Source organism: Tauraco erythrolophus, chromosome 21 (assembly GCF_009769465.1).
Source record: "Tauraco erythrolophus isolate bTauEry1 chromosome 21, bTauEry1.pri, whole genome shotgun sequence".
Taxonomy (NCBI): domain Eukaryota; kingdom Metazoa; phylum Chordata; class Aves; order Musophagiformes; family Musophagidae; genus Tauraco; species Tauraco erythrolophus.
This window is the reverse complement of record NC_141485.1, coordinates 1868195-2155188: the sequence shown is the minus strand read 5'-3', so window position 1 is coordinate 2155188 and position 286994 is coordinate 1868195. Positions and strand designations below refer to the sequence as shown.

The following is a 286994-nucleotide window of genomic DNA, read 5'->3' as shown; positions in this document are numbered from 1 at the left end:
GGTCTAGTGGAAGGTGTCCCTGCCCATGGCAGGGGGGTTGGAACCAGGTGATCTTGAAGGTCCCTTCCAACCCAAACCGTTCTGTGATTCTGTGATCTCGTACACCTTTGCCATAAGCTCCCGCCACTCCAGGACAGCTTATGCTGCTTAATGCCAACCCGGGTCGCCTGGCAGAGCCTGAGAGGATGAGCAAGGGGTAACCTGGGGGGTGCTGGGTGGGAGCAGCCACGCTTAGCCCAGGGGATGGCAGCGGGAGAGGAAAGGCACAGCACAAAACCGCAGCCCCACGTCCCACGCCTCCCTCCCTCCCTCCGTCCTGCGGGGCCTCCCCGCTGCAGTAATAAGGCCTGAAAAGCCACTGCTTACATTTTTAATTCCATATCTGTGTCTAACTGCTGATGCTAAACTCCGATCCCACAGCTTCTGAGGGCAATGCGATCCACATGTTAATATTTTAAGCCAGCCACTAATATTTTTATGTGGGAAATTGAGATTTTCTACGGTTGCTGGATGAGCAGGCCATTTCTCCACACTGGAATATGAAAACTGTGGCTGGGGAAAACATTATTTTACATATTTGTATTTCTCCAGGCTGCCGTCCCGCGCTGGGAGGGGTGGCAGCTCTCCGGCTCGGCACTGCGCCGGCTCCATCCTGCCGAGAGGCTCTCCCGAAAACCCCCGGACACCCGACGGGTGTGGGCAGACACCCGAGGCAGCCGAGCGATGGGGAAAATGCAATTGTGGCCCAAAGGCAATGAGCAGGAGGCCCTGGCCATGCCGAGGGTCCCCGCGGTGCCGTGCCGGCGGCCAGCGCTGCCCCTCTTGGCACAGCTGCCAGGTGGGATGGTGCCCGCGCGGCCATGAAAGCCCCTCTGCCACAGCTGCCCCTGGCTGTCCTGCTGCCCTGGTGTCACTGGGATGGGATCAAAGTGGACTTTTTATTTATTTATTCTCTTATAAAGTGGCTGTTTCTCGTCCAACCCTTCTGTATCATGCAGCTGAACGCTTCGTGTTTTTAAAAACCTCTTTATAAAACTCGAGCTCCTGTTGACAGGTGGCAAACCCTATCTAACCAACTCGTTAGGAAGTCGAGGGCGGTGGGCAGTGCCCTGGTACCCCACTGCCACCTGAGCGCGCCGCTGAAGTAGCAGACAGTCCATCTGGTGCAATGAGTTGATGTGAGAGGCAGCGTCTCTCCCCAACCACTGCCTATAAATCACATTTACGGGCTGCAGTCGTGGCCCGGGCAGCGCTGGCTGGACAGGCTGTTCGGCAGCACCGTGGTCGCCCGGGGTCATGGGCGGCTGTAAATCGTCACCCAAACGCAGGGAAGCCAAAGCTGCTCCGGAGCCAGCGCCAGGACGCAGGGCATGGACCTGCACGGAGATGTGCATGGACCTACACGGAGGTGTGCATGGACCTACACGGAGGTGTACACGGACCCACGCACACGCTTGCCCCCTCACCGTGGCCCTAAACCTCCGCTGAGAAGCCGACGGACGGTGGCAAAGCTCCAACGAAGTGCAGACAAGTGTCCATGTCCCCAACCTAATCACTCAATCTCCACGGCTGCTGACACGCTGCATTATCAAAATCTACGGAAGAGCGCGCTCGGGCTGGGCTTTGGAGCTTAGCGACGTCTTTGTCAGCTCAACATTTAACCCAAAACCTCGGCAGTGTGTCCCTGCCACGCTCTGTGCGTCAGGGGTCAGGGGCATTACAGGATGGGGTGGAGGTGCTGGCCTGACACCGCAGATCAAAGCCGTTCTCCAGCTCGGCGGTGGCTGGAGGTGGATCTGGAGGGTCTATGAGCAGCCAACGCTGGGGATGTTGCCCTCCGGTGCCCCATGCCATCCTGCTGCGGGGACTCACGGGGCAGAGCATGGTACCACGTGCCCTTCTGCCCGTGGCAGAGCGCAGCAGCAGCAAGGACGTGGTGTCTGGAGCTGCTCTTGCCAATAGCTACAAACTTGGGGAAAAATGGAAGCGGAAACAGGGGAAACTCCAAAGAGCTTTACCCAAATTACACTGGGAGATCTTCTTCTCAATCACAAAATTTCAGCTTTAAAAGAAACAAAAGCTGCGGATGTTGGGTAAGAAGGAACTTACAGTGCCGGAGGAGGCAGGAGACTGAGTTCACTCCCTTCGGGCATCCTCCCTCCGTACCATCCACCTCCACTGACCTGTTCCTTGGGCATGAGGTAACATGACAAAATATTTTAGAATAAAAACTTATGGAAATACTCTCCGTGGCAGAAAGCAGCCTCTTTCTGCTGCTGAAAATTGAAAGCATTCTTGGGGTTTAAGCAGATTACAGATGAAGGTGGATAAATATTGAGACAGATGCATCTCAGTATCTTTCCAGCAGTTAAACATGCATTTCGTATGTATGGACTTTAACGAGCGCTTGGAGATTTTGACCCGCTGGTATAGATTACTGTGAGAGAACCTGCCAGGCCCACATCATTGTTTAAGACAAGTCCATGATGCAAATTGGCAGACAAAGCAGTGAGCAGTCAATACAGATTAGAATTAAGTCTCTCCTCTTGTCCGCAACCAGGGGCCCTGCATCGATCGCATCGCGAGCGCCAGGAACCTGGGCTGTGCCCATAGCGACAGCGAGGGCACGGGAGCCCGGGGAGGTGCCATCACCTGACCGCCCCTCGGGTGCCCGGCCTTGGCATCTGTGGAAGCTGCTCCCGAGCCAAGCCAGTAGCAGCAATGCCAGTTTATGCAGAGAGGGACCTTAAAAAAGTCAGGAAGAGGGGGTCAAAGCTGTGCTTTAACACAGGTTGAAGATTAAAGGCACATCTAAGCATGTCCCAGCTACACGAGAATCGACAGAAACATCCACCAATGTTTTCCTCTCCTCTTCCATCGTTTTCCAAGACAACCTTCCTCATGCCCGGCTTTGCCTTTCCCACCAGTGTTCACCTCAGTGGGAATTTTACCTTCACAGACAGGGGGATGGGGCATTTTCGGGCAGACCACCGCCCGGAGGTGCTCGGAGGGCATCTGCACATCACTGCTGGCACGGGACGGGTTTGCTGTGCCCACCGACGAGGGAGAACCACATCTTCCCGAGGTACCACCCCACCGTAACGGCCGTTTCAGGGGGTTCAATGAGCACCTGGCCCATAAGGTGACACACAGTCACAAAAACCTGCTTGAATGCTTGAGAATAATGAGCACGTGCATAAAAACCAAAGTTTGTGCCTCGTGATTTGTCTTGGCGGACGAAAGGCTGTTTTTGTTGGGTCACTTGTTTCCTACGTGAGCTTTGCCTGGCTGTAATTTCAGCTACAGCCCAGCATCTCCCTCTTATCGCGTTGCCAGCGGAACGAACAGCAAATATATCCTGCGTCGGGACACGCCGACTGCAGGCCCGGCTTTAAGTGCCACCGAAAATGAAATCAGTTGGTGCTGGGTGTTTCTGGCCACACAGCCAGGGGTATGACGTCAGGCGTGTTTGTTTTGCAGGGAGGCAAAGGGATTGAGTTTAATGACTTCTTGTTTCGCTTCCGCACAGGGTCCGTGGTGTCTTGTAACGCCGCGATAGCAGATTTCCTCGTGCTGCAGAATTACCCCAGAAATGCAAATATCCCTATCAGTCAGGATCCAGAGCAGCAAACCACAGCCCTGCGTGACCCCCCCCAGCCCTCCCGCTCGCTCTCTCGACCTCTGGTGCGTTTTCTTCTCAAAATAATTTATTTGATAGAGGCAGCAAGAAATAATCTGTCTTTTTTTTTCTCCCCCGGTTGCGTTCTCATGCAAATGAATTCGTACTAACTTTTATTTTCTTTATTTCCTGATTGTCATGCAAAACTCATCTCTCCGAACTCCAGATTTTTTTCTTCTCCCTGAGGAAATTCCCTCTATTATGGCCAAGGGCAAGGCTTGGGTGCATTGCTGGCGAGGCGTGTTTCAGCAAAAGGCCCCGAGCCTTTCTCACCCTAGCGGGGTCGGCGGAGAGGGATGCTGTCACCTCCTGCTCGCTGAGAAAACGAGGGGCTGCAGAGGTTAAAACACTCGCACAAATGTCTGCAAGGGGAGGGAGCGATGCAGGAGGCAGGTCAGGTCCAGCCTGACAGCAGCGTTGGGCTTCGTGAAACATCTGGACCGAACGTGGTGGGGACACGGGGTTTGGGGCACCAGCACAGCTGGATGTAAGTTACAGACTCTGGTCCCAAGCACCCCGTGGTGGGCTCGGCTGCGGGGCTGTCCTTGCTCTCCACCACGCAGCACCAGCCTTGTCACTGACCTGGGACTCGCTTGGTGCAGCCACGGCCGGCAGCGGCACCGGCCAAAGACTCGTCCCTTGCACGGGAGTTTGCACGAGCAAAGGGGCTGAGCGGTGTTATAACACGCGTGTGTCACTGGAAGGTTTGCAGAATGGCAAACATTAAGTTACTGTTCCTTTCCTATTTCATAAAAACTATCTGTATTGTGTCTTTTAGCTGGTTTTTTCCCCCATGGGATATTCCTGTTGCTCGGGGTGGGAGCCGGGGAAGCTCCCGGCTCTGCTGGGGGTTGCTGCGGTGCTGGCCTCTGGCTGGGAGCCCTCCCCGCCTCTCCTGTGCTCCACCTTTTCCCCACGCACACCCTTTGGGAGAAAGCTACCTGGCCGGGGCAAAAAAAAGGTGAAAAAAGATCACAACGGGCAATACCCGTGCTTGTAGAACGAAACCTTCGGCTGCCGCCGAGGAGCCCCCCGGCAGCACGGTGGCCTTTGTTCGTCCTCCCTCGCCCCGCCGAGCCCGCCTGCCTCCCCTCTCCCAGGCAAGCCTTTGAATTTTTATGCCGGTGCCTTTCTTTGCATTGACCAGAGTTTATCACATATCTCTGGTTGGGATCCTGTCTAGCTTAGCGTAAGACAAAAATAGGGGGGGGGGGGAAAAAAAAAATCGGCTGAATAATAGGACGGATTTGTAGCAGCTGAGGATTTGCATTCAAATGTTCGCCAGCCTCCTCTGAGCTCGAGTTTTATCATGTCTTTACAGCCAACAGCTTGTTTATGAATAAAAAATGTGGCATGAAACCAGAGGAGTGAGTTGTCTTTGTTTTGTCAAGTGTGCGGAGACAAAATGCTCGCTTCTCACAAGTCTTCACTTCAGACAAGTCTTCTGGGACGGGGGCAGCTGGCCGCGGGCTGCTACCTGCGCGTTGCCATGGCCGGCGGCACCGCGGCGCACCCCTCCATATGCATGAGCCCCGAGCGGGACCCGCTGGGCGCCTATGCAAAGCAGCCCCTGCTTTGACAGGCAGCCACTTTATTAACTCATTAAGCTCATCTTGTTCCTTTAAATGCAGTATAATTACAAATAAAGCTGTCACACTTTGTTTGCACTTATATAATTTAGCTAAGTGCCGCTACGACCTGGGCTTCGAGGAGGGAAGGGAGGTTACGAGCCGGGACCGCCCCGGTGCGGAGGGAAGAGCCAGGGAAGTTTGAAGCCTCGACGCGGCTTTGCCAGCGGAGACGGGTCTGGATGGCAAAGCAAAGGGTGAATCTGCGATAACCCCATCAGCCCCGGTGCGTTGGCACAAGGAGCATCCCTCCTGCCGTCGCCGTGGGGAGAGCTGCCTGCTGTGCCACGCGTGGCCATGCAATGTGCCCACGGGTCCATTCATTCCCAGTTGGAAAAGCCCTGGCGCCATGTTCGGATAAAACGGGAAAATCGTTCGTGTTTCTTCTGGCAGCGTTTCGCGGCCCCGCACGGGAGGCGAGGGGCTGGCGAGCGGCGCGGGCTGCCGTGCCCCCACCTCTGCCTCCAGCCGGAATACAGAGCAGGGCTGAGAGCATCATTGGTAGTCAGGGCACAGCGCCGGGAGGGCCACGGGCTGGAAAGCGGAGCGGGAGAGGGGAGGAGAAGCAAAGGAGGCGATGGCATTCAGAGAGCGGGGGGAAACGGAGGGATAGCGACGAGACGGGGAGGAAAATTTGGAAAGAAAACACTGCGAGCCCTCCGCTTCGTCTGCCTTCGGCGGGGGACCGCGTGAAAGGCACCTGCCACCAACCCCACCGGTGAGCGGTGGGAAATCATCACTTGTAACGGGAACGGGGGCTTAATACCGGGGAGGGGGACACGCAGCAAAGACCTGGAGTAGTTGGCAGAGGATGTGTCCCTCGTTCACTGCAAAGCATATCGGGCTGTTGAAGAAAAGACTTCTTTTTTTTATTATTTCTCTCCTTTTTCGGAGTGGCAGGAAGAAGGGGTAAATATTTAAACCGGTGAGGATAAACAAAATTATGCACAGAGGCTTTTTTAACACCCGATTCCGGTGCAGTCACCTTCCCTGTCGGAGAACGGGAAGGTCTCGTTCAGCCATAGTCCAGGCTGCCGCTGGCTTGGCTTTTGTGCTCCGTCTCTGTTCACCCAAGTGCACTTGGAAACTGGGACAGTATTATGCTAGGGGAGGGAAAAACAGTGGGATCAGGTTTGGGAGAGATTTCAGTCGCAGATGCCTGAAGAAAATTGATAGAAGATGCACGGTATGAAAGCATCCCAGAGTTCTCTGCACAGAGCAGACTTTGCCGGGCACTGGGGAAGAAGCAAAAGGCCAGTGTCTGCTCACGGGGATGGCGAGGAGTGCTGTGTGCTCCACTCAGGCAGGGAATGTCTGGCCCAGCACTGCTGTGCCCCTGGGAGCTTTGCTCTGCCTCCCCGAGCGCTTGCAGGATGGGGCCATGCATCAGCAAAAGTCAAGGCTGGTATCTTCACAAGGGCTGAACAAATTAGCACCTGATTAAGGTCCCAAATGCCTTTGGGTCTCTGGATAACCCCACTCTGATGGCATTAAAAGGTGATGGATTGGTGCCGATAGCTGAATGTTCCCGGCAGAGCCCCTTTGGAGCTGGAGGGGGATCTGCAGCCCCACGACATCCACGCAGAACCAGCCCCGCTGCAGCTCTGCCCCTGCCCAGGGACATGCCAAGCGCACCGGGGAGTGTGGCACGGCCTCATGCCAGGATCCAGCACCGGCACGTCCCACTCACCTCCTCCTGGCACAGCAGCCCTTGCTGCCCTTCCTTCTGCACCACCAGGGCAAACCTGACCTCATCCCAACGGGAGCGACGGTCCTGCTCCAGCTCACGGACACGCGTCCTGGGAGGATGAGGACCGGGCTTGTCACGCGCAACACGCTGTAATAAAGAGCAGCTCGTTTAAAAGTCCTGGCAAGGGAAACAATGGGCTGCGATTCATTTTCCTGGTTTTGCAGAAACTCCTCTAAGGCCGTGTCCTAGATTTAGCGCAGGTTCTGATAAGGCTGAAAGAGATAAGTCCCAGATTGTACTGCTGTGCCCAACAGACTGGTTACATCGTGCTTGATGACTCTTCAGACCCGTTGTCATGACCCCATATAATCCGGCATCCTGGACCATCTGACACACATTTACACTTAACATTTTGTTAGAGACTCTATAAATGAGATCTCTTTGACCTTCAGTCCTTGGCTAATTGCTAGTTTCATGTACAAGACTAGCCTAATTTTACGTGATAATTACCTGAAAGTGGCAATACATATGGCATCGCATGTTTGAAATGTCAGAACTGGAAAAATATCAAGTGGCTGGAGTCTTAGGCAAATGGAGGGAGTGGAAGGGTCAGAACAATATACTTTACTGCTCAAATGACGAAGAGAGACTATATATCACTATAAACCCCAGTAAATAGTATACATCTGTAATAAATCCTGTGCATAATGTTTGTCGAAGGGGGTTGCATCCACGTGCGGCTGGATGCTAAGGCAGTCGTAAAATAAAAAGAGATCTTGAATTTGCAAGCGCTTAAGTCATTTCCTTCAACTTGTTTCTTTTCACCGAGGAATCCGCGCTCTGTACGTTGTCAAATAATCCGGAATTTCTCATACCACGTTGGTACAAAGCCGGTGAGCTCCCGCCGCAGGCAGTGCACGGTGCGGGTGAGGGATGCGGAGCGGCGCTGGGGAGCCGTCGGGGCCGGCGTTCCGACGGAGCTTTTCGTGTTTGGGGGAGTTCCAAGGGGGAAAGATACTCTATTCCTGCAGCTGAGTGGGTGCCGGGTGGATTTACGTGCCCGTGTGGTGCCTGGCGAGGGAGCAGGATGGGGTTTGGGGGGGCAGCAGGTAGGCAGCACCCCAAAAACATCCCGCCCCAGGACAGCAGCCCTGGATCCTCCCGCGTCGCTGGTTTGCTTTGCTGGAGGTATGATTGTGCTGCTTGTTTGCCTACCAGGGTGTAACCACCAAACAACTTCGCATCCTGTATTTGGGTTTAATTAATTGGTTAATAAGATCATAATTAATGAAAATAAATTAAAATCACTTCCGTAATTAATTCACTGTAAACAATATTGACAACGCTTCCTAAATACTGTAAACTCAGATTTAAAGCCCTGGTTAGGAATACTGGGTGGCGGGATGACTGGAGGTGGAACAGACCTATCGGATTATTGAGCATATCCTCACGGTGGGGCAGGTTATGTGTCCATATATCTATATATATATATTTGTGTATTTGTTGGGTTTGTTAGTTTATCAGCTTTCTGATGCTGCTTTAAATGTGTCAGCGATGTTCCTCTCCAGTGGGGGTTTTTATGAAACTCATGAAAAATACATTTTCAGGTTCTCAGACCTCCTCTCTGATCGAAGTTGTCTGAAATTTTACAGCCCTTTTTTAGATGCACAAACCTGTTTTTTTCCCCCTGAGACTTCGTGTCGGCCCCGCTCTGTGTCCAGGCTGAGGACAGGGGGTTTAACGTTTCCGAAAACGATGCCCAGCAAATGGGAAGTCTCAGCGCGGGCCATAATGGGAGGTGTCTCCCAGAAAGGATGAGGAGCACCACGCTGCACCAGCGCCTGCTTCTCTGCGTTTGTCTGGAGGCTTGGAAAAAATACAACCATAAAACCCTGCTCTTAGCCGCGTTGTTTGGGGGCGAAGGGAGGTCTTTGAGCGATACCGCTGCTCCCGCCGCTCCGCTGCTCCCGTGCTGGGCGTTGGGCTCGCTCGGGGCTTCGGGTCCGGACTCGAGCAGCAGGATTTGGGCTGCAGCATCTTTCCCATCCCTTTTCCGTCCTTTACACTGCCTTGTGGCAGTCTGTGACATAAAAATAGTGAAAATGCTCGCTGGAAAGAGGCCTCAAACACTATGTTTTAATTACAGTCCTCAAATCATAGGGTCAATTTGCAATTAGAGGCAGAGCTAATTGCACGCTCCCGTCCTGTGCAATCAACACTGGTAGGAACTGGGAAAGGAAAGCGCCCGGCCACGCCGCCGTGCACCCCCTTCCGCCGGCACCTCGTGCTCCCCGCTCTGCTAACAAAGCACATTTTTTAGCCAAACAACAAAATTGGAAGCATTTGAAGTGCGTTTCTCCCCACGATGTCTCAACCCCAGCCTCTGTTTTCTCAGAGTAAAAAGCTAATCCTTTTAGAAACATGTAAATTGGGGAACAGACTCGGGGGCAGCTGGAATCACATCTCCTCCCAGGTGTTGTTAAGGTTAAGCGCCGCACTTCTCTGTCCTTCTACACAAACTGATAAGCAGCTGTTTTATCAGATAATAAAACAGTAAACAGGTTGGTTCTAATTTCAGCGCAAAAGCTTTAGGGAGACAGGAGGTATTTGAACTTCAGCCTCCTGTGACCGACTTGGCCATGTCTGGACACCCCCAGGATGCTCAGCTCTGCTAATTGTCAGAGCGGATGGCTGAATCCATTATTTCCACCAGTAAATGGGATTTGTGGGCCTGGGTGCTGGCATTGCAGCCCATCGGTGATCTCCGGGTGGCAAAGGTAGGGCCGAAAAGGACCTGCCCTGTAGGAAAATGCCATTATCAGGTCCTGTCTTATTCCTGTTTGTTCATTGATCAGCTGAGAGCAGCCTGTGCGGAAAGGACCCTGTGCTCACCTCGCGCACCGGCGCTTCCCGAAGGCCTGGCCATGCCAGCACCGACTTCCATGGGGATTTTCAGGGGGATTTGGGGCATTTACTAGCTCCAAGACCCTCGCCTGGCACTGGGGTTCAGCGGGTGCCATGGTACAGAATACGTTTGCCCATGCAGTGCTGCACGCTGCCGTCCTTGGTATTCCCGGTGTCCGAGCTGGCTCGTTTGGAGCCAGTGCAGAGCTTTGTCCCGGGCTGCGATGTATCCGTACCCAAAAATGCAGCTGATGTGGGAGCAGCAGGATTTCACCCTGTGGGAGCTTTGCCGTGTTATTTCCCACCTTCCAGGTTGCGTGTGGGATACGTGTGGCAGAGAGCGGGGCTGAGCTCTGCGCGGAGCGGCCCCGGGCTGTTTGTGGACCCCAGGAACGCGGTGACCCACATTCACTGGATCAAATAGCTGTGCTCAGCAGAAGTCCTGCAGTAAGGTACAGTGGCTCGAGGCCATCTTCACACCTGCCTGCCCCTCGGACCGTGCGGAGCTGGGATCCAGCTCCGTGGCTGTACAAATATTTGGGCTGAACTCTCCGTAGCATCCCCAGCCCGAGTTTTGCCAAGCCCAGGCACGCAGAACCATCCCTTGGGAGCCCGCTCGGGGCTCTCCGCAGTGAGGGAGGGGTTTTTACAGGGCCAGCGCTGCCTCGGTTCTCCTCGCAGCCCCACGGAGACGTGGCACAGCACCCACCAAAACCAGCAGTCAGTGCTGGATGGGATCAGACCCTTGTTCTTCATCACTGCTTTGCCCCATGCGCCCAGGCCCATGGCTTCGTCTGGGCCAGCGTGGTGGGGCATGTTCTGCTTGAATCCCAGAAAAAACATGTTGGTACCCGATGGGCACAGGCAGAAGAAGTGCTGGTTTAACTTGTGTTCTAGAGACCGGAGATGCCCTTTAACACACCTGCTTGCAAGGAGACGCGAGCTTCCCTGGAGCCCCAAATGTTGGGGCTTTGCACGCTTTGGGTAACAACAACTCCTTTTGGAGATGCATCTTCTCTCCTCCCACGCCTGTGGGTGCGAGGTTGGGCACGTGGTGGGCAGCTCGCCGTTCCCCTCGCCGTGATTCGGCCGCGGGAGATTGCAGAGCGCTGGGGTTGTGTTGTGAGCGGTGCCAACGCTCAACGGCCCAGATGTGCCATGCCTCTTCTTTTGCACTTAAAGCATGCATCATATTTTGTGCTGACTTAATACAACATGGATAGTTGTACTTTCCAAGTAGCTGGCAACCCTTAATCAATGTTAATTGGCTCTAATTAGCATATGTTAATTAATGATATTTACTACAAATTAAAGGTATGAGTGCTCCCAGAGGGTTTCCTGTTCATCCAATTAGTGCCAATTAGTTGCAATTAACACGTGTAAATGAGATGCCATTGAACCCAAAACAAACAGCACATAGTCTGCAGTACTCCCTTGCAGTTGAACTTGAGCGCGCGGTGGTGAGGGGAGGGGAGAGGGATGCAGAGGGCTCTTAAACGACGGAAGGGCTCTAACATCTATTTAAGCTGGCTCGTTATGTCTTATTTTGTCTCTTAATCAGTGCAAGCAAGTTGAAGGAATGTTGATCAGAATAAAGGCCCTTGGCAGAGCCAACGGGACCATGTTTTCTTGTCTCGTTGGGCTGCGAAAGGGACGCAGCGCTGTTTTAAGGAAAATGTCATGTTCGTATTTGTGCCTCATCCTGGTTTTGTGTTGGGCAGGAGGGATACGCAGCCCCAAAGCGGAGCTCCTTCTGCGCCCATCGGGAGCGTGGAGGGCATCCAGCCTAACAGTCCGGTGCAGGCACAGCACAAGAGAAGCCCACGGTTGTTCCAGACGACACCGATCATCTCAGCTACCTCCCCAGTCTCCTCTTGTTGTTGTTTTTTCCCAGCCAATCTTCAGCACCACGATCAAAAGGTGTGCTTTCAGTACTTTTCCACTCGTTTTTTTGGCCTGGAGGTAAACACGAGCACAAATGTTTCTTGCCCTCGACTCCGATTGCACATGCAATCTGGCAGGCAGCAGAACAAATTGTCATAATTGTGTTTAATTAAAAAGCGTAAATGGATTATCTTCAGGTAAGGATGATTTATTTAACTAATCAGTCTGATCACAGAGAACGTATGGTCTGGAGATGGAAATCATTTGGGGGAAATGGGTAATTCCTTTTCCCATCAGCCCCAAAGCAAGTCAGGATTTTAGCACAAAATCCAGCCCAGAGAGAGGGGCTAAGCCACGCGCACGACCCTTCATCCCGAGGGATGTTTTTGAACAACCTCTCACCCCACGTCTCTTGCACTGGGTTTATTCTTTTTCTTTTGCTCCCTGTTTTCAGATGAAAACAGCTGCGTACTCCCATTTTTGATGGTTTGTGCCATACACCATGGGCTGAGTCCTGGGTTCCACGGACACACAGCCCCTCCCCCTGTAAATTCAGCGGAGAGGGGGGGATAACCCTGGGTGGGACGGAGCCAGCAATGCCGCTGCAACCATTCCTGCGACAGGGGGGTACACGATTCAGACACTGAGCCCAGGGCCAGGCACTATAAATGCCAAACGAGCATAATTAATTGACCATCTGCTTGAAAAGCCAAGTACTGGGTGGCACTGAAGTATGACTGCTGTGTCACCAGCCTCTGAAATATCTCTGGAAGTTGGGTGCTTTCAATACTGATGTCTGCCTCAGAGGTCCTGAGCTTTTCTTTGGTTTTATGTGCTTTGGTTTTCGAAGGTGGAGGTGCTTTATGGCATGATGGGGGAGAGTTTGGGGGGTTTGTCACCTCCAGGGGCTGGCAAGGAGAAAAACCCAAGGGAAGGTGCCAGCCAGAACCTGCTCATCCAGAGAAGGGTCTTTGTGGACCTCAGTCCACGACATAACAATTCCCTTGTTGTGGTTACATGTTTGGAGAATTATTTGAAACCATTACAACATGAGCTGGGAAGTAAGGCACCTGTGGTGTTTTCTGTTATTCCTCAGAAAATTCTCCTTGTGTTTAATAGGTGATGTTTAATAAAAATGAAAATGAGCTTATCCTGAGCAGGCATGCACGCCAAAAGCTGGCATTTAAATTAGAAATTATGATTTAATAACTTGTCAAGAAACTCACCAATGTAACAGCGTGATAATTATCGAAAGGAGGCTTCATAAATACTGGAATACCTTGATCTGCTATGAACACCAAGCTCATAAATGCCCAGTGATCTCTGCATTGGACTGGGCTGCAAACCTCTGGCCCTCATTGGGAGAAGTCCTACCCAGGAGCATCCCTACCCTTAGGGCATCCTCATCCTCGGGATTATGTACCTTGAGTTTTGCTTGCTTCACTGTAGGGTTGCACTGTTGCACAAGCAGTAACGGCTGTTGTATCCAAGAGGTCCTTGGTGGGTGCCAAGGGCAGGCAGGGAACCACCGGTACCCAAGCAGAGCGGGCCGGGAACCCCTAGCTCCAGGGCTCCAGGACTGGGAGACGGGTGCACGGTGCAATTTGGGGAGGTGGTAGCGGGGAGGTGGGTACCTCGCCACGGGTTTAGCAGCAGCGGTGGCACGGCTTGGCAGCGCAATGGGGCTGGGTTTGCAATCGGGAGCGGGCTGATGTAGCGGGGAGTCGAAACGGAGCCGCGCGGCGCTGGAGGCAGAGCAGACGGCGCGTGTCGGGGCGCTGGGGCCGGGGAAGGATGTGACAGACGGGGCCGGGGAGCGCGAGCGAGCCCGCACGGAGGGCGGCGCGGCTTTGCCCGGGGGAGGTTGGCCGTGGCCCAAGGACGCCGTTCGGTGCCCAGCTCTGCCGCGCTGAGCCGGCCCCGCCGGGCGGGCGAACACGGCTCCGCTGCCGCAACCTCCCAGGTGCCGCTTAGAGACAGACCGCGCCGGCTGGGCAGAGTCTTCTGCACAAATAATCTGGCAACAAAAAATACGTGGTCTTGGGAGGTCAAGATTGCTCCTTGGCACCCCGAGCCTCCTCTAAACCCTTGACTGGTTTGCTGGGAAAAAGTACCTTTGGTGAGGCCTTATTGTTTGAATCGTGTCCCGTCGCTTAATTTACACAAAATGTTCACATAAGGACTTTTTAATATATACTTTAAATTACAATCTTGACTTTCTGTTGGTTGATTACGGCGTATGACTCTCAGTTGGAAGGCCATTACTTCTGCTATGATTTACAAAGCAGTTAAAGCAAAATCTATGTAATAAATATTGAAGCACTGTAATAGATAATTCCATGTATTTAAATGCAACAGACCCCTTGGCACAATGTTTGGTTGGCAGGAGGGCATGAAAAATGTGGACAAAAGCAACTGGCAGGCTCAGGTTTTGGTTTCTGGCTCAGTGGGGACCAGCATGCCAGCGGGAGCTGGGCACTGGGTAGCTCAGTGGAGAGTGCCAATCCCATGGGAGCTGGGCACTGGTTCCCACAGGCTGAGAGCAGGGAGCTCGGCTCAAAGTTCTCCCATTAAATGCAGCCGTTCCCATTCCGTTCCCTATAGCACGACTCCTGAGCGCGTGCTGTGCCATAGGAAAAACGGGCCTTAAAAGACCACCAAAACGTGAGCGTGGGAGCTCAGCATTCCTAGCAGATTCCTGCTGTAAATTCAGGGAGTGGAAATGGACACCCAATCCCGATCAACTGCCGTGAAGGAAAGCAAAAGGAAACTATAGAGGGAAGGCAGAGATTTACTGCAAACCCCCAGCACCACTATCCCGTGCAAAGCGCCGCAGCCTCCAGATAAATCAAAGCAGCTGAGTATGGCATCAGATCATTATTACCCAGCTGGACTGAGTTAACTAATTAACTAACTCCAGGTACCGATCCTGCCTACAAGAGGCAGGCCATTTCCTCCTGGCTGTGGAGGATGCAACAGTGTTCTTGGTGCTGCAGCCCAGGTTGGTGAGTGACAACTGGTGACCCCGACGTGATACATTGGTGAGACACCATGAAGCCCTGACTCCCTTGCTGGAGCTGAGAGCCTGAGCCAAAAGAGCTGGAGCTGGGAGCCTGAGTGAGAGTCCTTTGGAGAAGAAGGTAAAGCTGCAAGCCCTGGTGTGGTATTTGTGGGAGGGAAGTGTGCTGGAGTTGGATGAATGGGCTGGGTCTCTGCTCACTGTAAAGCCTTTGTGAAAACAAAAAATGGTAAAACAAAAAGTGGGAATTATGGCATCAGATCATTATTACCCAGCTGGACTGAGTTAACTAATTAACTAACTCAAGGTACTGATCCTGCCTACAAGAGGCAGGCCATTTCCTCCTGGCTGTGGAGGATGCAACAGCATCCTTGGTGCCGCAGCCCAGGCTGGTGAGTGACAGCTGGGGAGGGTGCAGGGCCATACTGGGGTTTTGGTGCCTCATCCTGGGGCTCCATACCTGCTGCCCTGTGCCTGTGCCCTGGGGGTTTGCCTATGGCACGGGGCTTGCATGTCTGTCCTGCTGCAGATCCTCAACTGGACACACAGCCATGGGCAGTGTTACCAGCTGCATGAGAAAAAACAATAATTGAGGTGGCAGCTTCAGCATCTGGGTTTTTTTTTTTCCCTTTGTTGATGGTTTTTCAAGCTCAGCTTGTCATTCTGCAGTGGTGTGGGGATGGGCTGCAGGGTTAATGTGGGGCAGCACTATGGCAGGATGGGGTTTGTGTGCACTACAAGGGGCTCGAGGAGCTGCAGCAGCTGCCTCCAGCACTGCCAGCATGTCGTGGCAGCCACCGTGCAGACAGGGGTTGGCAGAGCTCTCCGCCAAGGCCAGCAACCAGACCCTCTCCATCTTTAGTCCCCCGTGCTAGGAAATGGGGGGATCATACCTCCTCCCTCTCCTTCTTCTCTGATGTGTGTACTAAAGCTGTAGCTGTGCAAACAATCATGCACCAGCTTTGTGTCCCTCATCGAAGTGGTGTTACAGAACCCAGTGGCACCGCCCAGTGCGTGTGCCGGAGAACTGGGGCTGGTTTGGGGACCGGCTCTTGTTGTACGCAGACGGAGCTCCTGTCCTGATGCGACCCCATCCCAGACAAAACCTCAGGATGCCGCCGTTATGCAAATATCTTACTAATAATGATTAAAAGGCACTCTGGAGCAGCCAGTGGTTTCCAAGATCTTGTGAATCAGGGATTTTTCTGGACTGGAGAGGGCTAGATCGCTGATTTAGCCAATTGGGAAGTGATTCTTTGAAGAGCTGCTGTGGTTCGTGCTGATGCCTGGGCTGGCCGTCTCGCTCTGGCCGGGGTGGCAGCAGGACGTGTGCCCCTCACCACTCAGGATGAACCAGCACCCTCAGCTCAGCCCAATCCTCTCCCATCAGTCTGACTTTGGCCATGAAGTCAAGTCTGTGAGCAGCTGCTTCTATTCCCATTTACACCCCCAGAAATCCAGATTAACTCACTGGTTTCACCCCACAGCCCTGGGTTTATGGCACCCTGACCATGATGAGGACCCGATGCTGTGGTCGGCTCCCGGCAGCGCTCCCTGCTCGCCGCTGAGTTTGGCACAGGTACATCTCCTTCATGCTCCCAGCAAAGTGCTTTTTCCTCCCTTCCTCCAGCTGTGTTGCCCATGTAAACAGCTGGAACCACAGCAAAGTTCTTCATACAGCAAGTTCAACAGGGAAGGCACAACGGGATCTTACCCGGATCCATGCTGGGGAGAGGAAAGGTTCCCCTTGGCTTCGGCAGCCAACGGGTCAGGACTTCGAAACAGCCAAATTGCTGGTGAATTTTATTTTAAATTAAACTCCTACCATAAATTCTGCTTCTGACTGTGAAACCGCATGCACAATTAAGGAGAAGTCCATCTGGGCTTCTCCCAACACTTGGCACACGGAGCGGGGCGGGCGGAGGGGGCCCCGTTTGGCAGCTCTGGGCTGGGAGAGCATCAGCTGCAAACTGCTGCGAGGTGCCAACAGCCACACTTGAGTGGCGCTCGGAAGGTGGCCCGGGAGGGGGGATACCCCGTGGTCACGTGTGGCAACTTCCATCTGAGGATCTCAAAGCGTTTTATGAGGGATTATGCTTTAAAATCCCAAACCCCATATGAAGCAGATGATAGTTTATTTCCATTCTGTGATGGAGTGACAGTCACGAGCAGGGATCATGGCGTTCCCGGGATAATAGAGCTAAATATTGGCTGTGGCAGGGACAAACGCAGCCCCCCCAGCCCCCCTCTCGGGCTACTCTCGCTCGCCCAGTCTTGCTGGCTCCAGGCTACCAGTCGGCTCATACGGATTATAAACTGAGGTTTTGCTAAAAAAACAAGTCTCATAAAAGCTGAGAAACCTTACCTTCACAAGGAAAACCTTAAAAACTGGCTGATCTTGGTCAACTTGTAGAATTGGAACATTTTTACGTTTATTTGGAAAACATCAGAAACAAAAAGATTTAGTTATTCTTCCTCATTGGGATGTATCCTTGTTTCTCAGTGATGCCTGATGCCTTGTTCATCCCACTCCCTTTTTTCTTGTGGTGTGACTGGCCGTCCTGGAGGAAACTCTTGGGGATGAGTAGAGAGAGGGAAGAAAAAATAACAAACTATGAAAGTGATGGGGAAAAATTGCTCTCCTGTTTTCTCTAAACCAAGAAAATGTCGAGGAAAAACTTTCATACAGATTTTTCCAGTATTTTTCAGCAAAAAATATGTTTCCTCAGAGAAATTTCAGGTCATTCTATGACTAAATAGTGAGTCTGCTTATTATTCTGTCTGGTGCTCCAGGACTTTTTTTTTTTCTTTTTAAGTGAAAACAACTTGAGAGGGAGAGAAAATCTCTTTGACACTAAAATCAAATAGGCGTGTTTGAGAGTAATTGAACTGGCCTGCGGAAAAAAAATAATTTTTTATAATTTTGGATTATAAAATGACAATTGTGCCACAGCAGGGTGACCAGGGAGGCTCGAGGGTCACCACGAGTGGTGGCCACCCCGGCGCGGCACAGGGACCGGTGCGAGCTGTGGGCAGGGAGGAGCTGCTGCCCGCGCAGGCGGATGGGCAGGGGGCAGGGTGCCCCACACTGTCCCTCCCACACCTCCCGACCACGGTGCCAACACCCTTCCTCATCCTTCCTGGCACTTCCAGCCACTTTGGCACTTAATTAGATGGGAAGACGGGAAAGCGCTGCTGGCACCCCGAGAGCACAACGAGCTGGGCAGCGTCCTTGGGGCCACGTCTCCGTGTGCCTGGATTGCAAACCACACTGGTTTCCACTCCCTGCCCAAACCTGCCAGCGGAGCCATTCCCACACTGAGCTGGGTCCGGAGAGATGAAAATTCATGACTTGTGAGATTGTAGGGCCAGGTCGATTAGGGAGTTTAGACCAAAAATCCTTTTTTTCATTTTATAAAAAAAAAAAAAACAAGGAAAAAAAGATTTTTGTTTCGTTTTTGCTTTCTTCATCCTTCCCTTTTTCCCTAAAGAGAAGCAAGGTACCGCACTGTTGGTATCAAAATTGATGGTGTGGCCCAAAGTCCCACTGAGCTGTAGGGCAGCTCTGCCCAACTGGTCCTGCCAGGTTGGGCTTGTGCTGCTTCCCCCCCTTGGTCATCTCCGTTGGCCCAAGTCACGCCAGCAGTTTGTCACCAACTCTGGCCAGGCTGCTGTATCTCTCGCCTCCCGTCACCATCAAACATGGGGCCACGAAGGTTAAATTCAGGTCAGGGCTCCCTGGTCACACATTTCCAAGAGCATCCCTTGGGAAGCCGCAGGGATCCCCGCGCCGGCGGTGCCCGCCGGCTCTGGCAGCTTGGAGTCAAGGTGAGAACGGCAGCGGGCGCGGGGGCCGCTGTGCCGGGGATGGCTTCACCCCCCTCCAAACAAACAGAGCTCAGGGTGAGTGGGGGGCAAGAGATGGATGGTAAACAAACGTGCCTTTGAAGAGTGACAATGGAATAAATCACCCAGTTGCTCCGTTGGCACGGGAAGGAACTGTCAGAGATGCCTGTGATGGTGCCACGGCTGGGGGATGCTGGGGTGGGGGCTGCACACAGAACCATCCGCCTCTGCGGGGCACGGAGTCGCTGATGAACCTCACCCTAATTGGGGTGCCCGTGCCCTAAAAGGTGGACTGCCAGCGTTCCCACTGGTGCCACCGTCCCTGCCACGCGCTGGGGAGCCAGGTATCATCAGCCAAACGCTGATGGTCACCTTTAGCCAGCGGCGTGTGGCACCCCTTCAGCTCCACCAACCACATCCTTGGCTCCACCAACCTGAAGCAGAGACAGCTGTGTTCAGTTTTCCCTGGGATTCAATAGATTTGGGACCAGGGGGTTTATCCTGAGGTGGGAGAGATTTCTCCTCCTGGGTTTGCCTCTCCCCACTGAGCCGCGTGGTCCTTCCCCGCCTGGGAGCATGTGGGTCCGTGCCCTGAAGGTGCTGTGGCACCTCAGCCCCATTGGTTTCAGGCTCGTATTTGCTTAAAACTGGTGGGATTGGTTGAATTGGTTCCTGTAAACTCACTGACTGGAGCTGAGCTGATATAAGCCGGGTGTCAGCGTGTCTCTGAAAGTGGGCACAACCCTTTGTTTTCACTAAATCTGCATAAAATCATGTTTTTACATGATGGGGCTCTGTGTAAATCCTGCTCCTGACTGACTCGAGGCAATTCTGCAGTAATCCTCGTTTGAGCTGAGTTACGTGTATCTGGACACCTCCTTTCATGCTGGACTCAACCAAGGCTACGCAGGCTCCCGTGCCCCTCCTGCCTCCCTCTCTGATCCAGGTAAGAAATTCCCAACTTTTCACTGGCCCTGGATGGAGACAGGAGGCTGGAGAAGGGAACGAGGAGGAGGAGGCTCCTTCCTCCACCGAGAGCTTCAGCCCTCGTGGTGGTGCACAGGTTTCACTGTGGCTTAACTAGGACTTCTCAGCCCCCAGGCGTGAAGTTAAGCAGGTGCTTAAAGCTTGATCCTGAGCCATACGTCCAAAGTTGGATGTTTCCCTGTTGACTTGAGGAGGAGCAGGATTTGGCCTCAGGTCTCCCTGCAGGTTTAGGACCTGCCTGCTGCCATTCTGCCCGTAACAAAGGAGAAGGCAGAGAAAAGGAGAGGAAAGGGGGAAAAATAGGGAAAAAAATGAGAAATGCTGAAATGAAGTCGTGCTCGTTCGGCTCCCTCAGATGCCCAGGTCTCCATCATTAATATTAAGCAATCCCTGACAATACCCCTCTGCATTTTCCGAAAGAATAACTATCAGCCTGGTAAACAAACCTGGAAATGTACAAAATTCAGCAGAATGTCTCATCTATAGAGGCTTTATGATAAATGTAACAAGGCAAGAGCTATGAAAAAAAAAATTAAAATGTAGAAAATTGACATTTGGAATTGAGCTGGGATGTGCGCTGGAAAACGCCGGCGTCTTATCGACAAGGGGGGGACCTGCAGCCCTTTCTTAAACCCCAATGATACAGGCTAATTTATATGCAGTTATTCACGTGTGCAGTAAATTCCAATTATGTTTACAGATGTCTGCTTAACATTTATGGAAAAGGAACCTCAGCCTGTCTGAAATATCCTTATAAGGGTTTGGACTGGGCTGTCTTTTTTTTTTTTTTCCCACCAACACCAATTTAATTATATTTTGCAGATTTAGGAAAAAAAAAAAATCCAGCTGAGCTCTCCGATAGAAGGTTTAACATCTAATGCATATATTTTGGTTGTATGACCATTTCAGAGATGTTTTAACTGTATTTTTTTGTTTTCATATAAAACTCAGGAGTTTAGTTGATTTTTTTAGACACACAAAAAAAAAAGCAGGGACAAATAAGTGCAGTAAAAGATGCCCAGGTTTTCAATGGCTTCTGGTTGTAGATTATTTTTATTCTTTGTCTTGGAATTTCTTTATTTAAAAAAGAAATGCTGCGACAGTCACACGGTGGCATTTTGCCCTTGGCCATGTGAAGAAGCCCCACATCCAGCCTCGGTTTTCCTTGTAAAAGGTGTTTCCTACCCTTCTCCCTGCTGGACCTGCACGTTTCCTTCTCCTGTTTGCCTGTTCAGCTGCAGTTTTCAATCCCGTTGCGCGTTGTCGCTGCGGCTGGCTGTAGAGGTAGTGGGGCTGAATCCTGTGCTCCCGGAGCCCTGGGAATCCGGGCCCACAGACCCCGGAGCCCGGATGGATCCGACCGACAGCTGGGCACGCACCTGCAAGGATGGATTTTTTGACTGTAGTAGTAGTAAGAAAAATGTGTGTTTTCAAGACACATGGGGCAAAAAGCAGCAATTTTCACACTCTCTCGCCCTGGGTGTGGGCTCTGAAGGCGGCTGCAGCCCCAGGAGGTGATGGCTCCGCAGGGCTGGACTGAACTGGACCTCAGTAGGGGGCAGAGGGGTGTCCCAAGGAAAAGGGTATTTTCTTCTAATTCTCAAACTGCTGTTTTCAAGCACTTTTCCTCCTCTTTCTCTCTAAATTTGAAACACTTATAATCCATGACAGCACATTGTGTGAGCAGCATCACAGTGAGCAGCAGCCTGGCTCCACAGACATGTCCGGCTGGGCACCAAGCAGCGGGCACAGCCCTGGCACGACCCCGGGGTGCCAGGTACAGGGATTTCCACACAAAACTGAAGGGTCAGGATGCTTTACTGGTCCCCTCGCTTTTCCTCCAGAGAGCAAAGGCAATGCACACTCGCCTCCTGGGGCTCTGCAGCGATGCGGGAGTTACCCCAGCTCCCACCCTGGTGTCCTGGACAGCATCAGGGCCCTCGACACGACTGTCCTGGTCTGTGTCCAGTGACTCATTTTAAGTATTGCCACCCAGCCCGCTGGCACAGCCACTCGTGGTGGTGGTGCATACACCAGAGGTACGGAAAAGCTTTTCCATGGTCATTTTTAAAGCTAAACAAGTCAGTATATTATGTAGGAAAGTACTTGAATTCAAATAGTGGAATGAAAACCGCCTCAGTATTTGGAAATGGCATTTCCCTCCCATGTGAAGCACCAGCCCTGTAGAATATTAATCTGGGGTTTAAAAAGCTACGGTAGGAAATCGTCTTCATCCCTAAACCATTCCTCGAGCACCGGAGCAATCCTGCAGCACCACAGGACTCTGCCCCGCGGGTTTGCTTGTCCAGCCTGCGGATGGAGGTGGGAAGGGAGCCCTTCTGCGTGCTCCCGGGGGCGGGCACGGACTCTCCTGCAGGTACGCAGGGAAGATTTGTTTCGAATTAACACCGTATTGATTTTGCACGAAGGCATGGGAGGGAACGGCAGCGAGCAGAGCTCATGCGCGGCAGGCGCCCGCAGAGCTCCGTCGGCTCCGCTCTCCCGCTGCGTTTCGCCTTGTGCACAGACGCCACGGTGATGGAGCGGCTACGAACGCTGCGGGCTGACCCTGCGAAGTGAAAGGAAACACTTCCCTTCACGAGCTTTGGAGTGGCTTCTCTGGGTTTACAAGAGAAATGATAACAGCCTACGGACTGAAATTTGGTGTGGGTTTGAGAGCAGGCACTTGATCCAGGTGTCAGAGATCCATCCAGGGATTCCCTGCAAAGCTCACGTTGGGACGAGGACAAACGCCCAAGCTCCTTTGCAGGGGTTAGGTGACCCTTTGGGAGGACCCTCCAGCTGGCAGAGGCAGGCTGGCATGCCAGGATGCAGGGCAACAGGTTTTAATGTCTGGGGTGCTGGGGGGGGAGGAGTGCTTGTCCTTGTCATCGGCAGCCCAGCACGGCAAGCGTTAATGAGAAATTTGAGAGAGGGGGGAAGAGGAAGACCACACTGTGGTTAGAGTAACTTGTTTGATCTGAGAACGTATGTGGAATAAATGTGCCAGATTTTTAAAATGAGTTTTGTTTGTTAGCACACCCTTAAGGAAATAAATCGTACATCACTAGGAGGGACGTCTTCTCACCAGCCCTCTTCATTGCTATTAACACGTTTATCTAATAGCCATGCAAATTTCTTTCAGACATTTATTCTGGAATCTTATAGGCTTTACAAATATTAACTAATTACAGCAAGGAAGATTTTTATTTCAGCAACTGAAAAAGCACATTGGTAGGGGATTCTGCAGACTCAGAGTTTTTGAGTCTGAACATCCCAGGACGTTTCCGTTTTGGTACGCACGTGACGTTACCGCGCTCCCAGCACAAGGCAGGTCAGCCCAGCGTAGCTCCTTCGGATAACCAGTATCAGTGAAAACAGCATCATTTCACAGGCAGGAGAAACAGACTTTGTAAAACTGTTGACTGGGATTTGGAGCTGCTCCCGAAGGAAGCGTGGGGAACTAAGGGACTCTCCATTCGAAACAAGGTTTGCTGGTTTGTAAGTGAAACGAGCTCCGGTGCCTTTGTGGTTGTACTGGTTCGGGGTTGGACACATCGGCCTCTGCTCTCCGGAGCCACCTTCACCTGTGGATATAGAGAGGTGAGAAGAGGACGCCGGGACCTGGCTGCTGCGAGGTTCTCAGTGCCCGTAACTCGGGACTGGCACACTCAGTAACGAGTTATGAAAGGCCGTCAGCGAGGCGCGGAGCGGGGTGATGTCTCCCCAGCTGGCTCACGAGCTATTCCGCTTACGGAGCGCCGTGCGTCCGCGTTTCTGGGAGCAGCTGATGTGAGAAGTGGTAACGTGCGATGTCAACAGCCTGCTGCCAGGGGCTCAACAAATAACCCTGGGTTGAAAGTACTGAACAAGAAGACCCATTCAGCAGCCTTTCTCATGCCATTTTTGCCACTTTGGAATGATGATGCCATCGCGGGGCTGTGTTTCCAGTGCAGGCAATGCTCTGTGGAGTGAGACTGAAATGGGCCCTCCAGTGCTGCTCAACTCCAGAGCCTCATCCAGCCCTCAGCACAGCCCTTCAGAGGGCGATGCAACGAGGTCTGGGTTGGGGGGGAGTCCCCATCCACCAGGCACCACGGTAAGGAAGGGAGCTGAGAGGTGATGGAGTCTGAAGGGCGCAGTGCATCCACGTGGGAGTTGGGAGATTTGGGTTGTGCCCATCTCTGGGTGACTCTCGGGAAGCTGCTCCCACCCTGTGCCCTCCCATGCTGCTCACCAACACAGCAGTTCTGGAAAGGAGCTCCAGGCCCAACTGGAATATGAGTGACAATGAGGTTGAGGAATGATATTTTTAGAACTATATGGGTTTTTTAAAGTGAGCTTCTGAGCATGGAGAATTGGTCCTTGGTAACGCCAGCATGCGGCTCTGCCTTGCAGGAGGGACTTGTCCTGGAGCGCAGGACGACGGCAGAGCATCGTCAGGCAGGACCCTCTTGGGAACTGGGCTCTGCCCCTGGCTCCTCCTGGCAAAATTATTTGAAACTAGTGAAATTTCACATCCTAGAACAAAATTATCTGGGGTTTTTTTTGTCTTGAAGGTGGTATATTGATGCGTTTCAGAGTAATGGGATTGTGGCTGTGCATGTATCCTTGCTATAGTGTTGAAATAAGCTGTGTATGTGTACAGCCGAACCAAGAACATCGCTTACTGCTGTGCAAAGAAAGGGAAAGTAACAGGGGTTTTAAACATGCATTTTTTATAAAACAACGTATTTGGCCACATCTCCTTACTACGATGCTCCGGTTTCGTGCCAGTGCGGTGGTGACCCTGTAGAAATCAGACACTCAATTAGTAGCTCAGGTGCCACGAGCGGCGCAGCGCTGCGCAGCGCTAACGAGCCCTGTCGGGAGCGTGCCAGTGACCTCTTTAATTGCCTCCGTGCTTGCGGCGCAGGGGCGCGTGGGCACTTTGGGCCACGGGCTCCCACGCAGCGTCTGCCCATTCCCTGGCTCTCGCCCACCTAGCCCAGGCAGACAAAACCTCGTGCCAAGCTGCAGGCACCCACCCAAACTGCAGAAACTCTGCTGCCTCCATCCACAGGCGTATGATAAAGTGGGGAGAAAGAAGGGCAGAGCCTGTGCGTCCCGTCAGAAGCCTTAAAATAGAAGCCTATATAAATAGGGTGTGACATAGGATATGATATAGGAACGTGGGATCAAATTACAGGATCTATATATAGAAGAAGATTAATCAGAGGTCGGGACTAAGTGGGCAGATACAAATACAGCCAGGAGCTCTGGATCCGTTTTCCCCAGCGGCGAGGGAAGTTTGTGGTGCTGTGCTACCTGGTTCAGGTGATGCTGGTTTATCACCCCAAAGTGAGATCTGCTCCTGCCTCTGCAGCAGGTAGGCAGAGGGCAGGGCGGATTATCCCTGTGTTTTATCGGGATAGTCCTATTTGTTTTCATCTGAATCATTTTTCTCAAACGCTCTGCGTGACAGTGCTGTCAGACACTTAAAACTGACATCCTGCTGATGACAAAAACCCTTTTACATAGGGAACCCTCTTCCCCAGCTGCTCGCAAAGGACAAGTAACGCAGCAGCCCTTTTCCCGCATCCGTAGGGGAAACCAGCGACAGTGTTCAGTAGAGGAAAGTCTGTGCAGATGCTTCTCTCTAAGCAGGAAGGTATGTTCCTGTTGGGCAGGAAGGTACTGTCCACCCTCAGAAACAAGAATAACGAGGAATTTGGCCGGAGTCATGCAGCAGGTGAGCAGCAGGAGCAGGGGGAAAGGTCTGGACACCCCCTTCCCTCCGATGGTGCCTCTGCACAGGATGGCACCTACGTGTTAGATAGGGGGATGAGATTGACTCTCACTCCCAGGGAAGTTCAGCGACTGTGAAATTAGTAAATTACACAGGCCCACAGAACTTAGAAAAACAATATAATCCTGAGGGTACTGAAATAATTAATTTGCTAATCAACTACACCTTGCTTTTTTCAATTTGCAAATAGCATTCTGTTTTGTTTCCCCATTTCAGCCACCTCGCGAAGAGCGGGATTTTGGGCAGCAGAGACGGAGGGGCCCGGGGCAGGGCCAAGGGCGGCCACACGGCACCCCGGGGGCTGCGGGGATGGGGAGAAGCCACCTTAGCACCCCAGGGACCCCTGCAAGAGCTGGGCGATGCTTTCGGGGGGACCCTCGCCGTGCTCCGGATCCGGCCTCCGCATCCAGCCACCAACTTGCGAGGGAAGAGCCGGAGCCGCGGGGCTCCTGCAGATGTTTTTGTGCTGGTTTATCTCCTGGTCTCGCTGCATCGTTGTTTGCTTTAAATCATTTCAAATGCGGAGGTTGTCAGACAAGACAATTAACATGGGGAAGGGGGAAAGTATTACCATCCATTATTTGCCATAACATGAATTTAAGCCAGGAAGTCAAATGATAAAATATGTGGTGAAAAGTGTTGGTGGTGGGAGTGCCTAAATGAGTAATAGCCTTGGGCTTCTGAGCCTTGAACTTAACGCGCTAAGTAAATCCCCGAGGTCAAAAAGTATGAAAATTGTTGCAGCTTGGGGACATATATTTTAACTTTGCAAAAGGTCCTCGCAAATCCGCTGCCGGGGTTCGGAGCAGAGGCGGGTGCGGAGCAGCGTGCGGCGCCGGCGGCCGCCCGCAGCCCGGTGCTGCCGCTCCGAGCGAACGGCGGGGCTCAGACCGGCCAGCGGCGGGTGGGTGCTTGGTTTGGGGTGGTTTGTTGTCTTTTTTTTTTTGGGGGGGAGGGGGGAATTAATAATAAAATCCGGTGAGGAGCGCGCTGAAGCGGGGATGCTCGGGGCTGAGGAGTGCGGGCGGGAGGAGCCGGGAGCGGCTCCGGCGGGTCCCCAGCGCCGCTGCTCCGCGGAGAGAAACGATCGAAACCGCCGCTGTAACCCACCCGCCACCCCCCCCGCCGCCCCCCGCTCCGCACCGGGCCCCCCCGGCGGGCCGGGGCCAGCGGGGCCGGGGGCGGGCGCGGGGGTCCCCGCTCCGCCGCTCCGCGCCTTCCCGCCGCGCTCCAACTCTTCCCCTTTAAAACTCTTTTCTCCCCATCGAGCTGACCATGCGGCTGAATTTATGGAGAGAGATGTTTTAGCAGAAATCCCCCCGAGTCCCCCATCAGCCCTAAATCCCCAGTCTGCTCTCCCTGGGAGACCTCATGACACAGAGCATGCCAAAACAGCTTCGTTTTGCCTATGCATTAGCAATCTATTTTACCTTTTTGACATCTCTCACACATAAAACCGTAAGAGAGAAATAAAATATCTGTCTCTGGGCGAAAATAAAGCTTTGCCTCCCTCCTGATCTATAGGATATAAAATAAAGCCATGGCTTTGATAGTGGCTTTTCCTTATACTGGAGTTGCTTTTGCACACACGGAGACAATGAAGATGGATGAGCCGGGATCGGTGCATCCTCCTGGGGTTTGTTTCACCCTCTTTTTTTATAGTCTCCCCCCCTCCCCCCCCCCGCCGCCCCCGCCACCTCTTTACTTTTCTTTCTTTCCTCTTTTATTCGTCTTTTATCTGCCCTTTCTCTCTCTAACGACGTGAAGAATCCCGTTCAGCCGTCGCACGCCCGGCTCGCCCTGCCCTGCCCCGCTCGCCCCGGACCCGGCCGGCAGCGGCGGAGCCCCCCCACCCCCGCCCCCGCCTCGCCCGCGATCTGCCCCGCCGGGACCCGCTCCCGGGCGGGCTCCGGTCCCCCCCCTCACCGGCACCGCCGCCGGCCCCTGCCCGGGAGCTTTCCCGTCTCCGCCGGCAGCTCTCAGTCAGACGGGAGACGCGCATCACGGATTTATAATTATTTATTAACTATATTTCCCATAAACAATGCATGAGCTTTGAGTGTAAGCGACAACATTTAGCGACGTGGAAGGAAACCCGGGAGGGCTCATCAAAGGAGGGGTGTAGAAAAATAAATAAGAAAAGGCGAGGGGAGCCGTGGGGGGGGACAGAGCGGGACCGCCCGGGCGTGTTTACCCTCAGCATCGACCCGAGTGTTGCAGAATAAACCGAGAACCACTAATGCATAATTTAAAGATTGGATTTTATTTTTTCCCAAGCTTCTTCAAAACAAACCTGTCGGGGCGAGGAGCGATGGATCCCGTCCAGCAACGGGTTTATTGCGCGGGGATGTTCTACAGGCTTAATTACATCTTAACTTCAATATTTGTTTAGTGCATTAGCCGCATATATATTTAATCAGGCGGAGGCGCTCTTCCTGCGGGGGAAAGTTTCGGGGGGGGGGGGGGGGGGAGCAGGGGGAGGGGAGAAGTGTGACCCCCTCCCTCTCCACGGGCTGTCCCGGGCAACGCTCCGCCGGGGTGCAGAGGGGTCCCCATCATCGGGATGCTGCCAGCCACGGCGGGGGGCCGGGGGACAGCTCGAGGTGAGGGGGTGTTTCAAAGCCCGACAGCATCACCGATCCAGAGCGCTGTCGTTGTGAACCGTTGAGAAGAAGGGGAAAATAATATTAAATTAAATTTAAAAAAAAAAATCACAAAAAAAAAAAACGGGGAAAGAGGGAAAGTTTAGTGCTGCCGGGGAACGGACACGGTAGAGCAAGTGTCCGCGCCCAGGCGGGAGGGAAAGTTTCTTTCTCGGTTTCGCTCGAGGGGATGGAGCGGCCGGGGATGGGGGGGATGAACCGCAGCGCACCGGCCGCGGTCCCCGGAGCTCCGGCAGCAGCCCCGGCCGGCGCGGCGTGCGGGGCGAGCGGCCCCGGTGTTTGTAGAGCCCCGTAAAGGAGAGAGAAATCCCATTACCGAGCGCAGCGGTGTAGAAAGGCTGATGATAAACAGGGCGATGTTTAACTAAAAAGACGGGAACGACACCAATAAAATGCAAATTCAAACTTGCCTGAAAGGGGCTTTTTTTTTTTTCCTGCTGTATTAGATTTAAAATTAATTTGAATTTATATACATTTTTTTTACTCTTTTAATTTCTCTCTTTATCAGCATCGGGGCCGGGCGAGGTTGCTCGGCTCTGAAACACCTCGGCCGGGTCCTCCGGGGGTGCGGGTGGGCTCGGCCCCGCCGCCCGGGCTGGGGGCTCGAGCCCGGCCGGGGACGGACCTGGGCGAATTGTAAAATACGGTGAAAAACAAAAACAAACATAAAAACACACAACCCAGACGCGCTGCCCTAGGAGGGGGCGGCGGCAGGCCGGATGCTGCCGTGCCGTCCATCCCCGTGCCCGGAGGGATTTTTTTGCCCCCCTCCCTTCAGGCTCAGAGGAGTCCCCGTCCCGTGGATGCCCCACGCCGGGACACGCCTGTCCCGCGGGGCAGAGGAGGCCCGTGGGAGGCCGGGGCTGGTGAGTTTTTTCTTTTCGGAGCCTGCTGGAAACAGCGCTGGCATTTTCGCTTCTCAAACGCCTGCGCTGAGTCGGGGTCCCCGGCGGGAGGGGAGGGGGCGAGGCGGACCTAGGGCACCCCACGGTCCCCACCGCCCGGGGGGCGCAGCCCACCTCGGTCTGCGCTGCTCCCTCCCCGGAGCGGGGTTCCGGGGGATCCGCGTGTGCCGGGCCGGGCGGGCAGGGAGCCCCGCCGGTAAATCAGCGCTGCCCGCTCCACTGCAGGGGTACGGGGGTCCCCCTCCGCAGCCTGGGGGGCGGGGGGAAGCACAGGGGTCTGTGCCCGCCTCGGCGTCCCCGGGCCCTGCGCGGAGCCGGCGGGGCGGGAGGGGGCAGGGGGTAACCAGATGCTTTCGCTAACGCCTGGGAAAGGGAGAAGAAGAAGAAGGAAAAAAAAAAATCGCTGTGAAAAACTGGTGCTTGATGGACATAAGATGCTCATCTCCTTCCCCTCATTCATCCCCACCAACACATGTCACTTGGGGGCCCGCGGTCAAAGGGAAGAGGTCCCCTGACGGCAGCCTACAGCTGTCGCCTTCCCGGGCGGCGGAGCGGGGCCGCCTCGGCCCCTCCGCTCCGCATGAGAAGCGGCCCATATGCGGGGGCACCGGGCGGGCGGGGGGTGCCCAGGGCTCTATTGATCCCCGCAAGCGGCGGCAAAGCAAGCCAACAGCTGGGCAGGGAGGGCAGGGACGCGGAGCGACGCGGAGAGACCTGAGCGCCTCGGTGCGCGGCCCCGACGGGGCGGTGATGGCCGGTTCCGGCCCGGTGCGGGGGCACAGGGAGACCTTCGGGGAGGGCATACAAATGGCGGACGCAGCCGCGGGGCTTTTAAACACCCACAGCCTCGGCCCGGGAACTGCCCCGAAGGCTCCCCCGGCCTGGGCAGGCTCCGCACTCCCCGCCAGCCCCGTCGGCCCCCAGGCCGGAGCGGCGGGCAGGGCACGGAGCCGCAGCTCACCGCCCCGGCACCGGGGGGGTTTCTTGCCTTCGTTTTCATTTTTATTTTCCTACTTCTCTCTCGCTCGCCTGTTTTTTGGTTTTGGGTGTGTTTGTTTGTTGTTTTTTTTTCCCTCAAGGACGAGATAAAAAGACGTGAAAGAGAGCGCGGACGGTGGGGAAGGGCGCGGGGAGGCGGGGGATGCTGCGGGCTCCGGGACAGGCGGAGGGTGCGCGCCTCGCCGCGCCCGGCCCCGGCTCGCAGCCGTGTGTGTAGCCCACGGGCACGCTCAGGCCATTTAATTCGCCGTTCCCCTCCTAATTCCGCGCCAGCGGATCCATCAGCCCGCAGCGAAGGAGAGAGCGGGGGCTCCGCTGCGGAGGGGCCGGGAGGGGCCCGGGGCCCTGCCGGGCGGTGACACCTCCCCGGAGCGGCAGCTCCCGCCGGGCAGCAAAGCGCGAAGGAAAGAGAAATCACGTCCCTTCTAACCGCCCCGGCGACCGACCGAGCCCCTGGAAGGTAAAAGCAAATGAATTTTTATTTGCCAAAAAAAAAAAAAAAAAAAAAAAAAAAGTACATCAGCGGCTGCCGGTGCCCATCGGCCCCGGACGGGCGCTGCGAGCGCCAGTAACGGGATCACCGCGAAGTTACCGGCGCCTTCCCTCTGCCCGCGGCGGCCGGGCGGCACCGGCGCCCGCCGCCCTCTCCGCGCCGGCACGGCCCCGTCCGGGCACGTCGGAACGGCCCGGACCTCGGTCCCGGCCTTCCCGCACCTTTTCTCCCGGGAAAGGCGAGCCGTCGCGGGTTTTTCCTCGGCGAGGCGCACCGCACCGCGCCGCGGGAGGCTCCGCGCCCCGCGCCCTCGGGGCCCGCCGTTTATGATGGGGGAATCCCCGCTAAACCGGGAACTCGTTTGATGCCTCTTCCCGGCGATCCGCTCCGCCGGTCGGCGGCGGGAACCGGCCGGCGGGTCCCTGTAACGGATGTGTAACCCTGCGGGGGTGCCAGACCCCAGCGAGCACCCTCGTACCCCACCCCCCCCCCCCCCCCACCACCACCTCGCCCGCCCGCGCACCGACACACCTACCGGCTGCGGCGCGCTCCCGGGCCTCCGAGCAGGGCGCGCCTCGGCCGGGCCCGAGCGGCAGCGGGCCGCCCGTCCCTCCGCCGCCCGGTGCGGTGCGGTGCGGTGCGGACCGGGCGCGGGCGGAGGCGGCCGGCGGCGCCCCGGCGGCTCTATAAAGGGGCGCGGACGCCCCGTCCGGCGGCGGCGCGGCGCGGCGGGCGCGGGAGGCGGGCGGGGGGGGGGGGGGGGATGTTGGGGGGGGTCGGCGGCGGCGGCGGCGGCGATTGGCCGGTGCGGGCGGTGACGTGCGCGCCCGGTGCATAAGGCTGCGGCCGCGGGGCTGCCGGGAACATGCAGTGCGCCCTGCGCTGCCGGGACGGCGCGGGCAGCGCGGGCAGCGCCGCTCTCCCTGCCCTCCCCGGCCCTCCCCGGCCCGGCACGGCCCTCCCCTCAGCTACCGGCCCGCCGCCGCCGCGGCGGGAGGCGGAACAAAAGCCGGCAGCGCCGGACGATGCCGCGCCGGCTCGGCGGGGACGCGGCCGGCCGCCGCGGGTAGCGCGCAGGGCGGTGCGCGGGGGTAGGTAGGAGCCGGGCGCGACGGTACCGCCGAGACGTCGAGGGAGAAAAAGAGAGAAAAAGAGAAAGAGAGGAGCGAGGAGCTGCGGAGCGTCTCCCCCCCCACCTCCCCCCCCCCTCCCACCCGGCGTAAGGACGGCGGCCCGCTCCGCGGCGCGTAGGGCCATGTCGCCGCGGCAGCAGCCAAAGCCCGTCTGACCGCTCGTGGGGCTCCATGTCTCGTTTTGTTATTTATTTTTATCTTTTTTTTTTTCCTCTTTTGATTTTTCTTTGGGAAAAGCACTTTGACTCCTGACTGCTCTACCTCAGACCTGAGAAAAACTCATCACGCTTGCTTTTTTGGCGGTTTGTTTGGGCTTTTTTAAAATTTTTTGTTTGTTTGTTTTGATTTTGATTTTTATGAGCGGCGATCTTTATAGTCGTTGTTATTTTATTGTTACTATTATTATTATTGTTGCTGTCGTGGTTGGTAGCGGCCGGGATTCTGCGGTTGTGTCGAAGCGCTGGTCTCCTCGGGCAGTGGGTGGTTTCTCCTGTGTATCCCTCCTAGGACACTCGAACGAAGATTTTTTTCTTCCTCCCTTTCTTTTTATCCTCCACTTCTCCAAGGCTTTTAAAACAAACACAAAAAAAAAAAAAGCAAACCTACGCCGGTGTTGTCGTCTTTTTAAATTTTTTTTTTTTTCCTTGACATCTGGGAAACCAATACCCCCCACTCTCAGAAATAACCAAAGACAATGGTTCACTGTGCGGGCTGCAAAAGGCCAATCTTGGACCGGTTTTTGTTGAATGTACTGGACAGGGCTTGGCATGTGAAGTGTGTTCAGTGCTGTGAATGTAAATGCAATTTGACAGAGAAATGCTTTTCGCGAGAAGGCAAGCTTTACTGCAAAAACGACTTCTTTCGGTAAGTACCGGACCCCCCTGCCCGGAGCCGTGGCTCCTTTGCATCCATTTTTCATCTCCTTTCCCCCCCGCCCTTTTTTTTTTTTTTTTTTTTTGTGTTCCCCTGTTGTTCAGTGTGACCCACCAACGCCTCTTCCCTCCCCCTGCCCCCTCCCCGTGCACACGCAAACACCCCCGAAACCGTTGTTATTTCTCCAGGTGATCTCCCGGGGCGAGCGCGGGGGCCCGGCGGGGCGGGCGGGCGGGGGTCAGGCCCGGGGAAGGGGTCCCCGGGCGCCCCGTCGGGGCCCGCAGGACGGTGCCCGGCCGCTCTCCGCGGGCACCGGCCGAGCTCGACTTCCCCAAAGTTACCTCGAAACTATCGACCGACGGAACGGGAGCGGGAGCGGGCGCGGGCGGGGTGCGGGTCGGCATCGCTGCAGCTGGGCGGGCGGGCATGGGCCGTCCCGGGCCCGGTGCTGCGGAGAGGGGACAACCCCGCCGCCGCCGCTGCAGCGGCACTTACCGAGGCTTCTCGGCGGGGCTTTCTGCGGCCGTGAGCGCAGCGCTCCGCGGGCCGGAGCCCGGCGTTGCTCCCCGCACGCCCGGTGCCCGGTGCCGCCCCGGCGGGGAAGGCCCGGTGCGCGGCTCCGTGGGCCCAGCGCCTCCCGTGAAACAGAGCCGAGGCCGCCCGGGAAGGCAGCGACCCACCCCGATCCCGCACCCCCGGCGGACTGATGGAGAGGGGAGCGGGTACCGACACTCGCTCGCCGCCGCTTCCCCGCGCATCCCGGTGGGCCCCGGCATAAATGCCGGGCTCGGAGCAGGCCGCCTCTGCCCCTGGCCGGCCGAGCCCCGCCGCCTCGGCCCACCGGTAATAACGGCGAAGACCGGCTCGGGGCCGGGATGGCCGCGGAGCGCATCCCGCCCGCCGCGCACCGGCACACCGCATCGCCCGGCGCGGCGGAGCGCTGCCCCGGGCCGGAGCGGAGCGCTGGAGGCACCGAGCCCCGATGTGGGTCCGGTGCCACCCGGCCCTCGGCTCCCCAGCGCCGGCCGAGCGCGGCCGTGACCGATGAATAACACAGAAGAATTTCTGCTTAATGTTTATTAGAGCGTCGTGGATCAATGTGTCGGGGCGCAGAGGGAAACCCCGGGTAACGCAGCCCCAGTTGAATTAATCCCGCAGCGCTTCATCCTCTGCCCAGATCGGGTTTGGGGATTTTTGTGTTGGTTTGGGTTTTTTTGGGTTTGTGGTTTTTTGTTTTTTTTTTTTTTTTTAAATATAATTTCAGCCATTCGCTCGTTAGGAGGAGAGAGCGCTGTAAGGGGATGCTTTATTTTGTTTCATTTCATTTCGCGTGGCTAGGCGGTGCAGCTGGCCGGGGCGAGCGGAGGCCGCGGTGAAGGGCGCGGGGACATGGTGGGTGCGCTCGCCCGTCGGGACCGGGCTGCGGGCTGCTCTCGGCGGGGCCCCGGGGCTCGGGCGGGCGCTGCTGACCCGCTGCCCGGCCTCTCCCCGCAGGTGTTTCGGGACCAAGTGCGCGGGCTGTGCCCAGGGCATCTCCCCCAGCGACCTGGTCCGCAGGGCGCGGAGCAAAGTGTTCCACTTGAACTGTTTTACGTGTATGATGTGTAACAAGCAACTCTCCACCGGCGAGGAGCTCTACATCATAGACGAAAACAAGTTTGTCTGCAAAGAAGATTACCTAAATAACAGCAATACTGCCAAAGAAAACAGCCTGCATTCAGGTGAGGGAGCGCGGCCGGGCGATGCGAGGCGGGGATGCGCTCAGCCCCGGCTTCGCCCAGGGGTGAGAGCCGCTCCACTACCTTCTCCTCTTTCTCCCTCTCCTTCCTCTCCCTTCTCCCCTCTCCCTCTCCCTTCTCCTTTCTCTCCCTTCTCCTTTCTCTCCTTTCTCCTTTCTCTCCTTTCTCTCCTTTCTCTCCCTTCTCCTTTTGCCCCCTTCTCCTTTCTCTCCCTTCTCCTTTCTCTCCCTTCTCCTTTCTCTCCCTTCTCCTTTCTCCCCCTTCTCCTCTCTTCTCCCCGGTCGCACCGCAGCCCGTGCCCCGCGATCGGTATTTCCCCCCGGCCGCCCTCAGGCTTTCCGTGACCCGGTTTGCTCTCCCCCCAGCCACCACCGGCAGTGACCCCAGCCTGTCCCCCGACTCCCAAGACCCCTCCCAGGACGACGCCAAGGACTCGGAAAGCGCCAACGTGTCCGACAAGGAGACGGGCAGCAACGAAAACGACGACCAGAACTTGGGGGCCAAGCGGCGGGGCCCCCGCACCACCATCAAAGCCAAACAGCTAGAGACTCTGAAAGCCGCCTTCGCGGCCACCCCCAAACCCACCCGGCACATCAGGGAGCAGCTGGCGCAGGAGACCGGCCTCAACATGCGGGTCATCCAGGTACCGCGGCCCCCCCGGGGCACCGGCCACCGGGCACGGGCCCCGCACGCTGCGGGGGATGCGGCGGAGCGGAGGGAGCGGCCCCGGGAAAAGCCCCGCCGTCGTTTTGAACCGTTATTTTATCGTGGCGGCCCGGCGGCACCCCCGGCCCCCGCAGCCCCGGCCGGTCGGCAGGGGCAGAGCTGCGGGTCGCTTTTTAGAAAGTCCTAAAGAAGCTGTAAACGATATCGAAATTAATAACCATAAATGTGAGGGGTTAATGGATAAATAAGAATGACAATGCGCTGGAATTATTAAAAGGTTTATAAACCCGCAGCGCTGGGGGTAATGGGGGGTTAAAGGACCATTAAAGACGAGGTTAGATTGGAGAGGCTCAGTGTGAGGGTAATTAGGAGTAATCTTGTCAGGGTAATAAGAATTAACTCGATCATTCTTGACCTGCAGCCGGCGAGCGGCGGGGAGCGCCCGGTCGGCCGCGGGGCCGCCGTCACGCGTGGGCTCGGCCCCGCTCGGAACGAGGAGGAGCGCGGCGCGGGGAGGGAAGGGGAAGGGGAAAGGGAAGGGAAAGGGAAGGGAAAGGGAAAGGGGAAGGGGAAAGGGAAGGGGAAGGGGGAAGGGGAAAGGGAAGGGGGTGGTCGTCCCCGGCGGGGCCGGGGGAGGCGCGGGGTGAGTGGGACACGCACGACCGCGGCTCCCGGTGACCGGCGCCTTCTCCCGCCGCCCGCGCAGGTCTGGTTCCAGAACCGGCGCTCCAAGGAGCGGCGCATGAAGCAGCTGAGCGCGCTGGGAGCGCGCCGGCACGCCTTCTTCCGCAGCCCGCGCAGGATGCGGCCGCTGGTGGACCGGCTGGAGCCCGGGGAGCTCATCCCCAACGGGCCCTTCTCCTTCTACGGAGGTGGGTAACGCGGTCCCCCCGCGGTCTCTCGCCTTCCCGCGCCCGCGGACACCCCGCGTTGCGATGCCCGCTCCGCCGGGCAGCGCTGCCGGCCGTACCGGGGCCGTCTCGCCGTGCCGCCGCCGTCCGAGCCGCCCCGGGAGAGGCGGGCGGGCAGCCCGGCAGGTTTTCTCGCCCGGCGGGGGGTGATTCCCCCGCACCCGGGGGCTGCTGGTTCCGTCGGACCGGCGGGACTCGGGCGTTTTTGGGCAGCGGGGCGTCTCGTTTCGGTGCCGCCGGGCTCTGCTGGAAGGGGATCCGCGGGAATCGGCCGGAGCCCGGCCGAGCCGTCGGCACGTTTGCCCCTTGGGTTCGGCGGGCTCCGGGTGGCATTTCGGGGCCCCCCGGAGGCACCGCCGCTAAAACGCGCTCTCGTGTCTTTTCCGCTCGGTGCCTTCGCCTGTGCGTTACCTTCCCTCTGTCTCTCCTTGCCCGGCAGATTATCAAAGCGAGTATTACGGCCCTGGAAGCAATTACGATTTCTTCCCGCAAGGACCTCCTTCATCTCAAGCTCAGACCCCCGTGGATCTCCCTTTCGTGCCCTCCTCGGGGCCGTCAGGCACTCCCCTGGGGGCCATGGATCACCCCCTGCCCGGACATCACCCCTCCAGTGAGGCTCAGCGCTTCACTGACATCATGTCACACCCCCCTGGAGACTCGCCCAGCCCCGAACCCAACCTGCCCGGGTCCTTGCACTCCATGTCCGCGGAAGTTTTTGGTCCCAGTCCTCCATTTTCTTCGATATCCGTCAACGGTGGTGCTAACTATGGCAATCACTTGTCCCATCCACCAGAAATGAATGAAGCAGCTGTGTGGTAGCTTTAAAACGAACTGGGTCTAAGTAAGTGATGATCATCTAGTCTGCTTATTGTTATGGTGTACAGAAATGAATAAATATAACATCTCTCCTGCCCTAAGACAATATTACCTTGGGAACGAACTGAATCCAAACCGCTCCAAGGCAAGCTTTGCTCTAGACCAGGACAATCTTCGTGTTATGGTTGTATCAAACAAGCAAGGGGACTTTTTTGTACCATTGACAAAGAAACTGGTGAAGCTGTACAGTAAAGTGCTGCCATACCGTAGGATGGCGTGAGTTTGATTACCCTGTTGGATGTCATCCTAAGAGCCACAATCCTTAGAAACTTCTCGTTTTAAAAAAAAAAAAAAAAAAAAAAAAAAAGATTGAATGAAGGAAAAGTCAAAGAAAAGGGGGAAAAAAAGCTTCAAGAACTCTAGCGTTCCCGGTTAAGGATGGTTCTGGCATTATGAATTTGTTTGTTAATTTTTGTCTCTCAGAAAGTTCAACAACAAGAAACTCTTTTTAGCTTCAGCCATTTCAGCCTGCTGACTATCAGGTGGGACAACTTTTCTTTTTCCTTTGTTTCTGTTTTGTTTTCCAAAATAGCAAATACTAAATGTTAAGCCCTCAGCACCAACTCTTCTACCTTCACAAAGCTACACGTACAAAACCTCCTCATCATAGCAAAGGTCACCACCCAGACCTCTAACGAAAATGACTTGAAAAGAACAAACAAACAAAAAGTATTCTACCTTCACAGAGAGAGAAAAGCTAAACAAAAAGACTCTATTGAACTAAAAACAGTCAACTGTTTACGTCTAATGTTAAATTCAGGAGTTCAATGTTTTACTAATAAATCCTGTTTTAGAACCTCTTGTTCAAAAGCAAAATATTTTGAGCAACCAACCAAAATAGTTCATTTTCTTTTCTGTAGATGTTATAACAGATTGCAGGGCTTGTGGTTCACTGTGCTAGTTTGTAAAAGGTGTTGTTTACAGAAGGCAAAGAAAAAAAACCCCATGAAACCCAGACAGTTGCCAAATAAAGTAAATATATAGCACAAATACTGTAAGGTGCTTTGCACCAGCAACCCGAGAAGGTGTTTAAAAAGTGTTACAAGGTTAAAACAAACAAACAAACAAACATCTTTGCTAATTTTTAGTCCTGTTGAACATTCATGGAATTGTTAATATGACTTATATAGACCCACACAGGTTTTATTTTTGTGTCTTTAAAATAAAAGTCCAAAATATTTAAATTTTATGGTCAAATATGCAGTCAACAGCTGCTACTTTTTTCTTTATATATTAAATTTCTCATATGTCTTTTATTGTTCTAATAAACCTAAGCTTGTGTGACCTCCAGTGCATATTAGACCATTCACTGTATGAAAGAAAACATGTTGGATAAAATTTGTGCGTTTTTAATAAAATTAGAAAATCTGATGTTTAGATAACTTGTGTTTCATTTGATGTTTTGAGCCATTTTAAATGGATTCTCTGGAGTAAAACAGCCCTGAGAAAGAACGATCCACTCTGCTGATAATCCTTGTAGAGCTCTTTTGCTTTGCTAGAAGTCTAACCCCGGTGTCGCCGCGGATGCCGTCCGTGGCAGCTCCAGCCTTTCTTTGCGGCCTCAGTAGTCGAAGTACAAATAATAACGTACGCTGCACGTTAATTTGCAAAATTGGAAACTAATCAAACTGTTAAACAGATTATTAACCTGTTCTTGGTCTGTGCTAAGAGAAAAACATAGGCATGCATAAACAAAAATGTATTGTAAATGTAAAAAACCTGCAAAGATTTGGTTTTTAATTGATCCCTTTTCAGTTAAATTAATTCTCCAAAGGTAATTTTTCTTTTTTTTTTTTTTTCCCCCCTGATTGGATGGTTTTGAACACAGCGTAACCTCAATGTCGCGAAAGTCATTTTAATCCTTTTTTAGAGCTGATACAAAGTCAATTGTGTAATAGCTTTTGGTATATATGAAGTTCTCTAAAGGGCAGCAGGGGAGAATATTTTGCTTTGCACTAGATACATACTAATTTTCTTGGAGAAAAATGAAACAAAACAAAAAATCTTTGGAACCTTGTGAAATGAGACATTTAATATTTTAATTATAAATGATTGCAGAACCCCAAATATTCAGTTCTTCAAAAGCAAAAGCCTCACTGATTCTGAGAGGACTTTGACCTGTGTTAGAAGCAAATAATTAGGTTTGGTTCTGAAAAGTCACTGGTTTAAATGTTTTCCACCTGCTGAGCTAATAGAATGGGATGAACTACAATTGCATGTTTTCCTTCGTCTCTCAACTAATCGTGACTCTGGCTTCTTTTTTATTTTACATAGACACAGAAATTTATGCTAAAACATAGACTTCTACATCCCCAGTGATTCAATTATTTATCTCGTTGGACTGAGGAGGAGCAGGGGGAAATACCAAAATGCTTTAAAATTGTATGATTTGTAATTTTCGACGGTGATTTTTTAATTTTGCTCACAACCTCGTTTCTATGCCCAGCAGAGGGGCCACCTAGATGAAGCAATAGTTCACTTTAAACACAAAATGTCTTATATAATAATATAAAGAGAAAAGCTATCTGCAAGGGATCTGTTAGTGTTTCTAAAAAAAAAAAAAATCATGCTTTATTAAATACAGGGGAGACTTCTTAAACTCATGGACTCCGTGTCTAACTCATTTATTTGTCTTTCTTATTGTCGCTGTGTTTTGTGGCTCCTGTTTTGCATTTATATAAGCAGAGCAATGGGTGATCTATTTATTACAAACTTTTACTTATCTGGGCAAGTGCTATTGATAAATACTGCTGTTTGCGCTCCTGGTCTATGCTGCTGTTTTATTGTTGAATCAATTATTTTAAATGAGAATTTCACCAAATAGGCTTATTTTGTAGAAAAGATGTCTGCCAAGTGGTTTTTCTTTTTCTTTCATTTTTTTTCCTTTTTTTTTTTTGTTGGTGGTGTTGTTGTAGCACTGTACAGTTTATTCCATGTTAATTTAGGCAGCGATGTGATACGGTTCAGTTTAGGTCAGTGGCTTGTAAAAGGGAGGGAGGAGAGCCTGTATTTTTTCCAAAGCTCCCACCCCTTCCGTCGGGGTTTTGCCCATCTTCGGGGGGGAGCCCAGGCGCCGTTCCCATGCTTATGGCTGAGCGTGTCCTTCAGTGCTTCCCGGGATCTGCTCTGGAGGCCCCAGCACTTTGCAGATTTGAATTCTGTGCTCTTCAGAGCGAGCTCGGTGTTTCTGAAGACCCTAATCCAGCAACAATTGCACAGTCAAAACTCCTTTTGAAATCATTGTCACGTTGGGTTCTTGTAAGTCCTTGTTTACAAGAGCATTTCCATTGACTTCAGGAGCATTACTTGGGTGAATAGAGGTCTGCAGGAGAAGGGCCTCGAAAATCTGTGCTGCTTGGATGGATTTTGCATGTGTGTGTTAATTTTTTAACTGCAGAAACGTGGCCGCGACGTGCGTGCAACTACACGTATGTGCAATGTAATTCCCAAAGCCTTTTTCAGAAGTAATTACTCTCTTTTGATCTTTCCTTCCTTGAGCGCTGCTGCTTTCGGTGACCTTCACCTTGTTGCTGTGTCCCAGCAGAAGGTGCCACCTGGTGACGTGAAACCCCGCGTCTGTTCGCCCGGTTTCGGATGGCACCCGTGGCGGGAGCCCGGGAGAGCGGTTCGCGCCCTCCCGCACGGACGAGGGAGGCTCCGTGTCTAAACGTGCGAGACCGAAGACTTGTGCAAACCCCGTGTGTAAGAGCGTTCACTAGCAAAAAGTGCCAGGCAAATGCTGTAAGTATGACTCAGGCTGAGCTAATCTGTACGAAGGAGAGATTTTAAGGCTGATCAAAGTGGCTTTAAGATGCCGTGAGTTTCCAGCAGCCAAACGACTCTGCTTTTGGCCCAAACTGGTTGCGCACCGTGTCCCCCCGCGCTGTCCCCGTGGGATGCTCCTCTCTGCCCTTCCCCATCGTCTCCAGCCACCCCAGTATCTATTCACTGAGGCCTTCGCCTGGGGAACGGCACGGGATTCGTAAGGGATTCGTAAGGATCTGTATCCCAGCAGTACGAATGTGCTTAAATTACAATTTGTAGACAAACGATGTGTATTATTTTAATACGTGCGTGTGTACCCAGATGCTGAGCGATGGGTACACGATACAAATTTATAAATAAATATAGTTTGCAAATATCAGTGGTGATTTACATACTTTTGACATCCTGGGAAGTGGCAGATATTGCAGTGTCCTCTCAGGAACGATTCCTTTTGCCATAGTCTGGATTTTTGTCCTGAACAAGAGTGTTGCATTTAAGCTTTGCATGTTCTTACGATATGAAATATGAGCAGTTCCAGTCTCCCTTTCTGTTACTACCCCTAGTAGATAAATTCACACATATTAAGATTAAGCAATTGATACATATCCTTAAATGCTACTGACGCTGTTGAGCTGAGAACAGGGAATTGTGATGCTGGAGCAGGTTCTGAAAGGTGTTTTCTTTGTGTCTGCCATGGCACTGGGGTGCTCAGCGTTCCTTCTGTCAACCAAATAGGATTAAAAATATATTTTGATTATAAATCCTTCTGGGAACGCTATCTTCGGCTTCTTTTTTCAGTAGTATTTGTGGTGCTTTTAGCTGTAGACCAGGGGGTCATGCTTGGAAAAGCGGAGTTTGTTGTTGTCTGGAGAGTTTTTTATTCATTAAAAGCAGAATTGTAATGCAGAAATTGAAGAGTTAATGTGGCCTTAACAGTTACCCGACCTTCAAATTACTAAATCTCTGTCGGTGGGAGTACTGTAACCGGGACGGTACGGGAGCTTTTGGGGCGACTGATTTCACCCCGCTGTGTTTTCCGTTTGCGCGTGGGATCGCTGAACGCGACGTATCGCGATCCGGTTCTCGGAGAATCCCCCCTGACCCTCCACACCACGCTCCTGGGGCCGGGGGGGCACGACTGGTCTCTTTTTAGTCTCCTGTTACAGGCTGTCTTCAAATTCAGGAGTAGCTCAGCTTTGCTGACATGCGGTGCGCTGTTTAGAGAGCATTTTTGGCAACTGTTAAGAATTAGATTTTTTTTTTTTTTTTTTTCCTGATGGGTTTTAGTACAAGCTGGCTTCCTGCGGAATCTGAACCTTTAAAGAGGCGGACGGGATCTCACGTGGTTTGGAATGAAATCCTGAGCTCTGCTAATCAAGGAAGAGCGGGTTTGCAGGACTGGTCTAGCGTAGCTTTGTGGAAAGGTCTCTATATGGTGCGAGACGGAGCTGGAGCGGGGAATGGCTGGGAGGGAAGCTGGTGGCGGGCGCTGCCGCGCGTGGTCGTGCCTGGCGTCTCGGGAACGGCTGCGTGCTGGCCTTGCTGTGCACAGGAGAGTGCACGTGGGGTTTGCACAGGGAGATTTTTTTCTGTGGATGAAAAAATAGACCTTTTACTCCATCTAAAAAAGGTTTTCTTCTAGTTTTCACATCGTCTCTGGGTGGCCTTTAAAATTCTTACCTGCTGGAAGCATCTTTAGGCTGTGCATCTATTGAGGCACACTATATTCATTATGTTTTTAGATGTATTTAGATGTATTTTTAGATAGATTTAAGAACAATTAAAGGTTGATTGGATCCTTAAAACAATTGTGGTTTTTGAATGAGTGATGGGTTAGGAATATCTGAAATACTGGAGTAAATAAAAACATGGAAGAAAAATGGTAATAAATATTTATAAGGAGCATGGGGTTTTCATGTACATAATCTAAATTTGCTGGTTTAGTGGATAGGTTTTATCTGTGCTCTTTCCTGCTTCTCTCCATTTTTTTCCCCTTCTTTTTTCTCTTTTTCACTGACAAATCGCGTTGCTGATTCAAAAAGAAAATCTTAAAATGAAATAGTATGACTGAAATGAAAAAGGTTGGTTTGGAAAATTACATTTGCTAGCCAAAGTGTCGGAAAGATAAGCTCAGCTCCAGCTTGTAGCTATTTTTGGACAGCACGCGGTCCTCTGTATATGGGTCAAATTCTGCCGTTGATAATGCAATTCAATTAAATTCCGTAGACGCGACTCTGGCGCGTGTAATTCCTGCGGATCTCTACGGGAATCCCGTCGCAGATGGGTGCCCGAGGCCCACCTCACCCCCACCCCTCTGCCCACCAAGGTGGGGACCCAGCGCCGGGTGCTGTGAACGCAGAAGGTGCGCAGGCGAGCGGCGAATTACTCGGTGGTGATGTCTGCATGGTCTGACGTTTCCAACCCGTTTCTTTCTTTATATATTGAAGTAAAGAAATGCTCTGGAAAATGGATTCGTGTTAATAACCTGTAATTCTACAGCCACACGAGGATGATACGGTCTTTCAGTGCCAGAGCTACCATCTAATCTGACAGTTTCCGAAAAGATGACAAGCTCCACAAATACATGGGAGAGAAAGAAGCTGAGTGGGAGAAATTAAAAGTGCTTTTTTGTAGTGGAGACTCTTCAAAATCCACTTGTTTATCTGTTCTGTGTTTAGGGTGTTATTTCCTTTTTAGCAAATAGGCATGTAAATAAAAAGTAAAATTAAGAGGAAAAATGCCTAAGAAATTATGTCAGTTAGTTTGATGGCTTCTGCTTATAGTTTATAAACAGGCAGAGGGTTTTACGGAACGTACCGTGATGCATAAAAAGGCTTTCATGATCGTCTTAAATTAAAATGTATTGATATAATTTTTGTACAAATATTCCCCCACATGATTATGAGTCCAAACCACGGCAGCATGGTTTGAGGGCATGTGAACCAGAAATTAAAACCGAGCCTGAGAGTCTGATTTAATTACCCAGCTAAGTGAAAGGCAAAAGAGAGAATAAACAGCAAAGAAGGAGACTCTGCTGGTGAAACGTTTTAACAATCCATGACTTTCACACGCTGCATTTTCTGTTTGATGTTGTTTTATATTGACTGAACCTCCTTATCGAAAATTTTGAATTAGCAGCTCCCGCAGCCTTCTGAGTGCTGATCCACGGAGCTGGGCGGAACCGGAGCAAGTCCCAGTGCGTGGGGGCCATCCCCCCGTGCGCCCCAGTGCAAGGGCCGGTGTGTGCGACGCACTCGGCTGCGCGTGGTCTGCTTTCCCCGCACCGCCGTAAGTGATGGATGCAGGGCAGAAAAGAACCGGGTCTGCGAGCTCCGACAGAACCCCTCGAGTTTGCAGTTGCACACACGTGGATTTCAACGCGTTGCTGGATTTGGGATTTATACTGAGCAATTGTCCCGTTAGTCTTAGTGGGTGAAATCCTGAGCTCGCTGGTGTGAGTGGCCAAAATGCTGTTGACTCCAGGAAGCCCATTTTTTACTCCAAAGGGCTAATGCGACTCACTGTGTATTTTTTATTAATTATATCGGGTATGTTTTATTTAACCATCACTAAAAGCCTCTCTCCCTTTATTAACAGGGCTATTTATTATTTGTCAGGTTAGAGAACATCCCTTTTTCACTCTGTAAGAGTGCAGAGCTCTGACAATGCAATTATGCAGGGGGGTCTTGGCACTAATTCTTTGGTTAGGTGAGTGGCTGGTTACTCCTCAGTAACTGTTGGGGTAAGCACTTGTATCTGCTACTTAATTTTCTATAGATTTATTTCTCCAGGCTCCTCCCTTTGTTTGCAATGGCACCTTTTACTCTGGAAACAAAATACCTACAAACTCAAAGAAAAAAACTGAGGAGCAAAGCCAGGGAAGACACACTGTACACATCTCCTGTTTTATTAATTTCTTGTTTTATAAACCCATGTCTTAATAAAAAAAAAAAGATAGGAGTGCTTAATTTCATATTGCTGGAGCAATGGCAAATTCACACAATATATAATGCAGAGCATTATAGCTGTCAACCATGCCATGATAAAATAAATACTACAAAACAAAGTTGAAATAGGATCGAAATACTCCACAGCGTAAAATCCAAGGGTTTTGCTCACAATGATAACATGCACTTTTAGGAAACATTAGTTTTTATACCAATTGAACTGTATATTGTCTTGACAGTACACAATATCCCACGGTTTTACAGTGAGAGCCATAGGGGGTTCGAGAAGGAGGTGAGATGTTTGGGGTTGTTTTTTTTCCAGTCGCCTCCTTCCCGGGTGCCTCTCAGGGCCCCGAGCCCGATCTGGAGCTGGTGGGTGCTGGAGCTGCTGGAGACGCTGGTAATTAATGAGATTCCTCTGCCCTCTGTAGGAGAGCTGCCTGCACTGAGCGCTGCCTGCACCGCTGCCTGCATTCTAATTAGAAATCATGTCTGGATTAATTTTTATAGAGCATTTAAAAAAAAAAACCAACCACAAACCGAAACAGATAAGGAGCAGGGAAGAGTCTCACGTTGACAAGCAGCGGACGAGCAAGCACCCGATGCAATTTTTCTCCGAGCTGGGGCTCGAGCCGGTGCCCGGCTCAAGTTTGTGTCTTGCTGCTGGTGGTTTCGCAGGCAGAAGTCTCAACACTGGTTGTGGGAAGTCCAGATCCTGGAGTCCAGGCTGACCCCCTGAAACTGTTCACGGCAGGGTACGAAGTTCAGACCTACATCTGCACCTCGGAGTTGAGATGCTGATTTGGGTCCCTTCTCCCTTGTAACAGAATACACGGCAGCCTCTACTGCTGGTCCCCAGTTCCAGGTCTGACCTTGTGTTTCGAGGCCACCTCACCCCACAGAGCAGCCAGAAGCTGTCAGCAGGCAAACCCGAAAGAGCCAGCTCTTGTTAACGCTCTCAGCAGGTCACTCCTGCATCACTTTGCTGCTGCGGTGAGGCTGGAGTTTGGCGGAAGCACTCGGAGGTTTGGTGCTGGTGTGGATTCGCCGCTGTTGGCGTAACCCGTCCGGTGTAAATCAAGGACTGGGGTTAACCCAAGAACTCACCTTTGGGCTCTCACTGCTGTAAGAGGGGCCCTGGCTCCAACAGACGCCACAACATATGGGAGAAGAAGAGAATTAAGTCAGTTCTGTGCAGGTGGTGGTGCTAAAAATAGTATGATGCTCACTTAAAGATACAGTTGTAATATTTTGGATTATAGAGCTGGACTTGGCTTTTATACCGCTGTTATCCCAGCGCTGCTGAGCTCCAGAGCAGTGGGCAAACACGAGTTCTCACGATCCCAACATATACAATTATCATTACTCCCCGCTTAACGATGGAGGGACTGGGGCAGCGGGCACACGAGGCTGTGAACCCCACGCACCTCAGCCCAGACGCCCGCCAGACAAAGGGCGGGCACTCGCGAAGCCCCGAGTCCCGCTGGGCCGGCTCCTCCCGCCCAGCGGCCGCCGCTCTCCCCGGTTGCGGGCCCGGCTCCAGGCCCGGGCACCGGCTCCGGCCCGGCGGAACGCCGCGCTCCCACCCGGCGGGCGCCAGGACCCTGCGCGACCCGTCCCGTCCCACCGCCCCGCGCTGCCGGCCACGCCCCCGCCCGCTGGCCACGCCCCCTCCGAGCTCCGCCCCGCGGCCTCGCTCCTCCCTCCCTCCCTCCCGCGAGAAGATGGCGGCGCCCTTAGCGCAGCGGCTGGCGGAGCTGCTCGACCCGCGGCCCGGCTTACGCGACCCCGAGGACGACGCGGAGGAAGGTGAGGGGGGGCCGGGAGGAGGGCTCAGTGCCCGCGGCCGCCGGGGGCGGGCCCGAGCGGGTCGGGGCGGGCCGGCTGCCGCCGGACCGGCCGCACGTGGCGCCGTCGCGGGCCACCGGCGCCGGGGCTCGGCCTGGGCGCTGCGACGGGGCCCCCTCGGCCCCGGGGGGCCGCTCGATCGCCCGCAGCCGCGGGCGGAGTTCGGTTCTCCCCGCTGGGCACCAGTTCCCGGGCGGCACCACGGCGTGCGGGGCTCGGCCTGCCGCCGCCCGCCGCCCCGCGCCCGGACGGGTCACCGCCGGGGCCGGGGCTACCGCCGGGGCCGGGGCTACCGCCGGGATCGGGACTACCGCCGGGATCGGGGCTATTTAAGGAATGGAGGCTCTCGCCGGGATCGGAGTTGGAGTTACCCCGGGCCGGGCTGCCCCGGGGTGGGCCCTGGCACGGGCCGCGCTGTGCGGATCCAGGCCGGTGAGCAGATCCGGCTGGAAATCTCCAGGGAAAGAGACACAAAAGCGCAGCGTTGGGACAGGACTTCTTCCTCTGCCGGGGAAGCGGCGGGAGGCTCAGCGGGCGCCGTTGTTGGTGACCCCCTCCCTGGCACACAGGGCGCTCCGAGCAGCCCGCAGTGTGCTGCACGTGTCCTGTGGTCAGTTATCAATTTTTATTTCAAATCACGCTCCTTTTGCCTTAGTTATGATGTTTGGGACATTCGTCCCTTTCCCTGTGACAGGTGGCAGCGTCATCTTCTCAGTTTCCAGGCTGGTGCCTGCTGTGCCCTCGACTTGCCCTCTCCAGCGCAGTCTTCCCACCACCAGCAGACCCTCAAGCCATGGGCAGGAGCCATCTCTGGAGCTGTCACAGTGTTCTGCACTCCCCTCTTGAGATAGCGGGTTAACCATCACATGCTGGCAGCCGTTGGCTTCAGGAGGTACCAGGCTCCAGTCAGGGCAAACGTTGTGCCAGCTAGCCTGGTTCTTCTGTACAAATGTACGTGAGAGCGATAGTATCTTGTAAGCAACATCTTAGTAACCGTTGAGGAGATGAATGTAGTCAGCAGAGGCGTTTTCCCATTTTAGTCATCGTGATTTAGTTTCACGCTTCATACTTTAGTGATGCCAAGACTGGAAACACCAGAAGATCCATTGAGTGTCACAGGTCATTCTGCATCTGCCCCTCTTGCCCAGTCACTCCTTGGTGTTGACCATCTTGCCATCCTCTTGTAGCTGGAGTGACTATGTTTAGACTTGATCGTGTTGCTTGCATGATGAGCAGGAGTTTTTTTTGCTTCCCCCTGCCTCAAGCAAACACTGCATGTGAGGCATTAACGTTTCCAAACACACATTAGAAGAGCACTTAGCGATGTTCAGCCAGTTGGATCACTCAATTGGTTGAACAAAGCTAACCCTGTAATTTTACATACAGGGTGTCTTGCACATGAATGAAAATAAGGAGGGAATATGGTGTGATGTGTTCTTTTTGCTGGACTGCTCCATTGCTGTGTCCTGGAGAAGATGAGTATGAAAGAGGGTAATAACCCTCTTTCAGTGGAACAGAAACAGTGAAACTATTTTCTCCATTTAGCCATTCTAAAATATTTACATATTTCTGTGGCTCATATGTATAGCAAGAGGCCAAAGTGCATCTGAATTGCAGTTTCTGTCATTTAATCTGTAAGTGTGAAGTGAGTGAAGGCATTCCAGCTTTCCTGAGTCCTCCACCCAGAGGACTACACTTCTCATGAGAAGGGCTTGGGCAGGCTTAGTTTTCTAGCACTTTGTGTGGGTTCTCTAAAATAAAGAAGAGACAGGAAAGAAAGTGTGGATGTAGGCAATGTTCATTCAAAAAGAAAAAAGGATTCAGAAGGATTTTTGGTGTTTGTTAATAAACATTCATTTCTGGATTGCAGTGGAGTCCTGTGATACCAAACCTGTATACGGAGAAGTCTGGAGTATTGAGAAGGGGGTTGGAATTGGTCAGTTTGTGTAACGTCTCCCTTCCTCCTGCAGAGGTTAACCTGGCAGGTGGGAGAATCCTCTGGCTGCAGAGAAGTCATAGGATGTTTTCTAAAAAATACCCTTGGAGCTATTTTATCTCTTCTGCTAGATCTTGTGTTTCTTTGCTCAGCAGTTCCGAGGCAGGCCTGGTGCTGATGTGCAGAAAACCCAGTTTCGAGGCTTTTTTCCTGCCTTTGATTCATTCCTCAGCAACCTTTCGAAAATTAGTGTACCGACTTTCCTTCACCAGGCAGGGAAGAGCCTCAAAGCCAGACTCTTACGTGAGGCCGTGTTGCCATCCAGCTCATCTTTACTGAGTATTTTTGTTTGTAGAGCATGAGGAGTTTGCCATGGCTCCTTCCTGCAGCTAGTCTGAAATTCAATTCAGTTCAGACGTGCCTCCTCCCTTTTTTTTTTTTTTTTCCCCACAGCTACAGTTGCTAAAGTGATTGACAAATTTGAGGATGAAACTGCAGATGACATTCTCCCCGTTGGTAACATACGGAAAAAGGCTTCAGCCTCTCTCCTGGAAGCTGATAAAAGGTACAGTGGGAAAACTACATCTCGCAAAGCCCTGCAAGAAGAGCTCTGGGGAGATGCTCTGTCTGAAGAAGGATCTGGTAAGAAATCTCATTTCTTTCCCCTTTTCACCAGACTAGTGAAAATTTGATGTTAGCATGTTAACTGAGCTAGTGCCAGCTGAACGGAGGTGACAAACTTTAGGTCCCTGTTGCAGAGCAATATAAACAGGTACAATTAAGTTGAACATCTTCTTGAGATGCCTTCCTGAAATTCAGGCCGTATTTTTTTTGCCTGAGGGAAGGGGAAATCCCAAAGAGGAAGTCACTTCTACAAATGGAGGAAAGAGTGTGACCAAGTGTAAGGTGAGGCTCAGGGCACTGACTGAACGTTGTGTGGAAGAAAAGAAACAGCTCCAGGTTTTAAGCCAATATATCTTGAGGACTGCAAGTATATACAGGTTCTCATTTAAAAATGCCTACAGCAAATTCTGAGCACCTTGTTGGCTTATCATGTCGTTGTTTCATGGGAAAGCCAAGCCACAGATCTGCTAATCATTGCTGCAGAAAATGTGAGCTAAGACCTTTTTGTGGATGTAGCCTTGTGTTTCTGTTATGTAGCCAAAGCAAAGAATAACGTCATACACAGGTAAAAAGGAGTTTGGAGCTCAAATAGCCCAAACCTGTAGCTGTCCATGATGCGTACTGCAAAGTGCACATTTTGCTGGTAAGTAAATAACTTTCTTCTCTTTTAATTCTTAGCTGAAGAAGAATTAGATGAATGGTACAGTGGCAGTGAAGATGCAGAAGAGAGTGGCAGCTTAGGCACTAAAACAAAGGAGGAGCCCAGCAGTGCTGGCAGTGACCAGGAGGATGACTTGGAAGACGATGAAGGGACAGATCCATCTGCCGAGGCCAAGACATCGAAGTTCAGTTTCCAGAATATTACAGACTTTGAGAAATTTACAGAGGGGATGGATGATGTAGGAAGCAGTGAGGGAGAAGATGAAGATGATGCCAGCGTGGAAGAAGGAAGTGATGAGGAGGGGTATGGGAGTGAAAACCATGACAATATAAAAGAAACCAAAGACAGTGAAGATAATGGGGGGGTGATGACATTCTCAAAACGACAAGAAGCTGAAGAAGTAGAAAAAGGAAAAGCTGTGAAGAACCAGCTAGGTTTGTGCATGTTTGCTTTGTATTTTGACAAGACTTTCACCTTGCTGACACTGCAGAAGCTGGCCATGTTAGGAATCACTTCAGCATGTTAACATGTTGTTAGCATACTGCATGTGCATGCTAGAGCAGCCCTAGTCATTTGCAAATGTTCTGCCACGTCTGCTATGCAAACTGGTGTCACTGCTGGTACAAAATCTCCTGTTATGAAGTGTATTTATCCACTGACTTAATTGAACCAGTACTGAATATACTTGTAGTATTGGTGGGGATGGGGACTTCCTACACTGATAGTGCAGTGATGCTGATACTACTTCTGTTTCTTTTCAAAATGTGATACTGAATGCAATTTCTTTCTATCTCTCCTATTAAAATATCCACCTCCGTTTGCAGAGTGTCCTTTTAAACAGTAAAGGATGTTGTTTTTTGTGGATCACAGAATTGCAGTCAGGATCATAGAATGGGATGCTGCTTTGTCCAGAGATACCTTGTGCCAGTTTTTTGCTGGGTCAGTGAATGCAAAGATTTGCCCTAACCAGGAGTAATGTAGCACAAAGAAGGTCTGTGCTGTTAAATCAACAGCTCCTTCATGAGCAGGAAGTGCTTTGGCTTGCTAAATTGTTTTATTTTCTCTTTGTTATGAAGCGCTGTGGGATCAGCTATTGGAAGGGAGAATCAAGATGCAGAAGGCACTCCTGACAGCGAACCGGCTTCCGCAGCCAGATACTTACCCAATCTTCAAAAAGGAAGGCGGACAAGAATTTGACAATGCTGTCGAGAACTGTAAGAATTCTTTAATCTTTCTACTTTTGGATAGACTGCTGTATCCAGTGTGTTTTGCCTGTGTGGGGAAGTGTTGATGGGAACGTGAAGGCTTTGAGTTGCCTGTGTCTGTAGTATTAGCTGTTGGTTTGTGTCGCCTTAACCACTAATTAGGCACCGTGCAAACAGAAACAAAAATGTGTTTCCTACCCCAGACAAAGAAGATGCCTCCTGTCACCCCGTCTATATAGGCCTAGTTGATGTCTGCTGGTGGCCTGTCATCACTTACGTAGTGCTGAAAGCCTCAGCTCGGGTCTGGCTGCTATTTCTAGCTCATTTGGGGATTGAAGTTGGCTTATCAAATTTAAGTTTCATGCTGGATCTTAGGAATAATTGATTTGGTTAGTGCTGTTCGGTGCAGAGTTGGGATGCTGCTTTGTCCAGAGGCACCTCGTTGTACCAATTTTGTGCTGGGTCAGTGAATGCAAAGATTTGCCCTAATAAGGAGTAATGTAGCCTAAAAGAGAGGGCTTGTGCTGTTAAATCAACAGCAAATATCTTTTCAACTTGGAGCTGGTTCATCTGTTTATTTCTTAGGATCACTATTAATGATACCAATCTGATGAGATTTGTAGTAGATTCTCCAGTATGGCAACTATAATGTGCACGCTCCAACTTCCAGGTGCAAAGTACTCAACTTCAGTGTGTTGTGGCTCTATTTAATTTTTAGAATTGGACACCTTTTTTACCGGCCTTAAGGAAATGCACAGGGAGATAAATGTCTGGTGTATTATCCTTAGGAGTAAATACAAACTTCTGCAGATATCAGTGGATGTCCATTTGTCCCTGACATGTTTGTTGTTTTCTGTCAATAACCACACCAGTGACAATGTTTATACACAGATTGTTGTTTTTTTCTAATCCTGCTAATGAGAAATTAGTGGGCTTTGTAGGATATTCTTCCAGTGATTTTGAGTTGTCTGTGTCTGTAGTATTCACCATCATCAAACCTGACCCTGAATCTTGCCCTACACCAAGTTTTCACTGTCATCCTATGGCTTATACCTGATCTGAATGTGGTACCTAATCAGCTTACCTGGAGTTACAGCAGGTGAGATACTTTATATTTTCAAGTTAGCTCTGCTGCTTTAAAGGAACTGATTAAGGAAAAAAAGGCGAACTTCCAACAATACTAAGCTGACCTTTTAGTGAAATGCGTGTTATTAATGTATTTAATGAGATGCATTACAAACTGCACTGAGCACCGTGTTTCATTACAGGTCTAAAATGCAATATCATTAAAGACCTTTAACAGAAACAATGGTTGACATTTTGATATTTCCCATAAGCAAAATACATCCAGGAACGTGGAGTATAATACTGTACGCAGTACAGCAGAGAGGTTAATCTTCCAGTTGTCCGGAACGCTAAAGGAAAATCCACTCTTAATAACTGCTCAGTGATTCCCTCCCCACCCTCTTTCCATAATCTGGGCAGGAAAGTTGCAGCAGCATCAGCGTACTCTGATGATCCTGATAACCTGGATTCATGTTCTGTGTTTCATCCGTGAAGACAAGAAGAAAATATAGCTGGAGTGACCTGGGCAAAGTTAGCAGAGGAAGTAATGAACTTAGGAACGTGCTGGTACTAGTACACTTGTTTAGTCTTTTTTGGTGTTCTCTAAGGGACCAAATTTATATTCCTTTTTTTTTTTTTAATTTCTATTTTTTAAAAATACAATCTGTAATTGTACAGTAAAGTAGGTTATAATAAACAGTCATTTTTGATGAGCTGCACTGTTGTCCATTGCAGCTGTCTTTCACTGCTCTGCAAAGATGTTCTTTCCAGGAGCTGCAAAGTGCCAAGCATGAAATAAGGGGTATATTTATACCTGCAGATCTTATGAAAGACCAGGGGTGTAGTTGATGTTGTGGCAAAGACCCGTTTCTCTCTCACTTTGCTGTGTTGGGCCCTGTGAGAGGGGTTCATGTCTAATGAGCAGCTAGAGCTTTACCCTGTGGGCAGTCTGAGCTGTCTTACGTTTTCACAAACGGAGCTTCTATCTGGACAACGGGGCTGCGACCTGTCAGTTCAGGAGCTGAAACCCAGAAGTCTTTTCTGAAAATATGCATCATAATATATTTAAAGCTCTTTATTGAATCGATGCGCCTTGATTTGTGAGGGAGAAAAATTCTCACTTAGTGTAAATCAGCTTCCAATGAAAGTCCTAGTTTTTAGCTGGTCAGGTGTTTATACCTTCTATAAAAATAAACTTTTTTTTTTTTGCTCAAAGGTGTAGTGAGTTGGGTAAGCATTTCTGGACTCCTGAGTTGTCATTCCAGTTTGTGTTACGAGTTTGTGGGTAGCATCTCATTTCCCAGACAGCGAAAATTAGAAGAACTGTGCACAAGTAAGCTTAAGGATGAGTGGAAGTCAGGACTTTGTAAATACTGACTGCTGAGGTGATTCCATTGTAAGTGATGTGCTTCAGTCTTGGACAGGGTTTGGGATAATCATGACATTGACACTGTTTTGGACTGGATGATGCTCTCCTTTCAGGGAAGCCTCAGCACTTCTTTCCAAATTCACAGAATAAATTTGGCATGCTTTCATCATCCTCATTGAATAGGAGGAGGTGACTTTCTTGGTGTTCAAGTTGCAGAAAGCAGCTGGTGCCAAAAATCCAGACTCTCGGTGCACACTGTAGCTTGCTGAAGGCAGGAGGGTGCAGAGGGGTCTCAGCACCAGCTCTCTGAGGTCCTGGATGAGTCCCTTGCATCTCTTTGAAAGCTGTCCCAGAATGCTTTCAGTAATTTATGTCAAGTCCTTCCATTGCTCCTGAAATTTCTGCTCTGTGCCCACAGGAAGGGTGATTTTTTTGAAATGGAAAACACTCCTTCGTATATTTGCCTCTTTGGAATCTCCCACTTGTGACAACCCTCTGTGCAGCTGGTGGTGGTGGTGAAATTCCCTTGGGATTTGAATATCATTGTGTTGAAGGGTAGACAGTAGTGTTCTATACATTTGCAGTTTTAAAGCCAAATCTGGGTGAAAATGGGAAGGTCATGCTTGTTTTCAGAATTCTGAGGTTGGAGGTTGCAAAACCTCGAGTGTTTAATTTATTATTTTTGTAATCTTTTGTGAATTTTTTTTTTTAATGATACAGCGTGCCTTGGACAGTCTTGGATTCCTGAGATCTCAGGTTCTGGTGGATGATTTACTGCAAAATTGCTTATAAATTGAAGTAGAAAATGTTTTGCAGACCTGGCAGCTTTCAGGCTTCACACCCATTTGTCACCCAGCATTTCCCTTTGTGTATAGAACAAGAATTAATTAGGCTGCACTGCAGGAAAAGTTTATGGCCATAATTTATATAGGATGAATTTCTGTTTAAAGAGACAGCATTGCTTTGTTTGCACTGTCTTACTTTTTCTTTCCTTTTTTTTTCTTTTTTTTTTTTAATCTTTAATTATATTCCAGGGTTTTTTCTGTCACCCTTTTTACATACAAATTGGAGACCAAACTGTGGTCATGGAGCTCATGCTTATTCCTGTTTTGCATCCATGGAGAAAGCCGGGGTGGTTGTTAATGCTGGAATCACAGTGGCTGCGCTCTGAACGCGGTCGCTGCGCACGTGAACTCCCACCGCTCCGGTTTCCAGGGGCCAGGAGTGCCTGGAGTGGTCTGTTTCTCCGAGATACATTTGTATTCTCTTGCACCCTATCTTCCAGTCTAGTCCAAGGTTTGAGATGTTGCCTCTGTTTGGGGTCTTGCACGTTCAATTAATGTTTTTCATAATCAATGCAAGTCAGAATTCGCAATCTGCTCCTGATTTGCACATTAAAGAGACCCATTAATTAAAAATTCCAATCCCTGGCATGTTCCCGCAGGATCCTTGCATTATTTACATAGAAAAAGAGTGCAAGGTGCAAGTTTCTGTGCTGCGTCTCTGCACAGATTGCATGCCTGCCATTCATATTTCTGTGTATGTTTTCAAGGGGGAGGGAGGTTAGAAGTGGATCTCGTGAAAATGTCATGAAAAATTACCTCAAGGGCAAGAAAGAGCCAAAGAAGAGGTGGAAGAACATTAGTGAAGCCACTTCCAGTGTCAGGAATTAAACAGTTCCTAGGCTTGGGGCTTGTTATGTTAAATCTTGATTCAGTGACAAAAAAACCCACAGCTAGTTGGGGGGCAAGGGGACAAGAAGAAATTGTCTCTCTGCATCGGCGGAGGCTGGAAGCTGTTGTTTTACGTGCCCTGGGTAACTGGGCTTCCCAGTACCATCATGGAGCTCTGTTCTTCCTAGTTTAAGTATATCCTCTTTGCAATTTATTTTTTTTTTAAATAGTAAGCTGGGAATATTTCAGTGACTAGTAGTTAGACAGTGATACTTTATGCTTCACGAAAAGAGCTGGGAATTCTAGCTTTTAAATAGTATGTTATTTTCAGTTTTTAGTTGGCAAGACAAGGAATTAAAACCACACAAGTGCAGGTGAGGCTCTTGCAGAAGGCAAGATGCTGGTGGAAATTACAAGACTTTAAAGGGATGAATAATTGTGTATGTTTTCATATGTATGTACTTTCACTTTCCAAGAATTCAATAGGTCCCTGAAATGTCAACTACCGGTTGAATTTTTGTGATTGGTTTTTGCTTTGACTCCGTCTGTCAGTGGATTAAGAGAAAATACTGGAATCCCACATTTCTGTTCTTCAGCATAAGCTGAAGATGAGTTGTTTTGGAGAAATGGAGAGAATACTGGTTTTGGTAAAAGGTAGACATGCAGGTCGGTAAGAATGAATTCGCTCACTAAAGGATCAAAAGTGGGGACAAAAAATATTAATTGTTATTTACACTTTGTGGAGCTGTGGAGAAGTGATACAAAGGTTTGTGATCAATAAGAAAATAAACCTGAATAAAGTGAATCAGATAAAAAAATCAAACTAAATGCTCCATGTGCTTGCAAGGCCATTATCCCCAAACCTGCTGGGGTTATTAATGTATTCGTGGAGCAGCAGCAGTGGGCTCTGCCTAACAGTGGCCTGAACTTTGCAGCACGGTGCCTTTTCTGCTGTTAATAGATACAAAAGTGTACACGGCTTGTTAAATCCTGCTGAAATTTATGCATCTTTTCTCAACTCACAGTGATGGTTGGACTTTTGTTTGTATTCTCTGTAGTCTGTCTTATTTTCCTGACCACCACGATGTTACTCCGTGGATGTTCACTGTGGCCATGAGCTAGTGGCATTGTGTCCACGCAGAGCGCAGTTCCTGTATTCCTTGTATTCCAGGAGGGTGTGTTATCCAGAGGGAAACCTTGTTCTCCCCGTCATTTAGCATTTCTGTAGTATCTGTTTGAAATTCCTCCAGAGGAATTGTTGTGCTGGGCTCATTCACACAGAAGGATGAGTTTAGGTTGGAGGCAGGGCGCGGAGGAGTGCTGCAGTCAGCACAGCTGGCTGAGGAGCGATGCTGCAACGCATGACCTTGGTCCATGCTGCACCGGTGCCCGAGGACAGCAGAACAGTGTGTTCTGCCTCTTGGGAGTAAATTAAATGCAATGCTGGAGATTGGTCCATTTTTGTGCCCTGCCAGTAGTGCTCCTTGCAGCCTGTGTGGTGTTACAGATAGGGAGTTTCTTTGTGGCCGCTCTCTGGATGCAATGACACCTCGAAATGGGAAATGCCAGTTGCTGCCTGAATGGTGGTTCCCAGTCCTGCCTTTCCTTCTCCATACGGAGTTTGGGCTGCAGAACACAGAGCATGTGCAGCTTTTGCTTCCTTCATTGCGTATTTTAAATGGGGTGCTGTGAAAGAACTTTATAAAGATGTGGAAAGATGGAACAAGGGAAACTGGTGTGAACTATGTGTGAAGTTTGCAGGAAGCAACTCACTATTTATAATCTTACTGTAGCCAGTTTCTTCAACTCGGAGTCAGTTGCTGGATAACTTTTATTACACATTGATTAGTTACTCCCTTGAGGTGTTACATGTCTCAGGTGCAGCTAGCCAATGGTTGCTATTTAATGATGGTTTATTGAAAAGTAGAGCTCAGAGGAGCACTTCCAAAACTTTGCAGACCTTGCCTGGGACTGCACGAGGTGTTCGGTGCCTTCTGGGAAATGAAGGAAATGTTGCCTTTTTGTTCCTCAAATGTGCAGTCCAGTCCAAACACTTTGACCCAGAAATCTGGGATAGTAGTAGGTGCATTTGCAGCGAGTGTGTTGGTAAGGACTGTGCTTCCACCTGGAGCTGCGAGGACCTTGATGGTAATTGCCGGAGTTGGGCTCTTGATGCACCAGGTTGGTTAACTGCTCCCGTGACAAATATCTGTGGCTTGTGACTAAACAGCACGTTTGTGGGCAAGGCCTCTTAAGGATGTGATTAAGAGTCCCACTTACATTCACTGCCAGCAGGAGACCTCCAAAGATGCCATGTGTTTTCTGGGTTTACATTCTTGCATATTAAACGTTTCTGTATGAATGCTCCACACTGAATATCTTTATTTTCTTCTGGGTTAGTTCTGTAATATTTTGCTGAAAAGGGACTCAAGACAGAGGGAAGGAGTCTATTTAGTATCTATTTAGTCTGCATTCATTTGTATGTTCTCATTGTCTTTTATTAGAGGATTATTTTCTGGATTCTGTTACTCTCATTCCAGATCTTAAAAAAAAAAAAGTAAATTACATTCTATGCAACATCCAGGTGAGTCATGTCAAAGAAGCTGATTAAGCATTGACTATCTTTGGATAAGATCAAGTCTGCTTTAGGTACCGGAGAACCTGTTCCACTTCCTCTAAGAGAGGATGTGTCTGGGAAGGCGTCCTCCTCTCCAGTTGTGCAGCATCCTCCGTCTGACGGACCCTCTGCCTCGCTCCTCGGCTGCGCCTGCTTGTCGTTTTACACATCCAGTTAGAGAAAAGCGGTTGGATGAAACGTGCTTTATTGACACAAGCTCGGGATTTTTCAGAGGAGCCTGCAGGAATCAGCTGCCAATAATTCCAGTCATAATTTTGTTATCATCTCTATCTGTGGATCACTGTTAAAGCTCAAACGTATCCGTAGGTACATCTGGAGATGCTACCGTGTTAATACAGAGCTGGTAGGTGTCACGGGGGAGTGGGGAGGAACTGAGGCACAGGCAGATTACGCAGTTTCCAGAGGCGTAGAGCAGTTACAGGATTAATTGGTGCTAGGCAAGATCATAGACTTAAATATATTCTTGCTTTGAAGATTTTACTGGGAGCCTGCACAAATGTGTGACAGCAGAACTGGGTTTCAAGCCTGAGTGTAAATTATTGTGATCAGATCTAGCCCACTTAAAACTGGTAGTTCATTTTAATTGAATTGTATCAGTCTAGACACTTTATGAATACAAAAAACATTGCGCTCGTCAATTCGCGCGGGGTTGAATTTGATTTAAATGGATGGGGATGCACGTGTCTCCAAATTTCTCCTTTCCTCTCTGATCGAATGAAGAATCTATTCAGCTGTTTTTGGGACTGAGCCAAAGCCTGTTGACATTAAGGAAGACTTTTCTCTCGACTAAAATAAATGAACGAATCAGACCTTTTTTTGTAAATTTTGATGTAATGATCCTATGCCTTAGAGAGCTTTTGCTAAGAGCTGGGGTCAGTAAGGATGGTAAGTCCTGGGTTTATGGGTGACCATTCTGCGTACGTGGCAGTGAGTGAAAGGGAAGAGATGTGAAGTGAGATGCTTTAGACAAAGGCACAAGTCTCAGTTTTGGAGCTCTGTTGTTGTTTGGGTGTGTGTGTTTAGTTGGGTAATGGGGGAGTGTGAGGTTTTGTGTGTGTGCAGAATCTGGGCTGTGTGAGGTACCAGAAAAGTATTTTGTGGCCTCTCGTTGCTGTCTGTGAATTGTTCAGAAATGCTGTGTAGGAGGTGGTGGTGGTGAAGTGCAGGTAGGTTATCTCCATAGCCATATGTGTTGGATGCTGTTGGCGTTTGAGGTTTATTATTCTAGTGCAAGAAATGGTAGAGAGAGTCCATAGTTGTTGACCTGATACACCCAAACTCCAGGCGGTGGGGTTACACCACGCTTCAAGCGCGTCAAATAGGTTTGCCTACACTTTAGTTTCTTGAGATAATTAATAGCTAATTAAATGGGGTTTAGCTAGATACTTGTCCAGGTTAGTCCATATACTCCACAAACAACCCACAAACAAGATGCAGGGAAACAAAGGCTTGCAGGGCGTCCAGACAAGCGTGTGCAAATGTCAGCTAACTGGGATTAATTGGCAATTGGTTACCTTGAGATGGAAACTCGGTGCTTGTCATGATAAATGTAATTAATGGCCTGGCATTATATGGGGAGGTCAGTCTACATGGGCTAATGTTCCCTTCTGGCCTTAATATCTAGATAACTATGAGATTTCACATTTCTTCTTTCTTTCTCATTCTTGCATGTGTACTTGGGGATTCCTGCCTGGCAGAGACGGGAATGCATGCTGTCAGCTTCTTTACATGTACAGTAATGTAAAACATCAGTTTTTATAAATCTCATTTTTACAAGCCCCGTCCCCTCCCCGGTTTGGGCTGATATCAAAAGATGATGGTTGAGGCGAATCAGTAGAGCATGAACTTCATGGAAGTGTTTCTCTTTCTCTGCCTTCTCAGCTTTCCCCCTCCCCCAGTCCTCACTAATAAAATCCTTGAATACCAAGCCTTTTATTCTGTTGTTGCATCTAGTTATTTTCTTTACTTTTAGCGAACTCATCTATGTCTGATCCTGTTGTCCTTACTGTCAAATGCAGTAATATTAGAGTGGAATGGCTAAATTCAGTCCGTTCTGTAACTCCTTGGGAGTCAGCTGAACTGCTCGTGTGAAGAGGGTTTGCAGCATTGGCTCCTTTGTGCTGGAGGAATACAATTTACCCCTCTGCAAAGGCTTTTGCATCATTTGCATTCCAATGGAACCAGCAAATTGGACCTAGGGTATGGAGCAGACCTTTTTATTGCCATCAGCAGAAAAGTCAGCCTTTTTCCTGCTTTCATTTGATAAAATTCCCCAAACTCAAGTGTTTTGGGAAGCGTGGAGGGAACGTTACTCCCATCATCTCCTAAAATAACCTGGACAGATTGACAAGTGCTTTGTGCTAGGATTCAGCTGAAGTCCCTGGGAAATGTATACATAACTACGCCACCTGAAAAAAAATGGGATCGCTCTCTGCTGCCAAAGGGCTTGCAGCTAGCCTGTCATTTAGTCCGGGCTGGCTCTTGGAGCTTCTCTCTTAGCTTATCAGTAGCCTTTTATTTCCGTGCCGTCTTGGTTTTGGAGCACCAGGAGGTACAGAGGTGCACATCTGAAGGTAGTGGAAGTCCTGCCTGCACCATGTTGTTCCGCCTACGTTTGGTTACGCGGTGGGAATCACAGAAAAGCTGCTGTCCGAAGCCCCGTGGTTAAGATGCGGTACCTGGAGGAATTCCCCCTGCCTTTTCCTGGCTGGTAACGCTGCCCTGTTGTTGGGAATATAGAGCAAGCTCCAAAAGTAATACTGACAGACTTCAGAATTATGATACACTGGAGCTCTGGCGTAATTCTTTGTTGAAGAAGTTAGGGGCCTGAAATGTTAAGGCTTATTGTTATTCTGAGTTGATAATCTCTGCCTTGCTTTAATAATTTTTCCTCATGCCTGGATAGCCTGCGAGTTGCACAATAATCACTCACACAGCTTTGTAATCAATGCCCAAAGTAATAGGATTCCGCTGGCCAACGGCAATTAATAAATTTGTGTCTTTTTTAAAACACTAGCAAGTCGGGCCTGAAATACGACTGACTGGCTTTCCTCATTTGCATATTTATTGCAGTGGAAAAATTCTTGCCGAATGATTGATGTTGAGCCTGCCTCTTGAATTCCAAACAGCACATTATTATGAAATGAAAAATGCCGGCCATACAGTTGATTAAAGTTGAAGACAGTGGAATCGGTGTTTTTTAAGATTGTGGGAGAATTAAAGGCATATTTTAATAGATGTTGACAAGAAGTGAACTAACAAAAGCAAAGCAAAGGATTTGCTTGAAAAGATTTAATCAAACGTGTTTCTTGGGGGATTAATTGCTGGGGATGACTAGTGCAAGTGGCTGGCTTGTGGATTTGAATGAGGAGTATTGTTCGGGGGCCAACGTATTGAGTGGCATTTTGACCTGTAGTTTAACTCCTGTCCCGCCGTCGTCCGAAAGGAGGGAAAATTTCCCCTCTTCATCCGAACGCTGGGATAAAAGCGTGTGCCTGGTAAAGACACTCTTCGTTCTGGACAGCTGTTGGAAGAAGAGAGGTTTGATTCCTCTCCTTGTTATTTGCACGCTGTGGCCCGTGCGCCGGGCACGGCGCCCGTTCCGTGCGGTGGTGACGCGGTGGCTCTCCGTGGTGGCCGTTGGAGCTCTCCCGATATTTGGCAGCTCAGCTTTTGCTCTGCATCCCGTGGTTCAGACACCAGCAGCGCTCCAGCTTTTCCGCGCGAGCGTTCCGCGCAGCCTGTGGAGGTACACGGGCAATTAAAAGCTTGCATGCCGACGATACTCCTGTGATGCCAGATCCTCAGATTTAATTGAGGGGAAAAAAGCAGCTAATTTCCAGCTTTGGCGTGGGCTCGGAATTTCAGCCGTGGTTGGTGCTGGTCCATGGCGGTAGCGAAGCTGCCGTTTGTGTTGCGGTCGCTGCGTACACAGCGGCGGCGGGCACCGTTCCTGGGGCGGCACCGCCGCAGCGGTGCCTGTCCGCCCTGCGAGGTGCCACGTACGGACAGCGGTGGAGTGAAAACCCCGGGAGTTCCATCCCCATTTTTAGGATTCCGCCCCGTACTCCGAATCCGCTGGATGGATGCGCTGGGGTCAGGCGGGGAGGAGCGCACCTGGTGGAGCAGTTTTGGGAATCCCACCGGTTGGCTCTCTGAACACCTCTGGAAGCCTGGCCTTGGGCACCGGCTCTTTTCCATCGGCTTAAAGCGTCTCCATGTGAGGCGGCTCCCTGCTGCTCCGCACCAGCTGCCGCTCTCCGCAGCTGCTCCGGGAAGATGCAACGAGACCCCATTTTTAGAGGTCCTGAAAAATAGTGCAGATATTTTTCCACGCAGGAAGCTGCCGTGCTGTAGGAATGCTGAGCTTCCAGCGATGGGTGAGCACAGAAGCCGCGTCCCTGGCACGGCAGCGCTTGGGTTTGGGCATCAGCAGTGGCACAGCCACCCCCGTGTGCAGAGAGGGCTGGGGGGGGGACACCTGGGAGGGCTGCCAGCAGCACAGCCCGTTTGTCCGTACCACTGGCATTGACAAAAATTGATTTTTGTGGTTTGAGAGCAGTAGGACAGATTTCATCTCTGGTGGGTCTCCTGACACTTTGATACATGGCAGTGCTATCCCTGAACGGAGCTAAATACTCCAGGGCTACTTTCAGACTGGGTGAGGGGACGTATAAAAGCAGAACGTATGAGAGAGTATTAACAGGAAGGCACGCTTTGATTTACTGATACTGGCTCCCAGCTTTCCTGGTGGATTGATAGGCTGTCTGCTGGATCTGGAACAACTTTTTCACCCCTGTACACAAAATGAAGGGGCTCCCACGGACTCTTAAATGTGACTCTTACAAGTTAGTGGCTCACCACAGACACTCTGAGTCCCATTTAAGCTGGAAGTTATATTCAGACCACGTTTGCTGAGTTCCTGGAGCAGCTGCAGATGGATCCCACTCAGCATCCTTTTCTCTTTCCCAAAGGGCAGCTTTAGAAAGGATTTGGTGGAAGTAGGCGTTACGTGTTGTCCTGGGGTTAGTTGGCCTCTCCTACACACAGAGTATGGGTTGTTGTTTGGGGGATTTCAGTTGCTCATGTTGAAATCCCGCAAAGGGATCCAGCTCCTTTTGTTTTTAAGGCCATACTGAGCCACCTGTCCTCAAAAAACACAGGTTGAACGTGCAAAAGTAACTCCTGGAAAAGGAGATGGTTTTGAGATTTTTCTCACTAAGGATGTGTGGCCCAATGTTAAAGGTGTGAGTTGTGACACTGATATAACGTAGAATATTTACACCAGCATGTTGCAGTGCAGATTGTCAGAGAGATGCAGCAAAGCTGCTGGCATACTGGGGTTAACTGGGGCGATAGGCTGTGCCTGCAAGGTTGGGGCGCAGAGTTTTACATACTGCAACTTAACAGTTGCTTCCGCAGCGCTGTGCCTGCAGTCCCTGGGCACTGCCCGGTGCCCGGGGCCGGGAAGGGGCAGCTGGGGGACGTTTAAGCATCTCCTCGTTGGCTGAACACAGTGGAGCAACACCCAGAAGCTGCACTGACAGCAGAGTTAGTGTAACAGCTCTGGGAATAAGCCGTTGGCATCAGGATCTGCCTGCTGGTGAATGAGTGGTGGGAAGGTAATCGTAGAGCTTTCACAGCACTTTTTCAGCCCCAGCCGGGTTGTGGTGCTTGTGAAAACCACGGTGTTGATATCTTCTTCATCCTAAAAGCTTTAGAAACTGAAAATGGTCAGGGACTGCCTAGGACCTAACACAGTTGGTGGCAGTGGGAGGCTTGTGCTATGTGGTCAGGGCCAGCATTGCGTGTGCTCTTCCAGGGACTGCTGGCTTTGTTCTGTGAACAGAGCAGGGAAGGGAGCAGGAGGTACAAACCTGATGGTTATCACATGTGAAAGCTGCTAGTTGGTTGCCTTAATGTACTGGCGTGCTTGAAAGCTCCATGTTTGTGACTTTATTCTATTTAATTGTCTATTTCAGACAAGGAGCAGCATTAAAAAAATGTACTGGGAGGGGGCAGGAGAGCAGAGGAGTTAGCGTCCGGCTTTCCTTCAAAATGACATAGTTTACATCTATGAAATAGTTTCGTTTTACGCTTCGTTCCTAAATGGATCCAGTCTTTTCCCCAAAGCAGACGGTGTAAAGCCAATGAGGGCATTAGGGAGAAGAGAAGATGAAGAGGGAGAGGAGACTGGGAAGAAAACAGTCCCCTCTGGAATTAAACGTGAAATGGATAGGGCAGGGCTGGATGGGAACAGGGCAGGGGAGGGTGACACTTGGCTTCTGGAGTTGAGTTTACAGCACACTTAAGCACCCAACAGTAACAATGAGAATGCCATCCAATAATGCTATTAAATACACAAGAACTGGAAGCACGGAAATTACCCAGCGGTAAGAGGCTCGTGATGAAGCCACTGTCTGGAATAATTAGCCCTCCCACCTGGTTAGACACACGGTCATTGTCTTCCCTGCCCTATCCATCTCCTTCACTCCAAATAAAATTGCTCCCCCTCCCCACTTGTGTTGGGGTCCGTATCTCATAGCCTGGGGGAGCCTGAGCCCGTCTTTATTCCTTGCCTGCTCGCGGTGGCCCTGATATACCCCAGAAGAGCTGGAGTGCTACTCCAGTTGTAATTGGCAGGATCAAAGCCGCCTGGGGTGCATTAGCCCTGCTGCTGGAGGACAGGCAGCGGGTAGAAAATAAACAGTTTCGGAAGCTCTGGGGACATTTAGCAGTGTTGCAGGCAGTGGGAAAGGTTTTGCTGCTGTAAGCCGTGCATTCAGGCTAGGGTGGGGGCACTTTCCTTTTGCAAGTGATGCTTTAGCTGCAGACACATAGAGCAAATGCATTTTTAAGGGCTTTTGTCTGTTTGTCTCTTGGAATTGTTTTGATGCTAACGCACGACTGTTTTACAAGTGTGGCAAACCTAATCCGTTAATAGGTTTATACAGCAGAGCTGTCAGAATGTGTCTATAATGAACCACGGGCTGGGGGAGGATGAGCCCAACAGCTGATCTGCAACAGAAGTCTTAAAGCATCTTCTCCTTGACATTCCTGTTACTGAGGTCAGGCCGTAATTTATCTGAAGATGGTGACAACTGAGCAATATCACGGTGGTAACACGCGGGAGATTGAGACCTCTGAATGTCTGGGCTGATTTCTGCTTGCACTGACTCTGTCTGGCTGACGAAGATTTGCTGTTCACCCCACCCCTGATCTCTGTGTCCTCCATTAAAAAAAAAAAAAAAGAAAAAAAAAAAAAGCGAGTGGTGAAAAGTTCCCTTCGTTCTGTTGTGGTAACTCAAAGAAAGAAACAGGTTTGGGAGTTAAGCAAAACAGCTCCACTGACTTCATGTCAGGGGAGACACTGGTCGAGGAGGTACCAGGGAGAACGTCCCACCACCGCTGTGCTCCTCCTGCCCTCCAGATAGATCCACCCGGTCTGTCAGCCTGGTTACTGGTGCCCGTGAGGATTCTGGTTCTGGGTGCATGGGGAGGGAAGCTGAGCCTGTCTGAATGTATCCAGCAAGAAAACGGATCCTGAAGTGGTGGGCTCCGTTCCTCCAAGCCGTGCATTTTTTCCCCTTTCTGTGGTGCCTCTTCGCAAAAGTAGAAGGCGATACACCAGTGTCAGGTAAATATAAATTAATCTGCCTAAAGTTCAGCTAAGGATTTTGGATAGAAGCGTGCCAAGTGTTTTACCTGGAAGAGCTGACCCTGTGATCGATGCGTAGCAATGTGCAAAGGGAGGGTTTGTGTAGGCCTGGGCAAACGCTTGTTTTATATCAGAGCGTTCTGCAGGGAGGCTTGTTGGTTGCCACAGAAGAACTATTTTAAAGAGCAGATGCTGCAACAGTGTGCAGTTAACCCTTCCCACAGTCAGCTGCAACTGTGTGTCCTTGGAGAACCTAAGATCATTGGAACAGAGATTGTTTTCTCTGCATCCGTGTAGATACAGGCAAGTTGTCAGCTATGAAAGCTGTTGGATCAGATACAGCATCAGATCTACATTCAGGATTTGTGTCTGCAAATACCCTGGAAAGCAACTACTCATCCCTGTAAAGCTAACCTTCACACCATGTGGTGATCATTTTCGACACCTCTCCACTCTAATCTTTTCTTCACTTCTGCTCTTTCTAAGAATCTCTGGGCCTGCCCTTCTGCTTTTCTGATCAGAATCCTCTCATTAAACTTGCCAGGTCATTGTTTAAGCTTCCCCCATAGATCAGATCTTGCTACATTTAATTTTACTTACAATCTAATTTCTTATACCTCCTACGTGGCGAGCACAGCGGCGTAGAAACCAGCAGTAGTCACAGCCCTGCAGGAGTTTGTTTTTTCTTCTTGCCTTCCCTCCTTCTGCTCCCTGTAACGTGCACGTTATGTACAAGACGGAAAAGTCGGAGGTCGAGTTTAGACGGGATGTCCATGTATACATTTTCTCTTGTGTTGCTTCCTATTATTCAACTGAAGCTGGCCTCTGCTTCAGAACGTAGCAGAGAGAAATGAGTTAGTCAGCCAAAAAGGTTGTTGTCATTTACGTGTGTCATCAGACACTTGTGCGCGCAGTACTTGCTTCTTCAGTGTGTGAATCCTGTAGGCTCTGCGGTCGGAATGTTTGTCGATGAAACGTTAGATCGGTATACTCCCCATGTGCAGCCAGGCAGATGTTTAGAAGGCAACCTTTCCTCCCTTCCTCCCTTTTTAGGAAAGAAGTGTTCTTTCCCAGCGTGGTGGTATCAGTATATCAGTTTGAAGATAAAACCATGTCTCTAACTGATTAGAGAAAAACAGTTAATGGGACGTGCAGTAGCTGTGGCAGAAATTCAGATTCAAAATGAGGAACTAAGCACTGCAGGGCTAAGTCTTCAGTAGAAGCAAGGATCAGCGGGAAATTGTCACTTGTGTCTCTTGTTCTGCAGGTTTTAAAGCCCTGGAGGCACTGCTGGAAGTATTAGTGGACCTTCAGGATGAGCTGCTTTATCAGTACCCGGGCACGAGGCATCTGGTGGATGGAAAGCAATCAAAAACTGAGAGGTAAATACAAAATAAGACAAGATCTTTCTGAATCCTTTGGTCTCCAACAATGGACAATGGACAACGCTCAGCCTTCCTGACCATACCCACTCTCTGCTGTCCTCTCAGTTGCAGCTGTATCTGGGTGACAGACACTCTGGACAAACGACCATTTGAATTCCTTTCTTCTGCCAGTGTGGAACTCTGTTTTGTAATCTTTCTGATAATGGAGGAGGGGCTAAACCATGGGTCTTTTGGCACAAGCATCATGGAAAAAGCACGGGTGGTAGTGGAGGGGCGGTTGAGAAGTCACACTTGTTGCTTCAGAAAGATGTAGGGTGTTTAGTCTGTGTATTTTTGTTCTAGTGATGATGAAATCCCTAGCAGTAGTGACGAAGAGCAAGTGGATAAGTCTCAGGAGAAGAGGAGGAGCCTCCCCAAAAGAAAGCTGAAGATGGAGGACTACCCAGAGTTCATAGCCAAGCGGTATGCTGACTTCAGGCCCTATCGGAACAATGTCTTGCAGAAGTGGCATGAGAAGACAAAGCTGGCATCTGGCAAAATGGGAAAGGCAGGTCTTTGTTTGTGTGTGCTGACATGCTGATCGTTTAGCAGAGACTTGTGGGACAAGCTGATTTGAAAGTTTCGTATCGTGGATGTTGCAAGTGAAGCTGAGAGTTACAGCAGTAAGAATGAAATACACAGGTACTCAGTTTTCCCCGACCTTAAAGGAGTTTGGAAAGAATCTTAGCCCTCAAATTTGAAAGGCATAAGCTGCTCTCTTTTGTTTTGAGCAGATGGGCAGGAAAAAAATTTTCAGCGCCAAATGGTTTCCCAAGTTTTGCGAACAACTCTTGGATAGTATTGGTGTTCTCCCAACCAGACATCCCATCATAGCCAGTCCCCAGCAGCAAGAAAGCCCTGTGAAAATGCCACTATTGCAGATCAACAAGCCGTTTGTCTGTTATAACAGAACTAGGGGCTTCCGTGGCTCTCCTCCTCCATGAGTGTACACTTTTAATACAATGGGTAATCATTTCACCCAAAGATTCAGGGTCTCCTGACATCTGTGAGATAGTATTAATCATTGAGAAGTTCATCTGAACCAGAACAGCAAAGGCATTTTATTAGGCTAGGCGTCAGTTTGCCTCAGGTTGGGAAGGGAGGGAGAGAGAGAAACAAATAACAAATCCTAGCAAAAATCCCTGCAATGAAACCTAAACCCCCTCCTCTTGGAATGCTGTCTGCTTATCCACTGACATGGAAAGATAGAGGAACATTGCTGCCTTGAGGAAAAGCTTTCTGCATTATCTGACACTAGTTAATGTTGTTGCAGGGTTTCGGTGCCTTTGAGCGTTCAATCTTGACTCAGATTGATCATATTCTGATGGACAAAGAGAGATTACTACGGCGGACACAGACCAAGCGATCAGTGTATACAGTGCTGGGAAAGAAGGAGCAGGAATCTCATCCAGTCCCTGAAGCTTTGCCTGAAAATTCGGTAAGGGTATTTTGTTTTTCTAACTCATCCTGTAGAAGCAGTGAAACTCCCTGCGAAACAATTAGCTGGAGCCTTTAGCAGGTAATATTCTGGTTTGTGAGAGATTTGTGAAGGAAATATCTGAGCCTTGATTCCTGTAATGTAATGGCTAAGAAAAAGATGTAGACATTTCAATTCCAGTTTTATGGTGTTTGCGTTATCTCCTGTGCCAGTTCTTGACAGGGGAAAACAAGGTTTGGTCTGTGATTGTGCCCCTCCCGTGCTGTAGGCACTGATGCTCACTAAATCTGCTTTTTGAGGTAGCGGCTACAAAACTTTGGTTTTACTCTAGAGTTTAGAATCTTTAACCCAGAAAGTCACTTCTAAAATCATACTGCATGTAACCTACAGAATATGTTAGTAGTAAGTCTGTTATTAATTTAGTGTTTAAGAATGAATAAATACTCAATTCTGAGAGATCAGCATAGAATTACTGCACTTGCAAGATGTATTTTTGCCATTACATTAAAAATATCTGTAGTGTTTTGCCAGAAAGACTTTGCATAGTCCTATTTATTTCCCAGTAAAGGTATCATAAATCTGTTTTGGCATTGGCAGCATTTCTGCCTTGCCTTTAAATGTATTCCTAGTCCGTAAAAGCTTGTTATGTAGGGAGCTTTTCTCCATTCCTTCCTATCTTCAAGTGTGTTTACAAGCTGCTGCACGTGATGTCATCAGAGTTAGGGACAGAAACATGCATATATGAGCTTTCAGTATTTCCTTTGTGCTTCTAGGAAGTCCTCCCTCAGTCAGATTCCAACAGGCACCTGAAGGACATAGATGAGGAGATATTCGATGATGATGACTTTTATCACCAGGTAGGTGATGGTAAATCTGTGTTGGAATTATTGCCCCAGTTGATTTTTAATACTTAGAGAGCTAATGCGGTGGGTTCTGTGCTCTAAATTTCTCTGACCAGTGAAACTCATTTATCTGTTTTAAGATCTGAAATCTCTGTAGATACCTCCAAGGATTTCACTCTCAACTTTGGGTACAGGGCTGTGTGAGTGAGGCAGGGCTGCAGGATAAGGTCTGTGCCTGGAGTTCCCTCTGGTGAACAATGCTACACAGAGAAAAAATACTGAATTCTCTAAAGGTGACTTCTCTCTGGGTAGAGTGCTGTTACGAAAAACAGTTCTAGTAGATCCTCAAAGCACCTAAGTTACTCTCATCCCAGCCTAAATCATCTCATCTACCTACAGAATGAAAAAGCTGCAGGGCTTCTCTAGCACTTTTCTTGGAGTTGTGCCAGCTTGGATTTAGGCCAGTTGTTCTTTTTGTTTGCAAAATTCTTAGAAACGAGTAATCTGCACCAAATGCATGGAGGCTGCAGCTTAGGGAAACCCTGTGTTTGTAATTTATTTAATAAATGACGGTGCCAGCTTTATGAAATACTGAAATTGCCATATATTGAGGAGTATGATCCACTGTAAGTCCTTCCCCAGTGCACAAAAAACTAGTTTTGCTCTGATGATGCACAGAGAGCTTTAACTTCAGGACTAAACAAATATCATATCATTAGAAAGGCGGAAATTTCCGATCTAAATAATCGTTAGAGTTGCTAGTAAAGTGTTAGGGCAGAGGAAGAGAGCTGTTGCCATGTGACTGTGCTCTGATAACTGATTTAACCAGAAGCATTTGAATAGTTTCAGAATTTGGGGTTTCGTGTACAGAGCCAGGACTAAAGATAAATAAAAAGATGTATTAGATTGGTAATTCTTATCTGTGTTTTGTCGATAGGAAATACAGAGGACTTTAATGCTGCCTTTTTTTCTCCTCCTAGAAGATTTTCAACACACTTCCAACCCTACTGCTGTAGATGTCCAAGAAAAGTTTTGCAGTAGATAGACCTCACCTAGCACAGAATTAGGACAATTTGAATATTTAATGTTTGTGAGGGATCTATTCCAGGCAGCCTGCCTCAGAGACAGGAATGTATTCCAAGCTAGCTCCTCTCCAGGCTGCGTATTTATTGTAAGAGCATCTCTGCTAGTGTTACTGTGAATTGAGCAGCACCTCTGGGGCAGGTGAAGATGCCAGGCTCTAAACTGGTTGTCAGAGAGTGCCGTTGTTGGCAGCAGTGGTTGGAGAGGCCAAATCTGTAAGGCATTGAGATAATGCTGAGTTGGAATTTGAGGTCCAAGTGGACCAGAAGCCCAGCTTTAGGGGCCAAGTGGACCCTAAGAACACAGAAGAAACCTAGTCAGTATGACAAAATTGTGAAGTGGTCAAGGAGAAATAGCTGTGATCAACCGTCTGGGGACCTGTGCAGACAAAGTGCTCATTGGCCATGAAATGTTAAATTTTTAAAAGAAAAATAGCAATAGATGAATGGCCCATCTTCCCTTCTAATAACTTTAACTTCGATAAATCGTGATTTCAGAAATATGACTAGTCACAGCTTAGCTTTTCCCCTCACTGGTTAATTGGGGTGCTGGGGTTAATCTAAATTAAAACTTAAACTAATAGAGGTCATTGAGGGAAGAGAATCACCTGAGTAAAACAAATGGGTCTGCCAGGCACAACTGTATCTTGGCCATTTCCCAAGAGGGAAGTGGCAGCAAATTGGAGTTGTTTCAGCATTCGGCAGAGGTGAAGGATGGGTGACACCGGTTTAATGTACGGCACCTCCGGAAGCGGTCCAGATTGCATTCCTTGCTGTACCAACTGCTGCCTCCCGCGCACGGTGGATAGGAGCGGGATCAGCCAACAACATCTGGCAGCACAGCAAGGAATGGGTGCAACTTTCGAAACCCCATAGACTCTAAATATGGTGCTTAGCCTGGTGGAGGCTTTAATCACTTACCACTCCTTGGCAGCGGGCTCCGACAGCTTATCCCAGCCTCGTACATCACGCACAGACATCTGCTGAGCCGCGAGGCAGCTACACATTCATTTTCCTCTCTTGCTTGTTGTTTGTTGTTTTTTTTTTTATCCTTCTCTCCCTCTCTCCCTCCCTTCCTCCTTCCCTTCCACCCTTCTCCTCTCCTCCCGTCCCCAATATGCTTCTTGGGAGAGATGATCTGTAAAGATTACTGCTTCATTGTGTGCGAGTAATTGTGGGGATGCCAGCCCCTTGCCAGACACCGCGCAGCACCTGTTCCGCTGACCTGGTTAATGTCTTCTGCTGAGTGGGATTTGGCAGAGATGGGAGCTGAAGCCAGTTCAGTGATAAGGCTGAAGAAAACGGCTGTATGTTTTCTGTCACCTCCCAATTAAATTGGTTTCATAAAGTGCTTTCCTTTATTTGTCAGGGAGGTAAGCTGAAGCTGAACAGAGCGTGCAGAGAGGGCAGAGGGCATTGCAATAGAGCTGACAATGCAGTGAGTGTGTTTTCTTTCAGATGGGTCATCACCGTGCAGCGCTTTTGCATCACGCATCACACGTGCGTGATGGCGTGTGTGGATGTACATATATAAATAAAATGTAGAAAGGGAACTGGTTCTTCAGGAGCGATGGGCAGCAACGTCTCTGGTTGTTGGAGCTGACGTTGCTCAGGAGCTCTGACCTCTGTGCGTAATGCTTTTTGGAAAGTCTGTGTGTACCTTTCAATGGGTGCTTTTTTCTTTGTATTTACATTTAGATCCAGACGTTTTTCAGTGTCACTTTTATTTTTCTAAATAACATTTGATAATGATTGGTTTATTTTGATTACTGCTCATGAAGTAATCAAAAAAACCCCTTTATTGAAGGTAAACCTTCAGATAAAGAAGGACATTGGAAGCCAACTTCCTGAGTATTTCAGTGTGTGATTAAGCAAGTAAAAATGAACGAGATCTGATGAATGCTCACAAGTTACTGATAACAGAATAAGTAGCTATACTTTTTTGTTATAGATTATAATACAAAACTCTTTAATGAATCTGTTTTTCCTGTGGAAAAAACATTTTCTTGTCCAGGTCTTAGTATTCAGTGGAATTCACCGTGTGAGGCTGGTGGAATTTTAGGACGGTTCAGGATTTGACTCTGTTCTGTCTGTTCATCCCACTTTTCCTTTTCTCATATTCTTCACTTGTTTTCTTTAAGCAGTTATAGTTTTTATTGTGGTGGCCCATGTTGAATGGTAACGTAAAGCTGAGCTGAATAATGCAAGTAAAATATTTTTATTTGGGTTGCACTGGGTGGGAATAGTTAAACTGTTTCAGAAGGATCCTCATTACTGACAGCAGTGAGAGGCTAGACCTCATTTCCTTTTCTTTTAAACTCTCCTCCATACATGGTTTTAAGGGAGGAAAAAGGCTTTTTATTTTTAGAAGTCATGTTTACGTAGAATTCATTACAGCTGATATTGCAGCGTTAAGACTTAAAATTCCAGCCTGCTACCAGAGAGCTGCTGGTCTGACATGCTACAGTGGAGATTTTATTATTAGGTTGAAATACTCCTCTAGTAGGGAGAGAGTGGAAATTGGTTTATTTCCAACAGGAATTAGGTTAGTGTTCATATGCTAAGCGTTCCACTGGTAGCAGCTCTTCCCAGAACAAATGTTCATCATTGATGGCAGCAGGTATGCCTAAGGAGAATTAGGAATATACATAATCCCTTTTTTTCTCCGCTCTCCTGCTCCCTCCTCCCTCTGATTTTGCTTTTGTTGTATGTCACTGCATTTTATAACAAACCACAATCATCAGTTTTGTCCGTGATCACCGCAACTTCCAGAAGCTGAGCAGAGCCAAAGTGGGTGGAGAACACTCAATGATGATGCTAAAGTCTTCGAACAGGGATGGCAGCGGTTTGCTGGGCAGGGCTGCCGGTGGTTTGGAGAGGACTGTCATCCCTCAGCTATGGCATTGTGTTGAAATGAACTGCTGCTGTCTGGTGAGCATGCTTGAATAGCGAGGAAGAGGCTTGCTCCCTTCCTTAGCCATACTCTAACTAATTAGGAAAGGAGTTGATCCTGTAGAAGATGTTTAATTGTAGGACTTGGAGCTTTGTTGCTGTCCCTTGAGGAGCAGCACTGTATGTGCCTGCCTGCTCTCGCACACTCTGTGACAGATGTGACTTTTACAAGTGAGTGAGAAATGTCACTGACGTCCTTTCCCCGGCTTAGGGTTCGGAACGCCTGCTTCAATCGGGGTAACCACCAAAGGAACTTCCGTGCCTGCATCTCTTGTTAAGATACTTGTAGCTCCACTTGTTTCTCTTGTGTCTAAATCACGTTGTAAGGACTTTTAGAAAACTTTATCTGATGGGGTAAATTTCTCCTCGTGTCCCAAGTGAGAGTCAGCCTAAAGCAGTTCTTGGGCACAGACTGTGGTTTTCTCTCCCAGGTATTTGATAATGCCATAAACAAGTAATTACTAATCCAGTGAACTATTAAAAGTCGATAATGGTGAAGAATAGAGAGAAGACTGGCTTTCTGACAAGCTGGTTTACCTTAATTAAACTAGTGAGTGATTAATATGGACAGCTGATCTTGTGGCTTTAATTAGATGCATTTAGAGTTTTGTGTGAATAAGAGATGTCTCGAACCATCCCACAGGTTAATGGCAATACAATACTCTTATCACAGGCATGTATCTTTCAAATGGCTGGGTAGATGGTTAATAACACGTTTTAAAGCTTGATTTGAAACTTCTCTTAATGGGTTATTAGAAAATACACAAGTCAGTGCCTATTTTATACAAATCTGAATTTTAATAAAACGGTTTTTAAAAAGAGACTGTCCAGTGATTTCATCTTGCAGTTTAGGGTTTTCACATTATAAATAGATTACAGAAAATTAAATATTAAAAAAAGTGGTTTCAAGGGGATTTAAAAATGATGGTTGAGCTGCAGTCTTAAATTTTCTCTGGTGTTGCTAAAAATTCAAATGGTGTTATGCTACTACTGTGTGGGAGCTTGAAAGAGGAAAAGGAACAGCTTGTTTCCACGCCTGGGCAGAATGCAGCGTAAAATGTATGCTGAATGAGTCCTGGATTAGAAGCAACCCTTTTATAATGTATGCTGTTTTAAGTAATTGTGTGGTGTATAAATAGGAAAAAGAAGGAAAAATTCATGTGGTTTACCATGTTTCTCCAAAGACTAAAGGAGAAAAAAATTACATTAGAAAGTATTGAAACTGCATTGATAAAATGCAGCTTTGTCAACTTCTGTTCAGTAGTGGAATGACTTTGCATTTTCACCAGGAAAGAGGAAAAGCATTTGGTGTTGGTAGTCGGCTTTGCTTGGACTTGACAAGTTGTACTTAGCTTCTCTCTTTTTGTTTCCTACAATGATTTTGTTAAAAAATAGCTGATTTTTAAACAGCTGAAGGATGACTTAACAATAACACATTTTTTCAACGTGAGGCGTCGTGTTGTGGCTCTGTGAGGCAGGATGAAGGTAATTTGCCTGAGCTTTTGAAAGGATTCTGTGTTAAAAGATAGCGGAGCATCATTAGTAGACCTTCACACGACAGTAATTGTTTGTTTACTGTCTCTAGTAACAAATAAACACTTGGCTATAAAAGTCCACATGAGCAATTTGCAAATATTTTAGAGTCCCTCACTAAAAAACTGAATATTCTTCTAGCACAAGGAGCGACAGAGTGTTCTGGTAAAGGTAAGCAGCTGCTGGTAAACCTGAAGTCGGGGTTTCTCAGATTTTTCTCATGATTTCAGAATCCACACATAGTTGAATCTTTCTGTTTCTGTTGCTTTCAGAAAATGACTAAGGTGGCAGAAGCGGTACGAGGTTCTGCTTTTCCGTGGTTCTGCGCAGTTATTTTAAAATGAGCATTTTCAGCCCCTTGTTTGATATTATTATTGGTGCAGGGAGCCCAACAGGACCGTTTTGGCTTCCTCGTACGGCAGCCAGCGCTGCGGCCGGGCTGAGACCGTGTCTCACCTCTCTGCATCCCTGACTTGGTGAATCCAAAGGCAGCAGTGCCTCTGGCACGACAGAGTAGGTGGCTTTGATGCGCTGGAGCAAAAACAACCCGTGCCTTTACTGGCTTTTCTGAAGGTTTTAATAACATCTGAGAAAAGGTGTTTTCTTTTGTTCCGATTATATTCCTAAGCTTTGTAAACTGAACTGTTTTCCTGTGGTATGCTATAGATCAGCTTTTGCGAGGTATTAATTTGGTCTGTGAGGGCTAGGGAAAGTGAGCCTTTTGTCACAAGGCTTATTTCAGCTGTACTTAGCTCTTTGTCTCAACTGGAAATTCTTAGGGGTCTGCAATCAGAAAGGTCAGCAACTGAGTATTAGAAACACTGATAGATAGTGCATGAAAATGAGACCTAACCTCTAAAATGAAAATTGACCTCTAAAATGAGAAATGAATCTCTATTACCCTTGAACAACACCCCGATGGCATTTCTAAATCCCTCTAATTTCGTACAATGTACTTTGTGTGCATCTCTCGAACTGGAGTAGAGAGGGAGTCCTTGTAAGGTGAATTCTTTGGAAAGCACACATCATTGACTCCAGTGTGAATTTTAACAATGGCTTTGGTGTCAGCAGAGGCAGGTGAATGCCAGCTGCTTTTGAAGTGCTTCGGATGCATTCTGCGGAAATGCTCCACGATTGCAGATTTTAAGCTCTCTTCTGTGCTCAGGATACAGGAAAGAGAGCCAGTTCCCATCTGCTCCCAGCGCTCCGCGAACACGGCTCGTGGGCCTTGGCAAACCATGCGACCTCTGTGTGCTTTTCTTTACTCATGTGGTTGGCAGTCCTTGGTTTTGACTAGGGAGTCTGGTTGAGTTGGTTTTGAGTATTTCCGAGCGCTCCTTGACTCCCGACGGGAAGTTTTGTTGAGTTCAGAAACACCTACGCGCAGGAGCGCTCGTGGCAAGCATTGCCGCTTCCTTCCAAAGACAAACAAAACTGATGTTAGCAACTTTCTTCTGCTCACTCTTGCCCGTTTCCCGCTTTGCACGTGGCTTGTCCTGCTGCTTCCAGCTTTTAGTAGGAGCAGCTTGGAGTTGGTAGTTGAGCTGCGTGCTGTGGGACGCGGTTGCACTTCGTTGCAGGTAGGCAGTTGTGTTTGCTGATGTGGGAGACTGGGTTTAGGTTTTTGAAGTTCAGGGAAGATGTGAAGAGGTGAAGGAGGGAAAGCAAAAAAGGGTATGTTTCAAATCAAAGCCTTTTGATGCTGAAATTGCCCAACTCAAACTCTCGTCTTCACACATCAGGGCTTAATGCTGATAGTGATTTACTTACACTTCCTAGTTAATAATTAGACATTGGGAGACACCATATATCACTCCTAATGGAATATATGGGGTCTGGTGTGAGTTTTCTGTTTTGACTAATAAATTTTAACCAGAATCGCCAAGCTTAATGAAATATTACAGCTTCAGAAGTGTTTTAAGTCTTGCGCTGTGAAAACAGTGTTGCTTTATTCAGTAAACGAATTTATCATTCGTTGTGTATCCTGAGCCCTAGCTGGCTCTGGAGCATGGGCTGAATGCAAGACTCTGAACTAGAAAGCGGAAAAACTAATCAAATCCTTAAAGACCAAAGGCAGCGAGGCAGGTCTAGACTGACTTTTTCAGTGGTAGCCTCTGGCTACATCCACTTTTATTTTAGTAACCATTGTTAGCATGATTTATAACTTCAACTTTAAGACGTACACTATTTAGATGTAATAAGATGCTTCGCAGCTTTTATTTCTGTTTCCGAATTTCCCTCTTGTCTCTGCTCTTTTTTTACTTCCCCCTCGTCTTTGTCTTCCTCCCCTCTCCCCAGGAGCGTCCCCAGTCCTGCAGTTGACACTGCACTGGAAGAACATTTCACTGTCAGCCCCAAGGTCAACAAAACTGTCTCTGTCCCGACTAAGGGTTGATGGGCTGGTGGCCTGGCTAGCGCAGAGGAGACGACTGTGTGCAGGGTTCAGTCTCCTACTGCTGCACAAAGCTTTTCCCTACTAATTCTGGTGAGAGGATCCTCCATACACAGAGGAGAGGATGTGCCCTCCAGCAGATAATGGGATCCCTGCTGTCGCCCTGCTAAGTGGCACACAGCTCAATCCTTGCCCGTCACAGCCGTCACGGGAAACGCTGCCTTGCCAAAAGGCGAGTGCTCCTGTCCAAGGAAATCCTGCCCACTTCCCAGATACAGCACTAGGAACCTGCCCCAAAAACGCATCTGGTTCTAACCAGTGTAGACACAGCTGTAAGACCTTGGTGGCACTCCTTAGTCCACCCGCCCGTGGATTTGGTGGGCCACCAGGAAGAGCAAGTCCTGCCCCAAATGTCTTGCTGCTTCGTTCTCCAAGAGTGTGGGACGTCTGTGCATGGCTGTGTTCGCGTGCCTTGGCCTCCGCCGTTACTACTCAGCAGTTTTTGCTGTGCATCCTGCCAAGGAAGCGAGATAAGAGGAGACAGTAAACACACCTTATTGCTGGTACAGGAAGGAACCACTCAAACCTTGCTGCACCATTTCTTGCTGCTGTTAAAACCTTCCCTCCCACCTTGCTTTTGACAGAATATTGACTAGAAACCAAGATCCCATTTCTGCTTAGCCTTAAGGGCAGCTGTTTACAGAGTGGCGGTGTTACATAGGTTTACTGTGTCGTATGTCTGTGTAACACTGGATTTGGATCTTGTATTTAGCTGCCAGAAGTGACTGTGATGAAGTGGGAGAGATAAACTGATAGATTGTGTGCCAGAAAGATGTTGGGAATCAATCAGATAAACAGGGCAGAGAAGTAGCTTGCTGTTTCCTAGTGATAATAAACCAGTGGCCTCTCTTCTTGGAATTTTTTAAATGTAATTGCTGCAGTAATAATCTCCAAGAATAAGCAAATAGAAAAAAAACTCATGGCAAGTTTTTAATTATGCTTGAATCACTCTTTTTGTTGTAATACGATGTATGCCTTGAAGGAGAGAAAAGATGTGGACAGGTATAAAAATAAAGCAACTCTGTTGCTTGACTGTCTTTTATTTGAAAATAAAAAAGGGTCATTAAACGATACCCATCTACCTTTATGGCATTTTTCTTTTGTGGGGTGCACGCCTTTTTCCTCCCTCCCTTCGGTAGCGTACTTAAGTGATCAGAAAGTGGGGGGGTCGGCGAGTTACTCAGGTAACACTGTGCCCGGGACAGCTTTCGGTGTCCGCTGGGCTCGGTGGGGCAGCGCCAGTGCCCGGGAAGCTGTTGGAGCGCCGGCTGCTCCGAGCACAGTGGTAGACAGGAGCTAAGCTGTGCTCAGAAATGTCGTTGTCTCACTTGAGCTGGTATTTCCTTCTGCCGAGGGGGATGTGGAGCTTCTTTCTTGTCCCCTTGCCTTGTCCGTGCGTGCCGTCTTGGTCCAGGTGCAGGCCATAGCCAAGGCCATGGCTGCTGCCCAAGCTCTGGTTTCCATGACTGTCACTGTACCTCGATTGACCGTTGCAGTCCAGATTCCTACATGAGCAAAAGTGTAGGATGGAGGAAAAACATCTCTCATCCTTTCTTCTCTAGCATCTTTGTGGAATTGCCTGGACTCTCTGGTTTCCAGGTGGGTCTGTTTCAGGTGCTTCCTGAGCTGAAGCAGAAACTTCACTAGTCAGTGGAATGTTGGCATCTAGAAAGCAGCCTGTGCCCCTCAGTTTTGGAGGGTTTATTTCTGTTCTTTGTGTTGATATGTTGGCTAATACCCAAGGCACAGCACGTACAATTTACAGTGAGTGGTGATAAACATATAGCACTGGTCAAGTATCCAAAAAGGCTGTTCACAATATTCTTTGGCTGCAGGAAGCAAAAAGAACAAAACCCAACCCTCAGGACATGAAAAGAAATAGAAAAGCCTGCTTGAACATTCCTGCTCTAGCTATAAAAATAATTCTGCTGTGCTGTTCCTCGGAGCGAGCGTTACTGCCCAGCAATGCTTGGCTTCTGTTTGGTGAAGTGTTTTGGTTCCCCCCTGCCCTCCCCACTCGAAGTGTGGGGCAAGACTTGTGGGGCAGAGGTCTTACTGCAGATCTGCCTGCGTTACACCTCTTGCCCATGGGACTTGTGTACACAACAGCCTGTGAACGTTCAGGCCTTTTTTTTCCTTCCGAAGCCCAAGGAACAGTACTGGCCTCAGAAATACAAGATGAGTTCTTCATTCTGCCTCTCTGGCTGAGGAACAACCATCTCATGTCAGGCTCAGCTGCTCACATCCCCCCAAGTTTGCCACCTATTTGCCCTCGGCGGGATTCTACATGTTGTTCTGGGCTCCTGGGACCACCAGTTGCCAAATGGTTGGCCCATCTGACAATCCCAGAGGAGGCTTTGCAGTGCCCCCAAGGATTCCAGTCCTTTGCCATTGCTTAGACTTAAGATCATTAGTTTGCTTTGCCCGTGTGGGGCTTCTGGTGCTTGGACCATGGTGCTGCTAAATTACGCCCCTCTGGCTCTGCATAACCTTTTAGATTGTCTTCAGATGAATGACATGATGCTGCATGTCACCTAAATAAACTGTGATGCATTGAAAGGAAGGCTGTGCTGCTCCTAGATGCATCGAAATTATACACAGAAACTCTTTGTAGTGGCCTTCAGCATTATGCTCCAGTCATGTACTCTATGGGGACTGTTCTGGAAGAGGGAGATGATCTACAGTTACTTAAACTTTTAGCATAGGGTTTTACTTCCTTGCTTGAACATTTTCAGAGCCATCAGCTTTTTCCCTTGGAAAACTCTTTCATGCAGAGGAAATGTTAAAAAGCCTTGATTCTTGGCTTGGGGTTTTCTAGGAAGTTTCAAGAAATGAGGCATACAGGTTGCCTTGGGAACTTGGCAGCTAATTGCTTAAGTTTTCTGAGAAACCTGTGAGCCTGTTTGCATTAATATGTCTTTACTGTGCTTTTAAATGGGATTGTTGTCTTTCTTCTAGCTCCTTCGAGAATTTATAGAACGTAAAACCACTTCATTGGACCCCAATGACCAGGTAGCAATGGGCAGGTAAGTAGGGAGTTGTCTGTAACATCACTAGCTTCATCCCAGCGCTGCATCCCAGCCCAGAAGTGCCAAACTACCTGTGGGCTTCCAGTCCAGTTCATTGTAGAGCACAAAATTTTGAATGACTCTGGAAAAAGCATCAGGGTGTGAGAAATGCATAGCAAGTTGTTAAAACAGTATGGCAGTCAAGAAGGCCATCCTCTGTAACATACTCCTTAGGTATGGGTCACACTGGCTGACTCCGAGTTTGCCAGCCCTTGAGCTGTGCCCTGGTTTGTCTGCCATCCCAGGAAGATCCTTTCCAGTTGTAAAAGGCTTGTTGCAGACTTTGGATATTTCTAACTTTCAGGGAATCCATAGAGGGATGTCTTGACCAACCCTAGTGAGGAGGAACTAAACAAAGTGACTGCCCGCTGCTGAAATTGGGGCCTTTTCTCATTATAAGCTCTGATTTGTCATTGTGTTAGAGGAGCAAACCCTCTGTCCTGAGATCAGTTAAAGCAATTCCTGCCTGTACCCTCTCCCTGCTGTAAGAAAAGATACTATGCAATTAAAACAGTATCAGGGAATGATTCCTGCATGCAGAAGTAAAATATAGTTCCATGCAAGGAAGCTCTTATTTCTCTGTTTAATTCTGTGGTTAGCAAATAAAGAATGTTCCAAATACCACTTAATGAACAGTGTACATTTAAATAGCCGTGGGCTATAATTTAGAAAAGTGTAAAAGCAGAGGAAGGCTGAAAATGCTGGAATAGGGCGCCCTTCTGAAAAAGTGCTGTGGGGGTATGTGTATGAGAAGGGTAAGAAAATGCATTAGGAAATTTTGTGATGGTGAAATAACTTTTATCCTCGTAAAATATTACCCAAATTTTAGTACAACGTGTCAAATTTATTTTGTGTATGTCTGGAATATTATGGAAAGCTATTCACTATAATTTAACATGATATAGACAAAATTACATTTAAGTGGTGATTACATTGTACATTTATCTGACTTTACAATAAAATAGATTACAGTAATTAAGATTATATTAAGATTGCAGTAATTGGATTTTGCTAGATTTTTTTCCCTGATGTCAAGTTTTCATTGTATAAATCAGGTAAGATGACGCTCGTTTTTGTAAAAAAAATATTCATAACTAGTAGAAGTTTTCCCCTGCCGAAAACTTGTTCAACTTGATGAAGTTCTGTTTGAGGAGTTGAGCCCTCCCTTCTAAATAATACAGCCAGGGATCAGACAGCACTTTCTGAAAGTGTTTATTGCTTTGCTTTTGTAGTTTTGTGTAGTAGTAGTTGGAGCATTATATAGGGCTTCTTGCTGGATTTGCCAGGTTTAATAGTCAGAGATGGTGGGGAGAAATACTTGCCTAGAATTTTCAATATGCTTTGCAAAACTGAGGGAAGAAATAAATTCAGAGCAACTATTGCATCATGGTAATTCTGTTCATGAAGTTAGCATAACCTATCTCACTTAAAGAATCAGTTTAGGATGTGGCAGACCATCTTTTCTGTTATGGGCTTTCTATATGCAAAACAGAAGTCATTCTAGTAATCAAGGCTGAAACAAAAAGCAGGACCTGTAAAGATATATTTTACAGATTTCAGCGTTTGTATTTTGTAAATATTTTCTTTTAGCTTTTAAACATTCTTAAAAAAATTCAGTAATTAAGAAAGCATAAAAAATGGAGCCAAGCTTATGGCCTCCGTGGATTTCCCTGCAGGGAGAATGTTCTCACTGAATTGTCTCCTCAGGATCAGGGGGTCTGGTCTGCGTGTCCCATTGTGGCTGGAGTCAGGAGAACTACTTATTGTTTGAATGCCATGTCCGTGGAGTAAAGCAGTACCACGGGTGTTTGAAATTCCATAGTTTCCCTGAGGTTCTGGTCTCCTTCACTTGTGTAAATGCAAGGGGTGGAAGGGCTGGGAAGGGCTCAGACCCCGGGGTCCCTAATGCTCGTTTTCCTAGTGCCTCCAAAAGTTGTGTAACTGTTGTTTTGCGTTCCCCAGGCAATGGCTGGCCATCCAGAAGTTACGAAGCAAAATAAAGAAGAAAGTGGACAGAAAAGCCAGTAAAGGAAGGAGAATCCGGTGGGTGACAACTTCTGCAAGCAAACAGAAGTTCTGATTTTGCCAAGTAAAGTCTGACTGCACTGGGTTGGCTCTGGGGTGCATTGGTAGGCTTATTCATGCCTTTTAGGGCAAGATGTCTTGCTCTGGGGCATCCACTGGGGAATATTAATGTTCTTTGAGCCTGGAATAAGGGCTTGGTTGGATGCAGCCTGTGATCATTGCCCGGATCAGTCTGTGTTCATCAGAGTGTTCATTGGTCTCAGAAAACACTGGAGAGAGCTGCTCAAATGTCCCCAGGTGATTTGGGACTGTAATTTCCAGTGAAAGCCAATAAACACCTCTTGTGCAATATGTATTTAGCTGACTAAAGCGTGGATCGCAGCTCTAGGGGAAGATGTGCAGAAATGCCTCGGTGAGGTAGATGTCTGTTTCCTATTGACTGTCAGTTGGAATTTGGTGTCTAATCTCTCTTTATTTTTCCAAGTCCCATCACAGCTTTCTTCAGCTTCAAAACATTTCACATCCTGACTCCTGGATCACTAATTTGGGTTGATATCTCCCGTTGTGTTTCCAGTGGAAGAATCTTCCACGTGGTAGGGTGGAAAGGGAAGCAGTCTGGAGAGGACAGGGATTTTTTTTTTTTTTTTCTTCCCTTTTGCAGAGCAGATACATTAGTCTCCCTGAGTTTAGCATGACTGCGTGATTTGTGGTGGAGGAGGCGTTTGTGGCAGGGAGGCATGCTGAAAAGCTGCACCGCTTCCTGAAAAATCCGCAACATTAACCATCCTTTTGTGAGTAAACTATAAATCGTGAGTTTAGATGGCATCTGATAGAAAGTCAGTGGAGTCAGTCTGGGTCAGGCCTAGCATAGCAATTTTTAAGATAGATGTCATAAGATAATTTATTAAAAGAGGGAAGAGCTACTTTGTTGGCCTGGAAAGCCTATAATTATTGACTATCAATATTCTTTTCTGTCAGCATCACACATAATTGGATATATTCATGATTCAGTCAAAACTACTGACAACATCACACAACTGAGTCAGACTCGTAAACCTCCAGGAATAATGGGGAAGCCTCTCATTGTGTGCAATCTGTGCGCTTCAGCATTCCGGAGAGATCAGCTATCTCGCCAAGTCAATTGCCTCTTAGATCTTAGGTGCCTTTTTTTTTTTTTTCTTCTTTAAATAAAAGTTGCACTGACCCTGCTGGGAAAATATCAATAAAAGAAAAAAGTGTCATTGTCTGTGTTTAAGATTAACGTGCAGTTGAGGTCCAGCATCTTTTCCAAGTAGTCCAGTAGAGACCAGTAGAGTCCAAGGGAGGAGTGCCTTTAAATGGTTCTTCCACTGAGAGACTCAGTGTCGCCCCAAGCAGATCACTTGTCCTCTGTTCTTTTTCCTTCTCTAAAATTAGGCCAGCAATGCTTAGATTTGTTTTCATGAAGGACTTTGAGATCCTGAAGAGCATAAGTTTCATCTGTCTCCATAATTCTTCGTTTTTAGCAATACTTTAGCAAACTTTTATTACTAGAACATGTTTTGATGGAATGTGTGAGTTTATTGTAGGGTCTGAGGATCTTCAAGTGCCTTCAAAAACAGTTGATGTTGTGCTTGACACAAGGACCTGTCCTCTTCATATGAAGACAGGGAAATTGGGGCATTAAGAGGGGAACTGAGCTCATCTAAAAACTCCATAGTCAAGCTGAAGAAACCTGGTGCCTGGAACTCTGCTCTCCCTCCCTGGGACATTCCTTTTCTTCAGGCAGATACGGAGCAGTCATGTGTACACACCTATTTTTCTTGTCAGTGATTTCTGGTCCTGTGCTGCTGCAACGTGGAGTGTCTTTCTGTGAGTGAGATGAAATATTTTCTATCTGCCGGGCTGGGATTTTTGAGGTCCCGATTTAAAAAAACGTGACGGTTGCCAAGTCCCCTTGCCACTGTCCCTGTGTGAGCCGTGGTCCGTGTGAGCCCAGCCGTTGCTCGTGTCTCACAAGCGAACTGGTTCATGGCTGACCTGTAGTTTGGTGCAGTCCTCGCCCCGCACGGCCAGTCTGTTCCCTGGCTCCATCCTTACAGCTTAGACCAGGGCAGCTGCTTCCATTACACGTGACAAAAGACTGGATTGTGCAGAGAAGCCCTTGTGTAAGGGTGAGTGTGTGCTGGGCCTGAAGAGCCATTCTGAAACAGTCTTGTGAGCTAAAAATCCCCTCCAGGGAATGTTCCTGCATAAGCAAACAAAAGGGAGTGCGGAGGTGACAGAGTGGAAAGGTGATTCTGGGCAAATGCTTGTGAATCCTTTTGCCTGCTATTTGTCAAGCTCTAAAAATAGCAGCAGCTTGGATAAAACGTTTCAGACTTGGGTAGACGGCATGGCAGTGTACACCGAAAGCCATCGGTTTGGAATCCCCAGCCCTTAGACACCAGGGTTTAGAGCCACCTCTTCAGTCAGAGTTTTTCAGTACTCTGTCAAATCTTATATGTCAGGTCCTTGAATATAAGTCCTGAAAAGGTGCTGCATGTTCCTGACCCAGCGTGGAATCCCGTATCTGGAGGTGCAGTGCAACTTGTGGAAATACCTTGGTGGATCAGAAGCTGAGACAGATGCAGCACTGCATCACCTTGGCCGTGCCCCATCTCTTCTTTGCGCAGGTCTTTTCCCTGTCTTCTTCTTTGCCTGTTTTCACTTGCACCATTTGTAAGCTAATTCAGGGTAAGACTTTCCAACTACGAGTATAGCCAGCAGAGTGGGATTTTGATATCCTTTAGGGCCCTAGATGCCACTGAGCAAGAAAAAGCGATAGCAGATGGATGCTTGAGAAGGTCTGGTGCTCTGACGCTTCTGCTGCCTGCAGTGGGCTCTTTGGGCACAAATTCCAGAAGGTGATTAAGACACCAGCTGAACGGAAGGCTGAAAACGAGCTCTTGTTTCTCTGTCTCTGACTTCCCAGGGCTGTCTGTCTGGAAGTCTGATTAGGTACTAGCACACAATTAATGGATGCTGCATGTCCTCTTTCTAGCTGTGATAAAAAAGGATTTGCTTGCTATTCAGTTCATTGTATCATCTGATGATTCTTCTGTCCGTGTTATAAGAAAGGAGGAGGAGGGAAGGGAGGGGGAATTGCCATCTACTACTAGTGACTCATTAGATATCAGCCACTGGGAAAGCCAGTCCTTTGCGTTTCAGGGACTGGTATGTTTCTATTCAAGCAGCAACATTTCCTTTTCATTCATAGTTACTGATGTGCTGCCTGCTTATTTCCTGCACTATTCAGGTATCATGTCCATAGCAAGCTGGTGAGCTTCATGGCACCTATTGACCACTGTACAATGAATGATGATGCCAGGTGAGTAATAGATTAATTATGTTTCTCAAATGGCTTCGTGACAGCATGATATTGACCTGTTCTTCAGTCTGTCGCCTCCTCCATTTCTTCTTATCAGTTAACCATTTGTCACTGGCATCATAGCCTGGGTGTCTTGGTCACATCTGTCCAGGCAGTCTGGCTGAGCTTTCACTCTGTAATTACTGTGACACCAAACAAGAAATTTTCATAAATCTCGGTACCTACATTTTGATTCCTGCTTTAAAACTCCTCAGATTTTGAAATCTTCCAGTTTTATGGAATTATTTTGGAAATAGACAACTAAGTTATCTGGTGTCCTCAGGTATGATCGAAACTTACAAAGAACTTGTCTCGTAACAGCAATGCCAACTGTTTTAAATTCTGACCAGTATGCGTATTCTTAGACCAGTTAATAACTGGAATAGTTCACTCGAGATTCACTCAAGACCTAAATGTTGTGTTTATGTCTATTTAAAGAGTGAAGAATTTTATTGGAAGACTATAATGTTTTAATATGCTAATTAGTAAAAAAAAAGCCAAAGAAATTTTGTGCATAGTTACTAGGTAGGTTTTCTACATATGCACTCATATTTCTTAAGTATTAAATTTTTAAACTTAATCTCGAAGTGCTGAGCTTTTTGTGGGAAGGAGGTGGAATAATTTCTCCAGTGAATGGATGTAGAAGGCTTGAGAAACATCTTTCTCCTGGGTTGTGGAACATGTTTGTGCTTTGTGAGAGAGAGACGTCGTTTGTTTGCGAAACGGAAACCAAATACCTGCTGTTCTTAGGCTGTTGCCTTTTGAGATATTGCACAGACTCCGAGGTGAGAGCTCTCCAGCAAGCTGGCACTAAGACTTTGTGTCTCCATAATAAGACCTGTGCTGCTTCATCATGCATCTTTCTCATAGTTTCTTTACTTTTTCTTTTTTTCAAGTGAGAAAACTGCTCTGATTCCTGAATATTGTCTAGATCCTCTCGCCACAAAAATAAATGTGTTGGCTGAAAGCTGTGCCTCCAGCCATATGAGTTGGTCACTTCTTCCTGGACCATAGGAAGAGAGGAACAGAAGTGACATCAGATGCACACATTTTTGTCTATTTTGGACATAAATTAAGGGCATTTTTGTGTCTGCTGTGTAGGGCCAGAGTTAGCAGCTTCCAGTTAGCGTGCTTCCCAGCTGGCAAGAACCTCTTACTTGTATGGAATTGGGATCTTTGCTGTTTTGGATAGCCCCAAATAAAATGTGGGGCAGGATAGAGGTGCATTCCTAGTAGAGTCGTACCATCCTGTAGAAATTCTGCTGGGATGTGCTGCGCATTCCCCACATCTTTTTGTCTGAGGGTAATTAGCAGGTGGCATATGTGTCTTTAGAAAAAAACAGCTCATACCATATACGTTAAATCGCACGCATGACTCTAGTATTTCTCTTTCTTAGTATTATGTCCAGTTGACTGGTGACTACTTATGCTTTGAGAATTTCAAATGAGGTTAGGATTTCTGTCATTTTTGCATATACTACTTGTCCTACAGCTTAGGCAGGTGTACAGACCCCTGCTTCGTCCCCAGAACGAAGGCAAGCTCAGCTCGCATGGGATGTGTGTGAGGGGGATGAAGGTGAAAAAAAGTGGTGAGACTGATCCTAATAATCTAGGAGTTACACTATGTTTGCTGTCCCCAGAGGTGACATTGTCTCCTCCTTCGCAGTCCACCACACTCACAGCGCCGTGTTCCAAAAGTTGCATAGAAAATACCTTCTCTAAGCCAGCATCCTCCAGCAAGTCATCGAAACAGCTGGGATGGTGGAGTCGTTCTGCACAACAGCCTTCTTGGGCCTCAGCTACCCTTCATCTGGCTGCCATCCTCGCTCCCCTCGCTTCTCGGGAGGCACCAGGAGGCCAGCGCGGGGTCTGGCCGCCCCTCCGAAGCCGTTGCAGCTCGTAGGGTGCTCTCTGCGCTACGCGGTGTCGGCGCAGTTGTCGTTGCGGTAGGGACAGAGCGTTTGACATTCGGTTTGCTGGAAACGTCTCCTGGGGGTTTTCCCCACGTTGAGCGGGATGTAATCATCGCTCGCCTGTTGTACTGATTCTTTGGTGGCAGCAGCTGCTGCTGCTTATTGTCTGACTGCGGGAACTTATTTCTTACGTGAAGTTCATTAGTCGCTTTGGAGCCCTGATGGTGGTTTGGCCATCTAGAGTGAGACCGTCGCTTGATGTGTTCTCACACCAGCAAGTGTGCCTGAGGGTCGTGTCATGCGGGCAGCTATATCCCAGTCTGCCAAGATCAGGCTTTCCAGCAAACCTTGGACGTGGCTGGGGCAGTGCTGGGACCAGGCTGGGCAGGTTCTGTTCCTCGTTCTGCTGGTGGTTTTGTGGATGACCTTGAACAGGTCGCTCTGTGTTTGCTGTGACTCTGATGCCCCTTCTGCGCGATGGAGGGCTGCTGCTGAGAAGTGCCTGTGAAAAACAGTGGTTTAGTAATTGTAGTAGTATCATTTTGTTTTTTAACTTTTGTTAAAAAGCTTTTGTTTCAGATGAGAGACAGATACACAAATAGAAGCCTAAGCTTTCCTCATCATTTGCCAAAATGCCTCCTGGTTACCTGTATCACAAAGAATATGTCTCACTTTTTCCTATTGCAGGCAATTCCTGACGCAGTTTCTCTGTAGCTTCCTCCCCACGGGATGTGCTGTGACATTGTTTAGTCCTAATGTTGAGCTTAAATTTCCCTCTGCTGTTATTTCTTGTCCTGTTCAATGTGGGCTTTAAGAACAGATTCTTGTTTCCTCTTGGCAGCAGCCCTTCCACGTTTGGGTGGGCATTCTGGCTTGGCACACTGAAAACCTGGGCGTTATTTAGCTCAGCTTCCTTCCCTCCCTCCCTGTTTTACACCATTTATGTTTACATCCAGGCATAAAACACATTCAAAATACTGGAGTGGCCAGTGTCTGAAAATCAGGCCTCTGTAGGTGTTTTGGTTCAACTCTCCCAAAATGAAGATACCTGCTGCTGTCAGTCATTTTTTTGAAAATCACAGCCACTCCGTAGGGGTCACTTCACATCCCTGTTCAAAGTGCCCCTGCACTTGCCATGGGCCACCATACCTCTGTCACAGCGCACAGCTGTACCGGACAAGGCAAGAAGAATTCAACATCTGCTTTAAACTGCAGCTGAATTAAAAGGAAAGGACGAAGCCTGTACGCATGAGGGGGAAGCAGTAATGATAACAGCTTTCCTTTGTGACAGAAGAAGGTAATTTTATTGTTTGCAAGTGTGAATTACTAGATTGAAAATGCAAGTATACACTTCACAGTGATGTGATCATGCTCTGAGCCGTTTTTTTTTCTGGTCAGGCACTTAAAAGGCATGACCCCAAAATAAATACACATCTGAACAACGGGGCACTCTGTGTTGTAGTGGGAGAAATTTTGAAGTGTCAGTGAGCTGTATGTAAAAATGGGTTGTAGAAACAGAGCTGGCAGAAGGTTCTACTTCAGTTCTACCGGTGGCTACGGTGGTAGGTAGATACCTGGAAAATGCCAGCAAATAAATATGTCTGTGCAGATGTGGCTGGGCCTGAGGGGATGGTGTGGAGTTCGGGGGATGCGAGTGGTGGAGCAGTTCTGGTTCTTCATCTCCCCGTGATGAGCTGCACAAGCCCTGTGCAAACTGGGGCAAAAGCAGAGGGGAGCTGTCTGTGACTGTTGTCTTGCTTTGCTTGCTGTAAGAGCTTTTGAAGGCACAAGTCTGCGTAGCACTGTAATACTTGGCTGTTTTCTGTATATTTAGTTAGCTAATGCAGCCTAGGAATACCTTTGGGGCCTGATTCTCCTGTGTGTTTAAGCCATTTTACACTACTTTGACCGTAAAATAGTGCAAGGAACTGCTGGCATTCACTGGGAGGTCCCTGTGTGCTGTGGGATGCCAGGACTTCTGGGGACCTGGCACGTCACGTTTTTCTTTTGCTCCTGCCACTGGCTGGGGAAACAAAGAGTGACTGTGCGTGAGGAGAAGCAGCCTGAGCCCTGCCTGGAGACGGGGATGAACAGTCACTCCAGAATTGTTCTACAGCCTGAATTTGAGAAAAGGAGCGTACAAGTGTAATAACTGCCTTTGTCAACATCACTGCCACGTTCTTTCTTATTCTTGCTGCTGGTTGGAATAATAGCATCCGTGCAGGCAATTAATCTTTCACTTGCCAGTTTTTCATGCACCCTACGCATGGGCATGGCTGTTTAACCTTGCACGCACGTATATTATGTTGTAATGTGTGGGACACTGGTGGCCTTGAGCCCTCCTCTATTTTAACCCCTCTTTGGTAGTATTTTAAAATGTACACTGGGAAGTGATTTTGATGGTTATCTTGGGGTATATGTTTATAGACTTAAATACATTTATTGAACTCTTGGGCCAAGGTTTTTCTAATCGGTCCAAGGTCATTGCTATGTAAATGGGCCTAAGACAAGGAACCTGAAGGCAAAAGCTTGAACGTGAGCGTGCTGTGGTGGTTGTCCAGAGGAGAGGGTAGCTGTCTTGGGCAGGAATTACCCGAGATTAGAACAGGGTTGATCTCTCTCTGGCTGTGATTTCGCCTGGGTTTGAGGGTGGCATCACGTGGGTGCCACTTCTTGGACTTCCCTTGAAATACGCTTTTCCCGTCTTCATGACCTAGAGTGCTTCACTGATCCCATTGCTCCAGTAGCATAATCTTTAATATAATCATCTTCCAGTACCACCATGTGCAACAGAGTTGGGAAGAAGCCAGTCTCCTCTGGTTTACACTTTGGGAAATGAGGCACGGAGGAATGACAGCCCGTATCTCCAAAGGCATTTGGGTCCAGAAATCCATGAGGCAAGAGCCTCAGAGACTTGACGGAGGTGACACAGCACGTCTGGGCTAGAGCTGTAGTTGAACCCACATCTTCTGTGCAGTCACCTTCAGCTGGCCCAGCTCTGAACAGCCTCATGTTTTTAGCAGATGAGACGTCTGTGTGCTCGCAGAAGGCTCCTGTGCTAGGCAGATGTATTTCTTTATGGGCAAACTGAGGCTGGAGATTCCCACTGAAGTCCTGCAGCTCCGTAGACACGTGGGCGTATTTTCAGTCCGTGCAGAGTTGCAGTATCTGCAGGAGTGGGTCCTGTAAACGGCCTCATTGTGACAAGGTCAGGTAAAGTCCATGTTCCTGGGAGGAGCTGTGTGTGGATTTTGGGTTTGCTATATCTCTCTGTCAGCTTTGATGTATAGATCTTCAGCTCTCTGCACTGTACGTGTGTGTGGAACAGAGACTAAACCCAGACACTTTTAAAAAAGGTGTAATATCAAATTACTGCTAAGTTTGATGAACATCATTATTTCACCTCTGGAGGACGGTAACTCGCAGGAGAGAACGTTCTTTAAGGACACAGATGTTTGGTCCAAACACCTTTATCTCCCAAGACGACTCAGGTTATTCTGACAGGTAAAACAAGATTGTGCAAATATGCAACAGTGATCTAATCAGCTGGAACAACAGCAATATTTTAACTGGCGCTACCTTTTAACAGCATCATTAAGGGCTCTCATTACTCTTTTATTAGAGGCTCACTCTATTTCTTATCAGATTACAGAATGAACATAACTCATGGCACTGATTTGATCTCTTGTTAAAGAGGATTACAGCTTTGCATTAACTTGGATTGACACGGTTTATAATTTGCTGTTGATACACATGCTGGCGGTGTCGCGTGTTTGACCCCCTCCCCACCGCACCGCTGAGGAAAAGGACACCCATACATCATCATTAAAGATGGCACCCGGTGCCGAAACGGGAGGCAAAAGGAGGCTTTTCTGCAGTGAAGGCAGGCAGGACAAAAGAGACGTGTTCTCCAGCGCAGGCTGAAATCCAATCCAGGGATTTATAACTGGGTGAAGGTGGGGGAGAATATATCGGCTTTTCGATAGAATCATGGAATCGTCTGGTTGGAAGAGCCCCTCAAGATCGAGTCCAGCCGTTCCCCCTGCACTGTCAGGGTCCCTAAACCATGTTGCTCAACACCAAATCCACACGGTTTTTAAACACCTCCAGGGATGGGGACTCCACCACCTCCCTGGGCAGCCTGTTCCAATACTTCACAACCCTCTCTAAAGAAATTTTTTGAGATATCTAACCTGAATTTCCCTTGGTGTAACTTGAGGCCATTCCCTCTCGTCCTGTCATTCCTAACGTGGGAGAAGAGACCGACCCCCAAGGTCGATAGGTTGCTTTTTACCTCAGGGAAGAGTTCTTCGCTACGGAGCAGGACTTTGCATCTGTGACGAGCCAAATTAGAGGGCAGAAGATGGCCGTAATGGGGCTGTGTCAGACTGTGCAGTTCCACCCGCAGCGTGAGGCACAGCATCTTTTCCAGGAGCTGGGGAAGTTTCCTCTGCTCTTCTCAGACCTCTCAACATTGTGATTGTCTCCAGTTGGTCCCTGCCTTCGGGCAGCACTGATCCTGCACCACCAGCTGACCGTCTTAGTTCACCCACATAACCTGTTTGCCCCTGGTGGAAGTTACCTTATTGTCATGTCCCAGGTTTGTGGGAACCCCAGGCCACTGGGGCTTCGAGCTGGGGCTGCGTGTCGGTGGTGTGGCTCCCTTCTTCCAGCTCCTGTGTACTGCCCATGTGTTGCCGGGCTGGTCACGATGCATTTCCTCAACATATTTTTTTTTTTTTTTTAGCATATGGTCAAGTTTTTTTTACATTGAGCGTGGTGAGGCAGTGGAACAGGTTGCCCAGAGAAGTTGTGGCTGCCCCATCCCTGGAAGTGTTCAAGGCCAGGTTGGATGAGGCTTTGGGCAACCTGGTGTAGTGGAGGGTGTCCCTGCCCATGGCAGGGGGGTTGGAACTAGATGATCTTTAAGGTCCCTTCCAACCCAAACCATTCCATGATTCTGTGATTCTAAGTTCCCGCCCGCCATGCTCGAGCGTAGGTGCCTGCATATACATACATCCCATGGCCAAGTGCAAGGAATTAAGTCCATGACTCCACAGTCCCGTTGGCCTCAGGTCTTGCTTGGTAGAGCATCCAGCCCACTCTTGTTTTTGCACAAGCAGACCAGCGCCTGCTGGGAAGTTGAATTAAAACACAGATTATCCAGCTGCCAGTGAGGTTTGGATTAGAGCATTTCCCTTGGATTCAGCCAGGACGTTGGGTATATTCCCAATCAGCATTCTCACTCTTCGACTTACTTGCTTTGTCACAGTGTGTCTTGCTGCAAGCAGAGGGGGGTACGTAGTAGGAAATCCTGGTATTAAAAGATTAATTTGCTTATATGACATAAGAGTTTAATATTTAAAAAAAAAATTAAAGAAAGTTGGTGAGATGCCAGCCTTTAACTCAGCTCACTTTGTACTTTGGGTATTAAAGCACCATGAGACTAGATTAACGGAGGAATTTGGGCTCTGCGATTGTCAATCCAGTACTTTCACCAGGATGGAAGTCCCTGGAAGGAGGCAAAGCCCTTCCTTCTGGAACAGCTGAACCAGCTGCTTCTGTGCTGCGTGGCACAAACCTCAGGTGACCGTGAGAAAAATTGTTCTAAGTTTATATAGCCACAGCCTGGAAGAAGGGTCGTGCTGCTTTGTACTGGCTTTGTTTTGGGAAACAAAGGGAGTAGTGCCAACGTGCGGGGCAGGCTCTCGGAGCGTGCAGCGCTCGTGATGTTTTAGGGAAAAATAGTGTTTCTGGCGTGAGGCTGTGGGTGGCAGGGCAGCTGCCCACCGGGGCTCTGGGGCTTCTGGAGGAGCCCCCTGGTGTGGCAGGGACCCTCCTGGGTCCCTCGGGGGAGACGCAGGGATCTCCTGGGTGATGTGGGTCCTGCTGCACACCCCGAGCTGTACTGGGAACCCAGAAAAAAGCACGTGTTGTCCTGTGGAGCTAAACCTGCTTGGCGTGACTGTTGATCCCGAGGCACCGCGGCATCGGGATCCTTCTGCCCTTTGTGTAGGGTTTTGTTTGGTGGATTTTATCCCGTAACCTTGGACTTAGCCTTGGAAGTCAGCTCGTGTAGGTGCAGTTAAGTGCCCCGTGTCACTTTTGACCGTAGTTGTTAGAAGGGCTGGTGTTGGAACGAGGGGTTTTTGCGTGTTTCGAAGCTGGCAGGAGCGAAGTGGTGTACGTGACCCCGGCGAGTGCCAACGGGCTGGAATCATCGTGTCCCAACATTTGATGTTTGACATCGCTGGTAAGAAGACAGACGCCTCTGTTATGGAAATTTCCTTTTTAAAGGGAAAAAAAAATAACCTGTTAAGCGCGGCAAGATGATTTGTCGTCCTTCCTTTGTGAGACAATTTGTCTTCTCCTGCATCAAATCTGTTATAAAACAGGCAAGCTGTGAAAGAGGGAAATCATCCTAGGAATATGGGATGTTAAGGTACACAAAGAATGGTCCCCTCCGTGTGGCTGTGTGCAGGGCACTTCGCACGCGGCATTCCGGTGGCTGCTCTGCTCAAATACCCATCTAAAAACAGGGACCGAGGCAACATTTGATGGATTTCATGGGGAAATTAAAGCTGCTGGAAAACATGCCAGTGCACCAAGCTGGAGGTTTCTGAGCCTCCCTGTGTTTTGCTACTTCTCTAGCCACTTGTCCACATCTTTTATGCTTTGTGCTCTAAAAGCTCATAGGAAGACGTCAGTGCTGCTGGGACCAAAATCAGGATGAGAGGGGTTCCATCTCTGCTCCCGGGAACGCCGTCCTGAGCTCAGGGCTGGTGAACGGGCAGATGGCTGTGTGCTGGTGGAAGGGGGAAGCGTTCTGAACTGGTGATGGAGGTGGCAGGTCTGAACCCCAGGTCTGGGTAAGACTAGGGGATGGTACCCGGAGCAGCATCGTCCGTCTGTCTGTCTGCTGCCCTCCTGCTCCCCACCCCGTCCCCAGCTCCAGCCTCCCCAAACGTGCGGAGTCCCTTTGTTTAGGGCCAGAACCAGCGTTCTGAAATATTTATAAATCTTGCGCCTGGTCTCGGGAGACAAACCAGAGGTCACATGTCACCTTCCGTAATTTAAAGCCGTGGGGCTAAAAGCATTTGCGCAGCCCTGAAGGGCCCGATCCTGACCTGCCTGAGCGAGAGGGAATTGCGGCAGACCTTTCCGAATCTCCTTCCAGCGCCGGGCACGGCGATGAGAGCCATCTGCCGCGGGATTTATAGCCGGACTCCGGCTTTGGGCCGTGGCAGGGAAGCGAGTGAGAGAGTGCCATCTCGTGGGGCTGCCTTCCCGCACAGCACCGCGCTGCACCGCGCTGCACCGTGCCATACAGCACAGCACTGCGTTGCACAGCACCGCGCTGCACCGCGCTGCACCGTGCTGCACCGTGCCATACAGCACAGCACTGCATTGCACAGCACCGCGCTGCACCGCACCGCACAGCACCACGCTGCACCGCGCTGCACCGCGCTGCACCGTGCCATACAGCACAGCACTGCATCGCACAGCACCGCGCTGCACCGCACAGCACCGTGCCATACAGCACAGCACTGCACCGCGCAGCACCGTGCTGCACCACACCGCACTGCACCGCACTGTACCGCATAGCACCGCGCTGCACCACATCGCACCGCACAGCACCGTGCTGTACCGCACTGCACAGCACAGCACTGTGCCATACAGCGCAGCACTGCACCGCACAGCACCGCGCTGTACCGCACTGCACAGCACAGCACTTCACCGCACAGCACCACACCGCACCGCACCACACTGTACCGCACTGCACCGCACTGTACCGCATTGCACCGCACAGCACCGCGCTGCACCACATCGCACCGCACAGCACCGTGCTGTACCGCACTGCACAGCACAGCACTGTGCCATACAGCACAGCACTGCACCGCACAGCACTGCACTGTACCGCATTGCACCACACAGCACCACACTGCACCGCACTGCACAGCACTGCACCGCACAGCACCACGCTGCATCGCACAGCACCTCACTGCGCTGCGCAGCACAGCACAGTACTGTACCGCACCGCGCCACACAGCACAGCACCGCACAGCACCATGCTGCACCGCACAGCACAGCATAGCACAGCACTGCACTGCACCGCACAGCACCGCACCACACAGCACTGTGCTGCTCAGCACTGCACAGCACTGCACCGCACAGCACTACGTTGCTCAGCACTGCACTGCACAGCCCAGCACTGCACATCACAGCACCGCACCGAACTGCACAGCACAGCACAGCACCGCACAGCACCACACCACCCAGCACCGCACCGTGTCTCGGGGCCCTCGCTTTACAAGCCACGGGTGTTTGAATCCTGCCGTGCTGATTGCCGCTGCTCGTTTTGCTCCGCGGCACCGAGCGCAGCGCGGGTTTGTCGCTGCGGCAGCGCCGGAGCGGGGAATGCGTGTTGGAAGGTGCGTGAGTGCAGAGCCAAGTCCCACACCCCACCTGCTGATTTCGGGTAATGCCTTTGACCAGAAATTGAGAAATAAAGAGCTTCAGTTTGTTCTGTCGTCCTGGGTCCCTGCTCTGCTTGCTGGGCACCCAGTAACCTGGATTCCACACTGGTGGACAAAAGATTTCTTAGGATATAGACAGAAAGTTTTTCCAAGAAAACAATTGGCCATCCATTCCACAGCCAGCTTCAGTTTTCCTCAGGAGGTGTGTGTTTTTCACCCTCCTTTTCTTCATGGATGTTCATACTGTGTCTTTCCCCAGTTTTCGTGAATTAAAAATTCATTGTTCCCAGTGGAGGATGTCAGTGGGAATGGGGTAGGTATAGTTATTTCAGTACTGCTTGGGGCATATTCTAAATTATCTTTTTTTTTTTTTTTCTTCCCCTGGAGGAAGAGAAGAAGTAAAAGGTACATGGGAAAAGGTAGAGAAATTTGTTGGAGGGTATTTTTATGAAAACAGCACAGCAGTGACTCATGCAGTATTGCTGTATTCATAGCACTCTGAAAAAAAACCCCACCAGAAACTGAATTTTCCCCCTTAATGTTGTTCTTCTGCTAGTTTACAGAACTATATTGAAAAAAAAAGAAGTAATATGGCTATAATTAAACAAAACAGTACAGCATCCCCCTCCCATGTATGGGTATGTATTTTTTTCCCCTTTGTATATTTGGTGGAAAAGTGCTCCTGCAGATGAGCAAAGTAGATTCCTGGGGAACTGTTAACAGTTTTTATGATTTATATTTTGATGATTCATATATTTATCAAATGTGCTATTGCTGTTAATACTCACCCAGAGCACTCCTGCCCTCTGCCTGTGTGTTTCCTTGCTCTCCCTTGCAAGGATTTTGCCTACAAAATGTTCCTGGTCGCGATCCGTGGGGTTTGGGGAGTGGTGAAGCCCACTGGTCAATTCACACGCAGAGCTCACCGTGGGAAGTCGCTGTTCCTTTTATTTCTTTTTTTTTTTTTTTTTAAATAACAGCTGCTGACCTGAAATCACCAGTTTGCGTGGCGGGGAGCTGGGGGCTGCCCACGGGGCAAGGAGAGCAGGATAAAAAACGCCTCCCTCACACACACCTTTTGTCTCAGGCTGCTGGTGCATTGAGAGAAAGGGCTGTAGGAACTTTGTGGGTGCCTGTGGAGCGGGCCCTGGAGCTGGGCAGGGGTGAGTGCCTGGGCACCGCGCTGCCAGCGCATCCAGCACTTGTGCCGTCCTCTGCCTTTGGAGTCAGCTCGGAAGAAATGCATAAATAATTAAGCCAAGGTACTTACACACACATGTTTTATGGCAAATGGCTGTGTGGTTCGTGATCATTTTTTCCAGAAACAGGTTTTATGATAATATAGTAAAAATATTAAATTAGAAAATGCCTCACTAAGGGTGATAAAACCTTACTACAGTGGAAATAGGTAATTATCCCCTCTACAGCCTAAATGACAGTTTAAAAGAAATAAAAATGTTAGTGCTCATTACTTGCTTTTGTAGGTTGCAATAAAGGGTAAGTTAAATTTTAATTCAAGGAAGACCCCTGTATCGACCTGCTTCTTCCACACTCTCTACCTGAGGTGTAACTACTGTTAATTACTCGCATAGGTTATTCCTCAGCACATTGCTAAGCCCAGTACCTCTCCATGCTAAAGTCACCTTTCCTTCGTCTGGAGGTAGCAGACTTGCAGTGGGGTGGGTTGTTTCAACTCAGTGGCTCAAGTCTGATGTTTAATATATGTGGGTGGAGGAGAGAAATTTTATATTTTTTAACCAAAATCCAAGTTCATTATGCGTAGCCTTAAGGGGGCTGAAAGTATTAAAATCCACACTTACCCTGGTGAATTGAAACAGAGACAAGGTTAAACCTGGAGGATTGATGAGTTTTACTCTCTGCATGGTTAAATCCTGCTGACGAGAGATGCTATAGAAGAAAGGTAGCCTAGATGATGAGAAGAGGAAAAAAAAAAAAAGGTTAGGGTCTTATGTTTTTTTTAAGCAGGGTGAAATATTTGTTCTGTTCCGAAATGGTGGGGTTACCTGATTTCCTTCCTTCTCCCATCACTCTGCCAGCGTGTCTGCCTGTGCCGTGTTGTTACCCAAACAGCTCCACTTGAATTTTTAGTTCGGCAGAGGTTGCCAGCATCGTGCCCAGGAGGATGGGGCCATGGGGCTGCTTGGCTCGGAGCTGCAGGGCTTCCCTGCCTGCTTCCTGCCTCCCTGCCTGCTTCCCTGCCTGTGGCTGTGGGTGCACCCCCCCTTCTTTGCACCCATGAGACCTGCGGTGCGAATGTCGGGGTCCATCAGTGCTGGCAACGTTTCTCTGCTGGGGAAGACAAATTCTTGCTTGAAGTCTCCCTGGGCCCTCTTGCTTGAAAAATGACTTTTTATTTAAAATCAGTAGGATGGGAGCAAATTCAGCGTTGATATGAACTCTGGTACCCATTGGAAGACTATTGAAAAACAAAAATGAAGATAAAAACCTGAGGATACTGATTCTCCACCAGTGGGAAGATGCCCAAGGCAGGCTGCAAAGAAAACATTTTCTTTAGGCTTTTGCCTGCTTACCAGGAAAACCCAGAAACTCTTGCTGTGTTTGGCTGGTTTCTGTGGGGTTCCCTGGACCGTGTACGTTGTTTGAACTTCCTTATGTTACTGGGGACTGCAAACAAATGGATGAATGTATAAGAAGAGAAGGGCACATGTGGAAAAACTGCAGACGGGACCTTCTCTGTGCAGTGGAGGTGATGTTTGGGAGCAAGTCCCCTTTGGATTTTGCAAAATGCCTTTGAGGTATGTTTGGTGAGCAGCCAGAGGAGCCGGAAGGTTTGAAGCCTGTTACCTGTGAGTGAGGTTCGTGGACAAAATAAAAGCAGTTTCTGGTGCTCACTGGCACCGGGGTGTGGAAGAAGACCTGCTTGTGGTCTGCTGCACGTGCGTGCAGCGATGGGGCTGTGCAGGGGCTGCCTCGGGATGGATTCCTGCCCCCGGCAGCGCTAACGCGGGCTCCGACAGAGGATTTCTTCAGCCCAGGCTTTTGTGTTGCCCAGGGGACCCGGCGGCCGGAGGAGAGTGTGGGTTTATAGCCAGGACAAAGAATATCCCCATGGTGGGCAGTTAATGCTGGTGGAGGGCAGCGAAGCCGTCTGCGGTGGGAGCAGTGGATCCTCCCAGGCAACAGCCGTGTCTGCAGAGCCACGTGATGGATCAGGGCTGAAATCTGAAATGGTGTTTAGGTCGGCTGTACGAAATCTGTGGGAGAGCCTACGGAGTGCAGGCAACGTGTGGAGACCACGTTGTTCCTCGGCAAAGCACGAAGGGATGGGAGTGAGTCCGGGTGCGAGAGCTGCGTGGTGTTTCATAGCTGAGAATGGCACTTGTCTGGGTGGTGCCCGTGCCCAGCACGTGCACGAAACAAACCGCAGGAGCTGCACAGGATGGAGGCTCCGAGCCCCGAGCTGGGCAACAGCAGCATCCCTGCGGGAAAGGGAAAATGGCATCAATCCCAAGAAGAGGTGCCACGAGGCCCTGCTGGCTGCCGGGAGGGCTCTTGGCAGACACGCTTTCCTCTGGCACGAGGCAGAACAGGCTGGAGTCCGTCGCTGTCGGGTTCCCGAGGGCTCCTGCTGCTCCGACTGCACCTGCGGGGTGGAAACCAGCAAAGTGGGTGCGTTTGGTGCTGCCATGGGTCCTGCTCAGATTGTTTTCCTCAGTGCAATGAAGTCTCCCTGTTTAAACCGAGGCACATTCCAGGGAGAGGGGAGAAAGAATGGAATCGGTGACGTTTTGGTGAAAGTCCCCACGCCGCACAGCCTCCTGACCGGAGTGGCCCACGAGCATTTGTCAGCTTCGCCCACCTGGGTGTGAAGTGATCGTCCATCCAAACACCAGTTTCAGCATTTCCCTCTCTGCCCCCGCTGCGGACAGGAGCCGTGCCAGGAGTTCCGCCGAGACGCGGTGCGAGTGGGAACGTCTGCTCGGTGTGACGCCGGGGTCAGCCGAGGGCAGCACGAGGCCGGAGGGTGTCGGAGGACTAAATAGCATCTCACTGCGTTTTCCTTCCCATCATCTGACGGAGCCTTCAAGTCGCCATGTCCGTGTTGGCAGCGTTGCCTCTTGCCACCCCATTTCTCCGTTGGAACAGCAAAAGCGAGTTGCGTTTATCAGTGAGTCAGGAAAGATGGAGAATGTTGTAAGCTTGGGTAAGGCTTTCCTTCCCCTCCTCCTTTTTTTCTTTCAAAGTTTTCAGCTTTTCAAGTATCAGTTCTGTTTTCTAGAAGTGTTCTGATGTTGCCTTTGTGTCAAACTTGCCAACGCCTGCGTGCGCGCTCCTGATTCAACGCGGAAACTCCGGCCGCCGGTTCCTGGGCCCGGCACACAAAACACGGTGTGGATCGTTTTGTTAGGCGTGGAGACGTGTCCCTCGCCACAGACCCATTTTCTGAGGGTGGATCAGCCGATTGGTTAATTAGCTTCTAAATTAAAATTAATTTAAGAGAAGTGGCCCTGTGAATTAGAATGGTTTCTTGTCTCCGTGGTCCGTGCACGTCTGTCCATCCTCCCGCGTCGCTGGAACAGATACTTTGTTCCTCGTCTTCCTGGGATTAATGGCTGGCGTTTTTCTGCCGTCGCTGTTCAAATCTTGGAAGTTCCTTCTTTCACGAGGCTGACAGGTAACTTTCTCCAGTGGAAGGGTCTGCAAGAAGCAGACAGTTTTCAAAACAGTTGCCATCTTTTATTGATCTGTGAAGGAGAAAGGCGTCAAAGCAGCCTCCAGCGACAGCGGTCCCTGGTGTGGTCTTAATTGAGGAGGCAGCCAAAAGCACAGGATCGCTGTCAGGCCAGAATTTCATCCTTTGAAGCCATATTTTACTCATTCTTGAGTGGTGGAGAAGTCCTTTTTCTCTCCCTGTCCTGACAGTTTTCCTGGCCCGCCTTCTGCAGCAGCTGCTTTCCCAGGCGCTGGCGCTGACGAACCATCACGGCAGTGGGATTGTTTGGTCATTGCTCTAATTAACCCCGGTGGTTGTTAGCGTGCTCCGAAGGAACAATCCCATCCTCCGTGTCACCAACACTCCGCTCTGGGTGTGCCGTCCTCTTACAACAGGCTGTTGCCTTGGAAAGTGCATATGTAGAAAATGAGGCTCTCCGGATGCTTTTTCCTTGATTTCCAGAAATGTGTGAATGTGTGGTTTATAAAAATGCTCTCTCCTTTCCCCCATCTCTCTTCTCAGGTTACTTTGGTTTTAAAATTCAAGATAAATAACACCAGCCCACTTGTTTGTTTGTTTTTTCTTTTTTTAAAGGGAAACTTGCTCCTGTTGTCAGAATTGCTGCGTGTGTGATATTAATTGCCATCTTGTTGCTGGGTCGTTTTCATTGTTTTTCAAGTACCGTCAAGTCCAAGAAAATGTATGAAAACTAAATTATAGTCCCACGTAGATTGTCTGATTGAATCCTCCTTATGGCTCTGTGGTCTCGTACATCCTATTAAAATATTCAATCTTGTTTTCTTACTTGAAGAGCCTGTCTGTAAAGGGCAAACTTATAGAAAAACCTCATTCTCTAGAGATATGGTATCCAGCCACACTGAAATATTTACATATTTCTGTGCTGTGTGTGATTGCTCTTCTGCAAGTTCTCCCCTTTGCCTGTATTTATTAATAAAGATCGTCGAATGCATTTTTAATTATACAAGGCCTTTTCATTTTAAGGAGTGGATGGTTTTGCTGGCAGCCTCTTGCTCCCGTTTCGACCTTGAACAGTAACTCCCCTCTCCTCCTTCCTCTTTTCCCCAGGACGGAGCTTTATCGTTCGCTGTTCGGAAAAATCGCGAGTCCTGAAGAACTCGAGCAGAATTAGCGCCGTGCCGTGGCACCGGGGCTGAGCACCGCCTGGCACCGGGGTGCCTCTGCTGGATGCTGCCCTGTCTCCTGACATCGCCTCTTCATGCTGCCCGGGAGTGCCCAGAGCAACGTCTCTCCAGCTGCTGGTTTGGTGCTAAAAACCTCACTGCAGGAAAGTCAAATCCTGCTAAATCACACGGGCTCGGAGCGAAGAGTGTGGGGCAGACAGCTTGGCTAAACACTCTCCTCTCTAGCTTTAAAAATAAATTTTGCTTCCTCCTAAAGACAATCCGTTTTTAACTATTCCCTTTAAATTCCTGACCTTGATTTTGCAATGTGCTCAGCATGGGCAGAGTGTTCTGCCGGGGGGAGGGACACGCCGTGCGGACCAGCAGGGACCACCAGCCCCCTCTGCAATCAGGTCACCCACGTTTGCATTAAATCCTCAGAGATTTTTATTTGGGGGATTAGGGGGGGGCGGGGAGCGTTTAAGCGTGCTGTTCTGGTCGTCGGCTGCATATCTGGAATGTGTGACTTTATTTTTCAGTGAGTCAAGAGGATTTAAATGTCATTTACATAATTAACATGGCCTTAAAACAGAGAAAAGGTGCTCTGCCTTGCAGAGAGCCAGAGCTCCCAGTTCACGCTCCCGTTTCCAAAGGAGCGCTCGCTGCGCACAGGGACTTTGGCAGACTGGTGGTGAGCTCAACACGGGGCTGCGTCCGGGGATAGTTCTGCAATTTGAACATATTGTGGTGATTTTTTTCAGTCCAACATCGATCCTGTACGCTTAATTATTTCTGCTGATCCTGACTCTGAGCCATCCTGCTTCACCAGCACCATGACACGGTGCCGGGGGATGCCAGCACGGATGTAAAACTGGCCAGAGGGGATGACTCACGTGAGAGCTTTTGTGGGGTTTTTATATCCAAAGGTCAGAAGCTGGGAATTAAATCCCCGTAAGGGGAATTGGTTATCCTGCTGTGATCAATCCGAAACGGAGGTTATCTTGCGTGAATAATGCGTGTGTGTGTGTGTGTGTGTGTGTGTGTGTGTGTGTAAGGTGCCCATTGCTGGGGACCACTTGACCTGCGTTGCCTTCGTTCTGTGTTTTGCACAATCTAATTAAACCGCTTTGTAAACTGGTTGTCCCAGCGTGATCCGTGCAGAAGCGGGACCAGCAGCCACGGCCTCTCTCAGCCCCGTGAGCACAGTGGTCCTTAACTGGTGTCTTTGGCATCGCTGAGAGCAGCAGCGGAGCACGCAGCCAAAACACGTGGAGAATCTTCCAGCTGGAGAGGCAGGAGCAGTATTCCCTGCATAATTTAGCAGCTTGCCAGCTTTTCAGTGAACTACTAAATTTTACTTTCTTGTTTTCTTTTTCTTATTAAGCTTAAACAAAAATATATTCCCTCTTAAGGTGCTTAACAGAGAGGGAAGCCCACTGCATGACCCGTGGCAGACGCCGCCTGGCACGCAGGAGCAGATGGTCCCACCTCGTGTCTCCTGGTGGTTGTTACCCCGTTCCCTCTGCTCCTGCCGTGCTGCTCCCCAGGTCCTGCCTCTGCTTGAAACGGGATGTGTGCATTTTTGCACCTTCACGTTACAGATTTGTCTCCCTTCCAATAATCCAGAAGTAAATGGCTTCTCGATACCATCAGTGCAGTCCAGTTCTTTTGTGACTGGGCAGGGAAGAAAAAGTGCGATGGTGATGATGATGATGATGATGATGTTAAACCCAGAGCGCCCAGTGCGCCCCAGAGCAGTACTTGGATTTTTGCCTGTTTTTTTAGGCAGCTCTGGCTGTGCCAGGAGGAGCTGCCAGCTCCGTGGAGCCATCAGAGCTTTTCCTTTCCCAGTTCCTCGGCGGTGCTGGTCCCCGGCGCTGCCGATCAATGTGGGGCGAGGTGGCAGCGGAGGGCAGGCGCCCGCCCCGTGGAAGAATGTAGCATTTTTCTTGGCTTTAGAAAAATAAGTGCCAAGGTGAGTATTGACTTTGTGTGGCAAACATACGTATCACGGCTGAATAAATCTTTATGCTTGCTGGCAGCAAAGTAGTAGCTGCAGCTCTCAGGGAACTGCATTGATTTCTCCCGTCCCCCTCCAGCTCGCAGCTCTCCGGTCAAAATTTGCCAGGTGGAAACACACTAAATGTCACTGTTGGCTCTTCTCTGCTGCACTTTCTGTTTCAGGAGCCCACTAATGACCTTCTGTGCAGCAAAGAGCCCCGCGGAGACGCTCACCCCTCCCCGTGCAGCTCAGCAAACCACGGGAGTCACAGGCCCGGAGGTGCAGAGGGTCCGTGGCTCCAGGGAAGGGCTGATGTGTAAAGCAGCTGTGCCAGGGTGTGATGAGCATTCCCACATGTGCCAGGGTGTGATGAGCAATCCCGTGTATGCCAGGGTGTGATGAGCATTCCTGCGTGTGCCAGGGTGTGCTGAGCAATCCCACGTGTGCCAGGGTGTGATGAGCATTCCCGTGTATGCCAGGGTACGATGGGCATTCCTGTGTGTGCCAGGGTGTGCTGAGCAATCCCACGTGTGCCAGGGTGTGATGAGCATTCCCGTGTATGCCAGGGTACGATGGGCATTCCTGTGTGTGCCAGGGTGTGATGAGCAATCCCGTGTATGCCAGGGTGTGATGAGCAATCCCGCATGTGCCAGGGTGTGATGAGCAATCCCGCGTGTGCCAGGGTGTGATGAGCATTCCCACGTTCCATTTAGTTTGTTTAGTTTAGTGGGATACTTGTCTGTGGGCTGCTCCAGTGGTGGCACCCACGGGCCTCCCCAGCTGTCCCAATCCTCCAGATGTGACCGTCTCCCACGGCAAATCCTGGCACCGTCATGTCCTGTCCCCTCCATCCCTCTCCCTCATCGATTCTGGCTCCCTGGCAACTGGCACCAGCGCGACACGGCGGCACCTTCCACCGTGCTGCACTGGCACAAGCCGCGTGCCGAGAGTCGGGGTGTGCGTTCCCACCTGTACTTATTTTCTGAGCAGCAGCAGAGCTGTGTGGTCTTCGACCATCATTAAAATCTCATGGTTTAATAACCACAATTCTGAAAGGCACCAAGGGGAGTAAATTGGCTGCTTCCAAAGTTTGTGTCGGCGGAATGGTTTCACGCTGCTCGCACTGTCAGAGCGAGCATTAAGGATGTTTAACTGGGACCACCACGTCCCTCCCGACTTTGGGGTTTGCTGTGCTGGCAAGTTGTCCGGCCTCTCGCTGTGGCAGAGGCTGGGGGCGCTGCCAGTTCGTGCTGCAGCCGTGCCATCCCCTTCCAGTTTGCCCTCGGTGTCCTTTAAAGCTGTAGCACGAGGGCACTTGGGTTTTTTTTCTTTTTTTTTTTTTTTTTTGAGAGAGAGGTGGATGTAATGTTAAAAGGGTAATATGAAACAATTTAAATGTGATAACTTCCCATTCGTATTGTTTGAGGAGATAAGAGGCAAAGCCCTACTAAGCATGCTTTTGAATTTACTTATCAGTGTTTAAGCAGGCTTTTCTCCCCGCCGTCCCCCCCACCACCTGGGCAGTGTGATACACGGGGAGAACCTGGGCTGGCAGCGTCAGCTTACGAGGGCCCCGTTTCATCCGCTGCCCTTGCCGCTAAGGGCAGCGCTTTATTCCTGGCATGAAAGCGGCCCCTCGCCTGGATTCGAATACGCTGCCGGAGCGTAAGCGCAGCCCCTGTAATCCCCGAGTAGCAACTCGTCAGAGCCAGCGCCCAGAGAGGCGCCAGGGGTGCTGTGCCCACGTCCTGCACCAGCGTGCCCCATGCCCAGCAGTGCCATGCCCATGTCTGGCAGCCAGCAGCTCTGCCCTCGGGCGCAGCGGGGCTGGTGGGCACCGTGCACAGCCTCGGGCACTTGCAGCCGGGCTGTGTGTTATACACCAGCACCCCCAGTCTGGGTGAACTGGGGTGGGTTCTGCGCACCCAGTCCCATCCCTGTCCCCGTGGCAGCTCCAGTAGGTTCCACACGACCGTGTCCACCTTCGCCAGGCTGCGGCACAGGCAGAAGCTTTGAGCGCTGTTTAATAAGGGCACAGAGAACCGGGGTGATTGCCACCAAGTTTTCCTTCTGCTGCCGGTTAACAGCAAGTGAGATATTGCCCCCCCCAACAGAATATTAATTCTTTATTAATTCATGATCCAGCTGCTAATGAGTACCTACACAAATGGGCATTATACCTTTGCAAAGCATTGCACAGCAACTAGACGGTGTATTGGGGAATTCTGTGTGTGATGGGGGGACAGAGGGGCTGTGTTAATCCTTCTCCCCCCCCCCCAGCCTCACAATAGCCAAGAATTTCAACTTTCAGACAAACAACTTCATTTACAAGTGTGTCTCTAATTAGCTGCAGAATTAGTAAAGCAGAGTTTTCCCCCCATAGATCGGCCAAACCCCTGAGGGAGGCTGTGGAATAGAGAGAATCGCATTTCCAATTATTTTGTTGAATTGCTAATTTAGTTATTGTGCCTGGCGTAATTGTGATGGGTATTGGGTGTGCAATTCAATTTGTTTTAAATATTTGTGGGAAGGCTGATCAGTAATGGAGCTGACCTATTTCATGGCCCAAATTGAGAGAAGAGACTAAAACAAAAAAACAGCTACAAAGCCACAGTTTGTCTCAGTTTTTATTTTGATGTCTCTCATCCCTCTTAAGACTGTTGATGCAACAAAAGGTTTACATTAAAAGATGATGGCACTTTGATCTTGGGCTTTTGAGAGCTTACGGCTTTGGCACTTCTTTTCTCGGCATTTTAATATGTAGATATTTTAGGCTAAAGAGTTTTAAATGCATTTCTGGAGTTCAGTAGGGTCCGTCCCCTCACCCACTCCCCCCTCCTCCAATTGTATTATGTTTGTTAAGGTGATTTATGGTTTTAACCACCAGAATTCTGGGTTGAGAAATGCACAAAAAATAACTGCTGGAGCTGTTCGCTCACGCGGTCCAATTTAACGTCACACCAACACTCACCTTTGATGTGGGGAACTTCTGGAAGGGGTTTGTGTTCACGAGCTCCTGGGTTTTCAGCCAAAGTCCTGGCGGTTCATTTCCAGTGGCTCCTGCTGAGCAGGTCCCTGCCGACGCGGCAGCTCCGGGGAGGGGGTTCAGGGAGGGTCTCCCACCACCCTGAGGCCATCACTGGGGCTGGATTTTTCCTTTCTGTTTGTATCACTCACTGTAATGTTGACAATAAATCCGTGGAGGAGGAACAGGACCCACTAAGGGCTCGCTGGGTTGGCGGCTCTGGGCTGGGAGTTACACCTGGAGCATCTGGCAGAAACCAGAGCCCGCGGCGGACGAGGAGCTGGTCCTTCTGCCGCGGCACCAGCGCGGCTCAGCACCGGCTGCCCGGCTCCTGCGGGCACTGAGGATGTGAAGTGGACGCGGTGAAGCTCAGAGAAAGGTAAATACTCGTGGCCTCATTTGTACGAGTGCTGCTTTTCTCCGGCTGGTTGAGGTGTCGGGACGGGCTTTGCCCTGTGGGGGTCACATCTCGGGAGGTTTATTTCAAACATCTGCAGGGGGGTGACCACGGGTAGGAACAAGAGGGGCCTGTGATGAGCCCGAGCAGCTCAGGTGAGCTGCGGTCTCGGGCTGAGACCACGAGGCACTCGGGCTCCATCCTCCCGGCACCGGCGGCCGCCGGAGCTTGGTCGGGAGGTGCCGCGTAAAACTCCTCGCTCTTCCCTAAGGAGAAGCGGAGCTCCCCGAGCAGGGCTCGGGACAAGGGGTGACAGATTTCCACTCCCGGCAACAGAGCTGTAATTCGTTCTTTTTATTAAAAGAAATTGAGGTAAGTGAAATACTTCAGCACCAGCGAGAACCGTGTGTACCGAGGGTGCTTTGCCCACCGCCCCGCCGCGTAACCCACCCCACGCCTGCGGCACCGGCACCGCGGCTGCACCCGGGGTGGGGGCGGAACGGCCGGGACATCGGCCGGTGACGCTGCCGCGGTGCTGCTGCGGGCCCGGACCTCCGCAGGGCTCCCGGGGCTGGTGCTGGACTTCAGACTTCGACTTCAGACCAGCTCCCACAGTACCTAACAGCTGCTTTACCCCCAAATGAAGTGGGGCCTGACCCAGTGCCTGCAACACTGGAACACTGGGGGCTGCTCGTGCCCAGCAGGCAAAAGACTTTGGCAGCGACAGCCCCCACCCCAAGCAGGAGGAGCGGAGCGGTGGGCACCGGGACATTTACCGTAACACCGGCAGATGTCCTGGGCAAGGGACTGACTTGTGACACCACCACGTAGGAAATCCTGGTGACAGCGGAGGAGGAGCCCAGTGAGACCCCCACCACGATGCCCCCCAAGAGGTCCCTGCCTGGCTGAGACATTCTCCGTCTGTCCTGCTGCAGCCCAGCCTGGCATCAGGAAAAGCATCTTTGGGGGCTGTACAGGGAGATCATTATAATGGCAAAAAAAAGAATCTTTTAAATCAAAATAGGGTTCTTAACTATTAAGAAAAAGCTCGTCCTTCAGATGGCACAGCTCCGCTGGCCACGGGCAGGGCTGCACCGCGGCTGCTCGTCCCCCGGGGACGGGGGGCAGTGACCCCCGGTGCTGCACCTCCGTTTTACCGGAGCGCTGGCACCACACGCACCGGAGGGCTGCGGTTGCACTTCAGAAGGAAACAGTACAGGTGTGAGGCACTGGCATCATCATTAATTAATTCTCTCATAAAAACATCCCTTCTGATTCATGCTATACTAAAAGAGGAACTGTAAAATCTGAAACAATTTTAAGACAATCACTGGTGTAAGCTCTCCAGCAGACCAAGTTCCACAACAGTACCTAGGTAGCAGGGGTCGACCGTGCTTCCCTACAGAATTCCAGCTTCTCTGATCTTTTATTACGGCCAGGAGGCCCAGGAAAATAAAAAAGTGTAGCCACAAGGCAGGGACCTGGGCTGGGGTCAGCCTGCGAGACCTCCGCCGCTGCCGCCCCTCCGCGCTGGGCAGCGTGGCGCGGTGCCGGCGCTGCGCTCGCTGCCCAACACCCGCTGGAAACAACTATTCCCGACCGGCTGCGAAGGGCGACCATGGGAACAGGTGAAAAAGCCGGCTGGCGCGAAGGAAGGGGACTGCCAAAAATCATTTCTTATCTCTCTGTCTTCCCACGGGAATAAGGGCAGACCCTTCCCTCCGCCACGCTCCGGGGCCAGGCAGGCGCAGGCAGCTCCTCTGCAGCCAGTGCCAGGGCCCAGGTGGGTGACAGAGAAAAACTTTGCTCAGATGCATTAGACTTTACCTTTTTTTCACGACTTTACCTTTTTTTCATTTCCTTTCAGGGCTCTAAGTCCTTTTCCCTCGCTTACCCTGGCAGCCTCTCTCTGCTTTCTCCTCCAGTTACCTGCTCAGAAGAAAGGGACTGGCACTTACATGCCATATAGGCAGCATGGCCGTTATCCCTCAAAATAAGCAGGGAAGGAAAAGCAGAAATGGCTGAGCCGCTGCGTTGTGGTCTCCTCTTCTACCTCCTCCTAGAAGGTTCTAAAGAAACCGGGCACAAAGGCAAAGCGAGCGGGTATCCAGCCTCCCAAATCCTGCCCCCGCCACCTCCGCAGCCCCGGGAAGCCCAGGAGCCTTCTCCATAGCCTGCCCAGGGCATGAGGCCAGCCCCGGCCACACCGGCTTCAACGCTGTTTCTCCTCTACTACTAAGTACCAAAACGGACATTTGAAATACAAACCACCACGGGCGGAGGGAGACGAGATGCCCGACCCGCGGTGGGCTGCCCTCACCCACAGAACGCTGGGCAGGAGGATGGTGGGCTCCCTCCCCGCTGCCGGGAGCCGGAGCCCATCCTCGGCCGCAGCAACGCTCTCGCGGCGGGTAAGGTTGGCACTTGTTGGCACAAAGCTGCTGCTGCCAGGCGGGGTGTGAAGGGAGGAGCGGGCTGGGGGGGCACAGGGCTGTGAATTGGAACGAGCCCCTGCTTTGCTATGCCAAGGGCTCACGGTACCGGAGCACCCGTCATTGCCCGGCCGTAGCGCTGCGGCAGCCTGGCAGCGAAGCGATGCGTTGGTCCAGTTCAATAAATAAGGTACAGTCAGACAGCTGGAACTCAGGTCCGCAGGCGCTTGTGTTTATCCGTTTTCCTCGTGTCTGTGGCCAAACAACACACTTCCTCTGGTCAGTCTGATTTCCAAAAAAATAAAAGTGTCACTCTTCCAGCGTTTCCCTGAGCCTCCCCGTCTCGGTACAGTGGTCGCAGTCGAGCAGACAAAGGGCAATTCTGAGCTCCTTTTTTTTTTTTTTCCTCCCTCCACTGTACCGGGCAGGGGGGAGTGTGGGAAATCGATGCTCTTACGTTGAAGAAGGCGAGTCCATTGTGGAGAGGATCCGCACGATCTCGGCTCGCTGGGTGGGTGATATATGCTGGGTCATGTGCACTATCGAATCCATGGCAACCTCCGGATTGGCCTGGACCAGGCTGGAAAGAGACGAGAGTTGAGTGACGGCAGCCCCGACACTCGCAGCGCGGCGCATCCGACAGCTCCCTGTCGGGCCCGGGGGGAGGGCTGAAATATGGGGTCTGGAAGAGAGACTGGACGAGGCTGCGGGCACTGGTGTGAGCTGACTGCCAGCAGCCAGGAGCTCTGCTCACTCGGATGCCCTGGTGCCACTCAGTTTGCTGGTGGCAGAGCTCCTCAGGCACACACAGAGCCTGGAATCCCGAGAGGCTGGACCGTGCTGACCCAGGGTGGGCATGGGGAGGCCAGGAGCTCTGGAGCGTGCCCTGATCCCACCAGCAGCACCTTCAGAGGCTGCTGGGAGCACCCGCATCCACCCCTCCCCGAGGACGCAGAGCCCCGTCCGCTGTAGCACGGATGGAGAAACTGGTGGAAATGATGGGAAGAGACACCCTACGGAGCCAGGCACGGGACACGGAAACCCGAGGAGCTTCACTCCGCAGTTCAGTGCCCTCCCCCAGCTCTGCCGTCTCACAGACAAAGCTGCTTGAAGGGACCTCCAGTGTAAGACACAAAAATTACCAAAATTAGATCTGTTCCAGTCTAGCAAAGTGTTTGGCTCACGCGGCTCCGCCGGATGAACGTCTGTGCCAACGGGCACAGTAACTCACAAGCAGGAGGAACAGATACTCTACCAATGCTTTAGTATTTTGGGGGTTTATTTGGTGTAGTTCTAAAGAGCAACCAAAGGGAACTGGGCACTTCATGACATTGAGCAGGTAGCTTGCCTGGAAAGTCTGGAGCTAGAAGAAATAAAGGGAAGGAAGCTGTAAGGATATTCTGGCTCCCTGTGGTCAACGCACCGCTTTGGTAGCAGTAGCACAGCTCAGAGATTTGCTTTCTCTCCTTGCTTCACGCCCTGTGCAGCCCTCTAAAATAAGTGACTTCCTACAAAATAACACTTTTCCATTTTCTGTCTCAGATGGAGAAAAGACACATGAGCAGTGAGATTTCCGTGTGCTGGCTCTTCAGGGCCCCTGTTCCAGGGAAGGGCGGGCACGGCCAGGGATGCCTGGATACTGCTGGATTCCATCTCTGCTCTGCTGCGTTGTGATTTCGCTCACGGCACCCGCAGGTGGGACAGGGGGACAGGAGACACACACTTTGTACAAATCCCTCTGGTTCACAATAGCTCCACATCTGTCCCTGGATTTGCGTTTCCAAAGGAAACTGCATTTCCACAGACTCCTTCTGTGTGTGCCACCCAAAAAGGCCAGTGAATGTGGAACTGACGGATCCACTTTCCCCAGCTGGGGAAGCCCACATGGCCAAGATGAGAGGCTGAACTTTTTAAAATTGCTGTTCTGCAGGGGCGGAGCTGCTTACCTCCGGATCTGTTTGAGGATGTAGTCCCTCGAGATGTATTTGATGTTCTCATCCACGACTGAGCGAACGCCTTCTTCTTCCGTTAGCTGTTTTTCCAGCCACTCCACCAGGTCCTTGTTGCTGTCCCACAAGTACGCCTGCAAACAAACGGCGAGCGTCAGCCGGCGCGTCCCGGTGCTGCGCACGCTCCCGCTCCCCACGTACCGTTCCCGAAATTTAACTCGCAAGTATTGGCAGCTGCTGCCACCAAAGCAGCTGCGTCAGCCCCGGCAGCTGTCCCAGAAAACCTGCTTCCTTCTGGGACGAGATGCCCAACGTCTGGTGGCATACAACTGCCCCAGAGGTGAGGACAGATGCAGCTGATGTGGGGCTCCTGCCAGTGCTAAGGTGTCACGGGACCCACGAGTCCCCGTCACCTACAGACTGGCTGGTGTCAGTGTCCCCCAGGGATCAGGGGATCCCTGATCCAGCCCCGAAACCGAACAGCCCCTTCAGCAGGTCGGGGTGTCCACATCCCTGAAAAGCCTCAGCAACAAACCCCTTTTTTTCCCTTTTGCAAGATCATTTCACCTGGTATTTGCTAGGTAGTTGACTACATAATAATTCAGGAGTGTGTTAGAGGCCTAATAGCCTTCTCGCTCCTCTCTTCTCCTCTCATTTTCTTTACAAATCATTTAAGAATCGTTTTGTTAATGGTTTCCGGAAAAGCAAGTACCGCCATTAGCGCTCATTCATATTTATGTCATTTTATTTGGGTAATTAAACACAAAGCTCGTCATTTAAAGGTGCACTATCCTTCTCTGTTATCACTAACCAAGTGAAAGTCAGAATGACAATGAGCTCCATGCCGGAACGCACCGCGGGGCTGAGCGGGGACCCTCCGGACCCCCGCAGCCGCGGGCAGCAGAGCCACCACCGCTCTGCCCAGGAGCCCTGAACACCCTTGATCCTCACACGGGTCTCCATGGCCTGGCTGGGAGCAGGGAGACTTCAGGGGCTGGCCGGGGACCGCGGGGCAGGAGCACACGATGGATGGTCGAACCCAAAGGCGAAGACCCGTGGAGCGGCAGCGGTGAAGCCAGCACAACATCTCCCCTACCAGGACTCTACTCCACTGCATGCAACGGGTTCCTCCAGCCCAACACGCCATCCGAGGCAGCGTCTCACCTCTCCTGCTCTCCTCCACAAAGCTGATTTTCCCCATCCTTGCTCCGGAGAGGAGCGCAAAGGCGACACTCGCACTGATGAGCCTCCTCACTGCCCAACTGCCCACCCTTTATTTATATATTTAACTACCAGTCTCCAAAGTCCAAGAAATTGTGTTGCTCTTCCCTGGGACTCTCCCAAGCCACACGCCTCCCCCGTGCTGATAAAGGTGTCGCTGCACCCACGGGCGAGAGCCGGCACAACCGTGCGGAAGCCCAAAGTGCAGACCCTACTCCAGCCCCCAGCGTCGGTCCTGCCTGATGCACTTTAAATTAAAGAAACTCAGATTATTTTTTTTTTTTTTAACACTATGTCTATGATTGTCTTAAATCAGTGATGTCATTCCAACCTCAAGATTTTGCTTATTTCATTGTTTTTTCTTCTTATTATTTTAAACTCGTTAGGTTTTGCTCCTTGCTTCTGCCCCTAGACACGACGGAGATGCTCCCTGCATACCAAGTAGGGCACTTAGGAAGATTTCAGAGAAGGGAAAAAAAAAAAAACCCCAAGAAGCTGCCTTACGGTTGCAGACCTGCGTAAAGCTAGATTTACCCAAGAATCCCAAAGCTTTTAGTTTAGGAGAATATTTAATACTCTTATTAATCATTTTTAATCCGTTTGCTTTTAATTAAGAAACAGCATGATGCTTTCCTATCAACATATGCCAGGGAGCAGATTAATTGTGGCTTAAGATAACTCTCCTTGATTGGTGTAATGTATTAGCTAACGAGATGCCCGCTTTTAAAGACGCTCAGACAGTACCTTGGAAAGCCTGCTGCCCTCCAGAGAACACCTCCCCCCCTTTTCTGGAACCCCTGAGTGTTTGTGACTTTAAAAATAGAATAGAATAAAATAAAAATAAAATAAAATAAAATAAAGAACTCAGATTGGAGGACTGTGACAAAAACAACCTAAGAGCAGCTCCAGAGATTGCTCTTCAGAGATTGCCAGTTTCTGAGTTGGTGCACAAGTAGAACAGAAATCTTCAACGCCGCTATCGGGTGAGGAGTGCGGAGGGTGCCCAGGCGACCCCCCACCCCAGCCCTGGCAGCCAGACCTTACAGCTGATCCGTGTCATGCCGGGTGGCACTGAGGCACCCTGTGGCCTGGGGGACACGGAATGTTTGGTGGGAGAACGGCAGCGGCTCCCCTGGGCTGAGAGGTCAGGCACCAGTGATCTGTCCCCACCATCTCTAAGTTCATGGCCCAGGGAAGGGGAAGGAGGGCGATGGCAGCCCAGAGGAAGGGGGGACAGCATGGCCATGGTCTGCTCTGCCAGCAGCAGGACGGGGAGATAAGATAGGTTGGCCGTACGTCTGCCAGATGAAACATCTGGATGCAAGCAGCGAATGCCCACGTCCTTCTCACTGTCAGCGGGACAGAGCAGGACTGAGGATATTATTCAGCAGGAAAGAACAATTGAAAATAAAACAGAAGTCTTGCTTTTACATCACAGAGGATGTGGAGGGTGTGCAGGGACAGGTCTGCACAGCAAGGACAGCTCCTCTGTAAGAGTGAGAAGCTCTGCAGAGCTATTTTAGGCACGCCGTGCACAGAAACAAGAAGATGGAGATGTTCAGGGCTGGTGTATAGAGCATGTGTTGTGACTCCTGGGGTTTCTGCTGCCGTTTCTGCCAGACAGCAGCACCCCTGAGCAGCCTTCTTCCCACACACTGCCCTGCCTCGCTCTGCTGAGCGAGCTGGTCGTCTTTGTAAGATGCTCAGATTTTCATATCAATGATGCTATGTGCTTGGGAAAAAAACTATTTCGCTTTTCTGGCCTGCTAGAAAAAGTGTCCCCATAAAACAACTCATGACCTGGAACATGCCCTAGAAATTGCGTTTCATCACCTAAAACGTTTGTGGATGTTACAATTAAAAACCAGAGATCCAGCTGCCCCTCGGAGAACTTCACTGCACTCAAGCCCAGGAAAGACGGACGCGTTGGTGAAACTGCTTCTTCATTTACCTTCACTGTCCCTTCGACCTCCACAAACCAGCGTCTCAGCATGGCCTGGATCTGCCCATCAGTCAGCTCAGGATTGGCATCATGGATCTTCTTTTTTACCACATTTTCTAGAAGAAGACGTCTCAATCTCCAGTAGAAAAAGGTACGGGAAGTTTTCCAGTCTAGAATGTCCTGCCCGAGACATAAGTGGAGAAGGAGAAATGAGTGAGGGACAACATCAGCATTTACGTGCAGACACATGTATTCCCTGCAGGACTAAGAGGTTTGCACTCATTATACACTCAATTATACCGCTTGCACAAGAGAAATGCAAAGACTCCCACGTCTGAGCTTTGAAGACCACCACCCTGCCACAACGTTCAGTCACCAGAAGCTACTTCCAGCCTCCTCCTTTGCCTCCCAGAAGTCTGCTCCCTTCTGCAAAAAGAGACACAGCTCTCCAGATGAGCCACAGAGCCCAAGACACTTGCACCCAAGAGGAGAGGGAATAGGAAAATCTAACTGTCCAGGTTTCGATCCCGGGCAGGACAGCAGCCCTTCCCATCACTGCGAGCTCCCACGGGTTCAGACTCACCACCTCCCCTGCCCTCCCCTCCTGCCAGGGCAGGCTGCCACCTGCTCAATGGGGTTTCTGATGAGCTACTGGTGAAACCTAAAAAACGTGGGGTCTGAATGGACACGGATCAGGTGAAGGTGCTACAAAACATGATGCCCTTGTGTTCTGGGACCAGAAAACAGCTGGCAGATGGAGGGGTTTGCTCCCGTGGCAGGAGTCATGGGGGCAGAGGTTTACTTGCAGGCCCCCAGGCCGCCTCCAGCAGCAGCTTGTCCCACTGGAGACTGACATTTCCCACGTGTCAAAGCCTCCAACCGTGTCCCCAAGGAAAGCTCCATGATACTCACAGTTATAGCACCCTTCTCCTGCATCCGGCCCGGCGTGTCGTGCAAGTCAGCAAACTGCATGGCCACCTGCTGGTAAATGGGAATCAGGAATTCCTCCCGCTCCTTCAGCTTGGTCTCCAGCTCCTTTCGGTCAGCGGGGCTCAGCTCGGGGGTACCTGCAACCAGGCACAGCCCCACGTCAGACCCCATCCACAGGGGCGTACGAAGGACTGCGGCACGGAGGAAAGGCGAGTAGCTCTGGACACAGCGGAGGGACAACGGAGGTTTCTTCCGTTCCTGCGTACGGGTGAAACCCCGACTGCCTCTGGCCAGGACACACACCAGACCATCAGCTCCCAGCAATGCCAAGTGGCATCTTGAGTCAAACATAAATGTTCCAGCCCACATTCCCTGCTAGCGGTACGAAGGAGTTTTCACCATGGAAACTCTATTCCATTTAAATGCCAATGAGCTGAGCCATCAATTAAGTGACATTTACTGGACCTACTCCTAAAGAATAATGTCCCAACACGCAGTTGATTTAGCAAGAAACACGGACAACATAAAGCCACCTACACAACTTGAGGATCTCCTGCAGGCTGGTTCCTGCCAGGAGCTGTTAGAGCCGCTGCCTGGCTACGGAAAACACACGAGTTGTGCCAGAGATGCCCAAACTGCTCACGCTCAGTTTACCAACGACCTGCACACACTACTCCCAGTCACGGACTACTGCGATGGACAAGAAACTGTGTCAAGAAGATAATGTCCTGTGGAGTTCATAACTCTTCATTTATTTTAAAGCATTCAGCTCAGATAAAATTAACTCTGATTAAAACAAAAACAAGCATTAAATAGTTTCTGATCAATTTTGGAATTGCCTGACCCAGACTAAGCCTGGCACAGGGAAAGACGTGGTGCTGGGGGGACACGTCGCAGCAGAACGAGGTGCTCCTTCCCGCAGCCATCCCTGTGTCCAACCACGGATGTAAATCCCCTCTTCTCCCTGTACCAGGCCACGGGGAGCGTAACCCTAAGTGCAACTCTCCACTGCACCTGCAGTAATTTACACCAGGTCAAAGCTGGCCCAGCAGCAGGTGGATGCCTCTCCCACATTGCCTCACCAACGCACGTGCAAGAGATCCTCGTGCAGAGGCAGAGGATTTAGAGCCAATCTTAGTTCAATCTAAGCAAAGATCGCAGTCCGAGCCGGGTCATGGACGAGTCTTGCTCCAAGCACTGGTGGGTTGTAACATCCAACTGTCCTACAGCACCTTCCATTCCAATGTTAACACGACCGCCCACGTGCCTGGGAGACGAGCGAACATGGGTGCCTCTCCGGGGCATGGGTGCCTCTTCAGGGTACAGAAGGGAGCTGAGATGCGAGACAAAGAGGTGTCCTAGCCAGGAGCAGCAGTAGTCAACAGGAGAACCTGGAACAGAAGCTGGTGCTGCGGTTCTGCCGGAGGACAATGCTCCTCTCCTCGTTATCCACGTTTTGTGGTGTGTGAACACCACGGAGCTTCCTTTGGTTTTAATCTGCCTAATTTGTGAAGGAATGTCAATGGGATTAAGGGCAACATCTACCATTACATCAACACCTACTGTTACACTGCCACGCTCCCAGGCTGGGTGACATGGAAGGTGATGGCTGGGGAGAGGCAGGAGGACAGCAGAGCAACGGGAGTCCTCAGCAGCTCCACGGCCACCGTCCAGTCTGAACACAGCAGGCTCTGGAATCACAGCAGGAAGCCAGAGCAACCCAAACCCCTCCCAACAAAACCAGATGAAATAAGAAGGCAGAAGCTTTACAAAACCCCAGCAACACGGACCACTTACGCACGGTGCAAAATGAAATGGTAGGACTCACTGCCACAGGAGGTCCTGAGTACCAGAAGTACAAATGGGCTCACAGAAAGTCATCAGACAAATTAACACAGCCCCTGTTCTTTCCTACTTTGCACTACCTACGTTTTCCTTTCCTTCCAGAGTTTCTCTTCCCAGTCCAAACAGGTCTGAACTCACAGGCGATCCCAAGCCCCGGGCCAGCCAAGCAATGATTCTTTCTAGGGAAGGAATGTTTTCACCTTGGTGCTGGTGCCTACCAATATAAATGTTACCTAACCTTTCAAACGCTAGTAAGAAGGTTTTAATTAAGAGAAGCTACTCTTACAACCTTCAGAATAAAATATTATCTATATTTATCCACGTTAAACTCACAGCTCCCTGTTTTAAATGGCAACACATGCACTTAAGGCAGCGATGCTCATGTATTCTGGCCTGTGTGCCACGCTCACGGCGTACAGTCAGACCAGCCAGGCCCAGTAATGATTTAGGTGAGATTAACAAATATGTCAATGTCTATTTTCTGCTTAATTTAAAAGCAGCGTCTATAAAGATTTTTGACTTCTGAACCCTGTTCTCCTGGAAGAAAGAAGGTAACAATGAGGAGGGGGGATAAAGAGTGATTATCCCATCATCGATCGTTTGTCAGGAGCATTTCTTATTCACTGGACTATTGTAAAAAGCTAAGCTCTCGATCAATCCTGTAAGCCCCCTGTACAATTAAATATCTTGGAATGGTTTTCTTTCTTTCCTAGTCAGATCTTGAGGCCTCAGGGTTTTTCAGAAAGCTGGGGCTTTATTTATTTATTTCTCGGAAAAAGAAGTCTCCTTCCACAAATCTTATGCTGGCAAGGAGAGGGGAGTTAAAATATGGGATTCCTTTGCTCTAAAGGTACTTGACAGTTAATGAAACTGTTAAAGTTTAAATCATAGGAACATTATAGACCTCTAGGTATGGATCGGCTACTAATCAATAGAGAAACAAAGGAAGCAGCACTCTGGAACAGCCACATCACAACGCAAACACAAAGCGCTGAGGGTTTTGGCATGCAGGTGGGGCAGGCAGGTAAGACATGACCACGATTTAAAATGGGAGAAACAACACGTGTGACCTTCCTACCTTGGCAGGCAGCACAGGACACTTTCTAAGGCAGCACTCTAAGTGCCACAAAATGTCACATTTATCTTGGATTTGCTCTGCAGCCTCCAAGTGTGCCTGCATCTATATATAGTGCCGGTACGATCACGGCCATCGGCGTGATCGGAAGAGGCCAGGGCAACGTCTCAATCTGGCTCCCAACGCCCTTAAAGCCTACCCACAGTGGTAAATTCACCAAGACCTCTTCATTCTACAACGTCTTTTCTTTATTCTTTTTTTTTGATCAACAGCAAAACTGCCTTAAACAAGTTGAAAAAAATGCCCTGGGGAAGCAATAACATCGGGGGTACCAACAACATTATTCTGAGGTCAAAAGAGTGGCTGGGGTCTTGCCAAAACACCCTCCACCCCACAAAAATTCTTCACGAACAACAGGCAAGTGATTTGTCCTTGCTGAACCCCACCACTCAAGCACATCCGTGACACCTACAAAGGCTGGTTTAAAACCACACGTAAAAAGAATATTTCTGGTGGCACGGAACAGGAAATGCCAACACCTACGGTTGCCAAACGAGCCCTTTAACCGCCTCGCAGAGAAGCGCTGCCCGGCCGTGGCAGCAGGACCACGCACACACGTTTTACAGCCTGATGGTGGAGGAAGGCTCCGGAGGAGTCACCCTCCCCGTGCAGACAAATGGAAAAGCTGCCGCAATAAATCCGGAGAGAGAGAGAGAGACCTCTCCTGCAAAGTGCTCCGATACCGAATATCAATTTATACTCCTCTCCAAAAGTTAAGGGAAAGCATCACGGCAGGGAAAGCAACACCTAAACTATTTTGATTTGTGTCCCATTAAACAAAACATCTCCTTGGAAGTATACTGGTGTCTCCGAGCATCCCTGCGGTGGGTGCGCCCGGCAGAGGCGGCCACGGAGAGCAGTGTCCTGCGGTGGCTGCGGCGGTGGCAGGGCCCGGGCTGCCTTTAATAAAGTTCCTGCCAGACGGAAATGGCTCAGCAGGACCATGAATCACGGCTTCCCATAACATTTAGTAGCAAAGTGCTTTTTTTAAATATGACCAGTTTAACAGGTTAGACAAAATGACTTCAAGAAATGTTATTGTAGGTTCCCTCTGATTGCAGAAAGCCAGGCAGCTTCTGAATCAATTTGATGGTTTATGGTTTCTAAGCTGTTAAAAGGTAGGATTTTCTCCCTCACCCTCGGCACACAGCCTCAGAGTGGCCAAGCATTTACTTGTCCATTTTCTAGTCTCTCCCTCAAACACGCACTCAGAGACCTGGGCAAAGCCCATCATCGAGGCCTCTGACCCCGCCGATTCGTGGCGGTGCCCTTCACGCTCACTCTCAGGCTCGGCGCTTCCACCAGGCTCCAGCCCATCACACCCGGCCAGCGACACAGCACGGGCACGAGCGGTGGGTGACCGAGCAGCTGAGGACGTGCCCCTGACCAGATGCGACCACAGCCCTTCCTTGTGGCCGTTCTTTCCAGTAAAGCAGTTAAATCCTACTGCAGCATGTGCTGGAACGGTCCCTACGAAACCAACTCTGGAGAAGTACACCAGAAGTACACCAGGGGGCCTACAGGAAAGATGGGGAGAGGCTGTTCAGGAGGGCCTGTTGTGATAGGACAAGGGGTAATAGGTTTAAAATAGAGGGAGGTAGATTCAGATTGGATATTAGAAAAAAATTTTTTACCATGAGAGTTGTAGAACACTGGAACAGGTTGCCCAGAGAGGTGGTGGATGCTCCATCCCTGGAGACGTTCAAGGCCAGGTTGGACGAGGCCCTGAGCAACCTGATCTAGTTGGAGATATCCCTGTTCCTTGCAGGGGGGTTGGACTAGATGACCTTTGAAGGTCCCTTCCAGCCCTGACCATTCTATGATTCTATGATTCTATGGTCTGCATCCAACGATACAATTAAATGCCCATTTTAGCCCCAGTTATGACTGTCCCACCTAATTTCCACCCTTGCAACAATAACCCTCCTCCCTGAATCTCATCTTCTCTTCCTTTAACAAAGCTCTTGCCAGACAAAAATTCAGCAAAGGTAGCAAGAATACCAACAGTGTCCAGGCAACACACCTCCCACCCAAAAACACATCTTCTACCCCAGCTGGCGGGAGCTGCTCCAGAAGGGAGAAGGAAGGTCACTCGGAGCCACCCACGTCCCTGGAGAGACAGGCGTTTTCGGATTGTCACTTGTTTCTTTAAATGAGACTGCTTGTAATTGCTTCACTAAATATTCAGTAGGATTTATGTTATAAAGGTGCAATCCGAAACAGCAGTGAAGGTCACACACGCTCTTGACACGGGCTTGAAATATCCTCGTACAACCGCAGCGGGTGATGTGCCACCCCAGTCCCTTCCAGCTCTTTGCTCCTAAGGCCTCACACTGGCACCGGAGCAAACGGGCAAAGTGTGGCAGGTAGGTAACTGCAACAAATTCCTGTTTTGGGGGAAACCTCCACAGCCCTCCTGGGAGCATGTTCAAGATGCCAACCGTCATGAAGGAGCTGGCAGAAAGCAGCACTCGCTCCTCTAGCCCATGACTGTGAATTAACAAATTTAAATGCAGCACACGGAAGCAGTTCCTGGAAATCGGCATCGCCGAAAAAGACCAAGTTACAACCGCGCCGACCGCCTTTGTCCAAGACTTCCTGAGAGATGGAATTGCAACAACAGCCGTTCTCTTAGTTGTTGCTCAAGAAAACAACCCGCATTTTGATTAATTACAACACTGAACGAGCAACTCAACCCCCCCCGAAAAGAATTACTACACTTCAGAGCTGCAATCGAGCTTCCCAAGCTAAAGCTTGGAACCAGGCAGGTCACAGGATGGAAGTTCTCAGCCACTCAAGAAATAAGGCTGTCACCAGCAAAGTCCTCACCAGGTGGCACAGTTGGGGCCGGGAGGGACCTGTGGGTTCGATTCTGGTACCGCACCCCGGCACGTTTGTTTTCGGAGAGGAACTGCCATGCTAAAGTGGAGTTGTGGGTTCAACACTTGAGTGTCCACTCATTAATGGAAATTTAAGAAAAGTTTTGCACATTCTTTAGCCAAATAGAGTGTGAAACAAGTCAGAAGCCAGCGGCACAGACTGACCGTACCGTTACCTGTGGGAAGCTGAGGGCTGCCTACAGCACCAGCGTTCGTGCAGAAGACAACCACTGCCTCCCACTGCCCCCAGTTCTGCAGCACCCGCGGGGCTGCACGCTCCCCCCGCCTGCGCCTGGTACGGTGGACACAGGCAATGCAAAACGGGCATGGAATTTCAATAAAATAAAAGACATGTGCCAGCACATGGGCAAGAATTTCACAGGATCAGCTGAAGAGGACATTCACACTATTACAACACACATCAGGTGACGAACAAATGCTTCCCTTTTACTATGAGATAAATACCTGATAGGAGAAACGTGAAAATGTAATATCCAATCTTGCTCTAACTGAAGCCATTTTGCCTTTCATTCACATTCCATCAAGTTTTCGTGCACGTTACACTGTGCATCTGACACGTTACACGCCCAGAATCTGCATGACAAAGCTAATTTTTATTCCGCTCCTCCGCGTTTTACTCTAATTGTATAAATAAATAAAATAAAATTGAATCTCCGTATTTTTTAACTACGGCCTGAGGCTTGCAGCCTGAACCATTCCTACATTTCTAGGCAAGCACCGCTCTCCTTGCACACCTCCTCAGCGTGGACTGGAGCTCCTGGGCAGGAGAAGGGCTATCCTTTCCTTCCTCGCCCTTTGCTCCGCGCCGCTCGCCGGTTTGTACCAGCACGACTCTGAGTGACATTTCAATAAAACACGGGGCTAATCAACATTTCAGCAATAGTGCCGGAGAATTGATAATGAGCAGATTTATATCAAATTATTCCATACCCGCCAGCCTGCTCTGCTCTCACGCTCCCCAACTGCAAGTCCAACCCCAGTGTCTCCAGACGAGCCCGCAGCCACCCAGTTCCCCCACCCTCCGCAACAGGCGCACGGCTGAGAGCGCGGCCCCTTTCCCGGCTCTTCAGCAGCTCCAGGGAGGGATGACAGCCATTCAGGGGTTAAAGAGAGGCAGTGAACCCCCAGCTAATGAGTAAGAATTCAGCAGGCAGCGTAAGATAAATGGAGCTTTCTCTGCTTCTGCTGGAGTCAGCATGAACTGCGGCCCTGCGGCTTGTTTGTGGCAAATGGAGTGCGCGAAATATCAAAGGGCAGTGATCCAGAAGAAGACCGACTTTGACAAATTTTAAATTGGCCAGAAAGAAAACCAGCAAAAAAAAAAAAAAAAAAAAAAAAAAAAATTATGCAATTCACTGTGTCCTGCAATCTCGGCTTTCCTGCTAGGGTTCGGAATTAGTGGCAAAACAACAGCAATGATGGCCCGATGTTGGGAGCAATTACGAGCCATCTAAGTGAGATGCTTATCAGTGACTGAGGCTTTTAGAGCTCTCGGTACGTACAGTTGTAAGTGACTCGCTCTTGTGTTGCAGTCATTTTAATTAAAGTGTATGGAGTTTGCTGGGAGTAATTACCCTGCAGAGGAAGAGGGGAAAAAAACCCCTTGAACAGGCTCCTGCCTCCTCACATAGCGCCCTGGTGGATTTTTGAGACTGTGGGTAGAAAACTGGTTCCTGTCCTTCTCCCTGTATTTTTTTTCCGGGGATGCTGGTGCAGGTCCCACCAGTGCGATTCAAGGGTGCTCTGCAGGTGTCCCCCACCCAGTCTGGGCCATGGACCCTCTGGAGGGGCCACCCGACAGGAACCAAAGCTGGCATTGCTCTGCTTCCTCCACCTCTGCAGGATTTAAACACTCCAGCAGCCCTTCCTGTCCGCAGCCTGTGACTCTGCTCCTGGGAAGGATTCATCCGGCAGCGCCGCACGGAAGACGCCGTTTCTCTGCGGAGGCAGTAGGCTGGTTCGCTCGGCGGCACAGCCGGTGCTTTTTACGGTGGGGCGAAGGTAAATACTCTCAGGAACGCTGCTCCAGCCGTAGTGCCATTTATCTGCGTGGACCTGAGCTGACTGCTCAGCATCCTGCCTGCTCCAACCACACATCTGATTGCTCCTTCCCCGGGAGACTCGCGCACCGGAGCGGCAGCGTCGGACGCGGAGGTGCAAACACCGCAGGAGATGTAGCTGTGAGCAGAAGGAGCTCGACTGCAGCCTTTAAACTGTGAAGTGTGAAAAACCTTGGGAGAGCGTTTGCTGGGACCCTGCGTGCTGGGTCTCCACGATATGGTGTAGTCACACTATCTGTTTGCTCCTGAAGGGACACTGTCAAATCTAGCACGGGTCAAAAGTGAGGTTTGGTGAAAAAGAACCTCCCCGCTGCAACTACAAACATTAAAACTGGTTTTCCCTTCCAACAGACACAGGCAGAGAGAACCCCACCTCCATCCATCCGGGTATCTGTCCGCTCTCTCACGCAGCAACACGCCACGTACGTGAACAAGATCTGAACTCAGATGAAACCACTGCCTTGTGCTGGTCTGCAAAACTCAAAACACCTGCTAACCTGCTTCTTGCCCAGAAAGCAATCGGCACAGCGAGGGAAAACAAAGGGAGTGTCAAAATACTATCATTAAAAAAAAGAGAGAAAACGTCTGTGATGCTATCAAAGACATCAGTAAGAAGCTGGTTTTCAGCAAGCAGCCTGATTCTGAACACTCCCCGCACCCTCTACAATTATTATTCTCTTCCCAAGGCATATCGGAATGGTTGTTTTGTATATAAATTGTTGCACTGCCATAAATTAAAAAAAGCCAAATAATAAAATGTAACTGCAGCAATAGCCACGATTTATCAGTCATTTGCAGAACACTTTGCCTCCTGAAGGAGCCCAAAAGGCTTTATAAATTCAAACCATCCCCACATCGCATGCTTCTTCCGCTACTGAAATGTAGTCAATTTTGGAGGTAAAAAGAGGCTCTGTAAGATTATACTCTTATAGTAAGAGCTAGTAAAGAACTACTTAAAGAGTCTATTCCCCTGAGAGAGTACATATCTGATATTAAGTGCATTTTGCTGAACACTCTGTATTTTGGGTTGTTGGGTGTACACCAGGTGCTGGGATCATTTGGAGCTAAAGGCACAGCAATAACACAAGGCAGGCAGTGACACACTAGCCACCAAGCACTGCACATCACCCCCTATTTTACTGAGGAGGAGGAGAAGAATATTTTTTATTTTCTTGAAACTGAAGAGCAGATAGATATCATTACTCAAAACTACCGCAGACACACAGTGATAGTCCAGCAGCCCAAAACGTCTTTGACCGAATTCTTCCTTACACCAAATGACACCAGCTGAAGGTTTGGCCCATGAGCTTTTTTAGTGAGCTGAGCAATTGCTGAGATGGAAACTAGACTCAAGCATCTGCAGTAAGTGTCTATTGTGAGATCCATTCAATAAAAAAAGAAAGGAAAAAAAAAAAAGAAATCAGTTCAAAAAGACACGATACTACACACCCCCAGGTATGCTAAAGGCACATGAAAAATCATCTCTCTCCCATGTACCTACACGTGGCTTATCTCACCTGGTTTGCTTTCCACGTTAGAGGACAGTAAATAAAAATGATCACGAATTTGCTAAAATGGCTCGGGGCCCCTTTTCAAGGTGTACCAACACACTCAGTAGGTGCCCGCTGCCGGCGGCCCCGCGCGCACCTACCCAGCCGCTCCGCCAGGCCGATGTACACCGGGTCCACCCGCCTCATCGTCTTCACCAGATCCTTCCTGCGGAACTTGATTTCTACCGTCCCCTCTGGCTCCAGGATTCCTCCTCTGATCAGTGACGGGAAAAGAGAAAAGAAAGGCACTTTCAGGTCACCAGACAAGGGGAAACACAAAATGGAATGGTTCAATGTTATCTAGAAAGCATGTGAAAAAAGAAGAGAAGAGAAGGGGGGAGGGAGACAAAACAGAGAGAGAGAACAAGAAAGAAAGAATCTTAGCTATTATTTATCCAATGCAGGCTTACAGAAACACCTCTGTCTATAGCACAGCCTGGTACAAGCAACGCTCTTCGGCAATCTCTTTTAAGCTGTGACCTGGAAGCTCTTCCGAAGGGTAGGTAAGCAAACAAACCAATTAACCAGCTATTTTCGTTAGAGATCCTGCCCACCTCCCAGGTCAAAGACAGAGGAGCACGTGATTTGAAACTTGGGCTCGGTAAATAAAATCACCTTGGTCTTGAGCGGTGAGGGTGGGAGTGGTGACGAGGAGGAAGGTCAGCGCTGAGAGTTACGGAACAGCAACAGCGATGAGAATGATTCCAAACGCGTAACGGTATTTAGGGACAGCATGACAGATTTTGCAAAATAATCTCTTTCTTGGCTACTAGAGCTCAAGACCTCTAGAGTTCACCTACAGCTCTGCAAACACACATGGTCCTTCCTCATGCCTGGCAAACTGGGGAGCTGGCTTCGGATTTCCAGGAGGCGAGCGCACGGGGCCGGCATCCTGGAAAGGTACAGGGCAGAAGCAGGGGGAAAGCTGTTCCTGCACACACCCCAAAAAACACCTGGTGGGGGAAGCAGTTTGTAGAAATCCTGCTCACAGGGTCTGACTGTGAAGCAAACAGGCTCCACATCTCTACGTAGGAAAAGAACAGCAAAAATATCTGACTTCCAGGAGGTGAAGACTGGACCATGTTTGCTTGAGATGTGGGAAATACTGAGGCCAACAGACCACAGGTCTCTGTCTCACTGTCTTAGAACAGGGAGGCAAGCATCCCATCAGGAGCAAAACTCAGCTGGGAAGGGCAAGGGAAACGGGCATCTGGAAAGGGCATCTTCCCAACTCCTCCCTACGTATGGTTTTTGCCTTCCCCCTGGAGCAGCTGCCCAGGAATTTTGCCCTGCTGAGATGGTAGGAGTGGAGAGGATGCTCCAATAACTCAATATTCATGCTGTCCTTGTATACACCTTCCTCTGTCTGCCACAGACAGACCAGGTGGGGCTGGCTTTTTCCTCCAAATGATTCAGTATCTCTATATTTCAGAGATTCTTTAATGCATTTTTAGAAACCTGCTTCCAAGCATTTGCTTATAGTTTTATACCCTCAACCACCAGTAACTAGAACTTCACTTGCACAGGCTGTATTCAATTAAAAAACTGCAACTACCCAAGTGCCCGTATGACAGACAGCACAACACTCTGGGATTTTAAAGTACACACTTATTTATGCTTATTTAATTTGCAAAATTGCACACACAGGCACTTCTTTCAAAGGACAAACCAGTGTGTGGAAATAGCAGAACGGTAAAAAAAGTCTGAAGCACCAACGTCTCACTGTGCGTTGCGAATGTTAGTGATGAACCTTCAAAGAGGTTGGCTCCCACCAGCTACAGAATTTATCCCCATCTAAATGGGAGTCAGGAGACTATCCGAATTGTCCTGGCTGTGATGACTACACAGCAAACTCCTCCGAGATACAGGTCACACCTGGAAAGTGGTCAGCCCCTGATGGCAACAAACTGCCACGCTCTTAACCGAGAGCTTCTCGCTCAGCCAGGTAATTCTGCCTCAAAGCAGGTGGTTCTGGAGGGAGGAGAAAGCTGCCGTACCTGCTCTCCCGGTCGGCGTACATCTCCATGTGACGAGGGTTAATGGTGGGGTCAATCACAACCCAGGATCCTCCTCTCAGCTCCGCCTGCGGAGGGATGTAAATCAGCACGGGCTGACGATACTCTCTCAGGCCGTCCACAATGTAGGCACCAAACTTGAGCACTTGGTCATACATGTCTGCAGAAAAAGGACGCAGAGGTTGAAGTCACAGCTTCAAACGAGGAAAAACCCATCAGTATTCACCTCTTCTAACCACCTCCTGCTACCACATTGCAAGCTCTGGCTAGCGTTTTCTGGACCTGGGCAAGCAAGACAGACCAAGAAAGGAGACATTCCCACATCAGTCCTGCTCCCAGTCAGTGGATCTCCACTCTGGAAATCTGGTCTGGTCACTTCCCGTGTAACCATATCTACTTACAAAACATGGACCACAGGGTCCCCAGCTCACACCAGCCAGTCCTACACCATGTGTCCTGGAGATAATCCACCCCTTCCTAGCCAAGCCGATGAGTATTCCAGCAGTTCTGAAAGTCAGGTCAGGTATTTCTGTACTTAATACAACCACAGCTGCCCAATTTCTGACTTACTACGATGCACCTGTATCATGATCCATGTAATGTGCACAGGGCGCCCAACGGCAGCGGAGCTTTTGCATATCTTTAGAAAAATTAGTGTGTGGGAAGGGTTCAGATGGGAAACAGAATTCTTCACTTCTTGCATTAGTTTAAGGCATTTTGCTCAAAATTAATAAGAACAACTCCACTGTGTAAAGACAGTACATGGAAAATATCAGCCCTAAAGGTGATTTAAATAAAAGAGAAAAAAGGAAGGCAAAAGAATTTATATGAGATGATATAGTTTATAATGAATATAGTTTGTAATGGAAACAGGCACCCTCAAATGTATATATTTTATTACATATAATTACATATAGAAGTATCAAATCAAATAGACAAGAAATGAAAAATACTTATTAGGATCCTCTAGTCCATCTCTTTGTTCACACAGGACTGTACCCTGCATTTCCTTCCCAGTGCTTTTTAAAGCTTTCATTTAGAAATCCCAAACAATAAATCTACTACTTCTTTAGGGGCATCTCCACAGCCAAATAGATGAAATTTTCCTCAGTATTCAGCCAAATTTCCCCTCCTTCCTCATCCCCATTAATTTCATATTGCTACTCCTTTCATCACCCTACACAGTCCCTCTGCTCCTTCCATCTTGCTATAAATAGCAGTAGGCTTTTCAGAGTTTTTTTTTTTTTCCCTTAGACACACTATAGGTATTCATTTCTCACGTCTCCCAGGACAGTATTTTCAACCTCCTTCATCATTTTTTTGTTCTTTGCTTATTGCCTCCCAGTTTGCTTAATTTTTTCTGGCCATTAAAATACCAGTGCATAGAGCAGAAAAGCAAAGGGGGTGGCATGTACGTACCACGCACACGTGCTGGCCTTCAGGAAGAGTCTTAAAAGATTGAGACACTTTTATTCACCTAAAATCCTTATAATCACTTGAGAAAGCCATCATTTCCAGGGAAGAAAGAGACTCCAGCCAAGGTCCCCTTGGCACTTAATTCTTGCTTTAATGTTAAGCATTAACATGAACATAGTTAAACACTTTGGGAAATACAATTTGTGTATTTGGGAAATACACACACAGTCTTACATACATATATACACAGGCTAACATATACAGAACAAGTGAGAGAGGTGTATTTAAAATATGTGTGTGTGTATATATGTATATGTAAAAGCACCATAGGCACTGATGTGATCTCTCCAGTTCATTTGCAAGGTCACCATTCAAGCACCCAAGAAAAGGAGTTTCATATTATTTAAGAAACCAAATGCTGATGAAGAAAAGAATATTTTACTTCCTCTAACTGCAAATAAACATAAATTCTGGCAGAGACAGTGGGGACTGAGGACCAAACAAAACTCCAACCTTTTCCTTTGTCCTGAGCAAAGAAAAAGACCTCAAAAGGGGTGACAAATTTATTACTAATTACACAATTATTTTATTATGTAGTGCTAGTAATAAACCACTTGAAGTACTTTCAGCTAATTCTAGTGTTAAGAAAATAATTGCTTGATTCAAATTATTTTAACTGAATTAATTCTTTACTAGACATTTTTTACTGGTGCTACATAATAAAATAATTGTGTAATTAGCAATACATTTTTCACTCCTGCCAAGGGTATATATTTTACTCAGGTTAAGTAGAAAAAAGAAGCGCTACTTGTTTGAAGAGGGCAGAGGGAGGAGGAGCACAGAAATTGAGAGGAACTTGATCCTTTCTGTGCGTAACTCCCAATCTCTTTCAGGTTTACCAGGTGGCACCAGCAAGGTCAGGGAAGTTTTTCTGTGCCTACAATACTTTCAGGATCAGACTTCCAAAGCTATCCAGAAGCATGAACATTACTGCTATGAGTTCTGGACACAGTTACTTCTGGGATCCTGAAATACAGCACTTCATCGTCCAGGAATGTCCCAACAGCCTTAGTTCAACATTTTATATATGGATGTACACCAACTGCTGGCTTCTCTTCTGTGCTCAAAACTTCCACCGAGCTCTGTGGACCTGCTGCTGCACTCCTGGGCTACAGATACACCTTAATACTTTCAGATCTGGCTATAAACTCCTCTGCTTTAGAGGATTTCCCCTTTTCTTAAGGTCACAGCTTCTGCTAACAAAGACCAAGATTTGCCCAAGTAAGGATGAGATGATGAACCCAACTGCCACCACGAAGGGTGCCCATGGTGCCACGCACAGCTCCAGGCCACGGAGGCTGCTGAGCTCCAGAGACCAGCCAAGGGGAACTGCAGTGTCCGTAGGCTACGGAAGGCATCCTGCTCTTCTGCGGGTTTTTTTCCTCCCACCATCTCAACTGTTCGATTTGCCTACACTTACCATTTCAGCCAACTGGGGACTCTTAAAGAATGTATATTTTTAAGAGATAAAATATAAGTAGAGTTGATGAAGATCATAAAAACACTGCACAGACAACGCAAGAGCCCTGCCTGCAGTCCCCATGCCCAACCACCAGAAGACACAACCTCCCTGATTTACGTTAATATCGTATTTGAGCATGAAACTGTGAAACATTCACCATACTGTGACAACTGCCTCTTATCTGCAGTTTTGCTGCATTCTCCACTCTTAACAATGGAAAACAGTGCACCAAATTGAACTGCTGCAGGTGGTGAGTGATGCCAGGTCTCCACGGTGCCCACTGCTCTGTGCTTGAGCTGCCTGTGCCACCCTGGTCCCTTGGTATATACAATATCCCTTGGTAGAATATGTATATATATTTATAAACAGTTATTACTGCCACCAACACACTCACTATGTTTAAAACAAAACCCAACCACCTCCACGCCTCAAAGAAGACCACAGGGGTTTAAAGAGCAGGCTGTTAGCACAACTGTTCTTGCAAAGAAGCTGCTTACGTTGCAATCAGAAAAATTAAAATGAAATATTATATTTGTGGGCCAAATTTAATTCCTGTATTAATTTCAACCTCAGCATAATAAGGCACTGGCAAGATAGAAACGCTGCAGAAGTCCTCTAGGATATTCAGTAGGGAAGACAGCGTTTGCTGCACACTTTCCCATTCTCTGCCTCCCTGCTCGGCTGCAGTGTGCATCAGTGTCTGCTACACATAGACATGGAATCTGCTGGAAGCTGTTATCATTACACTGTATGAGCAAATATTGGCAGTCGGATGCATCGAGCACGCGAGAAAGGCTGCAGACAGCTTTTTGCATTTCCATAGCGTCGGGCAGCGTGCCCTGAACCTCCGAAGCTGGAACGGATCTCATCAGCTTGGCTGGATTATCAGATAGGACCTGAAGGTAAACACCAGGCATGTACTGGCTGCAGACACATAATGTCCCTCATAAACCCATTACATACAGGCAATACCCTCATTCACCACCCAGGTAATCAGAGATTTAAACCAGCCTTTTCACTCTGCTGAAAAATTTTTTTTTATTGTTATTTATAACCTGTCCCAGGAAAAAATAATAAGTAAAACATGAAAAACCAACTGCGAGTGACCCTGTAGCACAAGCAGCGCTGCAGTTTAATGTCGCGGGGATTTGCATGCTATCAAACTATTCATGCCGAGCCCAAGACCCCGGTGCTAATTTCCAGTAAATTTCACGCTTGATGTCTCCCCGTTGTGGGTCACTGCCGGTTTGCCTAAATAAACCACTTCCAAATGGCTCCTCCATCTAAATATTCAAGCCAGTTTTTATAATTTAATTTTGCATTATGATGAATAGCCTTCCGGCCAGATACAGCTCATTGGGGAAACCACCACCACCATCGCGATACGCCTTTATTTATGTTAGTTATTTATTTATTTTACAGCTTGAATTAGACCTCCTAGGCCGACTAGTAAAGAGGTTTTTTTTTTTTTTTCCTTTTTTTTTTTTTTCCTCCCCCTCCACTAATGTCAATTTTCAGCATAGCAAGAGCTGTCTCTAATCTTTTCCTACTCATTACACACAATTTTGGAGTCATTTTACCCACAGTGCAGTCGGCTCCTGGCAGTGTGTTTGTGTGCACTGAGGGGTGGCATAATTGTTTATTTTCCCTCCCTGCATAATCCCCAGCCAGCACTGAAACCAAAACTGCAAACACCTCCCCAAGGAAGGCAGGGAGTGCCAGGAGAGACCCCCGCGAGCGCACGATCTGCGGGAAAACGCACGGACCGAGGTGCAAAGAGCAATGGCTCTGTGCTTGCCTCCTCTGCGGCGGCTCTCTCCTCCTCCTGCTACCAGCTGGGGATGTGTAATATAAATATCAGCATCCTCCTAGTGCCTTTTCCACCTTGGGCTTCTGGTCCCAGCTCCAGAGAGAAACTCGGTTTCTGAGGAACCCGCCAAAGGGCACTGGCGAAGCCGACGGATCTCGCAACGCAGTGAGGCAAAACAATAGTTAACGGATGTTTGGTGAAGTACCAGCAACTTCCCCACCACTTTTTTTTGGGGGGGGAAAGCAAGTCACGAAGGGAGTGCAGTAGCTGCACACAGAGCAGAAACCATCCTGAAAGGTAACAGGTATTTTCCAGAGGAAAGAATCTGGCCATCTTTTGGCTTTGCATCTGCAAACTCAATGGCACTGCTTTCTGTCCTGCTGCCAAGACCGCAGAGCAGGTCAGCCTGTATCACCCTGCTAGTCCCTCCCCAGCAGGTTAGTGCATCTGTAACTTTTCTTCTGTGTTTAAGTGCCACCTGCACGTCGGAGGTCGTAATCTTTTACTTATTTAAATTTTATAGTATCAATCTCACGTTCTTGGCACTTCACAAAATTTAAAGGAGCAATATGCGGTGCAAAAATCTCACTGCTGGTATATTAACTGAGCAGTTTTATAACTGTTCACTTCATATGAACATCATTACCAGCAAGAGTCAACTGGCAGACAGTCCTTGACAGGACAATATTACAGTGGGAAAAATCATCAATGAGACAATGTTTCCACTTGACAGAATATGCCTATACATTTTTGATATGCAATAATGTTGGCTTATCCAGCCCCAATTTTAAGCTGAGGCAGAAAGATATAAAGCTTTCTGAGCAGAAGGGGTTTCCTGAAATTAGTGTTTAATTAGCCCAGGTTGGCAGCTGCAAATTTTGTTAGCAACTAACCCCTTGTTAACATCCAAACACCTGTTCTCACCGCAGATGATCTGGCCAGTTGCCACCACCGCATATAAGGGTACATATGAAAATACAACTGCATTGCTTATTTTGAAAAGACCTTGTTTATTTTGAAAAGAACTTGCTATCATACCTGCTCCTGGCATATTCTATCTTATTCTCTACGTGCCTATGAAAGACAAGAGGCACATGGGGAGGAGAGGAAGGAAACCCTTCGTCACTGCAGCTGCTGCGGAGTAGAGCGTCCCTTTCCTCTAGCTGGTTGTGCAACCACCACAACTAACTGTCAGCAGAGCTGGGCAGAGCATTGCCATGATTTCAGAGGGCTGACATGTCCAAACACTCCAGCAGGCCTAGGAAAGTATCCCCTTATCAGCATTTCCAAGGGAGATCACACACCTGCCATGAAAGAGGGGGCTGGATGCAGGTTGCATCAAAGACCAGTGAAGCAGATGAACTCTGCAAGTTCATGAGTACAAGCTGTCACCACAGTTAAGTCACTCTAATGGCTAGCTGCTGCCCAAAGACAGCACCTGCTTCTGTCCCTTGCCACATGCTCCTACTGCTGGACTGTCCCCAGAGAACCACTTCAGGATGCTAAACCAGCAGAGCTGGTGCCACGGGGTATGCCACGGCGGGGAACAGCAGCAGTGCCCTGAGCAGTAGAAGACAAGCTGCTCTCTGGGACAACACAGAAAGGGGATTCAGATTGATGGTTACCTTTCATTCCACCAGAGAAGCCCCTCCAGTTAGCAAAGACCATCAGAGGCAGCCCTTCTCTGTTAAAGTCATTGATCGCTTGTGCAGTCTTAAAGGCAGAGTCAGGGAACCACACCTGACCAGCCTGCTGGATTATCTGTCGGGCATAAAAAAAGACTGTTAAGCCTTGAAAACACACTTTAACTTAAGAGTTAGCCTAAAAATACAGAAACGCATGCAACAACAGCTGTGATGTGGAATTAACAATGAGGAACGCAGTGCATGAAATGCTTAGGATCTGCTCGCCCACGGAAAAATGGGGATAATCCTTCTGTCACCAACATCACCAGAAGTGTTCCTACTGATTTAGCTAAGAAGGAGGACAGAGGTGGTATGGAAAGCTTGATAGTATGACTGCTGTAAGAAGGTGAAGACGACAGAGAAAAGGATATGCAAAGGAAAAGACCCAGAAGAAACAATACAGGGCCAGACCTGTGAAATCGGGAAGGAGAAAAGCAAAATGTCAGAGCATAAAGAGCAGGGAAACAACTTTTGCTTGTCAGATCTCCTGGGCCCTCGTCCCTGCATCTCACCTAAGGCACAAGAGAACCAGGACTGCTGGGGAACGTGCCTCGTGCACGAATGGCCAACAAAACTGCCCATTTGCTCCTCCCAGCACTGCCATGCCTTGGTGCCCCAGCAAGGAACGGCTGTACATTTTGTCTCGCGTGTGGCACAAAAGAAAAAATCCCATCAAAACAAATGTCTCTTCCCCCAGACACATTTGCAGAGGACAAACAAGCAACTGAGCACACGTTCAACCCACCTTGGCCTCCGAGTCCAGGTTTGCAGGATCAGCAGGGATGCTGAGCTCCACTGTTCTCGTTTCTACGGCAACTACTCCTACAGGTATTCCTCCCAGCCTGGTGACACGCGAGACAAATCAAATTTCAACTTCTACTGTTACATAACTAGACATTTTTTCCAATTTGCATCAAAATACTCAAGAGGGACAAATAACGCGAGCAAACGGTGGAAGCAGCGTTCTGGCCTTTTTGCAGAGTTTAGGCATGTGGCTAAATCCCAGAGTAGAATTTACAGTTCTCAAAGCAAAATCTAGTTCTAAAAACCAGCACGTAACTCACTAGAAATCGAACAGAATAAACCAAAGCCTGAATTATGAAGGATACAGTTACATCTCCGTCGCCCTTCACCTGATATCGTACAGATTTTAATACTGATGGTCCTGACCATGAAAAATAAACATCAAGACCCAAGGGTTCCTTCGCCCTGTTTTCACCAGCACTGTCAGCTGATGAAATACAACCACAGGCAGCATGTCTAAGCAATGGTGATGTCTCAGCCACCCTCAACCTCCCCTGCTTACAAAAATTCCCTCTCCCAAGAGGTTAGGGTGGATGACAGGTAAAAGTTTTGGGTTTGCCTGTCTGCCTCCTCCCCAGACCCTCTGCTGTAGGATGGCTGCAAGGGTGGGATGGGTGCAGGGACGGGCAGGGAGGATGCTCAGCTCCGCTTTCTGCTTCGAACACAAAAGTCTAACCACTTCTTCACACAAAAGGCATCTCACTTGCCATGACAACTGCTTGCTCCCAGGACGGGAGTCCCAGCAGAGCCCATGCTCTCTCCTCAACCACCTCGAGCTGGATGACACGCGCTGCAGGCGGAGAAAGCGACGCGGCCTATGTGCACTGGGGGGTTGGAAATATTCCCATTCACTATGATTAAGAGTCTGCCCAGAAACCCGTAATTGCAGAAGCCGTCTTAAATCGGTAACTTATAACTTCTATATTAGGGCCCATGTGACCTAATAAAGAACATCTTTATCCAAGTATTACAGTTATTTATTGAACTTGAAAACAGCTCAAAACAACTTCTGTTTTCCATTATACTTCATATAAATTTTATCAGGCTAGCACATGAAGATGCTACATCTTGTTTTATAGTGTGTCCCTGGACAAGTTGCCATAGAATAATAAAAGACAATTTACAGCCAACAGCACACATATTCCAAACATACATACAAAAGATGAGTTTTGGCAGCACTTACAGTAACAATCCCAGAAGAATACATTCATATTTGTTTTTTCAAAACGCCACTGCTTTGGAAAGAAGTCGGTTTCATTTGTATTATATATACCTGTATGTGAGAGTCCAAAGCGACTCGGAATTTGTCAGAAGAAAGGAACTGCAAGTGAAGCCGAGTGTGGGCCTGGACACAGACCTTCCAGCTTTGCTAAATCCTTGATTTTGCCCCTCTCCCTGCCCCTCAACATACTGCTTAACCTAAAGCCTCTAAATAATTACAGGACGTTGTGAGATAAAACTTTGGAGTGTCACAGACGGCCGATGAAAATACCGAAGTGTATCAAAAGGTGACAGGACATCCCAAGGTTACGTGCCACCATGAGGAGTGGAGTCAGCAGGTATTTTTGGCTCCTCTCAACAATGTGTGAAGATCAGGCCATATTCTGAGCGTAAAGGATGTGCAGGGGTGATAGTGCTCAGACCCCTGGGACCAGCAGTGGTCAGAGACATGAAGCTCCACGACGGCAGAGCCGAGCTGTGCCTGCAGCAGCCGTCCATCTCCAGCTGGGCTCCTGCAGCCCATACCCTACCATGTCCCTCTGTCTTGGGCACCGACTCGTCCTCCTGCCCTGATACGATACCTGAGGGAACAGCTATGTTTCTGTGCATCACATGCTGCACTAGGAGAGCCTAAAGGCAGTTCTAAACCCACTGAAGACCCTCAGAAGTTCAAGAGAAGAGCAATAGAGGGACATTTTGCAGAGCATGCCCTCGTATCTGGAAGCCTTCTTCCATTATTATGCAGCATTTCATTAACATGTTAAGAGAGCTCCTGATGGCCATTTTGGAGACATCCAGAAGGGACACAATCCTCTATCAGTAAATAAAAGATTTTTCGTTGCTGCAGACTTCTGCTAGGAACGAAGGCACTCTGAACAGCCGTCATGCACAGGCACGGCCAGAGCTCATCCAGTGTAACACCTGAAGCCTCCAGGATCCCATTCAGGCACTTCAGGTTTTTTTTTCTCCCCTCTCACTTGTTAATGAAAAAAAGAGAAAAGGCTGACAATTAACCAAAAACCCTGACATCAATTAGGAGCTGGGAGTCTGCTGGAGGCAGGAGGATGAAGCTCCGTCTTGAGAGGAGAGCTGGCAGTAGTCTGAGGAATGAGGAGTGACAAAGGATGAGCACGCTGCGTCTGGACAGCTCGAGCACTTGTAGTGGAAACTCAAGGGAGATAAATGTACTCCTTCAAAATGGCTTTATTCTGAGAGAAAGTAGACAATGAGATCAGGAAACCCACAGTGCCATTTGGGAGGAGGCAAAAAACTAAAGAAACAACTAGAGAAGAGGTGGCTGAGGGGGTTCTGAGCTCAGCTCTGATTTTGCATTCTGTCAAAACACAGGATCCTCTCTCCTGGCTTCTGCTTCCTGCCAGCTCTGAGAGTTCCCGGACCTGCAACACCAAGAACGACCCAGGCAGCAAACACGTTCAAGGCAACGGGGAACATTTCGGAATCCTTGGCAGCAAGGGAAGGGGCAGTGACTGCCCATGGGAGGAGGTGAGTGCTACACATCTCTGCGTCACGGGAAACAACTGACATCAGGTGTGGTGGGTCCTGGTTTGGAAAATGCTGCAAGTTATTCCACAAAAACCTCGATGTTAAGCTCCTCTTTATGCAGTTTCTTGCAATTTGCTCTAGTTTTAGCTGAACTTCTCTTGCAAGTCACATAAGACTGCAAAACAATAAACTGTGTGACGTACCTTAAGCCAAGACAGAGCTGCAAGAAGGCCTCACCATGCAACCATGTACCTAAGAAAGCATATACTGTCTGCTATAATTTTTAACAATATCTCTTTTTGGCTTTTGTGCATGTTAAAGCTGTCACCTCCAAGCAAAACAGGAGAAACAATCAGAAGACCACGCTTCATTCGTGTGGTGAACAAGTATCCTATTGAAGCAACAACTTATTTTTACTTATAGCCATCAGCTTTCAAAGGAGGTTCTAGAAAAATGCAAAGCATAACGAAAACTTGATTTCTACAAATGCCTAAAACTCTTCTTAGAATTTACCTTGCTCTACCAACCACAACTGTCTGTGCCCAGGGCTGCATGATTTCCAGGAACGAGCCATTGTCAAAGAAACCGCTGAGCCACTGTCCTTTCTGACCTAAAGGGAAGGGAAAAAAAAAAAAAATCAAAATATCAGAGGAGAGAGGGAAGAAAGAAGAGAGAATATGAAAGGAGCAACTGGAACTTGCTTAAAAATGCCAATTGAAGAACTTTGCACTGTTTTGTTATTTATTTATTTTTAAATAGATTATAATACAAGGGAACATTAGACAGCCGAGCATTTGTCTGCCTTCAGCCATCATGTCTTATTTCATTTGCTAGGCTGCATAAAGACAGTCATTTATCAGCAAAAGCATCATTTATTGTTAAACGATGGGGTTCAGATAGCAGAGGGACTTTGCATGCTTTTAAATAAATAACTCTGTTTTTTTCAAGGCACTACAAACATTTGTCAAAAGGCAGTAAAGTCATTAAAGATGTTTTTCAAAACACCTATTTCCATTTTAAAACTTATCTCACATTTTCCTCTCGATTCTGCCTAATCTTTCCTTTAAAGAAAGAATGCTGAAGAAGTTCAGGAACTAAATACGAAATTTTCTGTGATATTTTAAAACTAGACCGCACATCTGAGAATATTTCATACATTCTTTTAGAAAAGCTGAAATGAAGTACTCTGATACCAAAAGCCTACTTGCTCCGCAGAAGACACCAGCCATGCACTTGCCTCTGACCCAACGTGTGCTCCAAGAGCCACCAGCCTGGAGCAGCCCAGATGCTGTCAGAACCCTTCTCTTACCCAAAGAAGGCAGCGACTTCCTAATGCTTGAGAGAACTCAAACTGTTCCCGAAGAGCACACTACTGAGATGACTGTGCAGTTCCAAGAGAAACAAACTTTTCCTGACTCTTGCAGACGATCAGCTCCTACCCTGAAGTCTGAAGGCACCTTGATTGCTCTGCTCATGCTAACTATGAACTGTAACCTATGAACCATGAACTATAACCCTTTACAAAGTCAGTGCAGCATCAGACTTGGCATTCCTCCTGCATCACAGACTCCAATTCCTTGACAACACCTCTCCACCCCTACGTTCCACAACAGATCTGTTCACTAACAATCCGCTATATCCCTTCAAATAAAATTCTCCAGATGACAATGACCCTCACGGGAAGCAGGGAGACAAGAGACGCTAGGAATGAGTTAAGCCTCACTACGTCCGTCTGTGCAGTGGCACGGCACTGTTTCCACTCTCCAGACAGGAAGACCATGGCAGGAAGGTTTTCCAATAACATAGTCTAGACCCTACTCCAGTCAACAGGTGAAGGCATGACAGGGAGCACGCATTTGGGCTGACTGCTGATGCTGGACTGGGGAGAGACCAGCAAGATTTGCAGACAGCTCTCTTTCTGCAGTGGCCCAGCCTGTATAAGCTATATATCCCAAAGCCAAGGCATTGAGATACTCTACCCCCCCCAGACAATTGCAGAAATCACAACTTTCTGGGGGCACCTGCTTTCCACTGGGGCTTCATGAAGCTCCATCAAAAAAACAAACCCCCAAGACCCCCAAACCCTGCCAGCTTTACCCCTTGGCACACAGCTCCTAGGAATGCTTTAATCTGAACAAGCACCTCTGCTTCTACAAACCCAAGTCCAAAACCAATTAAAAGTGGAGATCCAAGCAAGCTAACCTCTGCTGACTTAAACAGGATGGAGAGTGTTTTATCAAGACCAAACTTGTAATTACTGTGTTCTACATTCCTTGCCTCTGTGGCCCCACTGTAAAATGTGACCATCCATTTCAAAATTATCTCTTTATCGTGAGCCCAAAGCTGATCGTTTAGATTCTGGCCTCGTGTCGGGCGTCAGTTTGAAGAATATCACGGCAATATCTCCTCTAATAAATGGCTTTAACTTTTCACCTAGGAGATATCTGCTTTAACTTATCACGGGGAATCATCTGCTTTCCTTAACGCTTCCACTAAATTAAAATCTGAAGTCACTCGATTTGGAAGCCAGCGTTAGCTGCACTCAGACAGCTGGATGAATTACTTGAGAGATGATGAAAAAATATTATCCAAAACCAGAAAACTTAGTTTATCACAAATCTCATTTTAGCCCCCCAAACTCATTAATAACAGCAGGCATAATGGTCACCCAGTTTGCAGCTTGTACATACACGGGCTCCACAACCCCAAAACCATGCACGGGGGGGTTCAGTGATTTGAAACGTTTCCAGTACTAATTATTCTCCAAGATCTGCAGGAACACTGTGATTCTTTTAGTGTAAAGACCTTTCTATATGGATCTTCCTCTGAACCATAAAAAAATATAAAAGTAACTAATGATTCTAAGTGCTCTCAAACACTCAGAATTTACATGCTGTTTTTATCTGTTATATTCAAATTGTTTAGAACTAATTACTTTGTAAGCTCTGAAATGTATTTGGACTGCAGAGATAAAGCCTTGACAAACAGCCTTGAAACAAGACGCATCATCGTGTATCCTGGCCACCAAAGATCTACGTACTTGGATTTGGGCGTCCAGCCAGCATCCAGCGAGGATCATAGGGAGTCTTGGTAGGAACAAAATCCACGGTTCTGTCTATAGGATCCTTGCTTTTGAGGATAGGAACAGGGCTGTATACACTCTAAGGGAAAAAGAAAAATATTGAAGGAAGTAATTCTCCTGCATGGCTTTGCACCAAACACCAACTCTGAAGGGCCTGGTCGGAGTCCACCTTCCCCCACACTGCACAATCCTTCAACTAACAGGATCCCAGAGCCTGGACAAGAGCCTGAAGGGATTTCCAAGGTGCTCCACAGAGTCTCTCAAACCCTCCTTTGGCATCATATGGCACACACCGTACTTCATTTGCTCTTGAACTTCAGGCACAGCCAGCATTAGCGAGGGGCTGCAATTTAATTTTTGAAAGGTGACCAGGCCACCTGACTCATTCCATGCACTCTTTCCTGAAGGAAGGTGACCTCCGTGTTCTTGTTGCTGCCTTCCTGGCTGCAGAGCAGCTTACACATATACATCAACTCCTACAAATTACTGCCTCAGAGGGGAACTTTTAGAGTCTTTTCAGTAAGAGACAATCCACCGCGTACATAAAATCCTGCTGCCCAGAGTACCGAGGGCAGCTCGCCAGGGGAGCGATGCGAAAGCACCCAAGGCAGTGCCAGGCTGCTCCACCTCCCAGCTCCTGCAGCACTTCAGACAAAAACTACTTTTTGTACGTCAAAAACATAATGCTCAGCGCCTTATCGTGAGCCTAAACCATTTTTCTAGGCACCATACAAACACAGAAAAAAACCCACAGATACAGAGACCCCTCCAAAGTCCCATGAACAAAGCAGGTCATGGCACCTCGCACTCCTGCAGGGCCAGGAATTACCTTTGGCATGTAGGAAAGCCACTGCAGAATAGTGTAGACTCCTTCAAAATCGTCACACACGGTGCTGTGTGTCACTCCGTTGTTGTGCATGATCTGGATCCCACCCAGCTGGTTGTTGGAGGTGTAAACCTCCCGTCCAAGCACCTTTGAAGGAAAAACCAGGAAAACCATCAGAGGATGGGATGTGACAAGGAGGTGTTGGGTAAGGAGATACAAACAAGCCCTTCCCTGCCGTGAGTCATGATCGCTTCAACACCAAAGGATGGAGCAAAGCACTCACAACAGACCTTCCCAAGCCCTGCGTTCAGGTAAGATCTCATGAACAGTGATTCCCCAAGGGGAACGATACAAGCGGGGAAACTGAGGCAGAAGGCAGCTATATGACTTGCCTTTCCCCAAGCAGCAAATGGAGCTGATTGGTGACCAGCTCTCCCGGGTGCTGACCCAAGCTCAGCTCACTAATCCAAAACTGCTCCAACTAAGATGAGAGTGGACGTACTTAAGCCTTTAACTGGGGAAAAAAACCAACACAGTGCGCAAAGATGGGTATAGCAAAGACAAAGCCCCACCAGCTCCTTAGAGAGACTGGAAAGAATAAGGCACTGACTGCTGGGCTTCCAGTTCTCTTGCACGGCTCCACCTCTAATCTCAGCCCAGGCACCGCAGCTCTTTTCTCATTCTCCTGCTGTCTCTTTCCATTTGCCCTCTCACTGACTGATACACTGATCTCTCGGTCACTCGGCTTTCTGCTCCACTGAGTCCATATTACTAATAACACCTCTGCCACGGCCAGTTTACCTCATGAAGGCAGGAGCACATCATTACAAAATAAACTCATAACTTTGACATTCTAGCAAATACATGCCGTTTGTTATTTTTATGGGTTGAGTCTTTCTAACAGACAGAGGGCATTACATACCTGCTTCATTTAGATCTTAAAAAAACCCTTGAACACACACACACACACACACAAACAACCTGCCCTCCCTCACCAAACCACCAGCAGAGCTCATTTTGGGAAGAGGGGCTACCCCGAGAGCGGAGCAGCCCTGAGCCCAAGGCAAGCCGGTCCTTACGGAAGGGATGCTGGAGGCTGACTTCATCCTCATCCCAACATCCTACAATGAGCACTTGGGACATAACTCATCCATAGTACAGAGGAACTCCACATTTCTCAGGATTCAGCCTTTGGAGCTGAAAGTAAGAAGGTGCTAAAGGAATATGAAAGCAGAAAATTTTGATCTGGTTATAAAACTACACTGGACCAATCAGCTTTCCTCCCACACAACATCAGTTAATCACGGCTGGGGTCAGGGAGCTGCTGTGCCCATCTAAAGCACTGCCCTCACCAGTAAGGCACAACGCTATCATTTGCAAACTCCAAATTTCTTTTCCTTTGGAGGAGAAAAGGCCCGGTGGTCTGGCACTTCCCAAAACTCTGCATTCCAAAAGCACTGGATGATCCTCACAAAACTCCCCACGAGATAGATGTCAGTTGAGGTTTATAAAGAAGAAACCAAGGCACAGAAGTTTTGCAACTAGCCCAAAAATTAAGAAGTCAATGTGACCACTGTGGTTTTGCCCAGAGATGTTCCTGGTCTCCCTTCTGAGCTCAAACACCTTCATCTTCCTCTAACAAAATCAGTGCCACAGAAAGGCACGGTAGAAAAGACAGCAGCATAGATTTAGGTTCAGGGAAAAGGAAAGCACAGGCCTCCGGATGCCAGGCACGAGCCTCGCTAAATGCTTTCCACAGAGGAAAATAAAAATAAAGAGGATTTAAACTCACCATCTACGAACTAATGCAAACGTATGTACATGCAAAACGGGCCTCTGCTGCTGCTTATCTCGAGACACTGTAGACAGCTCAGGTTCACCGCGGCTGACAGGCAATGAAAACAGTCTAATATACCGCCGGCTCTCGCCCTTAAATCCCTTTTTGGAGATCAAGATAAACAAGCGGTTCCTTCTCCCCGAGTGCTCCCGACGTTTCCGTGAAGTGGCAGAGCATTGTGAGGGGCTGTGCACACGGAATCCCCCCGTAACCCCGAGCTGGAGCAGTATTTCGTGTTGCACCGTCAGCGTTTGTCAGCAGCGGCGGTTAAAGGCTGCCCCGACGCGCGCTCGCTGCCTGCTACTCGTCTGACACACGCGTGTGCACACGTGTGCACCTGCGCCCTCCCTGCAGGAGGGATGTGTGAGACAGGCACACAGAGCTTGAAATCAGACTCCGGCTTCGCCACAGCCCAAATGCACGGTGAGGGGCTCCGGTGCCGGGTGCTGAGCCAGGGCACCCAGGGGTAGAGAGGTTGGCTGCCGGGGAGCCGCGGGTGCTGGTCCCCAACCCACCTCTGCACGTCTGCTCTTCTGTCTTCTCCGGAATGGTCGGAGATCCTGCCAGCCTGTCCCACGCACCCAGTTGCAGACTGGACTGGGTGGCAGAGGTCAGAAGGCACTGAAGGGCTAGCCAGCTTAGAGACAATGATCATGGGGCTTGAGAAAAAAACGAATGCAATAGCTCATCCATTCAGCTCTGCTAACCACCTCCTCTCTGACCTCAGAGGACTACATTTTTAAAGGCTGACAAGTAATTCAATCTCCAATTAACAATCTTAAACGGTGCAATGCATATTGCTGTATAAATGTTTCTGCAAGAAAATATCCAAGGGTGAAAGAGACTACATCTGCTGAAGTCCAAAACTGATACTTCTGCAATTAAAGGATTCTCACGTTCCTCAGTAAGACACATGGTCAGCAGAGGCACGAGTGGGTTTAGAAATGTTGCTAAATCAGTTAGGCAAGTAATGCTAGAAACAAACTTTTGGGAGAAAAGACTGCACAGGATTAAATCCTTCATCTGGTATTACCAGGATGTGTCAAAAGGGTAAATTTCAAACCCTGAGAGTTTGGGTCCACCAGGGAGGTACGCTGAGTCACGTGAAGCAGGAGGTTAAGAAGTGAAAGCAGCATCAGCCCAAGGCTTATAGAAGGCATCTGCTTAACGAATAAACACGTGCACGGAAGGGTTAAGTTTGCAAAGCAGGTCCTTCCTAGCAGAGAGGTTACTGGCACTCCAGGGAACAGTCAGAAAGATGCAGCTACCAGAGCCAGCTGCCATAGACCGGAGATGAAGAAAGGTCCAGCAAGAGGGGTGGGAAAGGACAGGTTCCAGGATTTTAAAGCTGCGATGCACAATACACTTATACCCGAATATTGGCAATATTTGACCTCAGATCTTGTTCTTAATCCGACGGCAAAACCAGACAAAAAAGAGCATCCATGAACAGTAAAGCACCAGATAGAAAGCTTCCGGTGCCAGAAAATTTGTTTTAAACTAAAATTCTTTCCACGCCATGAAAACTAGAAAACCCAGAAACCACGTTTCTGTCCACCTGGAGTTTGACACGCTACCGGTCAAACTTGCCCCTTCTGAGGTTTCTAGTGAGGACCCCTCACTTCTGTTACCACTGCTGTCCTACACATCATCCCAGCTCCTTTGCATTTGGGATAGCATTTCCTTTTTCCCAATGCAGCGGCAGCGGGGGTGACGTTTCTGAGCGAGGTGCAGCGAGTGCTGCCTCCCTCTGCTGCAAGGTGTCTGCAAACAGGTCTGCGTTCCCTTCTCCCAGCAGCCTTTCCCTGGCTCCCCTCCAAGCACCAACATTAACCATAACCAATCAAGCAGGACTGCCACCACCTACTCCTTGTATCTGCTGCCAAACGGCCTCAGGTTGGATTCAGATGAGCCATTCAGTCTCCTCACCCTTTTGCCCCTGAAGATAAACCTCTCAGGGCATTAAACAGGGGACACTGGACAAAACTCTTCCTCTGTGCCCCCATCTCAACAAAAGGAGGAGGACATGAGTGGAGCGGTCAGGAGGCAACGCCAGATCTAGAACTGCAGGTCTTAAAGCTCAGCCCACGACTGCAAGAACACACACTATTTTCTAGACAACGCAACCTTCCATCCCACGTGCTTACAAAACACACGGGCAGTATTGTCAACATCTATTCCGTTTGGTCCTCCAAAAGCCACTCTCCCTCCCGTAACGGGAAAAAACATTTCTTTTTACTTCGGAGGATCTTTTGGAAAGCACAAAGGAGAGCCAGGATCCTAGCAGCCTTTTCAGCCTTTAAAAGACCGTCCTCAACAGGTTTACAGTCATGTCGTATGCATATTAATCATTTTCCAGCACTCGAACCCGTGATGACCAGCTGCTTTCTCTGTGCTGCTTTTCAGAAACTGAGCTGTGACTTAGTGGAGACGTTTGCTGTGAAGCTGGTTTGGCTGCAAACTCCATCGGCTCATATGTTTCATCAAAGAGGAAAGATCTGAAAAAATGACAGCGGAGGGCTTGAATAGGAATCATTATGTAACATAAGTGCTGTTATTATTCAGAGCATATCATGCGTTTATATCAAATATAAGTGCCAGATTTTTATCCGAATAATTTCAATAATTGCAATTCCCATCCCACAATTTATCTGCCAGAAACCTGAAGCAGAAAAGGCACACGCACGTACTATAAATAGCCTATTTTTCATAAACAGGCAGGAATGATCAGAATGAATGTCTCATCGGAAAACACAATGTCGGAACTTCAAACCCGACTGCTATGACGTGCAGTCAAGCCTCAGCAGATCTTACAGCCTTCATCTCTACCACCCAGCTCTTCCCCCACACCTATCATGCCATTAGAGGGTAAAAAGGAGCAACGCCGAACGGGAGAGCCGAGCAACGCCGGCAGGAGCCGTGCTCCGGCACGGACCCGTTCCCGAGCCCCGTGCCCCACGGCACGGGCACAGCCACCGCCGCTGTGCCGGCAGACGGACGGCACCTCTCGCATTTCTAATCTACCAACGTGTGCAGTTCCTGCACTTTTAATTTACGAGCGTTCGGTGGGGGACCCTTCTGACTTGGGAACATATTGGCTCGGTCTAATGCTTGGAGATTATTAAAGTCAGAGCTATACTCCACTATCAAGTCTACAGATCTTTTATTTAGAAGATATGGTGCTCTAAATGCACAAAGAGCTCCCTGTCACCTTCACATTAAAGCCCCTAGTGCCTGGTAAATGGAATTATATAGCTGTCATCTCCTTTCCCCAAAGTTTTAAGAGTACAATGGGCTCATTTTTTCACACTCCATCCCAGCTTCAGAACTAAGAGACCTACTTTGTATTGATTTAAAGTCTCAGAAATAAATAAACCTGCTTCACCAATGTGATTCACAAGAAATTCATGATACACTATTGCATGATATATTTCAAGCTGTGGCTCCAGCTCTTTTTTTCCTTTGGTGAGTGATGGGGGAGGTGGGAGGCAGGGGGAGGTGGGGGGGAAGCTGACAGCCTGATGGTTATTGGAGATGGCTACTGACTGCAAATCCAGAAGCAGGTCTTGCTGGTGGAGTCTTTTTCTTGCTTTAATTTGGTGAGACCGCAGGGGGAAGGGGAAAATGCAATTGCACTTCACCTCGGAGGCAGCAGCAGAAGACGCATCCAGATGGACGCTGCAACCGCAGCCAGACCTTCTACACCACCTTCACCTGGAGATCCCAAAGCCCCTCACCAGTACGAAGGGAGCAGGGCTCCACAGCTCGTCAGGCACAGAAGCATTCTCTCTGTTCGCAGATGGCAACACAAAACGCTATTGGGAGGAACCAGTTTTTCCATCTTGCAATAATTTCCAAGGATTTTTGAAAATTTCTGGATTGCAAAAGAAAACTGACTTTTGCAACCTTGAGATCTGAACAAATATCAGACAGGGTCAAGATGTTTGTTTCCTACTTCTGAAATATTTGTTGTAGGTATCAGAAAGAAAAGTCACTTGGGGGGGTTGTATGAAGAAGAACTTTTCATTTGACAAAAATTTCCAAATGAGAAATTCATCAAAACGGATACTTTTTTCCTGAAAAGTTCCAGTTTCAGTGAATTGACATTTTCAAATGAAAAACATCATGTCAAAAACTTTCTGCCTAGCTCTCCTTTCACGGCGTAGGGAGACTGCACGTTTTGCTCAAGGTCACTCCGTCAGTCGGTGGTAAATCAAAAGGACTCAATTTACTTTGCAAACTCAAATTACAGCCCCCTATTTTACATGGTGCAAGCACTCATAAATCCCATCTCAGTCAGGGGTTCCCAAATCTGGACATTAGCCCTATAAACAGTATTAATGATTGTCTCCATGATACTTAAAGATCTTGGTTTGGTCATTCTGTTGGTCACTTTCTGGACCCCAACAGAACTCTCTTATTCAGAGCCCATCCTAGAGGACAGGCTGCAGTGCAGGTACCTCTTTCACCAGGACAGTGACACTTTCTGTGCATTTAGGCTTAATCATGACATATGTGACAATTCTCCAGTGTTGTTCCTGGAGTTCCTACTCAAATGTCCAGAACAGCAGATGATTTCTCCACAATTCACTGCGGAAAAGACTCAAGGGCAGGCCACCCTGACGTCCTCCTAGGGACATGCCAAGACAGGGGAGGTCAAGACCAGTTGTTCTGGGACATATTTGAAAAGTGCCTTCTTCCATGCAGCTCCAGTGGAACATTAGGGACCAGAGTTAATGCTCCAGTATTAACATACCCTGCAGGAACACCAGGAACTGGCATACAATCCTGGTTACATGGAACATACATAGAGTTTAAAATAATAGGTGTTACCCTGGAAGGTACGAGAAGAGATATAGATAGGCAGAAGATGGGCCACTATGCTGAACTCCTCTTTAGTGGGAATAAATACACACACAGCCCCCACAGCGCAGGCACCATCCACAGAGATAAGCTGATCAAGATCCATATTAAAAATGATAGAAGGAGGGAGGAAAAAAAAGTCAACAGAAATCTATTAGACTTTCTTCCCTAAGCAAACATAAAGGGACTGATAATGCGATGCCTGGAACGTAAATTGTCTCTAATGGGAACAATACACAAATATCACCACTTAAAGAAAGGCAATTAAAAATAAAATGTAGAAGCGGAGGGTGGTGTTTGTTTATTTGCACTCATCTGAAGTCCAGGCATCCATCCTGCTTACAGTAATTTCTCTACACAGAGCAAAGACCTTTGCGTTGTCAGGGCTGCCACCAACCAGACGCTCCCAGCAGCTAATGTTTCTCACCAGTATGAAAATAAATGAATTCTGCTCCCTTCCTATTGCCAAGCATTGCTAAACTGAGAATGACTCTCACCAGAGCTCTGCTCTGATCTTGCTTCTCAACCCAGACTGGCTTTGCTGGGGGTGTGAGCAACAGTGACCTATGCCAGGGAGACCTCCAACAGCACTGAGGTCCTGCATGGCTTCTGAGAGTGCTGAAGAAACCAACCTCCACCCATGAAACCACCCTCACTCTCACCACATCATTTGCCATCACCACCCGAGACACGGCAGAGAGGCTCCTCCTGCTCCCCCCACCGCTGGAGCCAAGAGCGGGGTAACCTTGGTGAGATCCACGAGAGGAACTGGCTGATGGTTAATGCTGTGGAAGTGTCAATTTCTGTTTGACATTTCCTAGACCCTCTTTGATTAGCATTCTCCAACACCCTGCGCCCATACGTATCTTCCTAATAGTCTTGCTGTGCCACTACAGAAAGATTCATATCATGCATTAATAATTATAATGCTTCTTTGAATGACAGGGATGGCACTTGCTGTTCTAACTCACATGATTGCTCTCACATGATTGCTTTGATCTAATCCCAAGACTGGAGTCATCTTGAGCAGATACTGAGCTATCCCTGCCTTGAATCTCAAAAAAAGAGCTTTCCACATTCCGTATTTTACAGTAAAACCCCCAAAGAGCATCAGTCTCACAGGGCTTTTATTTATTTTTCCAGATTGTGAAATTGAAGGGTAAATATTACTGCCTGCAATACTGAAGACCGATCACTCACGCAAGACAGACTGCATAAGCCTCTACTGCTCACACCGGAGCTCCTCGGCGAGCCTCAGACCTGACCCAGCAGCCTCTTGCGTGGGCACAGCACCCCGAGCAGCTCTGCCTCTTCCTCCCAAGCCCTGACCTGTTGTCTCACCTGGTTATTCCAGTCCCACGGCACCCAACAAGTTCTGCAGCTTCCCTCAGCTGAGACCTGCAAACATCAGGTCAGTGCCAGGCTGCTTTGGTACATCCTGGGTACCAGGGTACAGCCACGTGTTGGTCAGAAGACACTGAAGGGCAACCAACATCAGCGAGCCACGCTGGCCAAAGTGCCTCCAAATAAACTTGTCTCACTGAGCGACTTAGAGCTGGGGGTAACCACCATCCCAGCCAGCTGGTTTCAAGCTAGCTCACGGATACGCTGCTCCTCCGCCTCCCGTGCGGACGCTCCCGTGGCTCAGCTGTGACCCTACCCCAGACCTACCCCAATGAAACCAAAAACGTCCTCAAAAGCCACACTGATCTCGGTTCTGGCTTTGACAGCCAGTACAGCTCGGGACTGAATTTAAAATACGAGGGTAGAGAAGTTGCCCAGAGAAATTGTAGATGCCCCATCCCTGGAAGTGCTCCAGGCCAGGTTGGATGAGGCTTTGGGCAAGCTGGTGTAGTGGAGGGTGTCCCTGCCCATGGCAGGGGGTTGGACATGGATGATCTTTGAGGTCCCTTCCAACCCAAACCATTCCATGATTCTATGATAGCCTCTTCTGGCCCCATGCAAAGGGGTTGTTGGGATGTTGTGTTTTACATGCAGATTGTCAAAACGATCCTTGCAGCAATTATGGTCTGTTGTATCAACAAGTCCGGAGGGGCTCATCCGCAGTCACGGGACTGGCACGTACACTAGGCTATGCTGACACAGTACGGCACCCATCACGTCGGCGTCTCTACCGTGCACAAGCAGTGTCTGCACTAACGAAAGATGTAGGCAGCAAAGGTCACTGGACGTTTGTTGGAATGAGGCTTAGAAGTTTCTTAGATATTTACATATCGAATTAGGAAGCCATCGAGTTTCCTCTACGCAGTTCATCTCACAAACACCCCTCTTTGAGCTGTTCTTCAAAAATGTTTTCTCCTTCTAAAAAAACACCAGTTCACAGTGCCAGAAACAGCACATTGCTAATCTGGTAAATGGGTTCCTCAACTCTTTCAGGGCTAGAACAGCTTACACAAGCAGGCACACCGTTTAAATCAACAGCATTTTGAAGGCAAAAACTTCCACAGAAAGAAGTTCTGAGGATGGGGTTACCCACCCTGCCAACGCACCGCTGCAGGCAGGTACTTTCCATCTGAGGAGCTCAAAACACAAACGAACTGAGGTTTGAGGATCAAGCTGTCAGCAGTAACTGCCACGACACCCATTCTGATAAAGAACATCAGACCACACGCAGGCAGGCGGCGGGCTGCAGGCTGGGCAACGAAGCCCAGAGTTCTGCTTTTGAACTCTGCTTTGGACGTTTCATGTTTTAGTGGTTTCTGACTTCTCACCTTCACTGCTTTTTCCCCACACGGATATACACTCCTGGCAGGTGGTTATTTGTCAAGCTCACGCTTGGCACACTTGGATGTTCTTGACAAACCAGGCCACCAGCGTGGTGCCATGGTGCCCCAGGGACAAGCACGCTGGAGGATGGGTTGAGGGCCTGATGCATCATTTGGACAGAGTTTGGGGGGAAAAAAAAAAGCTACATATGAGGAAGAGGAAACAGAACAGTCTGGTTAGATTCTTCCCTTCACCTCCAGAAGCAAAGACCACTTTAGGTGTCCTACTGCGAAGCGCAGTGTGTGGGACAGTTCTTCATCATCACTCAGAAAATGGAGTGAGATACTGTTTGAGATCCCAGGCTGAACATCTGTATAACAAACTGAGCTGTACCAAATTAACAGCAGTTCCTGAAAAATCTCTTGCTAAATCTGGCTTCCCTTAGAAACAGCCTAGAACATGTATTTGTAGAGAAAACGTGATCGAAAGCCACTATTTGTTTCTGTTAACAAAACAGCCTTGAAGACAGGATTTCTTTTCAACACAAAAGACAAGGAGGAGCAAACTAATTAAAAATAAGTCAGCAACAGACTTGGGAACATCCTTCCAGGAACTGAACTGAAATGGAGTCCTGGGAGCTTGAACCGTATAAGCAAGACACAAATTGGGAGTGTTGGGCTCTTCTTCACTCCCACTCGGCAGAAAACCAAGAAATCACCCTGTTCGTGCGCGGCGGCACCACGTCACCGATCCCACGTGAAATCCCACCGCGTTCAGCTTGTGACGAGGAAAGGGAGTTGAGGGAGGTGGAGGAAGGTCCGGGGGTGGAAAAAAGGGGAGGCAGGGAAAGTTAAAAAAAAAAAAAAAAAAAATCTCTGCCTCAGCAAAAGTTTTCATTAAAATTTTAGACAAATGATCTCTGTGTCCTTCTCCCATGCTGCCTGGGGCTCCATGCTATTTCTATGCAAATAACAACCTCGTGGTTTATATCTTATTATTTCCACCGGAGCTGCGGCGACATGACCCGAGACGCGTGTGAGGCAGACAGCGAAAGAGAGAGGGAGAGAAAAAGAGGGAGAGGGAGGGAGGGAGATGGAGTGGCTGCTCGCTCAAGTGTGAAAAAATATTGTCAGGAGTGAGCGGCAAGAACAAAAAAAAAAAAAAAAAAAAAAAAAAAATTGCAGGGATAACGTGTTTATTTCAGCCCCTCTCCCTATGTGAACCAGCACCTTTTAAAATTCATTGGGCATCAGGCGATCATGCACAATCCATCTGCTTTCACTTTATCATTTGCATTTCATGCCTCCTGGCTTTTGATGTGCTGATACTTTGATGCAGTCAGGAGACGCGCATTATCATTATTTCAATTTTCAGGGGGGTCAGCGGGCTCGGCACAGGCGCGCGCACGCACTCGCGGGAGAGGAATGAAATGTCATTCCCACCTCTCCACCCCCTGCGGAAACGCAACGGGGAAGACAAAAGGGGTAGGGATGAAACGCAGCCCCCCGCGCCCCACCGTCCCCCCTCGCACCTCTTCCCCCGGGTCTCTCCCTCGCCCCGGTGGTCTGGACTCTAAACAAAGACAGCTTCATCGGGAGCAGAGGGAAACCTCGTGCAGTTTCTCAGCACCCCTGACACGCAGCGGGGCCGAGAGGATCCTCCAACCTGCCCCATAGCCGGCGCCTTACAGCGATGTGCCTCTACTTCCAAAGCAGCGACACGGGCGCCGCGAGCAGCCAGCACGTGATGAGCCAACCTCCAGAACCAAACATTAACTTCAGCTAAAAATGATATTGACCTTGAGCTCATCATCTAAGTTATAGGTTACAGTCTGGTTTTGGCAGCTGGACCTTTCCCTCTACACCTAAACCCTCAGGCTGGTTTTACATAATGATAATGAACAAGGCCAGGAACAGATCTGCTGGCACTTAATGCTCGCCACAGTCTCCCTCTGCTCTCCTGGAAATTAAAAAGAATCCAGTACTTCATAGGAAAAAAAAATAATTAAAAAAAAAAATAAAAATCACACAACTTTCCAGAAAAAACCTCCCTGCTCTCTGAAAGCCTCTTTGTCTCCATTGCTGCAGAAACGTTTTTGCTCTGCACGTTCTCTTCTTGCAGAGAGAAGACGTTTTGAAGAAGACGTGTATGCAGACGCAAGACCACGTGTAATTTTTGTACAGTGTCCTCTATGGAGACAGCATTTAAAAGTCAGCAATGGAAAAAATTGTCCCAAATCTCTGACACATAATTGGGAAAAGCTAAAGGAATATTTGCATGCAACCGTGTTAGAAAAAACTCAGCTCCAACTGTCATGCAAGGCAGCAGTTTCCATTTACTCATTTTTGGTTTGGTCACCATCTTTCCTCAAGACCCTGCCAGCTGGATTGGTGACCTTCTCATTCCCACAAAGTAAAGCACTGGCTTTGCTGCACAGGGCTCTTCTCACCATCCACCCTAAGGGAACAAGGAGCAGCAAGGCTCACTCGCTCCACAGAGGAAAACTACAACAGGTTTCCACCATGAGACCCTTCTGGAGTCTTACTCGTGTAAATGAACAAGAACACATCACATAACATGCCCAAACAACCTCTGCATTCCTACAAGGGACAACTTTGCTTAATTGGCCCCTGGCTGATAGTGACTTGACTTCTAGTCAAAAGAAAACTCAAACTCTCCATCTAAATTCAAGGGACACAAGTGTTTAACAATTCACATCTAAGAACAGGGAGACAGAGGATAAGTCTGAAGTAGACACTGCCTCCACGGCAGGACGATGAAAATGCATTAGGCATTCACCGTTTGCTTCTCACCCTCCTTAAGATCTCAGCTGGACTGAACTTAGACATCATCTCTCATCATCTACTTCAGACATACTTCTGGGACACAATTATAGCTGGATCTATTCAACAAGCTCTGACCAGAACTGCAGGGACTGGAAAACAAAGATCATATGAACTAGCAAGACACATCACACAACATCCAGGAGTGAGCAGGGATTCCCAGTCTCCCACTATTCAAGGACAGGTAAACTTATTGTTGAGTCTGGGCTTAGCTGCTTTACTGGGAAAGCTGGGTAGGATGCAATAGGTTCCTCCTTTGCCTGACCTTCAGCCAGGTCGAGGTTCAGTGCTTACATAAAAATACATGCCTTTCCAACAGAGCAGGGAGGAGAGAAACGGACTCACGGGATTAATCAGCCCACTGAAATTCCTGGGATGGGATAAGTCTCCCCCAAAAAGCATCTCCTTCTGCCTATGCTTGCTGACAGATGTCTGCAGTTTAAGTTAGACTAAATCCTTAAGTGCCTAAAATTTAAATGAGATTAAACTAGTCCTATAAAAACAAACATTCCCTCCATGGGTAGAGAGCGCAGTTCAATCTGGCAAGAAGAGAGCAGAGGAGGAGGACTAAACAGACTGGCCCTGCCATCTGGGAAACTCTGCGGGGCCCCGAGCCCCAACAAACGACAGCTGGAACCAGGCAACTTACTCCACTTCAGCAAGCACTAAACTGACTCAATTTCTTTTTTAAAGGATGGATCTTCAAACGCCTCTTTTCCTTCCATTGATGCAGGTGTGTGTGATGTGTGTAAGAGATCTAACTGAGGGTGCTGCATCCTAGAGCTGATAGGATCAATGCTTCATTTTCTGCAGAGCCCCCTTTATTCAGGGGAATAATTCAACGAGAGACTATTTTCCTTTTATCTCCCATTGTCAGGCAGGCACTCCTTGCAACGCAGCTCGCCATGAAGCACAACCACCCCAGGTGCTGGAGAGTGCCTGAGAACAAAGCTGCACAATGGGGAAGGGCACTGGCGCCCGCACAATCCCAACTCCCACGTAAACAAAGCCCTCAGTGAGAGGGACAAGAGCGGAGTCGGCTGCGAGCCGTGTCTGCTGCAGACAAGGAGCTGGAGGCTGTGATGTTAATAGTCTCGGGGCAGCAAGGGAGAAAAACTGCCTCTGGTGGGGAAAAAAAAGAAAAGCTCCTTTAGTAGTGAGAGCAGTAAGTTTTCTTACAGCCCAACTTATTCCTCCCTACCCCTACGGCTACGATTTCCAGCAGGTCTGACCCCTTGAAAATCACCATCCACACAACTCTTTTTTCTCAGGCTCCAGTGCTCCACCAGTATTAATGCAATGCTGTGGCTGGCTGAAAGTTCAGGGTGATTTTGGTCCACCACATATTTTGAAACACGGTCTTACCAACACTGGAAATAGCCCCGTTTCCTCTATCACAGCACCCAGTGGGTGGGAGAAGATGCTGCCCAGTCGGTGGGCTTCTCCACTTCTGCCATTTAGTCACTGCACACAACCTATGCTAAAAGCTGCTTCTCCTTCACCTGGTTCATGCTCAAGCCCTTCAATCTGCAGTTCTGCCTGGGTCCCCTGCCAACCTCCAACCAGGACACCTGGAAGAGTGCCTCTGGCTGTCAGCACGATGTTCTTGTCAAGAAAAACAGGTGCATGAAAGGTCTGCTTTCTGAGCAGAGAGGAAAGGAAAAAGAAAAGGACTGCAAAGGCATGAAGGTTTCACAGCTGCTGCCCTGTGCCAGCTGTCCTCCTTGATCAGGAGGAGCCCAAGAAGGGAGGAAGCAAAAGGGACCAAGCGCAACGGCAGGTACGGTGGTGGCAGCTCCTTGAGCCTCCAGCAGAACTCACAGAAACATCAACTCCATTCACACAGCTCTGAAGACTGAAATGCAAAGACTTACTTTGTTGAGGGCTCCACAGCCAGTCAGGATTATATGGGAGTTCTCAACCTGGATAGTCCTCTGACCCAGCCGAACAATGTAAGCCCCAATTCCAATTGCCCGACATGTAACCTTAAAAAAAAAGAAAAAGAAAAAAAAATAAATCACATTGATTTCTGTCTTACCACACAGTCAAACCCTATCGATTCAAACCCTAGATAAAACTGGGCATGTTTCTATTACAACGCTATAAAATCTGCTCTCACTCCAAAACTCCAGAATCCACTTTTTTGTAAAACACAGGATCTGAACATATGTGTATTTTATTTTAAAAAAGAGAAACAGTAACTTACAGACTGAGCAAACATGAAGCCAAATGTCTGTTTTCTAAAAGTGTTTTAAATTTAGTCTGCAAGGGACCCAAGCCCTGTAATGGTGCCAGCAGCGTTGCTCAAAGCCTACAGGAGCCAATTTACACCAACCAGAAGTCTGATCCCAGAGGTATCTTCTGGATATCACTGCAGGATTTTTTAGCCGAAACAGACAATACAGTTTGAAGAACAGAAAGCAGTGGGGGATTACCAAGTTGATGGTGATAATACTGTCATAGGCTAAAGACGATTCTCCAGCAATCATGCCAGATCCTCTGAGGTTCTCTACTCCGAGTCCGTCTTCCTTCCCGATAATATCTGTTACCTTATACCTGAAGGAGACACATACAGCCTTTGAGTCACAAGGTCCAGTGATTTGCTGAACCAGTTTGCTACGAAGAAAATGAAAAGTGACTAAATATCATTAAGGCTCCAAAGAGTAACGTGCATAAAACCCAGCCAGGACCTGTACGTGGGCTCGTTCTGCAGCCTTGCTGAGCACCACGGAACAGCCCTACGTACGAGCAGCCACAGCAGCGCTGCGGAGAGGAAATGCCAAGGCAGAGGAATGAATGCCCGTGAGAAGTGTTCTTCTGTCATTCCCACGGGACGTGAGGAGCAGGCTGATTATAGGAAAAAGGGCAAGAAAGGAAGAGAATATAGCCAAAAGGAAAAAGAATTAGAACAAGAGATCATAATGAGGTTCTTACCTTTCTTTACTTTCTTCTTTCGTGCCTTCCCTCCCCAGCACGGTCTTTTCTTACTCAGTGCTCTCACATTGGCTTCTATCTTTTCCACTAGGTCCTTGCTAAGCAAAGTACTTGAGCATGTGCTTAAGTGCTTCACTGAAGAGAGCCACCAGCTTCCCCACCACACATCCCCCCACCCAGCACCATCCTTTTGTCCTTTCCGAGCTTGCCAGTCTGCAAACTAAGCTTTTTTTTAGTTCCTAAGCACATCCTCCTCCCTCTGCCCAGGAGCACCAGTACAGCTGCAGTCTACCTCTGAGAGCTTCTTTGCACCTTGCTTTCAGGTATGCAACCTTTGGGATGTAGCTGGGAAGATGCAGACACCTAGAGCAGACGCGTGTGGAAAACCATAGGCTATAAGGCAGTTTTGTTCCACCACTGCAGGCCAACCCTGCAAAATGCAGAGGGCTTAGCCTTCACTCAGGAATTCTTTCATTCTTTCTACAGAATCTAGCAGAAAATTAATTTTCAAAATTCAGACTGCAAGTCTTTGGGCAAGAATCATTGTCCTGGTCCTTCAGCGTTGACCACTGCAGGAGCCTCAGTCATGACTCGGGCCCCTGGGCAGCAGGAGTCAACACAGCACTACCTCAAACAACGCACGTCATGACCCAACTTTTAACTCTCTTACTCCACGCTCTGACCACACACAGCTATGGCTTTCTACATACATGGATCCTAAAGAATGTCCTAGCTGAAGACAAGGCCGTGACACGCATCACCTTGTATACCCAAGGATGAACAGAAAGCTTTTCCTTCTGACCTGTCCGTGCTTACCTGGACTCTCCATTGTCCTCCACGTGTTCACAGTGAACTGAGTTCAGGGCACTGACTTTCTTATAGTCTTGAGGAGTCAGGTACAAGTATTTGTATCCCTGTAGGGAAAAACAGTTCATTCATCTCATTCCCATCTGTAGTCCCTTCCCAATCCCCAATAAGCCCCTCCAAAGAGAAAGTTTCCAGGGAGCAGAATTTAATTCCAGATAGTGATAAGAACATCCTCTCTTAACATCAGAGCTCCCGCTGAGGTCAGAGGAAGCCAGAGGTGTTTTCAACACTTAGCACTAACTCATTCTGGATGTCAATCCTTCTGCCTGAGAGATCCAATACCATGGAGAACTTAGGACCTAACAGTCTTGCAAGTATTTACCCTCACCTCTATTAAAAGAGAAGGGGTAAAAATAAGATTTTTTTTTTTTTTTATGAGCTATTGCAGAGTTTTACCTCTGATTCCTGTGCCTCCTTACCTTGTATGGGTCATCTGGGTCTTCCCAAGCTACGTGGAACATGTGCCGAATCTCCTCAGCCAAGCCAATCCTGGCTCCACTGTTGGCAGCCACATAGATACGGGGGATGCCATGTGTTCGAGCAAGCTCTGAAGCTCTCAGGAACAGCACGTCCTCTTGAGGACCAAAAGAGCCTATTCGGTACGTAATGTCATTGCCAATGACAATGATATCACGGCCTTCTGGATACTCAGGAGTCTTCAGAGTCATCTTCCAGGCCACCATTCCAATCTGCAATCAAAGAGCAGAGAACAACAAAAATTAAATATCTATCTCCAAGATGTGAAAGAGGGGAATCACACAGGGGCTATTTTTCTTAAGTGTATTGCACTTTGTGTATTTTCTTTGAGACCTCTGATGGCAGCAGCTCTGACACGCACTGCCGGTGCAGAGCACAGCTGGCAGGACTTTCCACACTCACTGGAGCACATCCTCCATTGCTCTCTTCCCACCCAAGACACTAATACTGGCCCTCCCTCTCCCCATTCTGGGATTTGTCACAGCTCCAAAACACATTCTGCGAACGCCCCTCTCGCAGGGTGCTGCGATTATTCCGTGTGCCAGAGCTCACAGGGTGGTACAGGACTCCTGACCATCTGCCTTGGCTACCCAGATATCACCCCACAACCTCATCACCCCGGTTCTCTCTCGCCCTGCCCTCATTTTAATAACCCCTTTATTTCATAACTACTTCTTTTTTCTTTTTTCCCTATCCTTCCTATCATTTCTTTGGCTCTTCCCTTTTTCCTTGCCAAACATTGCAGCAGTTTCTTTCCAAACCTGCCCGGGTAAGTAATGCTTTTTGCTGCATATTTTTCTTTTTAAAATCACCGGATGATCTCTTCTGGCCCATCTTACGGAGATCAGCAACATCTGTACCCTGCATCTCCCATCTCTCAGCTGCCGCCTGTCACTGCACTGGGGAACTGGCCATCCTGGAATGCCATTAACAGATGGAAATAGCAGCGTCCCTTGAAAGCCACATGCATCACCCAGTCTCCGCTTGCCCAAGGATCATAAGCTCTGAGTACACATTCCTCAAGCCGATTGCACATCCTCTGCAATCAGGAGGGTTAAAACTCTCATTGTGGAGACTCTGAATTCTGAACATGATGAACTAAAGCGGGAGGGGGAGAGGGGAGAAGCAGCAGATAGATATGTGCCATTTAATCCAAATCAAAATGGCACAATACACAGTTGAGATCCAATCAGCATCTGCAATAAGATATGCCATAATAGGCTCATTAGAAAAAATAAAAAGGCAGAGGAATTAATCAAAGGGTCATTGGAAGTAAAGCAGGCAGCAATCCAAAAATATTACAACCAGCTACTGGCAGGTCCTTCCCTTACACCTCCCTGTCTGAGCGCTGAGATTGCAAGTTAACAGAATGATGGGATTTCGGTTCACCTTCTCCTTGGTCTCAGTTTCACCCACTGATATTTGGACCGATACGTCGTAAGGGATTAATTTGTTTGCCTCTGAATATTTGCAAATTTACAGTTACATCTTAGCATCCAACTGCAGTGTTTGGAAGAGAGAGATACTGCAGTAGTTTCAAAGACAGCAGCATAAATCCCTAAAAGTCAGTGGGATGCTCTGCTAAAGTACCAGTATTATTGCCAAAATAAAGGGAAAAGTTGCAATGCTGCAAAACAAGTGGATGCAGCTGTTGGTCAGGCACGCAGACCAAAAGTGTGTGCAAAGAGACCAGGGGTCACACAGACAACCAGCCCACAGCCTGGCAGGGCAACCTAATTCAGCCCAAACAAACCTACACAGCCAGAGGCGTGCCTTGCACTTCTGCTCTTCTACTGCTGGACTTTCATAGCAGAAAAGGGAAGAACAAAGGTGAAAAAAGGAGAAGAAAAGTAAGCTGTGTCCTTCTGACCTGACTGCTGCAGGAAAAGAGATGCCAGGGGCTGGATATTGTGTCTCTGTTCTAACTCAACCGTGGGCAAGCTTGCCATTAGAAATAGCAGGTTAAAAAAGTCTGCAAATCCCAAGTTAAAGGCTTCAAGATTAGCCTCTAAGAAATAAGGGATGCCCACCTATACCCCGTGACCTCCTGCAGCTCAGTTCTGTACCATATTTTACAGGCTTTGCTTTTTTTTCCTGCCATAACTAAAATCCTTAAGTGGGCACTCACCAAATCTTTCTGGTACCACCTCAGGAACCAGCTTGGTTATTGAAAGAAACCCACAGGGAAGACAGGGTAATATTCTCTTTAAAACTGCACTGCAAACTTCTTCTGAAGTAGCACAGAAGTAACACTAATTTACAGGTTTTTGCCTAAGTAGCCATTTCCTTACAGCTACACTGATCCCACCAGCCAGGACCACACCAGAAGCTTCAAGCACCATCAGATGAACACAAGCCACAGGACCAACAGACACATTCAGGCTTTGTATTTGCTAAATACTTGCCACCACAGTAAACTGCAAGATAGAAACACATGAAGACACTGCCAGAAATAACCATGACGTACTGAAAGGAAAATCCAGCACCCTCAGCTCACGAGGCAGATGAATTAACACTTGCCCCAAGCCTTAGGGACTATTGACTGAGCTCAGTTAGTAGCCAGGACTGGTCCCACAGTCTGTCTCATCTACCAAGATATCAGAGATTTTCCTCACATTCATCAGCTTGACGATTTTTGACAGTACAGAAAAGAGGCAAATTAAAAGCATTTCCTATTAGAAAATTCAGATTGTACCAGAAGTCTTGGAATAGTTCCCTAACCTGAGACCGTGTATCCTCTACATAAATAAAATCTCTTTTGTTAATGCTCACTTACAGAATATAGAGAATATAAGTGAGCATTAACAAGCATAAAAACTTATAGAAAAACTATCCAGTAAACACAAACTCTTCAAAATAGTTTACAGCTGATAAATATGGAGCAACCATACACAGTTTAAGGAAAGAAAAATTCAAGTGCACCATTTTATTAACTTGTGTGTCTTTTTGCCTCCCCAATACACAGTGTGTTTGGTGTCATTTATCCAGTAATAAAAATCACAGGGCACAACAAAAGATTTTTTTGCTACGAACAATGTAGATTCTGTTTCAATCTACAGGCAGTGGAGGGTAGCTTTCCGTTTCAGAAAAAAAAAAATAAAAATGGGATTTTTAAGTCAACAGCAGCGTGCCAAAAAAAGGGAGAGTTCACAGGTTAATTAGACAGGCTGAGCTAATCACCTAAGAGCACTGTCAGAACAATAATGGGTGATGGTAAGCGGCAGTGGCTTCAAAACGGGCTTTTTTTAAGAGCCAGTGTGGTCTGGAAGTGCTTCTCCTGCCTCAGCTCTATTCCCAGCACACCCAGGAATGAAGAAGAGAGGGAGGAAAAAATAAAAGCACGAACCGTCTTATTTAACTGTTTTTATGTTGGCAAAATGATTTGTGCCACGGTATTTCCATAAGAAGTGGGACCATTATTCTCCTGTAGGAACACATTTGGTTTGAAAAGTATCACTGGGCAGCACGTGAAAAATCAAACCAGATGAATTATTCACAACCTCCGATCAGAAGCGATCATTATTTCTGATGTTCCAAACTGTGATTAGGATTCAGTGCTCAGATGTCGTTCGCTCCCGGAATAGCACCAGCAATGCAGAACTGCTCGGCACACGTACCTTACGCACAAGTTTTATATCCATAATTTTATACACACCTTCTCCCACTAGATCCTGGGCTTAACGCCACCATTAACAGACAGTAAACCCACCACATTAACCAACGCTCGTTTTCACGGCGCTCATAAACGCCGTGGGTCCGACACGCAGTGTCAACACTAATCATGGCCTAAAATTAACACCAAAATTGACTTCAACATTAATTGCGCTATCGATGGGAACGGGAACGCACACGCTGATGCAGTTACAGATCGACTGCTAGTGGCAGCCGGAGCTGTTGACAACAGGCACCGAGGGGAACGGGGGAAAAAGCCATCCCAGTCTCCCTCCCGAAGGCACAGCAGGCTCCCAGGGAAGGGAAGCCAACGCACGTGGTGGCTGCTCTTCAGGCCAAGGGAGCTTTGATGTCTTTCTAGCAGGATCTGTAATTCCTGGAGAAGCGCCGCCGACAGAAAATCTGATCTAAATGAGAACAGCTTATTATTTGTCAGCACCTATGCTTGAGCCGTGCCAACTGTGTTGGTTTATTCCACTTCTCCCACAAGAAGGATGATGCTTGAGCCTAGGTACTTGATGCCATGCTTCATTTTATTTATTTACATCCACATTTGGAAACCTGAACGTGGGTCTCGAAACCTCTAAGGAGGACAACTGAACTTTCAGAAGCCCGACAACAATTTTGTCTGGTTCCCACTCTGTTGCATCTGTATCATATGGAAGTTTTATATGTAAAAAAATTTATATAAACCACTAATACATTTGTATGTCAGCATTTATTACATACAAAAGTTATAATAAGAAAGGAAATGCAACAGTTGTAGCAGTCCAGCATGTGAGCACTGGAAATGCCAAAGCTGAACACTACAAAAGCACATTTCTCCCCTGCTGTGCACGCACGTTCTGACACTGCTGCATCAAGGAACACGTGCTATAACCCCCCTTCACAACCTCTGCCTACTCTGGAGGTACACCTGGGTTACTGAGCCCAGGATGCTGAACCCCTCTGCCGCAGAGCCACGGGCAAGGTGTGCTCCAGAAAGGGAACAAAGAAATCCTCAGAAATTTTACTTGATGCAAACGTAGTAAATTTGGTATTTCATCATTCGAATCTGATGCCCAGAACTTCAGATCTAAAAGAGAGACACTCTGCACTTATACTGTGACCAAAAGCTGTAGAATTTCTATCTTCAACATGAACCAACTCCCAGAAAAAGGGCACGATGCACGGGGTTTGCTAGAGGCAGTCAGACTTGATGCCTTGACAAGGGGGCAGTGCCAAAACCCAGGATTCCTCCGCTCTCTTTTTGGCTCTGAAAAAGGCGTCACTTAGCGATCAAAGCAGTGGTCGCAGGCGGCACAGCCAAGCGCACGTTGGCACGGTTCTTCCCCACAGCACGCGGCCAAGCGGGTGAGAGATGGGGAGAAACGGTTCCAGGATGAGACGTGGCAAAGGCTCGTTCAGAAAAAGGCGTCGTGCAGCACAGGGAGGGGAAGGCTGGTTGTCAGCCGACCTGAGGAGATGTGAACTCGCACTGTCTTGGCTCCTTGTGCCAGACCAACGGGCACTCGCGTGGCAAGCCGGGAATCAAACCAGCAACAGGCTGGGTGACGTTGGGCGAAGAAGGCGGATGGACACGCAGAGCTCACAACCACCCACTCAGGCCAGGACAGCAGTATTTACTGCACACACAGCTGTGTTGCAAGGTATGAAGCTTGCAGTGTCTTCTGGGGACAGCAAAAGGCTTAATGCTGCACTCAAACTCGGCTCTCTATCAAATTCAAGTTCCTGCTGCAAGCCCGCAAAAATCAACGGCGAGCAACGCTGCCAGCTTTTTTCACCAAAAGCAGCGCATTTTTGATGAAGCTTTCCAACCTCAACAATAAATAACTTCTCCCCAGGCAGAGTGTAAGGCTTGAACACTTTGGCTGAAATAGTTTGCATCTGGTGAAGTTACAGAGGGATGAAGATATATTGGAGAGAGGACAGATAACCCGCATCAGGAGCTCTCTTGTAGGCAAGAACTTTCTTGTCTACAGTATCCATATTATCCACAAACGTGTTCAAGTATATATATATCAAAATACAGAGTAAAACTCCGTGCCACCACGTATATTCTGATCTAGCAATGCTTGGCATTGGAGGATTTTCAAACCCTTCAAGAAATTCAGAGCTCTAGTCGCTCTTTGAATTCGACACGATTTGGGTGGTCACTGCTTTCAGCATCCTCCAAGAGCCTCACCTGACGTGTAGGGTTTTTTCCTGCCCAAGAATTTAATTTTTGTAAAGCGTTAACACTTATTAGAGGTGTGATTTAAATGTAAACATTTGACAAGTCAGAATTGCAAGAAAGGTAACAAAATTTAAATTGTGTATTTGACAGGATACGAAATTCAACAGTCATAATCTGATTACATAAAAATTTAAAAAAATAGATTACTTACAGCCTTCTAAAAATTCATCTTTTAAATAATTATGACAAATTCTAACTCAGAGGTATACGTTAGAGGCCCATAAACACTGGTTCTGTAAGGAAAGTCTTTTCAGTGTTGAACTTCTAGTATTGCTATAGCACACATGTAGCTTTTCAAAAATTAGGCCATGGGAGACGGTGAGAAACAGCACATCGAAGATACTGATCTGCACGAGTATTAACCCTTCAAACAATTCAAATATTACAGAGTGCTCCTGCTTAACTGTACCACCACCGTTCAGCTAAGGAGATGCTCCGTGTACGCTGTGACACGCCTCCATTCCAGCTCTGACAGAGTTCAGAAGACCCCCCCGACCAGTCCCATCCTCCCATGCACACACCTGCTACTCCTAAAGTTACATTAAATGATCTAGGCATGTGAGAAAAAAAAAAAAAATCAGCTTTCAGTGATGCTAGGGGGACCCTCTTTTAATTTGTATGATATTCCACTTGTCACAAGACATTCCAGCTTCTACTAAAAATAACAACACTCTCCAGTTCATGACAAAAACGTGCTCTGTCCTGGCCCCTACACCCCCCGTCTCACTGTGACCTCCGAGCATCTCACTGACAGGGGCTAAAATTATTTCAGATGAGGAGACACCACTTGCTGTGAGGCACAAAGAGTTGTCCAGCTTCCCCGTTATCTAAACCCATCCCTACTGCCAGAAGAGCCTTCAGGTCAGGATTGCTCCCAAAACTCATCAAGAAAGGCAGGGAAACCCAAAGAGAAACAACTATTTTTACAGTAATCTCTGGGAAAAGCAGTGGCAGGGCTGGAGCAAGGGGGAGAAGGTGCCTGAGTGTTCTCCTTCACCTTCACGTTAGTTCAGTGACTGTGCCATCACCCATCCTCTGCTTTTTCTCAAGCACTTATCCATCCCCCATAAGTAGCCCAGTGGATGTTTTAATACCCTGTGCCTGTCATAAAACGCAGGAACACGGGGTGACAAAGCAGAACATGCAGTTCAACCATTAAGCTTTGCTTGTATAAAATTCATTAGCTACACCTCTCAGCCCCAGGCAAGCCAGGGAGCTGTGGCAGCAGAGTTTCAGCAGCCCTCTGCCCGCTGCCATCCCGAATTTCACCTGGCCAAACCTTCCCACGTTCACAAGAAAGGGTCCCTGCCCACGCTCCGGCTAACAGCTCCCATTACGGATTATTTCTGATCCTCATGCTACTGAGAAGGAAAAACTGTGACATCTAGTGCCAGTAGGGAAAAATAACACATTTTAGAGGGACACTGCATGAGACTGAGATGAAGGGTAATGTGTGGTGTTGCTGCAGGCACTCCTTACACTCACTTTCTCCTTGTCCTTGAAGATTAGTGGGGTCTTATCAGCGGATAGTGCAGTCCCAGTGCCAGAGGATCAAGGTAAATTGTAGTCAAAATACATAAAGTGCTATAGAAAATCATCAGAATGCCCAGATCAAGAATGACAAGTAATATATTGAGTTCTCCAACAGGCTGAAGGAATTACCTTTTCACACTAAGATTTCAGCTAATATGCTAATCTTGGGAACAAAGCCATCTTCAATGGGCGTTTGAAGAGGGTGTCACTGCCTTACAGGTCGTGTCTTCAGCAGAGCTACTGCAACCAACACGTTTTTAAACACTGTGCGAGTCGCCACACACTTCTGAGCTCTCACCCTGTTCACTTGTCTGTGTTCACACCATTTCTGACTCTGAATTTCAGAGATTTCCCCGTTTCAGCACAGCCACATAACCACAGAGCAACATCAGAGGCTCAGATGACAGGCAGGACAGCGGTGAAGCTGTCAGGGCAAAAGGCTCCCCGAGGACAGATACCAGCTCCTCTTACACCGTCAAACAGAGTGAGGTGCTGCATCCTTTCAAACCCATCCCTCCCAGTATCAGTGTAGAAAGTCCCAATCACACAACTCTACCCTACACACCCAATGAAAACCTTAACCAGAAACACCAAAGATTGTGCCACCACAAACCTTCTTCTTTTTTTTTAAAAAAAAAAAAATTAAATTAGCAGGAATGTTAAAAGTCTTGTAGTATAATCTAGATAAGCATCCAGGCAGTGTATGAACTTAAAATTTTCTTCTTAAAGACATTTTAGAGTAAAATGTAGTTGTTTGCAATCTTATGCTGGGGGACTTTTTTCTTCTTTCCACCTACATAAACTCGGCACATGTCAATGGTCCGTGTCTATCTTAAGTGTCAGACTGGAGACAGGCTGAGCATCCACCTCTGGTGCTTAGCTTTTGATATGCTCACAGTTGTATATTAAATTACATCCTACTTGTCCCAAAGTCTTTATTCAATCTTCACTCAGAAGCACTGGAAAGGAGCTATCAACTGGTGTTTGAGTCTGCTGATAAAATCCTGACTTCTTCAGCTCCCTTCCATACCTGGTGCCTCCGAGAATCATTTACAAACTGTTCTCAACTTTTTACTGTGGCACAGTCGGTCTCGTCAAGGGTGTTGGCTTACTGAAATCTTGTGGTACCAGACAGAGCTTATCAGAACCGTCTCACAGGTGAGCAGAGGTGTCAAAGCAACCAGACTAGTAATAGAGGACATACAAAAAAAAAAAAAAACCCAAAACATCAATAAAAAAAAGAGTAACTAGAGACCAGGACACAGCTCACACGAAGGGTCCAGAACAGAAACTCTCTAGCAGAAAGCTCCAGGCAACATCCAGGATTCTGTCTGCAGTCCAGGGAAACAGCAGATGTGCTTCAGGAAGAACTGTGGCTGCCCTGAGCGGACAAGAGGTTGGAAAAAGTGGAAAAAGGCCCCACGTGAGCGATGTCTTCTGGTCCGCAAGCGCGGGCGGCAGGGCCAGCAGCACCGCGAGCTCCCCGCGGGGCCAGGACAAGACCCAGGACCCTCTGCTCAGAAGCTGCAAACGCTGTCTAGGAATAAAGAGCAAGTTGTATTTTCATGGTCCATTAAGTCCTTGGCTTCTTTGTTGAGATTACTAGCAAAGAGATAATTACTGCCAAATGAGGTGGTGGGCTACGCGAAGCAGTCGTAAGCTAAGCAGAGAAAAACCTCTTGCATTGTGAAAGTTCTTGAGAATTCCCGTTGCGCGGATTTTCCTGAAAACACAGACAGGTTAGCCAGGTTAGCCCAGACTGCAAACCCTGCAAGAACAGGAGATCCCCAGCTCCCAGCTCCTGCTCTGCCCCGGATTAGAGAGGGATCACAACCGTGGTTGTTGACATCCAGCTGAACACACTGACCACAAATCTCCTGGATTTTATGCCGGTTTCTCAATTTCGCCTGCTAGCTAAAACAATTAGGGCACTCAGCTCAGCTGAATGCTTTAAGAGGAAGAGTGTCTTGACCCCTTTTCACATAGAGAAAATGTAATTGTTCACACTGCGTAGCGCAGCCCCAACAGGAAGGACAAGCCCTGCCCCACAGCAGCTGGTCCCACCATGGTCAAGGCACTCGTGCCTTGCCAGTGTAATTGCTGTACGTGCAGTGGGGGAATAGTTGCCTTTGAGTCTCTGATCTAAAACGAGTGGAACAGAAATAGGAACCTAAATGAACTAAACAGAAGCTCTATTCACCGCAGTCGGAAGTTTCCAACAGAAATGTCCTCTTTAGTAAAAAAATGCGTGATGTACAGTCTCTCAAAAGACTTTGGATTCAGAAAATCAGCAGCTTCAGCTGGGGAAAAAAAAAATATTAAAAAATCAAATTTACTTAGAAAGTTGCTACCAAGCACTCTCACCCATCTGAACTGGGAACAGCTGTCGCCTCTGGGGCACCGGCTCCCTTGGCACTGGTCACCAGGCACTACTAACCAAAACTGGAGGAGCATGCTATAACGTAATATCCAGCACTTAGCAAGTAAAAAGTCAAAGACTTTTGAAACATATTTGTCTAAATTATCTTCACAACACCCCAAAGCAGTCTCATCTTATCAGGATACGAACAAACTGAAGCAGTGAAAACTCTAAGGCTACCAAACAAGCCACCGCCAAGCTTGGGAACCTCAACTTCCCCACTGGACTCAGTTCTTCAGGGTTCATCTCCCCTTTAACAGCATTTTCGGTGTATATGAGTGTCTGGAATTTTGAAGTCAAATACATCCAGCTGAGGACAAAACTCTTCCTTAACCAAATGCAGTTTACAGAGACAACAAAACACGCCACATTTCAAGAATGGTTCACCATGGTGTCATGTGGAAGAAGTGCAAAACCAATTAATATTTCCTCCTGCTCCTCGTGGCACGGCTCCTCTTCCTATACGATACGACCAGCTACTGCCACACAGATGGATGACCCCAAGGATCCTTGCTTCCTGGCAGAAAATACGATGTATTTCTCTGCCCAGATGCTATGCAGACTGATTCTCAAAAAAAAGCAGAATGGATCCACTTACAGCCTTACCAAAGCCAAAGCTCACGCTCTGAATTTATCCAGCATCCTGTCTCTTCCTTCTCCACCCCTGCAGCCGCCTTCTTTAGAAAGAGAAACTTGAAAATTTGTTTCCTCAGCCGAACGAATTAAACCACAGAAGCCTAAAGCCAGCTCATCCAGATAAAGAGCGTGCAGCGCGGAGGAATGAGCCTGCTCGGCAGCTCGTCACCTCCTGAATGTCACCTGTCCTTCCGACTGCCGCTGGATCCTCTTCCTCAGATTGACCACTCTCACCTGCGAACGAGCTATTGGTAACAGAATCCCATACCAAAGCCTCAGACCTCATTCCAGCTGCACGTGGTCCTCCAGTGACTCATCCAGCTGCAGACAGGCTGGGCTGGTAGCCCAGTGCTCCCCACTGCGAGCCGCGCGCCTGCCCAGGTACATGCAGAGCGCTCCCTCCATCCGAACGCTCGCTCGGCTTCCCCAGGACACTGACCCGGGCTGGGGTCTCACCCCTGCGGCCAGCACCCTCACCCCATCTCTGGGAAGTCATTCAAAAGCAGGTTAGAGTCTGCCATACACCTCCACAAGAAGTGATCTTCAGCAGCCAGGCTGAAAAATGTGGAACATCGTATTTTCCCCTTGGTTATCTCACATTCCAGTGACTCAGCCCCTCAGCCTAACAGCCGGGGCCTGACCCTGTGCATTGGAAAACACCACTATGCACACAACAGCCACGTAACTTAGAATCATAGAATCGTTAGGGTTGGAAGGGACCTCAAAGATCATCTAGTTCCAACCCCCCTGCCATGGGCAGGGACACCCTCCACTACACCAGGTTGCCCAAAGCCTCATCCAACCTGGCCTTGAACACTGCCAGGGATGGGGCAGCCACAGCTTCTCTGGGCAACCTGTGCCAGTGCCTCACCACCCTCAATGTAAAGAATTTCTTTCTTATATCTAACCTAAATCTGCCCTCTTTCAGTTTAAATCCGTTGCCCCTTGTCCTTGTAAAAAGTCCCTCTCCAGCTTTCCTGTAGGCCCCCTTTAGGTACTGGAAAGCTGCTATACGATCATCCCGGAGCCTTCTCTTCTCCAGGCTGAACAGCCCCAACAGCCCCATTTATTTTCAGATTGAGCACAACTAAGTCTACGAAGGGTTAAAAAAAACTCCTAATTTTTTTTTGGTGGTCTTTGGGTACAGAATCTCTTATAATAAGACTATTTGTATTCATACTGGCAGAGTAAACACTACATGTTCATGCCCAGGCAGCTCTGTGCTTGTAATTTCAGCAAGAACAGAGCTACGTCCCTGAGGGACTTCGCTATTTCCCCAGCCACCATCCACTCCAACGCTGAAGGAGAGCAGGGAAAGGCAGAAAGATGATGGCATAAGCCTCCACAGAACCACAGCCTCAGCTCTCCCTAGGAATGCAGGGAACAGCTCATTTCAGGTTTAATTATACTAGTTAAAACATTTCTCCTATAGGCCAGGAAAAGACAAGGACGTAGTGCTCCCTTAGTCACCATTTACTGATTAGGTTCGATTTGAAAACATCATATTCAAAATATTCCCCTGACAAGACACGTGCAATAAATAGTGATGAAAACCCCTATTTCCTCTCATCACTGTACCTGACGTTTTTGAACAGAGCTTTTGCAAATCTGCAGTTATACATCTAGTAAAAGGACGGTACTAGTTCACGGATGCCAAGAAAGAAATAAATGGTACCACCACTTAGAACCGTCCCAATTTAAATTCTTGCAGGAACATTCACTTACCGAGTCCCACCTAGCCTAGGCAGAAAAAATTAAAACACATCATCTACTAGTTATCTTTATTCTCCAGTCATTTCAAATGACAGCCTCCTCCTGCTTGAGCTGAAGAAGTAACTCTCTTTTACCCCAGCAGTGTCAGCAGGATTTTAGTCTCGAGAAAATCATGCACTAGAGGGGGATGTTGCACACACCTTGCCAGCGTGCTACGCAAACGCTGCATGGCGAGTGTTTAAATGGAAAGGATAAAATTGGATTTTCATTTTTTAAGCAAATGAAAACATTTCTATTTAGTCTTGTAAAACATATTTTGCTCAAATACAAACCCCAGCTACCTGGAATAGCTGAATGAGCACTTTTTAATTATGAAGGAAAACCAGCATAGGCACAGGTTTGAAATGGAATCATCATTTACTATGGAGGTTAAAACACCCATTGTATGGAAGGTATTAATTTTTAATGAAACAAAAATCTCATTTTCAAGAGAGAGATTTCATCTGTGAAAGAATGAATGAATAGATTTTGTGCCTGGCTGGTAAATTTTCATTACAATTGTCAAACCTAGTCCAAAACACAATGTACTGCAGAACGTGGAAAGAAAAGTAGCATTGAAGAAAGTGCAACTTGCCTCATTTCCTCCCGGCAGCCTGTTCATGTGCACGAGCTGGCCCTGATCATCCAACACCAACTCGGTGTACGTTAGCATGTCAGAAGGCAGTGGTGGTGTTGGCAGGAATGCATGTTCATTCATAGAACCCCAGAGTTTAATCAAAGACTAGAGGATGAAAAGACAAAATACTTTCTCGTTAAGAATATCACCTGCAAGTATTTTTGTTCAATCCACTGTGACTTAATATTCAAGACAGAACACTCCCTCCTCCCAGCGTGGCTGACAATATTCAGCGGATATCACTTACTTTGGAATTCAAACCATGAAACACAATTTCACCCGAAGTAGCATAATTCAAATTATGTGATAATCCAAATTATGTGATATCCTATCACAGGATAGAACCCGAAAATCATATATGCAATCAATTCTGCAACTCATTAACCCATTTAATGATATATGAGTCCCATCCCAGGAACTATCACCCTGCACTGTCCAACCCTCTAGGAAGGCTGCAAAACAGGGTGGGAAAACAAAGAAACATAAACAAGAAGCACAAGATGTTTTACATTCCAGCTTCTGTTTGACTCACTAATGGAACCACAGCAGTAGCGTGTCAGGATTCCCAATTTCTTTCCAAGCAGACTCAATCCATATCTGTACAGACCCTGGGGGACCACTGTTAGCCACTCCAGGCCACTCATTTCCCTGGCAAGCAGGAATGGCAACTGACAGAAGTGCTTCGCAGGCACACAAGTTTAGAACAAACCCAGGCCTTAAGAACACTTACCTGCCGAAACATCTCAGGAATGTCATAGACATATGATGTCCCTAAAGACTGTGCCTGGAATCTCTTGGACTGAAGCAGGTCTTTGGTCACGTATGGGGTATTGATCAGCATCCCATGAAGTGGTCCCTGTTTATCCCCGTATGCCTGGAACATAATCTGCAGCAGAAAACATGAGCAATTACAGTTTAATCCACTGGTTCCATACATCTATCTCATCCAGACTTTACAAAAAAAAAATCATCAGGCTGCTCCAGACTGATCAGGCTTGTTTCTGTTCTCTACAAGTATGTTAATACTCGCATATCCCCTAACACTGTGCTTCATCATGTGTTACTACCCTTCGGAGACAGCGCTGGACCATTACTGCACGGATCCGAGTATCGCTGACTTATTACCATATCACAGCAGAAAGCAAAGTGAACAGAGCCACATCCCCACAGAAAAAAGCCTGTGACTTAGATGACTTCACATTCACCAGTATTTCCCCTGACACCGTATCTCTGCCGATGGATTGCGATAGCTGGGAGCAGAGAGGAGCACTCTGTTATTTATGTAGTCGAACGGCACGGTATCCGTATCTCCGCTGACTGATCATGGAAGCTAGGTCAAGACTTGCATATGTCATTTGGCTTGAAGTTTTGATATTGTAAGTTTAAAAGATTTTCCCAGAGTAGCAACATGAATTATCAGCTGCCATGCTTCATGGCACTATATATTCCACTCAGCCAGGACTCCGAAGGAAATCTATTTCGGCTGAGAAGCACGAGGAGCACTGCTTAACTGGGACAACACTGCACAAATGCTGCTCAACAGGAACACGCCTGCCAGAAGCAACACCATTAGCCTGTTTTAACAGGGTGGTGATCAGATCTGATCTTACAAATGGCAGAATTTTCTAATCAAAGGTGATTTAATCAAAGAATTCCACTAAAGACAGAATTCAGTAATTAAAGCCTAGTTTAGTTTTTAGATTAAAAATAGTAGTTCGTGCTCTCCCCAGTCTTCACAAACGTTGCTTTGCGAAGTAGGTTCTTCAGTGGGAGAATTATTTATTCAGGGTAACAAGTATTTGTGACAGTGCCTGTGTTAGGATCTGTTACTGCACTCAGGGCCAAATTCTCCTTAAATCTCTGGAAAGCTTCCAAGCAGTTCCGTGGGAATTGGAGAAGTCGGTACTGAGCACCGCCGCTCAGCACCGCAGAAACTGCGAAACAAGAGATCAGGGTCGTTCTCTCCTGATGAATCTATTTTTCCATTCTTCAGAAGTCATCAAAGCACCCAACACCTGGTACATCAGTAATGTTTGAATTCAGGAAGAATTCTTTAAGTTCAAAATCACCTTCTGAAAACACAGGAAAAAATACACAGATCTGAACCCGTTCTAAAAACCTCAGTCATGAGGAGGAAGATGTACCAAAGTTTCTCACAAAGTCTGAAGGTATGAGTTTTTTAAGATAAACCTTCCTCCCAATTACTCAAAGACTTAATTGAAATAATTCCTACCGGCACAATTTTTTAATAGAACTGGTTTAACATCAAATTTAAAAAAAAAAAATAAAATCAAACACTGGAAAGGTTGCTAAAAGCTGTACACACACTAATGCGTTCTCCTGGCTTTAAAAATATCTAGCTCATCAGAGGCAGAGTTGAGGAGGAAAGGTGACCTTCACAAACCACTAACAGAACTCCAGTGCTAAGCCCAGCTACTGGAGATTATTAAGATGTCCTTTTCTCTCCTCATCTGCTCACAAAGGCAGGAAAAAAGTAAAACATACAGACACTATCTGTTCTAGGATCTCCAGAACTGGACAGACTGTACGGCCAGGCAGCTTGCTGGGAAAATTTAAATGGAGAAGAAAGGGGAAAAAAGGTGACTCAGCACTTTGTCTTCAACATTAACGGTGCCCAAGTGATTTATTCTGCTGCTACTACTGCATGGCAGTGAGATTATTACAGAGGGAGATGTAAACATTTCTGTATTTAAATATTTTCCATGCATCCTATGCTCCATGTATTTTAGCATAAGTCGGTATTTCAGTTAACCACACTATTCGTGTGCCATGAAAAGCAGAAATACCAGAATGGCCACGACCATTACAAAAGAGCCCATTATGCTTCATAAAAATGATATAAAAGCACCTTCAATAATTTTATATCATCCTGCCCAGGTCATTCCCTGTACCTTTAGAATTTAAAAGACAGGCTCACAGATTTTCTCTATCTACTCAGGGAAACGTATCATTATTAATATTTTTTATTATGACCTACAGGATGAGCACCGACAGTGATGACTCTTCTATTACTTTTTGGAGCACTCTGCCACGGAGGAAAACAGATGTACAAATGACCGAAGGTATATACAAAACAATTAGAAGATGGGCACTTTTAAGTAATTGATTACATTTTCCATACCTACATGACTATGGCAAGATCTTCTTCCTCTGGCAAAGTCGAACAGCAATTTTACATTAACAGAAAACACCACAAACCACAGAAAAGCTTTATCAGCTGCAACGTGTCCCCACCAAATAATGTGCTCACCAAAGCATGGAGCCATATGGAACCATACCTGTCCCGTTCTGGAGTCCGTCACTTCTTTGTACAGGCTGATGTCCAAGTAGTAGCCTGACTCATTGGTCAAGAAGAGACGAATGGGAATTGCCTTCCCAGTTGGTGTCAAACGAATGTTGATCTTCAGCTCGGCTTGGAGGACACGCAGTTTCCACAGGCGACTCCCGTAGCGCATCACCATGCTCCGCACGGATTCTTCAATCTTAAAACACACGAGAAGAATTTCCCTCACCTTTCTGGACACTTTCACTGCTTGGTCGCCCCTCCATCCCGCTGCTGGAAGGCCCTGCTCAAAGGGACACCCCAGTGTGCAGAGGAACATCACAGAAGAGGAGAGATGGAAGCACCAAACAGCAGCACGTGCCCAGTGCCGTTACGGGACCTCGGTGGCCTGTCCATTCTCCTCCTAAAGAGCCTTGAGATAGGCAGGAACTGAACTCAACCTGGGGACCACCAGCGTAGAGGGACAGCACTGGATTCACATCCCTTTTCCTCCCAGCTCATCACACCCCAGCAAGGCACAGCGTGCCCACGGCCACCCCTTCAGTCACCTTTCTTCCTGCAGGCGTAGCTCACAGCCAAGAAGTGCAAAAAACCCTGTGAAACGCTGGGCAAACAGTTACGTGGCACTTACATGCACAATAATCATGTTTCACCACACCTGCGGTACGGTGCTTTAAATCAGCAAAGCAATTACGACTTGGAGCTTGGCCTTCTGGTGTTCTATTAAACTTTATAATATACTACTGTTGGCAAATAGTGCATATTAAAAGAAGGCAATTTATAGGCTGTTTTTAACATTCTTTCAGAAAATAAAAAGTCTCTTTTCCACAGCAGCTCAGGGAAAAGTCAGAGTATTGAGAGCAGCCTAACTTCCAGGGGCTGCATATCCCAGCTTCTTCTCAGCTTCCTGGGAATCGATGATTTTGGATGTGCCAAGAGAGGATTTATTCAAAAGTGCTTTAAGTCACCAGTTTTGAATCATGATTTAGAAGTCAGCAAGCAAGAGATACTTATTTTGATAACCAATTCCTCTTTTCAAACTTTCAGTTATTCTCATAAGGAAAGGTCAGCTCTCATCTTTCGCTAACCATGAACAGAAAGTTGATTTCCAACTAAATGCAGCCTTTGCAGTTTGTTTGGGACTTTCTTTGTGGTGGTTCTGCTAACTAGAAACATGCTTTATGCCTAAACACTTTCATTTATGCATCTACAAAGCTTAATGTTCATTTATTTATAACGTTGATCTCTGCTTTTCTATCAGAGAATTAAAATGAGGCATTTCTTTTTGCAGCTGAATTTACAAATTCTTTTCAAGTTCATGATTTGTCTCACGTTTTATTTGGATACAATCTGAACTTTTGTAACCAACAGAAAAGCATTTAAAGCTATTTCCTTATTAAAATTGTTTATCACAAACACAATGAAAAAATAAGTTTAGTTTCAAATACAAAACATGATTTTTAATAAAACCATTCCTTAGCTTACACAGAGGAAGTGAACTGCATTGCCTGAAGGACAGCATTATTCCACGAAAAATATGAGCTCTGCTAGTTCTGAAATCTTACATTTAATAGCTATTCATAGATTGGAAGAAAAACCAAAAGTTTTCTTCCTTCCTCACTGTCAAACAGGTTCCTAATATGAAACAAACTAACTGATTGCCTTAACTAGCTAAAATAAAAAGTACCCTCTGCAAAACTCGCAGTATTTGTAGAGTAACTAAACTGACACTCACATTACCACTTCTAATACTGGTCCCCAGTTTCTTGTGCTTTCTGCTATGAAGCAGCTAGTAGAAACTGCACGTCGTTCACCAAACAGTATTAAAACGTACCCCATCAGTAGGTGCACTTACAAAGCACAAAAAGGCAACAAAGACCATTTAATTCTGGTGAGTTGAGCCCAAGAAAAACAAACAGTTGGGAACTAGGGAGGAGATCATACCTTAGACGGGTCCATGATGACGGTAGGCACGAAATTCAAGAAGATGTGATTGCAGTCAGTGCGCACGTTGGTATTATTAAATGCCACCTCCAGCTCATCCATGGCTTCCAAAAGCAATCGCTCTCCCTCATTTTGCAGATACTCAAAGGAGGCTTCCTGCCAGATATTGTCAACAAATAACTTACTTTCTACTCAAAAATCACAGAGTTTGAAAAACTGCAGAAGGACTTGACTGAGAAATAAGGTTACGTTAGTTTGAGGAGGATGCGCAGCCCTGAAACAGATCCATCACAATCACAGAGCCGGTACTCCCACTGCCTGCATTCGCATACCTGGCTGATTTGTGCCCTCATTTAGGTCAGCATAAACCCAAAAACTAGACAGGGCAAACCATTACTGTAGTAGTGCAGGAGAAACACAGAGCAGCAACTGTTGCCTCAAAACTCAAGGATTTCTGCTTATCCACTTGGGCCACAGAAAAACGTGCTTGAAGCCCAGGAAGAGCAGGTCTTCAAAGACATGCTTCTGCAGAGCCAGCGCCAGCAAAGAGGGCACACGTCCACAGCACTTAACACAGGTAACATGTTTTGCATGCAGGTTCCTAGAATGACTCACAGTGTTTCATACACTGTCTTGGAAAGAGACCTTTGAGTGACAAAACTCACCTTGGTAACCAGATCCGAATGCCTTATAATAGCCCTCACGAAGAACCTGTAGTCTGTCACTTCTGTTCCCACTTCAACTTTAGCTGCTCCCAGGTAGAGATGCATTTTGTGGTTGGCACACGGAATGGCAGTGAGATCAAAGTTTCGCATTCGGTTCAACTCGAGCTGAAAAGCCAGAGCTGGCTCCAGATGACGGTAGATCCTATCTTCCTCAAACTGGAGGCACCCGGCAGCATACAGGTAGAAAAGGGTGTAAAAGAGGAGCGTGGGTTAAGAAGCTGAAACACTAGGGATGGGAAGAACTAAACAATGCTCATTACAAAATTTCATAATTACTAAGCTAAAATTCAAAAGCATCCAACTCCAAATTTTCTATCTGATGCAGAATCACTAGCCCTAAGAGATGCGTTGAAATTGTTGGAATACTGAGAATACAAGACAAATTGCAAGACAGCAAGTTTGGAAGCTCACTCCCCCAAACCCTGCTTTTTCACAGAAACCACAAAGTCTGGTGTTGAATCATTGTGCTGCTTCCAACACTCCCCTGTCACACTGCGACTAAAATCCTCAAAAACAGAAGCCTCGGGTCAGGATTCCAAATGCACAAATTTTTATCCCTAAATATCAGAGACCCATCGTTGTTACTGACATCAGCTGATGCATGTGCAGATGACTGGCCTAGCAAGGGAGAAGAAAACACCGCACCAGGCAGTGAAGCTGGGCTGAAGCAGCTCCCACCCTCTTGGACTGGCAAGGACCAGTTACACGAAAGAAGAATAAAGCCAACACTTAGAGAAAACTATTAAGAATATCCAACTTACCTTATCCCGGGCACGGAATGTGAAGAACTTTGGAAACTCCCTCTGTTTGAAAATAAAAACAATTATGTTAGCCCTCCAAAAGTAAGCCATTTGGTCTATCCAGAGAGTGCTCCCAGGCCAGACCTGGGCAGCACCACAGCAGAGATGACAGAAGTTACTACAAGCTACTTTTTCAACATCGTAAAAGGGTGGTGGAAAATCAAGTCATCCTCAACAAGGCAGCTGAGGTAGTTTAAACCTGTTTTCACTGCTAATGTGATAGATGCTACTCGACTGGCTTTTGATTATTATTGTCAATTATCAACGGACAATAACATGGAACTGGCCAGACATGGTAGTGGGAAACTTCTTCTTGTTCTATTATGACGATGATTACTGTGGAAATGTTTGGGAGCCATACAATGATATTAACGGCCCATTATGTAAGCAAATGGCCACAAAACAATGATCTCTATTCTATAGCTCTCTGCATACTATCACTGCTAGAAATACTCTCTTCCCAAGGAAAACGGTGAATTGTAATCAAATAACTTCATCCTCATGTATTAAATAGTACTCTACAAAAATCCCCCAAACATGATTAGGTTTCTCTGTTGTTCTGTTGCACAGATAAAATTGTAAGGGAACATTGTAAGGGCTTTACATTTCTGCGGCGTATTGTACGTGTCTTAGAAGGAGAGAAAGACTAGACACCATCCCTCCACCTATCCCTCCGATTCCATCCCGGCAAAGCCATCCATTTCTGTGGAATTCCACTCTTACTGGGTGGAAGAACTTTCATGAACGCTTTGCACCAAGAGGAGAATACCAGCCTTTTATGCTAAAGGTGACATGAAAGAGCGCACACAACTTGACAGAACTGCCCTGTTAGGAAAAAAAAGGTGTCTGACCTGGAGTCACTGAATTTCCAAATCACATTTCACTATCAATGAAAGACGTGCAACTCTAGCTTGATTCAGTGCACCACTGCACGGTGACAGAGGACAAGGCTCCACTGAGCAACACAGATTTTAAGGCTAGAAGTAGTCTTCTAGCTTCACCTTCTTCACCTCCTATTAAAAAAAATCCCTAGAACTTCACCTGATGACTCTCCACTGAGCAAAATAACTTGTGTTTGCCTGGAGCGTGCTTTCCAGACTGGCCAGTGGTACAGGAAATCCTGCCTGAAACTTCAGGCAATGGGCACATCAGGTAAGTCCATGAGCATCAACTATACTCTAAGGAAACAGCCACTTCCATGTTTCCTCACTTCTCTTCCAACTCCCTCCTACCTGTCCTCTGCACGCTGCCAATTTCTCCTAACATCATCCATGCTCGTTCTATCACTAATGTAATTGCTTTTAAGGCATCTGAGTAGTATGGTGGGCAAATATAATAATTAGATGTGCACACACACAAAAATTCTCAGTGCTCTGGTACCAAAATCCAAAAGAGTGCTCCATTTCCTAAGCAGAAGAATTATACCCCTGCTGTGTTCTAATCAACCAACCATCATCAAGACAATCAAAATAATTTGCCTAAATTAGCCAATCAAGACACCCTGCAAACTGCAGAATGTGAAAAGCTACAACAGAAATCATCATAGTTGATTATTATACTAATAATCACGTTAAAAACCTAATGAGATGAGGAAATTGGAAGCTTGCTGGAGCAACTCTCTATTACCTCAACATGCTGGGAACTAATTATATAGACTGTAATTAAAACAAAAACAAACCCGAGCCCAGGCCCTGGCTAAGTTAATAGTTGGTCCAGTAATAAACAGAATAGAATAGGAGATAGTAATAAAGACTGACACTCACAGAAGATCCCAGAGGTACCCTACAAACTTTGCCAACAGATGACAAACCATGCTGCCTCCTCTGGCGTAGGAACCAGGAGCAACCTAACAGAGCATCGCTCTAAATGGCAGCTCAGAGCAAGTTTTTCTGTGATGGCTCCTTTTATTCTCTGCCTCCTTTCTGACCACTGACATGTGCTACAGTGCTTCTTCGTAGACTGTTATTTTTAGTCCCCAGATATCAATTCAGTACTCTAAAACATCCTGGGTTTAAATCCAAAACCTGGACTTTTTTTGCTTCAGGTCCCAACACCTCTCCAAAGAGTCCAGTCTCCTACATCAGCCACTGATCGAGTATCTGCCCCTGTACTGTGAGCAGCGATTCCCACGTGGTGACACCCACGTTTGTTCCAATACTGTTTTTCCTGATTTGTAAACCAGTTTTCCTTCCGTGAAGCTTGCCAAACCAAGCGTGTTGGGCACAGGATGAATATCGTGCACTTTCAAGATTACTAATAACTTCCAGAGTTGTAAAGTAGATACACAAAGGATGAAAATCTGGTTTATGCCTTACATTGCCACCTTGAAAACAGGGCTAGACTAGCCCTCACTGAGGCCCAAGCCCTGGGAAAAGAAGTAATTCTTAGCAGTAAGAGCATCAAACATTTTCCACATCACTAAGCCATTATGTGAAATTTAGCAAGGCACTTCAATTACTCCTCTAAGTTATTTTAAAATCAGTAAGAAGCCTAAAGAAATCACCACACTGCATAAGAAATAAAAAAAAAATGTAATGGCACAATTACATTTTAGAATACAAACCAAAACCAAGACAAACAAGATCTTTATTAATGTGGCAGACAGGAGTTCAGCCAAGTAACAAGAGACTTCAGCATTAATGCAGAAGGTTCACTCCTGCATTTGAAGTTGGATGTTTGTCAAATACTTCACTTAAGTCTGACACCAATGTTGGCCTTAAATGCCTGACTAAGAACCCAGTGAGAAGCCCAGAGTCACCTACGTGCCTCCTGGCCTCAGGTCAAGACTACCACCACGTTCTAGGCCCTTTTTACTTACGTGAAATCTCTGATCCACCTCATAGTTGACCTGTTTCCTGAAGTCCTTACAAACGAAACGTACAAACACAGGAAGACGAGGGAAAAAAAAGCAGAAGAAAGCTAGCAATTAGGATGAAAATCAAAAATTAATTAATTCAAGAATACAAGAGGTGCCAAGATTGTTTACAATTGTAAATTAATTTTCTTAAATTCATCAAAACCATCTCAAATTTTAGATATCAAAAACAGTGAAGGGAGAACTAAATATAGTTAATATAGCATTTCATTTGGGAAAAAACACATCAAATGTCAACGCTGTTATGAGCTAGAAACCAAAGACTTCTGAGCAGCATGACAGATATCAAAATACCTTCTGCGCTACAAGGAAGGTCAGCCTCCGAATCCCATGTTCAATCAGGACTGATTTCTGTAAAGAAGGCAAGGATGGAATCAGGTGAGTGGATTAACAGAAAAAGAACACACCAAAAACATGTCAGAGTCTTCTAGGAACTCAAAAAGCTCTACAGATCCTCCTGCATCTATGCTCTAAGTTCCTAGTCCACTTCAGCCTACTTGTAGCTAAGATTCCTTGTCTGATGATCACCTAGCAGCAGACAGAAGCAAATACATTAAATCTGAAGAGGTAAGTAACCAAATCACAAGAACATAAGTGTTCCAGCTGAGCCTTGCTAACAAGTAAAGCAGAAGAGTCGTTTACAAGTCTTGCAGGAAATATTCTTGTTCATTTGCCAAAGCAAGTTGACTTTATTGCAAAGATTACTTCTTGGAGAGAGCACGGCATAGACATGGTAAGGCCATGGAAAAGGAGTTTTAAAGGAACTGCCCCAAGGAAGCACGTAGCACATACTTGATTTTGGCACAATAAGCACAATTTGGACCAAAGGACAGATGTGTCAATATTGCAAAGGTGATAAAGACAGGCGTTACTTAGTTTTTTCACATAGATGAGAGAATATCCATTCTGGTTGCTTCTTTTATCAAATTCCACTAAGCCCCATTTCGAATGAGTGCTGCTGCCATCAGTATTTGCCACATCACCGATCTTTTGAAGCGTAAAGATCTCATAATTCTGCTCCTCTTTTAAAACTTTTTCCTTTCTCCTCCTTTTTCCAATTTAAAAGCAAAGGAAAAGAAAAAAAGAACAAAAAAGAAACAAGAACTCAGCTAGACCAGGAACAAAACAACCCCTTTCGGCACAGACTGAAATGTTTTACTAAGGTTAAGCCCTTTGAAAATGAGCATCAGTGACTATATTCATAGCAAGAGGAAGAAAATAACTTTAATAATGCCATGATTTAAAAAGCAAAAATTGTTATTGCTTTTAAAATTCCACAAGTGGCAGACAATAACAGCATAGCAACAGGATTCTGATTACATCGTAATAATGTGGGTCTCACAGCAAGTCCACAGCTATTACGGAGCGATTAGCCATCAGCACCTGGAGAAACTCCATTTACACTGCCTGCCTCAATCTCCTCCACAAGTCATTTACAAGTATATGATCCTAATTTCTATTAAAAAAAACACACACAACATGCTGGGACTAGAAGATTATTTGGACAATTTGGATCAACCTATTTGATAGTTTAATGTGTTTTGGAATTTATTTTTTTTTTTTTTTATTTCTTTCCTTTTATCCCCTCCCATAAAACGCCTGGAGCATGATCAAGTAGAAGAAAAGCAGAACTAGTTTTAATTTTTATATTTGATTATTTTCTTTGCTTAAAGAGACAGGAAGCTGCTGAAGTTGCATGGACACCAGCCCCATTTTGGAACCCCTCGTTCCTACAGAATGCATTACCGCCTCTCACGCTGGGAATCGAAGTTAGAAACTACTCGCTCGGTCCTCCCATAGTCATGGCAGGTACCCTGGATGCAGCAGGGTCCAGTGCCTCATGGGCTATTCACATCCTCAAGCCAGTCAAGGAGTTCTTCACACCACCCAGAGATGCCACTGCAGGCAGTCACCACAGGGCAGAGTGGACACGAGGCGGTGATCCCCAGCCCGCGTTGTCCCACCACTGACCACAGGACCAACATTTGGTACTCTAAAGTGTATCCCAGGAGCAACAGAACATATCAAATCAATTCCACTTTGTGCCAGAAGTATCACACTAGGTGGATGCTCCAGCATGCCAACGACGATGAGAACAAGTTTTAATGGCATTAAGACTATCGTGATACAGAAAAAATGGCCATTTTAATGTCACTGTCCATAGAATCACAGAACGGTTTGGGTTGGAAGGGACCTCAGAGATCATCCAGTTCCAACCCCCCTGCCACGGGCAGGGACACCCTCCACTACACCAGGCTGCTCAAAGCCCCATCCAACCTGGCCTTGAACACTTCCAGGGATGGGGGAATAACACTTCTGTGCCTCTGTTACTCATATAACAACTTTACGACCAGGGAGAGGGATACAGCACATTTTTTCAGAGCATCTAGAGATAGATACTGAAGACCGACCTGATACGTTTAAAACCTTAAAGGTCTTTTACCCCATCAAAAACTAAAGGGAAGAAGTCCTGACCTGATGGGTTAGAATGCAAAGAGAAACAATGACCTGGAGGCTTCAGAAAGCTGCAGCTACACCCAGTCAAAGAAGTGGTAAGAGAAGTGGTAATGTTTCAGAGGGAATCAATTACCAACATAACTGTTGCCTTTATTTGTTTTGAAAGAAACAAAAAAAAACACAAGCAAAAAACCTGAGGATCATACTGACTTTTCCCAAAGCAGACAGAACCATCCTGCACACTCACCCAGTACCAGAGAATCCAGGTGACTCACCTTGCTTTGCGTGAACTCTCTGAACATGGCTGCCAGCCCATCATCATCAACGTCGCCGTCTGTTTTAATGGCGACATTCAGGATGTGGATGGGCTCCTCGCGGGCAGTCTGCGATTTAAAGAAAATATTCTCCATAAATAAATACTTAACTTAAAACCTGTGAGTTCTCCAAAGAGACTTTCTAAATACAACTCTAAAATACAGATGCCCTTGGGAAAAACGACCTCAGCAGAGAATGCTGTAAACCAAGGAAAACTGTGAGGGAAATCCTTGACCCAGCAGCCTCACAAATCTGCAGTTTCACGGAAGTAAGAGTTAATGTCCACAAACAGGAGCTTCGATGGAGAATCCAATTCTGACGGTCACATCTGACTTGGCTAACTCAAGTGTGCTTCATTGGGATGCCGAAAGAATCATAGAAGGGTTTGGGTTGGAAGGGACCTCAAAGATCATCTAGTTCCAACCCCCCTGCCATGGGCAGGGAAATCCTCCACTACATCAGGTTGCCCAAAGCCTCATCCAACCTGGCCTTGAACACTTCCAGGGATGGGGCAGCCACAACTTCTCTGGGCAACCTGTGCCAGTGCCTCACCACCCTCAATGTAAAAAGTTTCTTCCTTATATCTAATCGAAATCTGCCCTCTTTCAGTTTAAATCCATTGCCCCTTGTCCTATCAAGATGCAGGGTCAGGTCCTCTCTTTACCAGATGAAGTACAGGCAGGACCTTGGAGGACTTTGGTATCAAGAAAGGCACTGAAATTAAGCAAATTCAAAGTGTAGAAGCAAAACAATGCGTGTTTTCATATCTACAACAAAACGAAATAATGCGGAAGCATCCATCACATCAGAGCACTGAGAAATGACAAACTGGGCATTTCAGAGCCTGCAGTAACTGTGAAAACCTGAGCACGAGCAGGAAATTATCCTTGGTGAGGTGAGGGGGGGGTAAAGAGAGAAACCCGAGGACACTAAGGTTGATGGTAACATTCTGGAACAAGGCTACAGTACTTACACCCATCAAGATCAATGGATCATTTTAAAACCAAGCCCTATTCTGGACAGAATTCTGCATTCCAACAGAGCTTCCTGCTGCTGAGGACAGAGCAGTGGAGCAGCTACCTGTGTCTTTAAGGGAAATTGGTCTTCTGTCACTAAGGATTATAAACCATCTGCTTCCTCTGCACCTGTTCTCCACATCAATGCAAAAATTGAGGGGTTCCCTTCATCTTTGCCTCTTAGAAACATTTCTAAGAAGTAGAACAGAGGGAAGAATCAGAATGTAACGTGACTAAGGCAGCTGTAAGACAGAAAATCAGGCAGGTCAGACTTAAGGCAAAGGCAGCTGAATATGCAGTTCAACAACTCGATGCACAGAGAAGGTTGGAAACTTAATCATGGGTCTAGACTCAGTTATGCTGCTGTGGATCCAGTAATTCTACTGATGTTAAAAGCCACAAACTAAACTTACATGGAGAGCCAGAGACGTAGCCGTAGTTTTAGAACAGAGGCAGAAAACGGCCACCAACTTTGAATCACCTGCTGTCGAACACGCAAACAAATCACACACATAAATACATCAAGCTCTTAACTCCTGCTTCCAGCTCTCCAGACTAGTGAGAAGTATGTAGCCTGCAGCCACGGCGGCATTCTGCACACCTCCTGTTTCCAACCTGAGCGCAATCTCACGAGAAAAAACTACTGTACCTTGTCTTCATCGTACAAGGAAGCATGGCCAGCTTCGGGGAAGGTTGGGCTCTGGGGAGGAGAGTCACAGAAGCAACCCATCACTTCATCAAAGATTCTGAAACACACCAGAGAAGGATTAGTCATCAACACACTGCCGCTAGCCCACCGAAAGCACACAGCACTAAAAATCCACAAATCATGGCGTTAAGGAGGGGAGGGAGAGGAAAAGGACTCTTTCCTTTTGCAGGACTGAAACTCCAAAGATGAGGAGGCAATACCTCCTCCACCCCTCAAACCAAAGCAGAGCCTGGATCTTCTAACGTTTGTCAGAGATCTTACGGTTGGAGGCCCTCACGACTCATGTGGGCTCTGCTGGGTTTTTCGGCGTTTTTCGGAAGGCTGAAAGCACAAAGAACACATCCTCCCACGTATACGCGCTTGTGCAAGAGTGTTAGAAGAAATCAGCACATTTGCAAATGATCTCCAAGCAGCAGAAATTCAAGATGCTGATCCTTCTGGCTGCAAACTGCTCTTACACCAATCTGAAACGCTCAGTTATCTCAAGGAGACAGATGAGGGGATCTAAACAAACCTCCACCTGAAATTCCCGAAACTTAGCAAACGAGCTCAGGACCAGTTAAAACCCAACTCTAGCCAAGGTGAAGAGTTTGTCCAGTCCCACCTAGGAAGCTGGGAATACAAACGATCCTCACCCTTCCCCACATACCTGACAAAATCTTCAAAGGTGCGGAAGGAGACCATTCCACCCATCCGCTGGCACGGCGGAGTGAATGAATTGTCTAGCAGCACATCGCTCACGCTAGCTACGTGGACCATCCCGTAGTGATTGAGGTTGGAAGAGAAGGACATTCTAAACGGCAATTCAATAAGATCACAGTTAGTAGGGACAAGGGAGAGAAGTATATCACTGGAAAAAGATCTGTGTAACTTCAAACGCGGCCGTTCATCCAATGTAACTGTTGCATCATTTGTTAGGTTCTCCAGCATGCCAGACCTGCTGGGCTGTCTTCTCCAAAGCCCCAGCAACGCTGGCATGCCTCTGGTACCATTAATGCCCTTACCTGGACATTGTCCCAATGTACAGGAACAGTTAAAAGAGTTAGGAAATAATGTTCTAACCCTTTAAAACAAGTATTTCTTAAGGAGTTTCTTCAGATGACAGGTGAGTTATGACTACAACTGAACATATTTTTCCTCCTGTATGTATGTTTTGCTTTACAGGTGAAATACTGAGATAAACAACAATAATTCTAAGCTTTGACACTTTAAAGATTTAGTAAATTTTTACAAATTATGTGGAAGTGGACAAAGCTATGTTATCTTACTGCTTCCACAATTTTTCTGGTCGTACGATTATTTATGCTCCTCAAATGCACGTCTGTGGGTGATACAGTGACCTCTCTAAAATCCCATACTGGAAACAGGGTTTTCCATAGCCTTACCCTAGTACTCCTACCCTAAATAAAGTCCTATTACAGTGCCTTCTACTTTAATTGCCAACCGAATTAATGTGCTCCTCCATCTAATTTAATCCATGCTTTAAAAACATCACAACTTCGTATTTATTTTGCTCAGTTTTGATTGATGAAAGGTGGCAGCTGCTAAATACAAGCAGTTGGCCACGGAAGACATCTATCTTCAGGAGCAAGGAAGGCAGAGCTCCAGACACTTACTACTGTCCTACTCATGCCTGATGTCTGCTGTTCAAGCACTGAGATACACCGCAGTACACACATCACTCCTACAGGACCAATTCCTTATTTAACTGGGGGGGACTGGCACAGATTTACACAAGCTCAGGAAGGCACCGAGTAAGAATCTCCTATTTAAAGCCGGAGCACTGTTCACTAAAGGTCAGCATTCCTTCCTGGCACAGGGCAAGATCCTGAATATATTAAAGCATCACTGAGTTCTCATATAGTTCAACTGCTATGGCAGCACACACCAGCTGTGAAAGAGCGTGTGTTATTTTGAGGTTTGGGCTATTATTATTATTTTTATGTTTTTTAAAGACCCACAATGTTACAGTCAAGACTAGCAGAGGAAGCTTCTCCCACAGTGAACAAAAAGCATACAACTAGACATCGTGCCCTAGCTACTAGAATTGGGTTTTCACTTCTCTGCAATAATTATTTCTAATTTCTCAACTGTGCTACAGAGTCATCTTAATTCACTCAGGGACCTACTTCAAAAGCTCCCTGCAACATGGTGAGACCTTCAAGCTTGCTCTGAAGAGACAGAAATGCCGAGCTGGCACACGGCAATGCTCTGCGACACTGGAACAGCGAACTCTCGCTTGCTTCGCTCTCCCTGGGGCTTAGGAAGACATTAACGAAGTTAAGTTTCTGTCCTCCCCAACTGGTGCCACAACAGGAGGCTGAAGGCAATGGGAAAAAAAAAAAAAAAATAAAAAAATCAGGGTGCTGATTCAGCACAGCCCATGCTTGACTTACAACTCGTAAAGTCAAAAAGATGCTCAGCTGCCGGGCTGGATCAGACGCCGGCGGCGCGGCAGGGAAAGCAGGCACCCAGCCACGCTGGCCATGGCACTGCTGCCAGCCACACCGGTTCAGGACCAGACTCTGGATTGGTGACACTGATACTTACCAGCTTTACTAAGATTTCTTTCTTTCCACATACAGAAAATCATTGTGAGATGGTCCTAAGTATGCTGTTAACAAGTCTAAAGTATCACCAGTTTGATTAATAGCTCTCCATGTTCAGCCACTCTGTGTTTCCGTAATTTATCTCTGATTAAGAGCCATGAGACTTTGAAGCCCATTTTTACTATTTTTCCCTAAATAGGCTTGTAAGCAGTAATAAATAATAGGTATTCATGTTTTGAAAGAGAAAAATTTTTCAGGACATGCCTTGGTGTACGTTTCTTACAACCAATACAAAAAATACCACAGAACAGTAACTAAACAAAAAGACAGCAGACATCTTTCAGGTATTATTTAAAACAAGAAATACTTCTCAACTGAGACACGGGAGGAAAAATTAGCGTCCAAAACACAACAAAACATGCTGTCAGCTGTTGGAGATGTAGATTCATCTATGGTGTGAGGGAGGGAAAACAGCCTCGACAAATTCTAAGCTAGTGGCAAGAAATCAGAGTAGCAACAGGTCTGCTAGGAGTAACTGCCTGTTTCACTGTGACACCCTACCAGAGGGTCAACAGCTGGGAATCCAGTTCCAAAAAAGAGACCCTAGGAAGCAGCATTCTGCTAGAAGTCTGCTGTGTACCATACTGCAGATGAGCAGAGTCACCTGGCGAATTTAATTTTAAAGAGTGCTGCATGCAAAGCTTCTTTTAAAGGGTAAAGAAAAGCTGAAAACATGTTTTAGACAAAGGGAGAGGAAAAGGGAAGGAAAAAGAAGAGTTATGTTTGAGAGTGTCCCAAGTAAAGATAAGGGCAGTAAAACAAAACATGTTAAAACATTAAGTATTAGGCGGCTACTTTCTAGTCTGACTTTTCAAATTTTAAAAGATGACAAGTACCATACCTGTTTAGCGTGGGGATGTTCCCTCTGTAATCAAACAATCACAGTTAGTTACAGATTGGTTAGTGAAAGCCATAATCAAGAACTATCATCAAGCTGGTACACAGACCAGCAACAAGTTTACAATTTACTAAACCCAAGTTTGTCAACCATCAGGTAGAATTCAATTTCATTGACCCTGAGAAGGCACCCACCACCTGACTTCGCTTGCCACGGCTGCCACGGGAACGAGCACAGGCCGTGCACACAACATGCAGACAGCATACCCCAGGAAAACACGTTTTATTGCACGGTACCCCACATTTCTGCAGCATCTTTTATCGTAGCCACGCTTCAAGGCCTTTGCATGCACCAAGTGAGCTTCGCAAGCAAGAGCAGAGCGGGGAGTTGGGGCTCCCTGGCAGGGGGGCACACTGCACAGATGCAAAGAGCGGCCACATGGCACGGGGAGATTGCCACAGGTTCAGGAAAACGAGCCCAATCCTCGCTGCCAACCCTCTACGCCAAGCAGCCCACGTGCTGGCTCCCACAACAGCGCGGAAACAAAGCAAACACAGAAACTTTGCATTTTCAGCATGCAAAGCCTTGAACGTGAAAAAGAGCACGCAGAACTCCAGCCCAATTGTAGGAAAATTTTACAGTTCTTTTTACAACACCAGTCCAACTCTTCTCATTTTTGCATGCAGACTGGGGCTTGGTGATGCACGTAAGACAGAAAGAAGGTGAGGGGCACGTTTTCATAGCAGCCTAAGAACAGCACAGTCTAGCCCATCCCAGCTACATTCCGGAAAGCACGTGGCGGCATATTGCTCCATGCAAGACGTAGAAATTGCTGTGACCTGACATTCGAAATGGTAAAGATTAAATTGAAAAAAAAAAAAAATACATGCACAGAGGAGGCTCGTGCAAAGAGACTAGCAAACATGAAAAGGTTGAAGGCAAAGCTTCAGGGAGGACATAACTGGACATTGACCCTCCCCTTCCCTGCAGGAAATCAAACCACAGACTTTCTTAACATTCTTAACCATAGGCAAGACTCCAGGTTACTGGGCGTGAAGTCTCGGTACTTAACCAGTGTATTTCCATGGTCACACCACTAAACACACTGTCTGCACCTGGTCCTGTTCTCAAACTGGTTTTGTCGCAGCAGAGTCATATTCACTGCAAGGCTGTATTGGTGCATTACTGGTACAGGCATGAAAAGCCCCATCATCTCCTCAAGCCATACAGGAGAAAGCACAAAATGGCCTAAAGACTGTTCCATGGCAAATAACACAAGTATTTCATTTCATTTGGAGGCAGTGGGGAGAGACACTGTGCTGCAGAGCCTGTGGTTGGGACTGAAAGGGCCAGGAGGCCTCAGGGGGTTAAGTCTTATTATTTTTTTTTTTTAGCTTGGCAAATGGTGGGAAAACTGCATGTGATCTACTTCTGTTGGAAAAAATAGCCTGGAGAGGACTGGCAGTTCCTACACCTGGTACCCTCGTGTAGCAGGCCCTGGAACGTCTTCAGAAAACAGACAGAAAAAAAAAAACAGCATAACAAATGTTCCTTTCCATCTCAAAAAAGGCACCGTCGCCTTGCTCCAGGAACGGTTCTCGAGCTGCTCCGTACGGAGCTGGAGATTATGGGAAGAATCACAATGAGGAAAACAGGAGACCCAGAGGCTGGAGATCTCAGAAAAGAAAAGAAGGGAGGAACAGTCTTCAGGCTGCACATCATGGGGCTTTGTACCTACAGGTCATCACGGCTGCGGAGGGCTTTGTCGCACCAGGAGCTGGACTGTCACTTGCCACCGGAACGCACCAAGAGGCCAAGGTTTGGTATTTGCAGCACGGTCATGCCTTGTGAAAAGGCATTCCAGCCCACTCCCCGAGCTACACCGCTGCAGCCCCGACAACCCAACCAGTGGCCACGGCACTGGAGCGAGCAGCACCACGGTTCTGGGAGCTGAACAAAGGCACAGGGGATGGAGCACGTGCCGGCGGCGTTCTCCGCAGCCAGCTCCACACGGCTGATCACAGGATCACAAACCTCCTCACCACACCAGCCCCAGCCCTTCTCCATGTCTCTTTTGAACTTTTTCAAAGGCCCTTCTTGACCGGGAAAGCTGATCTCACCAGGAATCTGCTCCAGACCAAGGCAAGCCCTACTGCTACAATCCCTCCTACCAAACCCCCTGAGCTCCCCCCTGCACCTCCTGCTTGAATCTGGAGCTGTTTCTCCTTGCCCCTCCCTTTCTTTTTTCTCCAAACGAGAGCGTTCCCTGGGAAGATGATGGCAGTGCATGCAAAGCGCCACCGGTTACGTCAAGCTGTGACCGAGTGCCAGCGCAGGGCGAAGCTTTTGAAATCAGGCAGCAAAGCGGAATCAGCAGAGGTCGGCTGAACAACCCACTTGTAGTTATTACCAGCAGTACCACAGGAGAAAGAGCAATTCCACTGGCTGTGACCAGTGGCATTCCTCTTATGTTTCTTCATTTCTGCACAAGAATCTAAACAGAAGGCTGTGAAACATGCCTCAAACCATACATTTTGATTGGGTTTTCCTCTCCCTCTTTCTTTCCTTATTCTTCTGCTCCCTCTGTGATTCAGCCAAGCTGAATCTGCTACTGAAGTCCAATTTGCATAAAATTATCGCCGTTCCATTCAGTTTGCTGCCCCTTCGACAGCCCCTTCTTTGCTCTGTTGGAAAATTTTGCCCTTTCTGAAACAGGGAAGCCAAGGGAACTGCAACACATTACTGCTGCCTGCTGTCTAATTAACATCAAACCCTCAGCACGAAACTGCAGGGATTTACAGGTGTCCTGGAATCATTTTCCCCTCCTCCCTCCTGATGCCAGCCAGTCTCCCGCAACAAGGAGGGGACCTCAGGCTACCTAATGATACGCTGCGAGTTACACACTCGGGTCTCCAGGCTGGTACGGGTGGAGACCACGGCAGCACAGCTGGTTCAATACCAGAAATCCAGAAACTGATGCAAGAGGTTGTTTTAGCAACTACTTTAGTCCCCAGAAAACGCTTCCATTTTGTCAGAAATTCAAATCTTGTATCGTTGTTAAATGACAGTAGGAAGGAAGCTATAAACACTGCTCTAAGCGTAAGCGAGTTTTAGTTTCTTATTCTTCTCTTAAAAAGCACTGTTTGGAAATAGCAATATTTAATTTGGCTTTCAGCCTTCAAAATGGTGTCTACCTGTGAGCTAGGGAAGAGGCTGACAAAAAAGAACAACCAAAATACTCCATAGATGATGAAACATCAAGAGACAGCAAAAGGAGAGACCATGCACCACTCTTAAGCCTGGAAATCAGCAACATCGAAGTCCAAGTAGGGTGTCAACAAACATCCACAAGCACAGAAAGAGGAGATAGATACTGGGCAAAACCAAGCACAAGATAGTTGAGATGTTTATATTGATACCCTTGGAAATACAAGGCAACTAATGACTAGACCTGAATTCCACCCTCAGAAGCATCATGGACAGCAGGATGCAGTCCCAAGAATGAACTCAGCCTAGACAAGTCTGAAGAATTTGCCTGTACGTCCATGTTTGCCGAGGTGTGTGAGTTCTCAACTCCAAATCCAGCTAGGCTTAGCTGGTGTCAGACTTCTTTCGTCAAGTTTCAAAAGTAAAACTTGCTTTAAAGCTAACTAAGCCAATTATCAAAACTTAAAGTCTTAACCTGCAGTGCTAAAACTTTCCTTCACTTCCACCACCCAATGGTACATCCTGACTCAAGATTCCCCAGGATGCCTCAAGGCCAAGTGTGGCAGTTAGGGGTGGCACGTGGCAGACAAAGAGGCGGCGTGGGCTAAATGCACCGACGGATTGGGAAGGCATCTGAGTGAGAAAAACAGGCTGGGTTTCAATTGCTTTGGGGCTCAACATATCCAAAAGGCAGAGCCCTCTGGTATCACTGCCATATCCCAAAATAAAGACATATCCAGCATCTCTAAGTCACCCTTGTCAGCAATTGTCTTAGCATCTGACAGAGGGAAGACATTTACCTGAGTAAAGCAGGGGAATCTGGTTTGTGGGAACACATTTACCGCTGAGTTCTTCCCTTCTGATCCTCCAGCACATCTGCTACTGGGGAAGGAAAGATCAAGAGAGCAGCTGAACAACCTGGCTGGGGGAATGCAGGGAGCTGGAGAAAAGGGGATGCTTTCGGAGGAGCGGTGCAGCAGCACGACTCTGCAGCAGGCTCCAAAAGCTGGCTGCAGCAGACAATGTCCCGCTTTAATTCAAACCTTACAGCCTCAGACATAAGAAAGGCTGTTCAAAAGCAGGAGAGGAGAGGGGGATTATTAGAAAAAAAACTTCTCCTGTTGAAAAAGCACTATAATTCCCTCTCCCTATACGAGACACACAATGTTTCTTTGAACAGAAGATTTTAAGCCAAGAATAGGCAAGCACTGTTTCATGTGCTGAACACCTAAGAAAGGCCTTTCAGTGTCTGTCACCTGGCTTGCCATTCTCACAAAGGAAGCTGAACTCTCTAAACACCAGTCAATATTCCACCAGCTTCCCATCTCAGCAGGGCAGTCTGAACAAGAGGGAAGCAACGAACAGCTCACAACAGGGCTCATTTCTCTCTCACATCTTTTCTCACCAGGACTCTGGATGTCTGAAAGAGGCAGGTTATCCGAAGGCAAGGGGCTCTGCACATAAGCATTTGTTTGCAGTACCCTGCTGCAGCATCCCGTGGGTACCCCGGCATCGCTTCCTCCAGATCGGATTACTGCAACACCCTCTACTTGGAGAGGGCTTGCAAACTCCATTTACTGCAAAAGGCACCAGATGGTTATGCTGTGCTCCTCATCTGCCTTGCACCAGGCAACAAGGAATGCTGGTTTTCATCTATAAAAGCCCTCTATGGTTTCAATTATAAGCAGTTTTCCTCCCTATGTCTTACCCTTGCAATCAAGATCAGTGGGGATTCTTACAACAGGATGTTTTCTATTAATTTAAACAAATAATTCCCAAAACAGTTTCTGCCCACAAAACGCACCAGGAGCAGGATGCATTTCTATGACTTTGTTAGCAGATTTAACAGTTTTTCTTTTCTCTCTGCTTCCATGTAAAGCTTTCCTGTGGGTAGTTGATGGCAATCATTCAGTGGCCAAAAATACAAAGTCTGAGTGCCTGGCTGTGACTAGTCAGATCAGAAGTAGCGACTTTGATTGTTTCTGTTACAATTAAGTAAAGGCATACCAGGGTTAAACACCAACAACAAAGAATTTAAATACAGTGACCGTTATCAGCTTGCTATTTTCTCTACATGAATATTTGCTCTGGTAAAATTCAGGTCCTTACACGTTCACAGAAACCAGACACAAAAGGGACCAGGGTTTAAAAATATCTGAAAAAGTGCTGAAAAATGTGTGGCATCATACAACTAACACCAGCTCCAAAGAGAATGCTCTCTCAAGGGCTCTCTGGTATCTGCTCCTGGTTCACCAGGACCCAACCCTGCAGGGCAGAGCCTCAAGGGACGTTTTGCTTGGTCAGTTGTGCTATTTTGGCTTTGGGGTTTGCCCTTGGAATGCATTTTCAGCTTTTCAGTCTAAAAGTTCATGCTACAGAAGATACAGAAAAACATATGATGGACGCAGAACATGGTCAAAAACAACAAAGAAGACTTAAGCAAGACAATGTCAAGAGTTTTGGGATTTCTGTGCCTTGGGCTTAACACAGGGTCTGCCTTTACAGCCAGCTTAAATCTACACACTCAGCACTAACTGCAGACCCTCGGTACCCTGCTACCAGCTGTGCTTCAGCACCCAGCCACACAACAGCTGCACGAGTAGGTGCACACTGCAAGAAGCTGCATCAAGCCACAGGAGCCAAATTCATCCCTAAACAGGCGGAGGTGCAACTGGCAGGAACTGAACCTGCCTATGCAAGCAGGGAATTCGTGCCCCAGCCTGCTTGCCTCTGCACAAGGACTGCGACGCATTTTCAGGCAACCATCAGCAGTGCTGATGGTTGAGAAGCAGAGCTGAGCTTCAGAACATTGCCCCAGCGAATTCAGCATGAAGGGAAGAGGAGATTTCAGGACAAAGCAGCTGTTCCCCAAGCAGGTAACAGCTCTCCTCTTTCAGCTGACCTTGCCCAGTTAAGCTCGTGCACAGTTACAGAGCAGTGGTCAGCAGGGGCAGGCCAAACAACCCCCAAGCAACAGAGGTAACTGAGACCCACAGAGAGAAGAAATGGAGAAAGAACGGGGGTGGGGGGGAGAATATTATAAATGGGTACTAAAAATAGTATGCAATTATTTACAAATATTCTAGAAATGTAGGAAACAGATGAGACCAAATGCATGTCCCATTTGTATCGCGAGTGTTTTGTGCTGCTTGTTGAGGACAGTCATTCATTCCCAGCAAACCAGATTCTGAAAACCATTTCATAAAACGTACTGATGGATTCTCAATGAAGCGAGACTGGACCTCGTTGCCCAGCCCCACCAAAAATAAGATAAGGAAAAAGATGTTTGGAAACAAAGGAGAAAAATAGCGCTGGTACCACGGTGCCAAACCAGCACAGACCAACAGTGGCACCCGGCGGCCACGGAGACTCACTGCGCCGCTTGGCTCCAGCACGCTCTGCTGCCTGGGACAAAAGTGAAATAGCATCTAAAATATCCTCCTGAGTTCCTGCTGCCAGGGAAAAAAACATGGGAACTCACTAACCTGATGGGTGCTGAAGAAGTTCTAATAATTAAGTTAATTTTTTTGTTTTTTAAATGATCTTAGCACACACTAGTTGATGTGACCCCGCTTCTGCGAGACAGGGCAGCGAGCAGTTGATGCTTTTGGTTGCAGTCATGAGAAATACGTTCTGAGAAACGCTGGCTGAAAACCAAAATATGTCAACTCTAGCATTTCTCTACAAAATACATTCATACATGCATCTTGGTCTTCTCAGTTAAAAAAAAATCCCATGCTAGAAAAGCTTTCACCTTATCCAGTACAGCCAGGTCTGCCAGTAGAGCCCATCCCAGACAGTTACGAAGGGCTGGCAGGGCAGCGCTGCAGGAGGGGACAGACCGTTCGACTGTTTACGAAAATTCTGAGTAACTGATTATTCTGTCTGGAATTACATCTTTCGGAAGGCTCAGGATTCAGCTAGAAGTGAAATTCTAGAGGAAAGTTACTACAAAAGCTGAACTTAAAAAAAAAAAAATCAGAAAATACCTGAAAACTGTATCATATTTAAATTAATCCAAACTGCAGAAACCATTACCCACAGCTCCTGAGGTTTTAAACAGAAGGAACTGGGTAATGTTTTATTTTAACAGTTTTATTCTAAATAATTTGCACTTATTTGAGGCACTGGGACTCTCCCTTTCTCCACCAATTCTATTGCGAGTTTTCTTTGCCAGGATAGGATGTAGCCCCTCGTAAACCTCCGATTCCAAAGGCACCTGAACACGTGATCTGACCTGTTCGGATGGGAGGTAGGTAGCATGAACTGGAACTCCACCACACAAGTGTTATCCTTCAGCTGGCGATGCTGGACGCTGTTTAACTCATAGGCAATATAAGCCCTTCGAACGTACACCTGGTTAGAGAGAAACTTCATCAGCTTAACTGTGCTAAGAAAGCAGAAAGAGAGAAAAAAGACAAATAATACACCAGAGACTTCAAAAATATTAAAAACCAAACAGATACCTCCAAATTAATATCTAGATAGACCTCTAATTCAACCAGAACTTAAAAGTTTTTCTTTGAGAAAGGCCAGTCTGGCAAAGTACAACCATCAGCACAAGGCACATAGGACAGGTTGACCAAGTTCTCTAACAGCAGCTTCGCTTTCAATCCTTTCAACCATCTAGATCTTCTTCAAGCAAAGAAGATAACTTGAATCTGAAATTTCAGTCAACTATGCATATTAATGCTGTTAAATGCCAGACTCCAAGAATGCCAGATTCCACACAGCCTACAGCTGTCTTAATCTTGCAGGGTAACAGGGCTCAAAACAAAAACCACAGAAAAATTACAAATATTTATTTTGTCAATGGGAATTAACTTACCTCCAAAGCTGCCATTCTTACCACCTGGTTACTGTGGTAGAAAAAGTTGGGTAGCACATCAAAGATGGACGTCTCAGACAAAATGAGTTTCTAGAAGAGATCACATGAAGCTGAGTTTTAAAAGAGAATTTTGTGTCTTGCAATCAGGGTCAGGCAAAAAAGCAAAAACCTCCAATCAAGCCTAACCCGTTCTGATTTCCATGCTTTTCCTGTTGTTCATCAAGGATTATGACCTTTTTATAGTGAATCTTAGAATATGTCAAGTTGGAAGGGACTCAGAAGGTTCACCGAGTCCAACACCCGGCTCTCTGCAGGACTACCTAGAACTAAACCGTATGACTCGGAGCATCGTCCAGACGCTCCATGAACTCTGACAGGCTGCACGCCATGGGGAGCCCGTTCCAGTGACTGACCACCCTCCCAGTGAAGAACCTTTCCCTAATATCCAGTCTGAATTTCCCCTGACACAGCTTCATCCCATTTCCTCACGTCCTATCGCTGGTCACCACAGAAATCAGCACCTGCCCCTTCATTTTGACCCTTGAGGAAGTTGTAGACTGCGATGAGGTCATTCTGATATCAGTGTAGGAATGAAAACAAAGATGAGGGGGAAGGTAGAAACCAGAACAATACAATTTAAAGCCTCAAGGACCTTGGGACTACAGGTGAGGTTTAATACAGGAAGATAAAAACCAGTGGGAAGAAGCAGGGAAACAAGGAGAGAAGTCTGGTAGATACCTGCAGGTTCTCAATGCAGAACTGGTGTCCATACATGTCAATCGCGGACAGGAAGATGGACTCCACCTGGTTGTGACGCAGCTCATAGGATGGCAAATGGGAAGCAATGAGAACCTGGTAAACAGCAAACACAAGGAGCTCAGTGAAGGGAGCTGTGCTGGGCCATCGGCAGGAGGTTGTCACCTCCAAGGCAGCAACAGTCTGCTCCATCCCAGAAGAGGTGACTGGTTTCTCCTGTGAATTCTGTGGCACCTGGGTGATGCTGCAAACTCTCTCCCCTCCCCAGCCTCATTTGTGTACTTGCTCGGTTTGTATTATTGGCAATTCCCCACGGAGAAAAGGAACAGCTTCAATCAAGTTCCATCAGTGCATGTGATTTCGCACCGCAGAGCTGCCAGTCCTGGGGATTGCCTGACCGGCTGTTAATTGGAAAGCAGATCTGGCAGGCAGCAGCTGTGGGGAGGCCAGCAACGGAGACCGCCCTTCCCAGCTTCCGAGCAGAGGAAGCAAGAGACACTGGTGCCAGGTATTAAATGCCCAACATGAAAGATACAGAGATAGGAAAGGGAAGCAGCTTGCAGGGGAAAATGAAGTGAAAGAGCAACATAAAGACATACACAAGGACTGCAGCACCATCCCCAGCACGCTGCTGAGAGGTTCAATAACTGAATGGTTCAAGGACACAGACACAATCCTGAAGGAAACATGAGGTCACTGAGCAGCCTCAAACGCCCCATTCATTTTCAACAGTCAAGCTCTGAAATAAAGGGAGAGATGCCCAAAGTGTCAGCTTTCCTGCTGAAGACTTTTAGAATGGAGATAAGGGCTGCGGAGTGAGAGGAGTGATCAGACTACAGGGCTAGCATTACCGTGAAACAATCACGCCCTCTCACTCCTTCCTGGCTACAGACTAACTGCCAAAGAGGAAGATCACAACAATATCCAGGTGGTTATCTGGCATTCAAATTATTACCTGTACTAGACTCTTGGAATTGACAGCATCAAGAGTTTTTCCAATTATTTTCAGCTCAAAAAGAAACCGACAAAACACAACTCAAAAGCTGGAAGAAACCCTGCAAAAGACCAACACAACCCTCTGCAATAATTCCTTAGCAGTTGCAAGGAACATCTGGTTCTTGTGTAAATTTCTCTGCACACGCTGATTCGCAGGGGTAAGGTGCTGATGAACCTGGACAGCACGTCATGGCTGTTTTCTGTACAGCTGCCTGCACGTTCCAGGCAGCCTGTGCTTGTCAGGTTCACAGATTATAAAGCCAGAAGGAACCACAGTGACCAGGTATTTCAACTTCCTCCATCACACAAACCATAGGCTACTCTGAATTAACTCCTATTTAGCCAGGCAAAACTTTTTGGAGGAGCAGAGACAAAGGAACGTAATCTTAACTTCAAATTTTACAGTGATGGGGAATCCACTGCCATCTTTGGTAGGCTGTCACAATAGTTAATCATTGGTTAATCAGCTTCATTGTTAAGGCGCTGCTCACAGTAATCTACTCTTCACATTTGCATAGCAATCAAAATAAGCATCAAGAAATATAGACTTTCCAAAAGAGCGAGCTCCGTATGATCCGATCGGCAGCGGCGCAGTGTCTCTGCAGGGACCAGCCTGGATGGGTAACCACGCTCCCCTACCTGCCGCGCTCGCAGGGCCACTTTGGCGTTGGTCGTCTTGCTGAGCTGGGTCAGCTCCGTCAGAATATTAATCAGCTCGTCTGTCAAGGTGGGGTCACGGCCACATAGCTGGTCCTAAAAACAAAGAGAACTGAAAATGTTTAGAACAGAGGGAAACCATCTTCTGTCCTCCTACGGAAGAGCTCAGATCTGAAATACATACACACGTGCAGCCAGGTGCTGGGCCACTTCATCCCTGCAGGTCCCCATCTAAATCATTCTGTAATTCTGTGCCGACAAGGGCACGAGTGTTAGGCTTTCAATAATTTTACACATCTAAATAAAGCTACAGAAGAAAGAAGGGACTGGCACCATTACCCATTTTCTTTTTTGTAGCATGTGTTTTGGCATCTAAACACATGAGAAATATGGACTTGTCAAAGAGACTCAAGCAAGATGTTTTCCCAGTACTCAATTTCAGCTTTGTACCAGAAGTCTCCTCTAGCAGCAATACAAAATTCAGAGCATTTAATTGCAGTGAAATGCCTTGCGTAGCACGCAAAGATTAGCAAACTTTCACCACAAAAGGTCACTAAACAGGAGGAGTCTAACTGCCTGAAGTCCACTTAAAAAACTACCTCAAAACAAACAAAAAACCCAAACCCACAACTCCACAACCACAAAACAACCACACGCTTTGTACAGCTTCAGCAACACCACAAAAAAAAAAAAAAGATCTTGTCACTCCTCTAACGAGGCATGTGTTTCCTACCACAGTACAGGACGGACTCCGTAACATTTCTCCTAACCAGAGAATCCCAGTTCCGAGGAAGCTCACTACCTTACTTTACTGTCTAAATTGGTGGGAAGAAACAAGAAAACCCAACAGCATAATTTTCCATGTTAACCCTGTTTCAAAACTCTTTTGGATTCAGCCATTCAAAAAACCCCACAAACAGTAAAGGCTTCAATCTGGTTTGTTTTCTGAACACAAGTAGTGCACTCGTACACACACTTTTTTCCAAAAATAGTTTCAATTCCCATGAGTAATCCCACAGTCTTCCACTACTCACGCTGGCTTGGCAGCCTCTTCCCTCCCACTCCCGCAGCTGGAAACCCTCCAGGAGCCTCTCATGTGTCTTCTATAGAGCACTGAGCAGCTTTTCTCTTGGTAAATGCATCATAGGAGGAAAACGTGAGATGAAACAGGGACTTGCGAGAGGAAAGAGAGCAGCTGCCTTCAAGTTCTAAGAGATTTTAAACACACACAGTCCAGAAAAGGCCCTTTGAAGATCCAAGAAATAAAAAGGAAAAAAGGGGAACCTCTGCGCAGCAGGTTAGATTGATAAGACTGCCAGGGAAAATAAAGTAAAAAACAAACCCCAAATCATTTAAGTCCCATAGACTGACTAACAAATACCAGCCCATACTACAGGTGATTCCAAAGCTAAATAGCTTTTCTCCCACATTGCTCTTGATCCCTTTCTGTCCAGCAACACTCAAGCACGACATCATCTCTAGGAATGACGGCACGTACCTCTCAGGGAGAGAGACCACAGTCAAATCACTCTTATCAAAAACATCTTGAGCTACTAACTCTTTCTAGATTGTTGTCCCTTGCTCACCAGTCTTGGGCCAGCAAACATTACGATGATTGCCCCCAAAGAAAGTTCTGCAAATTTATCCACTCCAGGTCACTGTGTGAATCCACAGCGAATAATTCAAGAACCACCTTCACTGCATTTGAAGTACAAACTCCTGAGTGTTGTAACGTTACTGCTCAAGGTTGCAAATATCCAACAGGACACAGGACATCTGCCATGTCACGAGCGATTCCGCCCAGTTAAGGCCAGGATGAGCGTACAACAGGCAGTCAAGCGCAAAAAAATGAACGTACAACTTGATGACCTTTGAGGTCCCTTCCAACCCTAACCACTCCATGATCCTATGAACTTCAAATCACACTATGTCAACAAATACGTGAAGGATGAAGCAGTTCCCACCCTGGCTAAACGCCTGCTGGCTAAAAAAGGCGAATGATGGCAGCGTAGCACTGTTACTAAAGCCATCCTCAGAGCCACTTGTTAACAAGGGATTCCCGGGGATACACCGACAACCGCCACAAAAGCGTCGCGGCATGACGTTGGCCCTTGGAGGACAAACTTAAACCATCCCATAAAAATAGCTTGGCAACCCATAAAACACCACCGCCTTCATCACGATCACACCCAACGTGCCACGTTGTCCCTCAGGCACGAAGAAAGAGGAATGATGGTCTTTCGGTTAACGGTGCGACCTGCGCCATGGCAGTTCTGGCAAACTGGGATGTCGGCCTCTACTTGAGCAGAAATAACTGGGAGTTGTGGGAAGAGTGACTGCACAGGAAGGGAAATGGAGAACTCTCTGCTATTCATAGGATCATAGAATGGTCAGGGCTGGAAGGGACCTTCAAAGGTCATCTAGTCCAACCCCCCTGCAAGGAACAGGGATATCTCCAACTAGATCAGGTTGCTCAGGGCCTCGTCCAACCCGGCCTTGAACTTCTCCAGGGATGGAGCATCCACCACCTCTCTGGGCAACCTGTTCCAGTGTTCTACAACTCTCATGGTAAAAAATTTTTTCCTAATATCCAACCTGAATCTACCTCCCTCTATTTTAAACCCATTACCCCTTGTCCTATCACAACAGACCCTCCTGAACAGCCTCTCCCCATCTTTCTTGTAGGCCCCCTTGAGGTACTGGAAGACCAGTATTCCCCTGCACACCCCTCGCTCCCTTGGACACCATGCCGGCCAACGCGAGGACACAGCACGGCTCTGCCGCCATGGCACGGCTCCGCCGCCACGGCACGGCGGCGAAAAGCCAGACACAAAAGTTTCAGTCCCATTCCAGCACGGAACAATCAGGGTGACAACAACAAAAGGAAGCGGGTAGCCGGCACGGCGCTGGCTGGCGAAGGCAGCGAGCAAAGCCGCGCTCTGCCGAGGCCACCGCCGCCCCGGCACCCCCCGTAATTACACACTTGAGTGACCGGACTCCGAAGAAAATTGAAGGCCTGAGCTGCGAACAGCTGCCATTTTCTCTCTCCATCACGCCGGCATGATTACTTGAGAAATGAACAGCCCCGGCTCAAAGCTACTCCAGAATTCTCCGAGGAAATACGGCTCCGTGTTCAAATAATGAGATTCTTAAGGCAAGCGTTACTTACAATCACACCGCGCACCAAACAGGGAAAGGAAAGGAAAAAAAAAAGAGGGGGGGGGAAAAGGAGAGCCAGGGAGAAAGAATGCCAGGGTCCTTATACCTCACAAATTAGAATTTAACAAACCCAGCCTCAGCTTTGGACAATTATGACTCTTTTTCTGCTTTTGAGAGTTATTTTGTGCATGGCTACCTTGGACATGTTTTTGGCAGTAACAGACCACACCATGTTTGTTAAAAAAAAAAGGGAGGGAGGGAGGGAGAGATAGTATGGTAATTAGCCTCTTAAAAAGCAGGATACCCAACTCTAGTTTGCTGAAAATCATGTCGTAGCTAAATTCATCCTGCCTTGAGGAAAGTGGGCATTCATCCTGCTTCAAAGCATTATGTGGGACAGATGATTTTTTTTGAGGCTTTTTAGGAAACAGGAAAAAAAGAGAAAGGAGTCAGTTGTTGGTTTTAATTATTTTTCCTGGGAATGTAATTTACAGGGAGTTTTACCCATCAGAGTGGGACTGAAGTTAATGAGAACTGAGATTTTTCATGGAGTAACAAGCCAGAAGAACGTAAGAAGGGTGGAATCCATGTCTGTCCAAGAGGAATTCCAACCTCAAGAGATTCCCCATCCCTTTGCAAGCCCTGTGGACAGCTGCACACCATGCCAAGGGTCAGAGGCTTGATCTGGAGCGACCAGCTTTGTGCTGAGATATTAAGTCCTAGTCAGATTCCATCATGCAGTCCAGAGCACAGCCAGTTTGAAAGCACCACTGCAGACACAAGATAAGACTTTCTGGGATTATAACCAGGAAGAAGCCAAGAGAGCCACTGCCAAACCTGTAAGACCAAACTATGGCTCACCAAGAAAGAGCACGTGAAACCCCTTTAGGGCTTCCATATGGGCTGGCTAATGCCATTTACTACCAGAAAGTCACCCTCATTAGTAATGAAGGACCATAAAAACGTTGCTAATATAGTATTATTACCACAAAAAAATCATCTGCTTCTTACATTGGTAAGATGCTTTGCTTTCCAAGCAACTCTAGTTTGAGTACCATGAGCTATATAAAGACAGGACCTCGCCAAGACCCCTGAAGATGAAGCAGCAAACTAAACCAAGTATAAAGTGACAGTAACTGAAAGCTGGCCTCTAGCACCCTCCCAATGTAGGAGTAAAGTCTGCATTCTTATCTCCCACAGGTGCTCACAGATCACTTGCATCATTAGCCTTCATTGCATTCTGGTAAGCAATCAAGGCAGGACAGTCATGAGCTGAACAGCATGTCCCAGGTCTCCTCTAACGCTAAGAACACGTGAAGAAACTCCACATTGCCCAGAAGGCTCGCATCTTTGAGGGTAAGAGCTGTCAATTCAGTACCTTTCAACACATGAAAGATACAACTGCAAGAAGCAAATGTCCAGACCACCAAAAGACAACTTACAATGAGCATCGTAACAAGCAGGTTCTTCTTGGTGACCTGAGCATGTGAGAAGATGTAGTTCAACACAGCATTCATATCACTTTTATTCTCTTCTCGAAGGGTAAAGACACACTTGTCATAGTGACCTGCAATAAGAAATGCACATTTTTTTTCCAATCTCCACACCTCTGTGTCAAGGAATGTAAGTTACTACATGTGTCTTTATTTTTCTACATGTATGTTTTGACAATCTACTTTGTCTGTCCACACAATCAGTTCTGGGAAGGAAGTATTTCCACCCATCCCCAACTGGGAACTTTAATTTAAGCATCCTACTCTTACTAAAACAGTTCCAATACCAAATGCCTCCTTTGTGAGCAACACAAGGAAAGAAATGGTGAGCTCAGTTTTTCATTCAAATAACAACCAGAGTAAAATAAGAGCAAAAAGACTTGCACCATCCTCTACTACCAGCAAATTGAAGTGGAAATGAATCTGCAGTACCATTAGGCTGGTGCAGGTACTGGAGCAGGACAAAAGAAAAGTAGAGTGAAAGCTGAACTACCTGGAAGAACTAGAGTCTTAAAAATAGCTAGTCCTTCATTGCCATCTTGTGCCTGGACACAGCAGTGCAATGTATTTATTTCAATTCTCAGTTTCAGGTTGAGGTTTGTTCTTATGAACAGGAAACGGCTTCCTGGTATTTCACAGCAGGTGCAAATAATTCAGTGTCTTTATTTTTGTTTACTGCACATGATTTTCTTACTACAGAATTTAATAAACAGGCAAGTGAATTTAATGAATAGCATAATGGATTTAATTTTTTTTTTTCTGATTTATTTTTCTGCAGATGCTCAGAAATCAGGAAATAAAAACCGAGCTTCTAATATGAACCTTCTACATGTGGAATACCCAAGTGGGGGAACTTTCCACCGGTGGGCCACTGCTGACAGCGAGGGAACGCAAAGGAGAACTGTGTCATCTCTGATCTAGAATAAGCAGAGACCACACAGACTGGCTGAGCCTCAGCGAGCTCAGTAACAGATCAGAAATGGCAACACAAAGAAATTTGTAACTCCGTGAGTCTGTCCCTTTACTCCAAGTCACAAAAAAGTCCTCACTTAAAGGATCACAAACCCATACAGGAGCTATTCTTTTGGAGATTTACAGGGAAAAAGAGCATTCCTACACCAAAAAGAGACCAGAGGCATATTATGACTTGCAAACTGTGGGTAAGATGGCACAGGATGTAGGAGATGATGGATATACCAACAGTGGAAAACCAGCAGAACAGACAGCTTCAGAGTGGAGTTTGTCATTTGCTCGTTCTAAGCATTATGAGCACTTTTATCACAAAAGCTCCAGCTGGACATAAGCTCCTCTACAAAACCCAGGACCTGACAGCCAGACCTTTAAAAGAAAAACCTGTGTAGCTTAGCTTCACCACAGCCTGCTCTTCCTTGAAGGGGGTCCATGTGGACCTTCTGGGACCAAACGTGGCTCTTTCAGGAATCAAATCCTTGATGCGCTTAGAGACTCACCATGCTGAAACTGAGTCTCCACCTTCAGGTACTGACGGAGCAGATCCATCACCACGGCTTTCATGTGACCCCGAATACCACTTCGGTACCTGCAGAAGCAAGTCAGTCAAACCTGGCACTGAGTGAGACGGGCACGGCCCTCCTGAAACCTTCCAAGTCTTAACACTTAACACGAGTGACAGAATAAGCCTGTTTGCTCATGGAAAGCAGCGTACCTGGTTCTGAAAACCCCAGTTGTTATGTGAACACACAACCCCTGCCATTACTGTTGTGGGGTAGCATGGCTCATGTTTTGCATCAAAACACCCTTTTTCTTCTAGAAATACCCAAAAAGTCTAAGCACTGCAAGGCACGACACACCAGCGGCTTGATGAAATGGTCAAGATGCAATGAGTGTCAGGACACAAGTTAAATCTTTCTTTCATATGGCAAAGGGAGAAAGAGGAAAGGTCTGCACATGTGCTTCACACAAGCAGCCAGGAGCCACCTGCACAAAGCCCCTCACTGTTGACCACCCTGAAGGAAGCATGCAGGCTTATTCCTAGTGATTTAAGACTCTTTAGTGTCATAAACCCATTTGGAATCAAGGCAAGAAGGCTCAGCTCTTTCAAGCAGCAGCAAAAAAAAAAAAATAAAAGGAATTAGAGGACACCCCTGAAAATGGCTCACCTCTGAACAAGCTGCACAATGCTCTGGGTGTTCATGAAAAAGACTTCACGCTCTGATTTGCGGTTCAAGGTGGCTGCGTGGCTATCCAAGATATTGGCAATCTGAAAGAGAGCAATCACATGACAATCCCAGACCTGGATGGGACAATCCGGCTGAACAACCAGCAGAGAAGCTGAGACCTTCCAGATAGAGCAGACAAGAGCTCCAGCAGACTCCAGCAAAGGCCAAAACCTTAAACTGCTAAGGAAGTTAATGACCTGACGATGATACAAGAATCAATGCACAATATTGTATACTGGAGAAATCATCTTCCAACATCTCATTACCTGATCAGGCCTCCCTTAGCTGCAATCCCTCTTTTTTAAAGGTTACGTTGACACTAGAAATTGCACTGCAGCATATGGACCAGGCAAAAGCAAATAAATAAATGCCCACAAGGTCACTGAAATGATCAAACTGCTTCCAAACTGCCTGTTTAAAGCTATACCGAGCAGGGAACACCTACCCTTCTGCACAGGTACAGGAGGCAAGCCTTTAAGCTCAAATGATACAGGTGAGTATCTTTCATCATGAAGATCCCATGTTCACCTTTCAGGTCCAACTAACATCTAGACAATTTAAAGGAACTTTCTCTCTGCCTCAATGCAAACCAATTTTTATTCCTCTATATAAGTGTGGCTGATCACCTGTTGGCTGGGAAACTGGCAAAGGACTGATGTGATGTTGCTGGCATATTGGGCCATCTCCTTCTTGATGGACTTCTCTACATTGGGTGGGATCCGTCCAGAAACACTGGTCATGATGTCCTGAAGTTCCAGCAGAGGCAGAGATGGATCTCTCAGTGTCTTCATTAGTCGCTCAACCCAGCCTTTCACCTAGAGAGAGGTAAGTCCGTGTGAAGGCAAACACGAAGAGAAGAACAAGCAGCAAGAAGGAAGAAAAGGAAAGGCTTTTCATTGAGGTCTTCATAGAACTACAGAATGGTTTGGGTTGGAAGGGACCTTAAAGATCACCTAGTTCCAACTCCCCTGTCATGGGCAGGGACACCTTCCCCTAGACTCGTCGTCTTTGTTTTGAGGGCCACAGGTGAGACTCTCTCATCTTACTCTCTGGTGAGACTGACTACAAAGAAGTCTAAGACAGACAACCAAATCAAGCTGGCACTAGCACAGTAGTGCTGCCCTGACTCTTGGTCCTCTGGCTGGCACATGCAAATTGCCCAGCCTTACCTTGAACTAAAAGAATATTTGCACTCTCGCTCTGAAACCAGAAGTAACCAGTACCTTGCTGCTGAAGTAGGGCTCTGGCAGGCAGTATCCATTCATCACATTGACCAGGTTATCTAGGACATAGTGGAAGATGCGATGGAGTTTCTCGCCTCGAAGTGCTGTGCTCTGGATCTGCGGCAAGGCACCCGTGTGCAGCTCAGCCTGGAAACACAACGAACAGCACAGTCTCACTAAACCTCCTGCACGGCATCAGCCATGGTGGTAACATCCAGTTACTCTCGACTGGAGGCTCAGTTTTAACTTGGAAGAATTCCCAGAATGGAAAATATACGCGGTTGAAAGACAAGAGTCATGAGCTGGGTCTCCAACAGTTCTACGTTGCATACACCCACAAAATAAGCTTCCAGCCTCTCTCCCAAATACCTTACAGTCATCGATCTCATTGTTTGGATCCAGCATGACCAAAAGTCTCAAAGAAAAGCACACAAAAAGCCAACAGTTTGGTGCTGACAATCGCTTTCCATCCCCTGCATGATAATGTCCCACAATTTTCAACTAGCTATTGCTAAAGGAACAACAGATTGTCTTCCACCACCAACAACTACATCACATCCTACCATCCCTAAATGAATATACCCCTTCGCCTTTCACCTTAAAAAAGATCCATGTCCTACGTTCTTTTTTTGTGTTTCCAGATTTGCTACAAATGCTTTCGCAGGGCCAGACACTTTGGAGTTGAGATATCAACTCCTGTCCTCCCAAAGAGGGTCACTTAAAAGAAGAACACGTGATAAAAAGAAGTTAAATAAACTCACACAGGAATAAAGCAGATAGAAAAGTCTGGCCAACCTCCTATATCCTAGACAGCCCTGTACCCACAACAGTACGGAGGTAAGAAGAGAACAAGAATGGTACATAAGCTTAGCTTGAATCAGAGAAAGGGACAATAATCTGAGTCCTAATCCTCATCTGAGACAAAGAAAGTGGCAATTCCAGTACAATGCACAAATCTGAAATCGGTTCAGTACACTGGACCATCTCTTACCACTCTGAACACCACTGCCCTGTTAAAAACGCAGCAAACATCTGTGCCTCCTGCAGCTTCTCACCTGCTGAACCCTGCTGGGATCATCCAGCTGGAGCTTGGCAATCACACAGCCTGGATCCAAGACTGCCCCTGGGCGTTTGACATAATGGATGCAGCCCGATTCTCCTGCTGTTAGCGTCATCACCATTTTCATCACCTGTAGCAAGGAAAACAGGTTACACCGACAGCTTCCACGTTCCCCAAATGGTTCCAGTTTTGGGAGCCAGCAACCACTGTCCTACCACAGACAAACTAACCTGCACAAGCACTTTTGTGTTCAGGCTTTCTCAAAGGCTTAAAAGCACACACATTGGGAACAAAACCTCGGATGCTAAAGTGAGTGGTAGAACAAAATAACTGGCCACAAATTCCAGCAGGAAGCCACCCTCAGGATCCACACTGCTTGGACCACAGGTACTCAAGAAGGTCCCACATTCAACACAACGAACAAAGCAGATACAATTTACTGTTGCAGCTGCTGCACTCTAAAGGCTGGAAGTGGGAGAGCCACTCTCAAAATCTACAGCAACATATTCACTTTCAGCAGAGGGAACTGGGATTCCTTTCTAGAGGTCACAGGTCTCAGATCGCTCTTCGCAGAGATGCTTCCTTACATCAACCATGGAAACTCCTGCCTCTGGAGCAGAAGGGTTGGGTATGGGGTGGACACAGCCTAGTTTTACCATTGCTATACTGTACACAACTGGGAACACAGGAATTGAGTAGGTGGTTCTCTCTTAGCCACGGCTCTGTTGCAGCGTAAAAGCACTTACATAAAACATCTCAATCTCTGGCTTGATATTTTTCTCCTACACATTGTCCCCAACTGGTTTAATTGCCCCTCTGTCAACATACACCCTCCCCTCCCTCAAATCTGTTTTGAGCCATGCACTCCCACACAACCTCTCATGCTTTCCTCACAGTGATGCAGAAATTGTTCATCCTCCTCCTCTCTAAGAGTTAAGTAACTTCCAAGGGAGAAGGGAGGAGTGACACTTAACTCATTCGATCAACCTGATAAATGATCAGGTAATCAGAGAAGTCTTTTTGTTACTCAATCCTGGCATCTAACTCTGCTTCTGAGTCTGTACTAGTACTAAGTAGTGGTCTACAAGTAGAAGACCTTCTTCACTACAGCTAGAAAACACAGCACACATGGATCTCCCTCTCTCTTGGTATCACAGCAAGATGATAATCATGCTCTCACTGCTGAGAAATTTTGCTTATCACTTGGTATACAGTCATTAACACTCAAATTTCAGCTGTTAAGTAATTTCTTCCCCACATCATCACTCTGACTGTTGATTCCTGCATTAGTCCAGGTCAAACCAGACAAAATTTGGAAGGGAAATACTGTGAATTATCCGTCATGCTCAATTCTCAGTTCCAAAGCATTCAACTTCCCCCTGCCTGGGCAAATTCAACATCTGCAGCCAATTCAGCTCTTTGAGACTCTTTTACCTCTATTTCTGCAAAGCACTGGCCCGCAAACACGTGTCCCCCATCCTCCACCACATACTGGATAAGCTTCCCAGCCGAAGGCGAGCGCAGAATGGAGGGATCATTCTCCTTTTCAAACACACAGGTCTTGTTACCTATAGTGATGCGATACCTAGGAAAGAACAGGACAAATCACTGCAACAGAATTTCTCGTGGAAAGCATGGGAAGGGGAAAATCCATTCTCTCTTTCCCTATTCTACTTCAAAACAAAACTAAACAAAAACACCTCAAGCAGCTTTCCTGAGCTGAACAGTACGGCCCTGCATATGAAAGTTCATAGAATCATGGAATGGTTGGGGTTGGAAGGGACCTCAAAGATCATCTAGTTCCAACCCTCCTGCCATGGGCAGGGACGCCTTCCTCTACATCACGTTGCTCAAAGCCTCAAAAGAGTAGGATGCACCCATGGAGCACACAAAGGTTGAGATTTCACAGTATTTTCCAACCCAGAAAGTTTCCCAAACTCTGCCTGTACTCCTGATCATTCACTACATTTGTCACCGAAAAGAAACCAGCAGAGGGGGGCAGTGGTTCACATTCCAGAAGCTGGAGCTTTCCTGACATTATGGTTATGATCCCTGTGGGAAATTCTGGGGGAATGCACTGAAATAGTAAGTCTTGTATCTATTTCTAAGGCACCTGTGGAGTTTCAAGGATTTTAAAAAGATTTTAATATTCTGGTTTTTTTGTTTTGTTTTTTTTTAAATAATCCAAAAAGGCACTTTTAAAGAACCAGCAGGAAAACACGGACTCCACATTGGTACACATTTCTTCTAACAGTAGCCAAGATCTGTTCTTCAGTTGAAGGCAACTTCTCCCTTTCAACTCACCCATAATACATCTAGTAACCTCTTCCTAGAACAGAATTCCATTCCCAGCTGATCTTTGGGAGGCATAAAGTTACAAGCACATCTAATTTTTGTATGTAAATGTTAAACATTAATCTTTACAGGTTGCTACCTGTCCACTTCTTCTTTCATGTAGGTAGTATAGCTGCTACCATCATAAGACAGGAGCAGCCCCCCATCACTCAGTCGGTGCACGTCAACTTCCACACATGAGCTGTTCATGATGACCACGTAGGAATTGGGAGACTGTCGGGTCACCTGCAGATCCACAACAACGGTACGTATCACATGAAACAAACACAGCACTGATAGTGCCCTTCTTGCCACAACATACACAGTTTTCCAAGCACTGAAACAGTAGGAATTAAAGGGGAACTGAGCCATCTGTTTTCATGTTAGATGGAAAAAACAACGGAAAAAAACTTGGGATCACAAAGCCAATTGTTTAGCAGTAAAGAGATGCCAGAACTAATGCTGTCCATGAACCTCGATCTAATCTTCTCACACTTCTGCATTAATTGTACAGGTTTGATTACACAACCGTACACCCGATCTACATACAAGTCACAGTCGTGTACTAAAATTGCATAATAAATTAGATAACTTGAAATAAAAAAGGAAAAAAAAAAAAAGAGAGATTGTCTTATAAAGCAGCTAAAGCCCTCTCTGGGAAAAGGGATCCTATCACGGTCTCTGCCACAAAGTTCCTGTCTGAAGCTGGGTAAATCACTTAACCCATACTTCAGCTGCTGTTCAGTGCCTCTGTTTCTCATCAAAGGGGTGCCAAGATAAAATCATGGAGGTGCAGGGGTGCAGTGTACTTATAGCTGCAAAAAAAAGGTATATGGTCACGTCATTAAAAACTTCACCATATTAAATTTGCCTGAGGAAGCTAATTAAGATTGCACAGGCAATCTTAAGTCTCATTATTTCCTAACTTTTGCATGCTTGGTTTTGCAACCTTTAAACAGTATTTCTAACACTGTTTTTTTGCAAACAGCAAAGAAAAAGCAACACTAAAGGGAAAAATTGCTACAAACTCTGTCATGCTGATGAAACCAGGCTCAAACACCCAACAGAGTAGATCTATATATTCAGAAACATGAATTGAAAGTTTTGGTCAACCAACAGGCAGTAATCTTTGCCTCTAACAAAGTATTCTTCACCATATGCAGAGCATTTCTTGACTCCAAGAGTTCAAAATGTTTGCAGAGATACACAGAGATATTGCAGTGGAAAGACGTGATGGAGTATTAGCACAAGGGAGACTGCACTGATTTCTTAATCCCACTAAAGCAGAGAAATTAAACCCTGCACAGATTTAATTCTAATAATTACATGTATTACAAAGATTAAGCCAGAGCAGCACACAAACAGACATTTTCAACTAAAAGTGGCGAGAGGATGAGCTTCCACACTGTGCATCGTACCTTCAGCACATACTTCCGTCCTTCATAGATGAGTTCCACATCCACGGTGTTTAGCAGGGTATGAGCAGGCAGGACCTGGCCCCTTGAAAGAGAAGTACAAAACGAAACTTGCCTTCCAGAAGCCACCAAATGGCTATCAGGGGCCCAAGCAGGTTCAAAGATGCATGCAAGAATTTGGAAAGCACTGTTAAGAACGGATCTGCCTGGATCATACCAGGTTCAGCCTGATGGAATGTTACGACTAGTTTCCCTACAGTGCCTGCTCTACTTTAAAGCCAGCAGGAGCAGAGATGGTTTTCTAAGTACTAGCAAGAAACATTCAAGTTGGAAAATTATGTACAATCTGGAAAATTACATCAATCCCCAAAACAGGAGGAAGATGGTATTTGGTGATTCAAGACTCCCTAAAGTTGCCCTGGAAGTGTACAGAAAGAGAAAGAACTCCACATTTCTGAGCAATTTCTTGGGAGCTTCTGCCAAAACTGCCAGAAGCCAAACCAATCTGTGCAAACAGCAGGGGATATTTTGGGGAGATGCACAGGTATGTGCCAGTTTTCTTAGGCCAGTATATAAACATTTCCTGGGGCCCCAGAACAGTCAGTGGTAACAAGCTCGATGCATTTCTGGTTTGTAGCGTACTTGAACAAACCTTGTAAATCAAAACCAATCACTCTCCGCTTATCAGCTAGCTACCAGACCAGTTTGCAATTTTACCTTTCTAGAGAGTGCAGGAAGTTTGAGACACTGTTTCGGAAGCTCACATCAGCCACATGCAGAGCTCCACACACCACTCCCAGCATGGTATCAGGCCTTTCAGCCTAGGAAGAAAAAAGCACATAAGAGAGTCACATCTCCCTCAGCTTCAGCCCATTCTGACTTGAAGAATCAACAGTCTCAGCTCTATTTTTGCCTCAAGAACAAGCTCTCTTTTAAATTAAGTTAGTGTAGCATCCATGCAAACACTACGCAGAAGCAATTACATCTGTAACTCCTTAAAAGAAAACCACCATTTCAATCTTCCGGGACCAAATCTTGAGGCACCACCTACGTTTCCACTATCATCTGTCCCGAACTGCAAGCCAAAATACTAGCCTTAATTCACAAATACACTAAGATGCTTTTTTGGTCAACTTCAAGATCACCTTTCCCTGACACGGATGACCTGGGATGTGGATACAAATAAAAATTAAGGCCAGTGAAAACGTTTATTCATAAAGTAGTAAGTGGAAATTAACTACTCCTAAGCCCTTGTCCTCTTTCAAGCAGCAGGTACCAAGCCTGCCCCTCCAGCCCCTTCCCCTCCTCACTCCAATTTGCAGTCCTGTAAAGCAAGCAGCTGCACCTGAACTTTCTCAGCAATCAGCCGATCCAACCAGCCCGTGTCAATGCGGTTCTGCTGGAAGCTTTCCGTTTCCAACAGTTTAATCAAGTACTCAACAGTGGTGCGGAAATCCCCTCGGATGGACAGCTCCTTCAAAGCCACTACCATATTTCTGAAAGAAAAAAGAACACCTATTATCTATCCCATACTCACGGTAATGTGCAAGCTGGTAACTCTAGATAGTTCCCCATGAGCTGTTGAGAAAAAGCAGGCCGAAAATAAAAGCAGAAGAGCATGTGCACTGGAGCAAGATCCTATATGACATGCTTGGGAATGAAAGATCATCGATTTTCTTCAATCTGCTGCTGGTGTGAACAAGAGTAGCTCAGCCAGCACCAGCTGTAAGACCAGGAGTTCCCACCGTTCTCATAATCTAAGCACCCATCACATGTCAGAAGTATACATAAGACAGACAGACGTGGTCTCCATCCCACTTAGGATGGAACAGAGGGAAGGCTCTGGATGAAAAACAGCAGGGATGACAGGTCAGACAGTCCTGTCTTACAACTAGATACTTTTAATGTTCCACATCACATAAGGACACTCAGTGGTTTATAAACCATTATAAGGCACCGGCACAACAAGTCATCATTGTTTTTCCTGTCAGAAGCTTTCCACCTGAGTGCTTTCCAAGAGGGCCTTCAACACACAAACCTCATGGTAGATACATCAGAGCTCAGTGGCAGGTAGACATGGCAGGAATGAAACAGAAAGGAGAAAAATAAAGAGAAGTAAGCATGAAATGTAGAAATGCAGGTGCAACACAGTTGGAAATGCAAAGCAAAACAGGATGAGAAGTGTGACCACGATGTGGAAAAACAAGGTAAAGGGAGGGGAACTTCTCTTAAAACTTCTACAAGTAAGAAGTCTTGTTTTATCTATGGCACTTTGGACCAAACAGGACCAAAAGAAGCAACTTCCAAGGTTCTGCCACTATTCTACTTACGAGATGGCTTCTTCACGATTTTCTCCCCAAGAGAAGCAGTGACCAAACTGAGAATCGGCAAACTCATGAAGCCCTCCTGCAGCAGCAACACTGAAATAGCCCCAGACATTTTTATTGCTGCGGAAATTCAGCTCCTGAACCGTACCAGAACTGGGCTTAAATCCCTGTAACGACAGACAGACACTGCTATACGTTCTAAAGAAAAAGTAAATAATCCCAAATTAGGGAAGAATTAGAGTTCTGAAGGCCACTGCAACACGATACACACAGAAACACGTTCAGGCTGTGTCTAACTAGAGCCTACAGAACCATCAGCTAAGTGAGGTAAGGGAGGAATCTCTTAAAATTTGCTGTCAAATTTCTCAGGATCAGCAGCAAGGATTGAACCTGGGTGTAAAGTCTACTGTTATGGGAGTGTGATCAGCAACTACAGAACCTAAACCACTCACCTCATCAGGATTCTCACTGGTGATACGTGCAGCAATAACATGACCACGTGGACAGGGCACGTGGGCTGAATTCTCAAAATCAATAGAGGCATCTCCCCACGGAGAAACACCATACATCACTCGGATATCCTTGATCCTGTGGAGGGGAATCCCCATGGCAATCTAAGGAAAAATAATAATAATAAAAATAATAAAAGAAACCACCACTAAGTAAGTAAGACAGAAGGCCTCCAACTGGTTATAGGAAACTGAAATTTTGCAAATACAAACTGCAGAGAGGATAACCTGCAGAACTGGCTGCTGGCTGTATCCTCATGGATTAAAGTCCTACTTGTTCTGTGCATTAGCTGGGATTTTTCTTACAGCTACAGTTCAAAAAGGTCAGGCTTTAGCTTAACCATTTATTTCAGGTGTCTATTAGCCAGGCACCAACAGAAAAAGACCAAACTGGTTACAATATCAATGCATTGTATGAAATAGTAACTAGCATCAGCAATATAGCCTCCTGACAAAATGAAGATGATCCTGCTCCTGAGCAGCCTACAAGACATTATGGTTCAACTGTTTGTTTCCTCTACCATCTATCCAATAAACTTCAAAACAAAAACACCACGGAGAAGAAAGAAACTACAAAGAAAGCAAGAGGGTAAGAATGGGAGGGTTGAGAAACTGGAAGGAGAAAAGCACCTAGAGCCTCTAACGGGGTGTAAGACAACGAAGGAAAGAGGACTGTGGCATTCATCCGCCGGTGGAAAAGATGGGGGCTGAGAAGAGGCATGGCAGCACACAGGGAGTTTGATGGGGATGCACGAGGGACAGATGAGCCACAACACATGGAACAAATGCTTGCTACAGGACCTGTGAAGGATTCCCTCATTACTTTGGGGATCAGAACAACAAAAAGCCTACTCATTCACATAAGGCATAGCTGTCACCCACTGTCATCTCCTTCCCTTGAAAAAAGCAACACATCAAGACAAATTCTTGGTCACTTGGCCACATCTATTCAAATACCCAATTATTAGGCAGAAATTGCATTTTGTAGAAAGGCTAAGGAGCAGTGACCTCAGGAGAAGGCAGCATCTGCGATGAGTGAGGGGCTTCGAGAGGTAGAAATAATTGCTCTGGAAGTCAGAAACTGCTCACCAAAATTAAAAAGATCCAAGTCACTTTCCTGAACTTCAAACAGCTGCTGAACTTGCTCACAGATGAAAAAGTCAATTGTCTGTTCTTTTTTTCCCCTCCTTCTGTCATTAGAAACTCTGGGAAGAGGCTGCTGTCCCTTGGAGGCAGAGTGGGCGACACGCTGCTCCAAACTGGCACAGCATTTGATCGCACTGCTAGCCTCCGAAGCCAACTCATTCCACACTGTCATTTCAGAGCCTGAAGTCGAACTACTCACAGCTGAAGCTTGTTGAGACAGGCTTTTTTACACACCACCTTTCCTTAAATCACTTTTCCTACCTCCACGTTTTATTTTATGTTTTATATCTTTTTATATTTTCCTACCTCTAATGCTTCCCTTCCTGCTCCTTTTAACTGAAGGTCTACCTGAGCAGTCCACGAGAAACAACTGAAAAATAACCTCTCTTTGCTTTCCAAGTCAGAAAGAGCCAAACAACAGAGCTACAATTCAGTGAAACAGTCATAAGAGAAGGGATGCATACATATTTTGGAATATGGAATGAAGCTTTGCTCCAGCCACAGAAGATAAATCCCATGCTGAGAGTACCAAAACGGGCCTTTGAGTTATTGGGTGTTTTTGTTGAGGAGGAAACATGGAGGAGTCCTGTATCACCCATCTGCACATGCAGATATAGGCCACATTTAGTAGAGCTCTCTACTACCTCCTTTATGTTCCCTCCTCTATCAGCACCAAGATCTAGTTATCTGCATAATGCCGGCGTGCGATCCAGTTTTAACACAGAACCCTGGCTGTGACTCAGACAAGAATCCACCCACCTGTTTCACCAAGGCTTCAGCAGAACGGGTTTTTCATGCTCAGACCTCTACAACATACCAGAGCTTGAGCACTTCTGAGAGCCTCGGGAGCACGGGGCCTGGGCACTGACTCACCTGGAGCTGAGCTGCTGGCAGATTCACATCCGCCACCATCTCCGTGCAGGGGTGCTCCACTTGCAGCCGGGGATTCAACTCCAGAAAGTAGAAACTGCCATCCTGGCTGTACAGGTACTCCACCGTGCCCGCGCTCACATATCCCACCATTTTGGCAAGCTTCACTGCACACTAGGACACAGCAAAAAAAAAAAAAAAAGTATTTGAATTCCAGGCTCCATGCTCAGTTACCTACGCTCTGTTCACTCCCCTCATCCATTCAGACTTCTTTTGCTGTCACTCTGAAACATCCAAAGGCTTGCAAACTCCTGCAGCTTGCTTTTAATACAACCATGTACACTTAAAACACACTTCCCTCCTATTTTTGGGGTGCATGCATTTTTGAAGGGAGTTCTACAGCTGTTTGTCAGCACATGGTGGACTCGTCAGTTTTGGAAATGTGAGTGGTCACCCACATTAAGTAGTTTAAGACATGAAAGCCTATATTGCTCCTTTAAAAGATTCAACAACGCAAAACGCTTGGCGATATCAAAAAAAAAAAAAGAAAAAAGAAGAGTCCTGCCTGTTCCCAGAGTTTCACAAGGAAAAGAGAACTTGCAGAGCTTCTCTCACCTGCTCCATGTGCTCAAACACCGCCGAAGTCGCAATAGAGGCAGGTGCTTCCTCAATAATCTTCTGGTGCCTGCGCTGCACGGAGCAATCTCGGCCAAAGAGGGAGATGGCATTGCCATACTGATCTGCCAGGATCTGCACCTCCAAGTGCCGGGACTGTTTGGCTAGTCTCATCACAAAGATTGGGGAGCCTGGGACTTCAGCTTGAACCTATAGCAGGGACAGCACATCAACAGGCAGATTGTTTTTTGTAAACACCTGTCTTAGGCACAATCATCCCAAGTTCACCTTTTAAGCAAGGAACATCCATAATGTTTCCCCTGGGCCACTCAAGGCTGAAAACACCCTGTGTTCACTTGCATATAATATAGTGCTGTTTCCATTCCTCTCAGCTTTCCTAAACTAGGAAAGCTGGTTTCCTAACTTCCTACCAACAAACTAGAGTAGGTTCATGTCCCTCAACATTTTCAAGTTACACCGCAGATGTCCTCCATCACTTGGATTTATTCAGCATCTCCTGTGATGTTTGGGCATTTGACAACTGTATTGAATATGCAGATATATTTAAATCCTACAAACATACAGAGCAAAGAAAGCAAGAACTCATGATTCAAAGTAGCTAAACAGGCTCTGACACAGAATGCAGTCTTTTTCAGTTCTTTAACCTTCCCAATTCAGTGCTCTCAGAATCACCCAACCTGAACATTCAGAACAAGACAGTACAAAATCAATGTGAAAAGTTACCTGTCTAAATAGGCTGGGGAAGTCATCTGCATTGTTAACTTTCCTGATTCCTTTTCCTCCTCCTCCTTCAGAAGCCTTGATCATGACAGGGTAGCCAACCTCCTCAGCAGCCTGATAAAGACGGGCAGAAAAACATGGCTAAGTACAAAAAGTTAGCAGACTCAAGTTGAAAAGATCATTATTTCCCTGCTGATCTGTGTCCAAGATTCCATGTCTGGCTCTATGTAGCAATCAAGACATGGATGGGATAGAAAGCAAATATTCCAGTTAGAAAAGGTGCCTGTAGTTGGAAAAATCAGCAGTGATTTTGTGACGACAGAGAACTCTAGCCTCTCAAAGTGATCACAAAATCTTTTGTCAGTGCCTCACACCATCAAATTTACAAACTCACAGAAAAGCTTTTTTGTAATACAGAAAATCATTAAGTAACATGGAAAAATCATACACTCCACCCTTCTCTTCACAAAGGAAAATTCCCAAATCCGATATTGTGCCAGGAATATTTTTATTCTAGAAATTTTCCTCAAAAAAAACTTAAGAAAAGATCAAATCAAGTGTAAGGTCACGGGTCTTTATTAAAAACACCTTCTTCCTGCATTAAACAAAACCCAGAAGACAGTCCTTAATGCAATACAACTTTGGTCCCACGCTTTGGTCTCTTTCTCCTAATTCTCACCCAATTCCGCAGGCTGGGCCCAAAGATGGTACATGAAAGATCACTCTCCAGTTTCCAAGACTCAGTTCTGCAAGGCTGACAGTCTAGTTCTAGTTTACACTCCCATTCAAGACAAATTAAACCTCTAGCTCTCTCCAGGGGTGCACGCAGCAAGACCTCAAGCAATTCCAAAATACCAGCCACCTACCCGCAGCCCATCATCTGCGTCTTTAACGTAGCCTTTTTCATAAAGCTCCTGAGGAACGTTCAAGATACGTTTCTGAAGATCATCTTCCTGCCAGTCCACTCGAAGACCTGAAATACAAACATTATCTTTTTAGCCCATTCTGCTGCAAGGCTCAGTGAGAACGGACACTGGTAAAACAAACAGAAGCCATCAGCTCCACAAGGAACGAGTCTGGAAGCATTTGAAAAAGAGAGAAGGCAGAGACATTTCCATTTTCTGGAGAGCAGATCTTTTCACCCAACAAGTTACATCCTCCTTCATTTACCTCGTGCAATTCTGAGAAACAAGTTATTTACAGTCTTTTGAAACTGTAGAGAGCTTCCACGGAAATGGATTATTGGCTGTGTGCTCCAAAACTACACACTTTATGCTCAAAAAGTAGAGACTGCAGAAATACCAGATATCACCCCCGTACTGTTAGACTAACAGTGCATTATGCAACATGGAAGTTTTGCCCAACACATCCATATATATCGTAGTCACTATGTCTAAGCCTTGGATAATACAAATTTGAAACCCTAAACAGATGGAACATCCCTTTGAACGCCTTTTTGTGCACAGACACTTCTTAAAGATTAGGTGTGTTGATGAAAAAAAAAGATTAGAACGATCTTGACAAACACAGGACAATTTCCTTCTTACCACTGCCACTCCAAGGAAGAGTTGGAATGCCAGCAGTCTGTGCCACTATGGAAGAAGCAATTTTATCTCCTAAGGCCCACATTGCTTGGCTTGGAGGACCTGCAAAGAGCAAAAACAAGGCATGAGAGAGACAGAAGAGGTATCAGACATTAGGGAAATATCCAAAAATCTAATTTAGGTTCCACATAAGATGGATAAACAAACACTCTTAGCAGCACATGCCACATCCCAACTGCTGTAAATCAACATTTCTGAACAGAAACAGACAGCATTAACTACATCAGCCAGGAAACTAAAAGCAAACAGACTAGAGTACTTTTGACCAAGAAGGAGGAAAAAGCAACTGAAACTACAGCAATGTGACCACAGACACATCAGAATATCTTGTCAAGCGCCCGTTCTGCCAAAGAAGTCTTGGCACACTCAGCTTGCAAGCACCACTCCCTGTCCATGCATCCTCAAGCTGGGCCTGCTCTCAAAGGGCTGGCAGGTACTAGTGACTAGTATCAGCTGTGCACATCACACGCCACTGGAGGAGCAATTCAGTGCCCTGATTTCACTTGAAACGTGGTTTGCATGGGACTGTAGCGTATGGTTGGCAAGAGATTTAAACTGGAATTAAAATACAGCTTCTCAATCCACTCTTCTTCAATGGTCCAAAGTATTTCTGAGGTTATGGCTCAACACGCTACAGCTACAAATATCTGCTAGAAGTCAGAACATGATGCACCCACCCCCAGGCTATGTTCAGACCATGACTTTTATCACAAGTCCATCTTTAGTTTTTAACACAGCACATGTCCAAAACCTTATCCAATATTCAGATCCATGTGGTTCAGGAGAGTGCATCAAAGATCACCAGCACTTCATTAATGACACTACTAACTAGATCACAAACTGCATGTACTGTCCATGTATAACTCCACTCTTTCCATAAAACTGAACTACAAACACCCTCTTCAAAATTACAATAGGGATGTTCAGCTTTTGACACAATCTGCTTTAAGAGGAATCTTCTGATTTTGTATCTCGCAGTTTTCAAAGGTATGTTGGAGAACTTGCCACTTTTCTCATACAAGAACTATTTCCCAGCATATGTCCAAACCTTATCTACTTCCATTAGCCTCGATGACTGGAAACAGACTACACTGTTAGACAGCACAGTGTGTTGCTCTGACTACTGTAAAGAACATATCATCAATCTTGCACTTGTAAACCATACCTCCTGGCGCTCTTTTAGACTCTGGATTTTCTATCTCACCAAACCTACCCATCTTAAAATAAGGACTAGACATTAATCAGAAGTATATAGCCTCACCCATGAAAGCAATCCCGTTTTTGTGGAGAAGTTCTGGTAGTTTAGGGTTCTCAGATGCATGGCCCCAGCCAGCCCATACAGCCTGTAGAAGAAAATAACCTCATTCACTCTTTGTTTTAGTAAAACAAGCAAGTCAGCAGAAAGAGAAAGCATGCAAATACTTGAAGTCTTTCTTTTCCTCATTGAAAACAGCCTCATAACATTCATAAGCCAGACCAGTCTCCTGAACTCTGTGGTATGCTTAAAGGGCCAGTGTCTTGCTTCCTGTAGACAAGTCAAAGGCAGCTGTTGAAGAGGAACTAAGTGCAGGAAAGTGAAAGAGTGAAGGGAATCTTCCATCTCCTGCAGACATCGATACTGGGAAATCCACTGCATTGTAATATGCATTGCCTTTTGGTGCTACTATAGGTTTGTAATTCCAATTTCTTCGACCTGTCCTTTTCCCCAGCTACAACTCGTTATTTAAGGAGAGAAGATTGCTCTGCGTTACCCCTTGTTTTGAAAACTACTTTTGACACTTCTCACCTGCACTGGAATCCGCTTAGCAATATCAAGAATGAGTTCCACATTTGCATAGTTGTTGTTGTTGGGTCCTCCTGGAACTGGGACGTAGTGATCTGCCATTTTAATATACTCTGCAAACACAAAGAAGGTCTCATTTAGATTGCAAACCTAATAAATGGTACTTGGTCTAAAACTCCCTAAATCTACAGTACTGGAAGTACTCAACCTCCTCCCAGAAAAATCTGGTACATGACAGGATGGTAGGTGATGTGGTGGGCATATATTTGACTTCTTGCATCCTCGTGGGCACACAGGTCTGTGCAAGGAGAAGGCTGTGCACCTTCACTAGTCTTCACCACTCACCTGCATTCGCTTTCAGATCCTCGGGAGTCACCATGACCACAAACCGGATTGCCCGCTCATTTCGAAACATCTCGTAGGACCAGCGCCGGATGGACCTCATGCACTTCACTGCTGCAATGCCATTGTTTGCTATCAGGACCTGAGTGCATCAGAAGCGGGATGAAACAGAGTCTGAACAGCACAAAACACGGAACGATAATGAAAACAGTTTTTTCTCTGCAGACTCTTCGCCCAGTTTTGAGGCTATGCAGTTTTGCTAGCCAGCACTCGATTCAGCAAGAGCATTTACTGGCCCATCAGTCAATTCAGAAATCAGCTCTTGCTCGACCATGAAGATTTTAATTGTGCTTTGTTGGATCAAAGAGCAGAAGGGTACACAAGCATACACATAGCGAGTGGCTAAAACTTTTGATACCTGAAAAGAAAATGCCTCATCCATTAAATGATTATGTATTTTTAAATACAGTTCTTACTGTTTTTTCCAGTCTACTTTTGTTGTCTCTGTCTATAAATCCTTCTGTATCAGCAGAAGTGCTCTAGCTCACTCAAAAGTTTTTTCCTGTCACACTTAAGCTAAAACAATGGGATGTTTATTTATCACATATAAACTAAAATAGAAAAACGATGGTTATGGGCACAAGTACAACTTTGAGGCTCAGGAATATTAGTGTTTGGATATCTGCAATGCACAGTCTTGTATAGAAAGAAGGTTGTACATTGCAGGGAACAAAGAGTAGGGAACAAAATGCAAGACACTAAAGTCAAAAAGGTCAGTAACTTACCTTTTCAATAACTTTATTCCCTCCAAAACGAGTAACAAATTCTGCTGGAGAAGCCACAGTGAAATCCCGCTGCACATCAACTTTCTTCCTGTCCCGGCCTTGCTTTACAAGGTGTAAACCAGACATGCTGGGCCTAAGGAAATTTGAGAGAGACAGGAAAACGCAACTTGGCAGTGCAGATGTACACAAATAGAAGAGGACATGTGAATAATGTGTAAAGTTCCCCACGCAGACAGGCAGAATCACTCCTTGCCTCCAGACCACCATGGCCTGGACTTCAGAGATGACTGTGTTTTAAATACCTTTCTTATCTCTCTGCAAAAGCCAGGTTATCTGGAGAAATTCTGGTTATGTTAATATATAAATAGGTAAAAATATGTTCACTGTATATTGCTGCCCAACACAGAACAACACGCTGCCACATCACTTTCGATTCATCTAGGAAAGCTGGGAAACTACAACAATGTTTTCTGGCTTCGGTGAAACAAGCTCCTAAGATCAGATTCCATAAAGAAATCCTATTTGGGAACAACAGCAAATAAGTCTCCAGGTGTAAATGAGAGACTCTGTTATCATTTTACAAGAACCTTCCACCATCCAGTCTCAAAAGTTCCAAGAGCTGGAAGACAAATTGATCCCGTTACTTCCACTCCAAGCAGTGAAAGTCAATTTTGTGCCTGATAACGTCAACCCCGCGCTCTGCCATCATCCCTCCGCGTGGGAATGGGGCCGTCGCTTCCCTTCCTTATGCTTCAGCCTTCTCAGAAGCGACACATGGAAAAAAAAATCACCCTTTGCCTTTGCAAACACTGCAGGATTTGATTTGCTAAAATGTACAAAGCTGAAATGGTGAGAGGAAACTCAACAGAAAAGCAAAGACCTGCTCTTTGCACCACGTGTCTACCGCAGCGCAGCACGACTGCGGCAATAACAACGTACTTTTTATTTTAAAGCCCCTGAAGCTTTTACCTCTCGGGTTACAGCAAGAAAAATGAGTGAACTGTGGGGTATTTCGTGTGCTTTTCTTCACAGGTTCCTTTCCTACAAACACACTGAAGTCCCTACCCCTGCCACCAGGCAGGACTACAGAACCTTTCTGCAGGACGGGGAGATGAATATTGGGAGGGTATTTGAAAAACTACTCAAGGCTTTGGAGAGGCCCAACTGCAACCAAGGGGGTCAGTGCCACTGGTCAGCTGTGTAACCAGCAGCGCCTGTCCCCAGGAGCCACGCGTCCCTCCCAGCTGCCCTTCGGCCACGTGAAGCCCATCAGCAACCTCTGGCCTGATCAGCTGCTGCAGTGCTGATACCATTGAGCAACTCCACTGGGAAATGGGATGGGATGTGGCAGAAAGCAACTGGAATTGCTAGGGGAGGGCACAAAGGGAAAACCAAGCCAAGGACAAGCCAAGTCAAATCCAACATCTCGAGGTCTCCTTTTAAACACAGCCACCAAGGGCAGGTGGCCCGAGAGCTGTACCTGTGAGGTCTGGAGCACCCTGGCTTGAACGAGCTGCTCTTAGAGGTGTCTGGTGACAGCTCGAGAGGAAAAACACAGATTTCTCCTCATGTTCCCTCATAAATACGTCATGGCCTATAAAGACCTACCCATCTGGAACACAGACCCTCCTTAACTCTTCATCAGGAGCACAGTAACACCACAGACCACTATTTTGACTAAAAAATTTGCTGATGAAAGAAACCCTGAACAAACTGTAGCTAGTATCTGGTTTAAATCCAGATTCTTCTCTTACCCATCATCCCTATGAAGGATCATGGTGTGAAATCAGTTTACGCTGTGCTTGCAGTACACATTCCCAAAAGGATCTTGACACATATCATCCAGCACAACCTATTCAAAAAGGTACACGCCAAATCTTGGTATAACCAACCAAGAAAGAAAGGCAACCTTTCGGGCAAGGCAAGATCAGTGACCAGATCTGACCACAAAGACATGTTTATCCACCACACACAGGACAGCATGGATCCTTCTCTGCCTCTCCGCCTTTGTGCACACCATCTACTTCTGACATCCTACTGCAGCACCACCTTGACTTTGTGAGGATTTCCAGAACAGCAAGCAAGCGTATTTACAGCACTTGAAATTCAGATCCTGTGTCCTGCATTAACACATCAATCTTTCTCTCCCACTCATGAGATATTCCCATGACAAATGGCCATGCTGGGGATCTTCAAGTTACAGTCTTGCAAATGTTGAGCTTAACTGGAAGTTGAAAACCTGTTCTAAGCACAGTGAAAGAGACTTTGAAGCAATCAATGAGGTCAAGAGTGAGAGAAGTAAAGGTAACAGGAGAAACAGGACAAATAGGATGACTTTAAAGCATGCTAAAAAAACAGATGCCTATCTCCCAGTGATATTCTGGGACATATAAACGGCTGTACTAGGTCAGACCAAAGTACATCGCATCTAGTGACCTGTCCCAAAGAAGAGCTGCTAGCTGATACCCAGGGAAGGGCATAAAAACGAGCAAAGCGTGTGGAGGTTCTTCTGCTGCACACTTTCCCTTTTTCCAGTGGGCTGCACCTTCAGGGATAGACATCATCATCAAACTTACAACTTGTGTCTATCAGCAAGAGTTCACAAACTGCTCTGTGATAACCTCAGCCCAGGAGTTCAAGGACAGGAGCCAACAGCCAAAAAAAAAAAAAAGAGGAAAGGTGTAGTTAAGGTTGAAGTTCTACTAAATTTGTGCATTTAAAGAGGGTCAGAATCTATAGCATGGCAGGAAAGGAGCACAGTCCAACAAGTGAGACAGGTTTATTCATTGCAGTTTTATTGACAACAGTCTCAACTAAAAAAAGATAAAAATCTTGGGGTCACAATCTGCGAACATGTACGAATATAAACTATCCTGCCAAGCTGAAATTACTACTCACATAAAGATATTGCTACAGATGATAACATGTCAACAAAACCAGAGGTTTATCTTCCAGAATAATGCACAAACACTTGTTTATAAGCAAGTACAGTCCTGTTCAATTTGTGACTGTAAACACACTAAGAATATTAAGTTTATTTACTAATAACCTCAGGCTGCACATCATAATCAAAACAGAAGAGATTTTTTCCTTTTGCAGAGTAAGATGAGGTAGAAGTTGTGCAGCAAGGAGGAAAGAACACCGAGCTCTGAACAAAACAGAATAAACGCTGAGTTAGTAAAAGTCATCCCTATTAATCACCAGGTCACAACTGCAGTGCTTTGTTACAGAGGAACTTTCAAAATGCTCATCTATCCTTCAGTTTGCAGAGGTTGGGTGTCGTGTAGAATCTCAAACTCTAACACAAATCCCCAGCTAAGATGTATTCCAGCATCTTTCTCACTGACTGCATGCACAGATACCTCGCAGTAACCGGCAAGGTTTCAGAGCATAAAATTAACAGGGAAAAATATCAGCATGCATTTCTAGCACAGAGTGCCCAACTGCCTCAGTCCCAGGAGACAATCATATCTGTAATTCTTACCTTTGCAGCATGTGGTACCTCATTTCCTGACTCTGCTCTGCAGAATCCTCCATGCTGTCTTAGTGAAGGAATTAACAGATTTCGGGCTTGCTTATGACTCGCCTAGCGCAGCTGCTGCTGTTTGACTTTTTGCAGTGCTGCAGCCCAAAACCCAGCAGGAGAAAGCTGCAAAGAGCCTCTGGCACTCACGCAGATCTCCCTGAAGCAGTGGCACTTCCCAGACCGCTTCAATCTTTTAACCTTTATCCCTTCCACCACCCCTCTCTCTGTCACTCTTCCTGTGACGCAGCAGAGGGGAGCAGTTCCCTCTCCGGCGTTCGGAGGGAAGCAGCTGATCAGGAAAGAGAGAAAACGATCTACAGGTTACGTAATCAGGCTTAACACAACGGGGGTCACGCAAGGGAGCGGAGACCGCACAGCTTCCCCACGTGCCAGCGAAGCCATCGGCACCCGGAGGCACCCCGCACCGCTGGGTGCACCGCTGCAAGAGCAAAGGAGCAATTACGGGGGCCAACCTGCCCGAAGGATTCCATCGACACGCAGGATTTCATATCAGATTTTCCAGGTGGGTGGGAGGTGACAAAGACAGCCTCTTCAGGGCTGCAAAGAAAGTCAGAGGCTCAGTTTGTACAGGCACCCAGAGCACAGCAGTGATCCAGACATGAGTCAACAGATCGCACTGGACTCCAGCTTGGAAGCTCGGAGACACCCAACAAGCCACTTAAGTTTTCTGTGCCTTAGTTTCTCCACCTATAAAATGGAGATGAGACCACTCCAAGTGCTATAAGAATAAACACCCCCACAAGCCAAGTGCTACAATACTGCAGGGTCCGTAACATCGCTGGAGAAAGGAAGAACATTTGCTCAGTATCGAGCACATGGAAAAACATAAATTGCAAATTTGGGGGTAGGGAAAGGGTAAGCAATGACGACGACTGCAGCAACGCAGCGATGGTCAAACCCAGACTGGCACTAGACACAGCAACTGGATGACAATTTTAAATTTCACAACATTTGGGTCTGTCCTGGTGCAGCGCCGCATCCAGGCAGCACAGCTTTCATCTGATGCACACGCGCTCCCACAGCCTGAGCAAAGCCACGCAGTCACCCAGGAGGGGAGCACTCAGAGAAAGGAACGCGTTCCCAGAGGAAAAGTGTCATATGAACACGATGACAGTATGGAAGCCTGAGCCCTGAAGGGCGAGGTGAAGTCACCGCAGGAGCCAGGGAACTAAGAATAGTCCCGGCGACACAAGCGATGACCGGCAGCGAGTGCCGTGTGTCTGACAAAGTGCAGGCCAACAATTCCCTGCGGATCCAACGGCTCCGAGCATCGTCAGCAGAAGGGTAAAGAGACAGCGACGCACTGTGGCAGTGAAGGTGACAGGCACGGTGGAAATACATCTCTCCACCAGACAGCAGAGATAAGAGATACCAGGAAAAGAACAGAGTTTAAACAAACAAACAAACCCCAACATCACATATCTGCCCAACAACTCAACGCCTCTGTCACCCATCACCCTTTGCTCCTCTTTGGAGAACGACTCAAGCTACCCAATTAGGAAGTACACCAGGAATGTCCCATTTAATTCAGTTTCAAACAGAAGCATGTAAGAAAAAGCAACTTGTCTTGAAATACTTCCAGCACCGGCTCCATCTTCTGAGACCTCCCTCCCGCCGCATCCCCACCCAGGAGTGGTACGGATCCTCGCTCCCTGCCCGAGCGATCCCGGCATCCCACCCTCCCACAGCCCCACACGACTCCGGCCGTGGAAGTCTGCCCTCCCAGGTTCTCCAGGCTCCTACTTACCTTCAGCTCTGCACGGAGGCTACACAAACCCACCACCTCACCAGTTCCAAACAAGCCATCGTACGGGTAGAGAACTGGGAACAAACACACTCTGCTTGATAAAATCTGGGGTCACTTTCTCTTCTGGTCATCACTACACAAGACCAGCAAAACCCAACAGCCACTCAGTGACTCCAATGGATACGTATTTCATGTAGAAAATGGTATATTCCATGATTTTGAAAATAAACCACTTGCACAATCTACAGTTCCCTTAGATTTCCTCAGGTTTTGATCCTGACTCGAGATTAAAATTTATAGACAGTATAACTGAGATTTTGTTTTTCAGTTTTTGTGAAGACTGTTTCCCAAATATTTGCCTGTGCTCCAAACAAATCTCACCTACAGCCCCCAATCCAAACAGTTCCTGACCACTGTAGCTACAACAAAACAAACCCTACAGCTACACACAGCTTGATGTCAGAGGAGCAGCTTCAGCACTGGTTAAAAATATTCATCGTGCCTTCTGCCAGCCGAATTCACTGCTACGAAATCAATGGATTTGCTGCAACATCCCTACAAAAACACGCCACAGAAGGATGTGGCACTGACAAAATACTTACCGTCAAACACGCACGCACGCTACAAAGCTCGTTTCCTAAATGCAACACTACTCAGGACCTAAATGGCAAATATTGTAGGAAAACCATCCCCCTCTTTAGACCCTGGGCCTGCTGCTAGACAAAAGCACAGCCTGCACGGCTCTCTCCTGTTCCAGCCTCCAAGCAAAAAGGCTTTCCTTGCAGACACATACCTGACGCACATCGCAGCGAGGAGCCTGCATTGATCCCAGCACTGGAACATGCCAAGTGCTATCGGTGACGTGGCAGTTTATCCCGACGGCGGCGATGCATGAGCCGGCTCGTTTGAAAGGCAGCCTTAAGGAGACTGCAGCACACACACACACCCCCCCCCCCCCTTGAGAAAGGATTTTAATTTTTTTTTTTTCTTCCCCCTCCAGATTAGGCCTGTAAAGGGTGTGGAGAGAGGGCAGCTCATCATCAATTTGGGTTTGATGTTTAGTAAATATAGAAACGCCGATGTGGATGTGTATCTGCTGTGGGTGGGAAGGCTCGAGCCAGCTGAAGCATCCCTAAGATCTGCTCCAGTTTTAGAGCTGCCCTTGCAACCCATTTCGCAAAAAGGCAGAGAGAAAGAACAAGCACACATGTAGCCCAGCAAGCAGCGCAGAATTCTGCAGCTGGAGTAAATGGTTCGCTATGTCTCGGGGTAAGAGGCACTGGGAGGCAGCAATCTGGACTCATTCAGAGACAGTTTTTGCCTGTGATTTTAAAGAGACAGAACCATTGGTTTGAATGCAGACACTGCCAGAAATCAGTGCTTCAACCTATAAATAAAATAAAAAAAAAACAAAACACACAACTCCTCTCTGACAAAGCACTGAGCCTAAGTATTTCAGGAAATTAAATAAAGGATGCAGAACAAACCCCAAAGCCAGCCCTCTCCCTACTCCCTGGCTAACTCCACTTCCATGCTAACGTGGATTCTGAACAGCCACCAAGGCAGGTCTTCAGCCTAAAGCAGTAACTGGTTCCAAAACTAGAGCCCAAACTGGGACAAGCTGCTAGGATTCCTCTCAAATAACCAAGTATCAACAGTTGCAATGGACACAGACTTTAAGTGCTGAGACACTTGTCAGATATTTTCTTTCCTAAACCACATATTTGACTTTTTATCTGCCATATTGTACACATTTTTAACTGGACCATACCCACAGGATGCACACACCAGATCACTGGTGTTCCCTGCAGGTCCTGAAGCAACATCACAGCTCTTATTACGGGAGGGAACCTGATGATTTAAAGCTCACTGAGCTCCTCTGGATCACACGCTCTTACGCACTACGATCAAAAGCACTTCCCTCCTGAGGCTCTTCATCACAGCCCATTCCCTCTAACTGCTCCTTCCAAGATTCTGCACTCAACTTCATGAGTCTCATGCTCAACAAGCCTCTAGCCGCCTGTACACTCCAAGCCCCTTCCTTCTCCTTCAAATCTATCTTTCAGAACCCATTTCTTCATTGTGTCTTTCCCATTTAGACCCACAGGACCAAAATTTCACCCCTCAAAAATACCCAGTAAATCCAAATGTCAACCCAAACGAACAGCCAAATTTAAATCAAACTGATATCTGTACTCCAGTTCCTAAACCCACAAAAAAGTACTGAAAGATCTTTACTTTTCCATCATCATGAAGTACAGAATTCCACATGTTCCCAGAGCAACAGGGTCAAGCCCTGCCACCACGGTAACAGTAACAACAGTAAAAGACAGTTCTACAACCCAGAGCAGAATTGAAATCTTTGGCAAGGAGCTTTCCCAACGCCCTTTGACAAAGTTCATGTGTTGAACAGCCCTGGCCTGCACGAAGGAGAGAATGTATCTTTTTCAACAGCCAGAATTAAGGGGGAGTTTTTGTATAAAATTTATCCCTGAAAGACATATTGCCTAGTGTAAGAGAATCCCGTACGGAAAGCGTGGCGCAGCCCGTTTCAGCTACTGGTCTTACAGGTACAACACACACTCAAGAGACCCAAATTATTCCCAAGCCTGGAGATTCTTTGCCTTCCCTACCTAAAATAGGTTTAATGACACCTCCTCTTTTCCCAGATTTGTCCCAAGCCTACGTTCCCCGACAGCTTCTCCTGCAGCTGCTGAAGATGCCAGCACTAGGCTTCGAGGGGATTCTGCAAAACCACTCATCCTTGAACGCCTCTGCTACGTGTCCCAGTCTGGGTGAAAAGTGAGGCAATTCTGCAAAATGCAGGAGGGGGCCCTAAAGTATTCTCATAGGGGCAAAGTATACTTCATTATCTTTTCAATTAGAAATACCAGATAAGTAAGCAATTAAGAGACGCTGTCGTCACTGCGGTATCTTGGCCAGCTAATCTTTGCAAAATCTCCCTACAAATTACTGAGTTTAGAGGTGACGTTTCCCACGTTAACTGGGGTCAAAGGGAGTAAAATCTCTGTTACACCAAAACAAGAAGAATGCTACTTTTGAGAGGTATGCAGATGAAGAGTCCTTTAAAGTGTATTTATTCCCTAAACACAGCAGCTTGCAGAGAAGAAAAAAAGTTATAATTCACAGGTTATCAGTATAACCAGAAACAGCTAGGAATCCAAAAATACTTTACGAGCTTCCTCTTTTTCAACAGACACAGGAAGAAATTCAACTTTTCACTCCAGGTGGATGAAGTTCAAAGCATAAATCACACCATCACTCCCTGGCAGCAGCGGTAACAAAAGGGAACTAACTCCCTTCTTTTGGCAGGGGTTCCTCGAAGATGCACAGCTTTATTCCAAACACTTGCAGCAACACGCAACGGTATCGCTCTCCCCTATCTGCTGAGCCAACAGCAACTGGTCACATGCAAAGGGAAACGTCCCAGCAAGCAGCACGCAATCCCAGTTACATCCCAGTTTCAGTAATGGCCTTCTGCTCCATGGGATGCAAACCCATGTAGTTGCCCTACACAAAAACCTCAGCAGCACCATAGCAACTGATAGCATGGACAGCACAGCAAGAGGAGGAGTCTTCAACTCCAGCAGCAGACCCACAGCCAGGACTATGCAGGAAGCCTGGAACAGGAAGGAATCGCTTCAGCAAAGGAGAAATCCTGTCCAATGCAGCGGGACCAGTCTCGGATGTGGCAGGGAAAGCATCAGCCTTGCAGACCCTAAAGCACACTTTTACTTCTGCGCACACATTTGTGCATAAAATTACAGCAGCACTTAGAATTTTATGAGATCAATGCTCTGCAGTGTAATCTCCTAACCACAAACAGTTGGACTAGAAAGGATTTTTTTTTTTAATTCAGAACAAGCTCAAAAGGAGCCTTTATTACTTCCAGTACTCTGTGCAATCACTCTACAACTGGTTTCTAAGCAGGCACCCTGTCCCAGTGCCAAGCTGGGCATCCTCAACACGCTACTGCCCAGACTAAAATTGAGGCATTCTTCCAAAATTACTTTAACAGATGATTAGTTCTTCTTAAGCATCTCAATAATTTATTAAGACTATTTACTGAGAAGTCCAAATAGTGTTAGGTGCTAAGGGCTAAAGTCTCTGTGGGCTTAAAACCAGAGGTAACAGTTGAGCTACTTCCAAAAATTTGGCTTTTAGTTGATGCAAGTGGATTGCCAGGTGCCTCTGTACACCCATTTCACTGCTTATGAAACCAGAGCCCTGATGTATAAATACCAGAAGACACGCAGGATTTATTCTATTTTAAACAAGAATTTGATACAAGATACCACCTTTGAAGCTAGGAACTAAATTTAGCAATAGTCAAGAACAATTTATTATACAAAACAAACAGACCCAAAGTACTTTCCAAGTGGCATTTATAAAGAAGTTGCCTTATCTACCACTACGACTTCAGAAAGGAGCGTAGCAACTGCCTAACAGCTCATCCCAACAGGACTACTGCCTTCGGTTGGAAGTGCTGATGGAAATTTCTGAACTCAAAGGCAACACAATTATGCCTGGAAGCAAAAAGATTAAGAAAAAATGGCATGCTCGGATTTATTATCTAAGGGTGCCAAACACAACAAAGAGTAAATTCAGTTGATGCAAAGTGTACACAAATAGAGTATTTTCTTCAAGGACACTTGTTCTCAATGTTAGATGCTGTAACTAACAGGGTATTTGTATGACTTTTACTACTGACACTCTTTAAATAAAGCTCTACTATAAACAAGAAAATAATCTGAACATTTTAGTCTGCGTGGTTACTGTTCCAACACACCATTTCTGTTAAACATTGATGTTCCACACAACAATTTAAAGTTCATCATCAGAGCGTGGCTTTCTCAATCCTATATAGTGGCAGCCAACTGGCACAATCAAAGGTCTTCATGGCTCTCCAGCGGTACGGAAGCCTTATTGTACAACCTGTCCCAGCAAGACCGTCTTTAGCAACAGCATAAACACTTAACAAGATCAATAAGGTGGAACAACACAGGGCACACACACTCTGCATGCTCAGATGAAGAAACATGAGTTGGCACACGGACTGCCCACAGCGGGTCAGGAGATATCGATTAGCCATCACAACCCCGTCAGATGATAAGGCTCTCAGCAATGTTTTCCAGCTCAGACAAATCTCAGGTACGGAGCACATGACCAAACAGTCTACTGGAACATCTACACTTCGTGAACTGGCAATGTGATGTCGCTTTTTACAGGGGTCTAAGAGCAAGAGAGAAGCAGCAACGCCTGATACTACAGGTACATCCACAAACCCTTTTTCAGCTGACTAAATCCTGGATTTTAGACATAATTGTCCCCTGAGAAGGACTTCTCTGCAGAAAAGCTCCTCACCTCAAACACAAGCTGTCTCTATCTGACCAACATCTCCTGTGTGAAACTAACCAGCAAATGGAAAGGTTTCTGGCAACTTCTTCAAAAAGTTACGCTCCCTTGGACCTGCACCTTGTTTGACCCACTAGTCAAACTGCACAGAACTCATCGTGAGTTTGTCTGTGTCACTTTAGAAAGCGTTGTACTTTTGTGGTTACCAAAAGGAAGCTGGAAACAAGAATATCTGTGTCCTATCAATTCTCTGTCACAGGGTGACTTCAGCAAGTTGTTGTCTTTGTCTCAGTTTCTCCATCTGTAAACATCATTTGGAAATCTTTTGATGAAAGGGACTACCATCCTGGAAAACTACTTCAATTCATCTTACTTTATCTTAGAAAAACAGCCTATAATGCTGGAACTTTTTTTATTTGAATTGGCATTTCTCTCCAATTGAATTGAAAGTCAAGTACCCTGAAAAGACAGTGCCAAAGTAAGCAAGTTACAACAGAGGTGCTCAAGGTTGCAAACCTATTGCATGATAGCTCTCTGATGCCAGGCAATGTCCTAGAAGTTGCTTGATTTTCTTGCTCTCCTATTGTCTGTTTCCACACTAATGGTTATCTGTTCATCCAATTTCTTCTGTTCCTAAAATATATACAGTTACAGGGCTAGATCTCCTCCTGCTTCAAAATTACCTTTTGTGCTGCCAGATTACCGTAACTGACAGCCTTTGGAAACATAATCCCCTTTAAATTTGCTTTAAGATTTTATATCTGTTGCATTAGTGCCAGCTGGCTGAACGTGTCCATCAGCATGACCATAACAACTCTGTAAAATACGGACTACTATCCCCCTTCTGCCCCAAACCAAAGAGTCTGCTACTATTTGTTTTCAGAGGCTGTCTCCCTATACTGGGAGAAGAACCATCAATAAAAGGTCAGAATAAAATTCCTTAATTTGTAAGGAACCAGCAGACAAAAAGGCAGTAAGTTACATCCAGCTGGAAGACATCAAGGACAAATCTCTCCTAAACAAAGATGCATTTCCTTCCTTACATGCTAAAAGGGCTTGCAAACAGGGCACTGTCCATCGCTGCAGTAAATTTGGACGTTAGGACCTTCAACACTGTCCAAAATTGTGTTTTCACAACTAGAACAAGTATACATGGAACAACTGCAGGGTAGCTGCAAATTCAGATGATGGTGAGCAACTGTTCTGTTAAGCTGGAAGGATGCAAGAAGCAGGGCTTTGGTAGGGATCCATCCCAACACCAGCACTGTTCAACATTTTCTTTTTAAATTTATCAGTTATGACTTACTATCAAACCAGGAACAACCGAAGATGCTTTGGAACCAAGAATCTAATTCTCAAGGGATTTGACCAGGGGCAAAGTAACCTGAAACGAGCTGCTGTAAGTCAGTAGTGACAAGTACAAATATTTACACCGAGTGTAACTTTATCAATATTCAATGTGGTGATTGGTCATTGACCGCTGCTTCCCATGCACAATATCTCCTCGCTCTACCCAGCACCGACAAGGCCTCAGGTTCAGTACTGCGTACGGGTCTGGGCACCTGGAATATGGGAAACAAATGAAGGAAGGGGACATGGAAGAGCGGAGCAAGACTGATTAGACACCGAGAAACTGTGATCTGTACACACACTGAAAAGTACCAGATACCTAGCCTGGAACAGAGAAAATCCCAATGGGTATATCCCACTAACGGTATGCAAATCAGCAACACCCTAACAATAAAGGGGTGTTTTGACAAGCAAATTTTAACACCACAATCTCAAAATCCCAACTTCACAGTTTATTTGAGCCACAAAGAATTAGAAGTGAGACAGCCCTTCTCCCAGCTGTGAGGCCAACATCTGCCCCAGCTGCAAGCAGCAGCGACCACGTTACACCTTGGTTTATCACCATTCTGCACGATATCAATCTTAAACGACCAACAAAATCTTCCCTATCCAAAACAAAAAACATTCCAAGTGATTCGGAGTCATTGATCTTACCCAGAGGCCCTGCCAATTCTTTGGCTACATATAAAGCAGCAAATCCCATACAAAGACAAAATAAGCAAATAATGTCCTCGTTCTCTGAAGCACATACACAAGTGAGAACTTGAAAAGATCTCAGTACATTTCCATTTCTGAAAGTGGGGACCAGAGACAGGCAGTATAAGCAAGCCCACCATCACACTCCACAGCTGAGACGTCTGGAAGGTGCCCAAGGCATTTAGGGACACATATTTCATTAAAACCAAGGGAAAATAGAAAGTTTGGATACAGAGACTATACAAGAGGCCATTTTGAAACAGAACACCGTAAGATGTCTTGGCACAACAAAAACATGTGAGGTCAAATCCGGATATCAAGTTGAATCTTTGGATTATCTTTGGCATGGACGGGGTAAAAAGACTGAAAACTGAATCTGAGAACTATTTTATCCATACCTCATATGGCTTGCTGGGCCATCCTGAGCACTAGAAAGTCCTAGATCCGAAAGGGAATCCGAGCAGACAGACACAGGCGACAAAGACCTCTCTTTCTCCTCAAGCAGATCAAGTTTCACCAAGGAGCTCGTCTCATCTTCTGAGTTATCCTCTGACACTGAGCCAATAATAAAGCGAGAGTGAGGGTTCATCTCCACGGGTTTAGTGGGTTGGGAAGACTCTTCCATGGCTCCTACAAATTGGGCTCTCAGCACTGTAAGGGACAAAAGAAAGAAAAAAAAAAAAAACCAAACCCTGAGATTAATACCTGCTATTGCAGAACAAAGAAGAGACAAAGCAAGATTCGCTTCTGATAGGAGATGCAATGATAAAAACACCATAGCTGAACCCAGCCAGCAGTCCAGGATCAATATATTGATCGTTCTATGATTCATAACCATTCTATGATTCTGTATTTATGGTAATTTATTGAAATTCAGTGGCATGATTTACCATTATCAGAGGAAAACACGAAAGTCCAGTTCTCCCTTTTCCATTTAAAAAATCATCACATAGAGAGGGAAGACTCTCTTAATACGGGGAACTCTGAGTATAAAAAAAATTCAGCATTGTTCCAACAGGAAATGAATGTATATTCTTCAAAATGAAAAATAATAATAATAATTACCCTGAGAAAGAGCATGACAGGTGGAGAAAACAAAGGAGCCCCTCCCAGCACAGACAGGTGCGATGGGGAATGCACATTTGAGATGCCCTGCTCTGCCTGGCTTTGATGCACCTACCCAAAACTACACGCAGCTGGAAATCACACCATCGTAAAACTGGGAATGCACTAACCTCTTGTTATTCTTGCAATCTGAGCAGTTATCCACTTCCAAAATGAACTGGAAGAGAATTAACAAGTAAATATTATCATGATGAAGAATACTCTGCGTGTTCCCAACTATACAAACCACTGAACACAAAACTCTCGAGACAAAACCAGAGGTACCAACTGGACCAGATCACTCGCTCAGGGTCTGGGGGTAACGCAGGAGCTGAACCCGCCGTGCCCCAGTCCAGCCGTGGCACCTCCTGCTACTCCATCGCTCTGCCAACTTCTGAGCAGTGTGTTGGCACACACCTGATCATCCCACACAGGTTTTTGTTCTGTTTCTGTAGGAAACCACGCTTTGTGCCAGGGCTATCTACTCATGTCTAACTTTTTTTCTCTGTCAACCTCTGAATTTGCTGGCCAGGAGTAAATTGGTCAGGAGTAAATCCCAACGATATCTGGAAATCTCGTGGAAAACTGGTGGCTGGAAGACACAGTGACACACCATATTTTTACATGAAAAAACCCTCAGCAGCTTACCTGTAAAACAAACTGCGATACAGCAACACAGACACGGACGAGCCGAGGGGATATTTATCTCAGAGCCCCACTCTCCCCACTTCACTACGCAGAAAGGACTGGTTTCATACCCTTAACACCCCAAACCGGTGGGAAAACCTCATCAGTCCTGCTAATTACAGCCACGTTATGCCAAGTGCAGGGATGCAGATGTGAACGTGATGGCTTTCACCCGGTACACAAGCAAAACCGGACCGCGTTGTGACACAAACAGGACACGATCGCAGCTCGAATTAGAGCACAGACAAGCAATTTAGAGCCAGTGCAATCCTTAAACACCATGTTCTGTCTTTTCATCAGTAACTGCGAATTAAAAACTGACCCAACTGGCTCATGCACTTTTCCCATGATCGTACTTGACTGAATTATTTAGATCAAACCCTGTGTTGACATCACTACTCCCACAAACTCCAGTTTCACTGGGGCCACGGGCAGTTCATTTTACAGAGATGTACTTAACCATCTTATGACTGAAAAGCCACAAATGTCTGTCCGACACAGCACTGAAAGGGTGGCTGGATCTGCCTTTTTGGGGGCTAGAGATGGAGAAGAAGGTGAAACACGACCGTAAAGTTTGCATACCTATTTGCGACGCGCAGAAACGAAGCCATGCAGGAAGACTTCTTTAACTGAGCTGCTTGGGCAGGACTTACAGCTCAGAGAGCACAAAGTCGAATTTTGTTTGTGTACACAAACACGAAGACAGTATTTACGTGTGTATTTATCCTGGCATCAGATCACTGCTAGAGAATTTCATCCATATGGATCTACTGTTCGTATAAGCAGAATCTGGGATACAGCCAAACTAACGTCAACCCTTTCCTAACGAAGAAGAACTTTTTCTAATTTCAACAACAAGAAAGTTTCAAGGATTTTTTTTTTCCTGAGCAGAGAAGGAAACAGAGGAACAGGTGGTGAAGAGTTTCCCTCAAATACTCCGTGAGAATGCATCACCCCAACGCCAAGGCTCCTGATCCCCAGTGCCACGCTCAAACAACTTGACTCAAACACGCTGTTTGTACAACTCAGTTCAAACACAGCTCGTTATCCATGAAGCCCCTTCCAAATCCATTTGCCAACGCACTTCCAAGCCCTTGTAGTCCGGTCCCCAAGTCATGAGTTCCGCCCAAGTTTTGCAATCAGCTGGAAACTCACTCAGCTGACCACCGAGACAACGTCCCTGGACCACCAACCACTGCAGGCGTACAGCTGGTTTCCATCACGCTGAAAAGTTTTCAATAATGTTGTTTGATAATGTTTTAACTAGAACCTAAACACCAAAATCCTCTGGATCCCCGACTACATACAGCCCCTATAGTTATTTTTGCAGGTGTCAATAGCCTGTGAAACAGGCTAACTTTTGCAGAGAGACTGAAAAAAATCCCTGTAATTTAGGGGAAGATACGGATTGAGAATGCAATCCTGCAAAGATTTAAGAACATCACGCACTCTGAGCCCGCTCAGTTACATCAATCTGTTTAATCACAGTTGAATCTTTACAGAATGTGAGCCACACTGTCCTCCCTCCTCCTGAGGAAATCAGCTCATACGAGAGGTCTGAAGATACTCTGCACTTTCCTAACTCCCCAGCTCTGCAGATATCAAGGTATTTAAGACCCAAATCATGTTCACGCTACCAGCAATTAAAACTCTGCAATCCAAATCCAGAAAGTAACGTAGCTGGTTTGGCCTGAGGTCAAACAAATCCCCATTCACTTCTCCACAGCTCTGCTACTATCATTAGTAAAATTTCTGGCTTGGCAGCATATGCAAAAATATTAGACTTCAGAGGGTTTTATAACAGTTTCACTTTGAGATCATTTTTATTATTGCAAAATACACCTAGGCATAAAACTTAGATAATGGCAGTTGGAAATTAAGTTCCTAGTTTTTTCAAACCACCCCATTCTGAAGACTATTACACTACTGAAAAGAACATTATTATTTCAGCAAAAATGAGTTGTAGGTTCTTTCAAAGACTCAGGTAGCATCTCTACAATATTGATAAGTCATATAGAAAGGAAATTAATAAAACTAGTTTTATATGAAGGTCTCCTGCTTAAAGCCCAGGGATCTGTGGTATTGCTAATCAACACAAGTAACTTTAAAACAATGAAACGGACGTGTCTTTCACCACCCTAACACTGAACACAGGTAACAGAAAATAAAGGAACAAAACCAAACTCAAAATAGATGGTATCTGTGTAACAAGTTGACTACTTCATTGCTTTTACTGAAGACAAAAAAATCAGCAACGTGCTCACCTACACCAGCATTGGAAGTGAGTTTCGAAATCAGGAAGGGCAAAAAGATGGCTTTTGCACCAAGATGAGCCACCGAGCACCAAACCATTTACCTGCAGCGCTCCTGGACCGCGATGCGCCAGCCCACCTGCGTTTGAAGACTCGCCCAGTCTGAGACACTCAGACACCAGCCTGCATCTCTGAGCAACTGGTGGGCCACAACTGGGATTCCGCTCCACCTGAGCTGTGCCTTCTGGTCTGATCATCCGGCATTGCTTCACTTCCTATCCCAAAACATTCTCAGCAAACACCCTGCAAAGTTCTTTTACTTCTAAAGTATTGAAAGGCACTTCCCAAACTCTATGTCCACAGGTTAGAAGTTCTAGCTAGTTACTTTTCAGATTTACCATACCAATATTAGGAATATAAAGCTAAATATATAGATGGAATATAACCTTCCTGTGTCTCCTCAGGTAAAATCCATGTCACTTACAAAATGAACATAAAGATCAAAATAAAAGCCTGTATTTACAGCTATCCGAGTCTGCTAAAACACTCAAGACTGTGTCTGAATCCCATTGTCTTTGAGACAACTGGGAATAACTTCAATGGTTTGCTGAATATTTACAGCCTACTAACTGGAACAGACTACTATTTTACTTTGGATTCTTTTTTAAACGTGGTATATTTCATTTTAAAACTTTCCCAGGAAGATTTAAGAGATACCATGAAAGGAAAGGCAGGAATCATTTCTTCTGTTCTACAGATCTTCCTTTACAACTTTATTACTTTTAAGCACCCCGCAGCACCTTCCGGAAGGCATTCCCGGGGCTCCTTCCAGCCCCTCGGGAAAACCAGGCCCCCAACTCTGCCCTAAGATCTCGAACCCACCGGGGACGGCGGGAGGATGACAACAAAGGGGCGGGATGCCCCCGCTGGCCACGGCAGCGCCTCCCGCTCCGCTCCCACGCTGACTCGGCGGCTCCGACGCACTCCAGTTTATTTTTTGGGAATCGCTTCGCTCGCACGAGGTAAAGCCACAACCGACGCGTCGTTCCGCGCGGGAGCGGCCGCCACCGCACCGGGGCTGGGGGGGACGGACCCGGGAGGCCGCACGGCCGCTCCACGCGGCAACCGCGCGCCGCCGGTGCGGCACGACCCGCCGCACGGCAGCGGGTTTTTCCGGTCGGCAGGAGCGGCTCCGCGCCGGGCCGCTGCCCGCGCCGCATCCCCGCGCCTGGAAAACCCCTTCCCGCCCTCCGCGTGCGGAGCGGGACCGCTGCGGGCCGCTCCCGAGCCCAAAGCGGACAGCACCGGCAGCCCCGGGGCACCGGCAGCCCCCGAGCACCGCGCCCGCCCGCGCGGCGCTGACAAAGCCGGCGGCGCGGCCCGCGCTCCCCCGGGCCCCGGCCCCGCCCAGCCCCGCCCGCCGGGATACCGGCACCCACAGGCGCCCCTCCGGCCCTTCATCGCGGCGGCCCCCGTGGCGCGGGCTGCCGAGCCCCGCCGCAGGCCCGGCAAGGCGGGGCGCTCACCTCAGGTTGCCGGTTCCCGCGGAGGCGCGGCGGGCCCCCGGCCTGGCGCTGGGCAGCGGGAGCTGGCGGGAGCGCGGGGGCGGCCACGCCCCCCCGGCCACGCCCCCCCCCCGCGCACGGCCACGCCCCCCGCGCTGCCGCCGCGGTGGTGTGATACGAAGGTTACCTCAGGTCAGCCACCTCGAACCCCGCCCCTCGCGGGCCCCGCCCTGCGCCGCTCCCATTGGCTCTCGGGGGGCAGAGAGCGGGGGGCGTGACCAATCAGGCAGCGCGCGCGCGGGGCGTGGCCAATGAGGAGATGCCGATGGCCTGAGCGGCCGGCTCGGCGCGCCACTGGCACCCGCCCCCCGCCGCCACCGCCCTCCGCGCCCCGTGACCGCTCCGGGCGGGCCCGAAACTGCTGTATTTTGGGGAAAAACTGCACGGTGCGGGCTGCCGGACCGACACGCGGCGCGGATGGTACCGGGGCCCGGCACAGGCGGCTGACCCAGCGCATGAGAGCGCCGCGTGGAGCAGCGACACCGACCCGCGCCCCTCCCCGGGCACCGTCGGGCGGCCAGAGGGCACGAAACACGTGGCCGGGCACGGCGAGGCGGGCCAGGCGCTGCCGGAGTGTCTCCGGCTGGTTCCTTGACCTTTGGCCACGTGCTCCGTAGCTCGACAGCGGTGTAAAGAGTCACCCTGCTGCTCCGTTTGCTTTTTACGTTTTATTTGAAGATTGCTGCGTCACAGGGTCGCTGAAAATTAAACGGAATAAGCGATGGAAGTTTATCTCGTAATGCTGCTGATCCGGGGCATCTGCGCAGGCAGATCCTGCTGGGAGTGGCAGTGGTGCCAGGGGGGTATAAAAATCTAAAGTTACCTGCGGAGACAGTTTTAGGGTCTGTTCGAACTGTTCGGGCAGGGCTCATCACCACGAGCACCCTCCTGCGCTCAGAGGGACGGAACCAGCACTCATCACTGCACCTTCCCCTCCTCCGTGGGGAAATGGGGTTTGTATAATTTCCACACGTGCACTGGGCTTTTCAATCCCACACTTTGGATAAAGGGTGATGCCAGGTTGAGCGGATACTCCTGAGAAAGCTCGTCCTGGCCCTGGGGACTGCGCTGGGACAGCTGTCTGGGGCTCACCAAAACTTCACTGCAGCAGCTGGAGTAAGAGAACAGCGAATTTTCTCAGCTACAGGCTGCAGTTTGAAACTGCAGGCGATTTCTTTTTGAAATGCTGACGGGGGATGTAAGACTGTGCTCTACCAGGAAGCAGTCGGAATACGTACCTACTGTAGGCACACGGCTGGAAAATCTGCCTTGGGGCTTTTGGTTAACGTTACTAGTAGGAACAGACTGTGTTCTTACCTCCATCAGGGCTAAATCTGGAGAATTGTTCAGGCCACGGACACTTTTATTTGTATCTCTGTAGGTATGTTGTGTAGGAATCTTCCTCCATTTAAATATTTGTATGAAGGAGCTAAAAGAGAAGGGTAGTCACCGTTAGCTTAGTCATACACAGTACTAAATCCCAACTCACAGAATCACACAGAATCGTTTGAATTGGAAGGGACCTCAAAGATCATCCAGTTCCAACTCCCCTGCCATGGGCAGGGACACCTTCCACTACACCAGGTTGCCCAAAGCCTCATCCAACCTGGCCTTGAACACTTCCAGGGATGGGGCATCCACAACTTCTCTGGGCAACCTGTTCCAGTGCCTCACCACTCTCTGAGTGAAAAATTCCTTCCCTATATCCAATCGAAATCTCCCCTCTTTCAGTTTAAATCCATTGCCCCTGTCCTGTCACTACACGCCCGTGTAAAAAGTCCCTCTCCAGCTTTCTTGTAGGCCCCCTTTAAGTACTGGAAGGCTGCAGTAAGATGACCCCAGAGCCTTGCCTTCTCCAGGCTGAACAGCCCCAGCTCTCTCATCCTGTCTCCATAGCAGAGGTGCCCCAGCCCTCGGATCATCTCCGTGGCCTCCTCTGGACTCAAAACAGCTCCATGTCCTTCTTGTGCTGGGGACTCCAGAGCTCAATTTTGGCCCTAGACGGGGTTCTAGATCACTTGTTGGGTCTAGATCAGGTTCTAGGTCACCTTTTGGTTCTAGGTTGGGGTTCAGTTTGGTTCCTGATTGTTCTGTAACTAGTTTGGGATTCAATTTGCTTACTGTTTACTGATCATTATGTACTCAAGTTCATGTTCAGGAAGATGCTCTTGAACTTCTAGCTCACTTGTTGGGTCAAGACAGTTGTTTTGGATTGCAGTCTAGCTCGCTACTTGGTTCCAGAGCATGTTCTAGCTCACTTGTTGGTTCTAGAGCAGGTTCCAGGACAGCAGTTCATTCTAGAAGAGAGGGTGGCTTTTTCTTTCTTTTTTTATTCTTTTGAGAGGAAGGCTCAGAGAATGGTTATCCTGTCATCCTCTCATAACTCTCCTAAGTTTGTGGCCATTCTTTTCTCTGGAGACAAAATTGGAAACTGGTGATACGGAAACAGGAAATCAATTTTTATGTATTTGATTCAAAGTCCCAAGGACTTTGGGTTTAAAGGACAATGGCTTTAAAGAAGCCCTTCATTTATCGTTACAATGCTAACAGTGGGGCTTTTTCACAGATGGATCCTAATGCACATCATGCAGGAGGACAATTTTAGATTCCAAGTCCCAAGGAGCTGAGTCCAGGGGAACGCGCCCAGCCCAGACCTGGACCACAGCCGTGTCCTACAGCAGAGGTAAGACCTGAGGCAGGTTGTGGGGAAAGCAAAGCAGACACGGAGATTTCCTTGGAGGAAGGAAGAGAGGAACTAACCGTCGGCTGGGCAGCACCAGGGTTTCACCTCATCTGATCCACTGCTGCTGCTTCCAAGGTTTATTTGGGAAGGGCCGTGTTGGCAGATGTCTCGGGGACTCACAGCGAAGGGTCAAGTGGACGGTGAGAGACAGTCGTTGGCTTCCCAAGGTCTGCAGTTTCCAGTCCTCCTTCTTTGCCTTATCTTGGCAACGCAACCACTCCACTTACCGGATTCTTCTGTTATGCTCGGAGTTTGATGACAGCAAACTCGGGGCGCTCCACTGCTGTGCCCTGGACCCACGCAGACCCCTCGGGGTGCTCCACTGCCGTGCCCCGGACCCACGCACCCTGCTGGGGGACCCCTCGGGAGGTGGAGGAGGCTCGGGAGGCAGCTCCGCAGCTCTCACGCAAAGAGAGGGGGAGTACTTGGCACGCTGAGGGATTCTGTCCTAAATCACTCAAATAGTAACTATACACAGAACTTACAAAATCAGAGATTACGACAGGTGCTTAGTTCATCCCGTCTAGTGTTCTGAGTACTCTGGTCGTGCTAAAACCTGCATGCTGCTTGTCTGCCCTGCCCATTTCATCCATTCAGTTGTTAAATACTATTCAAATACTGCTGGAGGAGTGATTGCCACATATAATTATATCCTGTAGCAACTCTCCAGTTCAAGGACAAAGAGAGAAAAGAACATATGAAAAAGAGCAATTGAAATACATTAACCTTAAAAAAGAAAGCATGGATTTGGAAGGTGCTTTTGAAATTAAACAGTAGTAATAGCCCTGGACCACCCGCAGCTTTGATGGCTTTAAAGCAGCACTTCATTTATCGTTACAACACCAACAGTGGGGCTTTTTCACAGATGGATCCTAATGCACATCATGCAGAAGGAGAGTTCTTAATAGCCTATATACATACAGCACAGGACAGATCCCAAAATATTCCATTATGTGAATTTTACACAAGCAAATAAAAGCTTTAGGCTTCGTCTCTTTCACATCTGCTCTTAACCTACTGAAGCCAGCAATAAAATCTCTCCTTATTGTGAACAAGTGTTGGAGGAACACTTCTTACAAGGAAAGACAATTTGGGAGGAATTACAGTAACCGATTTGGAATACACCGCAGGGTAAGGAATACCCAGCAATTATCACTGGCTGTGCAGAATCAAATCCTGCATTTAGAACACCTGGTGAATTTTGCTGACTTACATAGAAGCAGAAATGGGTTCAAAATTTCCCTCCATTCTAGATTGAAGTAGTTACAAAAGACTAGTTAAAAACGTGTTGGAGCTTCAAATTGTGGGGAGCAGTAACATGTATTTTAATATGAACACATTGTTCACAGAGTTCAGCCCTACTTTCCAACAGTTTTATAATATTTTGAATTGTAACCATATTTCTGCTTTGGGGGAGGGGCGTGGTTAAATGCATGTCCTTTTTCTATTATGTTCCCAAAGTGGACACAGGACATTATTTACTTTTTCATGACTTACACGTGTGCAACACCCCGCCCACACACATTTTGTCAAAAAAGCAAGAGTAGCCTTAATAATGCAAGTAAATAATTAAAAAAAAAAAAAAAAAAACCAAGGAAAACGTTATTACCTTTTATGACCCAAATTAAGGTTCCACGTCTCTTCCTCAGGCTCTGATAACATCACCAGTGCAAACACAGGCCGGATCATCCTGGGTTAGGGGAGTCAGTGGTGCCATCCACCCTGGCACAACTCACGTCCTGGCTGGCAAGTAAAGGAGAGAAAGGTCAGCTCGCTTTTTAAAGCAAGATCATGTTTTAGCTCTTCAGAAAACGTTACAGAACATTTTAAACGTTAGAAATTAAATGTTAATCCTCACAATGGTGACAATATCTGCCTGTTTTCAAGGATAATCACTAAGGAAATACGTCATTCTCTCCAGGGAGCAGGTCAGCTGCTAACTCAGTCCACAAGATGTGCAATTATTGGCCCTAAGTTCTCTTGCAGCTTCAGGAAATGCCCTAAATTGTCTTGCAAAACTGCAAAATCAGGCATGTTTCAGCATTCCCAGCCAGGAAGAGAAGCAGCAGAACCAAGTGAAACTGAGCACTGTAGATGAGACGGTGAGCATTTACTAACGGTGCTGGATAACCGCATTAAAAATAAACATTGAGTTGTTTGAAATTATTTATGATCTAAATCTCTTTCCAATATTTTTGAGGTTTTCTTTACAAAACTGAGGAATTTTGGACTCCTCATGGTTTCAATCTTGAGAAAGTTGCACAAAAATTAGCAAGTATGGAAATAGAGCTTGAAAAAAGGATACAAAAGTGTCTGATTAGCTGGGTGAGAACACGCTTACTGCCAAATTGATGAAATCCTCCTCTGTAAGGGACAGATAGGAACAGTCCTAAGAGGTCTCCCTTGATCTATGGACTGCATTTCACAAGCAGACAAATGAGAGTGAACATTTTTATTTCATTTTGCATTAATATATTAATGCAAAATTTATCTCCAATTTTGCATTAATATACTATTTCCAAAATAAAAGATTCATTCAACTAGATTTAAATGTGTTGATTTGCAGTTACATATTCTTTGTCCTACACTTGCAGGGAGGATTGTGTGGGGTTTTATACTTCTCAGGAAGATTCAAATTCTTAATTTTTTTTTACAGTGGAAAATGGTGAATGGTATCCTTATTCTACACTCATTCTTTATGGTTGGTGTCAGGTTGCAGTTTATGGTAACTGGATGTCAATTATAAACAAATGCAGCACTTCAGAAAAATACTTAACACAATCGTAAATACGAGGGTCAATTTATCAGGAAGCCCTCCTAGGTATGGAGCAGATGAAATGTACCACATGTGCAATTCCAGACTGTAGAACTAGCTTATTTTTTCACACCTTTAGCATAGCGTTGTTTTTTTTTTCAATTTTACTATTGGCTTTTCAATTTTAAATTAAAAAATCATTGACCTAAAGCAGCTGAATACACTCAAATAAAAAAACAGCAGAAGAGTGCAAAGAGAATCTGGTTTTTATACCACCTGACAGATTGTAAATATTAAATACTTATACTAAAATCCATCCTTACCCACCATGAATATCTAAACAAAACAGGCATGCAAAAATAAATATTGACACGCAAGCCCTTGCCACTCCATTTGCTCTTTTTCAACTTAAACATCTTCTGGCATGATCAATGCTTATGGAAACGTTTTCTTGACCCTCCAGAGTATCAGCCATTTGAAATGTCAGGGGTTCTTTTAGATTAAACAACAATATTCTGCCCTTTCTTCTGTGATCGGGGATACAAGCCTGTGGTTATTCAGCATTTAAAAGCCAGAGGCTTTGGAGGAAAAAGTGATTTCCATCGCCACCTTGTGTCTAAGACAGAAAACGCCAATTCCCAGAGACTACAAATGTCATATGGAAGCTGTCTCAGAAATACTTGGCAGCATAAGAAGCCTGAACATCTTCCTGCAAGGTAAGGTGTCAACTGGAAGAGGAAAGCTGTCAGGGCTTTTAATGGTGTGGTTAACATTTTCAGCTGTTTCAGCTGCTCCTCAGCCTCCTGAGCAAAAAGGATGCAAGAGGTCATGCAAAATTTTAGCTCTGCTTTGCTAAAATACAGAGAGACCGTTACAGTAAGGTCTCTCACCCACCGATGGGCTGGTGTCACCCACCATCAGTAATTATGCAGTATTATGAAAACTTTCAGATTTCAGCATCTGAATGCCTCGATGAAGGGCCTCAGCTCCCACACAGCCTTCTGAGCCCCCAAGGGCAACAGGGACCCCAACCAGAGGGCTCTGGCTGTCGACTGTTCAGGGACTTGCCACTAGGAAGTTACATCACTATAAAGTTAAGACAGTGTGAACGTTGTCCTCCGGAGCGTAACAACTTACCGTGTGCTTGGGCATTAAGAATAAAACTAGTTCGATAAAAAGGAATCACCAAAGGGATTACACAGAGAGCCTGCTTGAATTTTCCTCATTGTAGCATTAAAAGTGAGCTGTCTCTGAAGTTCCTCTACAGCAGTACATCAGCTAACGGTGCTGGCCTCAACCTTTTGTAAGAAGAATTGCAAATAATTTAAGAGAGGCCATTTCTAATGTTTCTTATCCTTTTCCAGCCCCTGAGATAGTAGCAACCAAAAGGAATATAAGCAGAACCCAAAAAGTCATCACTCTGGAATGCTTTAGTCTTCAAATCCCTGTGCAAGTGAATCTGCTGTATTTGGAGAAGACGCCTGGAGATTTGGCAAACCAGACAGTAGAGGAATGTACCCTGCAGAGCCTGACAGTCCCTGCCAGTGCAGATGAAAAACCTGCTGCAGACCACACCTGTTTTTTACAAACACACCACAGAAAAAAGCTTCAGAGAAAAGTTATTCTTAGAAGAAAAGGTAAAAAGTTCAATGGAGCAAATATATGTTTAGGCACGTCAGAGGATAGCAGTCTTCAATGTCATATAGCTGATACCTTAGCAATCATTAAAAACGACTATTTGTACCTTTCTATTAAAAAAACCCAAAAAGAACTAGGAGAAAGTAATGATCCAGAATTAATACTGAAAGCTTCAGATTTTGGAGCAACTCCATGCTGTTGTCTTCCCTTCTTTTGGGAGGGCCAGGTTTTGGCAAATATAGTTTCCAATATTAATACTCACAGAAAATTCTGTACATTGGGAAATTGCATACAAGCAAGAAAACTGTCTCTAGTACTTTTCCACAAATTTTTACGCTGCCACCTCTTGCCAACCGTGTCAGCATGCAAGTACTTCTAGCCTGCAGCTGCTTCTGCTTCTTCAGTTTAAACAGAAACAAACAACTGGTTTTAAAACTCCTTTTTATTTCCAGTGTTTCTGGCAGAGATATCAAATTGTGTTGTAACAGCACAGCTGCCCAAGCTGAAAGTTTTTGCAGAGTATTTGACTCTCCCACATGTGCACCAAAAAAAACAAGCTCAAGAGGGTAAGTACCAATTCTCCCTCCAGAGTTACAAAAGCAGCACAGGGGTAGATAAAAAGGACAGAAAAAGATACCGGTTTTCTCACACACACCTTTGACAAAGTTCTCCCGAACAGCAATTTCTCTGAGTAGCAGTACTGCCTCCACCAATGAATGCGTTGGCCCCGGTGCTTTGTGACTCCACCGCTGCAATGAGAAAACAGTTTTTAAGCAGTGACTTTGACAAGAACTTACCCGTGTTTAAGTGCACCCCACGAGGGCTCCTGCTTCCCTGAAAAACCTGCAGGAAGTTACAAGCCTTATAGCAGGTTTCCAAGTGAAGATCTGATTAGGTAGTAAGGAGACAGCTAAACCTGTCCCCAGGGGAAGCTGGGTGGGCTCAGCTGTCACCATGCTGGCTGGCAACCATCTGACAAGCCTTGCCTACCTCCTGGGCAAACAGCACAGGCAGCACGTGCCGCTGTGCCCAGGGTCACAAGCGGAGATGGGAGGGAAGCTGGGACTGTCAGCGTGGAAAGGACAGGACATATGGGGCCATTCTCACCTTGTCCATTCTGCTCTTCACAGGGCAGCCCGGCTTTGGGTGCATCCAAGCAACAATTACTGTGCTTGAAGACAGACCTACCCCTTCCTCCTCAAACAAATTAAATAACCCTGAATTATTAAGGTGCCTTTTCATGAAGAAATTATTTAATGTTGCGCTTCCTACCCCATGAAGTGAACTGCTGAGGCTGAACAGTTGTACTCTACTCCAGTCTCTCACTGTGACTTGGGATCAAGTCACTCCACTTTGGCTTATCCAGTTATTTGTCTGTCCCCCAGCTCTAACAACTGCCTTGTAGTGAGACCGGAGACGTTGGCTCTGTCGACACACAAGAAGCCCTCCAGATATTACACCATGCAGAACAAACCACTTGAGAGCATTTAATTTGAAGAAATTATCAGCAAATAATTTCAAATAGCAAGTGAAAATTACCTCATTTGTTAAAACTTCTGAGTAGAAAACGGCAGCATGCGAGCACATCACTTACCACAAATTATCCACTTGGATCTTCTTGGAGTGTAACTGTAGTGAGAAATGTGCTACGGTGAGAGGCTGGGAAATTGAACTGAGACCCGTAAGAGCCATTTCACGCAAGTCATTGAGCAGCCATCAGGTGGTGACACCTTTGGGCCTCTACTAGGCTGAAAACCATCTGAGCAGACTTAAGCTGAAAGAGTTTTTATGTCATTGCTCTCTCCAGGAGACATCGGGCGTGCTGTAACTGCAGTTCAGTTCAGGCCGGAGATGTTGCACCACCAAATTACTGATCTGAAAAACGCCAGCGCTGGTGTAAGGCTCTAGGAGTGGGGTTGTTTAACATTCCTCATGAATATTTTTTCTTCCCTTGCCAGACAGGCAAAGAACTGAAATGATCCAAAATCACTGTCATCCATGAAACCCACCCAAGGAAAGCTCAAAGAAACACCCATTTCACCTGTGAAAGTACATCACCTTCCCCTCACCACTTACTGGAAACAGCAGAAAACAACTTTTGAGAAGACACCCATATGCTGATCCCTTCCATTAACTATACTGTTAGCGTAAGCAACAAATATTTCACTGTTCCAAACTCTGCCTCTTGCAAATTCTTACTTTTTCCCATTATTTTTTACATGCGTGTAGGGCCTGGGCAAAAGGAAAAGGAAATAATTTCCAGTATTTTTAGTCTTGCAGTTAAATAGTTCAGACAAGGAGCATACATGTAGCAAACTCATCCTAGGATACCAGACCTTCTCCGACCTCAACAGGAATAACGCAGACATTAATTATTGGGCTTTAGCCTTTTCCTAGGTCTAAGGAGGCGCACGTTTTCATGTGCTGATACAAAAGGAATCCCTGATCAGCAAGTCTTTGAAATCCATGAAATACCAGTTACGCCCGGCGGCACCAGGGCACCATAAACATACAGAGAATCTACCTAACATCCGTGTTAACCCACGTTCTGCCAGCATTGCTGCGACAATGGCGCCAGGCTCTGAATGAGCTGGGAGCACCCATGGGAGCACAGCGCCGCGTACGAGGCTCCCGCAGAGGCGACGAGCGGGTGGGTGCTGTCACCGCACCAGCTTGGCTGTGCAGAGTTAATGCAAAAACAAATCACTGATTTGATCAAAGCAACCAGCTAAATCATTCCTGAGCTGTCGAGTTTAATCCAATGGAAGACTTGTTAAACTGCCTGGACGTTCCCAGCGAGCCCACTGGTGCACCCAGTTCCCCGGACACCCAGGGCGCACACGGGGACGGCCAGGAGAGCATGGCGCAGGCAGGGGGGGAGGCACCGGAGAGCCCTTTCCCGGCAAAAGTCAGTCAAGATTCTTCCAGTACCTCAAGGGGGCCTACAAGAAAGATGGGGAGAGGCTGTTCAGGAGGGCCTGTTGTGATAGGACAAGGGGTAATGGTTTTAAAATAGAGAGAGGTAGATTCAGGTTGGATATTAGGAAAACATTTTTTACCATGAGAGTTGTAGAACACTGGAACAGGTTGCCCAGAGAGGTGGTGGATGCTCCATCCCTGGAGACGTTCAAGGCCAGGTTGGACGAGGCCCTGAGCAACCTGATCTAGTTGGAGATATCCCTGTTCCTTGCAGGGGGGTTGGACTAGATGACCTTTGAAGGTCCCTTCCAGCCCTGACCATTCTATGATTCTATGAAGATTCGCCTTCACGACCTCGGGAAGTGGAAGGAAGAACCCGACGAGACGACGCGACGCGCAGGAACCGCCCGAAGGCCGATTTATTAACCGTTTAACGGCCCCCGCGGTGCGTGCGCGATGCGCGGCGCCGCACCGGGCCGGAGCTGAGGCGGGCGCGGCCCCTCACGACGCACCGCCCCGCCGCGGAAGGGAAGCGGCGGCGCAAACACCGCGCACCGCGGAGCGGGCCGGACGCGGAGACGCGCGGCTCGCCCGCCGGCAGGGGGGGGGGGGGGGGGTCCCCGCACACGCGCGCGGCCGCCGAGGGGAGGGGCGGGCCCGGCCCGCGCGGGGGCGCGCACGCAGCGGCGCACGCGCGCGGCGGGACCTCGCCGCCAGCCGGCGTGAGGTGAGAGGCGGCGCCGCCTCGGCCCGCGAGGGGAAAGTCGGGACCGTACCGCAGCGGGGAGCAGCCGGTTCCGCGGCGGGGGGGAGGCGGGAAGGGCGATGTCCGGGCAGCCGCCGGGGCTGGAGGCCGGTGGGGCGGGGAGGGGGAGTAAAGGGAGCGGGGCTGGCGGGAGCGCGCGCTTCTTATGCCCGCCGCACGGCCCGCGCGTGCGCGCGGCGGGGCGGGGGCGGGGCCTGGCGGGGCGAAGAGCGCCGCCTGGCGGTGGTGGGGAGAAGGGTCCTCCAGGGGTTGGGGCTGGGATATGGGGAGCGGGATACGGGAGAGTGGGATGTGGGGGAGTGGGATGTGGGATACGGGGAGCGGGATGTGGAGAGTGGGATTTGGGGAGTGGGATATGGGGAGTGGGATGTAGGGAGCGGGATATGGGGAGTGGGATGTTGTGGAGTGAGTTGTGGGGAGCAAGGTATGGGGAGTGGGATATGGAGGAGTGGGATGTGGAGAGTGGGGTATGGGGAGTGGGATGTGAGGGAGCGGGATGTGGGGAGCGCACGGGGCTGTGGCAGGAGTGGCATGCGGTGCTGTGCGTGGTGCGGGCACGGCGCCGGCGGCCAGTGGTGCACAGGGCCAGGCAGCCCTGCCGACGGGGATTGCAATGAACAGAGTGAAGTGAGGGCCCAGAGGTGGCTGTGTGGTGTCACTTACGCCACGGGGTAAAAAGTCCAGCCTGGAAGTCTCTCTTGGTTCCCTGAGGATCCAAGCAGAGGCGCAGGGATGTGTAGCCAGGGTGGAAGCAGCTGCCATCTGCGTGGAGGGGCTGCCCAGCTGCAGCGGTGTCACTGGGCGCAGGACCGTGACTCCTCACGTGGTGCATGGAGGAGAAAAGTCTAGAAAGAGAAACACGAATGTCAGAGAGAGGCCTGAGCTATTCCCAGCAAAAATACCCCACAAAAGTGAGACGTGTTAGCCATCCCACGATGGAAAGCAATTCCATTCCCTGGTAGTGGACAGCAGTAGAACCTGACTGGTGAACCAGGCCTGTTCATGGGAGCTGCCACACAGTCAGCACTGAAAATGTCGTTGACATGAGCGTGGTAGATTCTTGCACTGTTGTGTCCATGCCACTCCTGACCTGTTTGTTCTCTTCCCAGTGCTTCTTGGAAGTGCAAAACACTTCCTTGCACAACAGCTGTCCATAACGCTCTGCCCAGCACATACATTCCCACTGAAAGCCTCAGTTCGGGATCGGCTTTGTCCCCATCACTTCACATCCCTTCTTACGGTGTGTCCCGTCGCTCCACGTTTGGTTTCTCCTTGGATGCAGGACTCTCAGCCGTGTCATACGGTCTCTGTTACAAAGCCTGCTGACAGCTCTTTTGCTTTTCTGCTCAGGACATTTTGGGAGAATCTCGCGTGCGAGGGCTGTGTGAGAGACGTCTGCAGGGAGACAATACCCTTTTTGGACACACTGGTGGGGGCAAGGCTGACACCGGGGGCTTTTCGGCAAGACGGGCTTTACTCAGTGGAGCAACACCACCACCGAGGGGGAGGAATGGAGCGCCTGGCCTCCTTTGGGAGTAAGTACCATCAGATGGCATTTGGGAAGCGTTTGCCATTGTTTAAAGACATTGCAGCCATCTGGGGGAGGGAGACAGAAACCCAGGAGTATTTGGTCCACAGGGTCACTTCTTTGATCAAATTCTCAAGATCATGGTCCCTTCCAGCCCTAACCATTCTATGATTCTATGATTCTATGATTTCAGGTCCTTTTTTCTGTCTACTTTTTATAGTTGGGCTAGTTCAAATCCATTTTCTTGGAAAAAATGTGGCTTATAACTTTGACAGTCTATTTATTTTGACTACTTTGCAGTGAACGAAGTAAGAAAAGCTTGCAGAGCAGTGAGCCGTTCCTTGCTCAGCAATCTGAGCAGAGCCTGGGGTGTGGAGGGGTTATGGAACAATCTTGTTGAGGCCTTTGCAACCACAGCACTCTGCTTTACGGGTCAGACTGGAGGTAGATGGATGAGAGAGGCTGCAGCTGTCTGTGCAGTGTTCTCCACAAACAAGGTCTTGGGTCTGGTCTTCGATGCAGAAGATGAGCATGGGCGCTGGATCCATCAGCCAGCTGGCACAGCTTCCTGAGCTGTGCCAGGAGGCTGCTGCAGAGAAGATTTTCCTTCGAGTCTGTTGCACAAATTTAGGTTTATCCCTCACTGTATCAGGTGGAGTGAGGATGCAGTGCCAACATCTCTCTTGCAACTCTGGCTGAACGAGGCTCTTTGAACAGATACATGGAGAAGCTGCAGTAGAAAAGAGATTTTTTACAGTTGAGTTAACTTAAAATTACTGGGCACAGTGAATTTAGATGATTGCAAAACCAGTGCCTTGCTGGTGTTGCATGAGCTTTACTTTTGGCTTCACAGATGACCCTTTTGATAAGCCCCCGTGCCGAGGTTGCTCTTCGTACCTCACAGAGCCCTACGTTAAGTGTGCTGAGTGTGGGCCTCCTCCCTTCCTCCTGTGTTTGCAGGTGAGTGCAAGAATAAAAGCAAAGGCATTAATTTCTTTGAGAAAGTCATCAAAGGCCTGTCTGGTGCCAAGCTGTTCCATAAACACATTAATAACTGGTCTCTGTAAACTTGTATCAACACACTTATTTGCTCAGGGACAGGGAAATGACAAAGAAAACGTTGGAGGCTGAAGAGCTGAGGCATGAGCAGCTGAAGGAGATCTTTGTGAAGGCAGCCAGAGCTACCTAAAGACATGCAGTCAGCCCGACTGTGTAACGGAGCATGCTGCTGCACGTCCAGAGAAGTAGAGTTTCTGGCATTTTTTATGGCATGGAAAAGAAAAGCCATCAAGAAACACCCTTTCCTTGCCCCCATGGGTTGGTTTTTTTCTTCCCAAATGGAAAAGAAAATTTGAGGAAAGTTTGCAATACTGACAGTAATTGTTTGTGACCAGATGTACTTGTTTAAAAACTGTGTGTGTGATCTGATAACCACAGAAAGTGCTGCTAGTTTAAATTATTAAATAAACAAGTTTGCATTATTTATCATTGAAAAAATGGCAATAATCTCTAAAACTGAAAAAGGAGCTTAGCCTTGTGCTCAGATGTGTACAAAATACACAAAACCATATTTGTATATCAGGTATATTTTTGTTCATTTACCTGTACTTGAAAAAACAGAAATTTAGCTGTTGAAAGTAGCTGCAAACCATACTGGTGCTTCTTTTTTTTAAAAAAAAAAAAAAAAAAGATTAAAGGGAAACTGTGTTTTCAATACTTCAGAAATGCTCTGTGCTGTCTTCTTGGAACAATCCACTTTCAAACATACTTTCACCTGCCTGACTTTGCCATAAAAACCTAACAAAAAAGTGTGCAGATTCAGAAGAGTTGTGTCTTGGTGGAAAAGGCAAGTCAGATAAAAAGACAGATTTAACACAATTTTAACACAGGTATTTCTGCCATTTTATGGGTTTTTTTTTCTGAAATGAAACCAGAACAATTGAATATCTTTTTCAGCATATCAGGTGTCAGTTTTGGATAGCCAGTGGTCAGAGAATAAAAGGCAAAAAGGGACCAGTTAAAAAGTTTTCAGGGCAGGAGTAAGAGACTAACAGACTGCTAATCTTTTGTTCTACAGTGTTTCACACGAGGATTTGAATACAAGAAACACCAAAGTGATCACACCTATGAGATAATGGTAAATATTCCTTTTAGATAACACCTGCTCAATCTTGAGCTTTCATAACTTCACAGAAGTCAGACTCTTGCTTACTAATACTACATTGAAAAGTTAAGTGATGCAATTCTTAATGATTCAGAGGTTTAGAACTATTAAAAAAAGTCTTGCTTGAGAGCAAAGAAAAACGTCCACCTGGAACATAATGGAATAGTGGAGACATTTAAAGCTCTATTTTTTTATCGTGCCTAGGTAGCAAAACTCATCTTACCAGACTGCCAATTCTTTAACCACATGGATCAACTTCTGTTTCTCTATTCTTGTTTTTTCTTCCCCAAAATTAATGATTTTAAAAATCTGCAGTAATTTTTATTGTGTGTCTTAGCATAACATTATTGAATTACAGATGGTAGATAAAACATGCAACAGTATATTCAGATCTGTAGTGACAAACTGGTTTTTACTGTAGTTGATGACTCAGTGCCCTAAATAATCCAACAATTACTTGACCAGGCTCCGTGGGACACAGTAAAAGTTTAAAACTACCAATATTATATACTGTATTGCCCTGTACCTTAGAACTTCTGTGCTCTTCATGTGGTGGATCATACCAGAGGACCACAGCAGTTCCATTTGCTTTTTTCTTCTCTAGACTTCTGATTTCCCTGTCTTGGATCCTAACTGGACAGCTCAAGAGGAAATGGCACTCCTAGAAGCTGTGATGGACTGTGGATTTGGAAACTGGTGAGAATTTAGTGGTTCAGCCAGCTTCAATGAATGATGGGTGGTTTTTCATTTCACTGTTCAATGCAGCAGTGCACACTGATGTTCTCTTCTCTCTTCTTCTTTATGAAAAACAGAAAAAGACTTCACTGAAACAGAACTGCGAGTTTTATGTGTACATATCTGTCATAATTAAGACTGAAAACTGGTTGCAGTTACATTCTGCATGTATGCTGTCTGGTATACTTTGCCCTACATAGCAATACAAGTTACCTGAACTTTTTCCTCAAACACTTGGCTTTTTTCAGCCTTTACCAAATAAAGGAAAAACTGACTTTTCTTCCTGGAATCCCTTGCATCCAGTTTTTAGTTTAACAGAAATTAAAATTATTGCTGCTGGTGATTTTTTTTTTTAAAGTCCTCAGCTTACATAGCCAATTCATTAAGATAAAATACTTTATGCTTCTAGTCAACCACTTTTCCAAGAAAGTTTGGCAAAGATTTCTAGAATGTGTTTTGTACAACCATTTCAGTGTTTAAAAAAAAAACTGTTTAACATGGCTACATGAAAGGTGAAACCACCTAAAATTGCAGGAGAAACTTAAGAAGCAGAACGCAGTTCTGGACTTAGAATTTATCATTACCTGGAGTTAGTCAAATGTATAAAACGCTCTCAAATAACAATACTAAATTTTCAAACATGTAAAAGATTTGGTACATTCTGTCAGCCAGGGAGTTTCTCATGTAAAGACAGTGAATTGCTCATGATCTCACCAAAAAAGGGCTCCCTAGCACTGTACCAAACGTGTAAGTGTCAGCTCCCTGTTAGTGCACAAAATGTGAATTCAGACATGGTCACAGATAGTTCTCTGCACACAATGCAATCAATCTCTTGTCCCAAATTAGCTTTTCCCACTAGAGAAAGAAAAAAACCTCAAAATTTCTGTGTTCTTCACATTAAGCCTCCCCCTCTCTCCACTTCAGGCAGGATGTAGCCAACCAGATGTGTACAAAATCCAAGGAGGAGTGTGAGAAACATTATATGAAACACTTTATCAACAATCCCTTGTTTGCATCCACATTACTGAACCTGAAGCAGGCGGAGGAGGCGCAGCACAACGAAACAGCCATTCCTTTCCACCGTGAGTATCCCCTGCCCGCTGGCACACGCAGGGACCTTCCCCACGAGGTCTCTGCTCTTCCAAAACTGGAGTGAGCAGCCTTTGGAGAAAGGCAGGCAGCACACATGGAATTTGCTTTCATTCCCAAAAGGAGTGCTCGTTCTGATAACTTTAATAACGTTAGTGGTAGAGTTTTCTTCACGTTGTGTTACATCACTGGTGTATCGAACAGACAAGACTGTCAGTTCGGTGGGGAAAGGGAAGGAGCAGAGTGGTCTCATCCAGACATCAGGTTCTCAAAACCAGAAGTTCCTGCACAGCCAGTGGAAACGGTCACTCACAGAAATCACCACAGCAAAAGCCTGGAGGTGCATGTTCATTTAAAGGACACACCACCCCAAAGCTTGTTCACGTGTGGCGTGATATAGCAGCATGTCCTTCATGGTAGATACCAGTGTGAGTCCTCTCCCTGATGCTGGGGTGGTTACTTGTCTTGTCCAGACCCTGCGTAGCAATGTTAACTGAGAACAGGTTTCTACCTGTAAAACGTTTCGTAAAATCACTCCCTTTAAACTGTGCTGATTTCACACCTCTCTCTTGAAAACTGCGTTTTAAAAAGTGTATGTTAAATTTCAGCAATTTAACAGATTTTCAGTTTTCCTTAAATTTAACATCTTTAGAATTCCCCCAGTCTAGCAGCTGTACCCCAAAACGGCTGGGTGGAAAGATTGCTTGGTATCTGGAGGTTTGAATTTCACAATAAAGTGTTTTTAAAGCTAAGGCAGTAGGAACTGGACAATTTTGCTTCTGTCCCTGGCTGTCATTGATTTTTTTATGTGACCTGGGCCAAGACAAATCCCCTGTGCCTCGGCTTGCTTCATCTGTAGCACGGGACATACAACGCTGAGCTCCTTCACAAGTGTGTTGTGAGCCTTGGTGCATTGCTGTCTGTCACACACTGAGCTCCTCGGCTGGGAATCGCTGGGAAGATCCAGAGTTGGAGAGTGTTAATTGCAGCTCTCTGCAAACGGCACCCAGAAGATGCCAGATTTAACACCCCTGGTGCTATTAACTAAAGGAACCTGCACGCTGGGACCGAGTGAGCTGCGGAGGTTTGCTGGGGAGATGCTGAGCTCTGAAATGGAGAGTTTACATTTTATAACCTATTTATTACCTTAAATTTCTGTGTTGGACTTTTGAGAATACTGTGAAGATCTCAGATGACTGCGTTTTTCTCTAGATGAACTCGGTCTTTTTTTTCTGAATATAACACTGAATAAAAGCCCAGTCAGGATGTTTTTCTTCAATTAATTATTCCCACTTGTCCTGCAAAAGAAACACCTATTTACAGATCGTTTCGTGTTAAAAAAGGCCCCAAGCCCTACACAACAACTAAAAAAACTTTATTTTTTTCAGCTGCTGATGATCCCCCACGGCCTACTTTTGATTCCTTGCTCTCCAGGGATATGGCTGGGTACATGCCAGCGAGAGCTGACTTTGTCGAGGTGAGGCTCCCTCTTCTCCCGTTATTTTAAATTTGCTACTGAATCAGCACAACACACACTTGTTTGCCCCTGCCTGCGTAGGTCTTTACTCTTCATCTAAAACACGTTGGAAGAGAGGGCAGGAGAGTGGTTAAACCAGGGCTTTGATGACGGAGGCGGCGCTGCAGGGCTGCAGAGCTGCTGGCAGGCGATCCGTGAGCCCTGCGGCCGCGAGTGGCTCTTACGTAAGCGGCCTGGGTGGTGTGAATGAGATGCTCAGCAAAAGGGGTCAGCTCCAGCACGCTTCTGCTTCGCTGGCCTTAGAGAAGCACAGATGAGCCGGATCCAAAGACCACTTGAAAGACCTGCATTGTTTTCAGTGGTTTGAGCTGCGGGCCCAGGGCCCCAATCCCTCTTGCAAAACAAGCTCCTGTACATGAAGGAATGAATTCAGCCATATAGGGGCTTGTTGTGTTTGTATGTTTGAGCAGAATTTCCACCGCAGAGTGGGAGTCATGGAGATTACCTGATTAATTCTCATTATCCCATCACGGCGTCCCGTTGCAGTTACAGCCATGGGGGTGCATATTACACATTCCCTCGTTAAAGCTCCCCTCTGATGTGCATTGCTCAAGGATGGAACCTTGTACAACTGTGTATGACTAAATATCTCTGTTTTCAGTACTTCTGCATATACAGAAACGCAATACCGATTTTTTAGTGCTAATTAGTGACAATTTATTAATGACCTCTGAACAGGAGTTTGACAACTATGCTGAATGGGATTTGAGAGATATTGATTTTGTAGAAGATGATTCAGACATTTTGCACGGTAAGTCCCATGTTTTCCTGCGTTGTCTGTGAACAATGTTTCACAGTGCCTGAACAACATTTCATTGGGTCTGTTTTTCTCTACGCACTGTTTTAAAAGTGAACATACATTTTTAATCTCACTTCTGTGCACTGGGGTTTAAACACTGGGATGTCTATGGTCCGCACTTTCAAATCTCTTTTCAAAGCTCTTAATCAACTGAGGTACAAAGAGTACTTTTATATAGAATAATGCACTTTACTCACTACCGAAATGTAGCCAGTTGTCAAGTAGAACATGACTAAAATCAAATAGTCTCCACCAGTAGTAAGCATCACTTTAGGAAAGACGCAAATGATATTTTATCCAGTATAAACTAGAGGAAGTTTAGCCAGGTAGAAGCAAATTATCTGAGCTAGCAATTTGTAGCAGTACCTGAGTGTTTGAATAAACAGACTTATAGGCCTAATAAAAACCAGAAACATCAATGCCTTGATATTACTTCCCCTCCCTGGCTGAAAGATATATATAATGTTTGTGAGCATCACAGCAAGGCATAACTTGTGTTCTTTTTCAGAAAGAGGAACACTTTCTCACTTTCTTCTCTTTGCTAATACCCCCTTCCCCTATTATATCTAGTTTCTTAGAAGATCCATTACTTATTCTAACCTCTGATAGTTTAGGAAATCTGATATTGATTGATACAGGCAGCAAGGAGGTGTGTAGTTCAAGACTGTGTGCAACACATCGAAACCGTTCTACTCTTGAAGTTGTGTGGTTTTTCATGTGGTAAACATGCACACTGAGTGTGCAACAGCTTACCTGTTTAGAGGATGGCTGTTGTATGAGTCCTGTTACTGCTGCTGAGATTCTGTAAACATTGCTGCCCTAATACCAAATACCAAGAATTATTAAAATGAAGTTTTAATCCATAGAGGAGAAAAGGTCATACTTTTTCCCACGTTTATAAGTACATATGGTGTTTAAAAGTACTGTGTTTATGCTTCAGAATTCTCCCATCTATGTCAGGCAGTTCTAAGCTAAAGCTTTAGGATCCCTTGGAGACAGACAAATCCAGTTACGTTCAGACAGTCTTCCCAAACTTAAAAAAATCAGTTTGAAATTTAGCAGTGTACATAGAGTTTTAAGGAGTGCAAACTCCCTTGGCTCACAAAAAGGTTATGAGAATCATATGTCAGTCTCTCTTCCCTTTCAGCATTTTCTGAAAGGGGGACTGGCTTGTGGATATGTCACTGATTCATCATGCCATCTCTCTACTGTTTATTACTGGTAAAAGATACATTTTCTTGCTTCCATGTCCTATACCAAGTCCTGGTAAACTGAAAAAGCAAATTAATCTCCTAGTTCTATTCATTAATTGATAGTTTAATATTCTTTCAAGCTGCTTTACCAGCACTGTCTTCCATACCCCTCACACATCTTCCATACCCCTCACACATGTCTTCCACTGCACAGTTCAGCCATCTGAGGTATCTCCTACCAGCCTCCTGTTTAAGTTGTCAATCTGAATGCAAAAACCAGCTTTCCTTATCTCTCCAGAATATCATAAAGCTATGCAGGGCCAACCCCTTTGGTCTGTCTAGGTCAGTGTACTGTTAGTGCCCCATAGCAGGTGCACAGAAGAACGGAAGAAAAGGCAAGCGTAGGCAGATACTTTTCCTGTCATAGCTTCCACATTTCCTGCAGTGATATGTTTAGAGGCTTCTTGAGCCATAGGTTGAGTTCAGACCATTTTGACCAAAGGACTGTCCTCCATGAACGTAGTTAACTACTGTTAGAACTAAATATATTTGTACTTTTGCCCCCATAACATCCTGTAGCAGTGAGTTCCACAATTGAGTTAGGAGTTCTACAATTTAATTATGTGTTGTGTGAAAAAATACTTCCTTCTGTCTGTCAGATCTTTTGCCTGATAATTTCATTGGCTGTTCTCTAGCCCATTCTTCAGTTGTCTTCAGTATTTAGTATAGGATGTCAGGCGTTTGCCCTGTGAAAACTGTTTGGCAGAGGTTATGGAGCATGACCAACGACATTTTCAATCTCTTAGCTCAGGAACTCTGGCAGCTTCCTTCCCACAGCTGCCCTGGATCTGCCCACGTGAGAGAGAATGCCTCTAAAAAATGAAGTCCCAGGGTCTAGCCAGCTGTTTTTCTTTTACATGAGGCATCTTGGGGAGAGAAAAAACTTTGGAATTAGATCTTTCCCTTCTCTGAGTTAATACAGAAAAGGAAGGAGCCACATCCTCCCTGTCCTGCAGTTTCAAAGATCTCAGATGCCGACTTTGCTCGATTGCTTAAGAACATTTTGCAACCTAATTGTAGGATTTCTTACTGTAGAAAATGGCTCAACATTGGGATCTGAAGGAAGGGACAGGCATTTGGATGATCTAAGAAACCACCGTACTTTCTAGTTAACGGGCAGAGAAGGTTGTGAGGCAGCCCTGGAGGCCCAGGGTCTCATCATCTCTCCCAAGGGTGCCTGTCCCACTGCTTCCCAGCAGCGGCTCTGAGGAGCCTGTCTGCCCCAGCCCTGCCCACTGGCAAACTTCTCACACTGGATCTGACAGAACTGGCATTGAAAAGCAGCCCTATGGCTGTCTTCCACACCTGCTCAAGACACATTTTTGCTGGCCAAACTTGGGTTTTTAAAAGGTAGAGATGTAAAACAAGGTTTTAACATATTTTGTGACCCAGAGAAACCCAAATGGGGTCTTGCAGCATAGATTATCAGGTTTCTGAAAAAATCCTCTGTTTGTTTTCCTGCCATACATTAAACCTCATTGGGTTCAAGATTCATTTTTGAAAACTACTTTTATATTCCATTTCTGAAAGTTAACTCCCATTAGACCTTGAGAACACATCCACCAGAATAATTTCTATGGTCTCTCTGTCTTTTGTTTCACAAGTCACAGATCAGTGCCGCAATGTCTAGGTTGCATGTAACACAGGAACATTTGATGCTTTCATTGGAACAGAATTCCCCCTTTTTCCCTTTCCTCCACATTGCTCTACTTTTCTTAAAATTTTGTAAAAATTGTTTTATGAAAAGTTCTAGGTCTAAGCTGCTTGACTTCTGTTTCCTGATCTCATTGCATTTTCCCAGTTATCTTTTCCCGTGTCACTCCAAACAAGTTCTCAGTGTTCCCACAAGAAAGAAGAGTGCAATTTAATACAAGGTGGCAAGACTCCTGGGCAGCCTTTTATGAGGAGCACAGAAAGCTGTACCTGCTCACTCACCAGCTCCTCCCACCACACAAGGAGGTCTCAGGCATTGCTCAGGCACTTCTTGATATTAGTGAGATGGCAGAAATAGTGTGAAATCTACTGTGTTTCAGTTAACTTCTTGAACTGTTCATTTTTATTCAATACTTGGAATATAAGAAGTGCATGCAAATAGATATTGTAGTTAAACAAAAAACATAATGGACAGATCAAAAGAAACAACTAGTTGCAAATCTGTTTCAGCCCAGAGTGCTTGAATATTTAATGAATTACAAGTGTTCATCAGACGGAATTATAACTTTAGTGATTTATCTTTTTCCCGGCTTTTTCTCCTCTTTCCTTCTCATGTACAAGATTTTTACTTCTAACACTGGAAAGTAATTGCTGAAACCTCAGCTTTAGAAGTGAGTGGAAACAGGCTGCAACTCTGGCTGTACAGTAGTGAAATTCCATTTTATAAGACACAAGGCAGTCGATGTCCTTGTAAATATTACATGATGTTATTTCTTTTGTGGGAGTTCCTGACATGATCTGAAGGCAGATACTCTGCTTGCCCAGGGTCCTGCTTTCCTCTGGGGAGGGTGAATTTGGATTGTAGCCATGGGGTTTGTACCAGCCGAGGCGCACACGGGATGCACAGCCCGCTTACTTGGAGGAGTTCGCGTTCTTCCCATTATTTGGGCCCTGCGTGCCAAGCAGAGGTTAGCTAGCATGAAACAAAGGTCTCACTCATGAGTGTTCAGAACAGTTTTTGCAGAGCAAATGAGGCTGAAGAGCAATGAAAAGCAAAGAAACTGTTTTGGACACGCTCTTGAGAAACCAAAATATTTGGGGTTTCTTTGAATGAAGAAAGGAGCCTTGAATTTCTGCCTATCGCTGGGTCCTCCAAAGCTATTCTGACCACCTCAAAGAACCTTATCATTTCCCAAAACGGACACTTTGAACGCAGTGTCAGCTTGGATTATCTTAGGTTACCAGTACAAACAACTGCCTCCCTAGTGTAATCCATGGGGAAAAGCACAGGCAAATCATTCTCATTCGTACGGCATCTCTTTTCTCATTTCAATGCAGCATGTAACAGTATAGTAGTCTGAGTTATTCATGCATTCCCGATTTCGTAACAGCCTGCTCCGGTGTGAATATGTCTATTAAAAACAAAAGCCCCTCCAAAAGAGCATGTGGCAGCACATACTAATTTTTCTGTAAGCAGAAGCTCCATTTTTTTCCTTCATTTGTTCTCATGAATGTTCCTTCCCCTCCCCAGTTGATCATAATTTCTCTCAGAATATTGTGCACTCAGGTGAAAGCATCAAAACGCAGTGGTTATAGGTGCATAATTACTTGTGATATTTATAGAGGTTCTGCAATGCAATTTCTGCATGTACTCATTAAGTTCTGCCCACACAAACCCCAGAAAACAACATGTTAGCTTAGCTCGCAGAGGGTTGAAAAATATAAGAATATTTTCTGTAAATTGGCACTGATTCCAGCACTTAGTAATATATTTCATTCATGTTTAACTTGCTGCATTTCCCAATTTCTTCTCCCCACATTTAAGCAAGAAGAATTTGCTACCTGTGCTAGTTCTTAAATTAGGAAACTTAAATACCTCTTTATGAAAATACATGATGATTCTTGAACACTATTTTTGCAAGAAATTTGCAAAAAGAAGCGAGAATATCGTACCACCCCTGTTATCTTCGTACATAATCTTTTGCTCCTAGACTAGCATTGAATCAGTTTTGTATGAATTCAAGATTTTTTTGCTAATACAGGAGCAGCAAGTGTAAGTCAAAACTGTTGGCTCCTGGGCTAACACACACAGCCTTTGGGCTTTAGCTGTCCCTGTTTAGAAGAAATTTTATTACCCTGCACAGATGAATTGCCTGGAGGCCAGGGGCTTCCTGGTGTTTACATATAAATACATATTTTAAAATAGGCACATAACCACTCTTCTTTCTTAATTGCATTATTAATTATTTATTAGAGAGTGCAATCAATAAACTGCCAGTATCAGTTTTGCTCTTTTCTTTACAGAGGGAGGAGTGGGTTCTGGATTCTGTCACATTTGGGCCACCCCTGTTTATGCTGCCCAGTGGGCTGAAAGGGGGACGAGCTCTTGCTTAGTTCAGAGAGCTGCACATTGTCTCTACAGACAGTAAACCCCCTGTCAAGCCTTAAGCCTCTTCCTGCTGGGAGCATATGGAAATGATTAATGGAAAGGAAAAAAAGCCAACCAAGAAAATGGCCAACTCTACGTTTATTTAATGACCTGGAATTTTTGCATTATTTAACAAAATGAGGGATGGTAATAGGTGTCTCCTTATCTTTTCTTTCAAAAATTTACAAAAAAAAAAATATTAACCTAATGGTTACAAGAAAAAGAAGCTGAAGGATCTCCAAGTGGATCAGGCACACTGCAGACAGATTGGATTTTGAAAAGGATATGGTTTCTAATGAGCATGGCTTTTTCCTGTGCTTCCCCACATTGTCGTCAACTATTCTCTTTGTTCTTCTGGCAGACCGATAAGTTTAGGAGTTAACAAGCTAAAATCTCGTAGATGTTTTTAAGAACTGTAGCAAAGGCTACTTTGAATCTTCACAGTCCAGAACTGTGTCTTTCTATTTTTTGGAGTTCCTTGTTCTGTGCAGAGAAGCCTTTGTCCAAAGATGATACCTCACGTCCTTAAACCTGATAAATTTGCTGTTCAGGAGAAGGAGGACTTAACTGCACGTATGAAGGAACAAATGAGCACTAATAGTAAAACAGTCCAAGAAGGAGGAGGAAAAGAGTTCTCAGGATCTACCCAGGCTCATGTTTACAGAAGTAATATATTTGGAAGGAGTAAGCAAAGGAAAGCTTCTACAGGTAGCGCATATAGTCTGCAGAAGGTCATCCTCTAGTGAGGTGTATCCTGTACAGTTGCCACAGGGTTTTTGAAACAGCAAAGCACAGTGACCATTTCAGCCTACCATGAACATCAAGGCGTGAAAATTAGCCTAATACAGTGATTACTTCTGTATTCTCTAATCTTTTTTTTTTCCTATTACTTTTCAGCTCTGAAGATTGCAGTGGTAGATATCTATCATTCCAGGTTAAAGGAAAGACAGAGAAGAAAAAAGTGAGTTTTCAAGCAATAATGGTGTTCCTTTGCTTCATTACCACGTTTTGTTCCCCAGTGTTGTCCTAATACTAAACATAATTGATTTCCTCTAGCATCCTTCCAGATGATTCCCATGCACAGAGACCTTCTGCTCCAAGATTTGCATGACAGGCTTCATCTTGGATGCATGGTTCTCCTTCTGTGCACAGGTTAGGATCAGGCACATGGCTTTAGGAATGCTACCAGCCCAGAAAACACAGATTAACAGAGCCCGATACTTATTTGTACCCATGGCTGACGAAGGACCTCTACACACCATAACTGTCATAACACAAGTTATTAATTGTGAAAAACCTGTTTTCCAGTCCTCTTTAGTGCATGAAAATTACGTATGCGGTGCTCTCCATATTACCATCCCAAATCCAGTTATACATAAATAAGCTTCCAGCACACCTTATGAGATTGTGTAGCTGTTTTCCAGAATGCAAAGTTGAAATAATATCTGGGAAGCCAGTCACTGATCTAGAGCTAGGAGCCAGAAAAAGAGGCAAATCTTTTTGTTCCCTATGTAGTGCTGATGGACTGCACATATTCATTTGCTATTTTAGGGGGGAAAAAAAAAAGCTGTCAGTCTGTGACTAATTGCTAGACCCCCACTTTCTCCATCGAAATGCTTGCATCATTATTTTTAATTCTTAGTGGTCCATAAGTTAGTTTTCCACAAAGTGTAATGAAGATAACTATATTGCTGACGTGAGTTTGAATAATTGATTCAGTTCTTTCGACGACTTTTTAGAATGATTCAATCTATTAATTAAATTCAATTTTATGATAACTTTCAAATACTTTGTTCAATATTTAAAATTACATCTTGCTGTATCCCTGCTGGAAGAATTAGTAATTTGGAGTAAGACTCCTTCATTCCTTCTCCTCATAATACACCATAGTTCTGCTGAATGACAGGTAAGAGTTGGTACCTAGTGACTTGGTTCTTTGTCATTCATAAATAAAAAATATTTATGTGGTATAATTTCCATTATGGTAAATCATGTCATACTAAAAGAAAGTGTCATAACTCAAGTCAGTGTCAGTTTTTGTAAGGTTTCCACAGCAGGATGGGAAAAAATCTGGAAAATGACACAAAAATGCTGGTGTCACTCTTGGAAAGTCTTCTCTGCATGGGACAGGGATATTCTTCTATACACACTAAAGAAAATGTAATGGATTTTACAGAGCAAATTCCAACCTGACCTTGACAAGCCCAACTTTGATAATCTCTTATCATTTCCAAAAGTCAGGTGTTTATCGAATCACCACACAGCAATGACCACATGACATTTGCCGAAACCTGTGACAAATGTATTTGTCATGTGCTTGTAAATACCCTACATGTCTTTTTCAGTGCTCATTTCCCTGATTCTGTCAGGAGCATTTCAAACTTAGGAGTTACCTCATTTTTAAAATCTAAGCTGTCATAGAAAAATTCCTTCATCTTGCTCCCAGTGTTGAAGTTTACAGTCCACATCTCGCCTTTGCTCAAGTAAAAGGACATTTGTCTCTCTCTGAAGCTGGAAATCACGCTTCAGGAGACAGTCACTGTACCTCCAGTTTTGGAAGAACAAGTTATAAGACACTGTAGATGCGAAATCTGTGCCTAAAGAAGCAATTGCAAACCTTTAAAGCAATTGTAGCTCCCTTTGTGCTTCGTGCAGTCGGAGTTGGACTAATGCACACTGCTATCCCAAATTGACCCAGATTAAAGCTGTGCTGCATCACTACATCATGTTTCTGAGCCAGCCAGCTCAAGGGTTGTGGAAATCTCGTATGTGTTTAGTTTCAGACCCCTCTGATGGTCTAAATCAAAGTTTCTTCTGAAGCCTTTGTACTTATGAGGTAATACACGAGTTAATGCCTTTCATTAATACCATTTTTCTCTCAATTACAGAATTATAAGAGATCATGGCCTGATCAACCTCAGAAAATTTCAGAGTGAGTATCGGGTGTAACTGCTTAACTTTAAAGTGGCGTCTACACGGGAAGAAAAACTTCACGTGTTCCCTGTTTCCAGTGCTCCAGTGTGGTTTGTTCATACTGGACCACACTCGGATGGCCTGAATTCCAGCGCATTTCCGGCCCCGACTGTTTCCAACCAGCTGGCTCTAACTACTCCCAGCTCACTGTTTTAGTTAAAGCCTCAGAATTGCTCTTCAGAAGCATTTTGGGCTACTTCTGAACGAGCAGGGACAGGAGTGAAGGTGAAATCTAGGCCTTGTAAATGCATCTCACTATTGTAAGAAATAGTCAGACAATATTTACATACCATCCCTTATGCTTTTCAGATTGTAAGGGTGGTATAATTTTGTTGCTTTTTCCTCATCAGTCTGTAGTTGTGACACCAAAACGGCCAAGAAATGTACCAAACCTGGATCTTTGGAGGGGCTGCTAGTCACTTCAGGTTCCACTGAATTTATTTCCTTCTAGCAGTAGGAGTGATAAAGCATGTCACTTTTTTCCCCCTCTAGTTTTGGAAAGGCGATATCCAAAGGAGGTCCAAGACCTTTATGAAACAATGCGGCGATTTGCACGGATTCTCGGACCGGTAGAGCACGATAAGTTCATTGAGAGCCATGCATGTAAGTATTTTGAGGATTTTAGCATGTGTGTTCTTCAATAGGCATAATGAGGGGTTGCATCATCTACAATCTTTCCTAAATACATACACCACTCCTGGAGGGCAGAAGGTTGTTTTTCTCCTCCTCCCCCATCTAACTACCTCAGAAAAACCAATGCATTTGTGGTTTGATACATTAAATGAGCAGCAAGGGTTTTTTTCCACTAAACTGTGTCTGAATTCTTTGTTTGATTTCTCAGTTGACTGAACGTCCTAGTCCTGTGTTAGAAGTAGTACTTTCTTATCAAAAGACCACTGTTCATTTACTGAGACTCCATGTCACTGAAAGAACAAAATCTCTAAAATTTATGTCTATATTGAGAGATCAGGAGCTGGTAGAAAATTGTGAATTCTTTGAAAGATACATGTTAAACTATTGCATGTGTACATAATTACATAGTACAGCTGTCATTATGTCCCTTACCTTAAAGGGAGAGGCATTGTTCCATCACCGAATCATCTTGACTCTTTATGCATAATCATAGTATGCGTTCAGTCAAATTCCAGTACGAGTCATTACATCCTGCTTAATTCTGTGACTTAAACTGGGAGAATTGTTGCTCATTAGAAGGAACAAAGCCTTTAAACAGTTGCGACTGTGCTTTTGGGACACCCTGTGTGAAATACCAGAAGCATGATCCTGCAAACTCATGAGTCCCACAAGTGAGTACTAGTCCTGGAACCTAGTTTTGTTGTTGTAGTGACAGTGAAGTCCTCGAGTTAACTTGATAGTCAGGTACACGCGTTACACAGATCTCCTGAGTGGTAAGAGTAAACAGATTTGAGACAAGCAAACTTGCTCGCTGTAAAACTAAGCAATGCCTGGAAGCCAACTGATAAAAGCTACAGGCAGTAAATATCTCTGAGCAAAAGAAACATGGGTATTTAATCTCGCTGATTGCAGAAAGAGAGTTGTCTGCAAGGAAAAATTTTGCAAGGTCCAGTTATGAAAACCATAGTTCAAAGCCAGTATTAGATGCTATGAGGAGCCTGGATGGAGTAATTTTTCAAACCTATTGAAACGCCTTCCAGAAATCCTATGTTTGCCTTGTCCAGGGTATGGCAAAGGAACTGTCAAAGGATGGAGATAAAATAACTTTTCTTAGCACACAAATGCTAGAAACCAGCTTAAATCTTTCTTAGCACACAAATGCTAGAAACCAGCTTAAATCTGTGATCAAAGAGTGTGAGTTTGAGATCTGATACAGACTCATGCGGCGAGGTTAACCCTGCCTGAGGTTCTGTATACTTCATAGCCCAACTGCGTAGACAAATAAGAAACAGCAATGTTCTTAGTACACCACAGTTTGCTGCCACCCCCCCGACCCACCTTTGTTTCTCTGGATTTCCCTTCTGTTTACTCTTGTGGTACGACAGTGGAATTTGAGCTGCGAAGGGAAATAAAGCGACTACAGGAATACAGAGCAGCAGGGATCACCAATTTCTGCAGTAAGTACCTGATGCATTATTCAGCCCATTCCCATTCATCAAGGTGTGCAAGGATGATTTTACAACATTGAAGACGTGTTGAATGAAAAGACACGTGTTTTTGAAATGCATTTGCCTAGCTCTTTAACTGAACAAGGCTTTAGCAATAATGCTTCAGTCCAGCTGTGCTTTTTTACAGCTAGTTTGAGCCGTCAGCTCGGAGAACGCACCATCTAGCAGAGCTCTGCTTTAGTCACCACGTTGCAAAAGATTCAGAAAAAAAATACATGTATGTCATGGTACAGTGGTCTCCAGTGCCTGATCTCTGGTCCTTTTCACTGGCTATCGACAAGTGTGATATCTGGACAGAGGCCTAAGACCTCTGCATAAATGAAATGGCCTGTTCTAGCCTGGAATTGGATCATGGAAGCCTTTTTTGTTGGTTTTTGGCTGGAAAGTAATGGGGGGAGGGATGCAGAGCGGAATCTAATACCTTCTGGTGCCAAGTAGTTGTCATGAGGGAGAATAGCAGAGGCTGGTCCAGAGCTAGAAAAGAGTTCCTCACTGATTCCTTGAAGCAGAAGAACAACACTCTGAAAATTTGGACCGAGGCAGCTGGTGAGAACGTGGTATCTGTTTGCCATAGGTGCCAGGACATACGATCACCTGAAGAAGACGAGAGACGAGGAGCGCCTGAAGCGCACGATGCTGTCGGAAGTGCTGCAGTACATCCAGGACAGCAGCGCCTGCCAGCAGTGGCTCAGTCGGCAGGCTGACATGTAGGGTTCCAGCAAGGCTGTGCATGTTACATACCTGTAGCCAGGTGCATCAAACATGTTCTGTGTGACAACAGCGGATCCATTCCCAATTCGTTACAGCAGAAACAGCCTGCACCGTTCAGAAGGGCAGGAAACTGGGTAGCAGCAGTAGTGCTTGCTGAAGTGCAGGCAAGGAATGACTAGTAAGGGCTCAAAATCCCAGTTTTCTGTATTTTAGCAGGAACTCAACTGCTGTTAATAAAGTCATGGAGGGAAATGAGGTCTTTATGAATATTAATGAGGGCGCAGATGACACTTGAAATGTTTCAGCTGATGTTAGATGTAGCAGCATTATTAACGTGTAGTCACCCTGCACAAGCACTTTGATTTAAGGAGCAAGCTGCGATGCAAAGGAAGTGCATCCTGTGTGCTACGTGGTCTGAGAAGATGATTTGGAATTTCCCCAGTCAATCTTCACTGAAATTTTTTTGTGTTCCCTGCCCTCCTCATTTAAAAAGAAAAAAAACAAACAGGTTTCAGACAATCTCTGAATGCTAAATATTTAGAAATCCTGTTGACTTCACGTCAGCCTGGCTTATACAAGGTGAATTGTATAATTATTAGAAGTTGGGGGAAAAAGTAGTTGCATGGCCAATATATGCAGTTATTCTTAAAAAAAAGAAAAAAACAACATGAAGGCAATTTGAAAATTTCCTTTCTTTTCAGTGATTCCGGCCTGAGTCCCACGGTACCAGTTCCTTCAAATTCAGGTAACTGTTAGATGATGGTCTGTGATAAAAAGCCAGCCAGACATCAGTAATACTGTTCTGACAGCCCTTTGGAGAGTCAGCTCTCTTGCTTCAGTGCAAAAACGTCGGTCCTCAAGCTTCGCAATTAAGAACTGCTCAAGTCAACATTACTTCCATCTGCAACTCATTCCACGTGCAAATCCTGTAGGGTTTTTTGCTGAATTTCTAGATTTTTCTGGCTACAGATGGAAAAACCATGCTAAAGCTACATCAACAAGGCAGGAAAGAATTTTCATGAGAGCAAAATTTTATCTTAAAGATGAGGCTAATCCAGTTTTTTAATGAGGCTGTAGAGCACATACTATAACAATATGAACCTGACAGAAAGCAGGTTTGAGAGGGCAGAACACCTGAGAAGCAGGCAGTGGTTGCAGCACCGTGCACTCCAGCGTGACAGAATGAGATGACACAGGTTGCCTGTGCAACTTCACTTTTCCTTTTCTACAAATATGCTTTTATATTCTTTAATTCTGTAATCACAAGTTATGGGGTTTTTCCACCAAGAGGACCTCTACTTCTTTCAGTGCTCAGCAAGGACAGGTTCAGGGGTCAGTCAAGACCCTCATGAACAAGACTTCTATAAAATCCCGTGTCATTCGTTGAGGTCACAGGATGGTGTGCAGTGAGTAAGATTAGGATGAAGTTTTACTACAAGGCTGTTCAACATTGCCAGGGAAAACTGGATTCTAGCTTTGTCTCTACATCCAGTTTTGATGTGGATGCTAATGAACCACTTGAACTAAACTTCTCAGGGGTGGATGGACACTGCCTCTGCATGTTCTCCCTCATTTCTGCCAGCAGCCCTGGAAATTTGGGCCAGAATACCAAGCAGTTAGTCATTGCCGTATGCACTATGTTTTAAACATGTTTGGGAATAGCTAAGATCTGGTATTTTGGAGAGGAAATAGCATTGTGTATCTCAGGCTGGGCATTCGGAGTCCATGAAATGGGCATAGTGTCCTCTCAGCTGAAGGGCTAGTATGAAGAATTAAATTAATTTTTTGTCAAGTATTCTGGGGCCAGTGAAGGAGAAGAGCCCAAGAGAACAGGAGTCCTTTTGCCTACGGAACTAGCACGCAATATTTACAACCAGTATCACGTGTTGAACAAAACCCAAACAAAATACCATATAGTTGGTAATTAAGCAAACATCCTGCCTGCTGAATAAGGCAAGGATACTGCGGAAAAACTGCCACGTGCCTGTGTAATTAAAGGCTGCATCATACTGAATGTACACTAGGGCAAATTAACATTGCTTAGCTTTACTCCCAGCTTTTGAGATCTTGACTTTGCAGCCCTAATATGTTTTCTTTAATGTAGTTTGTGTGTGTGTGTTATTTCCTAGGCTTATAAAAGAGGAAAACCACATTCTGTCATGTCTCATCACAGCGCGCTCATTCCAGGCTGTAGAAAGAGGGAGCAGTGCTGGGAAGTAGCTTCTACACCTACCAGAGACTCGCTACTCCAGCTTCTTCCTAGTCTGTCACTTCTCCCTGCTCAGGCTGCCCTCACCCAGCTAGGATCCCATCTGTCTCCTGCAGATGCACAGAATGAAAAGAGAGAGTCTCCCCAGTCCCAGAGGTAGGACCCAGACAGAGCAGGGTCTGGAGGAGCCGCCAGCACAGTCCTTGGGGAAACGAAGCTGCAGATTTCCCAAGATCTCATCACTTTGCTAAATTTGGGAAGTCTGTCCTGGGATAGAGAGGCTTATCTCTAACAGTGCTAAATATGCAAGCTTCAGCACAGAGGCGATAGGCTTTCTAAAAACGTGAATGAATAAACCTAGCTTTGTTCTGAGCTCTGGAAGTTGCAAAAGAAAACCATTAGGAAAACAAAAGCACCTGCAAGCAGCCAGCCAGCCCTCGGGAAAGTTTTTAAGCCGCACCAGTTCAAGTTCAGCAAAGTTATAAACAATAGTGAAAGTGAGAACTACCTTGTGATAGATGTTTCTTTCAGTGCTGCTTATCATAACAGACAAAAATAAATCCACAAACTGCATGTGCTTTACAATGTTTGCATCCTATTTAAAGGCACTTGAAGCAACCTCTGCTGCACGAAGTCGTCAGTAATGCCAAGTAAACTGGCTGCTCATCACAGCAATGAATAATCTGAGCATCCTTGCAAGGCACTGATCTCCCACCCGCTGGGAGTTATTCCTGCACACCGTGCGCACCCAGGCACACCCCCCGTGCAGCACCGACCTCCCCAGCCCCGGCTGGAAGAGTGGGTTTAGTCAGGAGGTACAGCCCAGCCTAACCACCATCAGTGCCAGTTTGGCAGAAAGCTGTTGTCTGAAAAGCCAGGGTTAACAGAGCTTGACTGCCTCAGCTGCAAAACGATACCTTTTAACCAAATCAGTGCCATTTTTATGTTCAGTCCTACATAACCCCATCTGTGAGCACTTGGCTCACACTGGGTTAACATCATGGGGATTTAAGTGCCTCTGTGATAACACACCTAAAAACCAGTCACTGCCAAACTGCTCCGAGTCCCTCAGTGTTTTCCTTTCTTGTCTCCGCAGGCAGACGGAGCGCCCCGCCGCTGAACCTCACGGGTCTCCCAGGGACAGAGAAACTTAACGAGAAGGAGAAGGAGGTGAGGAAACGAAAAGATAATCTGTGCAAAACTTCATCTTCACAGTGCAGGGGTGCTCGCATCGTCTGTCTCGGGTGCTGTGAACGTCACCTCAGTTACATACCCTGACTGCCCTTTCCTGCTCATCAGAATAATTCAGGTTTTCCAGTTGGCTGCTTAATTTCAGTCACTGCACTGTACGTACAACATAGCTGCAGCAAATTAGCTTATTTAGCAAAGACAGGTGGAGAGCACCGAGGTGTTATTACATGCCATTATAATACCCAGAACATGACAGCCTCTCGTCCTCCGTTGCGAGACCGGGGTGAGCAGAAGGGTTATTTTTTCTTAACGAACGTTGGGTTTAAAATTGGCAGAGGATTTCATCAAGGGTTTCACTGGACAGATCACTGAACCTGAATAATGCAGCTCTTTGTATATTACAGGTATCTCACCGCCAAACCTCAGCCAGTTACGGTTGGTTTTTCACTATAGCACTAACGTGAACCGCGGAGGTGATAGCAGTGTGTTCTTCTTTTCATGTTTTTCTGCTTTTCAGTGCACATGTCAAGTTTTTTGTTGCTTATGTGGCAGAGAATGGAATCTGGCTTTCTTTAAGCCATGGGTTAGTAGCTTGGCCTGGTGTTGCAGTCCCCTATAGAGTGCTCTCGCACGGTCACCTGAAACAATCAGAGGCACATGGAAGATCAACAGAGCAGACAGAAACGGGACTGCAGCCCATGTGGCAACCCCCAAGGGATCTGCCATGGATTTATGGCTCAGTTTCTTCTGCAGCCCAGTGTAGGCCTGTCCTCTGCTGAAAGGCAACACTGGAAAACTTTTGAAATAAAAGATTTATTTTTTTTTTAATAGAAGTCACAACCTGTCCTTAGATTGTCCACAAGGCAGATGTCAGCGGATGTGAAACGCAGATGTATTTCAGACTTTTCCCTCTGTCTGGAAGCTGTTTCCCCTTTACTGGAGATGGCAGCATTGAAAATCAGATCACAGATTCACTGTGGAACATGGCATTTCTTGCTGCATTCAGCATATAAATAATTGTGACTAGGACATTAGTGTACATGGGGAATCTGATTTCCTCGTCAGCTGAGACATGAAGTCTGAGTTCCTCTGAATTCTGCAATTTCCTATCAATGAGGAACAAACATGAAGCATTTCCTTATTAAAAGGAGGAGACAGCCAGTGTCTCCATTGGGAGCAATACGTGCACCATCTAGAAGGCGGCTGGTGTTTGGAAGCTAAACAGGAGCGTTGCAACCTAACAGCAGAGCACAGGGGCTTTTGAAAGCAATTCCTTTCACCAAACTTCCAAACACGTAATGCCCTCCTCCCTGCAGTTTCCATCCGAGACTTCCAGAGGGGGCAGGCGTTGTGGGCATAGCTGCTTCTGGAGAAAGGTATTAAAGACTTAGTCTGCAGGGGATTAATAGACAGATGCCCTCCGTGGCTCTCGTCCAGCATGCTGAATTGCTGGTTGCAAGTCTCTCTGGCATGTGTACTTCCCTGGGTTTGCAAAGAACAACGCCCACACAGGACACACTCATAGTTACGCTCCTGTGAGCCGAGAGCTTTGCTTTCATCCTCCTAGTTTATTTTTTAGCCAGGAATGTTTCTGAATGCAGCAGCCAGCAAGCTCCTCCCCTCCCTACCTGTGGATCGAAACAGCTCATAATGCAATTACTGTATGCCTCCGCCATACAAAAAAAAACACAACCACATTTAAAATGTTTTCAGAAAAACATTCACAATGTGACTCCCCCAACAGGGATCACAGTGTGAAAGAGCCTGAGAAGTTTTAGTGTTTATTAACTTCACCTTTTGTCTTCCAGCTCTGTCAGATGGTGAGGTTGGTCCCTGGAGCCTATTTAGAATACAAAGCTGCTTTAGTGAACGAGTGTAACAAACAAGGAGGCCTGAGACTCGCGCAGGCGAGAGCGCTCATCAAGATCGACGTGAACAAAACCAGGAAAATCTATGACTTCCTCATCAGAGAGGGGTACATCACGAAAGCCTGAGGACAGACCTCGGCGCTTCGGCTGGAGCAGACAGATGTGGAGAAGCTTTGAAGTCACTTTGACAGCGCTGAAAGATTTTAACAGTGTTGAATGAAGGACGTTTCCTTTTGTTTAAAATCTTTTGGGGCTTTTTTTTTTTGTAAAAACAAGTAGGGAGCTTTGTTAAATTGTGTGAATACTGACATTTCTTTGTCTGGTTTCCTTTCGACTCCCCTGTTTAACACTGCTGTTGTCAGAATTACGCTGCCACGTAGCACTAGAAAGAATCACATGCCATATAAGCTAATCTTAAATGTGAATGGGCATTCATTTCTAACACCTCTTGGAACTAAAGAGAATCAGGGTACTTTTATTCTGACAGTGGCACAGAATAAGGCCAGAAGAGCAGCAGTAATGAGAGTCACAGTTGGTGTGAGTACAGGGGTATAGAAATGCAGTCCCCTCCCTTCTTGTACTCTTCCTAAAACAGTGTCAGCTTTCAAAGGAGATAGCACGTGCCCGAGGGTATAAAAATAGAGCTTGCAGTGGTCCAGTCTTTTTAACTTAATTGTGATAAAGGATGGGAAAAGACATTGCAGGGAAGCTCCTCAACAGTTGTTACTTTTATGTGATATTAGCGCATCTCCCAGCATGAGAGCGCTGTACAAACCAATCAGCTTCATCTGCTCTCTACTCGATTCGCGATTGTCAAGTTAGATATAATTCCTCAGTTTAAGCCTTCGTTGCTCCGGCTCGTTGGACGGGCTGGATGTAACAACCAGAGCAGCTTTTGGAATATAAATAAAAAGACGCTCAGCACCCCGACGTTCCCTCACCAAAGATAACCAGCGACGAGCACGACGGACTGCCCGGAGCTCACACTTCAGCCCTTCCTGCCCTCCTGTTCCTGGGGCCTCCTCCTCTCAGCTTACTGCATCCGCAGCGACGTACCCAGTTGACCAACAAAGCAGTGGGGAGGTGCAACAAGCTACTGCGTACACACACGCAACACGCCGTGACATCAGATGACCCATCGTATGACATCAATCACAAAACATTTGTATTTGAAAATACAGTTGGGTGACGAAGGTGGTTCTTCTCAGATGCAGCTTGGCGTGGTTCACTAGACAGTAAACTTCTCAAACAGCTCCCGTGGCTAACGTATGAAATAACGTCCCGTGAGTAACCTGACAGCCAAAGGAGGTGGGATGTTGGGTGCTCTCGAGTTTGGGATCTCACGTGGAAAAGACTGAGCTACAACTGTGCTGACACCTATTTAAGGTGTTTAGGTTTTGGGTTTGGTTTTTTTTCACCCCCCAAGAGTAATTATCCTGTGTACTTGAGGTGCCATCGAATGTAAAGTATTTTGGTTTTTAATAAAATCAAAATGACTTGAAACAATCTTACATCCATGTTCCTGGACCCCGAGTGAGACTTGTAAAGGTCACGCAACTGCCTGTATCTATATCCATCAGCTCCTCACCATGAGGGAGAGGAGAGAAATGCACCACAGTGGCTGCGTGGACGTGACCAATAAATTACCTGGAAAATACTACAATTTACAGAAAAGCAGCAGTAATAGACTGCATGTTGAAGATTGAAGTCTGTACAAATTGAAACTGTATAGCCTGGGAATGCCAAGGGAAGGGGCAAAGTAAGCTGTAAATCCTTGGGAATGTTTTCCCCAGTTGTCTTTGAACATTAAACAAACAGCCAAACCACCTTTCCTCTTGCCCAGTCTCCTGTGCCATGGAGGAGGGCAGTAGGAGAGCCAAATACCCGGGTACCCGCTGTGACCATCCCGAGACTTTTCCAAGGTAAATAGGAGCGTGCAAGGCAGTGGGGAAACAGGGCTGGGATGTTCCCCTTGAAGGGCATCAAAGTCCAAACAGGTTTTCCCCTTTCACAGGGCATCTCCCAAGCAGGGAAGGTAACAGGCTTCCAGTGCCCGTGCCAGGGCCAGTGCCTCTTTGCCGCTCCTGTTCCCTTTAAGTGCCAGGCTCTAACACAACGTACTGCTGCGCTGCAGAGAGCAAGTCCAAAAAGTCACATCAGGAAAAGGCTGTTGGGTTAAAAAGCTCCGTTTGTGCCTGCACCAGGCTCAGGGTGAGCTGGGGACCAGGGGAGGCACGTGGGGGCTGGCCAGTGCCACGGCCACGGCCACACACACCCCACCGAGGCACAACCAGTTCAAGGACGGGCAAGCAATCAGTCCCAGACACGCCGATGGTTTTGGGTACCAATCTTGGAGCATCAGCCAAGGCCAGACTTCCTGGTGGAGGGAAGGTGGGACAGGGATCTCTTCACCCAAGAGCTTTCAAACCGCTCCCGATAAAACAAAACGTGACGAACAGAAGCCAAACCCACCCAAACGGTGCCAGCTGGGGCCGAGCTCGTCCACCCAGCAGCCAGCCCAGCTGCACTGGTTTTAAAACAGGGCAGGCTGTCTGCAGGAGGTTCCTCCACAGCGCAAGGGCTCGAGCCAACGCCAACAGATCCCTGCCGCTCCAGTGACCATCCCCGCCGCGCTCCCACGAGCGCCATTAAGCAGAGAGGAAAGACAGCCCAGTGCTGGGGCACAGGGTGGCCCCCCACGCCATCACCCGTGTCCCCCTTCTCTGTGCGCTGCTACGGCCCCTCGGAGCCATTTTCCGACACACAGGGAAGGTGGTTTTGGGGAGAAAAGCCATCCCTGGGCTCCTGGCTGCCGCTCCGCCACGCCGCTCCCTCCTCCTTTAAATCCCGACTCCTCTCCGACTCCTCACAAAATGTCTCCGTCGCCGCCTGCCAGACCCGCTCCAGCCTCCCCAGCGCGAGCTGTCGCCTCGGTGTCATTTCGAGAGGCTTGGAAAAGGGGGGGGGGGGAGGGGATCTATCTTTATCCGCGCTGGGAAGCGCCACGCACGGCTCCGGCACTCTGCAAGTAATTAACAATAATGAAAAGTTGGGGTTGCCATGGATATGCCGTTCTATTTACAACGCGCATCTCTCCCCATCGCCCAGACCCGCGCAGCAACCCAGGGAAATCAGAACCCCATTCACCGCCTCGGCGCGTGCTGTTATTTTTAACTGGGATGCTGTAATGGGAAGGTGGCCAAGCGGGATGTCAGGGGCAGCACAGCGGCTGCTCCTGCCCCTGCCATGGGCCAGCTCCGCCGTCGGCTGCGGCTGCTGGGGCAGCGGCACGCGAGGGGTCCGTGCTGCCCTGCCTTGCCCAGACACCAGCTCTCTGGGCAGCTGGTGCCAGGAAAAAGAAACCCAATAAAAGCGCTTTTCAGATACCTCAAACTAACCAGTTGTGACTTTACTGGGAAAAAAAAACAAAACAACAACGGGGGGGGGGGGGGGGGGGGGGGGGAAGGAAAAAGATGACAGTTCCCACAGGCTGTTTTTGAGAACTTTGTTGCTAACGGGCCCTCGCTTCAGACCCTGTTTTGGGACCAGTGTTAGTTCAGGGGACAAAAAACCAAACAATAGGGAAAAAAATGGGAAAACAAAGGAAATAAATTTGGCGCCGGGGTTGTTTTCGGCGGGCTGCTGCGCGGGTCGCACAGGCACGGCGCTGCGGGAACGCCGGACCTCGTCAGCCCACTGCGGGCTCTCGGCGAGGATTGCAGCTGGCTTAACTGGAGAGTCAGGTGAACATGAAAGATTCAATACGGAACAAGGCTGGGAGAGGCGGGAAGACGGCGGGTTTGGGCTAACGTGCCGATACGGGTACCCGTGGAATTAATTACGCCAGGGCTGGGGCGATGCGGGGCGGCCGCTGCTGCTCCAGCCCAGCACCGTCTTACTCAGCACCGGCAGCCGTGCACGGCACGAACCTACGGATCTTCTCCAGGGCTGTGTTACTCACCTGTCATTAAAAGCATCAGTGCTGGGAGTTGGGTTTTTTTTGGCTCTTACGGCTGCCGTCACACCAGCACCAAACGCGCTCGGCCCGTCGGTGACTCAGCCCGGGGAGGTGGGGGCTGCCCACAGCAGATCCCGGGGGCTCGTGCCGCCCCCGGCGCCGCACCGGGCTCCCCCGCACCCCACGGCCGCTGCGGCGGAGCAGATAACGCCGATAACGAAGGCACGAGAAGTTCTAGCGCCTGCTCGAATTCCTGTCCGGTGAAACCCAAACCATCTCCTTTCGGAGACGGACACCACCGTGCCGGGGCAGCAGCTTTTCAGCTGTGGTTAAAGAAACACCAGTGCTGCCCTCCTGACCAGTACGACACGGAAAAGGGAAAAATCGCCGTGCCCCATAGCGATCTCCTCTGCTCCTCCAACAAACTGGTTCAGCAGCCTTCCGGGAAAGGCCAGCACGGATTTATCCGTGAGTGCGGGGTGAGTCCGCGCAGGGGCACAGGGAAAGCAAACGCATTCCCATCCTGCATCCTTCGACTGGAGCCGACGGAGCGTGCCAGGGAGCAAACCCACCAGCAGCCTCACACACACAAATGCCTGCAGCCCCCAGCCTGCTGTGCCCCCATCCCACCTGGCTGCTCCCCACGGAACCAAACGTGCTTCCGTGGGGGAACCACAGCCCAGCCCGCACATCCCAGCCACGCATCAGCACCCCATGGCAGCGCTGGGTCGGGACCGTGTGGGAAAACCCAATGGGCAACAACAGAGTAGGAAAAAGCATGAGAAACCCAGACATGGGATCAAGCACGAGCTCGGAGCACGTGGGGTGCCCGGCGTTTTGGTGCTCCGCAGCGCGGGAGCTGTGAGCGACACCTGCTCCACCGCAGGCTCCTCGCTGTCCCTGAGCAAGGACCACCTTTTGCACCTGAGAAAGCCACCTGGCACCCCTCGAGCTGTCCCTGAAATCAGCAACATCCCATTTCTTTCGCAAAGCCTGCCTGGAAAAGTCAGTGTTTCATGAGCCAGCATCTGCCCACCCTTCCCATTAAACATGACGGGGACGGGAGCTCGGAGCAGCCCCACGCAGCGGGACAGGCTCTGCCAGAGCGCACTGCAGGAGATGTCTGAAGTCCCTGCGACGGGGCAGAGACCCTGGCTCGGCTGCCCATGGGGCATGGACTGGGACAGGGAGGGAAGGAGCCGCAGTGGGAGGTGTGAGGAGCAGCGAGAGCCTTTAGGGAAGCTGAACCATCAGCCCATCAGCCCTCGCTTCCCTGCCTGGCCACAAAGCCTTTCCCCGGGGCGCGGGGAGAGGGGTCGCAGAGACACGCGGAGCATCATGCGCCAGCCGTGCCAGAGGCACACATGCATGCCATGGCTCCGGCTCATGCGGTGCACAGCACCATGACTCAGAGCCTGCACGAAGCTCACCCCACCCTCCTGAGCCCAAATGGCAACCTGGCACCCCTCTGCACCCAGCGACTCGCCAAGGGAGCTGCCAAAACACAGTCCATGCCATGGGGTTCCTGTGCAACACCCTATCCCTGCACTCCCGCCGTCCAACGAACGGCCAGTCAACGCAACAAGGGGACCCTCAGTGCAACAGACGTACAGAGCAGAGCTGCTCCCCATGACCCTATAGAGCCCTCAGTCACCTATGGCTCATCAGGCAGGACAGCAGCTGGAAAACTGGCCTTAGGGGATGGTGCGTTCCTCCACGCGGCACAAGTAGCCTGGTCAGGCAGCCCGGAGCAGGCAGGGATGCCCGGGGTTGCCAGGGCAAGGCACAAGGATTGCCCCGGTGGTGACTAAGCCTCTGGCACGCGTGGCTCCCCGCAGCCGAATGCAACACGCCTGGGCTACGGAAATGCTTCCCACTTCACCCACCGGTCCCGTGAATCAGAGCACCCCGTGCATTTGGAAACGTTCACGTGTCCTCGCAGCCGACTGCGCCCCAGTCACATCCCAGTTGCCCCTCAGCCAAAACCTGCCCCTGCCCAGGGAACTCGGCCGTGGGTTGGGATGCGCTACCCGCCCTGTGTCGCTGGAAAGCAAATAAAAATCCTGCTGTTTTGACATCCCCTGCGCCCCCAGAGAGGCCTCCAGTGACCCACATTTGGCCACTTAACTCGCACGCGGTGACCTAAAGCTGAGGTTTTGTTTTCCCCCGTTAACGAGCCACAGCCTGAGCGCCTGCTCAGGGATCTCTGCTCCGCGCCGTCGCCTCGCATTGCATGAGAGGTGGCCAACGGCTCCATGGCTGGATTTATCCCTGGGAGATCACTCCCTGCCTCCCCCTGGGTCCCTGCTGCTGTCAGGCGCCGGCTGGCAGGGAAGGAGGAGAAGGCAGCACCCCAAAACCGCGCCACAGCTCTCCCGAATGCCATAAAGGTGCCGTTTGGCCGGGACACCAACGCCGCTGGGATGGTCAGCGCCTGTTGCTCTGTGGTTTGACCACCCTGGATGCAGCTGTTGCTCTCAAAAAACAGGAGATCCCACGTCCCTGGGCTTTTTGCATCACATGGGGATCTTTTTTTGCATCACGCCCGTGCAGGCGGCCGAAGGTGGAGAAGAGTAAACTCTGGCGTAGCCATGGAAACTGGAGAGGATGGATGGATGGCGGCGGATCCCTGCACACGCGTGCCACGGCTGCGTGGAAAGCAGCCATCTGCTCCCCGCTCAACCGGCCTGCGTGACCCGGCGGCTGCTGCTGATCACAGAGCGTGGCAGGAAAACACCCCGCTGATTAAGCTAATAGCCCTAATGACCAGCTAATGGACTTCGGGCCAGACGCACCCTTCGGGAATGTGCCCAGGACTGCACCTTGCCCTGCTCACCCCAGCACGCCTGGTGTGTGTCTGGTACGGGGGGGTCTGAGCCCCTCCAATGCCGTTGCCTCCAAAAGGCACCGTGGGGTGAAATCAAGGGGGGTCTGGTCCCACTTCAAGCATCTTGTCCCCACCATGGTCTTCGTATCTCTTCCAAGAGATGCAAAGGAGATGGGAAGGAGGGGAAACCTGCCCACAACACGACGTCTGCCTTACAGGAGAGCTGCTTGCTGCCCTGCGTAACCTGCACCGTACCTGATGGGAGCACGGGCAGCCTTCCTGGGGCAGGGGTCTCGCAGAGGCACCACTGGCCCCCCCATGCCAGGGCAGAGGGTGAGTGGGCATCTGAGAAAGCACTCGCTGCCCGACACCTCTCCTGCGCTCAAGAGCAAACCCTCTTGTCCCACCTGCATCTCCATGCACTCGTTCTGGCCGAAATGGCTCTTTGCAGGAGAGGGGAGGACAGCAGCGTTCCAGCAGTGCCCAGCCCGCCCACCAGCACCCCCCTTCCCCGCTCCCAGCCACCCGCCAACGAACCCTTCGCTGGGACTGAGCACGGAGAGGAGCTGATGTTGCCTTTTAGCTCCGGTACCCGCTGCATTTGCTGCATCCTTGGGTCAAAGGCCTCCCAAGTTTCCCCTCTCAGCATCCTCTAACCCGCACTAAAACCACATCAAGTCCTGGCAGGGTGGTTAAAAGCCCAAGTTACACCAGCAGTGAAAACATCCATCCACAGTTGTGCGAGTCGCTCAGAGCCACCCGTGACGAGGGGCTAGGGCTGTGCAAGAGCCTGTTTCTCATTTAATGACAGTCGAGTGGAGGGGAAATGATGGGGTTCGGTGCTTGGGGAGGGAACCACACAGGTTGCTGAGGCTGCCACTCCAAAACCCATCCTCATCGTTCCCTACGCTGTCTATGGCCAACACCAGCCCAGGCTTGCACTGCAAGGGCTCCGAGCCCCCAGTCCCCAAGGAGGCATCTCCAGAGGTTGAGCCCATCTCCCGGCTTCTCGGTGGACTTGGAATCACCCAAGGGTTCGTCTCTGCCCCTGGCATGGTGCAGCTCCAAGGCAGGCAGCAGAGGAAGGGCAGAGCAGAGCTGATGCAATACGGAGGCAAAGCAAACCTTGAGCTCGCAGAGCCAAAATCCTTACATTTTCATTTTTTGGCCTTTTGAGGTTTTCTTAATTTGTCTATTTTTGTTCCTCACCCACCTCCGCGCTGTGACGAGAGCCTTCGCTGGAGAGGCAGGGTTTTAAGGCAGAGCACTGGCTGTTACAAAGCAGCCAGGCTCTTGGAAAAACAGCCTCTGGAGCAATAAACAGATTTGGTGCTGAGGGCAGTGAGGGATGGCTCCATCTGGGCTGCTGAGTCATGAAACCTGCTGGAGTGAGACACCAGCCAGAGGGCTCGGGGTACGGGAAGCTTCCTATTAGGGGTTTTTGCTATTTTGGTCTGAACGTGCGACAACGAAACCAGAAACTGAACAAAAGCAGGCTGGGGTGGCAACGCTTACGCTCCAGCAGCCGGGGGGTTAAAGTGGAGGCTGTGTTCCTCCTCCTCCTCCTCTCCCCCGTGCCAGGCAGCCTTGTCCCATCCCTGCCATGGCGGCGGTGGGAGCAGACCCTTCCACCTTAGCCCAACAGTTTCCAGCTGAAGCCAAACTCTCCCCTTTGCCGTGCGGATCCCCCTGCCCGCACCGTCCCTCCATGAGGACCTCTGCCCACCCTGGCCCCCAGCATGGCACCACGAGGAGTCATGGCAGTGGGGGGCTCCCCTGGCCACCCTCCTTCTTCTCCCTCTGTTCCCAGCGTGGGGAGGAGGGAGCAGCGGCTGTGGCTCAGGGGTGTCCTGAATCCCCAAAAATCAGCTGCGCTCCCTCTCCTCGGGCTGCCCCCTCCCCGCAGGGCACCCGGCTTGTCCCCACACACCCTGGCAGGGTCCCCATGGGGACATGACATGTGCCATCCCTAAGAGGGACCCCGCCACGTCCCCACACGTTGTTGTGTTCCCACAGGGCCGCTGCCACATCCCCACGGGGACCCCGCCATGTCCCTTCGCGGCCTCTGCCACATCCCCATCCCCACGGGGACCCCGTCATGTCCCCACACACTCTTGTCACAGCCGCGGACAGACCCCACCGAGCCCATCCATGTCCTCTGCCACACCGTCATCCCCGCAGAGCCCCCGCTGTGCCACCCCCCGGGGACCCCCCACTCGCCCCCGCACACTCATATCCCACAGGGAGAGGGCCCGGGCCGAGGGAAGCGCCGTCCCGCCCCGTCCCACCCGGGACACCGGCCCCCGGCCCCGGCGGGCAGCGGCGCCTTTAAGGCCGGGCCGGGCGCCAGCTGCCTCCGCCCGGGGGCAGCGCCGGGCGGGCGGGCCCCGCCGTAGCCTGGTAACCGCCGCTCGGCGGGCGGAGGGCGGCCCCGGCAGCGCCGCGGTCAGGTGGCAGCCCGAGCGGCGGAGCGCGGCTGCCGCCCGATAAAAGTGCCGCCCGCCGCCTGGGCCGCGAGGGAGCGCGGAGCCGCCGCCGCCGGGGAGCCACGGTAGGAGCGGGCCGGGCCCTGCGCCCAGCGCGGAGGGGGGGGGGCGGGACGGCGGGGCCGGGCCGCGGAGAGGCCTCCGCCGGGGAGGGGGGGGCGGCGGCGGGGGGCGCGGGCTCGCCCCCGCCCGGGGCCGGGGGCTTCCCCCGCTGCTGGACCGCCGCTTCTGCGTTACTGACCGCTCGCCCCGAGAAACGCGCCTCGGAAGTGTCCCCTCCCCGGGAGGAACGGCAGCTCCGGCTCTGCCTGGGGGAACCCACCGGCCTCACGGCCCCTCACCGTGGTCTCGGGGCTGCCCGTGCAGACGGGGCTGCGCTGCTTCCCCCGTCGCACGCGGGGAAGATGCCTCCGTCGGAGCGGCGCGCTCGGGTTGCGCTGTCGGGACACCGGGCTCAGCCCCCCGGTCCGGCTGCCCACGCAGTTGTCACCGGGGTCAGGACAGTCCGGCGTGCCCGGAGACGTGCCAGCTGCGGTGGGACGGCGCGGACCACCAAGGCGGCTCTGGCAGAAGGTGCCCGAAAGAACAGGAGAAGGCAAAAAGCTGCTGGCGGGTGGTTAAACCCTGAGCACGCCCGGCTGGAGGCACGGAGTCACTCCAGACCCGCGCCGGAATAGCCAAGCGCGGAGGTCGGGTGTTTCCTCGACGTGGAAACAAACCTCAGCCCACGCCACGCTCCTGGCTGCGGGCAGTGCCGGAGCGGAGCAGGCATCCGGGCTCCTGCCCATCGGGGTGCCGGCTGCCCTCGGCACCCCCGGCTTGCAGGGCACCCCGATGCCCGCAAACCCAGTCGTGTGCCGGCGGCTGCCTGGCCTCGAAACCAACCCGGCTGCATGCACGGCCCTTGACTCAGCTCCGGAGTAGCTGCTTTGAGCAACACCAGTAATCAATGAGTGGCCTTTGGCTGCGGGGGGATTGGGAAGGATTATAACCTGTTCCACTGGGCAGCAAATGAGTCTTTTATTCTGCAGCTCCGAGTATTGACAGGTGTCCTCGTATCATGTTGCAAGTTCAGTGTATCCCGAACGCCACCGCCACAGGAACGGCGGAGGGATTAGCACTGACAAAACACTGTTTTCCCTTATGATACACCGGATCAGTTGTCCCCGCTCTGGCAGGGAGCAGATTCCTCCCTCAGGCCTCTCCATCGACCTGGGTGCATGCAGCTTTCTGGCTCTGTAGCACTCCAGTTCCCAAGCAATGGCAAACAAGAGTCCCCAGTTCGGAGAGCGCGTGCCATTCCCCACCGGCAGAGATCGGCTGCCATGACTTGGCTAACGCAACCCTGGTGAACGTCAGGAGGGGAGCAGTAATGCAGCAGTTTTAATGGATTTACACCATGAAGGTGCAGGTCTGTCTGTCCTTCCTGCCCCTGTGGGCTCGCCTGGGTCCTGGACAGGGGCATGTGCATCCCATCCTTCCTCCAGAAACAAAGGTGAAATCCCAGGGATTTCATGCAGTTCCTCGCCACTGCTGCCTTGTTGGTCAGGGCAATATGGAAATTTACGTGGCTTAATTCAAGACCTGATCCCAGCTGGAATCTCAGAGCTGGAACGGCAAAGAGCTCACACTGCTCGAGTGCTGGAAACATACAGGGGGTGGGGGAAGCCTAGACCAGAAGTTACAGGAGGGAGGAAGGAAATGTGGAAGCCTACACAAGAAAGGCTCAACCAGACCTCTGTTTTGAGGTTTGGTACCAGCTTTGTCCCAGGGAACCAGCCATGTGGCACGTCTGGGCACCCAGGCAGAAGTCAGCAAAGAGGAGAGGGCAAAAGGCAGCGGGTACTGGGAGCAGCTCTGCTCCTGCTCACGGGTCCCAGCAGAGCTGTCCACACAAGGCCATTCACTAGCACGGCAGAGAAGCCTTCTAGGCTTCCCACCACCACTGCAGGACCTTCCTTCCAGGGTGGTTTTCCCTAGAAGGTGAGGGTGATGCCTTGAACCAGGCACGGGAGCTTCTCCCAGCCCCTTTCCTGTCCAGGTACAGAACCCTCGCCACACGCACGCTGATTTATTGCTTCAAAAAAGACACGCCGAGCAACCCTAACGCCAACGGAAACGTGAATGTCTAGCAGACAGGGCTCTGGTGTTTGGAAATAGCTGAGAAATCTCTGAACAGCAGCCCCAGCTCCCCAGCTGCTTGGAGATAAAGCCTTAAACTAGAAGGCAGAGGTGCTGCCCACCCTTCCCTGGGCATGGCTGCTCCAGCAGCGGTGCCTGCGGAGCACTCCCCAGCGCCAGCACGGCTCGTGGCCGGTCTCACGCAGCTACTCCCCCGCTTTTAAAAAAAATATAAAAATAATAAAAATAGGGCAGGTTTTGGTTTGCCAGCAGGAAGGCTCAACAGGTGCTGCTGTGCCCACTCCAGCCCTGCAGCCGGACAGGTTGGGG

General features: G+C 47.7%; 4 protein-coding genes across 10 annotated transcripts; 3 read left to right on the top strand and 1 right to left on the bottom strand.

Moving 5' to 3' along the window:
• Window positions 1-32312: 32312 nt before the first annotated feature.
• LHX1 (LIM homeobox 1) lies at window positions 32313-36626 on the top strand. 2 transcript variants are annotated; one of them, XM_086624711.1, is made up of 5 exons: window positions 32313-32482; window positions 33986-34212; window positions 34596-34873; window positions 35603-35768; window positions 36247-36626. In XM_086624711.1, the coding sequence occupies exons 1-5, from the start codon at window positions 32313-32315 to the stop codon at window positions 36624-36626; spliced, it is 1221 nt and encodes a 406-aa protein (XP_086480837.1). The 2 variants fall into 2 exon arrangements, with proteins under 2 accessions (XP_086480837.1, XP_086480836.1); XM_086624710.1 differs by having other exon boundaries at window positions 33986-34353; window positions 34548-34873.
• Window positions 36627-46118: 9492 nt separating this feature from the next.
• AATF (apoptosis antagonizing transcription factor) lies at window positions 46119-101784 on the top strand. Of its 3 annotated transcripts, none has more exons than XM_086624655.1 (12): window positions 46119-46204; window positions 48633-48821; window positions 49488-49898; window positions 50541-50678; window positions 66339-66453; window positions 66799-67003; window positions 67769-67933; window positions 68707-68790; window positions 79753-79820; window positions 81825-81905; window positions 85165-85236; window positions 101448-101784. In XM_086624655.1, the coding sequence occupies exons 1-12, from the start codon at window positions 46120-46122 to the stop codon at window positions 101509-101511; spliced, it is 1677 nt and encodes a 558-aa protein (XP_086480781.1). In that variant the 5' UTR covers window position 46119; the 3' UTR covers window positions 101512-101784. The 3 variants fall into 3 exon arrangements, with proteins under 3 accessions (XP_086480781.1, XP_009983255.2, XP_086480782.1); XM_009984953.2 differs by having other exon boundaries at window positions 49482-49898; XM_086624656.1 differs by lacking the exon at window positions 85165-85236 and having other exon boundaries at window positions 49482-49898.
• An 8028-nt stretch (window positions 101785-109812) lies between these two features.
• On the bottom strand, window positions 109813-235215 carry ACACA (acetyl-CoA carboxylase alpha). Of its 4 annotated transcripts, XM_086624376.1 has the most exons (54): window positions 234963-235199; window positions 221849-221981; window positions 221067-221205; window positions 220725-220834; window positions 220200-220281; window positions 218882-218980; window positions 218201-218307; window positions 217338-217448; window positions 216594-216803; window positions 215982-216152; window positions 213906-214067; window positions 213457-213620; window positions 212472-212622; window positions 211844-211947; window positions 211130-211211; window positions 209812-209957; window positions 208812-208962; window positions 207373-207507; window positions 206318-206464; window positions 205721-205909; window positions 205035-205135; window positions 204366-204454; window positions 202846-202970; window positions 198227-198340; window positions 196574-196687; window positions 195836-195925; window positions 195245-195363; window positions 187804-187827; window positions 185003-185146; window positions 184294-184390; window positions 182589-182696; window positions 180151-180207; window positions 179800-179844; window positions 176943-176984; window positions 176122-176337; window positions 175457-175612; window positions 173508-173711; window positions 170939-171094; window positions 170167-170313; window positions 157266-157535; window positions 156796-156893; window positions 155481-155601; window positions 154920-155030; window positions 140779-140922; window positions 139908-140028; window positions 137381-137477; window positions 134085-134181; window positions 133280-133415; window positions 126889-127066; window positions 124993-125105; window positions 115384-115538; window positions 114481-114651; window positions 111306-111442; window positions 109813-109939 (listed from the first exon to the last, which is right to left on the bottom strand). In XM_086624376.1, the coding sequence occupies exons 1-54, from the start codon at window positions 235187-235189 to the stop codon at window positions 109813-109815; spliced, it is 7044 nt and encodes a 2347-aa protein (XP_086480502.1). In that variant the 5' UTR covers window positions 235190-235199. The 4 variants fall into 4 exon arrangements, with proteins under 4 accessions (XP_086480502.1, XP_086480504.1, XP_086480503.1 ...); XM_086624378.1 differs by lacking the exons at window positions 179800-179844; window positions 187804-187827; window positions 234963-235199 and adding exons at window positions 186778-186784; window positions 186873-186898 and having other exon boundaries at window positions 185003-185095; window positions 195233-195363; window positions 221849-221992; XM_086624377.1 differs by lacking the exons at window positions 179800-179844; window positions 187804-187827.
• A 17288-nt stretch (window positions 235216-252503) lies between these two features.
• On the top strand, window positions 252504-275398 carry TADA2A (transcriptional adaptor 2A). Its single transcript, XM_009984168.2, has 15 exons — window positions 252504-252528; window positions 253375-253481; window positions 254599-254658; window positions 255290-255381; window positions 256345-256502; window positions 257898-257986; window positions 258725-258797; window positions 265077-265140; window positions 267068-267111; window positions 267645-267755; window positions 269171-269242; window positions 269868-270000; window positions 270706-270749; window positions 273310-273383; window positions 275213-275398. Exons 1-15 carry the CDS (start codon window positions 252504-252506, stop codon window positions 275396-275398), a joined length of 1332 nt encoding a protein of 443 aa, XP_009982470.2.
• Window positions 275399-286994: the final 11596 nt, after the last annotated feature.

Excerpts from the sequence above, each read along its gene's own strand:
- LHX1 (XM_086624710.1), top strand. The coding sequence starts at position 32,313 with ATGGTTCACTGTGCGGGCTGCAAAAGGCCAATCTTGGACCGGTTTTTG. Across the intron at positions 32,483-33,985 it reads TGCAAAAACGACTTCTTTCG|GTGTTTCGGGACCAAGTGCG; the intron begins GTAAGTACCGGA and ends CTCTCCCCGCAG. Across the intron at positions 34,874-35,602 it reads TCAACATGCGGGTCATCCAG|GTCTGGTTCCAGAACCGGCG; the intron begins GTACCGCGGCCC and ends CCGCCCGCGCAG.
- AATF (XM_009984953.2), top strand. The coding sequence starts at position 46,120 with ATGGCGGCGCCCTTAGCGCAGCGGCTGGCGGAGCTGCTCGACCCGCGG. Across the intron at positions 67,004-67,768 it reads CATCTGGCAAAATGGGAAAG|GGTTTCGGTGCCTTTGAGCG; the intron begins GCAGGTCTTTGT and ends ATGTTGTTGCAG. Across the intron at positions 81,906-85,164 it reads AGTAAAGGAAGGAGAATCCG|GTATCATGTCCATAGCAAGC; the intron begins GTGGGTGACAAC and ends TGCACTATTCAG.
- ACACA (XM_086624376.1), bottom strand. The coding sequence starts at position 235,189 with ATGGAAGAGTCTTCCCAACCCACTAAACCCGTGGAGATGAACCCTCAC. Across the intron at positions 204,455-205,034 it reads ATTGTGCAGCTTGTTCAGAG|GTACCGAAGTGGTATTCGGG; the intron begins GTGAGCCATTTT and ends TTGCTTCTGCAG. Across the intron at positions 180,208-182,588 it reads GAGAGTTCACGCAAAGCAAG|AAATCAGTCCTGATTGAACA; the intron begins GTGAGTCACCTG and ends CCTTCTTTACAG.
- TADA2A (XM_009984168.2), top strand. The coding sequence starts at position 252,504 with ATGGAGCGCCTGGCCTCCTTTGGGA. Across the intron at positions 256,503-257,897 it reads AACAGCCATTCCTTTCCACC|CTGCTGATGATCCCCCACGG; the intron begins GTGAGTATCCCC and ends TATTTTTTTCAG. Across the intron at positions 267,756-269,170 it reads GTTCATTGAGAGCCATGCAT|TGGAATTTGAGCTGCGAAGG; the intron begins GTAAGTATTTTG and ends GTGGTACGACAG.